This window comes from Zalophus californianus, chromosome Y (assembly GCF_009762305.2).
Source record: "Zalophus californianus isolate mZalCal1 chromosome Y, mZalCal1.pri.v2, whole genome shotgun sequence".
Classification (NCBI taxonomy): Eukaryota; Metazoa; Chordata; class Mammalia; order Carnivora; family Otariidae; genus Zalophus; species Zalophus californianus.
Window position 1 is genome coordinate 31,010 of NC_045613.1, and position 288,358 is coordinate 319,367.

At 38.0% G+C, this 288,358-nt stretch overlaps 2 protein-coding genes and 2 pseudogenes across 16 annotated transcripts; 1 reads left to right on the plus strand and 3 right to left on the minus strand.

The window, feature by feature from the left end:
* Positions 1-25,012: 25,012 nt before the first annotated feature.
* On the plus strand, positions 25,013-25,168 carry LOC118356667 (annotated as a pseudogene).
* A 36,172-nt stretch (positions 25,169-61,340) lies between these two features.
* LOC118356620 (lysine-specific demethylase 6A-like) lies at positions 61,341-229,923 on the minus strand. 14 transcript variants are annotated; one of them, XM_035725901.1, is made up of 30 exons: positions 229,421-229,923; positions 229,149-229,212; positions 215,603-215,711; positions 189,546-189,595; positions 158,505-158,563; positions 155,190-155,310; positions 144,324-144,378; positions 141,195-141,229; positions 133,066-133,159; positions 131,403-131,529; positions 125,888-125,986; positions 125,520-125,739; positions 124,874-125,008; positions 124,128-124,283; positions 123,483-123,572; positions 120,183-120,278; positions 119,038-119,127; positions 108,269-109,047; positions 103,212-103,341; positions 101,856-101,961; positions 101,138-101,343; positions 90,672-90,736; positions 90,518-90,592; positions 89,554-89,702; positions 85,262-85,376; positions 82,592-82,779; positions 81,676-81,817; positions 67,731-67,857; positions 64,852-65,039; positions 61,341-63,784 (listed from the first exon to the last, which is right to left on the minus strand). In XM_035725901.1, exons 1-30 carry the CDS (start codon positions 229,570-229,572, stop codon positions 63,745-63,747), a joined length of 4,062 nt encoding a protein of 1,353 aa, XP_035581794.1. In that variant the 5' UTR covers positions 229,573-229,923; the 3' UTR covers positions 61,341-63,744. The 14 variants fall into 14 exon arrangements, with proteins under 14 accessions (XP_035581794.1, XP_035581787.1, XP_035581790.1 ...); XM_035725894.1 differs by having other exon boundaries at positions 119,038-119,421; XM_035725895.1 differs by having other exon boundaries at positions 61,342-63,784; positions 64,869-65,039; positions 119,038-119,421.
* Positions 229,924-234,252: 4,329 nt separating this feature from the next.
* LOC118356665 lies at positions 234,253-234,989 on the minus strand (annotated as a pseudogene).
* A 25,363-nt stretch (positions 234,990-260,352) lies between these two features.
* On the minus strand, positions 260,353-278,492 carry LOC118356611 (ATP-dependent RNA helicase DDX3X-like). Of its 2 annotated transcripts, none has more exons than XM_035725876.1 (17): positions 277,662-278,492; positions 275,032-275,092; positions 272,470-272,517; positions 269,554-269,683; positions 268,717-268,875; positions 268,542-268,641; positions 267,657-267,792; positions 266,431-266,516; positions 265,789-265,887; positions 265,547-265,707; positions 264,858-265,002; positions 264,619-264,763; positions 264,257-264,438; positions 264,064-264,181; positions 263,678-263,831; positions 263,006-263,142; positions 260,353-262,810 (listed from the first exon to the last, which is right to left on the minus strand). In XM_035725876.1, exons 1-17 carry the CDS (start codon positions 277,704-277,706, stop codon positions 262,731-262,733), a joined length of 1,986 nt encoding a protein of 661 aa, XP_035581769.1. In that variant the 5' UTR covers positions 277,707-278,492; the 3' UTR covers positions 260,353-262,730. The 2 variants fall into 2 exon arrangements, with proteins under 2 accessions (XP_035581769.1, XP_035581768.1); XM_035725875.1 differs by having other exon boundaries at positions 263,006-263,145; positions 277,662-278,490.
* Positions 278,493-288,358: the final 9,866 nt, after the last annotated feature.

Below are 288,358 nucleotides of genomic sequence, written 5' to 3' on the forward strand. Positions count from 1 at the left end.
GAGAAAGGAATAGAAAAAATTTCCAGAAAAAAATGACAAAACAAGTAATAAAATGGCACTAAATTCGTATCTATCCATAAGTATTCTGAATGTAACTGGACTAAACGCTCCAATCAAAAGACACAGGGTATCAGAATGCATAAAAAAAAAAAAACAACAACCAAGACCCATCTAGATGCTGCCTACAAGAGACTTATTTCAGATATAAAGACACCTGCAGATTGACAGTGAGGAGGTGGGGGAACCATCCAACATGCTAATGGACATCAAAAGGAAGCTGGAGTAGCCATACTTATATCAGACAAACTAGACTTTAAACCAAGGAATGCAATAGGAGCTAAATAAAGATACTCTGTCATAATAAAATTCCAACAAGAAGATCTAACAATTGTAAATTTTTATGCCCTCAACTTGGGAGCACCCAAATATATAAAACAATTAAAAACAAACTTAAAGAAACTCATTGATAATAATACCATGATAGGCAACATTTGGAATGGGAGAAGATATTTGCAAATGACATCTGACAAAGAGTTAGTATCCAAAATCTATAAAGAACTTTTCAAAATCAATCCCCCCCAAAAATAATCCCACGTACAAATGGGCAAAAAACATGAAAAGACATTTTTCTAAAGAAGACATCCAGATATCTAACAGACACATGAAAAGATGCTCAACATCACTCATCATCATTGAAATACAAATTAAAACCACAATGAGATAGCAACTCACACCTGTCAGAATGGCTAAAATTAACAAGACAAGAAACAACAGATACTGGTGAGGATGCAGAGAAAGGGATCTCTTACACTGTTGGTGGGAATGCAAACTGATGCAGCCACTGTGGAGAACAGTATGGAGGTTCCTCAAATAGTGAAAAATAGAACTATCCTATGACCCAGCAATTGTACTACTAAGTATTTACCCAAGGGATACAAAAATACAGACTTAAAGAGGTACTCCCATACGAATGTTTATAGCAGCACTATCAACAATAACCGAACTATGGAAACAGCTCAGATATCCATCGACTAATGAATGGATAAAGCAGACATGGTATAGACACAATAGAATATTACTCAGCCATCAAAAAGAAAGAAATCTTATCATTTGCAGTGATGTAAATGGAACTAGAGTGTATCATGCTAAGCAAAATAAGTCAGAGAAAGACAAATACCATATGCTATCACTGATATGTGGAATTTAAGAAAGAAAACATGAACACGGGGGAAGGGGGAAAAAGAATAGAGGGAGGGCACCTGGGTGGCTCAGTTGGTTAAGCGACTGCCTTTGGCTCAGGTCATGATCCTGGAGTCCTGGGATCGAGTCCCACATCGGGCTCCCTGCTCAGCGGGGAGTCTGCTTCTCCCTCTGACCCTCTTCCCTCTTGTGCTTTCTATCTCTCATTCTCTCTCTCTCTCAAATAAATAAAATCTTTATAAAAAAATAGAGGGAAACAAGCTATGAGACTCTTAACAGTAGAGAATACATTGAGGGTTGCTGGAGGGGAGAGGAGTGGGGGAGATATGGTAGATGTGTGATGGGCATTAAGGAGGGCACTTTTTGTGATGAGCACTGAATGTTGTATGTAAGTGATGAATCACTGAGTTCTACTCCAGAAACCAATATTGCACTGTTTGTTAACTAAAATAATTTTTAAAAATGGAGTAAGGACATACAAATGTAATATATCACTCAGTACCCCCAACAATGTATAGGTAAGTGAGTTATTGATTTCTATGTTGTTCACTATTGCAAGCATCCTTTCCCAGTAAGCATCCTTTCCCAGTAAGGTTAATTTAATACATGGCTATGTATTTTTCTGATACCTTTTGTTAAAGCTATGATAGATATGTAGCTTCTCTTTATCCCACTGGTTTTTCACTTTTAGAAACTATCCTTTCCAACTCAGCTCTTTTAAACATCATCAATACCCAATTCTCTCTAATACAGTTAACACCCTAAACAAAGGTAGAACTTAATTCTTCTCATGCTAATTAATTGAATGGATTTGCTGGTTGTTTATAGAAATTGGTATAATTTTTCATTTTATTTTAAAAAGTAAATAACATGCTGGAAAGAAGCTAATAGTTCTTATTTTGTGATCTTATTTTATATATTTACAAACTTAAGGAATTTTAAAATAAACTTGCTCAAATATACAGTAACTGTTAAAATAATTCGGGTGTCAATCATAGTGTTCCTCATTCTGGTATAGCCTTCATGGAAAACTATACATGGAATAGTGTTGATTCTTCACTTCTGAAAATAGTACACAAATGATAGTAAGATCTATTTCAGAATAATGTGAATGAATATATTTAACACTACCACACCTTTAAAAATAGTTAAAATCGTAAATTTTATGTTGTGTGTTTTAATACCACCATTTTGTATTTTTTATTTTTAAAGATTGTATTTATTTCTTTGAGAGAAAGAGTGGTGGGGATAGAGGGGAGGGAGCAGAGGGTGAGGGACAAGCTGACTCCCTGCTGAGCACAGAGCCCAACACAGGGCTTGATCTCACAACCCTGAGATCATGATCTGAGCCAAAACCAAGAGTTGGACACTTAACCAACAGAGCCAATCAGGTAGCCCCACAAGTATTTTAAAAGGCAGAGACTGGGAGCACATGGGTCGCTCAGTCATTAAGCGTCTGCCTGCAGCTCAGGTCATGATCCCAGGGTCCTGGGATCGAGCCCTGCATCGGGCTCCCTGCTCTGCGGGGAGCCTACTTCTCCCTCTCTCTCTGCCATGTGTTCCCTCTCTCGTTGTCTCTTTCTCTGTCAAATAAATAAATTAAAAAAAAAAGAATATAGTATACAGTATATAACACACACAATGCATGTGTCAGTCAACTGTTTGTGTTATCTGTAAGACTTCTATTCAACAACATACTATCAGTAGTTAAGTTTTAGGGGAGTTAAAAGTTATACATGTATTTTTTACTGTGTGGAGGTGGGGTGAATTACTTTATGTGTAAGTAGAAAAGAATCTGCAATTTAAGGCAGAGACAGGAAGAATGGATTTTAAAATATGTTCCAACTATATGCACTCTTACAGACTCTTTTATTTTATATTTCATTTTATTTGGGGGGTTTGTTTATGGGATTGTTCATATCATATTTATTCGGACTCTTTTGTCTAAAAAAAACAAGGTCAAGAAGGAATAGAGCAGAATTACAAAAATATGGATTGTATGGCAAAAGGAAAACCTAGACCCAAAATTTGCACATGGTGGGGTGCTGGGTGGCTCAGTTGGTTAACCATCTGCCTTTGGCTTGGGTCATGATCCCAGTATCCTGGGTTTGAGCCCCACATTGGGCTCCCTGGGAGCCTGCTTCTCCCTCTGCCCCTCCGCTGCTTGTGCTCTCTCTCTCAAATAAATAAATAAAATCTAAAAAAGAAAAAGAGAAGAGAAGAAAAGAAAAGAGAAGAACAGAAAAGAAGAGGGGTGCCTTGGTGGTTCAATTGATTAAGTGACTGACTTTTGCCTCAGGTCATGACCTCAGGGTCAAGCCCCAGGTCAGTGTCTGAGCACTGTATTTAAATACAGTAGTTTAATTACAATAAAATAATAATAATAAAATGGATCATTTTAAATTAACATATTAAATGAGTTATTAATTAATTAATATGAATTAATTATATGTAATGTATGAATTAATTTATATTGATTATAATTTTATTATTTGGGATATTTTCATATTCAAGGATATAACATTGATGTTTCTAATTGGCAAGTTTTTTATGTCTATTATTTAAGTTTTCATTTATAATTATAATGATTATTTATTTATTTATTTATTTTAAAGATTTTATTTTTTGAGGGGTGCCTGGGTGACTCAGTTGGTTAAGTGTCTACCTTCAGCTCAGGTCATGATCTCAGGTCCTGGGATCCAGCCGGTCATCAGGCTCCCTGCTCAGTGGGGAGCTGCTTCTCCCTCTGCCTCTGCCAATCCCCCTGCTTGTGTTCTCTTGTTCACTCTCTCTCTCAAATAAATAAAATCTTCAAAAAAAAAAAAAGATTTTATTTTTTGAGAGTGTGTGCATGTGCCAGAGAGGGAAACCGTGAAAGAGAGAACATGAGAGAAACAGCATGAGCTGGATGGGGAGGGGCAGAGGGAAAAGCAGACTCCCCCTGAGCAGGGAGCTCACCATGGGGTTGGATTCCTAGGACCCTGGGATTACAACCTGAGCAGAAGACAGATGCTTAGGTGCCCCATATAATGACTTTTGAAATGTTATATAAAATTGAGGGCACCTGGGTGGCTCAGTTGGTTAAGCGACCGCCTTCGGCTCAGGTCATGATCCTGGAGTCCCGGGATCGAGTCCCACATCGGGCTCTCTGCTCAGCGGGGAGTCTGCTTCTCCCTCTGACCCTCTTCCCTCTCATGCTCTCTATCTCTCATTCTCTCTCTCTCAAATGAATAAATAAAATCTTTAAAAAAAATTTAAAAAAATTGAGTTGCAACAGATTAAGTTGATACAAACCTTAGAAAACTGTGACAAAACAAAAAGGAAACACTGATTTCTTTTAATAATTATATTGAGCCCAGTTCCTTAAAAGTGATTAACCTGCATATCACATTTCCATTTCTTTCATAGAAATAAATTAGCAACATTTTGGGGGGGGATTTAAGATTTTTTTTTAAAGATTTTATTTATTTATTTGAGAGAGAGAGAATGAGAGATAGAGAGCACGAGAGGGAAGAGGGTCAGAGGGAGAAGCAGACTCCCTGCTGAGCAGGGAGCCAGATGAGGGACTCGATCCCGGGACTCCAGGATCATGACCTGAGCCGAAGGCAGTCGCTTAACCAACTGAACCACCCAGGCGCCCGGGATTTAAAGATTTTATTTATTTTTTTCACAGAGAGAGAGAGAGAGAGAGCGAGAGCAGGAACACAAGCAGGGGAAGTGGGAGAGGGAGAAGCAGGCTTAAGGACTGAGCCACCCAGGTGCCCCAAATTAGCAACATTTTTGCTATCTCCAGTAATCTAATACCACATTTCCCCAAAGTCTTCCATTTATTTCTGTAAAACTTCCTGCCTCTACTATCTCCCTCTTTAGGTAAAATCTTTTAAAAAAAACTTTTTATTTATTTATTTGACAGACAGAGACATAGCGAGAGAGGGAACATAAGCAGGGGGAGTGGGAGAGGGAGAAGCAGGCTTCCTGCTGAGCAGGGAGCCCGATGTGGGGCTCCATCCCAGGACACTGGGATCATGACCTGAGTGGAAGGCAGCCACCCAGGTGCCCAGTACTGAAAAACATTTAGAAAGAAACATTGTAGAAAGCTTCTTGTTCCTTTGTTATGTTCATAAACTTTCAAGAACTCCATACTTTATTTTATTTTTTTTTTTTAATTTTTTATTGTTATGTTAATCACCATATATTACATCATTAGTTTTTGGTGCAGTGTTCCATGATTCATTGTTTGTTCATAACACCCAGTGCTCCATGCAGAACGTGCCCTCCTCAATACCCATCACCAGGCTAACCCATCCCCCTACCCCCCTCCCCTCTAGAACCCTCAGTTTGTTTTTCAGAGTCCATCATCTCTCATGGTTCGTCTCCCCCTCTGACATACTCCCCTTTTCTTCCTCTCCTGTTATCTTCTTCTTTTTCTTTTTTCTTAAAATATGTTGCGTTATTTGTTTCCGAAGTACAGATCTGTGATTCAACAGTCTTGCACAATTCACAGCGCTCACCATAGCACATACCCTCCCCAATATCTATCACCCAGCCACCCCATCCCTCACACCCCCAACCACTCCAGTAACACTCAGTTTCTTTCCTGAGATTAAGAATTCCTCATATCAGTGAGGTCATGTGATACATGTCTTTCTCTGATTGACTTATTTCACTCAGCATAACACCCTCCAGTTCCATCCACGTCGTTGCAAATGGCAAGATCTCATTCCTTTTGATGGCTGCATAATATTCCATTGTGTATATATACCACATCTTCTTTATCCATTCATCTGTCGATGGGCATCTTGGCTCTTTCCACAGTTTGGCTATGGTGGACATTGCTGCTATAAACATTGGGGTGCACGTACCCCTTCGGGTCCCTACATTTGTATCTTTGTGGTAAATACCCAGTAGTGCAATTGCTGGATCGAACGGTAGCTCTAATTTCAACTGTTTGAGGAATCTCCATACTGTTTTCCAGAGGGGTTGCACCAGCTTGCATTCCCACCAACAGTGTAGGAGCGTTCCCCTTTCTCCACATCCCCGCCAACATCTGTCGTTCCCTGACTTGTTAATTTTAGCCATTCTGACGGGTGTGAGGTGGTATCTCATTGAGGTTTTGATTTGGATTTCCCTGATGCCAAGCGATGTTGAGCACTTTTTCATGTGCCTGTTGGCCATTTGGATGTCTTCTTTGGAGAAATGTCTGTTCATGTCTTCTGCCCATTTCTTGATTGGATTATTTGTTCTTTGGGTGTTGAGTTGGATAAGTTCTTTATAGATTTTGGATACTAGCCCTTTATCTGATATGTCATTTGCGAATATTTTCTCCCATTCTGTCGGTTTTCTTTTGGTTTTGTGGACTGTTTCTTTTAAGAACTCCATACTTTAAAGGGGAATGGTACTTTAACAGAATGACAACGTTTTCTAAAAAGTCAATGTACAAAAGGGTTTTCTACTGTAAAATTGTATAGTTAGCTCAATATGTTCCCAGATATTTTTTCTTTAAGATTTTATTTATTTATTTGAGGTGGGGGGAGAGAAGGAGAAAGAAAGAGAACATGGAGTAGGGGCAGAGGGAGAGGAACAAGAAGACTCCGTGCTGAGTGTGGAGCCTGTCAGGGGACTCAATCCCAAGAACCTGAGATTATGACCTGAGTGGAAGTCAAGACACTTAACGGGCTGAACAACCTAGGGACCTTGTTACCAGATATTTCAAACTAATTGTATTTTAGGTAAAACTCGTATTAGAAGAAGTGCACCAATAGGGTTGGCACCAGACATCATGCTATCAATTTTATGCCTCTACACACCAATTCTGACTGCATATGTTTTTGAAAGGCATCAAGAAGGTGACTTCAACTGCTCAAGGGCAAGAACAGTTTGGGTTTTTTAAAGATTTTATTTATTTATTTGACAGAGAGAGAGAGCAAGAGAGGGAACACAAGCAGGGGGAGTGGGAGAGGGAGAAGCAGGCTCCCTGCAGGAGCCTGCTGCAGGACTTGATCCCAGTACCCTGGGATCATGACCTGAGCTGAAGGCAGAGGCTTAATGACTGAGCCACCCAGGCATCCCAAGAAGCAGTTTTTACCTGAAATACAGTTAAAGATACCAAATTTTCAGCGTAAAACCATATGGCATATTTTAAAAAACTGAATACAACCTATGTTGATATATGAAACTTGTACAAAATCAGAAATTGGCACATACAAAACTTCCTTACAATTAATATCTGATGTTTCATCCTACTTTCCATGGTTATCAAGTACATTGTCTAGGGAAAACAATGACTAGATACACTACTAAACCACAGAAACAATATTTCTACTGTATAAGACTTTATTAATCCTGTTGTATTTCCATTCAGTAGTTTTTAAAGTCATGACTTTAATAATAGAACACTGAACTATTTTCATATATGCTGCTTAGATTCTCAGCTATGAATGCCAAATTTACTGCTGCTCTTCAGAATATCAGTATGAACACAGATAAACCTTACCTGGAGTATACTTTGTTATTTATATATGTATATGTATATGCATTTCCCCTCTATATTTTTCTTACTGGGATTGACAAGCAATAAACAAGATATGAAACTATAGAAAGGCAAAGCCTTTGGCATATTTCAGAAAAGTACGACTGTTACTAATGATACAGAGTTAACAGACACCAGTGTTACAGAGCCTTGAAAGAACACTTGAAAGAACAATGCTTCTAAGGCTCTTTATTTCAACAATTATTTCATTTTGCTAAAATTTTTGTAAAGGAAGTGTTTCATCAGTTTAATTAATATAACTATGCTTACATTATGAGATGAGTGGATATATTTTATGAATTTTCCACATATCAAAATGTTTTCCACATTGTAGGTAAAAATGTAAAATTATGATTTGTGATGAAAAATTTTAGTAATTGTGTCTTTGTTTTCATTATGTTAAGTGCAGCTTAAATTTTTTAGGAATGCCAACAAAATACTGCTTAATTTAGTGATAGCTTGAAGTGTGTGTGTGTACCTTCACAGGGTGCATATAGTATATACCTAAATTATAATTTCAGGAAAAATTCTCTAGAACTGAATAACCTTACAATATTTTGGTATTTATATTCACCAAAATGACTGGATATTCAAAAATCCAATTCTGAACTAGAAGTGATATTCAACAATACTACATTAATTATGAGTTTCTGATACATCCTAGCAATTCACGTGTGATTTTATAGATCTACATCCTAACCCAGGGGTACCTGAACAAACACATCTCTGTATCTCTGAAGACGGTATGTTAAAAAGACATTCCTATTCCTCAAATACTTTTACCTTAATGACATTTCTTTTTTTTTTAAATATTTTATTTATTTGACAAAGAGAAACAGAGAGAGAGAGGGAGCACAAGCAGGAGGAGTGGGAGAGGGAGAAGCAGGCTTCCCGCGGAGCAGGGAGCCGGATGCGGGGCTCCATCCCAGGACCCTGGGACCATGACCTGAGCTGAAGGCAGATGCTTAACTGACTGAGCCACCCAGGCGCCCCACCTTAATGACATTTCTTAATTTCTCCTTTTGTTCCTTCTCAAATAAGACAGGGTCCACCTTTACATTGTCAATTTTAATATTTCTCACATGGTTTTATAAATAAATTTGCAAATAAATCTGTATTTAACAGCTATTATTATTTTCAGCTAAGATTGTGACACACAGTATTGTCTCTTTTGTAAAGATAATGAGATCTTCCCAAAAATTTAAAGTAGGGGGGCGCCTGGGTGGCTCAGTCGTTAAGCGTCTGCCTTCGGCTCAGGTCATGATCCCAGGGTCCTGGGATCGAGCCCCACATCGGGCCCCCTACTCTGCGGGAAGCCTGCTTCGCTTCTCCCTCTCCCACTCCTCCTGCTTGTGTTCCCTCTCTCACTGTGTCTCTCTCTGTCAAATAAATAAATAAAATCTTTAAAAAAAAAATTTTTAAGTAGGAAAAAATGTCCCCACGGACTGCAAGCATTTCTTAGTAACTCAAAATTTCTGAGAATTTGAAATAAGTTTGCATTATCATGTTATTAGCAAAGTTCAAGTTTACAAGAATGCCATATCATACTTTATAGGGACAACTATAAAACATGTGACAACTTAAAAAATATTTTATAACCTGAGGCATTACTAGAATATAGTTAACTATGTTTACAGCTTGATGAATCATCATACAAGCCCAAAATTCATATGTGAATTTGAAATTGCCTCTGAAAGCAGCAGTGCAAATGCCTGTATTTTTCTGCATAAAACAAAAAAAAATTAACTGCAGTATTTGGGTATTTTTTCCTACCTACCTCCTCAGCATGAAACAAATGGGAAGAAGCATGAAAACCCTGTTTTCCAGAGAGCTATGACCTAGTCAGTCTGCTCTAGCATTTGACAGTTTGTCTGCAGAAATTAAAACTTCACACCACAATTGAAAGTTCTACATTCAGCAATCAGCAGTAACCTTAACAATAAGGATTCCACAAAAGGATCGCTCAGCAGTAAGTTTAGGAATAAGGATTCCACAAAAGCACTTGATTTCCTTCCTTCCTTCCTCCCTCCCTCCCTTCTTTCCTTCCTCCCTTCCTTCTTTCCTTCCTCCCTCCCTTCTTTCCTTCCTCCCTTCCTTCTTTCCTTCCTTCCTCCCTTCCTTCCTTCCCTCTTCCTTCCTTCCTTCCTTCCTTCCCTCCATCTCTCCCTCCCTCCCTCCTTCCTTCCTTCCATCTATCATCTATCTATCTGGAAATCAAGATATCTAAATATCCAAATAATATATCTAAAATTTAGAAGTTAATGTTCCCTAGTTGTAAGTAGCTTTGCCTTTCACTCTGCAATGAACCAGGAAGGAAAAAAAAATTCCCATATTAAGTGTATACAGTGTCATTCCTCCTCCCAACTGTATAATTTGAAATGAAAAGGTTGAACTGGTGAAATGATTCTCAAGGTTTGACAGGATTTTACTGTCAAAACAGTGCAGATCCTACTGAAGTCAAGTGTACTGTGGCATCTCACACTGCTCACAGTGACTTTGTGCTGCATAGTTTAGAAAAGTGCAGCTATCACAGTTCCATGGAGCCCCTTCAAACTCTTCATCTTGGGGTCATGTCTGATGACTCTTTTTGGAGCTGCTGGGATACTCTGTAGGAAGTCTGAATTAAAAAAACTGAAAGAGAAAACAATCTTTTTTCCAATTACAATGTATATTGGAATTAAAACTATTTTAAAAAAGGAAGAGGAAAAAATCAAAAATAAATTAAACAGAGAAAAGAGAGGATTTCCTAGTAGTGTGTATATAAGCTAACTGAGTAAACATATCTCCCGGAAATGTACAAGAGAACAGATGAAATTTATGGGTACATATTTCTAATTGTTCTAAATAATTTACCCTTCTTGCTATAAGAAATGGTTAGAAGCCCAGCACAGATTATCTGTCTATGCCATTACCTTATATGTGGAATATAGGGTTTATTCTATATATGAAATTTAGCAGCCAAAGGAAAAAAAGAGATGTTAAATAATGTATCAAATTAATGCTCTCTTTCATGCCTTCTTGAACTTCAGCCCACTTTGATTATCCTCCCTATATACTCTTCATACCATTTTAAACATCTGATTAAATTTGATTAAATCATATAATATGCATATATTTATACTAATGCCTCATAAATACTGACAGATCGTAAGAAACCTCTTTACCACCATGGTAAAAAGAGAAAGACAAAGACTCTACAGTTTTTATAAAGCTAAATCCATTCAAGTAAAAAAATTTTTTCCCCTCAATATTTTATTTAAATTCAAGTTACTTCAGAGGCAGGGTGAATGAAATGGGTGAAAGTGATCAAAAGGTATAAACTTCCATTTACAAAAGTCCTGGTGATATAATGTATAGCAAAGTGACTATAGTTAATAATAGTGTATTGTATACTGAGATTTGTTGAGAAAGTAGGTTTTAAAAAGAAAGAAAATGTTGAAACTATGTGTGGTGATGGTTGCTAACGAGACTTACTGTGGTAACTGTTTCACAATATATACAAACATCAAATCATTATGTTGAAACCTGAAACCAATATAGTCTTATATGTCAATTACATCTAAATAAATGAAAGAAAAAGATCCAGAGTAAATATCTTATCTTTACACCTTGCAGAACTAGAAAAGATATTGATATGCCCAAAGTTAACTGAAGAAAGGCAATAATAACATTACAGAAAAAAGTAAGTACAAAAAGATTAGAAAAACAAGAGAAAGATCAATGAAACTAAAGGCTAGTGTTTGAAAAGATAAAACTGCCAAAAGTGTAGCTATACTAACAAAGAAAAAAAGAGAGGATTCTATCAGAAATGAAAGAGTAGAAATTATACCTTATACCACAGAAATACAAAGAATCATAAGACACTACTACAAATAAATTACACACCTAAAAATTGGAAGGACACTACAAGAAAACTATAGTACAGCATCCTGGATGAAAAATTCTCAATAAAATACCAGCATACTGAAGTCAATAACATATTAAGGAACGATTTACCAAGAATAAAGAGTATTTGTCCCTGAGATGTAAAGATGGGTCAGCATACACAAATTATTGATTTGTGTTGATTATTGATCTCAAAACTATTGATTTTGAGAGACATCATGAACAGGAGGATAATATTAGAATTATCATTTCAAGAGATGTAGAAAAAACATTTGACAAAATTCAACATGAATATCATAATTAAAAACTCTCAACAAATTGGGTAAGGAAGGAATGTACGTCAGTATAATAAAGGCTATATATGACAATCCCACACCTATATCATATGTAGTAGTGAAAAGCTGAAACCATTTATTCTAAGATCAAGAACAAGACACTCTCACCACCTTTATTCCACATTTATTTCCATATTACTGGAAATCCAAGCCAGAGCAATTAGGCAAGAAAAAATAAAAGTCATCCAAATACAAAAGGAGGAAGTAACACATGACATGATCTTATACACAGAAATTCCTAAAACCTCTACCAAAAAATGTTATAAATAGCAAATGAATAATAAATTCAGAATGAATTTATTCAAATGAATTCTCAAAATTTACAAGTAATAAATTCAAATGATACAAAACCATATAAAGTCAGTCGCAGGGTGCCTAGCTGGCTCAGTCAGTAGAGCATGCAACCCTTGATCTCAGGGTCATGAGTTCAAGTCACACATTGGGCATACACATTACTTAAAAATAGAGGAAGAGAAGGAGGAAGAAGAGGTGGAGGAGGAGGAGAAGAAAAAAAGAAAAGAAAACGCAGTTACATTTCTAAGTATCCCAAATGACAATGCACCTGGCTAGGTCTCTATAACTGATAACCAGAAATGTAGACATTATTTAATTTTGTGTGCTCCACTGAAATTCAAAAGCTTTTAATGTGGTCCATTCCTGAGTGATATGGCATCAAATTACAACCTTTACAACACATGTCTTGTTCAGAGATATTTCCATTTATTTCCGAAGGGAGCTTGGGGCTCTCTTTAGCATGTAGGACTGTCATGATCTAAGCTCACTCAGCTGTCCCACCTCATCTTCCCTTTCTCTGAAATACCCACCTGGACATAATCTCCTACACCATCACCAAGCCTACCATTTCCTTAGGATCTGGTGCCTATGTACATGCTGTGCATTTTTTCCTGGTCTCTGCTTACCTCTGCATTTCCTGTAAAAGCTTACTTCTTCAAGACTTATCTTAAAAAAAAAATCTACCCTCACATTTATAGCAGTAGTATTCACTACAGTCAGGAGGAGGAAAAGGCAACCCATATGCCCATCACAGTTTAATGCATAAATAAAATGTGGTGTATACACACACACACATAGTTAAATATTATTCTGCTTTAAAAAGGAAGGGTGCCTGGGTGGCTCAGTCATTAAGCGTCTGCCTTCGGCTCAGGTCATGATCTCAGGGTCCTGGGATGGAGCCCCGCATCGGGCTCCCTGCTCAGCGGAGAGCCTGCTTCTCCCTCTCCCTCTGCCTGCTTCTCTGCCTACTTGTGCTCTCTATCTCTCTGTCAAATAAATAAATAAAATCTTTAAAAAAATTTTTAAGGCGCCTGGGTGGCTCAGTCGTAAGGCGTCTGCCTTCGGCTCGGGTCATGATCCCAGGGTCCTGGGATCGAGTCCCACATCAGGCTCCCTGCTCAGCGGGAAGCCTGCTTCTCCCTCTCCCACTCCCCCTGCTTGTGTTCCTGCTCTCTCTGTCTCTCTCTGTCCAATAAATAAATAAAATCTTTAAAATAAATAAATAAATAAATAAAAATAAAAAAATTTTTAAATAAAAAGGAAGGAAATTCTGACACATGCTACAACATGGATGAAGCTTGAAGACAATAATGTCTTCATTATTAGTGAAATAAGCCAGAAATAAAGAGATAAATACTGTATGGGCTACTATATGTAGTCCCTAGGTAGTCAAAGTCATAGAGACAGAAGGTAGAATGGAGGTTGCCAGGGACTGAGGGGAAGAGAGAATGGGAAGTTATTGTTTAATGGGTACAACATTTCAGTTTGGGAAGAGGAAGAAGTTCTAGATTGTGCAACTGAATTGTACCTTTATTTTTTTATTTTTTATTTTTTTGAACTGTACCTTTAGAAATGGTTAAATGGGGATGCCTCAGTAGCTCAGTCTGTGAAGTGTCCGCCTTCGGTTTAGGTCATGATCTCAGGGTCCTGGGATCGAATCCTGCATCAGGCTCCTTGCTAAGTAGGGGAGCATGCTTCTCCCTCTCCCTCTGCCTGCCACTCTTCCTGCTGTGCTCTCTCTTTGTCAAATAAATAAGTAAAATCTTTTGAAAAACAAATGGTTAAAATCACAAGTTTTATGGGTATTTTACAACTGTTAAAGAGTAAACAGACAATAGTGCTTTAACTCTGAAAGAATTTCAGTCATTAATCCTGTAAAGTACCAAAGGATTCATATATTTTACAAACATTTATCTTACATTATTTTCACTACTACTACTACAAAAATGCAGCAATATCTGAATACCTGTTAATGAACATGGCTACTCAAATGCAATATGAGTTTTCTGATTCCAAACTGAGGATTTATTTTATAGATGTTGCATCTCAACAAATTAAAAATTTTTTAAAGATTTTATTTATCTGACGGAGAGAGACACAGCGAGAGAGGGAACACAAGCAGGGGGAGTGGAGAGGGAGAAGCAGGCTTCCCGCTGAGCAGGGAGCCTGATGTGGGGCTCGATCCCAGGACCCTGGGATCATGACCTGAGCTGAAGGCAGATGCATAACGACTGAGCCACCCAGGTGCCCAACATATTAAATTTTTAAAGTAATCTTGGATTCACCACAATTTGTGGATGACATAAAAACAACCATCATTAATATTTAGTGATAAACATAATTACTATGGTTTAATATTCAAAAGGTACTGAAATCCCAAAGGAAAAAAAATCATAGTGAAACTGCTAAAAAGCAAAACAACCAAATTGTAGTGTTTAATTTTTTAAACCAAATTTACTGTCTGCATAATTTCTACTGTATGCACCATTATGATAGATTTAAGCTCAGCAAAAAAAATCTGGAAAGAATAAGCCTATATATTTAACAACCTCATCATGTTAGGGTAATTAGCAGTAAAGCTAGCCTGTCCTTTTTTAATGAATTCATTCATCCTCCCTTTATTTAGCCTCCCAACAGAAAATAATGATTTGGTTATACTTTCAAAGTTACTTACAAAATCAAATTTTTAAATACCATTCACAAAAATTGCAAAGTATATTCTCTGAAATGTAAAAAAGTGATTTTGTCCAAAATTTCAAAACTAATTTATATCTAGGGTGCCTGGTTGTCTCAGTCAGTAGAGCATGTAACTCTTGCTCTCAGGATCATGAGTTCAAGCCCCACAGTGGTGTAGAGATTACTTAAAAATAAAATCTTAGTGGGGCACCTGGGTGGCTCAGTCATTAAGTGTCTGCCTTTGGCTCAGGTCATGATCCCAGGGTCCTGCTCAGCAGGAAGCCTGCTGCTCTCCCTGCTTCTGCTCTCTCTCACTGTCTGTCAAATAAATAAAATCTTTTTTTAAAAAAAGCGATTCAAAATATAGAATATTATTACTTCACAACTATTTTTTTAGCCTGTGAAATTCTAGTTAACTACTCATCACCTATTTTCCTATTTCATATTAATTTCTAAAGCAATCATTTTGATATATGGAATGATGAAATCTTCAAGAAAAAAGGCTTAAGAGTAAAACATACTTATCCTGTTTGCCTTGCATTTCCCTTACACCTTAAAAACTTTTCTTTTTACCTTAAAACCTTTAAAAGACTGGTACTTGAAATTTTATCAAAGGAAATAAATCTTTAAATGACAGCACTGCACAAGTACAAATGAAAATGTATAATCCTTTGTTTATAAAGATAATGGCTTAGCTCTTCATTATCCAGACCTGAGTTATGCTCTCAGATGTTCTGTAGTACCACTGGAACAGATGTACGATTTGGGGGTACAGTTTGAGTACAGGAAATTAACCCTCAATTTCATTGGCAGTAGTCAAGTTAAGTGCCCACATAAATAAGACTACTAATGAAGTAAAAACATACCAAAACTGGGCCCGGGGTGGGGGGTGTCAGTTGCTGGCAGTGCCTGGGGTGGCTCAGTTGGTTAAGCACTTGCCTTCTGCTCCGGTCATGATCCTGGAGTCCTGGATAGAGTCCCACATGAAGCTCTGTGCTCAGCAGGGAGTCTGCTTCTCCCTCTACCTCTGCCTGTCCCCCTGCTTGTATGCTTGTCCCCACAAAGACATCATAACTGGGAATACCAAGGATCAATTAACCAGTCTGCTTCTTAATCTGTATTGCCCTTTTCAAAAGTTGAGAAATGTGCAAAGTCAACCATAAAATCTCATATTTCTGCTGTCTTCACTCACTACATAGTCAAATATTTTTAAAGAATAAGAAGCAAATAGCTGGGGGCGCCTGGGTGGCTAAGTTGGTTAAGCGACTGCCTTCGGCTCAGGTCATGATCCTGGAGTCCTCGGATCAAGTCCCACATCGGGCTCCCTGCTCAGCAGGGAGTCTGCTTCTCCCTCTGACCCTCCCCCCTCTCATGCTCTCTCTCTATCTCATTCTCTCTCTCAAATAAATAAATAAAATCTTTAAAAAAAAAAAGAAGCAAATAGCTGCATCTTTATGGGATACATGGAAACATAATTGTAAGATACACATCTGAATCACACACATAAAGAAGGCTTATTTCACATGCAATTTATTCCTTCCAACAGCACATGGAACTTTTTTTTTTTTATTTTATTGTTATGTTAATCACCAAGCACATGGAACTTTAAGTCATATCATGTGGTAATACAGAGAACTACAAAAGGGAACATGTTTAAAATAAAACTCAAAACAATTATTGGGGTGTTTTATTAAGTAGATAATTGAAAAAATAGATGTTAAATCTCATATTTAATTTTCATTTTGGGCAGAGAATTTCACATTCAATTTGTTTTTATCTGGTGTCTCTGGTGTTCTCCATTCCCCCATCCAAGCCAAGATCCTCAAAGAGTTACATGTACTCTCTATGTCTACAGAGTGGAGGTCCCTGGCTAGCTCAGTCAGTAGAGCATGCAACTCTTCATCTGGGGTTGTGAATTGGACCCCTACACTGGGTGTAGGGATGCATAAAAATAAAATGTTTAAAAAAGAAAAATGAGGGAAGTATCTGCAGGGTGGATGGGCCTAACCACAAGTGAATACCTAAACAAAACTATTATAGACTGCCTTAATAACTTTCAACCACCAACATGGAAGATGTCTAAAGATATGAGAATGGGGTGCCTGGGTGGCTCATCCTTAAGCATCTGCTCAGTTCATGATCCCAGGATACTGGATCAAGGCCCGCACTGGGTTCCCTGCTGGGCAGGGCGTCTGCCTCTCCCTCTCCTACTCCCCCTGCTTGTGTTCCCTCTCTCACTATGTCTCTCTCTGTCAAATAAATAAATAAAATCTTTAAAAAATAAATAAATAAAGATATGAGAAAAATATTGAAATTTGGAATATAGATAACTCCTAATTTACACTTATATGGGCTATAAAGTGTTCCTTTGCTACTCTGTTCCAGGCTATTCACTATTTAACCCACTCTCATATGGCATATATCAGTATTCCACTGAAATACTCTCTTAAACATCCCTCTGTTGCTAAATCCAGAGAACTTCTCTCCTAGTCGCTATCCCTGTTGATCTCCCCATTGTCACTACTTTTTAGTATGTTACTGCAATACGTTTAATGCAAACTGGTGCAATTACTCTGGAGAATGCTATGGAGACTCCTCAAAATGTTAAAAATAGAGCTACCCTACAATCCAGCAATTGCACTAGTAAGTATTTACCCAAATGATACAAAAATACAAATTTGGAGGGACACATGCACCCCAATATTTATAGTAGCATAATCTACGATAGCCAAACTATGGAGAGAGCACAAATGTCCATTGACTGACAAATGGATAAAGAAGGTGTGTACACACACACACACACACACACACATACACACACACACAATGGAATATTACTCAGCCACCAAAAAAAATGAAATCTTGCCATTTGCAATGACATGGATGGAACTAGAATGTATTATGCTGAGTGAAATAAGCCAGGCATAGAAAGACAATGATCTCATGCATATGAGGAATTTAAGAAAGAAGGGGAGGCGGGAGAAGAGAGGAAAACAAACCATAGAGGCTTTTTTTTATTCATGAGAGACAGAGAGAGAGAGAGAGAGAGAAGCAGGCTCCCTGAGGAGCAGGGAGCCCGATGTGGGGCTCGATCCCAGGACCCTGGGACCATGACCTGAGCTGAAGGCAGACGATTAACGACTGAGCCACTCGGGCGCCCCAAACCATAGAGAATTTTAATGCTAGAGAACACCTGAGGGCTGATGAAAGGAAGAGGATAGGTGATGGGCTAGATGAGTGATAGGTACAGAAGGGCCATTAAGAACACTTGTGATGAGCACTGCATGCTATATGTAAGTGATGAATCACTTCTACTTCTACTATGATTCTACTTCTGAAATGAATATTGCACTGTTAACTAAGTAAAATTTAAATCAATCAATCAATCAATCTCCCTTCTTTTTCAGGATCTGTTACATAACATTAGCCTAGTTTCTTCTGAATTCTCATTATTACTTTTTAATGTCAGGATTTGCCTGGTTTTTGCTGTTTTTCTACATCATCTTGCCCAGTGATCATAATCTCTATTAGATTTCGATAAATTTAAAGTTTGATAATGCCCAAATTGTGACTTCAGCATCATGTCTCTTGAAGACTTTAGATACATATAGGCAAATATGTACTACAGGGCACCATCTGGATATGCTCCAAGATATTAGTCAATATATCCAAAATGGAACTCATTTTCTTCATCACAAGCCTTCTTCAAATGTTCTCTGTTGCCTCCATGAATGTTACCACTATTCATTCAGTCATCAAAACAAGAAACTAGGGTAACATACTTAACTTCTCACAGTTGTATAATCAAACAGAATGTGAAGTGGATTGTAGTTAATCGTAGTGGTGTCAATTTATAGTCCTCTAGGAAAGATAAGCCTTAGAAGTTTCATATATAAAATGCAAATAATGAAAGAAGGTTATAGTAAACCTTAAATTGAAAAATAGCAATAAGTAAGAAAATATCAGTGACTTTTATCCAGGTAACATTTGAATATTGTCCCTGCTAATATTTTCTCTGGTCTTGCCTTCCTCCACACCACAGCCAGGGCATTTATTTTCTAAGATGCAATCTCATCACATCACTTCTATTCTTTACATTTCAACCAATAGAACTATATGTGATCTTATGTATGAACTTGCCATGACTCCTCCTCTTAAGGCCATTAATTATGCCTTGAAGGCATAATTAGTCATCTACTTCAGATATTTTTAATCTCTTTTTCTTCTCCATACTTTTCCAAATCCTAATTACCCTGTCCATGTCAATTTTAGTGGCACATCTTCTAACAAGATTTCTAGTGACACAATCCCTTTACAGTCCTGCTGCCATGCCTCTCCTCCACCTACATTAGACTAGGGACCCTCTACTGTGCTGCCATAGCAGAGTAGTTTTACTCTTATTATATAGAACTTATACTAAAGCAACTGTGGACTTGAAGTTCTTATACTAAACTTTAGCTCCACCTGGAACATGGTATTAGAAAAAAGTAATCAATTGGGAACATGCAATAAGAAAATGGGCACCAACTTGAGGAAACTCCCACCAGCCAAATCTTTGACTATTTAAACACCAAAATATGGGCGCCTGGGTGGCTCAGTCGTTAAGCGTCTGCCTTCGGCTCAGGTCATGATCCCAGGGTCCTGGGATCGAGTCCCACATCGGGCTCCCTGCTCCGCGGGAAGCCTGCTTCTCCCTCTCCCACTCCCCCTGCTTGTGTTCCCTCTCTAGCTGTGTCTCTCTCTGTCAAATAAATAAATAAAATTAAAAAAATAAATAAATAAAAAAAATAAACACCAAAATAATTAAGGATAATTAAGAATTATAAGCCAGTAGGAAAAAAAGAAATCTGTGAGTCCATACCACTAATAAGGAAAGTTAAATAAATAAATAAAACAAAAACGGGAGGTAGAGGACCATACTCAAAACAAAATCAGACTGATAATACTATGGGCAATATTAGAGCTGAAAGGAAAATCATTATTTTGTAGTCATCATAGTACAATTCTTCAGGCAAGAATCATCAGTGAAGGCAAGAAAGAAAGGGGGCACCTGGGTGGCTCAGTTGTTTAAGCATCCAATCTTTGTTTTGGCGCAGGTCATGATGTCAGGGTCAGAGAGAGGAAGGAAGGGAGGAAAGGAGGGAGGGAGGGAGGGAGGGAAGGAGGGAGGGAGGGAGGAAGGAAGGAAGGGCAATGAAACCAAGTGCTGGGGGCGCCTGGGTGGCTCCATCGTTAAGCAGCTGCCTTTGGCTCAGGTCATGATCCCAGGGTCCTGGGATCAAGCCCTGCATCAGGCTCCCTGCTGGGTGGGAAGCCTGCTTCTCCCTCTCCCTCTCCCCCTGCTTCTGTTCCTGCTCTTGCTATCTCTCTCTCTGTCAAACAAATAAATAAAATCTTTATTTATTTTTTTAAAGATTTTATTTATTTGACAGAGAGAGACACAGAGAGAGAGGGAACACAAGCAGGGGGAGTGGGAGAGGGAGAAGTAAGCTTCCCGCGAGCAGGGAGCCTGATGTGGGGCTCGATCCCAGGACCCTGGGATCATGACCTGAGCCAAAAGCAGCCGCTTAATGACGGAGCCACCCAGGGCAAGGAGGGAGGGGAGGGCAGGGGAGGGGAGGGGAGGGGAGCGAGAAAGAAAGGGAAGGGGGAAGGGAAGGGAAGGGAAAGGAAGGGAAGGGATGGGAAGAAAGGAAGGAAGAAAGGAAAGAAAGAAAAGAAAGAAAGAAGCCAAGTGCTGTTTTGTTGAAAAGATAAAATTGATGAATGCTTAATCAGACTCATCAAGAAAGAGAAAGGACCCAAAAAACAAAATCAGAAAGGAGAGAGAACTAACGAGTGACAGCAAGATGTATAAAGGATTATAAGAACATACTACAAAAAAATTATATGCCAACAAACTGGACACCAGAATAAATGGATTAATTCCTAGAAACATACAATCTTCCAAAACTGAATCAGGAAGAAACAAAATCAGAACAGACCAATTACTAATAATAAAATTGAATGAAATTCAGTTGAAATTGAAATTGAATAGGTAATATTAAACTACCAAAAAATTAAAGTCCTGGACCAGATGGATTCACAGGTGAATTTACCAAACACTTGAGTTAATACCTGGGGGCACCTGGGTGGCTCAGTTGGTTAAGCGACTGCCTTCGACTCAGGTCATGATCCTGGAGTCCCGGGATCGAGTCCCACGTCGGGCTCCCTGCTCAGCAGGGAGTCTGCTTCTCCCTCTGACCCTCTTCCCTCTCATGCTCTCTATCTCTCATTCTTTCTCTCTCAAATAAATTAAAAAAAAAAAAAGAGTTAATACCTGGATGCCTGAGTGAGTGCCTTCAGCTCAGGTCAGGATCCCAGGGTCCTGGCATCGAGTCTCACATCGGGCTCCCTGCTCAGTGGGAAGCCTGCTTCTCCCTTTCCCACTGCCCCCCTGCTTGTGTTCCCTCTCTGCTACCTCTCTCTCTGTCAAATAAATAAATAAAATCTTTAACAACAACAACAAAAAAGAGTTAATACCCATCCTCCTCAAACCATTACAAAAAATAGAAGAGGAAGGAAAGCTTCTACATTCTATAAGGCCAGAATTATTCTTATACCAAAGGCAGACAAAGACAGCACACACTACACACACATATACAACCCAAACAAAAAACTATAGGCCAATATCCTTGATGACACAGATGCAAAAATCCTCAACAAAGTATTAGCAAACCACACTCAAGAATACATTAAAAGGATCACCACTATCAAGTGGGATTTATTCTGAGGATGGGAAGATAATCGAAAATTCACAAAGCAATCAATGTGGTACACCTTATCAACAAAACAGGACAAAAATCATGATCATGTTAATAGATGCAGAAAAAGCACTTGAATAAATTCAAAATGCATTCGTAATCAAGCCTCTTAGCAAAGAGAGCTCAGACAGAAAATAGCTCAACATAATTAAGGCCACACATGAAAACCCCACAGCAAACATCATACTCAGTGGTGATAAATTGAGAACTTTTCCTTTAAGATCTTGAACAAGTTAAGGATATCCACTCTCACCGCTTTTATTCTGCATAGCACTGGAAGTCCTATCCACAACAATCAGACAAGAAAAAGAAATAAGAGGCATACATACTGGTAAAAAAAAAAAAAAAGTTAAATTATCACTATTTGCAGACGACATGATACTATATATAGAAAAACTTAAAGACTACACACATACACACACACACACACATATATGCAGAACTATACCAGAAAAAATTCAGTAAAGTTGCAGGATACAAAATTGTAGTACTGGTAGCATTTCTATATACTAATAAGGAAGTATAGCAGAAAGAAAAGTTAAGAACTGGGGTGCCTGGGTGGCTCAGTTGGTTAAGCGGCTGCCTTCGGCTCGGATCATGATCCCAGGGTCCTGGGATCGAGCCCCACATCGGGCTCCCTGATCAGCGGGGGGTCTGCTTCTCCCTCTCCCTCTGCCTGTCTCTCTGCCTACTTGTGCGCTCTCTCTCTCTCTGTCAAATAAATAAATAAAATCTTTAAAAAAAAAGTTAAGAATTTAACTTTTTAAAAGTTAACTTTTAAATTTAACTAATTAAAATTTAAAAATTTAGGGCGCCTGGCTCAGTTGGTTGGGCGACTGCCTTCGGCTCAGGTCATGATCCTGGAGTTCCAGGATCGAGTCCCGCATCAGGCTCCCTGCTTGGCAGGGAGTATGCTTCCCCTCTAACCCTCCCCCTTCTCATGTACTCTCTCTCTCTCATTCTTGCTCTCTCAAATAAATAAATCTTTAAAAAAAAAGTTAACAATTTAACTTTATTTAACTAATTAAATTTAACTAATTAAAAGTTAACAATTTCATTAACAACTGCTCCATAGAGAATAAAATACCTAATGATAAACCTAATTAAAGAGGTGAAAGATAGGAACACATGGGTGGCTCAGATGGTTGAGCATCTGCCTTCGGCTCAGGTCATGGTCTCGGGGTCCTCGGATCGAGTTCCACATCGGCCTCCCTGCTCAGTGGAGAGCCTGCTTCTCCCTCTGCCTCTGCTGCTGCTCCCCCTGCTTGTGCTCTCTCTCTCTCTCTGGAAAATAAATAAATAAAATCTTTCAAAAAAACAGAGGTGAAAGATCTCTACTTTGAAAACTAAAACACTGATAAAAGAAATTGAAGAAGACATAAGCAAATGCAAAAAATATTCCATGCTCATGGATTGGAAGAACAAACATTGTAAAAATGTCTATGCTACCAAGGCAATCATACATTCAATGCAATCCATGTCAAAATACCACCAGTATTTTTTACAGAGCTAGAATAATACTAAAATTTGTATGGAACCCCAAAAGATCCTGAATAGCCAAAGCAATCTTGAGAAAAAAGAACAAAGCTAAGGCGCCCCTGGCTCAGATGGTTAAGCGTCTGCCTTCTGCTCAGGTCACAATCTCAGGGTCTTGAGATTGAGGCCCTGGTCAGGTTACCTGCTCAGAGGGAGTTTGCTTCTCCCTCTGCCTCTGCCTGTTTCCCCAGCTTGAGCACTTGCTCTCTCTCTCTCTCAAACAAATAAATAAAAATGTTAAAAACAACAAATAAAGCTGAAAGCATCATACTTCCAGATCTCAAGATATACTACAAAGCTATAATTACAAGACAGTATGTTACTGACACAAAAAGAGACAAATCAATGGAATAGAATAGAGAACCCAGAAATAAACCTAGAGATGACAGTTTTCAAAAGTTAGTAGTTTGGGACCCATATCTTTTAGAGTTGTAAGTCTGCTAGCTCTTTGCTAATTTTGGCAAACTTTATAAACCTCAGGTGCTACAAAGACACAAAGTTACTATTATTTTTATCACTATTTTAATTAGGTACAATTTACTGAACAACTATGTCCTAAAATGTTACTATAATTTTCTGCATATAAGTATATGGCAAAAATGTGCTTCAAACAAAACGGTGATCTAAAGTTTTTGTTCTAGGGGCACCTGGGTGGCTTAGTCATTAAGTGTTTGCCTTTGGCTCAGGTCATGAGCCCAGGGTCCTGGGATCAAGCCCCGCATCGGGCTCCCTGCTCAGCAGGAAGCCTGCTTCTCCCTCTTGCACTCCACCTGCTTGTGTTCCCTCTCTCGCTGTGTGTCTGTCAAATAAATAAATAAAATCTTTTAAAGAAATAAAAAATAAAAAAATAAAGTCTTTGTTCTAGGTCGCCTGGGTGGCTCAGTTAGTTAAAGGACTACCTTTGGCTCATGTCATGATCCCAGGGTCCTGGGATCAAGTCCCACATCAGGCTCCCCCTGCTCTGCTGGGAGCCTGCTTCTCCCTCTCCCTCTGCTGCTCCCCCCAGCTTGTGCTGTCTCTCTGTGTCAAATAAATAAATAAAATCTTTAAAAAAAAGTCTTTCTTCTAATTGTTAAAAGACACTCCATGAGATTTGCAATAAGTTGGTGTCTTTCACTGGCTGCAAAAAAATGATAGTAAACCTTTAAAAAAAATAGTGAACCTTTATTGGTTTATTATCCAAATAGGAGTTATAGGTGTGGGTATTGGAAGTAGAAATGAAAGAAAAGATTCTGACATACAAGAAGCAAGGCTAGAGGGAATAATGTGTTTCTGGTTTCCTTTTTACAAGTACTTGCCTTAAAACTGTGTAGAAAGCATCTTTAAATTGAAGAAAACTTGGGACGCCTGGGTGGCTCAGTCGTTAAGCATCTGCTTTGGGCTCAGGTCATGGTTCCAGGGTCCTGGGATCGAGCTCCACGCATCGGGTTCCCTGCTCAGCAGGGAGCCTGCTTCTCCGTCTCCCCTTCCGCCTGCTATGTTCCCTCTCTCGCTGTGTCTCTCTCTGTCAAATAAATAAATAAAATCTTTAAAAAAATAAAAATAAATAAATAAAATAAAACTGAATAAAACTCATGCATCCACAAGAAATTGTTAGCATCTGAAAAATGATTAAAAATAGAAGCAGTTAAATTCTGATTAAAAACATAAACAAAAAATAAAAACAGAGGGACTTTCCTCTCAAGCGGGAATTTAAACTGATAAAAGCATTTTCTTCCTTAAGGGTTTTTTATGTATATAAAATCTTTAGTGGGATCGCTTCTCGGCCTTTTGGCTAAGATCAAGTGTAGTATAAAATCTTTAGTGGTTAGCATTCTATCCTGTACCTATATTCAACCAGATAAGCATGAATTAAGGTGAAAAATCATTAACTTTTTCACAGTAAGATATAATATCCTTAATAAACTTAATAATTTCATGATGATCATAAAATGTTAAATACTGGTTTTAAAAGAGTGATTTATTTTCAGCTCACTGAGAGAACAAGCTAAATTGACATTTACATACAGAAAAATTTTCCAAGAATAAAATGAACTTTTTAAGTACTATATCTTATTTTAATCATATAGAATGGTGGTCAGAAAACTTCTCTGTAAGGGATCAGATAGTAAATATTTCAGAATTGTAGCAATGTGCTTCTGTTGTAATATTCAAGGGTGTCATGGTAGTATAAAAATAGCCTGTACCTGGACACCTGGGCTCCCTGCTCAGTGGGGTCTGCTTCTCCCTCTGTTCCTCATCCCACTTGTGCCCTCTCTCTCACTCTCTCTCTCAAATAAATAAAATCTTTTAAAAAATAAAATAAAATATTTTACTTATTTATTTGTCAGAGAAGAGAGCACAAGCAGGGGGAGCAGCAGGCTCCTCACTGAGCAGGTAGCTTGATGTGGGACTTGATCGCAGAACCCTGAGATCTTGACCTGAGCCGAAGTCAGACGCTTAACCGACTGAGCCACTCAGTTGTCCCTAAAATATTTTTTAAAAATAGCCTGTAGGGGCGCCTGGGTGGCTCAGTCGGTTAAGCATCTGTCTTCGGCTCAGGTCATGATCCCGGGATCCTGGGATTGACCCCAGGTTGGGCTCCCTGCTCAGTGGGAAGCCTGCTTCCCTCCCTCTGCCTTTCTCTCCAGCTTATATTCCCTCTCTCAAATAAATAAATATTTTCTTAAAAAAGAAAGAAAGAAAGAAAATCTTTTAAAAACAGAAAATTCTTTTTTTAAAAAAAGATTTTATTTATTTGACAGAGAGAGACACAGTGAGAGAGGGAACACAAGCAGGGGGAGAGGGAGAAGGAGAGGCAGGTCCCCGCGGAGCAGGGAGCCCGATGCACGGCTTGATCCCAGGACCCTGGGATCATGACCTGAGCCAAAGGCAGACGCTCAATGACTGAGCCACCCAGGTGCCCCGAAAAGAAAATTCTTAAAAAAAAAAAAAGGGGGCGGGCACCCGGGTGGCTCAGTTGTCGGGCATCTGCCTTCGGCTCAATTGGGATCATAACACACATCAGGTTCCTTGCTCCTCAAGTAGCCCGCTTCTCCCTCTCCCACTCCCCCTGCTTGTGTTCCCTCTCTAGCTGTCTCTCTCTGTGTCAAATAAATAAAAATTAAAAAAAAAAAACCCTGTACATTAGCACCAAAAAAAAGTACAAATTCAGCATTCCAACACTGATATTCCTAGTGTCAGTCAGGCTCAGTGGAAGGCTAAACCTCCAAACTCACACAGCAACATGGAGAAAGAATGAAGTGGTATGAAACAGGACTAGTCAGCCTGCTGCTTGCCCCCAACCCTGGTATTAGTGAGGCCCAGTAGGAAGCTGAGCCATCTACCACAAACCAGCATCAATCATATGGAATGAGAATGGTGAAAACTGAAGCTATTTGCATGTGCCTAATTATATGTACTTATAAATCCTAAGGTTGACAGAATTGCAAATATATTGAGACAGAAATTGGATTAATAGTTGCATCAGCCTGCAGGTTGGAATTGGGAATGCCTACAAATGGGGCACGTGAGATCTATGGAGACGGATAAAAATGTTCTAAAATTGTATGATCTGAGTATTTAAAATAATTACTAAACATAAGTGTTTACTTAAAATGGGTCAATTTCATAGTATGTTCACAGTAAGCCCTATGACAATAAAGGAAATTTTGGTTAAAAAATATCCCAAAGCCAAGAGCACCTTATTTCATATGAAGAAATAGGATCAATTCATACTGAACAGTTTTGTTTACAAAAGTGGTTATCATAACACAGTATTAGTACATTTAAATTGCAAAATTAGGGGCGCCTGGGTGGCTCAGTTGGTTAAGCAACTGCCTTCGGCTCAGGTCATGATCCCAGGGTCCTGGGATTGAGCCCCGCATCGGGCTCCCTGCTCCATGGGAAGCCTGCTTCTCCCTCTCCCACTCCCCCTGCTTGTGTTCCCCCTCTCTCTGTCTCTCTCTGTCAATTAAATAAATAAAATCTTTAAAAAAAATTGCAAAATTAGGGGTGCCTGGGTGGCTCAGTTGTAAAGCGTCTGCCTTCAGCTCAGGTCATGATCCCAGGGTCCTGGGATCGAGCCCCACATCGGGCTCCCTGCTCCACGGGAAGTCTGCTTCTCCCTCTCCCACTCCCCCTGCTTGTGTTCCTGCTCTCACTGTATCTCTGTCAAATAAATAAATAAATAAAATCTTAAAAAAAATTGCAATATTAGTAAGGTTTTGTTAAAAAACAGAAACCAGGGGCACCTGGATGTCTCAGTTGTTTGGTGTCAGCCTTCAGCTCGGGTCATGATCAGGGTCCTGGGATGAAGCCCCACATTCGCTCCCTGCTCAGCAGGAAGCCTGCTTCTCCCTCTCCCACTCCCCTGCTTGTGTTCCCTCTCTCACTGTGTCTCTCTCTGTCAAATAAATAAAATCTTCAAAACACACACACACACACAAAGAAACCAAAAACTATACCTTCTAATGAGAATGCCTTAGCCAAATGGTGCACATTTCCTGTGGGTTGTATCTACAACTGTCCTGTGGAATGCCTTTATATAGCATAATATTCTCAAAGTTCATCCATGTTGTAGCACGTGTAACAATTTTTACAGTAACATATTTTGATTCCTGTCTTGTTTCCTCTTGTGCATATATGATTGATATTTTCTTCCTTCTTACACTGGGTAACAGGTAACATCTTAAATATAAAACAATCTATTTTAAACTAATAGCTACTTTAACTGCATAAAAAAAAAACTACTTCTTTATAGCTCTGCATTCCCTCCAACTTCGTGTTATTGGTGTCATAAATTATGTCTTTATATATTGTGTAATTGTTACATAGATTTATAACTACATGTTTTTGTCTTTTAAATTCTATTAAAGAATGAACATGGAGTATGAATTATGACAGTAATACTGGTGTTTTCCACTTATTTCCCTTTACTGGAGAATACTATACTTTCATAGGGCTCTAGTTGCTTTCATGCAGTGTTTCATTTCAACTTGAAGGACTCTGACGTTTCCTACTGGGTAAGTCTAGAGGTAATAAAGTCTATAGGCTTTGTTTCTCTAGGAATGCCTTAATATCCCCCCTCATTATTGATGGGATAGTTTTGCTGCATATACAATTCTCTGTTGACAGGGTTTTGTTGGTTGTTGGTTTTTTGGTTTTTTTCTTCCTTTCAACAATTTAAATATATCATCCCTCTGGCCCACAAGATTCCTTCCTTTCTTCCTTCCTTCCTTCCTACCTTTTTTTCTTTCTTTCCTTTTTTTTAGAGAAAGAGAGCACAAGCAGGGTTGGGGAGGAGCAGAGGGAGAGGGAAAGAGAGAATCTTTTTTTTTTTTTTAATTATTTTTTGCTTTTTTTTTTTTAATTTTATTTATTTAATTGACAGAGAGAGAGAAAGAGAGAGAGACAGCGAGAGAGGGAACACAAGCAGGGGGAGTGGGAGAGGGAGAAGCAGGCTTCCCGCCGTGCAGGGTGCCCGATGCGGGGCTCGATCCCAGGACCCTGGGATCATGACCTGAGCCGAAGGCAGTCGCTTAACCAACTGAGCCACCCAGGCGCCCCGGGAAAGAGAGAATCTTAAGCAGCTTCCACACTCAGTGTGAGCCCGACATGTGTCTCGATCTTATCACCCTGAGATGATGACCTAAGCTGAGATCAAGAGTCAGAAGCTTAACTGAATGAGGCACCCAGGCAGTCCTACCCCACAAGATTTCGTTTTTTTTTTTAATTTTTATTATTTATTTACTATTTATTTATTTATTTATTTATTTGAGGGCAGGGAGGGATGGAGGAAATAATCTCAAGCAGACTCTGCGCTGAGCACAGAGCTCAATATAGGGCTCAATCTCACAACTCTGACATCATGACCTCAGCCATGGGTCATGGCACTTAACCCAGGTGTCCATGGCCCAGAAGATCTCTGATGAGGAGTTCACTGATAGTTTTATGTGGGATTACTTATATGTGATGAAATGCTTTTCACTTGCTGCCTTCAAGATGCTCTTTTTCTTTGCCTTCAAGCTGATGTGTCATAATGAGGGACTCTTTGGCATTTTACCCATTCAGAGTTCATCAGCACTCTTGGATTTGTACATACATGTATTTCTTCAAATTTGAGAAGTTTTTGGCTATTATTTCAGCAAACAAGCTCTCTCCCCATTTCCCTCTCTTCTCCTCCTGGGACTCTCATAATGTCTATATTGATCCTCTTAATCATATCCCATACGTCCATTAGGTTCTGTTCACTTTTTTCCTTCTTTTTTCTTCTTCTTCTCAGATTGACAATTTCAAATTACTTGCCTTCAAGTTTGCTGATTCTTTCTTCTGCATGTTTGACTCCTTTGTTGAACCCCTCTAGAAACTTTTTCATTTCAGTTACTGTATTTTTCAACCTCAGAATTTGCCTGGTTCTTTTTTTGTACATTCTAAATCTTTACTGACATTCTCATTTTGTTCATGTGTTGTGTTCTTCAAATTCTCTATTTCCTTATTATTGGTCTGGGCAATGATTTTTGGACATGTTACCAAAGCACAGGGAACAAAAGCAAAAATGAAGTGAGAGCATCAAACTAAAAATCTCTGTAAGCAAAAGAAACAACAAAATGAAAAGGCAACCCACAGAATGTAAAAAAAAGAATATATTTGAAGGGCTGCCTGGGTGGTTCAATCAGTTAAGCATCTGCCTTCAGCTCAGGTCATGGTCCTGGGGTCCTGGAATCAAGACATACATCAGGCTCCTTGCTCAGTGGGGAGTCTGCTTCTCCCTCTCCCTCTGCCCATCCCCCTGCTCATGCTGTCTCTCTCATTTGCGCCTCTTTCTCAAGTAAGTAAGCAAGTAAGTAAATAAATAACTTTGCAAATCATATATCTCATAAGTGATTAACATCCAAAATATATAAGGAACTCATAAAACTCAGCTGTAAGAAAAGCCAATCAAATATTGATCAAATTATGTGAAGACTCATTTCTTGAAAAAGACATCAAATGACCAACAGATATATGAAAATATGCCTAGCCACACTAATCAGGGAAATACAATCAAAACTGTAAGATATCACCACACACTGGTTAGTATAGCTAATATAAAAAGACAAGTGATAATAAGTGTTGGTGAGAATGTGGAGGAAAAAGAACTCTTGCACAGTGCTGGCGTGAATGTAAGTCGACATAGCCATTATGGAAAACATAATGGAATTTCTTCAAAGTATTATAGATAAAATTACCTTTTGATCCAGCAATCCCACTTCTGGATATATATCCAAAGTAACTGAAATCAAGATATGAAAAAGAGGGGCCACCTGGGTGGCTCAGTCGTTAAGCGTCTGCCTTTGGCTCAGGTCATGATCCTAGGGTCCTGGGATCGAGCCCCGCATCGGGCTCCCTGCTCAGTGGGAAGCCTGCTTCTCCCTCTCCTGCTCCCCCTGCTTGTGTTCCCTCTCTCGCTCTGTCTCTCTCTGTCAAATAAGTAAATAAAATCTTAAAAAAAAAAAGATATGAAAAAGATATCTGCAATCCTATATTTATTCAAGCCTTATTCACAATAGCCAATATATAGAAATATACTAAATATCCATCAACAGACAAAACAAACAAAATGTGGCATATATATAAACAATGGGCTTTTTTCAGCCTTATAAAAGGGTAGTCTCATTTCATTCCAAGGAAACTGACCAGGATACTTTCCTCCCTCCCTCCTTCCCCCCTCCCTCCCTCCATTCCTCCCTTTCTCCCTTTCTCCCTTCCTTCCTCCCTCCCTCCCTTCCTTTACAGGAATGAACTTGGAGACATTATGCTAAGTGAAATAAACAGGACAAATACTGCATGATCATACTTTTATGTGGTACTTAAAATAGTCAAATTCTTAGGAGGAGGATGGTGGCTGCCAGGAAAAGGGTGGGAGGAAAATAGAGAGATGTTGGTCAAGGGGTACAAAGTTTCAGCCATGGTAGATAATTAAATTCTGAAACCCACTGTACACAATGTGACTATATCCTGCACTGCCCAGCTGAAATTGCTAGGGGCTCGATTTTAACTGTCCTCATCACAAAACAAAACAAAACAAAACCCATAAGCAATTGAATGATGAGTGTGTTAGTTAGCTTGAAATGATTATTTAACAGTGTAGGTAATTTAACACTATGTAGATAAAACATAAAGTTGTACCTAATTATATACAATTTTGTGAATTGACATCAATAAAGCTGTAAAAAGTTAAAAAATAATTACTTCTTGGGAAGTACTTACTATTCATTGCTTTCTGTAAATTTTTTTAAGTTTTATTTATTTATTTGACAGAGAGAGACAGACAGGGCATAAGTAAGGGGAGCTGCAGGCAGAAGGAGAGGGAGAAGCAGGCTTCCCACTGAGCAGGGAGCCCGATGTGGGACTCGATCCCAGGACCCTGGGATCATGACCCGAGCTGAAGGCAGATGCTTAACCGTCTGAGCCACCCAGGTGTCCCACTTTCTGTAAATCTTATAACATGTTTGTTTTTCATTTTCTCTCACTGCCTTTCTGTTTGTTTGTTTTTATTCTATAGTGGTATGTTTTATTTCCTATGCTTCTCTGTATACATTCTGTTGATATTTTCTTTGTAATTGTCACTGCAATTACATAAAACATCTTAAAGTTATAACAGTCTATTTTAAGCTGATAACTTCAGTGACCTGTAAAAATTCTAGTCCTTTATATCACTGTCCTCTCCTGTTTGTTAGGGGTGACAAAATTCCTCTTAAAAGTGTATATCAATCTAGATTTATAAATACCTTTTAATGCTTTAAAAAAATTCTACGAGGGGTACCTGGGTGGCTCAGTCATTGGGCGTCTGCCTTCGGCTCAGGTCGTGATCCCAGGGTCCTGGGATCGAGCCCTGCATCGGGCTCCCTGCTCAGCGGGAAGCCTGCTTCTCCTTCTCCCACTACCCCTGCTTGTGTTCCCTCTCTCGCTGTGTCTCTCTCTGTCAAATAAATAAATAAAATCTTTAAAAAAATTCTACCAGATTTAAAAGTGATTTATACACTGACATTACAATACTATAGTTACCTATATTTGTCTACATATTTCCATTTACCAGGGAATGTTCTATTTTCTTATGGTTTCTGTTACTGTTTATTATCCTACTTAAATTTAAAGGACTCCCTTTAGCCTTTGTTGATAGGGCAGGTCTAGTGATAGTGAAAACCATGTTTTTATTTATCTGGGAAAGTCTTAAATTCTCCTTCATTTTTGAAGAATAGTATTGCCAGGTCTAATATTTTTGGTTGTCAGTTTTTTTCTTACAGCACTTTCACTTTTTAAAAAAGATTTATTTATTTTTATTTGAGAGAGAGAGTGTGTGAGAGCTCAAGACTGGAGGGTGTGACAGAGGGAGAGAGAGAATTTCAAGCAGACTCCCCGCTGAGCAGGGAGCCCAACATGGGACTCTATCCCAGGACCCTGGGATCATGACTTGAGCCGAAGGCAGATGTTTAACAACTGAGCCACCCAGGAGCCCCAGCACTTTTAAATATATCAATCTCTTTTAGCCTGTAAGGTTTTTTGTAGAAATTCACTGAAAATCTAAAAGGCTCCCCTTTGTTCATAATAAAATCACTTTTCACGGGATTTCAGAGTGTCTCGGTTACTTAAACATTTGCCTTTGGCTCAGGCCATGATTTCAGGGTCCTTGCTCCCTGCTCAGCAGGGAGTCTGCTTCTCCCTCTCCCTCTGCCATTTCCCAGGCTTGTGCTCGCTCTGTCTGGCAAATAAATAAAATCTTTTAAAAAATATCACTTTTCTCTTGTTGCTTTCAAGATTGTGACATTTTAAAAAGTTTAATTATGGTGTGTATTAGCACAGGTCTTATCAGATTTATCTTAGCTGGAGTTCACTGAACTTTGTAAATATGTAAATCCATTTCTCTCCTTGTTTGGTCATTATTTCTTCCAAAAGTTTCTCTAACTCTCTGCTCCTCTCTCTTCCTTCTCTTTCTGGCACCATATTGCATATATTAATCCACTTGATGGTATTCCATAAACTCCTGAAGCTCTCTTCACTTTCCTACAGATCAATATTCCTGATGAATAATGATACAAAATTCCTCAACAATGTACTAGCAAACCAAATTCAATGGCATTTTTAAAAAAAGACTTTATTTATTTATTTGACACAGAGAGACAGCACAAGCTGGGGGAGGCAGATGGGCAGAGAGAGGGGGAAAAGCAGGTTGCCCTGGGAGCAGGGAGCTCCCAGAACCCTGAGATCATGACCTGAGCTGAAGGCAGCTGCTTAACCGGCTGAGCCACCCAAGCACCCCTTCAATGGCACTTTTAAAAGATTATGCACCGGAGCACCCATAACTGGGTGGCTCAGTTGGTTAAGTGACTGCCTTCGGCTCAGGTCATGATCCTGGGGTCCCGGGATCGAGTCCCGCATAGGGCTCCCTGCTCAGCAGGGAGTCTGCTTCTCCCTCTGACCCTACCCCCTCTTGGGCTCACTCCCCCCCACCTCAAATAAATAAATAAAATCTTTAAAAAATAAATTAATTAAATTAAATTAAATAAAAGATTATGCACGAGGCACCTGCGTGGCTCAGTCATTAAGCAGCTGCCTTCGGCTCAATTCATGATCCCAGAGTCCTGGGATTGAGTCCCACATTGGGCTCCCTGCTCAACGGGAAGACTGCTTCTGCCTCTTCTACTCCCCCTGCTTGTGTTCCTGCTCTTGCTGTCTTTGTCTCTGTCAAATAAATAAATAAAATCTTTATAAATCAATCAATCAACAAATAATTATGCGCCATGACTAAGTGGGATTTATTCCTAAAATGGAGGTTCACTCAATATATGAAAATCAATGAAGTGATATACCACATACAGTCTGAAAGACAAACATGACATGATCATCAGAATTAACAAGAGAATTTTATGAAATCCAACATACCTTCATGATAAAAACACTCAAACTAAAAGTATGAGGAGACTATATCAGCGTAATAAAAGCTATGTATAAAAGCTCTCAGTTAACATCATATTCAGTGGTGAAGGACTAAAATCTTTTCCTAATATTAGGAACAAAACAAGGATGTTTACTCTCATGCCTTCTATTCAACATAAAACCAAAAAGTTCTAAGCAAAGCAATTAGGCAAGAAAAAGAAATTAAAGGCATCAAAATTAGAGAAAGAAGTAGTTATCCCTATTCACTGATAACATGCTATAATATGAGCAAGCCATCCCCATGTTTAAAAAAAAAAAGTAGGGGTGCCTGGGTGGCTCAGTCAGTTAAGCGACTGCCTTCGGCTCAGGTCATAATCCTGGAGTCCCAGGACTGAGTCCCGCATCGGGCTCCCTGCTCAGCAGGGAGTCTGCTTCTCCCTTTGACCCAACCCCCTCTCATGCTCTCTCTCTCTCATTCTCTCTCTCAAATGAATAAATAAAATCTTTAAAAAAAAAAAGTAAGAAATACTAAATCAGTAAAGTTATTGGATACAAAATTAGCAACACAAAAATCAACTGCACTTGGGGCTCCTGGGTGGCTCAGTTGGTTAAGCGACTGCCTTCGGCTCAGGTCCATGATCCTGGAGTCCCGGGATCGAGTCCCACAACAGGCTCTCTGCTCAGCAGGAAGTCTGCTTCTCCCTCTGACCCTCTTCCCTCTCATGCTCTCTATCTCTCATTGCCTCTCTCTCAAATAAATAAATAAAATCTTTTAAAAAAAATCAACTGCACTTCTATGCATTAACACTGAACAATCCAAAACAGATTTTAAAAATCCATTTATAATTCTAACAAAAATAAAACATTTAAGGATAAATGTAACCAAGGAGGTGAAAGATTTATACACAGAAAACTATAAAGCAGTGGTGAAAGACATTAAATAAAAGACAAGTAAATGGAAAGATATTCTATATTCATGTTCATGGATTAGAAGACTTAATATTGCTAAAATATCCACACTACTCAAAGTGATCTACAAATTCACTACAATCCCTATCAAAAACCCAATCATGTTTTTTACAGAAATAGGAAAAGAATCATAGGGTGCCTGCGTGGCTCAGTTGGCTGAATGTCCGACTCTAGGGTTCCATTCAGGTCATGATCTCAGGGATTTGGGATCCAGTCCCGCATGGGGTCCCGCACTCAGTGCAGAGTCTGCTTGGGATTGCCTGTCTCTCTTCTCCCCCCTATCTGCCTCCCCCTGCCTGGCCTCGATCTCTCTAAAATAAATAAATAAATTTTAAAATCTTAAAAAAAAAAAAAGAATCATAAGATTCACATGGAACCTCCAAATAGCAAAAACAATTATGAAAAAATAAGAAATATTGGGAGGATTCAACTTCATTATTTCAATACTTACTATAAAACTAGAGTAATCAAAACTGTACTAGTAGAAGTCTGGTACTAGCATAAAGACAGACATAAATACCAAAGGAACAGAAATAAACCCTTTGTATACAGTCAGATAATCTTCATCAAGGGTGCCAAGAACACTCAATATGAAAAAGATAGTCTCTTCAATAAAAAGTATCAGGAAAATTGGACATATACATAAAAGAATGAAGGTGAATCCCTACCTTACACCATACATAAAAATCAATGAAAAACTAATTAAAGACATAAATGTAAGACCTACAACTACAAAATTTTTCTGGAATGAAAACATAGAGGTAAATCTTCAAGACATTAGATTTAATAAGGAATTCTTGAATATGACACCAAAAGTACGGCAACAAAAGCAAAAATAGACAAACAGAACTATATTAAAGTTAAAAATCCTGGGGGTGCCTGGGTGGCTCAGTCGTTAAGCCTAAGGGCTCAGGTCATGGTCCCAGGGTCCTGGGATTGAGCCCAATGGGCATCGAGCCCGCTGCTCAGCGGGAAGCCTGCTTCTCCCTCTCCCAACCCCCCTGTTTGTGTTCCCTCTCTTGCTGTGTCTCTGTCAAATATAAAAATCTTTAAAAAAAAAAAACTTTAAAATTCTGCACATTAACTGACAGAATGAAAAAGCAATCTTTGGGATAGGAGAAAATATTTGCAAATTATATATCTGATAAATGGTTAATATGTGAAATATATCTTTTTAAAGTCCTATAACCAATAACATAAACTAAAAACTCAAAATAACTTGACTTAAAAATGAACAAAGGGCATGAACAGACTCTAAAGAACATATAATAATGATCAATAAGCATAGGGAAACATGCTCAACATCACTAATCATTAAAGAAATGAAAATCAAAATTCTCACCCAGGGGCCGCCTGGGTGGCTCAGTCATTAAGCGTCTGCCTTCAGCTCAGGTCATGATCCCAGGGTCCTGGGATGGAGCCCCACATTGGACTCCCTGTTTGGCAGGGAGCCTGCTTCTCCCTCTCCCTGCCTATCCCCCTGTTTGTGCTCTCTGACAAATAAAGAAATAAAATCTTAAAAAAAAAAAAGGAAATCTTGCCACCTTCTCCACCATGAATAACTACTGAATAATGAATAAACTACTGAATACATTATACTAAGCTAAAAATAAAATTCACAAAAAAAAGACAAATATTGTATGATTCCACCTAGATTAGGTATATGAAGAACTCAAATTCACAGAAACAAAGTAGAATGGTAGTTGTGATGAGGGAACAGAAGGCAAGCTGAGGACAAAGCAGAACCTGACACCCCACACCCCCACACCATGGGATATATGTGACATTCCTCAGGCACTCCTGGCTGCCCTAAAGGAAAAACAAATAGTTAACTCACAGAGATCACAATCCTGCAAGACATGAGTCTCCCTCAGTTTACTTACAAAAGCCTTACCAATAGCTTCCAGAAGGGAATGTAAATACAATTAAATGTCCTTATAACCTTCAGTCCGTTGACAGATACTTGAAGCGGGCAGAGTGTTATGTTCCAACAGGAAGTTCCCAACTATCTTGCTGTTAATGCCTTGCTAGAGGGGAAAACAACCTTAACTTGACAATGGCAAGGACTCCGGTACCCTGTAAATTTTCCTTAACATATGAAAATCCTTTTGAAACCTCCCTTTTTCCTTACCTCCCCCAACCCCATGCATATAATCAGCCACTCCTCACAACCCCAGGGCAGCAGCTCTTCCTGCCCACGGTCCCATCCCTGTGCTTTAATAAACCACCATTTTGCACCAAAGATATCTCAAGAATTCTTTCTTAGTCATCAACTCGACTCCACCCCATTGAACCTCACCTATATCCCAAAACCCCATCAATGATGCAATTTCTTTAGAAGTATTGTTTACAGTTTCCCAGGGTAACTATTTGTATTTTAAGTATATCCTTCTGTAAAATGCCTATTTTCTTACCTTCCGGAGTTCTCTGGCTATTTTCTCATTGTTTATAGATTGTCTTTATGTATTAAGTCTAGATATGAGTCTTCTGTCAGGTATAAGCATTTGCATTATCTTTTCTCGGTCTGTGCATTCCCCTTTTACTCTTTTAAATATCTTTAAGAACAGACATTCTGAATTTTAATGCATTTTCAACCTCTTTTAGCTATTACTTTTCTTTTTCCACATACTGGGCATGAAGCCTAACACAGGGCTTGACCTGAACTGAGATCTAGAGTCAGATGTTTAACCAACTGAGCCACCCAGGTACCCCCCAAGTTGTTACTCTCTGTATCTAAGAATCTTTGTCTTTTCCAATCCAAAACCATAAAGATGTTTCCCCAAAACTGAAAATTAACTAAAATGTCCACCAACAGAATGATAAACACAATGGAGTACAATGGGCACAATCTATATAAAACATAGATGAAGCTCAAATTAACAATATTAGGCAAAGAAGTCAGACCCAACAAAGGACATACAAGAGGGTTCCACTGACATAAAATATAACATATGTCAAAACTCATCCCTGGTATTAGAAGTCAGGAAATGAGTATTTCATAAAGCATGTCTTAGTATGTGGTCTAGCCATTTAGTTTTTTTTTTGTTTTTTTTTTAAGATTTTATTTATTTATTTGACAGAGAGAGACAGTGAGAGTGGGAACACAAGCAGGGGGAGGGGGAGAGGGAGAAGCAGGCTTCCTGCCCGGCAGGGAGTCTCACATGGGGCTCAATCCCATGACCCTGGAATCATGGCCTGAGCCAAAGGCACATGGTTAACGACTGAGCCACCTAGGCGCCCCTGTTTGTTTGTTTTTTTAAGATTTTATTTATTTATTTGAGAGAGAGAGAACACAAGCAGGGGGAGGGGCAGGCAGAGGGAGAAGCAGGGTCCCTGCTGAGCAGGGAGCCCGATGTGGGACTCTTTGGACCCCGGGACCATGACCTGAGCCGAAAGCAGACGCTTAACGACTGAGCCACCCAGGCATCCCAAGCCCTTCAGTTTCATCTAGCTGCTATGCACACTATAAAGAGCATCTGCTTTAGAGTCAGATATGCCTTAATCTGAATTTCAATTTCACAACTTACCACCTGTATGATTGCCTTATGAAAGTTACTGAAGAACACTGGATATTAGTGAAATTATGTGTGTAATGAGTTAATACTACCCATAGCATAGAGTGAGTTTGAAATTAAATGTGAATATATATATATCCTACCAAGCAAAGTGCCTGAATGTTAACATCTTTTCCTCCAAGGTAAACTGTCCCCAGTGTGGTATCTATAATCAAAAAGAAAATTGTTTACAACAAATATGTTAAATACGATTCAAATTGACAGTTAATTAGTTATCTATGGCTATTTAATACATTATTCCAAACTCTAGGTTCCTAAAACAACATACATTCTATGACTTTATTTTTTTTTAAGATTTTATTTATTTATTTGAGAGAGAGAGAATGAGAGATAGAGAGCATGAGAGGGAAGAGGGTCAGAGGGAGAAGAAGACTCCCCTCCGAGCAGGGAGCCCGATGTGGGACTCGATCCCGGGACTCCAGGATCATGACCTGAGCCGAAGGCAGTCGCTTAACCAAATGAGCCACCCAGGCTCCCAAACAACATACATTCTATACTATAATTTTGTCAGTAAGGAATATGGGAACTTTAGCTGTGTTCTCTGGCTCAAAACTGAAATCAAGATTTTAGCAAGGGCTGTGGCCATCATAGGGTTCAAATATGGAAGGACCCAATTCTAAGTTCATTCATGTAAGCTCTTTGGCAGGATTTATTTCCTTGCAGGTTGCTGAACTGAGGGTCTCAGTTTCTCACTGGTTGTTGTCCAGAGATTTTCTTCCATTCCTTGCCTCATAATCCTCTCCATAAAATGGCTCAGAACATCAAAGTCAGCAATAAAGAACCAATGGAGGACAAACAAGAAAGAAGAGTCTTTTTTCGTAACCTATTTTTTGAAAGTCTGTGACACCATTCTGGCTGTAATTTATCATTTAGAATGGTGTTACTATATCTGACCAGCATTGGGTGAATGAATACCAGCAGGCAGAGATCACTGGGAGAAATTCAGAAAATGCCAACCACACTGAGAATCGATTATTACATTCTATCAAATGTAAAGATCAAAATCAATACTTAACCTTACTGAAGTCAAAGAGTCCCTTCGTTAAGGTATGCATTTAAGATAAAACTGTAGTTTGGAATATATTCCAGAGTACATGAAAAGACACCAAACTAGCAATGGCCTTTGTGATTTAACACTTTATAAAATTCTTTCCTTTCAAAATCCAAATATGAAAATATTTTCCATCTTGTAAAGTGCTTCTTATAACATTAAATCCTTTCGAAAGGAAAAAAATTAAATCCTCCTATGTTTTCACCAGGTATTAAAAAAATTACAATGTATGTCAAATTACTTTTTCTTCATTTATTTGTTTTCTTTTAAATATGGAAATACACCCAGTTGAGGGAAAAACTATACTATGAGTGACAAATGTGACTGAAAAACACATAAAATTGATAAGCCCTATGTGGACCCAACAAAACTGACAAGTTTTCTTAAGAAACTTAAATAAGTTGGGGTGCCTGGATGGCTCAGTGGGTTAATCATCCAACTCTTGATTTCAATTCAGGTTATGATCTCAGGATTGTGAGCCCAGGAGGAGCACTGTGCTCAATGGGGAGTCTGCTTAAGATTCTCTCTCCCCTTCCCCCCTACCCTTGCAGCCATCTTAAAAAATAAATAAATAAAGTGTTAAAAAAAAAAGAAATTTAAATAAGTTACATTTAGATAAAGATAAAAATGCTCTATATTTATCACATCAACAACAACAACTTATGACTTTCTATACAGTTTATACCCATCAACTTCCAAAATGTCCTGCTTTGTTTCATTTTATGCGCTGGCAGAGACTGTACTAAACTAGAGAACACTAGTTAGGTATATTTTTAATTTGATGTTGGACCTCAGGTCACTAATTGTGTGATTCTGAATGAACTTTATTACTCAAAGTCTGCCAATAATCATTTGTAAAACTATTTCAGAACAATTATTACTATTACTACAAACTTTCCCACACCAACTGACCCCTGTAAACCCTTCCACCTTGGTATTGCTTCCTAGTTGTCAATTCCAGGCACCTGGCTGTGGCTTGAGGTTCATTCACACTTAGCAGTGTCTTAGCTTGGCAAAGAGGAACATCATTTCTCTCATTAAGGGAGAGGAAGTCGACCAACTTCATTAATTTCTCTTGGCCACTTTCTCTTATTTGGCCTTACAGGAGCCTTCCACATCTCAGTACACACACACCTAGTACATTTGTCCTCTAGTGGTGGACCCTCAGACTCGCCAGGCCAGGCAAACAACTGGAACCTACCTAGTCCACTGTGTCCTCAGTGGAGCTGAGCCCTTGGGACAACTACATGCCCACCACCATGGGACCATGACGACACTGGGCCACTTCCCATGCCTGGGCCAGTTAGTTGCCAGGCTTCTTCACACCCGTACTCACCTGTCAACTGTGGTTCCCCATCAGCTTCCGTCTTGCCTTCCCACCTACACCTTACTCCAGCTCAGAGTAGGCGTGGGTACTGCTTCCCCTGCCAATCCCCTCTGGTGAGGATTAGATGCTGGCTGATGTGGGGAACAAAGGCAGACGAAAAATTACATATTTCCTTAATACCTACAGCTCAAGTCCTTGAAACAGGCAGAGTGACATTCCTCCAGGGATTCAACCCCCAGGATCCTGTAAGTCTACTTTAACATATAAAAATTCCTCTGGAAACTTTCTTTATCTCTAAACACCCCAAGATATGTGTTGGCAATCATCCCCCAAGCATATAACCCACTGATACATACCTGAAGGGTCTCATGGTTAAGGTTTTATTAGATGGTAGTAAATGACATTTTCCCAACAATAGCTAGCTCCCTCAAGGTCCTGGGAACCTTGCTTCCAAAATTCCTTAGAGACATATGCGGTGTTAACCCGCCCAACTTGAAAGTATATAATGGGCCACTCCTCACAACCGGTGCAGCTCTTCCTGCCCACGGGTCCTGTCTCCATGCTTCAGTAAAATTACCTTTTGCACCAAAGATGTCTCAAGAATTCTCCTTGGCCGTCAGCTTCAAACCCTAATGTCTTTCCTATATCACTAGCCTCTGCTGCATTTGCCCCTCCCCTCCTCCTTCCTTAGTAAGTCCTTCCTATAGAGGTCTGCCTCCTATTTCTGGATCTGGTCTTCAGATGAGTTTGGCTACTAAACTGGCAGAAGCAGGGATCCCAACTGGTGCTTTGACTAGGCAGGAACAAAGATGGTGCAGGTGGTTAGGGAGGGTTTGGGGGTGAGAATTAAAAGCAACTATGCAGGGTAGTATTGCAAGAATCCCGGAGTGGGATAAGCACTTAACACTACCCTGATTAGTAAATAGACCTTATGGTACAGGTTACTGGGGAAGTTACTGTGTGCTTGGAAGGAATTTTCCAAATAAGTGGAAGAGGGAGTAGGCAAGGGAAAGAAAAGGAAAGCGCAGGGTGCCTGGGTGGCTCAGTCATTAAGTGTCTGCCTTCCACTCAGGTCATGATCCCAGGCTCCTGGGATTGAGCCCCGCATCGGGCTCCCTGCTCGGCGGGAAGCCTGCTTCTCTCTCTCCCACTCCCCCTGCTTGTGTTCCTGCTCTTGCTATCTCTCTCTCTCTCTGTCAAATAAACAAATAAAATCTTAAAAAAAAAAATGAAAAGAGGGTGCCTGGGTGGCTCAGTTGGTTAAGCGACTGCCTTTGGCTCAGGTCATGATCCTGGAGTCCTGGGATCAAGTCCCACATCGGGCTCCCTGCTCGGCAGGGACTCTGCTTCTCCCTCTGACCCTCTTCCCTCTCGTGCTCTCTATCTCTCATTCTCTCTGAAATAAATAAATAAAATTAAAAAAAAAAAAAGAAAAGAAAAGAAAAGGAAAGGAAAGAGCCTGGCAGGCAATAGTGTAGTTGAGGGACTTTCTTTGGACTCATCCAGTCCATTCCTACTCCCTATTCTGCATCTCTCAAAGGATTCTTTACAATGTCTCAACTGCTGCTTCTCCATGTTGTTGAGTCACTTTGTAGAAGAGCTTACCATGTACTTGGAGCGGGGAGTTACTTCTGGAGTCACAACCGCCAGTTTCTTATGTGAGTCACTTTTTTCTTATTTGGCCTTTCAGGAAGGAGCCTTCCATATCTCAAGTAATTGCTAATAATTGGAAAGAATCTTGTTTTATTTTTTCTTGCCTATTAATTTATTTCATCAGACAGATTCAGGGTTTCCTAAGTGCTAGCTACTGAAAGTATACAGATGTGCACCGACACCAGGAGGGTACTGGCCTAAAATCAAAGTTTGCTTTAAAAACATAGACTTGTGCAATAGCACAAATGTAACCAAACCAAGGTGAGTTCACTCTTTGATGAGTCAGAAACAGCACCAGGTGGAATTGTTGCACAAAGAGAACTATCTGCAGCAAATAAGGAGATCACAAGGAACGGTTCCAAAGCCGTTAACTCTCTGAGAGAAGGAAAATGGGTTCTCTGTCTCTTTATTTAAGAGGGGGAGAGATAGTAGGGAAGGAAAGCAGAGGGAGAGAGAGAGAGAATCTTAAGCAGACTCCATGCCCAGTACAAAGCCCGACCTGGGGTTTGATATCACGACCCTGAGATCATGACCAGAGCTGAAATCAACAGATGCTTAACCCACTGAGCCACCCAAGTGCACCAGATAAGTTCCTTTTTTTTAGGGTTGGGGTGAATATTTAAATAGGGAAGCCTTGCCATACTATGTAGAAGCAAGCATAATTCTGCACATGTGCCTTAAGGAAACATGCCTATGTATACATTGTATGTTTTGTAAATGAGGCTGAGGCTCCTTGCATGGAGATTTTATTTTTATAATGGGGTAAGGGTGACTGTAGGTCATTCCAGAGTTCACTCCAGGGTTCGTCTGTACAAGCTCACGTCAGGTGTTTAGCTCAAAGGGTCTGGATGGTTTGGGCTCACAGGAGGTGTTAGGGGCAGTTGCTATCACTGGAGGCGTGGTTTCAAGTTTCATTTGCCTGAGTCAAGAGGAAGGCCCAGAAGAAGAGCTTAATGAAAAATGTAACATAAAGGTTAGTTAGTACAAGCAGGTGGGCAGTGAAGGTCCGCTCTTGGAGTCTAGCTGGTAACCCAAGGTGTGACTTAGAAGGGCCCCACAATTAACCTAGCTCTTGTCAAAAACCAAATTCTACATGTTAAATAAAACAAAGCAGAAAGATAAGTTTATCACAGAACTTTTGAGCTTCAACCTTGTAAAGTCAGCTCATTAGAGCAATGAGTTTCAAGTTACAGACCAAGATTTTTATGAGTTAAATGCAAAAATCATTTGGCTTTTTCAGCTAACTGGTTGCCTCATGATCTTTCTTATTAGGATCACAGTAGCTGAGTTACCGAACAAGGAAGTTCAGAGATGGCTGAACAGATATGGTGTTTGGGATTAGCTCTGGTTTCTACTGACTTTTTTTTTTTAAAGATTTTATTTATTTATTCATGAAAGACAGAGGGAGAGAGAGAGAAGCAGAGGGAGAAGCAGACTCCCAAGGAGCAGGGAGCCCGATGTGGGACTCGATCCCAGGACCCTGAGATCATGACCTGAGCCGAAGGCAGACGCTTAACCATCTGAGCCACACAGGCACCATTCTACTGACTTTTGAGAAGGGCTACAGATTCCTGTAAAACTAAGTTTTCTGTTCTTTCTTTCTTTTTTTTTTAAGATTTTATTTATTTTGAGAGAGAGAGAACGAGCTGTGGGGAGCAGCAGAGGGAAAGGGAGAAGTAGGCTCTCCACTGAGCAGGGAGCCCAATGTGGGACTTGATCCCAGGACTCTGGGATCATGCCCTGAGCTGGAGGCAGGTGTCCAACCGACTGAGCCACCCAGGTGCCCCAGGTTAAGTTTTCTTTGTGCGCCTGTAAGACTGGGAAACTGAAGGGACCCCATAAAAACAAGCCATTTTTTTCTTTTGCTCTTTCTATCCTTCTGTTCTTGCTCAGACCTGAATCCCCAAAACCCCACTCTACCCATGCCTTATAATGAAAATAGCATATACCCTCTTTGTAAAAGACAAAGAGATAATGGTACCTTTAGAGTCTTCCAGCACAACCGATAACATCTGAGGAGTTACCAGGAAGAGTTGTCATAAAGACTCTCCAAGACCAGGGACTCCAAACACTTTGACTGCCAAGACCCCTGACTTCAGGGAATGAGTGATTTATGAAAGACACCTGGACCCTATTCTTGTTCTGACCAGCTCCTGGATGCCTAAGAGGACACATGCACCAGACTACAATTGCCAATAAAAACCCCAGACCCCAAGTAAAGATGAGACTCATGCTCTTTCCTTTCTGACTCTCCTGGATGCTCCATTCTTATCTCTCTCTTAATCTCTCTCTCTATATATATATTTTATATATATATGTATGTACATATATGTGTGTGTATATATACACACATATATAATATCTTCAATAAACTTTCACCTCCTGCTGGCTCAAGTTTGATTTACAGCCTTCATGAACCCAAGGACTGTCTTGGCTAGTCCTGCAGGACCCCTTTTGGGTCCTCGGACCTGGCCTGCCAGTATCACCTACATTGACTATCTCCACATTGTTCCTGACATAAGTGAGTCTATTTCAGTTAGGTTCACACTCTGCTGTTGTAGTTTTGAAATGCGTAATAACTTTTAACAAGTAGATTCATATATGCATTGCACTGGGCCCTGCAAACTGTTTAGCCAGTTCTGCCTGGGATAATATAAATGAGGGAAAAAAAGTACAGTTCAGTACAGTAAGTCTATGACAAATGAATACAGTGATGAGTGACAGAAATAGGAGAAGGTTGTCATGAAATATCAAAGAGAAATTCTTGAGGACAGTTATACAGGAATAGGAATTAACCCAGTGATCTAGTGAGAGTTCAGTCAGGAGACAGACCACCTCTTTATTTAACTGAAATAATTAATAGAATTGATAATTAGGTTATTGAAAAGGTAAAAAGAGGACTATCAACATATCACAGAAGTAGCAATAGGGAAGCAACACCTAGAGTACTAAGAACAACAGAAAGAAGTTAGGATTTTAGTGACTTAGACATTTATAGGTAGGGCCGTTGTTGAAAACTGACCATGCTTCGAAGCCAAAATACAATGCAAAGACAAAGTTTGGGATAATGAGGAACAATTGCTTATTGCTATCCCCAGCAAAGGAGGCTGCAGCAGCCTATGGCCTTCAAAAACCTGCAGGCCTTCCTGGAGGAAGGGGCTGGGGCCTTTTATAGGGAAATACAGGAGCCAACCCATTTAGAAAGGAATCACGTGTGCTGCCAGCCTCCTTCATCATGTTTTCAGGGTGCTCCTGGGTTCCTGAGACAAAAGACTAAGAGGGAAGAGAGAGGTTTGTGGAAGAGACGTAAAGGTTACTTTAAGATTGAGCTTCAAGTGGGGCATCTGGGTGGCTGACTTGGTTAAGTGTCTGATTCTTGATTTCGTCTCAGGTCATGATCTCAGGATAGAAAGATGGAGCCCTACCTTGGGTTCTGTGCTCAGCAGGGAGTCAGCTTGTCCATCTCCCCACCCCACCCTCTACCCCTGGCTTGTGCTCTCTCTCTCTCAAATAAATAAATAAAATCTTTTAAATTGAACTTCAAGGGGCAGCTGGCTGGTTTAGTCAAAAGAGCATGTGATTCTTTTTTTTTTTTTTAAAGATTTTATTTATTTATTTCAGAGAGAGAATGAGAGACAGAGAGCACGAGAGGGAAGAAGGTCAGAGGGAGAAGCAGACTCCCTGCTGAGCGGGAAGCCTGATGTGGGACTCGATCCCGGGACTCCAGGATCATGACCTGAGTCGAAGGCAGTCGCTTAACCAACTGAGCCACCCAGGCGCCCGAGCATGTGATTCTTGATCTCAGGGTCACGAGTTCCAGGCCCACACTGAGTGTAGGGATTACTTAAATAAATAAAAATTTTTTAAAAATATTAAAAAAAAATAAAATATTTTAAAAATATTAAAATGGAGCTTCACTAGAAGCATTAGTGCAGCCATTTTTATATTTGTTCAACTTTTTCAGGACTTTGAAAAAGTGAAATGTTAGAAAAGGACATCTGGCAGATGTCATGTCTTTGAAGGGAAACTAAGGAGGTTATGTTACCAGGAGCAGGGAAACCTGCACTGGGTCCAGCTAATAATATTGGAAAGGCCTGCTGCTATTTGTTGAAAACAAAACAAATAGAATAAAGCTAATGTCACCCTACATCTTGAAGAAAAACAGTTCTAGTGTGAGCAAGCAGACATTTTTAGAGTTGGACATGGTGGTAAAAGGGCCATTCATTCCTGTTAAACACCCACATACTGGATGAACACCATACTAAAACACTCAGAAAATCTGCTTGGTTTCAGAGTTTCAGAGTAAGAAGGACTTCACTATCCAACTTACAAATCTGCCCCTAAGAAATTAATGCTTGTTGGACATCAGTAAAAAAAAGGCAGAAAAAGAACATCAAAACTCAACCTCTTTATAAAAGCAATGAAAAAACTGGCAAAAACTGGCAGAATCACTTTTTCAGAAATCTGGAAACTAATCATAAGGCTGCAGGAGAACCAGGAGTGCTTACTCAAGAAAAATAACTGACTTTCAGTAAGATAGTGAGCTGAAGGACATTTAACTTGCTCTAGTTTCATGCACACAAACTAGCTCAGCCTTGTAAATATTAGCCTGTGTTCCATGTAGCAGTATTAGAAAAAGGAGAAGGAAGTAATTCTGGTTTGGAAACAATAGTCTGTATTGTCTCTCCTTCTATTCTGGAATAGAAAAGAATGGCTCCCTGGCTCCCTGGCTCCCTGGAAGACGGCTGGCTCCCTGGAAGACTGGTTCAAAAGATTTGTCTTTATCCCATTTAACCCAGAACTCAGGCAGTATAAAGCCAGTCTTCAAACAACTAAAGAGTGTTTCTCTAAAAGATTTACAGGCAAATATTTTAGTTCCTACTACTTGCTACATAAAATGAAGCCAAAGTTTGAAGATGGAAGAAGAAATAAATTGAGAAGAAATAAATCAAATGGAGAATTGAAAAACAACAGAAATAAGTCAACAAAACCAAGAATTGGGCTTTTTTGGGGAAAAAAAAGAAATCAACAATCTCTTACTTCCACTAGGAAAAAAAGAGAACCCAAAAATTAAAACCAGAAATGAACGAGGAGACATTAAAATGTATGCTTCCAAAATAAAAAAGATGGGACACTTGGGTGGCTCAGTCATTAAGCGTCTGCCTTCAGCTCAGGTCAAGATCTCCTGGGACTGACTCTGGCATCTGGCTCCCTGCTCAGCAGGGAGTCTGCTTCTCCTGCCTGATGCACCTCCTCCTTGTGCATGTATTCTCTCTCTGACAAATAAATAAATAAAATCCTTTAAAAAAAGAAAAGAAAAAAAAAAGAAAAGCCCAGGACCAAATACGGCTTTACAGCTGGCTTCTTCTAAATATTCAAAGAATTAATAACAATTTAAAAAATCTTCCAGAAAATAGAAGGAAAGGTAATAGTTCCAAACTGATCTTTTGAAGCCAGCATTACCCTAATAGCAACACCATATGAAAACATCACAAGAGAGGCACCCAGGTGACTCAATCAGTTAAGCAGCTGACTTCAGCTCAGGTCATGATCTCAGGATCCTGGGATCAAGACCTGCATCGGGTTCCCTGCTCAGAGGAGAGCCTGCTTCTCCCTCTCCCTCTGCCATTCCCCCTACTTGTGCTCTCTCTCTCAAATAAGTAAGTAAAATCTTAAAAAAAAAAAGAAAAAATCCCTAAAAAAAAAAAAAAAGGATATCACAAGAGAAGAAAGCTACAGGTCAGTATCTTTGATGAATATAGATGCAAAAAATAAAATCCTAGCAAACAAAATTCAATAATACATCAAAAATTATACACCATGACCTAGTGGATTTATCCTTGGGATGCAAGTTTGGTTTAACATATACAAATCAATAGTGTGATACACATTAACAGAATGAAAGATAAATACATGATGATCTCAATAGATAAAGAGAAAGCATTTGACAAATTTCAACACTGATTTATCATAAAAACTCTCGACAAAATAGGTTTGGAAGTACCTTACACCAAAATTATAAAGGCTATTTATGAAAAACTCACAGGCAACATAATAATCAGTGGGGAAAACTGAACGGTTTTCTTCTAAGATCCCTTACAAAGCAAGGATGTCCATATTTGCTGCTTCATATTCAACACCTCAATTTTTTTCAACTTCAAGTATCAGCCAGAGCAACTATGCAAGAAAAAGAAATAAAAGGCATCCAAATCAGAAAGGAGGAAGTAAAACTATATTTGTATGCAGATCCCATGATCCTATATGTAGAAAATCCTAAAGGGGCGTCTGGGTGGCTCAGTTGTTGAGCGTCTGCCTTCGGCTCAGGTCATGATCCCAGGGTCCTGGGATATAATAATATCATATAATATGTAACTATAATATATTATATATTACAATGTATAGTATAATAATATTATATAATATATAATTATAATATACTTTATACTATAATATATAATATATAATATGCAACTATGTTGTAATATGCAATATAATAATCTAACTATATTACAACATATCATATATATGTAATTGTGATATATTATATATTAAATATATTATATATTATATAAAATATATTTCATAATATAATCAAACATATGCAATTTATAACAATAATGGGATTATTCTACCAAAAGAAATGTCAGAACAAATGAAGAAAACCCAAAGCTCTTTATTTAATGTGCTAGTGACAGGCATCACTGAAAAAAATCACTCAAGAAACTTAACATATTCAAAGTTTGAAAAATTTGGTAGCATGAAGATGCATAAAGGTGTGAACACTCTTTCTCTCATTTTAATCAAAGTTACAGCAATATTTTTTACAAAGCTTGACAACCTGAGTTTAAAATTTATATGCAAGGCCGCCTGGGTAGAGCATGCAACTCTTGATCTTAGGGTCGTGAGTCCGAACCCCATGTTGGGTGTAGAGATTACTTAAAAAATAAAAAAAATCTTTAAAAAATTAAATAAATTTATATGCAAATAGGTAATACTGATAAAATAAGTTTGAGGAAGGGGTGCCTGGGTAACTCAGTCATTAAGTGTCTGCCTTTGGCTCAGGTCATGATCCCAGGGTCCTGGGATCAAGCCCCACATCGGGCTCCCTGCTTGCAGGAAGCCTGCTTCTCCCTCTGCCACTCCCCCTGCTGTGTACCCTCTCTCACCGTGTCTGTCAAATAAATGAATAAAATCTTAAAAACAAAACAAAACAGTTATCTGTAGTATATGTATGTGTATAGTATTTATATATAAGATTTTTTTATATATAAGCTCATGCCATCTGCAACAGATTAATTTTTCTTCCTTTATTATCCTGATGACTTTTCCTTTTCTTGTCCAAATGTTCTTGGTAGTACTTCCAATATTGTGTTGAACAAAAAATGAAAGTGGGCATCTTCAGCTTGTTCCTAATCTAGAGGAAAAGCTTTCATCTCACTATTGAGCATGATGTTGGCTATGGGCTTTGTCATTTATGACCTGTATTATTTTGAGGTATGGTCCATTTATACTGTTTCTTGTGAGTTTTTATCAAGACAGGATGTTTGGGCGCCTGGGTGGCTCAGATGATTAAGCATCTGCCTTCGGCTCAGGTCACGATCCCGAGGTCCTGGGATCGAGTCCCGCATTGGGCTCCCTGCTCCTTGGGAGCCTGTTTCTCCCTCTGCTTCTCTCTCTCTCTCTCTCTCTCTCTGTCTCTCATGAATAATCAAATAAAATCTTAAAAAAAAAAGGATGTTTAATTTTGTTAAATGCTTATTTTGCATTCACTGAGATACTTTTGTGAGGGCAGCATTACCCTGTTACCAAACTCAGACAAGGATGCCACCTAAAAAGAAAATTACAGGCCAATATCCCTGATGAAGATGTAAAAAACCTAAAGAAAGGGGCACCTTTAAGAAAGGGTGGCTCAGTTGATTAAGCATCTGATTTTTTTTTTTTAAGCATCTGATTTTTGATTTCAGCATGGGTTATGATCTCAGGGTCGTGGGACTGAGCCCCACATCAAGCTCCATGTCTAGTACAGAATCTGTTTGGGATTCCCCCTCTCCTTCTGCCCCTCCCACTGCTCAAGCTTTCTCCCTCTGAAATAAACAAATAGATAAAACCTTAAAAAACAACCCCCCCCAAACAAAAGCCAAAAACCAATCAAACAAAAATCTCAACAAAGTATTAGCAGACCAAATTCAATAGTACATTAAAAGAGTCACTCACTGTGATCAACTGGGATTTATTCTGGGGATTGCTTCACTATCCATAAATCAATCAATGTGATACAACACATTAACAAAATAAAGGATAAAAACCATAAGATCATTGCCATAGATGCAGAAAAGACATGTGCCAAAGTTCAACATGTATTTATTTATTTATTTATTTTAAAGATTTTATTTATTTGACAGAGAGAGACAGAGAGAGCAGGAACACAAGCAGGGGGAGTGGGAGAGGGAGAAGCAGGCTTTCCTGCTTCTCGGGAGCCCAATGCGGGGCTCGATCCCAGGACTCTGGGATCATGACCTGAGCCTAAGGCAGACGCTTAATGACTGAGCCACACAGGCACCCCTCAACATGTATTTATGATAAAACCTCAACAATGTGGGCATAAAGGAAATGTACCTCAATATAGTAAAGGGCAGATATGTCAAGCCCACAGCTAACATCATACTCAATGGTGAGCTTTTCTTTAAAGATCAGGAACAAGATAGGGTGTGTACGCTTATTTGCCACTTTCATTCACTCAACACAGAACTGGAAGTCCTAGAGAGAGAAACTAGGCAAAAAATAAAAGGCATCAAATCTGAAGGTAGATTAATCTGCACTATTTGCAGATGAAATATTACATATAGAAAACCCTAAAGGCTCCATCAGAAAACTTATAATAATAAATGAATTCAACAAGTTGCAGGATATAAAAATCAATATACAGAAATCAGCTGCATTTCTATACACTAATAATAAAATAACACAAACAGAAATTAATAATGCCATTTACAATTATATCAAAAAGAAATCCCAGGACTAAATTTAACCACGGAGGTGAGAGTGAGAGACCTGTACCCTGAAAACTGTAAGACACTGATAAAAGAAACTAGACAATAATTATAAAACTCTAGAAGAAAACAGGAAATCTTGGCAATGACTTTTTGGATTTGACACAAAAAACAAAGGCAAAAATAAAAAATAAGCAAGTGGGACCACATCAAACTAAAAAGCTTCTGCACAGCAATAGAAGCAATCAAAAAAATGAAAATTCAATCTACCAATGGGAGAAAATATTTGCACATCATATAACTGATGTGTTAGTATCTAAACTATATAAAGAACCCATACAACCCAACAGCAAAAAACCCAAACCACCTTCATGCAAAAGTGAGAACTGGTACATACAAATGGCCAACAGTAACATGAAAAGGTGATCAAAATCATTTATCAGGGAAATGTAAATCAAAACAACAATGAGATATTATCTCTCACATCTTAAGAGATAATTGATTGGAGATAATTTTGATTAAAATTTTTGAGAAAAAGACAGACTTGTGTACTGTTGTTGGGAATTAAATTGGTAGAGCCACTATGAAAATTGGTATGAAGATACGTCAAAAAATTAAAAATAGAACTATAATATGATCCAGGAATCATACTTGATTTATACCCAAATAAAAGTAAAATAGGACTTTGAAGAGATTTCACTACCCTCATCATGTTCATCATTTCACAACAGTCAAGATGCAAAGCACCCTACTGTTCATCTATGAATATGTGGACAAAGAAATGTGTGTGTGTATCACATTTCATTTCATATAAACAGAAGTGAAATAAGTCAAAAAGACAAAAACTGTATATGACTTATACTGGAATTAAAAAAAAGGTAAATTCCTGAAACACAGACTATATAAACACAGTGGAAAATGGGGAGATATTGGTCATAGAGTATAAAATTAGTTATGAGTAAGTTCTGGGAATGTAATGTTCAGTATTGTGATTACAGCTGATACTACTTACTTTATATTTGAAATATATCTGAAAGTTGCTAAGAGAAAAGATCTTAAATTTTCTCACTACAAAAGAAGGAATAGGGATGCCTGCGTGCCTCAGTTGGTTGGGCAACTGCCTTTGGCTCAAGTCATGAACCTGGAGCCCCAGGATCAAGTCCCACATCAGGCTCCCTGCTCAGCGGGGAGTCTGCTTGTTCCTCTGACCCTCTCATGCGCTTTCTCTCATTCTCTCTCTCAAATAAATAAAATCTTAAAAAAAAAATCACATGAAGTGATAGAAGTGTTAGTCTAGCCCTACAATACTAATCATGTTGTCACAAAGCAGTGTATCACTGAACTTACACAATGTTACATTTCAGTTAGAGCTCAATAAATCTGTGCAGAAAGGGTCGAATCAGACAATAAACAAATGACAAAAATCCAAAGAATGTGAACAAAAAATGGACAACTCAAATACATGTTTCTGTAAAGGACTTACAGAAATGAACAATGAGCACAGGAAAAAATACTCAACATCATTGAACACTAAGAAAATGCAAGGCAAAATAATGAAGTACCACTCCACACCCATTATGATGGTTATTACAGAACAAAACCCCCAGAAAATAACAACTGTTAGGAAGGATGCTGGAGAAGTTAGAACACTTTTGGATTACTGGGGAGAATGTAGAAGAATGGTGCAGCTACTATAAAACACAGTATAATAATTCCTTAACAGTTAAATATAGAAATACTGTATCATTCAGTGATTGTAATGCTACATATACATCTGCAAGAATTGATAGCAGGAACTTGAGCAGGTAATTAATTGTACATCAATGTTCCTAGTAGCATTATTCACATCTAAAACATGGAACCAACCTATATGTCCATCCAGGGATGAATGAATAAACAAAACACATACAACAGAATATTAATCAACACTAAAAAGGAGAAAATTGTGATATAAATTACAACATAAATGAAATTTTAAGACATTAAGTGAAATAAACCAGCCACAAAAAGACAAATCTTCCATGATTCCTCTTATTAAGGTATCTAAAACAGGCAAATTCAGAGACATAAAGTTTAATATACCAGGGACAAGAAAGATGAAGAATGAGGAATTACTGTTTAATGGGCAGTTTCTGTGAGATGATGAAAAGGTTCTTCAGATGAATAGTTGAACAACATTGTGAACATACTTAATACTTCTGAACTTCACATGTAAATGATTAAAATGGCAAATTTTGTCATGTATATTTTGCCACAAAAATAATATAGTTTGCATTTTTTTAAAAGATTTTACTTATTTATTTGACAGGAGAGACACAGTGAGAGAGAGAACACAAGCAAGGGGAGTGGAAGAGGGAGAAGCAGGTTTCCCGTAGAGCAGGGAGCCCCATGCAGGGACCCTGGGATCATGACCTGACCCCAAGGCAGACACTTAATGACTGAACCTTATTTAAAGAAAGGCCAAATCAAATTCTCTATAAACAAAAAGGAAATGAAAAGGGCTGAAGTTTCAAGGAGGAGGATCACCAAAAACAAGTAAAAATAGGGGTGAATGTAGTAATTTCTCAGGAATTTCTTGACTAGAACACCATCTGATGTGATGCTCTGTGAATATAAAGAAAATAATTAAGATATTACCTAAGGAGTAGAAAGGATAAAGAGCAGTTTCACACTTCAAGTTGAAGGCAGACATGGGTAGGTGGGTAAGTTTCAAATGTTTTAACACCTAAACCAATTTTTTTTTTAAGATTTTATTTATTTATTTGACAGAGACACAGTGAGAGAGGGAACACAAGCAGGGGGAGTGTGAGAGGGAGAAGCAGGCTTCCTGCTGAGCAGGGAGCCCAGTGTGGGGCTCGATCCTAGGGTCCTGAGATCATGACCTGAGCCGAAGGCAGGCACTTAATGCCTGAGCCACCCATGTACCCCAACACCTAAAGCAATTCTTAAGAAAACAAGTCAAAAGAACATATTCAAAACACTGTATGTAGATTACTACAGAATTCCAAAATATTTTCAAGTTAAGTAATGGAAAGAAAACATTAAGAGAATATGAGAAATGAAGGAAGAAAAACTGAAAACACAATAAAAACAGCAGTGTCAAGGGGTACCTGGGTGGCTCAGTTGGTTAAGCGGTTGCTTTCGGCTCAGGTCATGATCCCAGAATCCTGGGATTGAGCCTCACATCAGGCTCCCTGCTCGACGGGAAGCCTGCTTCTCCCTCTCCCACTCCTCCTGCTTGTGTTCCCTCTCTCGCTGTCAATTAAATAAAATCTTAAAAACAAAGCAAAACAAAATAGCAGTGTCAAGCCCTAAAATATCAATGCTATCTTTTTTTTTAATTTTTTTTATTTATTCATTTGCGAGAGAGACAGAGAGAGAACAAGCAGGGAGAGAGGCAGAGGGAGAGGGAGAGGGAGAAGCAGACTCCCCACTGAGCAAGGAGCCCGATGCGGGACTCGATCCCAGGACCCTGGGATCATGACCTGAGCCGAAGGCAGAGGCTTAACCATCTGAGCCCCCCAGGTGCCCAATATCAATGCTATCTTAAATGTGAAGCCTACATATACACTACTCAAGTTTCAAAGATTGGCAAAGTGGCTTCGACTGCTGCTTAAATAAGTTTACTACAAATTTAAGTTGAAAGTAAACAAAACATAACAATAGAAAACAAAAATTTTTAAGAGGGAGCTGCTACCATCAAAAAACCCCGAAATCTTGCCATTTGTAATGATGTGGATGGAACTAGAGGGTATTATGGTAAGTGAAATAAGTCAATCAGAGAAAGACAATTATATGATCTCACTGATACAAGGAATTTGAGAAACAAGACTGAGGATCATAGGGGAAGGGAGGAAAAAAATGTAACAAGATGAAACCAGAGAGGGAGACAAACCATAAGAGACTCTTAATCTCAGGAAACAAACAGGGTGGAGTGGTGGGGTGTGGGAGGGATGGGGTGGTTAGGTGATGGACACTGGGGAAAGTATGTGCTATGGTGAGCGCTGCGAATTAAGACTGATGAATCACAGAACTGTCTCTGAAACTAATACATTATATGTTAAGAAAAAAAAAGATAGTAGGAAGGGAAGGGGGGGAATTGGAGGGGGAGATGAACTATGGGAGACTATGGACTCTGAGAAACAAACTGAGGGTTTTAGAGGGGAGGTGGGTGGGAGGATGGGTTAGCCTGGTGATGGGTATTAAGGAGGGCAAATATTGGAGCACTGGGTGTTATACACAAACAATGAATCATGGATCATGGAACTCTACATCAAAAACTAATGATGTACTGTATGGTGACTAAGATAACATAAAAAATAAAATAAAAAAAAGAGGAAGCTGCTATATGAGTACCTGATAAAGTATACTTCAAAGAAAATTGTTTTAAAAAAAAGATGAGACATAATGATAAAGATCAAACCATGTTTAAGGGAGAAAGTAAAAGAGCCTGAAAATAAAAAGGAATACAACTGAAAAGAGAAATACACAAATCCCAAATCTGATTCACTTATTTGTATTTGTATTTATTTGTCAGAGAGAGCACACCAGGCTCCTCGCTGAGCAGGGAGCCCAATGTGGTACTCGATCCCAGGACCCTGAGATCATGACCTGAGCTGAAGGCAGATGTTTAGCTGACTGAGCCATTCAGACACCCTGAAGTTGGCTATTTTTAGAAAGTATGACAGAGCAACTGATAAAACTACTATACAGAAAGTCAGCAAGGATATAAAAAGTCTGCACCCAATTTATAATCAATCAACAAACCAAATGAACTAATTAAAATATAGAATAATCCTACTGAGGGCAGAATATACAATTTTTTCAACACCTCCCCTCTGCTTCATTCTTTTTTTTTTTTAAAGATTTTATTTGAGAGAGAGAATGAGAGACAGAGAGCACGAGAGGGAAGAGGGTCAGAGGGAGCAGCAGACTCCCCGCGGAGCAGGGAGCCCGATATGGGACTCGATCCCGGGACTCCAAGATCATGACCTGAGCCAAAGGCAGTCGCTTAACCAACTGAGCCACCCAGGTGCCCCCTTCGCTTCATTCTGCAAAGACAACTACATCTTGAGACATAATGCAAACATCAACAAATTTAAAAGAAATTAAGTGATACACAATACAATGACTAAAATGGAACCAAAACAGAAATCAAGACAGGAATAACTAGACAAATATCCAAATGCTTGGAAATAAGCGATATATATATATATATATATATATATATATATATATATATATATAATTTAACAATTTTTATTTTTATTTTTTTATTTTATAAATTTATTAATTTATAAATTTATATTTATAAATATTAAAAATTATATTTATAAATATTCTAAAAATTATAAATTTATAAAATTTATTAAAAATTTATAATTTAATAATAAATTAAAATTTTATTAATTTTTATTTTATTTTTTAAGATTTTATTTGACAGAGACAGAGAGAAAGGAAACACAAGCAGGGGGACTGGGAGAGGGAGAAGCAGGCTTCCCGCCAAGCAGGGAGCCCGATCTGGGGCTTGATCCCAGGACCCTGGGATCATGACCTGAGCTGAAGGCAGACGTTTAAGGACTGAGCCATCCAAGTGACCCTTAAATATATTTTCTTAAAATTTTTTGAGAAAGGGCCCAAGCACAGGAAGGCAGCAGAGGGAGTAGTATTAGCAGACTTCCCACTAAGTAGGGAGCCCAATGTGGGACTTAATCCCAGGACTCCAGGATCATGACCTGAGTTGAAGGCAGATGCTTAACCTACTGAGCTACCAAGGTGCCCCAACTCTAAGTATTTTTTAAGAAGAGGAAGACCACAAGGAATTTTACATAAAACTGAGTAAAACAAAATGCAACCTACCAAATGTGAAACACAGCTAAAGCAATGAAAAACAATTTATTGTACTAAATGTGTATAGTTGACTTTTCCCACTGCTCAATGAGATCCCTACCTGCTTTATCTAAATTCTAGGTCCGTGACTAATCAGTTGTATATAACACCCAGTGCACATTACATCACATGCCCTCAATACCCAGCACTCAGTTACCCCATCCCCACTCTCACCTCCCCTCCAACAATTTCCTATGATTAAGAGTCTCTTATGGATTTTTTATCTTGTTTTAGATTTCCCTTTCCCTATGATCCTGTTTTGTTTCTTAAGTTCTATGTGAGATGTGAGAATTGTCTGATTATTTCTCTTAGCATAATACCCTCTAGTTCCAACCACATTGTTGCAAATGCCGATTTTTTTTTAAAGATTTTATTTGAGAGAGAGAATGAGAGAGAGAGAGAGAGAGAGCATGAGAGGGGGGAGGGTCAGAGGAAGAAGCAGACTCCCCACTGAGCAGAGAGCCTGATGTGGGACTCAATCCCGGGACTCCTGGATCATGACCTGAGCCGAAGGCAGCTGCTCAACCAACTGAGCAACCCAGGCGCCCTGCCAAGATTTGTTTTGAAGGCAAATATTCCAGTGTGTGTGTGTGTGTGTGTGTGCGCGCGCGCCACATCTTCCATTCATCTGTTGATGGACATCTGGGCACTTTCCATAGTTTGGCTAATGTGGACATTGATAACAACATTGGGGTGAACATGCCCCTTCAGATCATGACATTTGTATCTTTGGGGTAAATACCTAGTAGTGCAATTGCTGGGCTGTAGGGTAGCTCTATTTTCAAATTTTTGAGGGCCTCCATACTGTTTTCCAGAGTAACTGCACCAGTTTGCCTTCATACCAATGGAGCAGGAGGGTCCCCATTTCTCTGCTTCCTTACCAATGGCTGTTTCCTGACTTGTTAATTTTAGCCATTCTGATTGGTGTGAGGTGGTCTCTTATTGTAGTTTTGATTCGAATTTCCCTGATGCCAAGAGACGTTGAGCATTTTTTCACGCGTCTGTTAATCATTTGTATGTCTTCTTTGCAGAAATGTCTGTTCATGTCTGCTGCCCATTTCTTGGCTGGATTATTTGATCTTTGGGTGTTGAGTTTGATAAAATCTTTATAGACTTTGGATACTAGTCCTTTATCTGGTAAGACATTTGCAAATATTTAAGAAGACTTAAGTGTAAGTTCCTACATTTACAAAGAAAAACCAGCCATTAAAATAAACCCAAAGTATGGCATAAGAATAATGTGGTAACAAAAGAAATCAACAAAATGGAAAAAGAACTGAAGAAATCAGTAAAATGAAATTCTGGTTCTCAAAACAAACTGGGGAATACTGATAAACCTCTAGCAAGACTGAGAAATAGACAAAATCACCAATTACAATTAAAAGGCAGGTATTCACTACAGAACCTGCACCAAAAATAGAATGAAAGACTAAGAAATCTTCATTACTTGAAAAAAAAATGAAACAAAAAAACAAAACAAAAAAACCTGGAGCAGGTCCTCAAAATTTAAAGGACTGTAAAATGGTACAGTCACTCTGAAAAAAAAATTTATTTTAAACTAACTGTGCAACAACGATATAACCCAGCAACTGTCCTCTTAGGCATTTATCCCATTGAAATAAAAGCTGTGTCCACCCAAACACCTGTAGATGAATATGGTACCTTATTTAGCATAGTTCAAACAGCACATATAGATTTTCCTCATTGGATGAATAGCTAAATTGTGGTACATCCATACCTTTAATGCTACTTAGTAACAAAACCAGAAAGCTGATACATGCCAACAACCTGGACACATCTATGTATAAAGAAGCCCTTATCAAAAAGTAGCAGGCTTTATGGTTCCCTTTAGAATATTCTTGAAATGACTAAATTAGAGAACAGAGAATATATAGTCAAGGACAGGAAAAGGCAGGAATTGGTATGGATTTGAATATTAAAAGGCAACATGAGGGATCCAAGTAGTGAAAGCAACATTCTGTATATTGAGTGTATCAATACCCGTATCTTGCACAGCATATTATATTTTTGCAGGACATTCCCTTTGGGGCAATGTGACTAACCTATATACAGGAACTTTGTATGACTTTTCTACCATTGTGTATGAATGACCAATTATGTGAAAATTAAAGTTTAATTAAGAAACAAAATATATATGCCTACTATACAGGCTTTCAAATTCAAAGACACCACAATGAAAAAATTCCTCAGACACAAAGGTTTTGTAAGCATTTTGCAATTCCACATTTTGTAATGTGGGAAGAAGTAAACACTCACTCTGGAGTTACACAGCCAGAATTTAAATCTTTATCTTTCCATCTCTTAATACCTTACCTGTAAAGATAAAACAGTGCCTCTACCTCAAAGGATCACTAAAGGTTAAAATAGGAACGTTTGGAAAATCCTCTGAATGATGCTTGCACAAGTGCATGATAGTATGTATGATTAAACCACACTAAAACCAAACAGACATGCTGAAAAATGTTTACTTCCAAAGCAAAACATTATCTGGGTTGTTTCAAATACTGAAACAGAACAGTACTGCATAAAGCACTCTAGGTCAATGCTATAAAAATGTTCCTTAAATTTGGTAACCTGGGGTTACCTGGCTGGCTTAGTTGGAAGAGCATGTGACTTGGTGACTTGATCTTGGCGTCATGAATTCAAGCCCCACGTTGGGTGTAGATTACTAAAAAAACAGAAACTAAATATAAAGTTGGTAATCTGTCTGGCATATACCAAAAAGCAAGATAATCTCGTATCTAGGGGTTTTCTGGACACAGCTGATCTCTCAGATTCATCATCTTAGACTCACCATGGCAATCAGTCTTTATTCCCATTTCTTCACTAGAGCTGCTCAGACTAATGTCACTTGCTGTGCTAACATGTTTTTGGTTTATTCTCTTTTCAGGATTTAGACATGGTGTTTCCAAAAGCTCTGATTTGACAAATGTTACCTCCTCTTTTCTCTTAGGTTTTTTCTTTGCTCTAGTCTCATTTCCTTGTTATGTAATTTTGTTCCAAAGAATTCTTGGTCCTTCTCTTTTGCTAGCTTTTAACTTCCAGCCTACTTTGAGGTATGACTGACAAACATAAAGGTCCTAACTGTCAATTTACTTCTTCAGACAATGCAGAAGCCAGGATATTGGTAAATAAAGCAAGCTGAATTGCACATTCATGGTAGAAAAACAAAATTTATGGTTTTCATAAATTATATGCCATGGGCGCCCGGGTGGCTCAGTTGGTTAAGCGACTGCCTTCGGCTCAGGTCATGATCCTGGAGTCCCGGGATCGAGTCCCACATCGGGCTCCCTGCTCAGCGGGGAGTCTGCTTCTCCATCTGACCCTCCCCCCTCTCATGCTCGCTCTCTCTCAAATAAATAATCTTTAAAAAAAAATAATAAATTATATGCCATGAAGAGTTCCAGGAATAAAAAAGAGTATGACTGAGTTCACTCTTTCTGGATTAATATCTGCTGTATTATGTAATTTGTGGATTAGTCTTTTTCTATTTTTTTTTTTAAAGATTTTATTTATTTATTTGAGAGAGAGAGAGAATGAGAGATAGAAAGCATGAGAGGGAAGAGGGTCAGAGGGAGAAGCAGACTCCCTGCTGAGCAGGGAGCCAGATGAGGGACTCGATCCCGGGACTCCAGGATCATGACCTGAGCCGAAGGCAGTCGCTTAACCAACTGAGCCACCCAGGCACCCTGTGGATTAGTCTTTTTCTAAATGATGTGTATGCTATGATACAAATTCAACTGAAAGGTACCTGGATAGACATCTCAATGAATCTCACACCTCTGGGAGTAAAAGAACAAAGAGAATCTTACCCTCCAAATCCAAATTACAAAGGACGTTAAATTGATGAAAACAGGTAACAGAGGACTTCTTTATCTAGATATACTTCTAAGTCATACTGATATATTTGATTTTCATTTCCTGTCCTATTTAATGACTCCAAGTTTCTGAAAAGTACAATTCTTAACATATAATCCAAATATATATTTATAGAGACACAACTAAGTCCTTTTCATGTCCAAGTCAATTCAATAAATTCAATTTACATTAATCATGGCAATCAATCATTTCAAAAAGAGATGAGACAGATGTTTTTGTAAGTAATACAAAACAGAAGTGGTTAAGAAAAACTCAGATATAGTATTAGTACTTTATAATCTTTGTTTCCAGGTGGTTGGTTTGGAACTTTTGTATGGGGGGGGGTAAGTATGTCATGATTTTTATTATCAATGACTTTTAGATAAGAGCATTTACAAAATAATCACAAAAATAACAGTAATTAAAATATCTGAGCAGTAATATAGTACTTTTTTGTTTCTTAATTAAAACAGAATTGTCATTATTTTCCTTTGACATTATTATACATGATGATTGCTGTTAAGATTTTAATTCTTGAAAAATTATTACCAAATTTAATAAAATACCTCTGAAGTTTTTTCTTTAAACTATTTCTAGGAAGCCAGAATACTTGAAAATTGTTTGAAAAGAGATACTTCATAAATATAATCCATCAAGGCAGTTCACCCGATAAGATTATAAATTCTCTTTTGACATTTGCACAACCTTGATTCTTAGAACTCCACCAAAGCTCCTTAGAAAACTTTCAGAACACTGTGATAAAATGAGAATACATGCCAAATGCAGAAAGTAGAGGTAGAAACCAGATGTTACTGTAAAATGAGATACTATGGTTAAGTTATTTGTTCATATGAAATAAAAGCCTTCAAAGAACCTGCTAACATTGACTAGTGATACAAAATTTGAATATCTCCCCTCTTCCCTTCCTCAGCTATATTCAACAAACAGAAAGCATGGAATTTCAAGTTATCTAATTTTAAAAAATAAGTCATTTAACATATTTGTTCTCTAAAGTAGAAGCCATCAGCATTCTGAATCTCTTTTCTATAGTAAACAAGTGATAAACAAGATTTATCAAACTTTATAATGTTCCCTTTAAAATCTCAAATTCACTATTTGTTTTCTAATATACATTTTGCTAGCAATTATTTATTGGTTATCATTGCAATAACTAGCTTAATAAAACAGGCTGAAAGACATTTACTTTAAAAATAAGCATACTTTTGTAAGCAATACTTTACAGTAGGCACCTCAAAAATGATAAATGTGAAAAATTTAAAATTTGTTTTATCTTTATACAATTATATATTTTTATTTCTATGTTATACACGTGTGAATATATATGTATATATAAAATACATATAATCAGATTTGAAAATGAACAAAAGCTACGTCTTTACAGAAAGTCTCTTTTAAAACTCAAACAGTGGAAAACCCTTTAAACATTAAACAATTTTAATAAAGGTTTCTGTACAATGCTAAGCAGTTTTATTTACACATAGAAAATGTAAAAGGAGTAGTGTTTAAAATTACAGAACTCCTAATATTTAATGGCAGGTAAATCTCAGGTAAAGTAACAACATTCCATTCACAAATAATTTTCAAGCAATAAATATATATTCATAAATAGTGTAAATCTGTATCAGGATTAGAAACAAAAATCACAAATCTGAAGTTTATTCCTTACTCTATGTGCAATCCATTATCTTTGTGTCTTGGCTATTAGGCTAGAAGTTTTTCTTAAAGTTTTGGAATCAGAAGTGTAATCACTGTGGCCTCAAACAATAGACAAAAAATGTAAAATGATAAAAAAAGCAAAATAAACAAAACCTTTCAAAAAAACTTTCTCATCTAATTTTTCACATTAAAAAAAAGTTGATTAAAGATCTGAATTAGTTAACCATCTTACCAAGCAAATGGCCAGCTAGAACAGTATTTTAACTCAGAAAAATTCTGAAAGGGTAAAATATAGAGGAAAACTAATTTAGCAGTCCAGAAATACAGAAACATAGAAAATGTCTTCAAGTCAGTAGTCTGTCTTGACATTGCCACATTCTGTCAGATATCATAAAACGTGATTATTATTAGTTACAGCTGGATCAACTTTGTGAGAGTCCTGGAGTAGAGGCAGTGCTCTCCTACATCCAGTTGGTTAACACTCTGTTCTTGGAAGGTTGCATAGACATAGCTTTTAGTCAGCAGTCATGAACAGCTACAAAACCAGTGGTGCAAGAGCAGAAAAGGTGTCATTTAATATTCATGGCATAATATCAAGAGGATGATGACAATGAAGGAGCCTAAAATTAAAAATAAGATATGTTAATTGTTTTGGTATATTAATCCTTAATATGGTTCTTAGTTCATGGCTATCAACATACAGCCTACTGATAAAGTGAGTTAGAAAGCAACACCAAATCCCCAGAGAGTTCAACAGCTGGCTAAATGGTGTGGTCTTATTATATCAATTAAGACCAATTTCCTCAGGGTTCTGAATCATTACCCTGTTTTTCTGTAGTTCAAAATTTAGTCAAAAAAAAAAAAAAAAAGAGGAACATTTAGACCAATTTTTTAGACTGCTAAAAGAAAGAGTACTGTGGAAAATAATTTGAAAATTCAATTAAAAATTCACTAGTGAGTGACTGGCTTATGAACAATTCTCAGGTACAGTACAAATTTCACACATTTGTCATAAACTTTTTCTTTTTCAAGCAATTCTGAGAACAATTTAATTAAAAATACCTGAATCTAAGTTTCAAAATTTGAACAAAAGGCAGTGAAAAATGCCAGCGTTGGCATTCATGCCAGTCAAGCCTACAGAAATAAATGATATCTCAAACAACTTGTCTTTGAAATCATAAAAATGGCAGATTTGTAATACAGTGAATTCAATATCATGCACCTTATATATCATACCATTAAGCCAAGAACCATCAAATATTTCCAAGAGTTTAACACTTAAGGAAAGCGACAGGTTTTAAACAAATACAGTGGGCTCTGAAAACACAAGTACATTAAAAAACATACTGATTTCTTTATGGATCATCTGTACAGAATTAAGTAACCTTTTACCAGTGAAATAAAATAGCACAAAGACTATCATATCACAATATTATAAAAGAACACAAAGATTTTAAAATGTAGTTACTGTGATTATTACTTAGGCCATTCTTACTGAAAAAAAAAATAGTAATGTGTATCAATTGGACATGGATAAAGGACTCTGAAGTATAAGGAAAACACAGAAATATTTTATTATGCAATATCTACTGAGCCAAGGGAAAATTTAAATATCTTATTAATTTGCATTTATCAGACAGCAAAAACAACACTGCTGCTTCAAAAACCCAGCTAACTATGTACTCACATGTTGAATTCACTTACTAATGTAAACTGGTCATAGACTTGTATCAGGTCCTCCATTTTGTACTGTTCTAGCACCACAAAATTGTCCAGAGTTCCACTTGTTTTTCGTGCACAGTCTTGGCAATGTACTATGTAAGTCTTTTGAGAATTGCTTTCATTAGTGACAAAGAGGAGATCAAAAACCTCCACCTATTTTATATAAGAGAAAAAGCACTGAATGGAGAACTGAATTTATTGTACCACTTTAGTGTGACTATGGAGTTCTACTTTACATGAAATTATGGACAGTGATTTTTGTAAATGGAAGTACTTAAAAAGAAAACAAAAAACCTCATAGTTGTATGTTTGACACACCAGGTTTACTTGTACCACAAGAACAAGAGCCATATTATATATTTAGAGATTGATCCAAGGGAATTAAATACTGATTAAAACTGCTAAAGTTTAATACACAGTTTGATAAAGGTCAACTTATTTATTTTACACAAAACATCAGATACAATCAGGTAAAAGTAATGATTCTTTTTACTTCTCTATGAAAGCATTCATAGTGTTCTGTTTATTTTTTTAATTAATATTTCTTATTATTATGTTCAATTAGCCAGCATATAGTACATCATTACATTTTTGATGTAGTGTTCTACAATTCATTAATTGTTCTGTTTAGATACTTCTCTCCCTTCACAGATTGGCTCCATAAAGTGACTAATGTCTTACTCATTTTTGGACCTTGAGAGCATATACCATAGCTCAATATTTAATATTTAATGAAAGCTAATAATAAAAGGAAAAACAAGATCATTGAAATATATTCAGATTATTATTATTCAGATTATTATTATTATTATTTTCCTAAAGTAGGCTCCATGTCCAGCAGGGAGCCCAATGTGGGGCTTTAACTCAGGACCCTGAGATCATGGCCTGAGTTGAGATCAATTGTTAGTTAACTGACTGAGCCAACCAGGTACCCCAATAACCAGTTATTTTTAGGAGCTGGAAACTGAGGGCGCCTGGGTGGCTCAGATGGTTAAGCATATGCCTTCGGCTCTGGACGTGATCCCAGGGTCCTGGGATGGAGCCCCACATCAGGCTCCCTGCTCAGTGGGGAGCCTGCTTCTCCCTCTCACTCTCCCCCTGCTCATGCTCTCTCTCACTGTATCTCGCTGTATCTCTCTGTCTCAAATGAATAAATAAAAAATATTAAAAAAAAAAAAACTGAAAACTGATACGTGAGTAATAAAAAGTGGTCACTTTTAAGCCTTGTGTATTAAAGGAAGTAAGTACAAACAGTGTACTCATGAGCATTATTATACCAGAAGACAGTGAGGACGTGTTTAATACAGAAACCACAATGATTTGTAAAGCTTCGGCAGAATAACGGATAATAGCTTTAACACGTTTGTTTGCAAATCCTGGAAAGATTCTATTTGTCTGAAGTGTAACACCTAACCTAAGAGAATCTTGTGGATCTTATAAAAACATATTTTGATGAGATTATATAACATTAAAATAGCCAAACGATTTACTCAGTTTATCCCAGAATCAAGAGAATTTCAAGGTTTAGTTTGGACTTTCAATTTCCCATCCGCCAAGTGGGTCCTCTGACTATTCCTTGAGTTTAATGATTAAAAACTCATCATCTAAAATCATATTGGAATAGGACTGTTAAAATGACAGTTTATAAGGTGTTTTATTACTATCAATAAATAACATTATTTTAGTGAAATTAGTTTAAAAATTTGGGATTCTTGAACTTGTCATCATTCCTCATGTGATCAACTACGCTGTTGACCTAAATACTTTTAAACTCCTCCCTTTTCTTTTTTTTAAAGATTTTATTTATTTATTTGAGAGAGAGAGAGAATGAGAGATAGAGAGCACGAGAGGGAAGAGGGTCAGAGAGAGAAGCAGACTCCCTGCTGAGCAGGGAGCCCTATGCGGGACTCAATCCTAGGACTCCAGGATCATGACCTGAGCCAAAGGCAGTCGCTTAACCAACTGAGCCACCCAGGCGCCCTCCTCCCTTTGTTTTTATATTCCTAAAATGACATACTAGTTTAAACTCTTGTTAACCCCTCTTAAGACCATTCCAATAGCCTCCAAATGGACACCTTTGCTTTTTTAGCGCATTCTCTCCAATCCTCTGAAACACACATCTTGACTTAGTGCCTTGGTCGAAACTTTTATGGCTTCAGTATCCACAGAGTAAAGATCAAATTCCTTATACTTAATTCAAGATGCTCTGCAAGCTATAACCTATCTCCTCTTATAGACTTTAGGACTCAAATTTATAATGGGCTGGAAGTTCTAAGCCAGTAAGAACAATCATTTTCCTCATTGTTTCTGTAACAGTCTATACATGCCCAACTTCATATTCATCATAGTCTCTCATGCATCCATAACTTGTTTACATTCTGTCTTCTCCAAGTAGAAGTAAGCTCCTCCAGAGGAGGTACCACATCTTTTACCTCTGTACTTTATGTAAGCCTTGGTGACAGGAGAAAACCAACAGCTATATTAATGAATGACATTATGACTGATACGCCTGGATCTATACTGGAAACAGATCCAGTATGCTGGCATTATTTATATTATAGATTTATATTATATTTATATTATAGATATATACAGATTATATATTATAGATCTGCTAGTTTAAAATCTGAGATAATTATCAACGGTTAAGAAAATACTACATGAAAACAAAAAGAAAATACTACATGAATGCCTCTGTAGGCATTACTTCTGAGTTAAGTTAAATGAAACACTATACCATCAGATGACAATTTAATGTAATAGTCAATCAAAAAATGCATTATATAAAGGTATACACCCCCAAATTAGAGATTCTACAACAAAACAGTCAGCAAGAACTGTTACCTCACAAATGCTACAATAATGTGCTGGTTCATCATTTGTCCGCCCATGCCATATAATTTCTTTTCCTGCTGTAATAAGAGCTTCTCTCAGTGTCTGACATTGCTTTAGAATTTTCAGAAGACAGTACCTATTGTGGAGAAAAATTATTTATGACAACAACTGAATACTGAATATTTGTAGCATACAACATATACCAATTATAAATAACTGAGTACCTTGGTTCCATAGTTTATTGATGTGCTAATTTTTCTTTTGTCAATTTTTCACATATAACATGCCTAACACAATGATAATACTAAAGCACTGAAAATCCCTGAATATAAAAATACAATGATCTTAATCTACAAAACACTCATCTCTTATTCAAACATATCTTAATTTTTGCTCTGAATTAGGTAACTGAGAGAACTTTTCAAAGAGGTAAATTTAGATTTCTTCATCTCTGAAATCAGTCTGAATTCCATGCTGGAACTTTTTTGAATATAGTAAGGTAGGAAGGCATATTCTTATACTTAGGGTCCCAAGAAATCAATTACAAGGTAAAGGATAAAAGCAGAGATTAGTGTCTACCTAGACACTCACAAACAGTATCATTTATGTAATTGATTTTAAAACTCTAAGACCAAAGCAGAAAACTATTTATAGATTTAGACATTAAAGAATGTAAAATTAGCTTAAACTTTAGTACCAAAGGATAAAGAATATTATCGGTTCATTTTAATATGAAGGTAGTATAACAGAATCTAAATTGATATTAATAGAATTTTTATACCCTTAAAAAATTTTATTAATTTTAAGAGAGACAGAGAGTGTGTGTGTATGTGTATTTGGGGGTGGGGGCAAAGAAAGAGAATTCCAAGCAGACTCCCCCGTGAGTGTGGAGCCCGACACAGGGCATGATCACATGACCCATGAGATCATGACCTGAGCTAAAACAGAGTCAGAGGCTTAGGTGACTAAGCCACCCAGGTCCCCCTATATTTACAACCTTTTTAAAAAAATACTTTATACTTTCCTTATGTTCATACTTCTAATGTTAGCAATACAGTGAATTGTCATAAACAGTGTTTTTCATTATTTGCCATCATTGCTCAAAACTGCTAACACTTCCATGAATTTAAATGCCTCATGTTCTTTGAAGGCAGAGTTGTGCTAGATGATATGTATGGTACATTTCAGCTGTAAAATTATTCTAAAAATCACAATTATCCATCATCGGTTTAATAAAAGCGATATTAACAACTACATCTGTGAACAGCATGACCCCCTGGGATAAGGACCAAACCAACTGGAGTTCTTTAATAGACTGAACTGCTAATGACTTAGAATTTGGATCAGTTATTATAAATACATAAGTAATTATTTGAAAGAATTGATATATTATTAGTATCTAAAACTATCCTCCTTCCATGTTTAAAATGCTTCTACTCTTTCTTTCCCATTAAAATGCAGGACTCACGAAAGCAAAGGCTTTGTCCATTTATTAAGTGCAAGACTGTGCCTGATACAGAGCAAATGTTTAATAAATACATGATTACTAAATGAGTAATTAAGTTTTACAGTATAGTAAGAAGCATCATAATTTCTCTTAATTTATATTTCTGTATCAGGTTAAAATTCTGTAACAAAACTCACACAAATATGCCTGGTGTAAAATTATTTTAAGAATATCTATGAAGTTGTTAACTTCTTTAAAAACAAAATGAGTATAATAATTTCAAGTCTAAGGATGCATGAAAAGTTCTTAAGTATCACATAAAATAATAACACTTTCAGTTTGCCTATAGCATTTTTCATGTTAAACTGATTGGAAACAAAACTGCCTTACTGTATTTGTATTTAAAATAAGGAAAGCTTTGTGGTGTGTGTGTGTGCTTGAAAAAAGTGCTAGAGGAGACAAGAAGTTAAAATCCAATTTGAAACACTATACACTAAATGTATAGCATTTACTGATGTCTTCCTCCTACCCCTCTCCAATGTAATTTCACCTCTGAAATGATGCCCGAAAGTCAGCAAATTTTTATTTGCAGATGCAACAATGCTTATAAACTCAGCAATGCTGCCATGTAGGAAAATAAAATGCCAGTAAGAGGTAGCATTCATAAAACACTTAGTATAAGAGAAAATACGGATTAGATAGTTTACATACATTAGGACATTTAAATCTTGTGCTACTTAAGTCTAGTGCCAAGAGAGGCTTTGCTATCCCTCTTTTCATGAGGCAAAATGGAGCACAGAAAGGCAAATTTTACCTATAATGTTATCTTCTCCCTCTCTATACTCTATTCTCTCCACTTTCCGCCTATTATTCTCATTCACTTTTCTCACTTTTTTCTTTTATGAAGATGAGATTCTAAGGGCTAAAAAATCACATTTTGTTTCCTCAAATCCTTACCAGCACTATTAGGAAAACAGTTTTATTCTTTTTTGTTTTTAAGTATTTTTCTACTTTTTACTTTAAAAATAAACTTTCATTTCCAACAGTACTGATTATTTTGGCAATTGGATCATAGTTTTTACTATATCTTTACAGCTAGTCTCAAAGTTCCACATAAAAAGATGCAACATACTACAAAAGATACAGCCTGGTTTGCTACGAGTAAACAAACATGAGTAGTTCTCCTGCAATCACAGGTACAGAATTACTTGCCCAGAGAGTAGAATCTTAAAAACTGATACTGCTTTTAATATCACGTACAGAATGAATAACCATATTGTGGTTACTCCATGGTATGTTTTCTCCATCACTCTGAAATTTTTTAATCCTTCCCATTTTCAGAAAGCTATGAGAACAAAAGAATAAAGGACAACAGTGTATAGGTAGAGGGACTATGGGTAAAAAAAAAACAAAAACAAAACCAAACCCCCCCCAAAAAACAAAACCAGTTAAGAATCTAACTGTAGGGATGCCTGGGTGGCTCAGCTGATTAAATGTCTGTCTTAGGCTCAGGTCATGATCCTGGGGTCCTGGGGTTGAGCCAGAGTGGGGCTCCCTGCTGAACAGGGTACTTCTCTCTCTCCCTCTGCTGCACGCTCTCTCAGAAATAAACAAACAGAAGCTTAAAAAAAAAAAAAAACTATGCTAACTTTAAAAAGGGGGCAGCACGCATAAATAGAAAATAAAGATATTTAGGAAAAGGTACTAAGAAAGATCAAAAATAATTTCAAGACTTAACAAACTGTGCTTTGGCGCTCTCTAGATATTAATCCAAAGAAAACTTTTCAATGTATGGGCTGGCTAAAAAATATCAGCTGATATTACTTTTTGCTGGGTTTTAATAAATTTACATTTTATCAATCCAATTTGAAAAACAGAAATGAATAATAAATGAAAAGGCATCCTGTGGTCCTTAAGGTGTAATACCAGAATGGAAACACCTAAAAAAAAAAAGCACACAGGAGTCAGGCAAATAAGTCACAAACTATGGTAATCCCTTTTGCAATGTTCTACTTTGAAAAGAACAGGAAGAAAGGGAGAAGATGGAAAATGGTTTTATTGACTTACTATGTTTTAGGAACATGATAAAAAATGTCAGAAACTAGAAAAGAAGTACATTTCTTGACTCCTGTGAACTGATTTTATTTCACTTTTGTTATCTGGATAAAAGACTACATAAAAAATGCAGGGTATAAAAAAGACTCCTAGACTGAAAGAAAAAAGTAAATGAGAAACTGACTTAGGATTTCATTTGGGTTTCACAAATCAGATTTTACTAAAAGCCTATTTGGAAACAGACACTTAAGATGGTGAAGAAAGTACACTGGAATGAACACAGAAAAATGAAGAGGGACATTTTAGAGCATGATTATGATGAAATATACCTGAAATATCTGAACATGAAAACTGAGGAAAAAACAAAAATGAACCATGCCCAAGAGTTTTGTTTTCCTCAGCATTCTTAGAAGGTTTCATTCTAAGGCTTATGATTTTATGTTTCATAAATATAGCCAACAGCAAATTTGGGGGTATGATGATAATAACAATCAATCTGTAATAATATACTTAAGTGAAACTTCAAAAAACAGCAGTTTTTTCTTGACATTCTGATCATGTAAATTCCCAAAGTATGTTCCCAAATGTCAGTGTGGAGATGTATTTTGGAATGGCTGAAATTTAGGTTGACTCAATGTAAGTCTTTATGACAACTATCTCAACCTCTCACCAAAATCTTAGTAGGTAGTGTGGAAATGAAAAAATAGCAACAGATGCCTTGCCTTGCCTTTTCCCACCCTATCTTCTTGACAAGAGCCATGTAAAACAGAGAAAACAAACAAACAAACAAACAAAAACCAAACATGATAATGGCAAAAACCATGGTCACACTAAGGTATCCTGTCACCTGTTATTCCTTGGTTGTATTCACTAAGGGGAACAAGGAGATTCTGCATATCTGACAATTATACTTAAGTAAACCACAAAGCCGAGAAAATTTAAAGCCTGTTTTGTAATTAGAAACAACTTACTATAGTCTGAATGTCTGTGTCCTCCCAAAATTCCTATGTTGAAATTCTAACTCCCAGTGGGGTGTATCTGGAGGTTAGGCATCTGGGAGGTGATTAGGTCATAAGAATGGAGATCTCAGGAATGGAATGAGGGCCCTAAAAAAGCAACCTCAGAGTGTTCCCTCACCTCTTCTATGTCATGAGGACACAGCAAAAAGATGTGCATTTATGAACAAGGAAATGGGCCCTTATTAGACACTAAATGTGCTGGCATTTGATCTTGAAACTCTCCCTCTTGTAACTGTGAGACATAAAATATTAATGAGCCACTCAGTCCATGGATTTTTTTACAGCAGCTTGAATAGACTAAGAGCTTATTCACTCTTCTTATACTTAGGGTCCCAAGAAATCAATTACAAGCTAAAGGATAAAAGCAGAGATTAGAGCCAGAATGCCTAGAGTTAAATCTCACCTTCATTTTCTGTATGCTTGAGCTTCTTCATTGGTAAAAAGGACATAATGTTTCGTGTATCTGTACCATTTATAATGTTATGAAAACTAACAGAGTAATACCCACCTCCCGGAAGGATAACCCACATCTTAATCCTCAGGACCTATGCTACACTATGTTACATGGAATTAAGGTTCCTAATCACCTAATTTTGAGATACAGACATTATCCTGTATTATATGGCTGTGCTCAATTAAAGAAAGGCTCCTTAAAGTAGAAAAGGGAGGCAGAAGAGTTAGTGTTAGAAAGATGCAATGTCATGGGGCGCCTGGGTGGCTCAGATGGTTAAGTGTCTGCCTTCGGCTCAGGTCATGATCCCAGGGTCCTGGGATCGAGTCCCGCATCGGGCTCTCTGCTAGGCGGGGAGCCTGCTTCTCTCTCTGCCTCTGCCTCTCTCTCTCTCTCTGACTCTCATGAATAAATAAAACATTTAAAAAAATTAAAAAAGAAAAGAAAGATGCAATGTGAGAAAGACACGACCAGCCATTGTTAGTTTTTAAGATGTTAGGGGAGGTATAAAGCCAAGAAATATGTACAGTTCTCAGGAAGAAGCTTAAAAAAAAAAAAGGCAAGGAAACATTTTCTGCTAGTGCCTCTAAAAAGTAACACAGACCACCCAATTCCTTTATTTTAGCCCTGTGAGGCTTATTTTAGACAAAATTTGTAGTACTTTGTTAAAGCAGCAATAGAAAACTAATACATAAAAGGTTTAGAAATTAGTTGCTCAATAAATAATAAAATATGTATCATCTGAATATACTAAATTCTTAAATCCAGTTTAAAAAATAATTTACTATTACTAAACTGAACTTTAGTTTCTGAGTTTGAAAATTCTTTTGGCATGAATACCAAATCAAACATAATGGATAGATGAGTCTCACGAAAATGAAATAAGTCTTATCAATATGCAGAGAATACAGGCCTAAATAATACATTTCAAGTATCTTAAAAGACGAATCACAAATTACATAGAGTGAAGATATCTTTTAACTTTAATTCTTTTTTTTAAAGATTTTTATTTTTATTTATTTGACGAGAGAGAGAGCAAGAGAAGGAACACAAGCAGGGGGAGTGGGAGAGGAAGAAGCAGGCTTCCTACAGAGCAGGGAGCCCCATGCGGGACTCGATCCCGAGACCCTGGGATCATGACCTGAGCCGAAGGCAGATGCTTAACAACTGAGCCACCCGGGTGCCCCTTAACTTTCATTCAACTCATTTAAAACTCAAACCAAAAGGAGGGTAACTATATTTTGGAAATACGTTTAAAAAGCAAGAATAAACACCTGCGAACATTATTTTAAGCTTTAAAATGCATTTAGATATAATAACATTTAATGACACACCGATGAAAAAACTTAAGAAGTAGGGTAGAGAATTACAGACGGTTACCCAAGGACAATGTATACTCAATTTAAACAATCCCAATCTCAGTGAGAAATCACAATATTATATATCTAATGATGTGATACCAATACAAAAGCACATTATTTATATTTCTTTTAAAAAATGTTTAACATAAATCTAGTAAGAAAACCATGCAAATCCAAAATGTGAAGCATTCTAGAACACAACTAGCCTGTCTTCTTCAAATATAAAGACACTGCCATTAAGAAGGGTTCTTATATCCTTACAAGAGACTTAAAACATACATCACCAAATAGTAATATTAATGTAAAACTTAAGTGACCTTGAATTAGGAATAAAAGAGTTAACTGAAAAAAAGCAACAGCTTTTAACAAGACCTTTTTTGACAGGTGATAAATATTATCTACACATAATATATTAGATGATGTTCTGATTTTAATTTTCTTAGGCATGACAATGATACTAAGGTTATAGAGAATAAAATCCTTATTTTCTAGATGATGTAGATTTTTTTTGGAATCACATATCACTGTCCCTGCAATTTAACTTCAAAGAATTCAGCCAAAAAAGTGAATGAGTGAGAGCATGTACATACAGACAATATGTAAATGTGGCAAAAGCTTAATGAAATCAGGTGAAAAGCCTATCAGCAATCAGTGTATTACTCCTCCAACTTCTGTAGGCTTAGAGAATTCTAAAATGCACACTAGGGGAAAGTTTTCAATAATATAATTAATTTGCTTATATAGGAAAAGTATAACTACTTACTGGTAAAACTTACATTAAAAAAAATAGATTTTAACATGGAAAAAGTTAAATGTTCTCTGAAGACTTTAAATTCTGAATTTTTTAAAAAGATTTTATTTATTTGTCAGAGAGAGAGAGTGGGAGAAGGAGCACAAGCAGGGCTAGCGGCAGGTAGAGGGAGAAGCAAGCTCCCTGCTTAGCAAGGGAGCCCAATGCAGGACTCCATCACAGAACCCTGAGATCATAACCTGAGCCGAAGGTAGAGAGAGGCTTAACTGACTCAGCAACCTATGCGTCCCCAAATTCTGAATGTTTTTTTTTTTTTTAAAGATTTTATTTATTTATTCATGAGAGACAGAGAGAGAGAGAAGCAGAGGGAGAAACAGGCTCCGAAGGAGCAGGAAGCCCAATGCGGGACTCGATCCCAGGACCCTGGGATCATGACCTGAGCCGAAGGCAGACACTTAACCATCTGAGCCACCCAGGCACCCAAAATTCTGAATGTTTAAAAAGCCAAGCTGGTAATCGTCACTCTTAATATCTATCTCACTCTTCAGATTATTCTTTAACCCCATTCTCAGTGACAATGAATTACAAATCCAGAAACCCAGATTCAGATTTCTGCCCAATTACCAAATATATTCCTATTTTTCTCTAAATTTGGAGTCTCTTTGGCTGAACTCAGCAATTACTTTTCAATTCATGCCTACATTCTTCCTATCTCAATTTTACTATTATGCCCAACTAATTTAACTTGCAAATTTGGTGGGGCCCCTGGGTGGCTCAGTCATGCGTCTGTTTCAGCTTAGGTCATGATCCCAGGGTCCTGGAATAGAGCCCCATGTCGGGCTCTCTGCTCAGCAGGAAGTCTGCTTCTCCCTCTGCCTACCACTATGCCTACTTGTGCTCTCACTCTCTGTGTCAAATAAATAAAATCTTAAAAAAATAAAACTTGCAAATCTGTTGTTTTTTTACTTCCAAATTAAAAATTCTTCTCATTAGCAGCTGCTGCTACTGAAATTTTTAGCCAAAATGTTTGTATGTTCTTCAACTATTATGAATGAACAAATAAAGCTTAAGTACAAAGAGCTTTTAGTTTTAGTCTGATACCACAAGAAATTAGGTTCATTTATAACATAAAAGGTATGTGAAAAAAAGTTCTATACCTAATTTAAGTTCAAAAAGAATTTTAAAGACTGCAATTAATTATTACTTTGTATTTTCAGGATTCAGGAATCTCTTAAGTTCCTGCATTCTAAAATGACAGATGAAAATTAATATAACGAATACACATTACCCATCGTTTTCCTTGTTGCCATTTGAGGGGATAATTGGAAGAACAGGAAGTAAAATACAAAGGAAAATTGAGATCTTTTGGATAAAATGCTAAACTATAGAAATCTGAAAACATCCTAAACGGAAACTCAGACAAATGACTTTACAGAATTAAAAGTCCTGAATACTAAACTTAAAAAACTACAGAGAAAAATCAAGCATGTTATAGACTAAGAAAGAAAAGAGGGGCTCCTGGGTGGCTCAGTCGGGTAAACTGGCTGCCTTTGGCTAAGGTCATGATCTCAGGCTCCTGGGACAGGATTCCCTGCTCAGAGGGGAGTCGCTTCTCCCTCTGCCCTTCCCCCTACTTGTGTTCTGTCAAGCTGTATCAAATAAATAAAATAAAATCTTTTAATAAAACAAAAAGAAAAAAGAAAAATCAGACTTAAAACAATAAGAAATTAGTAGTTGGTAAGTGGAAATATCATTTATCATTATTAAATCATCCAGTCCAAATATAAATTAAATGAATAAATAAAATACATTTCACTTATACGCTATTTATAGTTATTATCCAACTGAGTGTCTATTAACATGTTTAAGAATGCTGCCTCAGACTGTGCTAGAAGGGAAAATATAATTCTACATATATTTAAAACCAAACAAACATCTGAATTTCAAAATATACCTGGCCCCAAGAGTTTAGGATAAGGGAGTATATAACCTATGCTATTTCTTCTGTGAAGTATTTCTTGAATCCTCTCTTAAAAGAAACTTCCTCTGTGCTTCCCCACTGTTCCTTATTAATATTTCCATTAAAGCAAAGGTCACACATTTTGATGGTTTGTTTCTGAGTGTTAGCACCCTAAGAATGGATATCTTGTAAGCACCCTGCGAAAGTGCCCAATCATCAAGTTGGTTCATAATAAACATGAATTAAAGAATAAAAAAATCCCTCTGAGGACGAAGAGTGGAGTGGATATAAGTCATAAAGTAAATTTTATTTTCCTTTTGACTGATGTACTATACTTAAGTCTGTATTTAACTCTGAGCCAACTATGAAGATCTAAACAGTAACACAACCCCCCCCCTACACTCTGCATTCAGAATAGTTAGGAACAAGGGTGAAAAGTGAGAAAGAATACCATCTTTCTATATATTTTCCCACTGTACTTATTAGCTGCTTTTGTGTTCTTTAAAAATTGGCAATAGCTTATATACTTTATAAACATAATTTTCATTTAAATTACAAAAATCATGTTCCAATATAAATTGAAATGAGGTTAAAAATGGTAAATATATATAGGAGTAAAAATAATAGAAAAATTCAAGCACACATTAAATGCAGCAGTGACATAACTGGCTATCAATAACAATCATGACACCCTTGTTTAAAATAGTTATTCACTGTCTATCACAAGAGTAATTTCAGGATACATCAAAGTGAAAAACCACACTGCTGTGGATAAATAAAGAAAAATACCTAGAACTAATCAATGACAACTCAAAGCAAGGGGAAAGTAATGCAAGACTGTTTAATAGGAATCACAATACACACACACACCAAACACCACACACACGGGAACCATAATACAGGTCACAAACCAGGTTAAATTAATAACCCTTCCTATCTGACAGGGTGTATTTTTGTGGTATGTGATCTTAAGCAATGATGTATACAGTAATTATACAGCAAAACTGAACTTACAGGAAAACAACAACACTATACTGTCCTCTTTATTTCTCTAAAAATATATTCCCATTGGTCACTTGTCTGTTTACTCCCTCTTTTTTTCTGTTCTTAAATATAGTTATTCTACGTTGTTCTTTTCCTCTCCAGGCAATCGCAAACTACTGGATAGAATATTTGTTGCTCTACTTTCTTAAGTTCTGTTTCCATCAGCTTCTTCTAAAATCTGTATCCAGCTGCTCAATCTTGCTAATGCTCCAAAGTGAAGTGATGTGTCAGTTTATAAACAACTTCTTTCATATTGTGTTTAAAATGTTGACTCTGCCTCCAAATATATGGGTAACCTAGGACTGCTGTAATAGATAATTTCTGTTAAGCAACTTACAGTAGAACTTACTAAGCTTAGAACAGAGCCTACTAAACACACCTAGTACTGGACATCTAGAACCCATATGACAAGAAAAATCCAAAGGGATTTCTCTTCCTACATCAACTTCTATACTCATTTTTATATCGTATCTTTGTCCTTCACACAAGCTACCTTCCTTCCCAAAAGAAAAGCTCCCTAAAACCTGTCATGATTCTATAGTGTATAAAAGATGTATTGTTACATTTTTATTGGAAGTATCTAGATGGGTCTGTCTATATATCTGTCCATCTTCTTTTTTTTTTTTAAAGATTTTATTTATTTATTTGAGAGAGAGAATGAGAGACAGAGAGCATGAGAGGGAGGAGGGTCAGAGGGAGAAGCAGACTCCCTGCTGAACAGGGAGCCCAATGTGGGACTCGATCCCGGGACTCCAGGATCATGACCTGAGCTGAAGGCAGTCGCTTAACCAACTGAGCCACCCAGGCGCCCTATCCATCTTTTACACAAGTAAGCTCTATACCCAGCATGGGACTCCACTCATGACCCCATGATCAAGAAGCACACATCCAATGACTGAGCCAATCAGGCACCCCTTTATTATGTATTTTTTTTTGAGGGATGGCTGACAAAACTGCATGTTTTAATCTACATCTTTTAACCCATGCACTAGTGTATTTACATACAACTTTTACCCTCCTGACTCCATTATCTCTCCCCACTATACCAAGACAGGAATTTGTAGTGTTTATAAACCCCCAGAGCTTACCCCAGGTCCTCCATTCATATTCAAGTACTGATTAAATGAAAGCTACACAAGTAGGCATTTTTGGCTGATAAAACTACATTTTCAGAGGTAGCTAAAATCTTTTCATTTTCTTTCTTTTTTCTTTTTTTTTAAAGATTTTTATTTATTTATTTGACACAGAGACAGTGAGAGAGGGAACACAAGCGCGGGAATGGGAGGGGGAGAAGACGACTCCCCACTGAGTAGGGAGCCTGATGTGGTACTCGATCCCAGAACCCTGGGACCATGACCTGAGCTGAAGGCAGACTAACAACCGAGCCACCCAGGCGCCCCCCCTTTTCATTTTTAAACAGAGTGCCAATTAAACATCAGATAGTTGTATGTAGAATTCTGAAATTATAATAAATGATCAACCTTCAAAATTATTCCACATTTTGTAAGCATGTATTTTAAAACAGACCCAACCACCCAAAAATTCCAGCTGAAATGGACCACAGGTAAATAAACAGATTCACTTAGGTTTTTACTAAAAACGTGTATGGAAAATCTGGATGAAAATGGCTTTCAGTAATTTAAGTGGAAGATAACCTAAATTTGTATATTCAAATTCAACATTAAGACAGCTGCCACAACTCAGACAATGCAATTTAAACAGCCACCACAGAAAATGGGAACATATTGTATCATGGAGTCTTGCTGTTGCTCAATTTGAAATATTGAGACAAACTGGAAGGGGTCTAGAAGGATACTGAGGGTAATAAGAGATATTTTAAGTTAATGAACAACCGGTAAGAACAATACAGATGATAATCTTTTTGTGATTCTTTTTTTCTTCTTATCCCACAATCCATGTGTAAGCCCTTAAGTTCTAGTTTCACAACTGTTTGTAGTGTGATCCCCCTCTCCACTTCTACCGCTACAAATCAGTCTATAATTTAATACCGGATCATTTATGTGAACTCACTACCACACGTATTCCCTTCCTTGATTCTGACACAGTTACACTGGCTTTTCTATATTTAAGTATATCAAAGCTGTTCTCATTTAAGCCTTTCACATGTTTTGTAGGCCTGAAATATTCTACTCTACTCTTAGGTCTTCTCATGGCTAGCTCCTTTTCATTATTCAGGTCCAACTACAGAAATCACACTCTTAGAAGTCACTTTACCAAAAGCAGCATTATCTACCCTGTAAACAAAAAATAATTGGTCTGTATTATTTTACTTACACTACTTAATGTTAACTTATTCATCTGATTTAGAATTTGCTTGTCTGGCTCCAGTAAAATTTAAACCACATCAACTCAAAATTCTGTCTTACACACTATCTAACCTCACTGCCAAGAACAGTTTCTGCCATAAACTCTGCAGTTCTCAAACAGAAATGATTCATTTTGCATAAATCCTAAAACAAACAAACAACAACAAACTAAGGCACTGGGAACAAACAGATCATTTTGGACCAGCCAGTGTATATTTTCAAGAAATAGGCTTAAAGTAATGACCTTGATAAATTACTAAACGAACACTACGTGTACATTTTTAATCGGAATTACTACATGAGTTTTGACTAAATGCTCTTTGAAATGTTTCTAATTTAGATTTCAAATATATATAAAAAATGGAATGAGTCCCTATATAAAAAAGTGGACAGGCATATTACCATGGCGTCAGCTTTTACTTGGATAGATTTATTAGAACAAAATTTTCAATATACGATTGAAATTTTTCAAAATAAACCAGCATTGATTTTAAAGACACTGGCCTAACAGATTTGGAAGACATGATAAATTTTCCTATCCTGTTTATATATATATACACACACAAACACATATACATATACATGCCCTAAAAACACTTAATAACAATGGAAAAAAACCAGCAGCTTAATTATATAACCTATAACAACCCACATTTCTCTAACCACAAATTATTTTTCACTGGTGACAGTGAAGGGGAGAGAGAAAGAAAAGTATATAAACTACAATTTGGAGAAATACAGTAAGTGGCAGTGTTTGAAAATATGTTACTACAAATACACCTATAAAATAAATGGAAACAGCTTAATAAATGAGAAATCACTACAATATATGTATTCGCATTGGTGATCTATTAATTTTGTAAGCTAATTTTTATTATTTATTTATTTATTTGAGAGAGAGAGAATGAGAGAGAGCACTAGAGGGAAGAGGGTCAGAGGGAGAAGCAGACTCCCTGCTCAGCAAGGAGCCCGATGTGGGACTCGATCCTGAGACTCCAGGAGAGCCAAAGGCAGTCACCAACCAACTGAGCCACCCAGGTGCCTGTAAAGCTAATTTTTTAGCTTCTTAGGTTTAAGAAACTTTTTAAAAAGGAAATGATTTAGAAAGAACAGCCAGAAAATTCAACCATTTTAGTTAAGTCACTATTTTAAATGCTAATTTCTTTATTGGACATTTATTTTATAACAGCATTCTCACTCTCTGTTGCTACAGGCAGACTTTCAATATTAAAACTAAAGTTGTCCGGGAATATCACTTTGGTGAGAGGGCAAGAGAAAGCACAGATCATGAATTTAATGGTATGGAATCATGTATATATACCTTTATTCCTCTCTGCACCATAATAATCATTGTCTATTTGTAAAAGAAGAAAACATTTTTAACATGTGAATTCCCTTTGTCAAGACTTCTAGACCATTTTATCATTTGATGTTAACTGATATAATAATTTTGGGGAAAAATACTCATTAGTTAACATTCCCACCACACTCCCCACACCCCACAAAAAGAGGGACTATAGTGATTTTGGAAACACTTACTTAATCATTTCAAAAAGCCTGGGATCTGAGACTTTGATATTTCGTGCCATATTCCAAGAAAGATGCACCATGGGTACTACTGACTTCACACTTTGCAATTTGTTCCATTCATACCGTTCCACGGCCAATTTATACTGGCAGGCTAGGAGGAAACAAAGTTTTTTAAGTTATAAAGCTACCCAAAGTAACAAAAAATATGAAGATAATTATTACCACTTAACATCCATTCTAAAAATCAAAAAACACTAGAAGATTCTTTTATGAGAAGTACAGTTTAAAAATATTTATCATGGCTGGCTCATCAGAAGAGCATGTGATTCTTGATCTCACAGTTGGGAGTTCAAGCCCCCCACATTAAAAAATTTTTAAAATATTTATCATGCAAACAGCATTTACGAGCACTGTGAAGCTCATTTTACATCTTGTTTCATTTCATCCTTTCAAATCTTTATTGATTTAGATTCTCACTTTCTAAAAAAGGAAAATAAGCCCTGAGGTATTAAAACATTTGCCCTAAGTCAAAAAGTTAACAAAGGTAGAGCCAATCAGGTCCTTCTGGCTCCAAAGGCTAGGTTTTTTACCTTACATATATTAAACAAAGCTTAATACAAACTAACAAAATTGACTATTCCTATGATATACCAGGTCTCCCATAAAAGCCCTCCTTTATAAAAGCCACACACAACACTCTAAAATATCCAAAGTATATCCACCATGTCTACAAAAACATACATGTGTTATCTGCCCAAATACTTCTTATTGGATATTCACTTATTAACTTGAATACACTATCCATACAAACAAGACTGTTCCAAGGAGACACACTTTTCCAATATTTAGTGAATTATTTTCTAATAGAATAATAGCAGAAATAATCCTTTAAAATGTAAAATCTGTTAATGGATTATTAAAATACCTGTAAGTGGACCAACATTCCAAGCAATATTGTTGCACCAGCCAACAGCCTGAACCCAATGCACAGTGCCTGCATTTATCCAGACCAAATCTCCAGGTCTCTGAATAAATCTATATACGGGGACATTTGCTTCATAAAGATCTTCAAGGTTGGGCCACCAAGAACTCATCAGGAAATTCAAATTATTTCTGGGGGGTGGGGGGTTGGGGTGGGAAGGAGTAAATAACATAATGAATTAAGTCTTTTTAAATGTCTCATAAAAGATGAGGAGACAATTTCCAAATGTTAAAAGGTACTTTATGTATTTCATTAAAAGTTAATAGCACTGTAATAAGCATCTTTCAAAAGTGAGGGTTTGTAATATTAAAGGGTAATCCTGAAAAAAAAAATAGTAAGAGCAGGTGATTATTAGACTAATTCAAAGATCTATACTATATGCTTAAATTTTCAGAAGCCCCAAACTCAAAGATTCAAGCTACTCTTAAATAGACTAATTTTTAATTTTCTTTCAAAAAAACATTTTTGATTTGTCCCTTCTTTCTGAAAAACCTTAGTATCAAGGAATCTCTAAAAAGGAAATTGAGAATAGGGATTGTAAGAACCCACTTAACTTCTTAAGTTCTTAACCAGAAGCAGTGTGGCAGATACAACAACAGGACTTTTCCCTCAGTTCCCAGCAATAGAGACCTTTTTTTCTTCACATGAATCACGACCAGCAACAGCACCAATGCAAAGAGACCAAATTATTAAATTTTTATTTTAAATTCTGACTTTTTATTATTTTCCTCCATCACAATATGAAGTATTTTAAGGTAACTACAATACCAATTCTTTCTTATAAGTATTTCAATTATTTAATTTTCTCAAGAGAAAATGCACATCATAGAATTGTCCCTTTCTGAAGGTCTAAGAAAAGCATTTGCCCTATTTGTTTTCTCTTAACAAAAATGTCTATCTTGGAATTGTCTACATGGAATCTGTTTCTCTTCCTTTTTTCTCCTAAAATGAAAGGACTTTTCTTGAGGTAAGTCTAGCAGATACTGATAAATCAAGGGCTGAAAATTGTGTTTTCTGTAAACTCTGCACTGTCGTCAGAAAAATATAAGGAGGGGGGGTAGGGGAAGGGGTTGAGTAGGGGAGAGGGAGGGAATGAAAAATAAGAAGAAAGAAAAAAGTTACAAGCATGGTATAAAGCTTATTTAAATTACCCATATACTGTTAACATTAAAGTGGAGAAAATATCCCACAAAAAAGGTGGGGAAAAGCCAACTAAGGCAAATAGATTATGTATTTTCTTCAAGAGTTTGAAAACAATGGTTTATTTAAAGATGTTAAGTACAGTCATGAAATAAACTATAAAAGTTTTAAATATCAGAAGTAATAATGTTCTATGCAATACAAAATTTACTGAAAATCTGAGACAAGTGTGATTTCTTCAACTTAAGATGAATTAATCTAACTTGCTATTACTCTAAAACTCAAAACTTGTTAGATACCACTTGTTTTCTATCTTTGACCTAAGAATACCTGTATTATTTTAAAGCAGTTAAACACTGAAAATAGTTCCCACTCAGAATAGTTATATTTGTACTGAACATGTAACAGTTATGATATACCTCCTTATAACTTTAACAAATAGTCCTTGGGAGCTTGGGTGGCTCAGTCAGTTAAGCATCTGACTCTTGATTTCAGCTCAGGTCATGACCTCAGGATTGTGAGATCAGAGGGAGTATGCTCAAGATTCTTTCTACCACTCCCTCTGTACCTCCCCCAACTTGAATTTGTGCATATGTGTGTGCCCACATTATCTCTAAAATAAGTAAAAATCTTAAAAAAGGAGGGGGAGAAAGGCTGTTAAACACAAAGAAGATTTCCCATCAGACCCTTCTCTATCCCCTAACTTAAACTACCAGTTTGCTGGTAAATAAACATTCAGAAAAGGGAGTATTACATTATTTTTCTGATAAATTTTAAATGTTTAGAAATCTGACCTTTCTTATCATGAGAAAAATTATACATGAGAATAAAAAAGACTACTTGCCAGTAAGAAAAGTCTAAATTATTGTTTAAACTACCATAACTTTTTACTAAATCAAATATACTGAGTGAAGACCCTCCAAAATTGACATATGAAATGTGTACTGATTTTAAAATACGTTTATTATTAGAATTTCATCAATTTTTAAATATTTCATAAACATATCATTTACCAGTATCTTATCAACTCTCAATATAGCAGGGGATTCACTTGTTACTGAACACTGATAACTTTAGGTTCACTATTAGAGATACATAAGCTTGAATTACTAGGAAGGTATAAGGATGCTTAATTTTCGAATTCTTACCATTTTGAATTTCAGTTATAATTAAATCAAATTTTTATGTAAAGAACATTTGAAAAAGAATGTATTCACACTCATCCATTTTTAAAATTAACTTAAAATTATTGACTCCCTATCTTTTGAATTCATACCTGTTGATACTGCATGGACTGGTTTCATGGCATCTTTCCTTTAGTGTTATTCCACATAACATAAAGTAAAAAAGATGTCAAATAACACCATTTAAAATTAAATCTCTGGATAACTGCAAATTTAACATCATACTTGGTCCTCTATAATAAATGTCTTCTCAAAATTACTTGAAAACAAAATCTGTTCAGAAACCTACTTTTCACAAAAGTCATTCAGAACACCCCAATAATCTTCAGGGACAACAAACCATTCACAATCACCTGGACCAATATTTATGTTAACAGAACAGAAGTTGTTATTTTCTTGGTGGCCTGAAAAGAAAAAGGGAAAACAAAAGTCATTATTATAGTGTAAATTCAATGGGAGAAAATGTGCCTTTAAATAACTGGGTTGTTTCAAGAGTGAAAAATATGCTTATAAATCAGAGAGCAGCACATGATAAGCAATAAATATTACCTACTGTCATTATTACTACTACTTCCTCATCCATAAAGTACTCCGAATTCTTACAAACAGTATCAAAGAATTAGAGAAGAGGTAGGATTTTCAAATCGTAACTTGGTCACTTAACAACCTGTAGCTCCTCTATAGCTCTTATAAACACTGCAATTTGATGTTGGCACATAATTGTAAATGTTTTCTATCCACAAGTAAGTAGATATTATCCTGGCATGGAGTTTTAACATTTGAGATTTGGGGACATCATGAGAGATTTACTTAAAAAACAAAGACAAAAAACTTCATAATAAAGGATCTGAGAACAATCTGAATTTTTCAGAACACATTTCAAGATCATGTCAGAATGTAAAACTGTTATAGCAAGGTACCATTTATATGCATGTCAGGAGAGGAACAAAATCCCTACCAAATAAATAGCAAGTTAAAACAATGTTTCTTTTGAATTATACTGAGCAAACTAAAATGTACTAAACATTCCCTCTAAGAAATTTCATAGGGTTACAAAGGATGCTGTTAAGATATAATGCTATACAAAGAAACCCCAAGCACTTTTAGGCACAAATGACAAAGAGGTAATCTATTAATTTTGTTCTCCCTCATAGATCTTAAAAGAAAAAGACATTTTTATATTTCCTTTATTTCATTTTTCATACAATATTTACTTTTATGAGCTATCTAAATTGGATAATTTTCAAAATGAAATAAACCCTAAGAGATTCAGTCTAATACTATATATATATATATATATACATATATATGAAAAAGGGGTAATTTTCAAAATGAAATAAACCCTAATAGATTCAGTCTAATATGATATATATATGATATATATCATATATATATATTAAAAAGGGAAAAAACCCTATGCCATATGAAATACTTGGGTATTAGGGACGAAGAGGATAAAGATTCTAAAGTCTTCTCTCATTAATTACAACTCTCCTTGTCTCTCTCGACTTCAACACTACTAGTGATAAAGTATTTTACATAAGTGAATTTACAATAATGGCCTGGGAATATAAACATTCCAACCAATGGGTTCCATCAACATCAAAATCCCTGAGGAGCTTTAAAAATCTGGATATCTCAAAGGATAGCTTGACTCAACATTTCTTCAAAAGATTTTCATATTTCAAAAAGCAAAGTTGGGAACCCTAACTCATTTAAAAATAACAACCTATTTTAAACAAATTATATGGCTAATATACAGTGAAAATGTAAAGAAGTAAGCACTATGGTTGTCAAACTATAACATACAAGTAATAGTAATAAAAACAAAAAGGCTACAGACATCAGTACACATAGAGAGGAACTGGTTATTTGCTGCTACTATCTGCCTTTACAGATAGTTGCCAGAACTCATAGACTGTGAAATATTTGCATTATGATCTATAACATAATCTATGTCAATGCAAAGGAAACAAAGATGATTTGTGTTAGATGAAAATTTTAAGATTTTTAAGACTTTAAATCAGAGGATGACAAACTACCGACCATGGGCCAAACGTGTTCTTGTAAATAAGACTTTCATGGAACACAAAAACACTTTTGGTTTATGTTTTGTATACAGGTGCTTTCATTCAACAAATCAGAATTAAGCACCTGTAACAACAATCTTACACACTATCATTAGTTCTCACTGCTGGTTCGTAAAGTACTGTACTATGGCAGTTATAATTCAACAGCATTTCAACTGATATACATATCGCCATATTTCAGTATTTTATTTAAAAAAAGACCAGTGCATATCCATCATGTTAAAGCAATGTACTTCATGTGGTAGTGCAAATAATTTTCTCCATTTCATCAGAAAGCATTGTTTTTAAATATAGAAGGATGTTCTTGCTGTGCAAAACAATTATCGTACATTGAAACTACCAAAGTGTTCATTACAATATATATGTATCTTACAGAAAACAATGGACAGAAAAGTTAGAGAATTTAAATGCAGTATCTCATCATCAAACCTCTTTTCAAAAATTAAAAAAAAAAAAGGAGGAGGACGAAGAAGAGAAGAAGAAAAAAAAAACTGAGACTGAACTAAAGTCCATGTCTGGCCAAGCAAGATGTGGTGGACAGACAGTGAGTTAATTAAATAATATTTCACTGCAGTGAGTAAAATCAGTCTATCTAGAGAAAATCAAATGGTTCCAGACTAGTAAGTCTTCTTTTTTTTTTAAAGAACAGCTATTCAATTAAGATGCTGAAAGCAATATGAATAGTGAATTTTAATAAAAACATAAATAATTTTAGGCACTTTTTCTTGTTGCTTAACAGGTCAACAGATTTTACTAATTGGTATTTGCTAATTCATATTTTAACTAATTTATCTTGAGGAATCAAGAGCAAATGTTAAGTGAATATAGGATTAGTCTTTATAGGACAAACTACAGTGATAATATTTTCAAAGAAGCTGAAAAACATTAAATTAAATACTACTAGAATGGAATCCATTAGAATGTATTACAACTAATGGTAGAGAAAATGTGTGAAGGGAGAAAAGAATTTACATGGACATACTAAGTAAAGTTGTTAAAATGTGAAGTGATTAATGCCTATGGCTATTCACAGTATTCTTCACTGGTAGATACTTGATTATGTACCACTCGTGAAGACTTAATGAGTATTAGCTCCATGAATTTTTGTCAGAAATAGAAGCGGACCACTCTGACCTGCCCCATGATATGGCAATAGTGAAATTACAATTTTTAGAGCAACAGGGTTGAGACTCAACTTTTTCTGCAAGAGAGCAACAACCATGAGTTACTGTTATTGAAAACTGACAGATAATAAAAATTGTTATAATCTTCAAAAATGATTCTTAGAAAGTCAACCTAAAAATCCAAGCAAAACTTAAATTACAATAAAGTCTTTGCAGAACAGTATTTTTGGAATCACAAGTATTAGCAAGCTTGCTTTCTACACTTTCTGTGCTTTTAAAAAACTGAACAAGAACCCAAACATCCATTCCCTCTAATATCTGCAGCATACATTTTTCAAGCTCAAACTACAACTCTAATATCATGTTTCAAATCTCAATCAATGCAGTGTAAAAAACCTTTCCATATTGTAAAAGCCACTGCAAATGAGAAGATTCCAAATGGAAACTATGAAGGATTAATCTGCAAAGCAATGAGACATAAAAATATCAAGTTAAAAGACCTAACGGAATTCAATAAATGCTTTCCAAACAACATATTCCAGTAAAATATGCTTATTGATTGAAAGCAGTATCTGGCAGTGACTATTTGTATGAAAAGACATTTTTAAAGATGAAATACATAGATTTCATTGCAGAACAGCTTTTTATAGATGCACATCTGTAGCTGACTCCCAATAGGGAATGCTAACCCCAAGCCCCAATACAGTGAAATTTTATTCTCCCATAAGGAGGAAAAACTGTGCTCAATTATTTTGTATTTTCACCTTCATCAATAAAAAGTCATATAAACATTTTTTCTCTTATATGAACACCTACAAAATATCTTATAGAACCTAAAGTACTTACAAGCACCAAAAAGAAGTCTGATTAGCTCCTTCATTAGAAAATTTCTAAACTACATTTTTATGAAAATGATAAATAGGACAGATTAGAAAACAATGGTGTATTATATATTTAATATCTTCAAAGAAATTTTTATTTTATACAGTAAGAATATAATTTCATTATTATGATATAGCTCTTGTAACTCCAGTGAAAAAAATTTTGCAAACTACTGAGCTTGTAAAGACAAAGCTTTTAAATTGTTTATCTCTTTTATTCACTGAGTAATTTACTGCCTCCTTCCCAGTTAAATGTTTTGGATTATTTTCATGTTTACATATCAAAAAGATACAAGACACATAGAGAAAATTACTCTCAGCTAAACTATAGAAATAATTACAAATATTTTTACGTATGAGAAAGCATTAAAAACTCATTTGGCTTTTGGCTTTATTATTTACAAATGGGAAGAAACTGGTTGTATGTGTGTTTCATATTTGATTAATTCTTCAGTTATACAAGATATATTAGTTCACAAAAATAACCTGGTGTTCGACTCCCTGGAACTTTCATGTATAGCTGAACTGTATTCATGCCCAGCACAGTATGACCAAGGTGGCTTAGAAGGTTTCCTGCTGATACCACACGCACAAAAGCAGGAAGTTTAGTCAGCTCATGTAGCTGCAATTTCCACCTGAAATAAAGTAATAGATCAAAAGTGTCACCTTGTTGCAAATATTTAAGAGAATTTACCAGGTCTTTGAAAATACTATGTTCCAATCAGAAACACATTTAAATCTCTAAGTATTACATTTTTAAGGTTAGAAGTAGTACAGTATTAGCTCTTCCAAGGAAAAAAGTTCCAAAATAAATTGAGATCACTGAAAATTAAATTCTAAAAATTTATAATTTTAGGAATAAAAGAGAGGTGCCTGGGTAGCTCAGTCAGTTAAATATCCAAATCTTGATTTCAGCTCATTTCATGATCCTAGGCTCCCTGCTCAGTGGGACGTCTGCTTCTCCCTCTGTCCCTGACCCTCCCTTCCCCTCCCCCGCTTGTGCTCTCTTGCTCTCTCTGTCCTCTATCTCTAATAAACAAAATCTTAAAAAAGAAAATGATCTTTCTTTTCTAATTTGTAAATTTAATCTTTTCATATTTCTCAGTAACTAAAATCTATTGCAAAACCTAGCAAAAATCATTTCAGAATGCTAGTGTTTTTAACTAAGACTGCTATGGTAACATAAAAAAAAACAACAAAAAGGGGGCGCCTGGGTGGCTCAGTTGGTTAAGCATCTGCCTTTGGCTCAGGTCATGATCCCAGGGATGGAGCCTGCTTCTCCCTCTCCCACTCCCCCACTTGTGTTCCCTCTCTCGCGGTCTGTCAAATAAACAAACAAAATCTTAAACAACAACAACAAAGAACAACAAAAAGAATGACTAGGGTTGAAGAAAATACGAAACCAATTTCCAATCTTGTGATTCAAACTACATATAACTGGAGGACTTACTTTTTGTCATCTGAGAGGTCAATGTTGGTTCCAAATTTTATGGTTTTAAAAGGTCCTTTTCTTCTCCTTCCAGAACTTAAAAAAAAATTTTTTAAGAATATTAAATCCATGAATTTTGGACAAAAATACTGAATGAACACTAATAGCTACTTACGAATCTGAAGATACAGATTCAGTATCTGAATATTCTTTATGTTGTGTTCTTTTCTCATTTTCTTCCTATGGATTAGCAAAAACATTCTGCGTAACTATTTCAGGCTACAATTTTCATTACACAATTAATAAAATAGTTTTATCTACACAAGCATTACAGACTGATTTCAAAAGTAAGTTTCTATAGGCACATTTCACAAAAAATATCTTCAATGACTACTACATTAAGTAAAAAACCAAGTAAAATCAAGCCAAATGGCATGGTAATAACCTCCTCTATCAGTCACAAAATTAATATTATATAAGTCAGGTATTATGTAAATAAGAAAAACGTACTAATTCTTTTTTTTTAAGATTTTATTTATTTATTTGACAGAGAGAGAGAGAAAGAGAGACAGCAAGAGAGGGAACACAAGCAGGGGACGTGGGAAAGGGGGAAGCAGGTTTCCCGCCAAGCAGGGAGCCCGATGTGGGACTTGATCCCAGGACTCTGGGATCATGACCTGAGCCGAACGCAGACGTTTTAACAACTGAGCCACCCAGGCACCCCCAATTCTAATTTTATTAAGGACCATCAAACATTCAAAACCGGTGGATGAATTTCATTTTAAGTGATTTCAGAAGAATTTTAAAGAGAACTGAAAAATAAAACAATAATAATATAAAAGGGTCACCTGGGTGGCTCAGTTAAGTGTTCGACCCTTGATTTATGCTCAGATTGTGATCTCAGCATTGTCAGATCAAACCCTGCCTCAGACTCCACACTGGGCATGGAGCCTCTCTGTCCCTCTACCTCCTCTTCTGATTCTTCCCCAACTCTCAGACATATTCTCTCTCTTTCAAACAAAAATAAAAATAAAATAAAGTAAAAAAAAAAATAAAGAATGAGGGTTTTTTTAGGAAAAAAATTCTGGGAGTACACATACATAACCCTAAGAACAACACTTTATTCTGTATTTCAAAAACAAAAAGCAAAATTTGTTTTCCATATGGACACTCTTCTGGAATGAAATATGTAGGACTTTATACTTGCCACAAATTCGTAAAGATAATGAAAAAATAAAAGCAAATTAGGGGACTACGGAAGTTATTTTACAAATGTCAAGTAGCAGAACAAAAGTACACATTTTAAACTGGAAGAATGTTTGAATATGAGTACAAATACAGCCAAAGATATATACGGTAAGGAAAATGAAGATTTACCATTTTAACTTATAATTTTGTTTAGTCATCCTGACCTCGCCTGTGTGGATTATTACTAACAAAATGAAGGGCATAAAAACAATTTCTTTATTGTCTAATTTTTTGATACTACACACACACACACACACACACACACACACATATAAAATAAAGCACATAGCACTAGAGAGGAATTTAAAAGCTGAATAAAAGTTTGTTATTCTCTTGAAAAGGTGCCAATATAATTCAATATGGAAGTGATGCTAAAACAACTGGATATCCACACTCTAAAGAATGAAACTGAATTCCTTCCTTTTATCATAACTCAGAATAAATCAAAGATGTAAATGTAAGATGTACCACTATAAAATTCTTAAAATGAAATACGCAAGAGTAAAATACACAACCATAGATTAGGCAATGATTTCTTAGCTATGACATCAAATAAAAGGCAATCAAAGTAAAGTAATAATTCATCAAAAATAAAGTTTTGTGCTTCAAAGAACACCATCAAAAAAGTGGAAAGATAACTACTGAACAAGGAAAGTATCTTCAAATTAAAGACTTGTCTAAGCACTTGTTTGGACCTGTAAGAAGAGAAGAAATAGCCACACTGAACTAAGAATTTACTAAAAAGGTGAACAAATCTAAAAATCAACTATTTTCAGATGAGTAAAAGACGTGAGGACACAGGAAAATGTTGCGTCCACACCTGGACACAGGTAGTTAACAAAAATCATTAAAAGGAAAAGAGACCTCCACTGGAAACAATGCTGTGGCAGGAAAAACTTAGTGTAATTCACAATTTGCCAATGACTCAATGTGAACATGTCTAAGAGTTAAAAACTTCAGGGCAGGGGAACCTGGGTGGCTCAGTTGGTTGGGTGGCTGTCTTTGGTTCAGGTCATGATCCTGGAATCCCTGCTCAGGAGGGAGTCTACTTCTTCTGCTCCCTTTGCTCTTCTCCTCCACCACCTCTACTTGTGTTCTTTCACTCTCTCTCAAATAAATAAATAATCTTAAAAAACAAAACAAACTCCAGGGCAACACACTAATGGGGGTGGGAGGTTGGAGTTGGGGTGTGGCATACTTGCCACAGCTAAACACTGAGAAGAGGTCACACTGAAGAGGGTAGGAAGGGTGGAGACATGGTGGGGAGCCAAATAAACTCACAGGACTGTCCATGGGAGGGAGGGAAACTTTGGGATCAAAGAGGGGGAGAATCTAGACCTGCACACCAGGCACTCGAGACCCACACATGAAAGCCATTTGGATTTGAAAACCAGACTTAACACTTACTTTCCTAAATCTGTGGGTTAGGCTCTGGAAGAGCTGGGACAGTGATAGAAAACTGAGCACCTACTCTTAAAGACACAGAACAAACAGTTGAACAGAGATACAGCACAGAAGCGGCAGTGTGAAAAGTAAAAGATCAGAGGCTTACTAATCTCAGAGGTGTGCTGAAGGGGCAGAGATCTCTGGGACACTTCTCCAGAACAAAAGAGGTGGGTGGGAACCATTTCCTTCTCCTGCCCTCCAACCTAGATACTTGGAAACTTTCAGGAACCAGTGCAGTGTCAACACTCTCCACTTAGCTTGCTATAAGTATGACCTGCCCTGGTTGTCCTGTAGACATGCCCCCTACAAAAAGCCTCTGGGTCCCCTCCCACAGCATACAGATACACACCTTGCTATCACTGTGAGCCCCACCCTGCATTATGCTATGGACTTGGCCTCTGTGGTAATACATCCTGAGTGGCAATACAAGCTTGGCAGTAGGCAAGCAGCCCCAACAAGGGCCAACGCCATCCTAAAGTGAATTCTGCCCATAGGAGAGGGAAAGATAACCAACCACACACATCAATCTGACTACCCCTAAAATGGGCTAGGGCAGACATCAGGTCTGGCTACAGGCTTGCCCATCAAGTAAAACTTCTACACATAAATTGTACCCTATAGTTTGATGCTAATGCAGCTCTGGCAAATGCCTGGTCTGATTCAGCTCAAGCCAAAAGAGGCCCCAAACTCATCTACTAACAATACAGGGATCAGGAATGCCTCTGTGGCTCAGTCAGTTAAGCACCCAACTTCTTGGTTTTGGTTCAAGTTATGATCTCAGGGTCATGAGATGGAACCCCACATGAGGCTCCATGCTCAGTGGGGAGTCAGCTTGAGATTTTCTCTCTCCTGTCGTCTTCCCCCCCACCGCCCCTCCCTTTGCCTGTGTGCTCTTCTTCTTAAATAAATAAATATCTTAAAAACAAAAACAAAAACAACTCTATTTTCTTGACTTAAAAAACAAGCACAACAGGGGCGCCTGAGTGGCTCAGTTGGTTAAGCATCTGCCTTCGGCTCAGGTCATGATCCCAGGGTCCTGGGATCAAGCTCCAATGAGCAGGGAGCCTGCTTCTCCCTCTCCTTCTCCTGCTTCCCCTGCTTGTGCTCTCTCGCTCTGTCAAATAAATAAAATCTTAAAAAACAAAAAACAAAAAACAAGCAGAACAATACAGGAACCAATTCAAACCCGGAACAGACAAAGAGAACCACTACAGATGACTGGACTGATGGCAAACACAGATTAGCCACAATAGTAGAGTGCATATAACACACACACAGGAAGACACCCCTGAACAGGAAACCACAGGACCTCTTCTTCATAAGGCCACTACCACCAAGAACAGGAGATGTAGCTGACTTTCCTAACACACAGAAACAAACCCAGGGAGTTAGACAAAGTGAAGAGACACAGGAGTTGTCCCAATTGAGAGAACATGACAAAATCACAGCAAGAGACCTAAAACAAACAAATAAAGAAAAATAAGCAATATGCCCGACAGAGAATTTAAAGTAACGATTATAAACATACTCATTGGACTTGAGAAAAGAGTGGCAAATCTCAGTGAGACCCTCAACAAAGATAGGAAACATGAAAAAGAACCAATCAGAAATGAAGAACTCAATAACTGAAATTAAAAATACACTAGAGAGAATAAACAGTAGACTAGAGGAAGCAGAAGAATGGCTCTGCAACCTGGAGGACACAGTAATAAGAAGCAATCAAGCTGAAAAGGAGAAAGAAAAAATGAATACATTACGAAAATAGGTTAAGGAAACTCAGTGACACCAGCAAGCACAATAACATTTGCATTATAGGGATCCCAAAAAGGAAAGAGAAAAGGGGGCAAAAAATTTATTTGAAGAAATAAGAGTTAAAGACTTCCCTAATCTGGGAGACAAATCCAGATCAAGGAGGCAAAGAAAACCCTCAACAAAATCAACCCAAGGACATCCACTCCAAGGGACATAGTAATTAAAACAGCAAAAAGTAGTCATAAAGAGAGAATTTTAAAAGCGACAAGAGAAAAAAAAGCAGTTACATACAAGGGAAACCCAAAAGCTATTAGCTGAATTTTTACCAGAAACTTTGCAAGGGCCTGAAGGAATTGGTAGGATATATTCAAAGCACTGAAATAAAAAACCTTTAGCTAAGAATACTCTATCCAGCAAGGCTATCATTCAGAATAGGAAAGATAAAGAGTTTCCCAGAGAAACAAAAGTTAAAGGAATTCAAAAGCACTAAAGCAGACTTACAAGAAATGTTAAAGGGGATCCCTCTGAGTGGTAAAGAAATACCATAAGCAGGAGTAAGAAAAGCAGGAAGCACAAGAACAGTCAAATTAGGTATATCTGTAAGAATCAATCAAGAGATTCACAAAATAAAAGGATATAAAATAGGACACTATATTCCTAAAACAGGGAAGGGAGAAGAGAATGGGTTCAAACTTAAGTTACCATAAACAAAGAAAAAAAGAGATAAACAAAAAATCAGACTCAACTCTAGAGAGCAAACTGGTGGTTCCAGAGGGAAGGTCTGGAGTGGGAGGTGGTCAAATAGGTGAAGGGGATATGAGTACACTTATGATGAGCACTGAGTGATGTATAGAATCGCTGAGGTATATATCACCATATTGTACATCTGAAACTAATATAACATTGTATGTTTATTACACTGGAATTTTAAAAAACTACTGTCTTTATCAACTTTCAAATATGTAGTACAGTATTAATTATAGTCACTGTATTTGTATAATATATCCCTAGGACTTCCTTATCACTCAAATTTTGTATGTTTTGACCACATTCACCCATTCTGCATAACCCTCAAGCAATCCTCTGTATCTATAAGTTTTTTATCCAGACTCCACATAACTGACATTATACAGTATTTATTGTTTTTTGTCTTATTTTACTTGCATGATGCCTTAAAAGTCCACTCTAGGTTTTGCAAATGGTAGCATTTCCTTTTTTTATTTTTTATTTTTTTTAAAGATTTTATTTATTTATTTATTTGAGAGAGAGAGAACGAGAGACAGAGAGCACGAGAGGGCAGAGGGTCAGTGGGAGAAGCAGACTCCCCGCTGAGCAGGGAGCCCGATGCGGGACTCGATCCCGGGACTCCAGGATCATGACCTGAGCCGAAGGCAGTCGCTAACCAACTGAGCCACCCAGGCGCCCAGCATTTCCTTTTTTTAAATGGCTGAATAATATTCCATCTCTCTCCCTCCCTGCCCCTGCCCGCCCCCAACACATTCTTTATCTGTGATAGACATTAAGGTTGTTTCCTTGTCTTGATTATTGTAAAAATGCTGTAATAAACAAGGGGATACAGATACCTTTTCCAGAGACTGATTTCATTTTCTTCAAATATATACCCAGAAATAGAAATGCTGGGTTATATACTAGTTCTATCTTAAAATTTTTGAGGAACCTCAATAGGGTTTCCATAGTGGCTGCACCAGATGTATTGATTGCTTTAAATTTCCTACTAAACACCGCTTTTGCTGCATCTCACAGTTTTAACAAGTTGTGTTTTCATTGGAATGTATTTTAAAATAATCTTTTGAGATTCCTTCTTCAACCAGGTGTTTAGTAATGTTCTTTAATCTCTATGCATTTGGCTATCTTTGTGTTAATGATCTGTGATTTAATTCCATTATGGTCTATGTGTAGGTGTTGTATCATCCTGGTATTTTAAATGTTAATGAATATGTACCCTATGAACTTTAGAAGAAACCATGTTCTTAAAGTGCGAAAAATAAACATTAAAAATTAAAACAGAAATTAATAAGTTGAAAAAGGAAAATCAACAGAAAAAAAAACACGAAACCAAAAAATGGCTCTTTGTAAAGATCAGTAAAATCACTATAACCATGCTAATCGGGAGGTAGGGGAGGGGACACTCATAGGTGGGAAAAACAACAGAAATAAAATACTGGACATCACTACAATTACCATGGTCATTAAAGGATTATAAAAAAATACTATGAACAGGGGGCCTGAGTGGCTCAGTCATTAAGCGTCTGCCTTCGGCTCAGGTCCTGATCCCAGAGCCCCTGAATTGGGCTCCCTTCTCAGCGGGAAGCCTGTTTCTCCCTCTCCCTCTCCCCCTGCTTGTGTTCCCTCTCTCACTGTGTCTCTGTCAAGTAAATAAATAAAATCTTTAAAAAAAATATTATGAACAATTATATGCCCACAAATTTGACAATCTGGATGAGATGAACCAATTCCTTGAAAATTACATTCTACCAAAAATAACATAAGAAAGAGAACCTGAATGAGCCTATAACTATTAAAGAAACTGCATCAATAATAAATAACTTGCTATAATAGAAAAAAATCACAACGGCTAGATAAAACTTACTGGTGAGTTCCTCAGTGCACTCAATAAGCCCAACATAATGACTGCCTTAATACCAACACTAAACATTGTTAAGACATCACCAAAGACATTACAAAAAGTGAATACAAAAAAAGAATATGTCACATGTATCATATGACCTCACTGATATGAGGAATTCTTAATCTCAGGAACAAACTGAGGGTTGCTGGAGTGGTCGGGGGTGGGAGGGATGGGGTGGCTGGGTGATGGACATTGGGGAAGATACATGCTACGGTGAACGCTGTGAATTGTGTAAGACTGTTGAATCACAGATCTGTACTTCTGAAACAAATAACGCAACATATTTTAAGAAAAAAGAAAAAGAAGAAGATAGCAGGAGAGGAAGAATGAAGGGGAGTAAGTCAGAGGGGGAGACGAACCAGGAGAGATGATGGACTCTGAAAAACAAACTGAGGTTTCTGGAGGGGAGGAGGGTGGGGGGATGGGTTAGCCTGGTGATGGGTATTGAGGAGGGCACATTCTGCATGGAGCACTGGGTGTTATGAACAAACAATGAATCAAGGAACAGTACACCAAAACAAATTATGTAATATATGGTGATTAACATAACAATAAAAAATTAAAAAAAAAAGAATATGTCTTATAAACACAGATAGAAAAATCCTGAACAAAATAATTATACACCATGGCCAAGTGGGATTCATCCCAGGTACGCAGGCTGATTCAACATTAAGAAACCAATCATTGTAATCCATCACTTTAAAAGACTGAAAAAGCAAAACCTATGATTGTACAATTGATGCAGAAAAAGCAAAATCAAACAGTGCGTGGTAAAATTACTCCCTGTGAACCTGAAATACTAAGGAACTTCCTCACCTAGTAAGAATATCTACAAAAAGACCAAACTTGCATTATATGAAGAGTGAGGAACCCAAAGCACTCCCAACATCAGGAAAAAAACAAGGTTGGTTCCATCAAATTACAGTGCAATTTTTTTTCTTTCACCTTCGGTAGATTAGTAAATAGACAGACTGGTGTTTCCAGAAAAGGAAATGTTATTCAGAGATAAACAAAAATGAGCGGTCAAATGAGAAGACATAGAGGAAACCTAAATGCATATTATTACATAAAAGAATTTAATGTGAAAAGGCTACTTACAATATATTAAAACTATATGACATTCTGGAAAAGGCAAAACTAGAGACTTAAAAATATCAATGGTTTCCTGGAAGGAAATTATAATTAGGTAAAGGACATAGAATTTCTAGGGCAAAGGAACTCTCTATATGATACTATACTGCTGGGGAGTGCCTGGGTGTCTCAGCTGGTTTACTGTCTAACTCTTGATTTTGGCTCAGGTCATAATTTCAGGATTGTGAGACTGAGCCCTGCATAGGGCTCATGCTCAGCAGGGAGTCTGCTTGAGATTCTCTACCTCTCCTTCTGCTCCTTGCTCCTATCACAATCTCTCTCTCTCAAATAAATACATAAATCTTAAAAAAAAATGCATTAAATGGTGGAAAAGATGTGCAAATTAGGTATCTGATACAGGAATAACCCCAATACAGAGAAAACTCCTGCAACAATACAAAATAAAACAATCAAATTTAAAAATGGGCAATGAAACTGAGGAGGTATTTCTCTAAAGAAGGTATACCAATGGGTAATCAGCAAAAGAAAAGATTCTTAACATCACTAATCGTAAGGGAAATGGAAATCAAAACCATATCATTTCACACCCATTACGATAGCTATTATTGAAAAGCAAACAAAAAAAACCCCCACAAGTAGCAAGATAACAAGTGTTGGGAGGATGTAGAGAAGGTGGAATGGGTGTCCACTGTTAGTAGAAGTATGAAATGACATAACCATTGTGGAAAATATTTGAACATATTTGAACACAAATTTTCACATCAGCATTATTCACAATAGACAAGTGAAAATAAGACAAATGCCCATCAACAGATATATGGAAAAACAAAACATTAATACACAAAATGGAGTATTTTCAGCTTTTAAAAGGAATGAAATTGTGATACATTACTACAAAATACATGGTATGGGAAGACTTTCTCCTAAAAGAAATAAGCCAGGTACAAAAGGACGAAAGCAACCAGAACTGTCTCATTTATAAGAAAAGAAAAGTAGAATAGTGGTTACCATGAACTATGGAAAAAAGATAATGGTGATTTACTTACTTAAGTTTCAGAATGAGATGATGAAAAATGCTGGAGACAGATAGTAGTGATAGTTGAACAATACTGTGGATTTATTTAAAGCCACTGAACTACACATGTAAAAACTATACAAAAGTAAATGTGTACAAAGAACTCTATACATACACAATTCACACATAAATAATTGATTCTTCTGGTATTATTAAAAATGTAAAATGAAGTCAGAACCTTAAACATTTCTAAAAATAAATGACCTGAAAAATTAAAAATTTAAAACTTTATACTATATGTGGTTCATGTATTCTTTAAAGAGTTGACTAGCTTAAAAAAAAAAAACACTAATCATTCTTTTAAAGAAATATGGTTAATGAGAGATGATGGACTCTGAAAAACAAACTGAGGGTTCTAGAGGGGAGGGGGGTGGGGGGATGGGTTAGCCTGGTGATGGGTATTAAAGAGGGCACGTTCTGCGTGGAGCACTGGGTGTTATGCACAAACAATGAATCTTGGAACACTACATCAAAAACTAATGATGTAATGTATGGTGATTAACATAACAAAAAAATTTAAAAGGAAAAAAAGAAATATGGTTAAAAAGAAATATCTTCAATAAGAATGCTTACCCTATTTTTAATGACATTTCTGCATTATTTTGTCTGTGATACTCAGTTCAAACTCAGTTTTTATTTCTGTAATTTTTATTTTCCTTCTTTTTATTAATTTGTATTTATATTTATTTCTATAAGTTGAAACACAATGTTATACTAGCTTCAATTTACAACATAATGAGCAACAGTAACTCCGTATTTGATGCTACACTCACCAGAACTGTCTTACCATCTTCGTATACATAATTCAAATTAATAACAAACATAATTCAAGCAAGTGTTTGAGAAATGTATTTAGTGATCTCATCATTTGTGAAAGAGTCCACAAAGTTCTATTTTAGTAACTGCTAGAGGATTCAATTTGATTCACTTCCTAGTAGGCCTTTTAGGAACCCTTGTTTTATTTTTGTACTTCTTATATATTTTGAGACATTTCTGCTTCTCCTGCAGTCTTCTTTAAAGACTACAAGTGACACAGAAAGAGTACTAATTTTTCCTGTGATACCTTTCAACACCTTTTTATTGACTCAATGCACGTGAGACCTACTCAGATAGTTTTCCTTAATATTAAATAACTCTACAACTATTTAGTAGACTTACTTTGCCATTTTACTTAGAAATCTTTCAAAATCAGAAGATATCTGATGACAGTAACTGTTTCTATTAACAAAATATATTTTATCACCTCCACCTTTGCTTAAATTAATAGTTTAATCATTTCTAAGTTACAGCACTTATAATCACAGTTATACAAACCAAACAGATTGTTGTAAAAGTAATGTACATTTAGCAAAATAATCTACAGGAAATAAATACTCACTCGCAATGATTCCTGGAAAGAGGAGGCTTGGTATTGTGCATATTTAGCAATTGTAGTATGAGATCTATTACTTTCACAACGCCAGATTTTCTTAGTTCCAGTGGGATCCCAGTTTTCATCTGCTGGTTGCAACAACTGTGTCCTCACCTCTACAGTATGTTCATTGTTAGCTTCTACCAAAGTTTTGGTAGAGAAAAGTCCAAGATCTTCATAAATAAATAAATAGTGTTAATAAATAAAATTGTATTTGGTACACTGAACATTTAAAAACTATTTAGAAAAAACCTGAAGGAACTCTATCCATTTTCCTAAGACTGCTTGAAGCCATGTGGTGCCACATTTGCAAAGCAAGTCCTTGAAACACTAGATCTACCCATCATGACAGGATATAAAAAGGAGCTGGTAGCACTTACAAATAGGATATAATTTTACCTACATTTTATAGCTCAGAAAGACTTCTGTTATGTAACCTAAAACAGTAATGTTGCATAATGATATCCAATTAAAAACTAAGTAAACATCCATCATAAATATGTCAATACTGGCATCACCTACTGAAGATGTGCTGCTACTAAAGATGTGCTGCTAAAGAGTCAGAGAGAGAAAGAAAGGAAAGAACATTAAACATTGAAATTGAAAAAAAAGTTTCTGCCAGTGTTTTAAAATAATAAAGATAGTAATTTAAAAAAATGCTCAAACTTCCTTTTTTCAATCTTACCTAGTTTAAGAGCTCCAGCAAGGCCACGTATTACTGTAACAGGGTTTTTGGGATTTGTACAAAACTGATGTAATGGAGGAAAGAAAGCATCACGCTTATTTTCCAACTGTAAAATTAAAATGTTTTGTTAAGATTTCATACAAATGATTAAATATTATAATGCAAATCTATATTCGCTTTTTCATCAACCAGTCATTTTTACACCTACAATGTATCTCAACCATTAATACTGTGTTGTTACACATTACAGTATTTTATCATTAGTTTTTGCAGGAAATTATTACTAGGAGTTAATAGCTACACAAATTTCTCTTTTAAAGAAACATATCTTAATTTGATACAGCTTCAAATGATATTATCAATGTGTTATATTACACTACTACATCACATTATACCAAACTGATGATATTTAAACATTTTAGTAGTTTAAAGTATTACCTAAGTGTACTTTAACTGTACTTCTATACTTCTTGTAAAAGAGGTGGGAGAAGTGAAACTTAATGCTCAACATTGAAGTGATTTAAAAACTAAAAGCAAAATTTAAAAATGATTCAATAATACCCATAAAGATAAGTATTCATTTTGCATTTATTCCCTGAAAGTTTATTTCATCTTTATCTCACATCTTCCCTTCACAATAAGATATGCATACATTTTAAATTTGATAAAGGATAATGTAACCCTGGGAAAAGGCCAAATCTTCAAAATCCTCTACCTAAAAATCATTCTTAATGCTTATTATTTGACTTTTAGCTCAAAACTCTTTTTTGCACATGTCTAAGGGAATTTCACAAGGGTGGACAACAAAACTGGGAAAAAAATCAAATTATTTTGATTTATATCAACTTTTAGAACAATGTACATTTTCTAAAATATAAGACATACAGTGTACATTTAGAACAAGTTAACCAAAAAATGACACAAAACAATTCTTTTGCTACTCTCCAATAACCCCAGTCCATCTGTGAGAAGATATTTAAATTTAAATATTGACTTCAACAAATCTTTCTGAATAAACCACTACTCAAAACCTTTTCTACAAAAGGACAGGTGGTAAATATATTAGGCTTAGTGGACTACGTGTTGTTTTGTACTACTTAGGTCTGTCGGTCTAGTGCAAAGCAATCATAAACATATACATAAAAAGCATGGCTGTTCAGCAGTGATTTTTCATAAAAAGAGGTAGTTATTTAGATTGAGAAATGTTATTTATCATCTGGGATAAAATACGTTTTTCAAGAATTATCAACTTGTGAGATTTAATCTTTAAAAGGGCATCCGCATTGGTATAAAAATATATCTTCAAAAGACAAGTTCAGACACTTGATATATTCCTATTTTGTCAGTGAAACTCACATAAATGCTAGGTGTGGGTGGATTCAACTTGTCTTTAGGCAAGGGAGGGTATGGTGAGGTTGGTGGTCTTGGAGGCGGACATTTTTCCAACAAAATATGACTATTAGACAATCCATTTTTGCCTAAATTCCTGGAAAATAGTAAGCAGAAAAAAGGAAACTAAAATTAAGGTTTAGGCATAGAGCATTTACAAAAATAAAATGCTTATTGGTATTCATTCAGTAAAAATGATCAAAAGCTTAATCTTGGCAGATATTCACTTTGATTTCTTGTATCATTTAAGAAAAACTAAGCAAGGGGTGCCTGGGTGGCTCAGTCATTAGGTGTCTGCCTTCAGCCCAGGTCATGATCCCAGGGTCCTGGGATCCAGCCCCACATCGGGCTCCCTGCTCAGCAGGAAGCCTGCTTCTCCCTCTCCCGCTCCCCCTGCTTGTGTTCCCTTTAAATCTTTAAAAAAAAAAAAAAAAAGGAAAGAAAAACTAAGTGAAATATACTATATACCTACATAACATGAATTATTGACAAAATTTCTTTTCTAATTTTCCAATTTATTTTCTTACCTGAAAAATATAAACTCCAACAACTTTCTCAACATGTTTGACCAACAGATTTTCTTCACTGTTAACAGTACTTTGAGCCAAAAATAGGAGGTAATAATCTCATACTAAGATTTGTCTCTTTTCCTAAATACCTTAATTACAGAGTAACTTTTTGACAACTTTCAAATCTAGAAAGACCATTTGTTTATTTTCAAAACTGATTTTATTTGTAATTCCCTAATATTCAGGAAGACACCATTTTACTCTAACTTATTACAGTAACTTTCAAAATAACATGTATAGTTGCTATGCATTGGATTAATATTCTTCCATTAATGAAAGATTTATTTATAAATTACATATTCTTAAAGTATAGGAAAACTACTCTGAAATGCACACTGTTTTTAGTATAAGAACATTACAGGAATGTTTCTAAAGGTTTAAGATTAAAACAAACAACAACAGCAAAAAACCCCTCAAAACAAAAACTGTTAAGCCTTTGAAGTCATTGAACTGGGGTGCCTAATTGGCTGTTTGCTGGGCATAATCTCTCAGTTTTGAGTTTAGTTTAGGAGCAGATGCAGGGCTCCACCATCCGCAGGGAGTTGCTTGGGATTCTCTCTCTTCCTCTCTCTCTGCCCCTCCCCCTAATGTGCACATACTCTCTCTCCCTCCCTCACTAAAATAAATAAAATGTTCTAAAAAAATGAAACCAGACTGTGCTATTAGATTATGAAATTCAAAAATAATGTATTAAGATATGTAAGGAAAACAGCTGTTAAAAATACTAAAGTTTCAAAGAATCTGCAAACTATTTGGGGGAGTAAGATATACATCAGTAACTGCACTAAGAACAGATTAGGTCTTTAAAATTTCAAATTATGTAACAACACAAATTGAAAGCAAAATTACATTATTTATTTGAAATAGAGAGAGAGAGAAAGAGAGAGCACAAGCAGGGCTGATGGGCAGAGGGAGAGGGAGAAGCAGGCTCCCCACTGAGCAGGGAGATCGATGCGGGGCTCAATCCCAGGACTGTGGGATCATGACCGGAGCTGAAGGCAGACACTTACCTAACTGAACCACCCAGGTGCCCCCAAATTACCATTTCTTGATTAACTTTATTTTTGCTAAAGAAAAAAATTTTCAAAATTAGGCCTTTTGGGTAATGAAAACTAAAGCTTCAAGTGCAATACCTATCAACTTTTCAGATGACATATTAAATAGCCCTGAGGGCATATAACCTATTTTTTTTTTAACTACAACAAAGAACTTCTGATATTATAACTAAGAATTAGGTTTAAAGGCACTCCTGGTGGCTCAGTCAGTTATGCATCTGCCTTCGGCATAGGTCATGATCCCAGGGTCCTAGGATCTGAGTCCCACGTCAGGCTCCTTGCCTAGTGGGGAGCAAGTAAAAAATACCTGTCTGAAGCTGATAAAGGAAAAATTCAAGTATCTTCATTAGACCAATGCATTAAGACTCAATACAATCTCTACATAATAAAGAAATGGTTTCAATGCTGAATTATCTATCACTTTATACAAAATACGATTCAGTTTGATAACAAAAACTTGTTTCACAGAAAGAAACGTGATAGAATATAACAAATATTTTAGAATACCATAAAATATGAGTCAACTATTAACATGCTCTTCAAGCTAGATACCGTAACTGCAACCAAGATGAACCAAACAATAGTCCCTTAAATAAAGAACCATGACTTAAGGCGCCTGAGTGGCTCAGTTGGCTAACTGCCTGAATTTGGACTTCAGCTCAGGTCATGACCCTGGGGTTGTGAAATTGAGCCTGGTATCTGGCTCTGGGCTGACGCACCCTTGAGATTCTTTCTCTCCCTCTCCGTCTGCCCCTCTCCTCACCCTCTCTAAAAAAAATAAATAAAAATAAAAATAACCAAGACTTTGAAAACTTATGAGGAACACAGACATGTATGAAAACTCAGAACAAGTAATACAGTGAAATCTCATGGCAATTGCTTAATATATTTCTACCTATTAAGTTCAAGTCAGATGCTACAGGAGTTCACCTCACAGAACTAACACGTTTTTGATAAGAAAGAAACCCCAAGATTTTCTCTACTAAAAACACGAAAGAGTCAACCCCAGGGTAAAGTACAGGGTTATGGCTAATAGAAATAAATGAGTTTCTTAAAAGGCATTTATCTGTAATTGTCCATGGGAAACTTTACTGTAAAAATCCAACCTGTGAAGGGAAGAAGTAGGGGGTGGGCGGTAGATATAGGAACAATTAAGCATTTATTTCATTTTTAAAGACTTCTTAAACCTTATTTAACTCTGTTAGGGAAATCATTATTATATAAAAATTATTTTTAAAATTCCGTATTTCAATTTACTTTCAAACATATCATTGAGAACAAAAATGAAAGGTGTTCTACAGATAAACTCATATACAATTTAGTTTCTTTCCCCCAGAAGTTTCTTAATGAGGGAAAGTTGGAACTCTCACATTGATACTTCCTTTACAGGAATATGAATTCATCCTGTGCAGAACATATCAATATTAATTAACAGAACTGCAAGACAGTTAATCACCTGTCAACTGGGCTCTTTCTCAAAGGCTCAGAATAATTTTAACCTTAACTTTCAGATCCTGTTCTGTTATTCTCTTTCCTCTGTCCTTTCTTTTAACCTCTGCAGTGAATGCTGGGCTTAAACTCACAAGCCTGAGATCAAGAGTCATATACTCTTCCAATTGAGCCAGCCAGGCACCCCAATACTTGCAACTTTAAAAAATAAAATTCATATTGACGTACAGCAGAAGTCCTGTTAGTAGTTCCTAAGCCAAAAATGAATTTCAAAGAACCTATTCTACTCAAAACTGAGTATTTACAGACATTTCAAAAATGAGATGAGGTTAAAATCTGTTAGTCTACTAAAAAATATGAAACACACCAATTTTATTTAACTATAACATTACATAAAATATTAACTATTTCCATTACTCCACACCAGGTGGCTGCCAAGTACAAATTACATAAAAATTTTAAAATGTGCTATATCACTTCACTTTGTTAGTGACACATATTTAATGGGTGACTCATAATCCTAATAAAATAATCTAAGTAACTCACGTCTAAGCATGTTTTAGATATAGCAAATAGAGAATACATAACAACTACCAGTTTCAAGAGGAGGTTTACACCAAGAATAATTTTCAACTTTGAAATTCAAAACTTGTAGTAAATAAAATAGTCGAGGTAGTTCAAACATACTTAACGGCATTTTCTATTTTACTTAATTTCAACTTCAAATTAGAAAGATGTTTTTAAAATCCAATGTATTAGTGTTCAAATTTCAAATGTTATATAATAGAAGTATTACAGAGCATTTCATGTATTTACCCTAAGCACTTACTTTATGCAAGTTTTCTTTAGTGTCTTATAAAGAACACATGAATAAATTCAAGAAAGGAAAAAGATAATTTAGTATGTAGTTTAGGATTAGATTTTATTCTGTTTAAACACTACATTAAAAACTTAGTATCAGGGTGCCTGCGTGGCTCAGTTGGTTAAGCAACTGCCTTCAGCTCAGGTCAAGATCCTGGAGTCCCGGGATCAAGTCCCACCATCAGGCTCCCTGCTCAGTGGGGAGTCTGCTTCTCCCTCTGACCCTGCTTGTGCGCTCTCTCTCATATAAATAAATAAAATCTTAAAAAACAAAACAAAACTTGGTATCTGGTTCCTTTCTGAGGTTCTAAAATTCTGGTAAAATTGACTGTGGTGATAGTTGCACATATCTGGGAATATACTAAAATACCAATAAACTGTACATTTTAAATGAGTAAAATGGGGATGTATATGAATCATATCACAATAAAGCCGATTTTTAAGTAGGTGAATTAAGATATGTAAGGGGGGGAATCTATCTGGTGTCACAATATCAAAACAAAGTGTTCCTGATTCTTTGATTCTTCTTTTTTGTGGGAAGGCAAACAGTTAAGAAAAAAATTTCTGGGAGTAACAGAATATGGCTACCTTACCAGAGTGGCTGACAGTCTGTTGTATTTCTTTGTTCTTTCAGCCTTTCCACTTGCTCCTCCTATCCACTTTATAACCTCTTCTACAGTGAAAGTGTTACCAAAAAGAATACACACAGTACAGTATCCCAGGCTTTACTGTTATCTATCAAATATAATTTAATTCAATCTCAGGTTTTATTTCCCAGAATACGGTCAATCATGGAGAAGCAGGTAACTCAGATAACCAGCAGAAGACAATCCTATTAAAAGCATGCCTCCCAGGTAAAGCAGGTTGTGGAAAAATGTTTTTAACATCTGATACATTGCTAAAGTACAACCATAATATGAAGCATAAAAAAGACCCTTCTGAAATTATTTTTAGATACGTGACTATATCACAGTTTACATTTTTTCTGAAACATAATTTCTATTACTTATAAAGTCAAAATATTATTTCAGCGTAGTGATTGAATAGTAGTGAACCAATCCCATTTGGTGACAGACAGTCCCATACTAACCTGCATGCCTTCAGAACTTCCGAGGAACTTGAGTATATGGACACAGACATCGATGGTATAATATGAGAACGAGATTTTTGGCTAATTATAGGCAGGTCTGTTTTTATAGAGCTCGGTGAGTTCTCTGGACCTTCTCCATTAAGTGTATGTAACCTGCTGTGAGGACTGTTAAGGCTGGGAACACTGTGTGTAGCTGTCTGTTCAGTGGATTTTGGAGAAGGTGTTGCAGTAGAAATGATTGAAGAGGGTGAAGAGGCAACAGAATTATTAGTCTTTGTACAAATAGTGGGGTGAAAATTATTGACTTTGTCACAGGCTCCACTACCCCCACTGTCACTGGGTTTTCCAACCAACAAGGCAGAGACCTGAGGATTGTCTGAAATCTGTACATTTGGTGATGTGGAATCTCCATGGTTAGGACTACAAACAGGTTCTGCCATCAACTGCTGAACATGATTAGAAAGTCCTTTGAGACTAGCAGAGCCATTAGGTTTGTCTCCAACATGCCTGCTTGTTTCAGGCACCAAGGATCGATTTCCTGAAGGTTTGCCCTCTTTGGTAAAGGTAATGCCTTGTTGTCCACCTGAGGTAGGAATATGAGAGGAGAGGTGATTGAGAGCAGCTCCCTGTGTTACTGAATTGCTAGGCAGAGTTTGAAGTCCAGTCTGTTTCTGAATAGCAGTGCTAGCTGCCTGGAGATACTGGGCAGGCCCAGCAGATAAGGGAGGTTGTTCATCATTAGGTCCTGCCAAATGTGAACTCTGACCTTTGTGAAGCCCCTTGGGAGGGAAAAGAAAGAAAGAAAGAAAGAAAGAAAGAAATTACCAAGATTTGTTTAAGTCTATTATTATACAAACTCAGAATACATATATAGAACAGTACTGAGGATTAAAAAATGTTTAATGAACCACAAAGTAAGCAATTAAATGTGCAATATAACTTAATCCAAAACCTAAAACTTATTTTTAGAAGTTCCCATAATACACTGATTAAGATGGTTAGAATCTTTAGCAAAAATTATGTAACTGGGCTGCATAATTTGTATTAGTGTGCCAAAATATTTCTTCATAAGGGGTTTAAGAATTTTTAATGCCCACTTCTGTTATAAACATTTTCACCTTTAGAGAAATTTATCTGTAAATTTAGATGGGGGAAAATACATATGGTCATTACCAAGTGAAGCCACACACGAACTAAACAGCACAAGTCACTTATCTAAAAAGTATTAAAAATTTAATACAGAAACTGTACTTACTAAACCTTTAAAATTATCAGTGACCCAGTAATATAAACCTAGCAGGAATCTTTCATCCAAGAAGCATAAACTATTAAATCTACGAACATATTTCAAGGAATAACATACATGGATTTCTAAATGCTCACCCTCGCCCATCATAACCCACAGACATTTTATGTGCAGTTCCCCACTAATTATGCAAGAATTGATAGCACTTTTTCCTAAATTCACAAGATTAGGAGAATATATGGATAATGTTAGACCATTTTTATGGGACAGTTTACCGAAATCATTAAGTTTTGAACCAAAAGGAATTATAAATACAATGAATTAATTTTACCTGAAATTTGTCCATGGCATGGTAAATTGCTCTAAAAAGATTTTCATTTTGTTTTACTGACAGAATAACTGAGCAACACTTTTTAAAGTAATATGGAAAAGAAAACAATAATTTAATAATTCCCAAGCTACTCTAATAGTAGAACATGAAAACTACTAACTTCTCTTGAGTTAGAAATATAATTATACATTAACATATTTTTAATATAAAACTTTACATGTAGTTAAACCTTAAAACCCTAAGGAATATCTTAGAATTGGTAATTCTAAGTTGGTAATTAATTTAGCAACAAGGCAAAACCCTTCTGCTTTCATATGAAATGGAATTAAGTTATATACACAGTACAGTCAGTTTTACATATCTAATTACATTTGCCAATATACTACTGATATTAAGTTTTACCATCTAAAACACCCTAAACTAAAAGTACATTTTACTTTATTTTATTTTTTTAAAGATTTTATTTATTTATTTGACAGAGAGAGACACGAGAGGGAACACAAGCAGTGGGAGTGGGAGAGGGAGAAGCAGGCTCCTCATGGAGCAGGGAGTCCAATGCAGGGCTCAATCCCAGGACCTTGGGATCATGACCTGAGCTGAACGCAGACACTTACTGATCGAGCCACCCAGGTGCCCCTAAAAATATATTTTAAATCAAGAATATCACTTATATTTTATCTACTTGAATACTGGAGACAATAAAAAATGACATAAGTTAACAGTACAAAAGAATACGTTAGTTTGAAATAATTAAGTAAAAGAACAATCATGGAATAATTAGGATAACATCATTAAAATCACTGTATAACATCGGTTTTCATAAAATAAAAGTAGCCAATATTGTAATCTAATCAACACTCAAAATATTTGAAAGTGGGTAGGCAATTAAAAAATTCATTCACCATCATCAAACTGACATACATATTTTTAAAAGTAGTAAGTTTCTTACTTCTCTAGCTATAGATCAGAGTACTTTTGAGTCTATTAATTCTTCTAAAGGGAATCCACGGTACAGTTAAAGTGAAGAAGGACTTGAGAACTGACTGCAATTTTCAGTGTATTCCTCAACCCACACTGAATAGACAGCCAATGAAGCTTGATGGACTATGGTCACAACGTTGGTCATAATAAATTAGTTGGCCCCAACCCATTATGCACAAAGTGAAAAATCTGAGAAGCCCAGGCTAAAAGTTAAAACTAGAGATAAAAACAAGATGGTGGCTTTGAACAAACGAATTCAGAGGTTCCTGAACAAGCAACTTACTAAGATAAAAAATATAAATTCAGAAAAAGCAAACATTAAACACAACAGTTATAATACAGACTTTAAGTGAACAATATCCAATGGGAAAAATGGCTGAACTTAGAGGAACAGGCCACCAAAAACCACATTCAAAGAAAAAAAGGCAGAACACTTTCTCTATTAATTAAAAAAAAAAATCTCCTTTCAAACTCAGGAAGTTTACTTATTTAATTTTTAAAAAGATTTATTTATTTATTTGACACAGAGAAAGACAGAGAGGGAACACAAGCAGGGGGAGTGGGAGAGGGAGCAGCAGGCTCCTGGCTGAGCAGGGAGCCTGATGCAAGGCTCGATCCCAGGACCCTGGGATCACGACCTGAGCCTAAGGCAGACACTTAACAACTGAGCCACCCAGGTGCCCCATCAAACTCAGGATGTTTAGAAAACTCTAACTAAAACACAAAAAACCTGCACGATACATAATAATAAAATATTTGCCAAAATTTACAATGAGAAAATCCAAAAGCAGCAAAGAAAATTACTCACCACAATAAAACGTAAGAATGATAAGAGAAACAAGTTATAAAAGTTGTAGTTTTATATATAGAAGTATATATAAAGATAAAAAAAACACATAAAAGAAAAAGTTATATAGAATCCAGATAACATTGGGATGAAAGGTTCAAAGCACTCATAAGAAAATAAATGCCAAGAATATTCAATGGGGAAAACACCAGTCTCAGTCTTTTCAGCAAATGGTGTTAGGAAAACTGAAAAGATACCTGCAAAAAAATGAAACTGGACCACTTTTTTATACTATACACAAAAATAAACCGAAGAGATTAAAGACCTAGTGCAACACCTAAAACCACAGCATTTGTAGAACAAAAAACAGACATTAATTCACAGACGTCAGCCACAGAAATATTTTTCTAGGTACCTCTCTTGAGGCAAGGAAAACAATAGCAAAAGGAACTATTGGGACTTCAAGATAAAAAGCTTCTGCACAGCGAAGTAAACAGTCAGCAAAACAATCTACAGGATGGGAGAAGATAATCTGCAAATGATATAAGTGACAAGTGGTTAGCATCCAAAATTTATAAACAACTCAATACCAAAATCCCAAATAGTCTGATATAAAAATGGACAGAGGACCCGGATAGACATTTTTTCAAAGAAGACATACAAATGGCCAACAAACACATAGAGGGATACTCAACATCATTCATCATCAGAGAAATACAAATCAAAACCACAATGAGGTACCATCTTATACCTGTCAAATGGCTAAAATCAAAAGACACAAAATAACTAAAAGGCATAGAGAAAAAGGAACTCTGGTAGACTGTTCGTAGGAATGTGAATTGGAGCAAATGCGGTGGAAAGAGTATGGAAGTTTTCCAAAAAATGAGAAACAGAAATACCATATTATTCAACAATTCCACTACGCAATGTTTACCCACAGGAAAAAAAACACTAATTCGAAAAAATATATGCTTCCCTGTCTTTACTGCAGTATTATTTACACAATAGCCAAATTATGGAAAGAATCAGAGTCTATCAATGGAAAGATAAAAACCACGTAGTATAAAATATACAATGGAAGAGTATTAATCATAAAAAGGATGAAATTTTGTCATTTGTAACGGCATGGAGGGTATTATGTTAAATGAAATAAATCAGGGGAAGAAATATTTTATGATTTACTTACATGTGGAATATAAAAAGCAAAATAAATGAATAAACAGAAATAGACTCAAATATAGAGAATAAAGTGGTAGTTGCCAGAAGGGAGAGCTGTATGAGGATGGGCAATATAAGTGAAGAGGATTAAGCAGTATAAACTTCTAGTTATAAAATACATCATAGGATGAAAAGGACAGCATAAGAAATACAGTAAAGAATACTGTATAACTATGCATGGTGACAGAAGGGAATTACACTTACTACGGTGAGCATGTCAAAAAAAATTATGAAAGCACTATGTCTGTACACTTGAAAGTAATATAACGTTATATGTGAACTATACATAATTCTTAAAAAAGCACACCAGTAAGACTAACTTGCCAGAACAGAAAACACCACCATAGCTAGATGAATTTACTGGTGAGCTTCTCCCAATATTTAAGGAAGAAATTATGCTAATGCTCTACAGTTTGCCCCAGGAAACAGAAGCAGAGGGAACATTTTATAACTATACTTAATGAGGCCAAGAAAATGACTACCCTAAAAACACTGAACATTATTAAGACATCACCAAAGATGTTACAAAAAGACAATACAAAAAAAGAGCATGTCTTATAAACACAGGTGCAAATGTCTTAAACAGGCATCTGAATCGGTGAAGAAGAAGTCAAACTCTCACTCTTTACAGATGACATGATACTTTAGGTGGAAAACCCAAAAAGACTTCACCCCAAAACTGCTAGAACTCACAAAGGAATTCAACAAAGTGGCAGGATATAAAAATGCACAGAAATCAGTTGCATTTCTCTACACCAACGAGACAGAAGAAAGAGAAATTAAGGAGTTGATCCCATTTAGAATTGCACACAAAACCGTAAGATACCTAGGAATAAATCTAATCAAAGGAGCACCTGGGTGGCTCAGTCCTTAAGCATCTGCCTTCGGCTCAGGTCATGATCCTGGGGTCCTGGCATCAAGCCCTGCCTGCATCGGGCTCCCTGCTCCATGGGAAGCCTGCTTCTCCCTCTCCCACTCCCCCTGCTTGTGTTCCTGCTCTCACCGTGTCTCTGTCAAATAAATAAATAAAATCTTTAAAAAAAAAAAAATCTAACCAAAGAGGCAAAGGATTTGTAGTCAGAGAACTACAAAATACTCACAAATGAAACTGGAAGGAAGACACAAAGAAATAGAAAATGGAAAAAAAACCATGCTCATGGATTGGAAAAACAAATACTGTGAAAATGTCTATGTTACCTAGAGCAATCTACACATTCAATGCAATCTCTATCAAAATACCATCAACTTTTTCAAAAAATGGAACAAATAACCCTAAAATTTATATGGAATCAGAAAAGACCCCGAATAGCCAGAGGAATGCTGAAAAAGAAAAGCAAGCTGGTGGCATCACAATTCTGGACTTCAACCTCTATTACAAAGCTGTAATTATCAAGACAGAATGGTACTGGCACAAAAACAGACACATAGATCAATGGAACAGAAGAGAGAGCCCAGAAATGGACCCTCAACTCTATGGTCAACTCATCTTCGACAAAGCAGGAAAGAATGTCCAATGGGAGAAAGACCGTCTCTTCAACAAATGGTGCTGGGAAAATCAGACAGCCTCATGCACAAGAATGAAACTGCACCATTTCCTCACACCACACACAAAAATAGACTCAACATGGATGAAAGACTTAAACGTGAGACAGGAATCCATCAAAATCCTTGAGGAGAACACAGGCAGCAACCTCTTCGACCTCAGCTGCAGCAACTTCTTCCTAGACACATCACCGGAGGCAAGGGAAGCAAGGCAAAAATGAACTACCGGGACTTCATCAAGATAAAAAACTTTTGGGGGTGCCTGGGTGGCTCAGTCAGTTAAGCATGTGCCTTCCGCTGAAGGCACGATCCCAGGGTCCTGGGATCAAGCCCCACATCGGGCCCAGGGTCCTGGGATCAAGCCCCACATCGGGCCCCCTGCTCAGCGGGAAGCCTGTTTCTCCCTCTCCCTGTCTTGCTATGTCTCTGTCTGTCAAATAAATAAATAAAATCTTAAAAAAAAAAAAAAGCTTTTGCACAGCAAAGTAAACAGTCAACAAAACCAAAAGACAACCAACAGAATGGGAGGAGATATTTGCAAATGACATATCAGATAAAGGGCTAGTACCCAAAACCTATAAAGAACTTATCAAACTCAACACCCAAGAACAAATAATCCAATCAAGAAATGGGCAGAAGACATGAACAGACATTTCTGCAAAGAAGACATCCAAGTGGCCAACAGACACATGAAAAAGTGCTCAACATCACTCGGCATCAGGGAAATCCAAATCAAAACCTCAATGAGATACCACCTCATACCAGTCAAAATGGCTAAAATTACCAACTCAGGAAACAACAGATGTTGGTAAGGATGTGAAGAAAGTGGAACCCTCCTACAGTGTTGGTGGGAATGTATGTTGGTGCAACCACTCTGGAAAACAGTGTGGAGGTTCCTCAAAAAGTTGAAAATAGAGCTACCCTACAACCCAGCAATTGCACTAATGGGGTATTTACCCTAAAGATACAAACGCAGTGATCCGAAGGGGTACGTGTACCCTAGGTTTATAGCAGCAACGTCCACAATAACCGAACTATGGAAAGAGCCCAGATATCTATCGACAGATGAATGGATTCCACACAATGGATTATGCAGCCATCAAAAAAATAATAAAGTCTTGCCATCTGCAGTGACATGGATGGAACTAGAGAGTATTACTTTAGGCGAAGTAAGTCAATCAGAGAAAGACAATCATGATCTCACTGATTTGTGGAATTTGAGAAACAAGGCAGAGGATCATAGGAGAAGAGAAGAAAAAATGAAACAAGACGAAACCAGAGAGGGAGACAAACCATAACAGGCTCTTAATCTCAGGAAACAAACTGAGGGTTGCTGGAGTGGAGGAGGGTGGGAGGGATGGGGTGGCTGGGTGATAAACATTGGGAAGGGTATGTACTATGGTGAGTGCTGTGAATTGTTTAAGGCTGATGAATCACTAATGTACCCCTGAAATAAGTAATACATTGTATGTTAATAAAAAATTTAAAAAATTAAAAAAATCCTCAACAAAATGTCAGCAACTAGAATCCAACTATGTATAAAAATAATTATATACCATGGCCAAGTGGGATTTATCCCAGGAATGCAGGCTGATTCAACATTAGGAAACCAATCATTGTAATCCATCACATTAAAAGACTGAAAAGGCAAAAACATATGAGTGTACAATTGATACAGAAAAAGCAAAAGCAAACACATGCATGGTAAAATGATTCCTCGTGAACATGGAATACTGAGGAACTTCCTCCACCTGGTAAGACTATCTACAAAAAGACCAGACTTGCATTATACCAAGAATGAAAAACCCAAAGCATTCCCTAAGATCAGGAAAAAAGTATGGATGTTGCTACTCAGAACTCTTTCAACATCGTGCTAAAAGTCTAGCTAATGCAGTAAAGCAAGGATATAAAAGGGAAATCAATTAAAAATAAAGAAAGAAGGAGCACCTGGGTGCTTTAGTCAGTTAAGCATCTGCCTTCAGCTCAGGTCATGATCCCAGGGTCTTGGGATGGAGCCCCACGTAAGGCTCCCTGCTCAGTGGGGAGCCCATTTCTCCCTCTCCCCCTTCTCTCCCCCCAACCCACATGCTCGCACTGCTCTCTAATAAATAAATAAAAAATCTTAAGGAGGGAGGGCCTCTCCTTGAAGGTTACCAAACTGCCTGTACAGAAAATTTAAAACTCAACAAAACCTCATGGATTTAGTAAACAATGTATTAAGGTTTCAAGATGCATGGCGATAATACACAAGTCACTTGCTTTCCTGTGCCAGCAATGAACAAATGGAATTTCAAACTAAAAACCAATAATACCATTCACATTAATACTGCTCCCAAAATGAAGTACTTAGGGATAAAGCTAATAAAAACATGTGCAAGATCTGTATGAAGAAGAGAACATGATGAAAGAACCAAAATTGGAGAGATATTCCATATTCATAGTTTTTTCCTTTTTTTTTTTAAAGTAATCACTGCACCCAAAGTGGGGCTTGAACTCACAACCCGAGATCAAGAGCTGATGTTCTACCAATTGAGCCATTTAGGCACTCCTCATAGATATTTTAAGATGTCAATTCTTACAGACTTCATCCACCGATTCAATGCATTCAAATAAAAATCTCAGCATTATTTTTCTGAATATTAACAAAGTGATTCTTAAGTATATATGGAAAAACAAAATATCCAAAATAGCCAACACAATTTTTCAGGGAAAAAACAAAGCTGGAGAACTGGACTACTTCATTTTAAGACTTAGTATAAAGCTATATTAATCAAGTAACTATGGTATGGACAAACTGACCAAGGGAACATAACAGAGAGTCTAGAAATAGACTCACATAAATATAGTTAACTGCTCTTTGATAAACGAACAAAAACATTATTACAATGGAGCAGATACATTCTTTTCAATAAATGGTGCTGGAACAGACAGACATGTACATTAAAAAAAAAAAATGAGCCTTTACGCTGAACTTACACTCTTAAATTCCATGATTAACAGGGGAAAATCTAGATACCTCAGCCCTGGTGAAGACTTTTTCAATATAACTTGTAAGGCACAATCATGAAAGAATTGGTATGCTAGACTTCCATTAAAATTAAAAACTTCTGCTCTCTAAAAGGCACTGTCAGAGAATAAGAGAAGCAGGAACTGGGTGAAAATACTTACAATACTGACATGTGATTAAGGACTATTAGCTACAAAAGGAAAATAAAACATACTAACACCTAAAAATAAGAAACTAACCCAACTGAAAAATGGGCAAAAGATCTGAATACATTCCTCACCAAGTTAATATACATGGCATGAGAAGATGCTCCAAAATGCATTAGAGAATTATACAATTAAAACAATGAGATACCACCGTATCCCTATTAGAATTACTAAAGTCCAAAACTATGAAGGCCATAAACCCAATTGTCCCTCTAAATTTTGTATGTTTAAAGTTAATCCACAATATCATGGCATCTGGATATAGGATCTTTAGGAAATGATTAGGTAGTACCTTCAAATAAGAGATTAGTAGTGCCCTTTTTATAAAAAAGACCCCAGAGTCCTGGGATCGAGCTCCACATTGGGCTCCCTGCTCAGTCTCTAATGGAAGATATACTATGTACCTTGATACTGAATTTTCCAGCCTCCATAACTGTGAGAAAGAAATTTGTTTATAAACTACCCAATGTATGGTACCTTGTTTTTATCTGCCCACACTAAAAACTTTCATGTTTAAATATGGACCATCAAATTCTGGTAAAAGCTAGAAGGAAAAGAAGACTCAGTCATTACAAGTGGAAATGCAAAATGGTCCCAATGTTTTACAAGATAATTTTTCAGTTTTCTACAAAACTAAACATTCTGTTATGAGGAGCAATCATGCTTCAGGTTTTCACCCCAAGTTGAAAACTTATGTCCATACAAACTGCATATAATGTTTATAGTAGTTTTATTCATACTTGCAAAAACGTACAAATAACCAAGTCCTCTGGTAAGTGAATGGATAACTAAACTCTGGGAAATTCAAACTATGGAATATGACTCAGTGATGAAAAACAAAATGACTATCATGTCAAAGAAAGACAAGTAAAAACCTAAAAGGCATAACAGCAAGTGAAAGAAGCCATTTGGAAAAGGAAAACAACATACTGTACTTATTTCAGCTATATGACCTTCTGTAAAAGGCAACAATATAGAGATCATAAAAGATACCGTAAAGGTTAGTTAATACAGAGATCATAAGATACTGTAAAGGTTAATGTATGTCATTACCAATTTGTCAGGACTGATAAAATATATAATATGAAGAAAAAAAATCAATGTAATTTATGGCATTTAGTTAATAACAGTGTATTAGTAATACCTTATCTGCAATTATTGTGCCACATTACTACAAGGTATGAGGGATGGGGAACCAAAGGGTGGAGTAATTTTGGAAACTTTTAGTACACTCTGCCCATTTTTTATAAACTTAGAAGTGCTCTACAATGTAGTCTTTTAATTAATACTTTTGTAAAATTTAACACTTAAAATTCTCATACAGTTATGAATTATTTAAAATTAATTTTATAGATAAAATTATTCATTAAATTTTATTTATTTTTCTTCTCAAAATATACACAAGCCAGAGAAAAATTATTTAAGAGCAAACAAAGCAGCTAATCTTTTACCTGAGTGGAGTTAGACAGCTGTTTTCTCCATGGCTCTTCTGTGCTGCTGGTCAGGTTTGTGCAGTTATGAGGTAGAGTGAGTATGTTTTGCTGTAGGTAAGGCACATTTCCATTACTTCCACTTCCTGTTACATAATTTTTGCCTACCAAAATAGTGTCTGTACTCCCTAGTGATTCTGATGTGCCAAAAGGAGCACAGCCTCCAGCAAATGATCCACTGGACAAAGGCTTTTCAAAACAAGCAGAGCGAACTTCAGGTTGAGAGACACTAGGTTCTCTAGGCAGAGTAGAATGTGGTTGCTGGCTAGAGATAAAGTTTGTAGGCAGTGATGAGTTAGCTATTGGCCCATTAGGAATTCCAGTAGTTTGTCCTGTCTGTCCCATCTTCAAAAACAAAGAAGAAAACTTGCTTGTGTGACTTTGAAAATGTGTAACTGATACATCCCTTAATATTAGTATAATATTTAATATCTCTAAGTTAAAAAACATACATTTCAAAAATGAAACATGGGTAAAGCAAAAATCTTTTTCATTATATACTTAAAGAAAATTCTTTAGTGTTATAAGGGCAAAAGAAAGCATCTTAAAATAATCAATGAGTCAGTAAACTATAGGCCTTGTTTTATATTATCAAGTAGGAGATTTCAAATTTCCATTCTATTATATTTATGCCAAATCCTTGATAACAAACACTCCTTAAAAGCATCTCCACCTCAAGATGGGATACTTTAATTCTAAAATAATAAAATAAGTCCATAGTACATATCTGAAGTAGTACCCCCCCAAAAAAGAAAAAAGGAAAACATGAAGTGTTTTCTTCTAATTTATGGATATTAAAAAAAAATGTGCCCATTTGTAGTATTTAATGCTTAGACATATAATTCTGTGTTTTGTTTTAAAGTATGCTCCAAGCCCAGCCTGAGGCCCAACTCCAGGCTCGAACTCACCACCCTAAGATCAAGACCTGAGCCGAGATCAAGTAAGATGCTTAACTGACTGAACCACCCAGGCACACCCAGAAATAGAAATTCTATTAAATATGTGTAGGAAGTAGAAATGACGATTAATATACTCTCAAATGATACTGTACTCAGGAAAAATATTTACCATTATAATAAATATTACAATAAAAGTAATATACATACTTGTTGCATTAAGACAAACTGACTTTCCAACTGTTCAAGGATCAGTTTCTGTGCTGCATTTAAATTATCTCTATTTGCACGCAACTGTTCCAAGTGCTAGAAAAATAAAAAAGAACACAAAGATAAACTTAAGAAACAGGAGCCTGTCAGGCAACCTGTCACTGAAAAGGGACCATAAACTCAGAACCTCTGTGTAGTCAAATGTTGTGATTTCTAACCTCAAGTAATCAATTCCAAAATGCAGTCTTTCCAAAACTCTAAGAAAGGAAGATTAAAAACAAAAGTTCGGGACACCTGGGTGGCTCAGTTAGACGTCTGCCTTCAGCTCAGGTCATGATCCCAGGGTCCTGGGATTGAGTCCCTTATCAGGCTCCCTGCTCAGCAAGGAGCCTGCTTCTCCCTCTGTCTGCCACTCCCCCTCTTTGTGTGCGTGCTCGCTCACTCTCTTGCCAACAAATAAATAAAATCTTTAAAGAAAAAATTAAGGGGCGCCTGGGTGGCTCAGTTGGTTGGGCGACTGCCTTCGGCTCAGGTTGTGATCCTGGAGTCCTGGGATTGAATTCTGAGTCAGACTCCCTGCTTGGCAGGGAGTCTGCTTCTCTCTCTGACCCTCCCTCTCATGCTCTCTCTTTCATTCTCTCTAATAAATAAATAAAATCTTTTAAAAAAAATTTAAAAAATTTAAAAAAAAGTTCATCGGAAGCTATTTATATAACAAAAATGTGTTATAACAAAAGTGCTTAAAAGCATCATTGCTGGTAATAGAAACAATGGAAATGACCTAGAAAGTCCAACAATAGGAATCTGGTTAAAGAATGGGTGGCCTCCATGAAGTCGTAAAACACTTTATACCCATAAAAAAACAATGAAGCAATACATAAACATGAAAAGGTTTTGAAGATATATCTGTAAAGGAAACAAATACCAAGGTTCTGAATGTGTGTGTGTGTGTGTGTGTGTGTGTGTGTGTGTGTGTGTGTGTGTGTGTGTGTGTGTATGATTTGTTTAAAAGAATACAAAAAAGGGGTGCCTAGGGGTGGCTCTGGTCATGATCCCAGGGTCATGGGATCGAGCCCCATATCTGGCTCCCCACTTTGCCCCACCCCTCATCTCCCTTGCTCCTGTTTGTGCGCACTCTCTCTCTCAAATAAATAAATAAAATCTTAAAAAAAAAAAAAGGAAAAAAAAAAGGAATCTATGAAACAAGAATATATTTTGTACATGTAAAACGTATTTCTAGAAAAAAAGGCAAAAGCAGCAATCAACATTAGTTATTTGTAGGAAAAGGAAATTAAGTGGCTAACCTAAGGAACAAGAATAATCCTTTAACCTGTATACCCTATATTTTCTAATAACTCTTGCATTTCACACACGCAAACGTGTTACTTCTTTTAAAAAAAGGAATAAAATGAATTATGATCTGTTACTCTAAAAGATGTGGGCTCCTTATATACTTCTCTAATTAATTTAGTTTACTGCCATTCTATTTTAAGAATTAATGCCTAAAAAGGTTAAAGCTTATTACCTCTTGCTTTAAAATAGGGGGGAAAATATGTCAAAAGGAGATTTCAAACCACAGGTATATGGTCAATTAATCTTTGACAAAGGAGACAAAATATCCAATGGGGAAAAAAACTAACTTCAAAGATGCTGTTGGGAAAACTGGACAGCCACATGCAAAAGAATGAAACTAGACCACTTTCTAACACCACACACAAAAATAAACTCAAAATGGATTAAAGTCCTAAATGTGAGACCTGAAACTATAAAAATCCTAGAAGAGCACAGACAGTAACCCTTTTTCTCTTGAAGATTTTCTTCTTTAGACATAGAGAGCACATGTGTAGCAGGGAGAGGCAGTGGAAGAGGGAGAGAGTCTGAAGCAGATTCTGCACTGAGCGCAGAGTCCGGTACAGGGCTCGAACCCACAACCCTAAGATCATAACCTGAGCTGAAAAGAAGAGTTGAACACCCAACCAACTGTACCACCCAGGCACCCCAGACAATAACCCATTGATATGGGCCATAGCAGCTTAATGGGTATGTCTCATGAGGCAAGGAAAATGAAAGTAAAAATGAACTACAGGGACTTCATCAGGATAAAACGCTCCTGCACATTGAAGGAAACAATCAACAAAACTAAAAGGCAAGGGCTACCAAATGGGAGAAGGTATTTGAAAATGAGATACCCAATAAAGGGACAGTATCCAAAATGTATAAAGAACTTATGAAACTCAACCCCCAAAAAACAAAAAAATCCAATCAATAAATGGGTGGGAGACACGAACATACATTTCTCCAAGGATATCCAGATGGCCAAAAGAAACGTGAAAAGAAGTTCAACATCACTCATGATCAGAGAAATACAAATTAAAACCACGAGATAATATCACACAGCTGCTGGGATGCTAAAATCAAAAGCACAAGAAAACAAGTATTGGGGAGGATGTAGACAAAAAGGAAGAGTCCTATATCACCCAGGTGCAGCTACACTGAAAAACTTTATGGAAGTTTGTCAAATAGTTAAAAATAAAACTACCGTACAATTCAGCAGTCATACTACTGGGTATTTACCCAAAGAATACAAAAACATTAATTCAAAGGGATACAAAAATCCCTATTTTTATAGCAGCATTATTTACAATAGCAACAATATAGAAGTAGATCAACTGTCCATCAACCGATGAATGGATACAGAAGATGTGGTACACACACAATGGAATTTGGCCATAAAAAAACAAAGAAATTTTGCCATTTGCAACAACATGGATGGAGCTAGAGACTACAAGACTAAGTGAAATAAGTCAGTCAGAGAAAGACAAGTATCGTAAGATTTTACTCACAGGTGGAATTTAATAAAGAAAACAAATGAGCAAAGGGAGGAAAAAATAAGAAAAGTTAAGAAAGACTTTATTTTTTTTAAAGATTTTATTTATTCATTTGAGAGACAGAGAGAGAGCATGAGCAGGGGGAGACAGAGGGAGGGAGAAGCAGGCTCCCCACTGAGCAAGAGCCTGATGTGGGACTTGATTCCAGGACTGTGGGATCATGTCCTGAGCCGAAGGCAGACGCTTAACCATCTGAGACACCCAGGTGCCCCAAAAAAGACTTTTAATTATAAACTAACTAATAATTACCAGTAAGGGAATGAGTTAAATAGACGGAGATTAAAGTTTGCACTTATGATGAGCACAGGGTGATTTATGGAATTGCTTAGTCTCTACATTATACACCTGAAACTATGTATGTTAAAACTACATGGAATTTTTTTAAAAAAATAAAAAAAGAATTATTTCATACCTGTAATTTCTGTGGTGTCAAATACCATGAATGAACTTGCTGTTGTCCTGGAATAAGTGGAACAGTTCTATTCCAGTTCTCAGAACTATTCTGAGGAAAATTTATTTAAAAAAATTAAGGAATATTTGGTTAAATTCATACACTATTAGTGAGACATCAAATGACTAATTGGAACATTTACACAGATATAGGACTTATCTATTTAAATTATTTAAAAGATAACTTAAAATGTACAATCAATTTGGAAGCTTTCTAATTTGAAACATACACTGTTCTCTAACTCCCTCTAAAAAGCTACTTATGTAAATCATGTCTCAAAGAGCTAACAAGCTGTCCCCATCAGGGAGGATATTAAGTGTGTTAAGTTTATAAAAGCAAGAAATGAATAATATAACTTGTTCTAGTATCTATCACTACCTTCTAAATTTAAAAGATGCTTACATAATTGGTATGGAAAATGCTGTTTAGATAAACAGCAAAACCGTGAAAGTCTTTCATTCCCTGATATACACAAGTTGAAAATACATGACAGCAAAAATTTCAGAAAACAGAGAGCTTCATTTTTGATTGGGATTTTCCATTTCTCTAAAATACACACACACGCACACACACACACACACACACACAAAACACACACACACATACCTTTGTTGGACTAGATGTTCTTTTCTTCTTGGCAGGACTGGATGGGCCATCTACTTGGCTAGAAGTAATCATATGTACTGGCAAGGATTGCTGTGAAAGTGGTATTTGACTGAGGCCTAATACAGGTTCGGTATTTGAATGATGAGCTTTGTAAGCCTATGGATCACAGAAGTAAGACAAAAATATGGTTCTATATATTCATAATTCATTCCTTCAAATTATAAAAATTTACAAGCTGCATACTTTTCAAAGTTATGTGGATATCATGGATAGTGATAAAAATTAAACTGAATGAATCATTAATGGAGGAATGTGTACCTTCTTTTGAAGAACTTTTATTTTTAATATACCACTGTGTTTTAACAGTGCCTTTAAGAAAAAACCCTTTTGAATTTATGAGAAAATATACAAGTTTTGAAATTGGTACCCCAAGTTTCTTCCCATTTCAGAGGAAATTTTATTTTTACTTTATAAAATTTATTTATTTTTTTAGTCATCTCTGTACCCAATGTGGGGCTGGAACTCATGGACCCAAGATCAAAAGTCACATGCTCTTCTGACTGAGCCAGCCAAGTGCCCCAAACAAGTTTTATTTTGATCTAAAATCCCTTACAATTAAATGTGAAGACTTTTATTTAAAAAAAAAAAAAAAGCCAATCTTGTACTTAGTAATATAAGTTTGATCACTACAGATTGGAAAGAACCCTTAAAGCTGGGCACCTACAGAAGATAACCCAACTTCTCACCTGCTGTGCTGTGTTCATGGCACCCTGCCTGGAGGTAAGCTCTGCAGGTATTGGTAGGCTCCACGCCTCCTCAATACTAGGAAGTAATTTAGTTTTATTCTGTAGACTACCTTGTGGAAGGTTACACAACTGAGCCTAGGAAAAATTATGTAAAAAGCAAATTTAACACAGGCCTACTTGAGTAAGAGCAAGTCCACTAAATCTTCCTCAATGTTACAGGTATTTATTTCTTAAAGAAAATAGAATCTAAATTTGGGGGGTTTGATATATGCTGCATATAAAGAGGACAACTAGAATATACTTGTGTGAGTCAGAACAAAGCTATTTTCTCTTTTTCAGAAACCTCACAGGTCTCATGAAATTTCAATCAAGAGTGGAAAAGAATGTTTGTGTTCTTTTCTCTAAAATGCTATAACTTAAAAATGTAGATACAGCACACAAAAAATCATGCAAATTAATGTGTATCAACAAAGTAAATGTGCAAAAGAACACTGTAAATACTGCATCTTTTACTTTAAATGAAAAGTAAAATACCACAAAATATTAAAAATTATGAACAAACTTACTGACATGAAAACAAAAGCCACCCTCCTCATGACAGTTATCATACGGGAAAGTTTTTTAAAATAAAATTTCAATTTTTTACCTGTAAAAATTTTATTCTTCCGGCAAGTGTAGAGCTATTATTACAACTTTTGCTTCTAGTTGCATTTAAGTAGCATTTAATGGCATCCTGAGGTTGGTTGCAGGATTCATAGAGAGTGCCTAAGTCCATCCAGGCTGCTGCATGGCCATGATCCAATTGTACAGCACAAATATAAGCCTGTAAAGCATCCATAGGTTGATTTTGCTGCTGATAGAGCACACTAAAAAGAGAAAGAATAAGTTGTCTGAAACAGAGTACAATAGTAATACACAGTATATTACAGGTGTAATATGTAATGATAAATTACATATTTATATGAACTTGTGTATCTATGAAAATACTATTAACTCAATATAAAGAAGGCTTACCCTATTGAACACCATGTATCTGCACTTGCTTCTGATTTATCAATAGATTGCCTGTATGATATAAAGGCATCCTGAACTTTCCCAATACTTGAATAACACCTGAAAGGGAGGAAAGAATGGGTATGGGTATAAAGAAACAGGTACAAGTATACGTATATATAAAGTATTCCATTAATATTTAAGTTAACTATATTTATTTACCAAAATAATGTAAATAGAAAAAAAGAAACCTAAAAAGCTACTATATATGCATGTATGCATACATGCTTACATATACAAAAATATATAATCTACCTTGTAATTTGCTGTTAAATGAACTTTCTCTCTTGTTAAGTGTTAACACATGTTATATTAATGAATTCTACTGAAATTATTACCAAATTTGGTAGGACTTGGTAGGATTAAGCACACAGGTCTCAATTTATATGCAGTTTGTATTCAGGTTTCCTCTAGACCAGGAATAAAGGTATAAAACAAAAAAAACTAAATGATAATAACCTACATTTTTCTTTATAAACTTACGATACTCAGAACAAACATTCCTTAATTCATGAAAATTTCAAAAGTGAGATATAGTTCCTAAGAAACTGAATGTGAAAAAGAGCATAAACCATCTTAAATATCCAATTTAATAGGTATTTTATTTATTTTTTTAAATAAATTAAGCGGGGCTTGAACTCACGACCCTGAGCTGAAATCAAGAGTCAGACGCTTAAACTGATTTAGCCACCTAGGCACTCCTAAACTTACGTATTTTAAATAACTTACATTTTAATCCTATTTTTAAAAAAACCAGTTATATTAAGAAATATTAAAAGCAAAGGACAGTATATGCTGACTTTATCAATTAACCAAAACAAAACAAAAACAAAAAAACCACAAAACTTACATAAAATGAATTGAAGAAAGACTGTCCTATAGGTTAGCTATTAGAAAAGGAAACCTTTACTATAGAAATCACAGCCAAGAGGTTTTGTTTTTAAATTTGTTTCTTAAGACAAAGAAATTATTTGATTATGTATTTCCAGGGAACTTTGTATAATTTTACTTCTTATGGCATTGGAGGATAAAAAAGAACAAGAAATGTTTTAATACCTTTAATTGTACAGCCACTCTAAGTTGAGCACTACTATTACTGATCCAAATTTTACTAACTCATGTAATCCAAATGGTTGGGAACCACAGATGACAGTAGAAAAGATGATAAAAGTCATTTCATATAAACAAAAGTTACTCAGTCTACAAATGGAAAATTTAAATCCAAGTGTGATCAACTTGAGTTTGTCTTTCTAAAAAGGGAAGGGTCATGACAAAAACACTTTACAGAAACATTAATCTTGTAACAATGTGTAAACTGAAAAATTAGAGACAATGAAAATAAATTTGGGACAAAAAAAACCATAGGGCTGGTACACACAGGTGAGCCAGAATTACAGTGGAAATCATGAAAACTGTGTAAAAAGAATAACACCAAATGACTGATAAAGACTCCGTGACTTCAGTATATACTAAAGGAGATATAACTGTTTGTAAAATTTACTCAATGTAAAAAGGTAAGTTATTGTGAAAAAGAATAAAGTAGCTGGTTTGAGAAAGAACATGATAAATTTATTTACATTTAAAAAAGATTTTTTATTTATTTGAGAGAGATAGGGAGGGAGAGAGCATGAGCAGGGGGCAGAAGGAGAAGCAGGCTCTACTGAGCAAGGAGCCTGATATGGGGATCATGACCTGAGCCAAAGGCAGATGCTTAACCAACTGAGCCACCCAAGTGCCCCAATAAATGAGCTTTTAAAAGATGTTTTGGTGTTCAGGAAACACAAGTGGGTATGAAACAAGTTCAGAACCTTAAGAGTTACACATCTTAATCTGCAATTCACCCATATGAAAGAGAGGGTTAAGAACACAGGATACATGTAAGTGAGGGAAAAATAAACCTAAAGTATGACTAACTTGTGGGTTAAGAAAGAGAAGAAAAACCAGTAAAGGAAACAGAGAAAGCGATGTTAGAGAGCACAGAGAACCTGTGTTGGACAGAGAAGTAACAAGAGAGTTAGCAGTAATTGGAAACAGGGACAGACATCAGAAAAATATTTATTTTTAAAGATTTTATTTATTTATTTGACAGAGACACAGAGAGGGAACACAAGCAGGGGAAGTGGGGGAGGGAGAAGCAGGCTTCCTGCAGAGCAGGGAGCTCAATGAGGGGCTCGATCCCAGGACCCTGGGATCGTGACCCTGAGCTGAAGGCAGACGCTTAACGACTGACCACCCAGGCACCCAGAAAAAAAAATATATATTTTTAAACAAAACCAAATTTCAGATTATCTGACACATTCACCTAAATGCCAGAAGAAATTAGTAATTTCTGAAATCTGCATTTTCACATCCCCATTTTTCAAAGTCAAAAGAGAATGTCAACAATGTGCCCAAGTACTAATGTCTGAGTCCAATCACCAAGAACTGTTCCCCCTAATACAACTTAAGGCAGTTCCATTAAGGCAGGCTGACCTCTAATATAAGCAGCTCCAAGTAAACTTGAGTTCCAGCTTTCTGTGACATTTACTAGCCTTAAGGAAACCAGTTTACTTCTCTGGACTTCCCCCACGTGTAAAATGAGAGGATGAGGGGCGCCTGAGTGGCTCAGATGGTTAAGCGTCTGCCTTCGGCTCGGGTCATGATCCCAGGGTCCTGGGATCGAGTCCCGCATCGGGCTCCCTGCTCCTTGGGAGCCTGCTTCTCCCTCTGCTTCTCTCTCTCTCTCTGTCTCTCATGAATAAATAAATAAAATCTTTAAAAAAAAAAAAATGAGAGGATGAACAAAGCTGGCTGTCTGATCACTCCCAACTCTTAAAACAGTTCTGTTACTATGGGAGACTGTTAACAGAGCCTTTTACCAGCGTGAGTATAACTGTAGTACCATACAACCATCTCACTTTTTTTTTTCTTTAGGTTGTATTTTTATTTACTTGAGAGAGAGAAAGAGTGCACAGGCATGGAGAGCTGCAGAGGAAGAGGGAGAGGCAGGCTCCCTGCTGAGCAGGGAGTCTGATTCAGGGCTAGATTCCTGGATCCCAGAATCATGACCAGAGGCGGGAAAGGCAGACACTTAACCAAAAGATCCATGCAGGCCCCACCATCTCACTTTTATATACATTTGCCAAGCAACAAGCAACAATATGCAACATAGCCTTGAATACAGAGGTTAACAAATAAAAGTCTCTGAAATATTAGTGTCATCAAATCCCTATAAATTTTACTAACAATGAGATCCTCATTCACAAGCTTTAATGAATTTAAAATACAAATTTTCACAAATTTAATTTTCTGTAGCAATAAAGCCAATTAAAAGTAATACATGAGTAGACAGTAGGTGAGTGCAAAAGAAGCAAAATCATAGAAATCATAGAAAAAAATTAACAGATTAAAAATAATTACTATCTAAAATGATAATTCTGAGCCCAAAAAAGATTAATATCATCTATTTGAGAAGTCAAGAAAATGTTCTGTACATTGAGCTAATTTTATCCAAAAAGTTAAAAATAAAGCCCATGCCAATGTTTAATAATCAGGTATCTATCGGTAAAGCCCTCTGTGGAATACCATTCTCAAAGAGATGGAAAGGTATATCATTATTTAAGTGCTAGTTTTATTTATTTATTTATTTATAAAGATTTTATTCATTTATTTGACAGAGAGAGACATAGCGAGAGAGTAATCACAAGCAGGGGGAGTGGGAGAGGGAGAAGCAGGCTTCCCGTGGAGCCGGGAGCCCGATGTGGGGCTCAATCCCAGGACCCTGGGATCATGACCTGAGCCGAAGGCAGACGCTTAATGACTGAGCCACTCAGGCGCCCTTAAGTACTAGTTTTAAACATATTTCATTATAAACTGTTCATATTTGTCTGTAATTAAAGAATAATAATTCCTTATATTAAAAAGGTATGCACAGTGCATATTATGCTACAAATTCTTATCTTGTATCAAATAGTATTCATACTCCTAGAATTTAGAGGAGTAAGAGTACTAATCCATAAAACAATAGAGGTCAAATTTTATAGCTCTCCCTTTTTATAGTAGTAAGCCTCTTTTATATAACTCTCAATTACGGCCCTCATTATGCAAAACTAACTATAATAACTTAGCTCCAAATCCGAATTCTAGTTAATTCACTGATTTATTAAATAGACATTTTGTTCAACATACAATGTTAGGTAATGGAGAGAGAAAACATTCAGCTTCTTCCTGAGAACTTTAGTGGATGAGAGAGACTAAGTTTGGATTTACAAGTTCTATATTACAAACAACTCAAACTAGACTCTTCTGTAAGTCCAGGGGAGACTAGAAAAAAGTATAATAAAAGTAGTTAACTAATCAGTTAACTGTTATTATACACAATAGATAATGAAAAATTTTAAAATAACTAACCTAACAATAATCTCCCTCAAATATATACTTTACCAAATAAAAAAATTATACATTAATTTTAAAATTATTCATTATACAAAAACTAAAGTTGACACAAAAACTAAATTTGAATTAGACTTCATGACAAAGTTTCTCAAAGTATTCCTTGTAAAAAAGAATCAGATGAGGGGCGCCTCGATGGCACAGTTAGTTAAGCTTCTGCCTTCAGCTCAGGTCATGATCCTGGAAACCCAGGATCGAGCTCCACATCAGGATCCCTGCTCAGCAGCCTCCTTCCTTTCCCTCTGCCCCTCCCCATCACTTCTGTGCTCACTCATTCTCTTAAATAAACAAAGTCTTTTTATTTTTTTGTTTTACTTTTTATGTTTATTTATTTGACAGAGTTAGCACAAGCAAGAAGAACAGCAGGAAGAGGGAGAAGGAGGCAGAGAGAGAGGGAGAACATTGGGCTCGATGCCAGGGTTCTGGGATCATGACCTGAGCCAAAGACAGATGGTTAACCAACTGAGCCACCCAAGTGCCCAATAAATGAAATCTAAAAAAAAATCTAAAAAAAAAGAAAAAGAAAGAAAGAGAGAAAGAGAGAGTCAGGTGAAATTTACAATTAAATCAAAGAGAGACAATTAAGTTTATAACTTGGAAAAAACGAACCTGACAGATCTAATATTTTCATTTATGTGAAATGAAAACTGAGATTTCAAACTATTCAAATGAACTTTACCATAGGTCATCAGTGACAATAAAAATGAATTGTTAAATACATTAAAAATTATAGAAATTACAGAGGGAACAAAGTTTAAATACTGAATTGAAAAACAATATTAGTGACTAATATCTGATGTCTCTTGAAAACTGTTCAGTACTTCAAAAACCAGCAATAATGTAAGTACCATGAAGACAAGGTAAAAATAATAACTCATGAGGAAAATCAAAATTTCTCACTAAAAGCACCAAATACAGAGTAATCCAGTTTTACCTATCAAGAATCTGTTATCATGTATTTATAATAAAAAGCAGATATTGTATAAACTAGCATTTCAGACTATAAATTAACTCTATGCAGCATAATCCAAGTGATTGGCCTCACCTCCCAAGGAAATACCAAGACTGGCCAGAATTAGGATCTGCCTCCAAAGACCTTTGGAGATACTGAATCGCGTAGCTTTCCTTGGTGGCTTTGTCTCCCAGTAGATCCACATTATGATGCATCCATCCTATAATTAAAAAATTGTAGGCATTTACCCATGATTCAACCATTTTCCACCATTAAGAATATCATGAAGAACATAAATAAAATATCCTCTCCATACATTTCCTCATTTTGTTTCAAACTTCCCCCAAATTTAAAACTACCAGAGATACCTACAGGAAAGTCTACCTCACCCAAAAAGGTAAAATCAATGCTATTGAAGGCTCATAAAGAACTGAGAGAAATTTAAATTATTTTGGGCAATGCACTGACACTTATTAAATTAGCAGCCATGGATTTTCCTTTTCCAAATTTAACTGAAAAAAACTGCAACCTATAAACCAAAAATACAAAGATGATTAATTTACTTTTCTTTTGAAGGTTAAAACAACTAGCAAGCTAATGTTGATTTCTAAGGAATAAAACCTTACATAATCAAAAAGATAAATCAGATAAATAATTTTTAAAAACCTTACAGAAGGCTCTATACCTTACTGATACTGGTTATTTTCATTAACATTCTAAATATAATATTTGACCAAGAACAAAAACAATAAAAACTCTCCAAGGCTTATGGAAAACTAATGAAAAACAGTTTTAAAGAGCAGTAAGAGCAGTACAGAGTGCCTGTTTAATAAACAGGTTTAGAATTATAGGTACAGAGACAATGGAAAAACTGGAACATGATAAAATATGTTAAATTTACACTTAAGACAAATAGAAACCAGTGTTTCAGCTGTGAGTCAACTGAAGTGTATAAAATTACCTTTGTGAAAATACCACTAAGGTAAAACTATGCTTAACTGTTTTTGACATAGATAAAATGATATGATGACATTTAAAGACATACATATCATCAACAAACTTCATTAAAATTTAGAATTATTTGCTCAAAACCAAATAGAAAGTGAAGAGAAATACAAACTCCAACCAAAATATATAGATATGATGAATAACTTAACAATATGAATTACTAGGGAATATTCCCTAGTACCCTCTAAGAAAGAACAATGTTAACTTTACATTAAACATAAGATTTTCTTATGAAAAGCAAAGAATTTTAAGAAATGCTGTAGAACATACAGAGTGAAATATTCTGTAATTTTTAGGTGCAACAGATCCACTAATTCATTTTGTAAATGAGCCTGTGAAAAGAAGCTCAATCTGTGGCTGTGTGCAAGATGTCAATTTAATTAACTTCATCAAGTGCTATGCACATGGACATACTCAAACTTACTCCAGATCAAGTACAAGAGGATAATACTGAGTTTAAAAAGACTAGTTGCATTGAAGCAGTGTAGTTAGATGGATTTTTTGAGATGGACTGGTTAGATGGTGGATATAAATCAATTCTGGACAAAAGAAGAAAAGGAATAATACAGAGAACATTTAATATATATTTTAAATGAAATCTCAAAACAATACACATTATCATTAATCTTAACACATAATTTCAAATAAAAAGTGACTGTTAAGGCAGAAGAGTTCCAACTGCACCCACCAACCACCCCAGCATTTGTAATTAATACAATCTATATTAGAAAATAAATTTTTTATATACCTAACTGTTGTAAAACAATAGCTTTTACTTGTGCAGGTAGGTTTTCTGTCTGTAACAGTTGTTCATAGGCTTCTTTTGCAGAATGATATTTCCTCTAAAGTAGAAAAGAAGTCAAAGAAAAATAAAAGGATAAATCTTTAAATAAAAATATTTTAATAAGGAATTGATGACATGATTTAATTAACTTTTCAAGTAATGAAATAGTAAGAACACTAAAATGTACACTATAAAGAGTTAATAGTATATGGATTTAGATAATATAAAGTTTCTACAATGAAAAACATAATTGAATGTACAAAGTGAATTATTAATGGATTATTTCTTCAACCCTGGACAGCTATGCTGCAGAATAACTAAAGTTGGTAAAATTAACCTTCCATATAACAGGGTGTCAACAAAATATGACATATAAAAAATCTGCTATATCCCAAAAGTTACAAATAGAGTAACTACAACCTTAGACATTATAACAACATTCACAAAGCTGTACAAGTATTATACTAGCAAATGTATAACTGAGAAGACTTTCAAAGATACAATGTAGGAAGCAAATAGATTTAAGTGCTTCTGTGTTTTGCAGTCTAAAACAAGAGGAAAGTAGGTAATGTTTTCACCTTACAAAAATACATTTCTCTTGTAGAAAATACTGTTGAAAAATACTTATACAGAAATACATTACTAAAGACCTAACCACAGACATACCACAGTTATGATCCAAACAATGCTAATGATATTTAAGGTATAGGCAAATTTCTAAGCGAGTCCACTGCCCACGGTTCTCCCCAAAAAGTACTAATAAGACTACAACCTATTACTATTGCTGTGTTAATGTTTAATACAGCTCCTTCATAACAGGAAAAACAGAAAACTTCAAAGCATTACCTTTTAAAAAAATTTAAATTCAGTTAATTAACATATAATGTATATTAGTTTCAGACGTAGAGTTCAGAGATTCATCAAAGCATTATCTTTTTAATGAACTTGGAAAAGCAATTAGTCATTTTGTAAGCATAATAACAAAAGGGTAAAAATGTCATTTCAATGATATTTCTTTAAATGAGCAGAGTAACATGATTGATTCAAATAAAAGTATACGTTGGAGCTAATAATTTTGAGCTTTTTCGCTAACCAAATGTGACAAAAACAATAATCTCAGGAAAGAAAAAAAACTTTTCATTTCTATCATATGTGTATGTACAGAAATATAAACACATGATAATTTAAAGAGACACCAACTCCACGTCCACAAAGATGCCCATACATTAAGGATAAACACTTCCGTACATATAACCAAGGTCAAATTTATCAAGTTACAGGATACAGAATTAATCAAGTATCAGCTGTATATTATGCACCAGGTAAAGAATAATCCAAAATTGAAATTCAGAAAACAATTCTACAAAAAACAGCAGAAAAAAAATATTTTGAATAAATTTACCGAGACTATAAAAGACTTGTGTAAAATATTTTCTTTTTCCATTTATCTGTCAAAGAGTATTATCCATTCAGCTGTCAATAGCTGTTTCCCATCTTGACTATTATGAATAGTGCTTTTTTTTTTTAAAGATTTTATTTATCCATTCATGAGAGACAGAGGGAGGGAGGGAGAGAGAGAGAGAAGCAGAGGGAAAAGCAGGCTCCCAAGGAGCAGGGAGCCCAATGCGGGACTTGATCCCAGGACCCTGGGATCATGACCTGAGCCGAAGGCAGATGCTTAACCATCTGAGCCACCCAGGCGCCCAATAGTGCTGCAATGAACGCAGGATTGCTAACATCTCTTTGAAATCTTGATCTTTAGGATAAATACTCAGAAGTGAGATTATGGATCCTAAGGTACTTCTAAGTTTTAATTTTTTGAAGAAATCTTACATACTGGTTTTTATAGTATCTGCACCATTTTTCCCTTCCACCAACAGCATACCAGGGTTCTAACTGCTCTACATCTTTGCAAACATTTGCTAACTTTTGTTTTTTTATTATAGCTGTCTAGATACATTTAACTGATACCTCACTGTGGTTTTGATTTAAATTTCCGTGATGATTAATGACGTTAAGCACTGTTTCATATACAGGTTGGCCATCTTTAAGTCTTCTTCAGAGAAATTTCTATGCAAACACTTAACCCATTTTGAAATCCAGTTATTATATTTTTCTGCTGTTGAGTTACAATTACTCTTTATACATTTGCAAGATTAATCCCTTATTGGGGCGCCTGGGTGGCTCCGTTGGTTAAGCAACTGCCTTCGGCTCAGGTCATGATCCCGGGGTCCTGGGGTCGAGCCCCGCATCGGGCTCCCTGCTCAGCAGGAAGCCTGCTTCTCCCTTTCCCACTCCCCGTTTGTGTTCCCTCTCTGTTTCTGTGTCAAATAAATAAATAAAATCTTAAAAAAAAAGATTAATCCCTTATTTTATTAAGTGGTTTGCAAATATTTTCTCCCATTCTGTTACCTGTTTTATCACTCTGTGGATTGTTTCTTTGGCTGTGTAGAAGCATTTTTTAAAAAAGATTTATTTAGGGGAGCCTGTGTGGCTCAGATGGTAAGCGTCTGCCTTCAGCTCAGGTCATGATCCTGGGATCCTGGGATCGAGTCCCACATCTGGCTCCTTGCGCAGCAGGAAGTCTGCTTCTCCCTCTCCCACTCCCCCTGCTTGTGTTCCCTCTCTTGCTGTCTCTCTGTCAAATAAATAAATAAAATCTTTTAAAAAATAAAAAATAAAAATAAATAAATAGATTTATTTATTTATTTGAGAAAGAATGCACACATGCACACGCAAGTAGGGGAGGGGCAGAGGAAAAGAATCTCAAGCAGACCACCCTACCCACTACTACAACCGCCTCCCAGAGTGCAGAGCCCAAAGCCAGCTCAATCTCACAATCCTGAGATCATGACCTAAGTCAAACTCAACAGTCAGGTGCTGAAGACTGAGCCACCCAGCAGCCCATGAAGAAGCCTTTTAATTTGATGTGATCCTAACTATTGATTTTTGTTTTGCTACCTATGCTTTTGGTGTCATATGCACAAAATCATTGGCAAGACCAGTATCATGAAGCTCTTAGAAGTATTCTTCTGAGAGTTCTACAGATTTAGTTCTACCTTCTTTTTAAATCTTTAAAGCACTTTGGGTTGATGTCTGCGCAAAAGATAGGGATGTAATTTCAGTCTTCTACATATGGATATTCAGTTGTCCTAACACCAATTGTTGAAGATCCAATTCTCTCTTCATTGTGTATTCTTGGCACTTTTTATTTTTTTAAAAAGATTTTATTTATTTGACAGAGAGAGACACAGTGAGAGAGGGAACACAAGCAGGGGGAGTGGGAGAGGGAGAAGCAGTCTTCCCGTGGAGCAGGGAGCCTGATGTGGGGCTTGATCCCAGGACCCTGGGATCATGACCTGAGCCAAAGGCAGATGCTTAACGACTGAGCCACCCAGGCGCCCCTATTCTTGGCACTTCTGTCAAACATCCACTGACCTCTGGATTTACCCAGGGCTATTTACCTCTCAGCTCTCTATTCTACTCCAGTGGTTTATCTACATCTGTCTTCATACTAGTACATACTGTTTTCAGTGCTCTGTATTTGAAATCAAGATTTATGATATTTTCAGCTTTGTTCTTTCTCAGACTCAACTATTTGTGATCTTTTTAAGTTCTACTGGAATTAGAAAATCATTCTTCCCGTATCTATAAATTGCAGATAACCTGTAAATCAATTTTGAATTCATTAACAAAAACCCACAGAGTAGAGTGAAAACCATGTGTACAATTTAATAATATTAAGTTTCCCAACAATAAACATGGGATATTTTTCTGCTAGTCTTCTTACATCAATGTTTTGTACTTTTCAGTATACAAATCTCTCATCTCCTTAAGTTTACTAAGTATTTTACTACTTAGGGTTCCATTTACATAAGACATTATGCTAAGTGAGATAAACCAGTCATAGACAAATACTGCATAACTACACTTATATTAGGTATACAAAACAGTCAAATTCATAGACTCAAAACGTGGAATAATGATTTGACAGGGGCTGAAAGAAAGTGGTAATGGGGAATAACTTATCAATGGGAAAGACGATGTAGTTTAGAAAATTAAATATGCTCTAGGTCTTAGATCTAATGTATAACAGTGCACATCAACAATACTGCACTGTACACTTCAAATATTAAGAGGGTAGATCTCATGTTAAGTGTTTTTATATGGTTTCTTTTTTTTTTTTTAAAGATTTTATTTATTTATTTGAGAGAGAGAGAGAGAGAGCATGAGAGGGGGGAGGGTCAGAGGGAGCAGCAGACTCCCTGCTGAGCAGGGAGCCCGATGTGGGACTCGATCCCGGGACTCCAGGATCATGACCTGAGCCGAAGGCAGTCGCTTAACCAACTGAGCCACCCAGGCGCCCTCATGTTAAGTGTTTTTAACACAATAAACTGCAAATAAAACTGCCAAACTGTTAAAGTAACTAGACACAAATGGAAAGAAATACTGTATTCACAGTTTGAAATTATTAATATTAAAATGACAACACTACATAAAGCAATTTACAGATTCACTGCAATCCCTAACAAAAGCTCATGGCACTTACTAAAGAATTTATTTTTTTTTAAATACATCCTAAAACCATATAGAATTTCAAAGGACCTCAAAGTCAAACTACCTTGGAAAAACAAACAAAAATTGGAAGACTTACATATCAGTTAAAAACTTGTTTCTTTCATAAATTCCGGTATCTTTATCTTTTTCCTTCATTATGACAAAACTGTAATAATTAAAATAGTATGATAATAAATAAAATAGTATGATGTGCATAATAACGCACACACATGGACAGACAAATGGAACAGACTTGACACTTTAGAAATAAACTCACAATCAGGTCAACTGATTCTCTACAAGGATGCCAAGACCATTCAATGGAGAAAGGACAGTTTTTTCAACAAACTGTGCTGGGAGAATGCAATATCCACATGGAAATGAGTAAGTTGGATCCTTCTCTTACACCTTAGAAAAATAAACTAAAAATGGGGCACCTGGGTGGCTCAGGCTGGTTAAGTGTCTGACTCTTGATTTTAGCTCAGGTCAGATCTCAGGCCCAAGCTGATCTCAGGCCCAAGTTGGGCTCTGCGCTGAGTATGGAGTCTGCTGAAGATTCTTTCTCCCTCTCCCTCCCTCCAACACCTCCCCTGGTTATGCTTGCTCTCGCTCTCTCTGAAAAAAGGAGGGAAGAGAAAAACTAAAAATGAATGCAAGTCCTATATGTAAGAGGTAGAATTATAAACTCTTAGAAGAAAACAAAATGGAAAATCTTCAATATATATGTGTGTGTGTATACACACACACACACACACAGAAACCATAGGCAACAACATTGATAAACTGGACTTCATAAAAAAAATTAAAACTTTTATACATGAAAAGGTACTATGAAGATACTGCAAATCCCAGAAGTGATCAAAAATACACAGAATGGGAGAAAATATTTGCAAATAACATATCTCATAATGGATCAATGTTCAGGGGAGATAAAGAACTCCTAACAAGTCAACAACAACAAAAAAAATCAAACAACCCAATCACAAATGGGATCAGAGGACTCAAATAAACATTTCTCCAAAAAAGATATGCACATGCCCCATAAGCACAGGAAATAACCATCAAAACCACTAGTTAACAAGAAAATTGCAAATCAGTGTTACAATAAAATATAATTTCAAAACACTTATGCAGGTAAAAATACAGAAAATAACCAAGCAAGATGTGGAAAAACATGAACCCTGTGTAATGCTATATGCTGTTTGTGTAAAATGGTGTAGTCACTGTCGCTTCTCAAAAAAATTAAACATAAAATTACCATATGATCCAGCAATTCTAGCAGGTATATACCCAGAAGCACTGAAAACAGTGTCTCAGCTATTTGTACTCCAATGTTTATAGCAGCATTACTTACAACTGCTTCAATGTGGAACCCCAGTGTTCACCCACAAAGGAATGGAAACAAATTATTGTCATAAATATCAATGAAGTTCTGATACAAGCTAGACATGGATAACCTTGAAGGTAATATAAGTCAAACAAGCAAGACATAAAAGGACAAATTCAGCATGATTCTATTTGTAGGCGGTATCTAGAAATATACAAATTCAAAGATATAAAGGTAGAATGGCGGTTACCACAGACTAGGTAAAGGAAAGAACTATAAGGGAATATATGGTTAGCTCCACTGATGCAGAAAAAAAAAATTTTTTTTTAAAGATTTTACTTATTTGACAGAGAGAGAGCGAGAGAGGGAACACAAGCAGGGGGAGTGAGAGAGGGAGAAGTAGGCTCTCCACCAAGCAGGGAGCCTGATGTGGGGCTCGATCCCAGGACCCTGGGATCATGACCTGAGCCGAAGGCAGATGCCCAATGACTGAGCCACCCAGGAGCCCAATGCAGAAAAAAAATTTAAAAATTCAACACCTTCTGACAAAATTTAAAACCACTTCACAAAATCAGTATCTTTCCATGATAAAACCACTAAAAAAATTAGGAATAGAGGGGAACTACCTCAGACTGATAAGGGGCATTTATGAAAAGCCAAAGTGCTTTTGACAGCTTCATTCATAATTGCCACAATTTGATATCCTTCATGGGGTGAATGTATTAATAAACTGTGGTCCATCCAAACAATAAAATATTATTCAGAGCTATCAAGCCATGAAGAAATAAAGGAAACTTAAATGCACATTAAATGAAAGAAGCCACTCTTGAAAAGGCTACACACAGTATGCTTCCAAATCTGCCATTCCGGAAAAGGCAAAAACTAGGCAGTACTCTATTTATATCATTTAAAGGATTACAAAGAAAGGCATGCCAACCATAAGTGGCCTAATAATAATGTTTAAAAGGTATTTCACTATTACAGAAAAACACAGGAAACTCTCCTAAGACAATGTCTTATTATAAACATCCAGAAACAACATTAACAACTCAGAAAAAAACAGATGTTGGCAAGGATGCAGAGAAAGGGGGAACCATCCTGCACTGTTGGTGTGAATGCAAACTTATACAGCTACTCTGGAAAACAGCATGGAGGTTCCTCAGATCATTGAAAATAGAGCTACCCCACTGACGCAGCAATTGCACTACTGGGTATTTACTCCAAAGATACAATGTGGTGATCCAAAGAGGCATGTGCACCCCCAACATTTATAGCAGCAATGTCAACAACAGCCAAACTATGGAAAGAGCCTAGACGTCCATCAACAGATGAATGGATAAAGATGTGGCATACATATACAATCGAATACTACCCAGCCATCAAAAAAAAAAAAAAAAAAAAAAAACCACAAAATTTTGTCATTTGAAACATCTTGTATGGAACTAGAAGGTATTATGCTAAGCGAAATAAGTCAATCAGAGAAAGACAATTATCATTATGATTTCACTCATATGTGGAATTTAAGAAACAAAACTCAGAGAAGCATAGGGGAATGGAGGGAAAAATAAAACAAGACGAAATCAGGGAGACAAACCATAAGAAACTCTTAATCACAGGAAACAAACGAGTGTTGCTGGAGGGAGGCTGGGGTAAATAGGTGATGGGCACTGAAGAGGGCACATGATGTAATGAGCACTGGGTGTTATATACAACTGATGAATCACTGAACTCTACCTCTGAAACTAATAATACTCTATATATAAATTAATTGAATTTAAATAAAAAATAGAAAAATAAACATTCACAAACATTTTGAAAAGTAAATTAGACATTATTATCAGGATGGTAAGACTTCTTAAGTATAGTCATTTCACAGCATGCAAATGATTTAAGCTTAGAGGCCAATCAAATTAAAGGACAGTTCCTAGTATTCAGCAAGCAGAGTGTTTGGGGAATTTATTAAATTACAGTGAACTGAAGGTAGTTACAAACACTATACACATACTGAATACAAACCTCACTGAGCAAAACTGCAAATACATGTAATGAGTATAAATATATATGACTATATTAAATATATGGAGGAGTATATACTGAGAAATCAAACTATTTCAATTAAAGCACGAAATTGCCTTATAAAATTCATTTCACTTAAACCATGGAGAGGATTTTGCTGTAGATTTTGTTCTTGTTTAGTTAAAACACATACCTGGGTTTCATACAAGTGGGCAATATGAAATTGAACTGCAAAGGATCATGGAAAATAATTAATTACAATACAGTTGATTAAACAATAAAAATAAAGAAAATGTAAAATATAAGGAAATGCTAAAACTAAAGGTTACAAATCTGATTTAGGAGTGTGTCTTTTGTGTTTACTTAAATAACATGCAAATAAATCTCCTAAAGACCAAAAGTATATTAAGAAAAATTTGCTGGGAAGTCATTATTAAATTAAAATGTAATTTTAATTACTTATTTTTTAATTCCAGAAAAACTTTAACATATATTTGAAACATTAAAAATCAATGCTAATTATATGAAGCTCAAATCATTAATAATAAGTATACCTTTTAAATGTATGTATCATTAACACAACATTCACAAACTTTCAACTTACAAATAAAGTTATTATTTTTTTTTTTAAGATTTTATTTATTTATTTGACAGAGAGAGACACAGCAAGAGCAGGAACACAAGCAGGGGGAGTAGAAGAGGGAGAAGCCGGATTCCTGCTAAGCAGAGAGCCCAATGAGGAGTAAAGTTATTATTTAATTAAGACATGTTTTCTAAATATATAAAAGGTGTCCCTTTAAAGTAAGTCCCCCCAAAAAGTATCCCATTGTAAGCAACAGATAGTGTAATACAAGTAACACATAGGAGAAATGAGTTCTTTCCAGGTTTTCAGTATTAGGTGGTGGCTTTAAAGAAGAAAAAAAGTCAAATCACTTAAAAAGCAGGAGTATAAAGTAAATACATTTGAAAAATCAAATTAAAGTAGAACATTTTTCCTTCCCTTTTTTTGGAACTCTTCCTGTTGCCCTATTCCAAATCACTGGAGCATTAATGATTCAGTAAATACCATAATGGTCAATAAAATAAAATCACAAAATTACAACTAAAGTTTAGCTCTTTGAATTTTATGGTTTTCATTTGTTTTTTGTGTGTTTTTTAAATTTATTTATTTGACAGAGAGTGACACAGCAAGAGAGGGAACACAAGCAGGGGGAGTGGGAGAGGGAGAAGCAGACCCCCCCATGGAGCAGGGAGTCGATGTGGGGCTTGATCCCAGGACCTCAGAATCATGACCTGAGCCAAAGGCAGACACTTAACGACTGAGCCACCCAGGGACCCCTATGGTTTTCATTTCTTAATGAAAAAGTGTATTTGCTTTTTGCTTAGTTAGATTCTAAGTAGAACCTTTCAAAATTATATGCAGAATATTTATGTATGTGAATTTTTTTTTTTATTAAAGTCTCACAGCAGTGATGAAATCTGCTGGAGGAAAAGTACCAACATGTATCTCTATCTCCTTTTCTTCTCCGTCCCCACACTTTCTCATTGAAACCACAAATATAAAATTCATTCTAGGAAGCATGAAAAAATTACAAATTCTTAAAGCTAGCTTTTACAGATTCTGATTCGGGGTGCCTGAGTGCTTCAGTTGGTTAAGCGTCCTACTCTTGATACTGGCCCATCCTGGGATCACGCCCCTGAGTGAAGCTCCATGCACAGCGGGGAGTCTACTTGAGGACTCTTTCCATCTGTTCCTCCTCCCCTTGCTCACTGTCTCTCCTTCTAAAATAAATGAATAAATCTTAAAAAAAAAAAATCCTGATTCAGTTAGCCTATTGTGAAGGCCTGGAAAACACTCAGTTCCCCACCTTTCCATTAACTTCTCTATATCCAGATTGGACAACCCTGCATTAGGTATCCATAAATTCCTTTCCACGAAAGAGAAAATTACCTCAAATTTTGTAGTTAACTCTAAAACCAAACAACTTTTTGGTACAAAAATGGGTTACACATCACAAGTTAATTACCTTCCCCAAAGAAATTAAAAATATCTTCCCTAGAGAGGACAAAAATACTATCACAAGATAACAAAACAAAGAGAAATCAACAGCAAGAACAAAGTCTATTTTATAGGTTATTTTATTCTATCAGTAAAGAGATATTTTATTTTACACGTTTCTTTTACAGGCTGAGAAGTTTTATAGGTGAAGATACTTTATCTAAATGCTGACATATTTATTTTACACGTTCCAATTTTCTTTCTTTCTTGATGCCCTTTCCCAAGATAGCTCTCCTTACCATGTCAAGTCCACTTACTACTCATCTTATCTCACTTCAGGTAAAAAGACATGGAAAATCACTATCTCAATTCCCCAAACTTCATACCCATCTAATAAATGGCAAAGGAAGCAAAGATCAACTAACTTGCACCCTAATACCATCTGAACTTCCTCCAGATTTTAGTCTCAGATCCCATGTCTTTGGCTCACAACTGCATAACGTTAATACAGTGTTATCTTTTATAAGGTATTTCATTCCTAAGTGTTTTTTCAAAGAGTAGCATAAAAATACAACTACAAAATTGCTAATCTAGCAGTTTTCAATTATTCACACTGAAATTTGGACAATGGTGCCAAAATGGTCTTGAAATTCAAACTTTAATTTTTGGAATTACTAGAATAACCGTAATTCCAAAAGAATCATATATGAGATTTTTCTATCACCTAATTATTTTCAAAAATAATTAACTGTACACATACATTTACTATTTCTAAAAAAAATATATACACTTATTTAAAGAAACTATACATTTCTGATTTACTAACAAAATGAAATAAATTTTCTGTTCACTTCTTTTTAACTTTACTTTGAACATGTATGATCTTCCCAATTTTACAAGCACAGGTAAGAATTTCAAAACATAGTCATGTTCTGCGAATATTCAAATCCTCAACAATATTAACAGAAGGAAGAGAAATCATATTTCCATTTAAGTAGAATGTGCAACAACCACTACTGGTGATACCTAGCACAAAACAAGCAATCACTAGTAGTGATAGTGCTCTATGAGAAACTAGACATTTCAATTGTTAAAGAAGTAATCATGTTGATTATCTTCAACAACAACCACCTATCCAAATCAACTATCTTAAGAGTCTTTGACTCAGGCTTATGCTCCTCCGTTTCTTATTCTCAATAATTCAAAGACAGAAACAAAAATACTGTTGATTTGAAGAGACATTTATAGTCATGATTTGAAATGTACTGTGGATAATGTATTACCCAAAGAGACAAAAGAACTATCATACTTAGAAATACTTACTTTCAACACTGGACAAAGTACAGGGATTACAGTCAATCAAAGCTAACTGAAAATGCTGTGAGAGAAAAGTGAAAATATTAATACGTTAAATTCAGATTTACATAAAATCAACTTTTATATCTTAGGCTCTGTAAGGTCTAACATATAATAATGGAAAGATATGCACCTAAAACATAACAGTGAATCAAATAAAATTAAGGTTATTTAAAATCTATTATAGAAAGAAAAGTGTTATCAAGTTATTTATTCCATCAGACAGCTAAAAATGAAGAATTTGGGGGGGTAAAAACTTTATCCTGTGTCTACTTTTATTAGATGGAAAAAAACACAAACTTATTTCAGTATTCACATAAAAAATTAAGTTACAGAAATATTTAATGAATTATGCTTTCCAAAGCACTACATAAAAATGGAAAAGTCCAATGGTATCTTTAAGAACATAAATGATTTTTTAAAAAATTATTTGAAAATGAAAGTTAAAATTAGAAATCAAAAAATTCTATGAGAATTATCTTTAAGAATAAAATATATATGCTTTCACTGATTCTTCCTTATCACTGTATTTCAAGACAGTTAATTTTTTCTTCTAAAGATTTTTTATTTATTTATTTGACAGACACAGAGAGAGCAGGAACACAAGCAGGGGGAGTGGGACAGGGAGAAGCAGGCTTCCCGCCAAGCAGGGAGCCCAATGCCAGGGATCATGACCTGAGCCGAAGGCAGACCAGGTTAACGACTGAGCCACCCAGGCGCCCCTTCAAGACAGTTTAAAGATGAAACCCTACATATGTAATAAACAATCCAGGTTCGGGGCATCTGGGTGGCTCAGTCCATTAAGAATCTGCCTTCGGCTCAGGTCATGATCCTAAGGTCCTGGGATTGAGTCCCAGGTCAGGCTCCCTCAGCGGGGAGTGTGCTTCTCTCTTTCCCTCTAACTCTGCCTCCTGCTCATGTGTTCTCTCTCTCTCTCTCAAATAAATAAATAAATAAAATCTTAAAACAAACCCATGTTCATCTGTGGATTATACAATCCTTTTAAAAACTATACAAATTGCGTGTAAAATATGGAGAATCATTCATTAAATATTAAAATACTAACACTATAGCTCTACTTCTCATTATATCAAATAAGTGTAACACAATGTAAATAGACTTGTAACTGTCTACAGACACATTTATATCTAATATATACTGAATAAACTAGTAATTAGGTCAACAAAAACCAGTATTAGTAATAATTTGCTAATTAGTTAATACATAATATATAACTTATATTACATGATAATACGTAACATTTGCTAATATTAATTAACAATATATAACATAATAATATATAACCTACAGTATATCTAAAAATATTTAATATACTAATTATATACAAGTCATTCACTTATCTATCTGTAGATATTAAAAACACAGGTAACATTAAAACATGAAAAAACTGGGGTGCCTGGGTGGCTCAGACTTTAAGCGTCTGCCTTCGGCTCAGGTCATGATCCCAGAGTTATGGGATCGAGCCCTACATCGGGGTTCCCTGCTCAGTGGGAAGCCTGCTTCTCCCTCTCCCACTCTCTGTGCTTGTGTTCCCTCTCTTGCTGTCTCTCTCTGTCAAATAAATAAAATCTTAAAGAAAAAAAAAGAATTTGAAGTTGTCTTGAAAAAAAAATGAAAAAACTAATCATTACTAAAAACACTAAGTTCTGACATCTATTACTTTCATGATAAACATCACTTACATAAACTGCTCAAAAACAGAAGACAACAAGCACTTGAATTTTTAAAGTTAAATGAAAAAATAAAGCCCGTTTTGACCATTCTAGAAAGTATTCCCACAAAAATACATACCATTTCAAAGCACCCATTAATTTTAATGTTAAAATAATCAATTATAACATCAAGTAACCAAAGGACAAGTTATTAAAATATCAACTACAAAATGCCATTCACACCTACAATGTGTATATTTAAAATTATGAGACATACTGACATTTCAAGCTGAAATACCTAATTGTACATGTAGTTCACAGAGTTATCTTCTGCAAGTTTTAAAAACTAACTCTTATATGCAGAATTAATGCGAAATTCTCTGGAATACGTAACTATGCTTTTTAAACAGCCTCAGATAATGGCAAAAAAAGGTTTCTACCTGATATAACCAAAGAATAGTTGCACATAGCATCCAAGGTAGAAACACAAGGGTGGTAACACAGCTTGTTAGGCTTCTACATGATATGTAGGCCAACCTTTATACGAACAGTGCTTGGAAAACTGGCCATCTACATGGAAAAGAATTAAGCTGAACTTATCTTACACTATACACAAAAATTAACACAAAATGGATTAGAGATGTTAATATAACAACAAACTATAAAACTGCTAGAAGAAGATATGAAGGAAAATCTTTATATCCACTAATTGGCAATAATTTCTCAGCTGTGACATACATAACAATAAAAAACAAATTGGGCTTCTTGAATATTAAAATCTTCTGTGCATGTGGAGCACTAGAGTGAGAAGAAAACCCACAGACTGGGAGAAACTATTTGCAAATCATGGATCTTATAAGGCATTAATATTCAGAGTATATAAAAAACTATAATTCAACAGGAAAACAAAGAAACCAGTTTAAATGAGCAAACGATTTGAATAAACATTTCTCCAAAGACAAGCATATGGTCATTAAGCACCAGAAGCTTCTTAAAATTAGTCATTACAGAAATGCTAAATAAAATCCCAATGTATTACCAAATCATTTAAAAAAAAGGAAGATTGATTTTTTTAAATGAAAGAAAAAAAGGAAGTGCTGACAAAGATGTGAAGATTCTGAAACCTTTGTAATGCTGGTGAGAATTTACAATGTGAAGGCATTGTAAAAAATATTTATTCATTCATTCATTCATTCATGTATTCATTCACTCACTCATTCACTCATTCATTTTTACATTTATTGAGAGAGAGAGAGAGAGACTGAGAGAGTAAGTGGGAGGAGGGGCAGAGGGAGAAGCAAACTCCCAGGGAAGCAGGGAGCCTGATGTGGGACTTGATTCCAGGGCTCCGGGATCATTACCTGAGCCAAAGACAGACGCTTAACCAACTAAGCCACCCAGGTGTCCTGTAAAAAACTTTAGCAACATTATTAATAAGACAATTATACCACAGGTTTAACAGTTACTCTCCTAAGTATATTTCCAAAAGAATTAAAAGGGACTCAAACACATACTTGTAAACCATTATTCACAGCAGCATTGTTCACAACCACCAAAGTGAAAAAACCAAAATGTCCATCAATATGTGAGTGAATAAAAATACTGTTATATACATGCAATGTATATTACTCAGCCATAAAACGAAATGGAACTTAGGTATAAGAATATGGATAAACCCTGAAAATATTATTTTTAGTAAATTAATCCAGACACAGAAGGACAAATACTGTGATTCCACTTATGTTCAAAGAGACAGAACATAGTACAGGGATACCAGGTCTGGGAGACAAAGGAATGAGAAGCCATACTTTAATGGGTGCATAATTTTTTAGTATGCTGGAAAACATGGAAATGGACAGTGGTGACAGTTATAGAACATTATGACTATACTTAATGTCACTGAATTGTAGACTTAAATGATGCACACTTAAATGTCTAAAATAATCAGTATTATGTATGATCTGGTACAATAAAAATAATACTTTAATCATTCAAAATAATACCTGAAAAAATTAGGCTACCCTATATATAATGCATTTCATATACTTAAAGGCTTAAAATGTATCCCAGGGGTCCCTGGGTGGCAGAGTCGATAAAGCATCTGACTCTTGGTTTCAGATCAGGTTATGAACTCAGGGTTGTGAGATCAAGCTCCATGTCAGGCTACAAGCTCAGCAAGGATCCTGCTAAAGTTTCTCTCTCCCTCTTCCTCTGCCCTTCCCTGTGCATGCTGTCTCTCTCTCTCTCTCTAAATTGATAAATCTTGGGATGCCTGGGTGGCTCATTCGGTTAAGTGTCTGCCTTCAGCTCAGGTCATGATCCCAGGGTCCTGGGATCGAGTCCCACATCAGGTTCCCTGCTCAGTGGGGAGTCAGCTTCTCTCTCTCCCTCTGCCTGTGCTCCCCCTGTTTGTGCTCTCTGTCAAATAAATAAATAAAACTTTAAAATAAAATAAAATAAAATAAATAAACCTTTTTAAAAATTACACATACATTTCCTGAAATGGGCCAAACTATTAACATGAATATGGCCCTTAAACAGTAAATACTTTAGACATTAATACACCAATATTAAGGATTATTAAGAACAAATAATGCACAAAACCATGCAGACACTGAGGATATGAAGTTCCAAAAAATAAACTGCTGTTTTTATCAATATTCAATGCTGATCACAATATATTGCATACTATAAGACACTGAACAAACTCTTTGATGAGATCTATGAACAATCTGTACTATTTCTTATATGTAAATTTGCTATAATCTGAAATTATAAAGTTAAGAAAACCAAAACTGAAAAGTGAATTCACTCAAGAAATATCCAACATTTGAACACTATGAATACTGCTTTTATTTTCTCATTCTGCAAAACCAAATGTGTCTCCTTACTGTGATAACAGAGCAAGACAAAACTATTTTAAAATATGTGTACTATTTAAAGTAAAACATAATAAATGCTTTCTTTAGCACAGGAAGGATGGCATAACAGTCACACTTTATGCTTACATCTTATTTATCTTGAAATCACTTATTACAACGTAATGTGAGAAAAAGATTTTTCCTAAATGAGTCATCAAACTGACCCTAAAAGAATTTAAGATGACAGTATTTCAGCATTATTATTACAGTAAGACCCCCCAAATCAAAGAGTTGTGTATAATTAAATGGCCCTACATTTAATCTGAGTATTCCAGATCCAACAATGAGACCTGTCTTGCAGAAGCAGAAATTTTGAAAGCAGCAGAAAAACTACTGCTTTAGTGTTCTAAACCCAAGACAACATAAAATATTAAACATTTCCATAACAGTGAAAACCTTTATACAAAAAACAAAGGCAAAAACAAAACAAAACAAACAAATGGGACTGTATCAAACCACAGCACAGGAACCTTCAGCAAAATTAAAGGGCAATACACCAAATGAGAAAAAAATATCTACAAATCACTTATCTGATAAGAGGTTAACATCCAAAATATATAAGGAACTCATTAAACAGAATTGCAAAAGAAGAAACAATCTGATTAAAAACAGAGTATCTGAAGTGACATCTTTCCAACGAAGACTAAACATGACCTACCAGTGCATGAAAAGATACTCAACATTACTCATCAGCAGGGAAATGGAAATCCAAACTATAATGAGATATTACCTCACGCCTATCAGAATGGATACTATCAAGAAGACAAAAAATAACAAGTGTTGGCAAAGATGTAGAGAAAATGCACTGTTGGTGGTATGTAAACTGGCGCCTTTGTGGAAAACAGTACAGAAATTCCTCAAAAAATTAAAAATTCAACTACAATATGATTCAGCAACTAAAACACTAACTCAGAAAGATATATACACCTCCATGGTCTTAGCAGCATTACCTATGATAGCCAAGACAGGGAAACACTGTTCAGTGTCCATCAGGATAGATAAATGAATAAAGAAAATAATCGTATTTATCTATACATACATATATACAATGGAACATTACTCCATCATAAAGAATGAAATCTCGCCATTTAACAATATGGATGAACTTAGAGGATACTATGTTTTGTCAGGTAAGACAAATATATGATCTGAGGTATATGGAGAATATAAAAATTTCAGAAAACTTAATTTAAAAAATAAAAAGCAATTGGAAAAAGACATTTTCTTTAATAAATGGTGTTGGGAAAACTGGAGAGCAACATGGAAAAGAATGAAGCTGGACGACTTACTTAGAGAATATACAAAAATAAATTCAAAATGGATGAAAAATCTAAATGTGAGATATGAAACCATAAAAATCCTGGAAGGGATGCCTGGGTGGCTCAGTTGGTTAAGCCTCTGCCTTCGGCTCAGGTCATGATCCCAGGGTCCTGGGATTGAGTCCTGAATGGGGCTCCTTGCTCAGTGGGGAACCTGCTTCTCCCTCTGCCTGCCACTCTCCTTGCTTGTGCTCTCTCACACTCTCTCTCCTTCTGATTGATTGATTGATAGATTAAATAAATAAATAAATAAATAAATAAAATCTTTAAAAAAAATCCTAGAAGACAGCACATGCAGTAACCTCCTAGACAGTGCCATAGCAACATTTTTCTAGATATGTCTCCTGAGGCAAGGGAAATAAAAGCAAAATAAACTACTGGGACTTTATAAAAAATCAAATACTTCTGGGAGGCACTTGAGTCGGTTAAGTGTCTCACTCTACATTTTGGCTCCAGTCATGATCTCAGGGTTATGACACAGAGCCTTGCATCAGGTTCCGGGCTGGGTTGGGGCATGGAAACTGCTTAAGATTTTCTGTCTCCCTCTCCCTTTGCCCCTAACCCAGTCTATCTCAAATAAAAAATAAAAAATAAAAATAAAAATAATAAAAAGCTTTCTGAACAGGAAAGGAAAAAAATCAGGAAAACTTAAAGGCAACACAATATACTACAGGCACTGGCGAGAACATGGTCAAAAAGGAACCCTCGTGCACTGTTGGTGTTGGTGGGAATGCAAACTGGTGCAGTTACTCTGGAAAACAGTACAGAGGGTCCTCAAAAATTTATTTATTTGACAGACAGAGAAAGAGCAAAAGTAGACAGAGCGGCAGGCAGCAGCAGGCTCTCCGCTGAGTGGAGAGCCCAATGTGGGACTCAATCCCAGGACCCTGGGATCATGACCTGAGCCGAAGCATAATTCATGTCTATAAAACATCTTCAACAAATTTCATCATTTTTATGGAGAACCTGCTTCTCCCTCTCCTCCCCACTCATGCTCTCTTGCTATCTCTGTCTCTCTCTCTCTCAAATAAATAAAATGTTAAAAAAAATTTCGGGGGTGCCTGGGTGGCTCGGTTGATTAAGCATCTGCCTTCAGCTCAGGTCATGATCCTGGAGTCCCGGGACTGAGCCTTCACATGTCAGGTTTCCCGCTCAGCGAGGAGTCACTTCTCCCTCTACTCCTTGCCCTGGCTTGTGGTCTCTCTCTCACATTCTCTCTCTCAAATAAGTAAGTAAAATCTTTTTAAAAAAATTCATCAATTTAAATTATCTATTTCCAGGGCACCTGGATGGCTCCGTTGGTTAAGCAAATGCGTTTGGCTCAGGTCATGATCCCAGGGTCCTGGACTCAGCTGGAAGCCTGCTTCTCCCTCTCCCTGTGCCTGCAGTTCTACGTACTTGTGCCCTCTCTCTCTCTGTCAAAAAATACAAACCTTAAAAAAAATTAAATTATATTTCCATTAAAAAAATACTCATGCATAGAAAATTTATAGACCATGAATTCATTTCTTCACTGAAAGGTAATTTAATTATAGCTTCATAGGATAAGGTGTTGGAAAATGCTACTAAAATGGTATCTGAAAAGACCCAGAACCTTCCTTATATATAAGTTGAGTGCTTTAAATATCTTCATTTCCATTCCACCATTGTTACACTAGTTTTCTTCCTACATATGAACATATGAGAAAGAATCTACTTCTTTCATGTCTGGTAATCATCCTACATCAAAGATGGAGAAGCCAAAAAAAAAACATGAATCCTTGATGTCATAACTGAACTGAATCAATTAATCCTTAAGTCTGGAATTCCTATGACACAAACTACTAGTTTTTACGATTATTTCAACAAACTTGAGCTGGGATTTAAGTTTCTACACTAATACATTACACCAGGAAACACCATGGTGTATTAGAGAGGTTTCATACTTGGCTAGACTAAGTTAAATTACTATAGTACAACTTAGGAAAATTAAAGACCTCCTAAAGAGAGACTTTCATTCTGATTCATAACATCATTCATTTAAAAATGCTAAGTAGTTATATCATAATATATAAAAACCTTCTCATCCCAAATTAAACTTACTGATTGCTAAAACAGTCCCCCAACAGACAAGGCATATTTCTATTAACAGAGAAAACCTAAAATGCAAATACCAGCATGAAATAAAAAAACAACACATACAAACTAAGAGAAAGATTAATGGTCAAAAACATGCCAATATTCTACTTTTCATACAGATGAGATTAGCATCAGAAAGCTGTCAGAAGTTTGAATAAAGGAAAGAGGTGCACAAAAAAAGCTGCATGTATCGAAGACATTTTTATTAAAATCAACATCATTTGAAGGTTTGTTAACTCCTTACCTAAGCTTAGGAAATAGAAGCAAATACAGGACGTTTTTCTCAAACATCAGTAAGTAAAATTACTTTCACCAGCTCCTGAACATTATCTAACACTGCTCTGTGTAAATAAGGGATATTGTAAATATTACCAAATCATTAAATCATAGCTTCAATTTAAAACAGATTTTAATAGTACTAACCACTGTTTTATTATTCAGTTAATCTTTTCTTCACTAATTTTATATACATATTCCATATTTAAGAGAAAAAAAATGTTTTTTCTGGTTTTTTTTTTTTTGGTCTTCCAACGTATTTCCAGAACACCTGTAAAACAACCAAAAAAAACCAAAAAAAACAAAAACAACAACAACAAACAAACCCAACTGTGGTAAGATAACATGTTGCAAAAAAAATTATACCATATTTAGTTTATTCCCACTATTATATTTGCATCTTTGATATATTAATATATACACTGTGAGTGTCAAGAAGGGGTTAAAATCTTCAAGTTGTCATTGCCATACTTACATTTTAATTCCACTAAATTCCCATTATATACAGTTTGATAAATGCTTCTCTAAACATAAAAGTAATATATGTGACTCCATTCTCTGTATCTGCTGCATTTAACCTGGGACTTACTCCTTAGCAACACTTCTTTCTGGCCACTGTGTAATCTTTTTTAGTTTACTTGCAATGTTCTTGACTATTTGTGTGCCCAGTACCATTCTTTTTTAAATTCCTAAAATGCAGAGATAATTAAATCCATTACTTTAAATATCTGAAGAATTAAGGTAGTGCATGAATACAGAGTACAGTAAGGGATTAACCCAGCAGGTGTCCACTGTGCAAACACTGCACTTTAAAAGAAATGTCTGGCCCCTGATCAACTCCTGAGAGATAATCTCTAAATCCTTGGAACAGGGGCAATTGGGTAGCTCAGTCAGTTAAGTGTCCTGATTTCAGGGTTCTGGGATCAAGCCTCTCATTGGGCTCTCCACTCAGTGGGAAGTCTGCTTGTCCCTCTCCCTCTGCCCTTCCCCATCTCAAGCTCTCTCTAATAAATAAACAAGATCTTTTGAAAAAATTAAATTAAAAATAAAAATAAAATAAATCCTTGGAATATCTTGCTTTACAAGTCTGCCTTTCTATACCCAGATCCTTGAGCCATCCATATGATTTATGCCAACATTACTTTTGCTGGGGGCCTGAGGCCACATGGTGTCACTCTGACCTTAGAAGGGGTGGCTGATGACTGATTAACTAAGGTCAGCCAGGTATGCTCTCCATATCCACATTACCAACTCTCGATATTACACACATACCGTGGAAAACAAACAAAAAAACCTGGAAAGGCCTGGGTAAACAACCCTGGCTGGAAATACTCTGTGTGTGTTATCACACATCATTACCAGAAAACTGAGTACTATTCACATGATTCTACAATGAGAGAGGATAAAAAGGACTCTTGTCTCTCCTGGACTCCATCTTTTTGTGCTTTCTCCTTTGACAATTTTAATCTGTATTCTTTCACTGTAATAAACTGTAACCATAAATACAACTGTTGTCCGAGTCCACTGACCTCTAGCAAATCGCTGACATTAAGGGTGGTTTAGGGGATTCCCAATCACATCTATTTTAACATCTGCTGTTAGTGAGCTCAGAGTAAGTCCCACCATAAAGTCACACACACATGAACCACCTTTGCAACCAAGATATTCCATAATAGAGCTATATCAGGAAAAGAGCAAACATTCAAAATGGCCATAAGTTCACAAAACCTACTGTTTTCCCCCAGAAACACGAATTCTCTTAAAAAGCAATGCTTTTTTAATGCAAAGAAACTAAATCCCATTAATACCTTCAGAAAACATAAAATGATAGCACAAACCCAGAAACTCTGAAAAATCAAGTTTTGACAACATATTTCCGTTAGAATTAAGGTGTTTAACAACAACGCATTATGTCTTTTGCAGTGACGTTTATACTCAGCAACTAGCAGTCTTAAGAGGTAAGAATCTCTTACAGAACTTTGCTATGACATGTATCCTGCTATAGAAGTCGATAGATTTCTAATCAGTCTCAAATGAAAGGCTACCAAAGATTAGATTACTGACACAGCATCAATAACCAACTCTTCATCTTTATGACAGCCAGCGTTTTACATGCTCAAATGAATAAAAACGCTGTTTCCTAATAACAAAGCTTACGATTAAACATTTTTAAAGATAAAATAAAACAAACTATAAAAAAATCTAAAACACTAAAAACTTATCTTGCAAATCTTACCAACAAATCTACTATTCAACCCTTTTATAAGAATTTAATTTCTATCCTAAATGCATTCATTTTAAATGCATTCATTTTTTAGTGGTAATATAAATCCCAACATTGTTTTCAATACTGTTAACACTTAACAACACACACACACACACACACACACACACACACACACACACACACACACACACACACACACACACACACACACACACACACACACACACACACACACACACACACACACACACACACACACACGGAATAGGGTCTATCCAAGAAAAACCCAAGACACCTACCTTTAAACTAGATTCATAGTCTGTGTTCACTTTGAACATAAGCCCAAGTCGTAAATGAATTTCCTTGGCTCGACAAAAACTGGGATCAACATAAAGCACCTCCTGAAATGCTTTAATTGCCCTGAAAAATAAAGACAAAAAAGAATCTAAAGTTTTAATATTTACATGTACTTTTCTTGGTACTCCAGGAAACATTCTGGTTACACAATTTTAACAGAAATGACAACTTTATAAAAACATTATTAATGAACATTTTAAGATTAGGAAAAGGTATGGAATCTCAGTTGAACTTTTTTTTCAACAGTCACAAATCAGTCAACAATTTTTAATGGTTTAGCAACATTTTCAGTGAAAACAACCAGTTTAAGGTTTTGTGAAGCATCTCAGACAGTGGAACAGTAGCAAAGTTTTTAAAAGGGCAACAGAGTAAGAATGTTAATCTTCATCCTTTATAGCTCCATATAAATCTACTTTTAGGAACTTCACTTTTGCCCATCACATTTTGTTATACATTCCCCTTGGAACCAATTATTGGTAGAATGTGATACAGATAGGGGTTAGTATTTACTTCTTCCATATGGAATTCCTACAATACAATGTCTTTTCCATAAATTATCTTACCCCAATAGAAATGCAGTACACCTTTGTCATAATTCAAGGACTCTATTTGTGGGACTGCTTCTGACTTTCCTCATCTACGTCAACTTCATTTGTCTATCACTCCATCTTGTTGAATTCTATACTGTCTTAATTAGTCTTTTTAGCAACTTTTGATTATAGAGAAAAATTGAGACTAGATATATTTTGAATATTTTTTAGTATTTGATCTATGTAAATTATTACTTCCTCAAAAAAAACAAGCATGACATGAGCCAAAAAGAAAAACTGAATCTCAATTACAACTGACCCCTAAACAATGCAGGCATTAGGGGCACCTAGCCCTAGCAGAAGAAAATACACTTACCACTTTTTACTACTCCAAGACTTAATTATTAATAGCCTATTGTTGACTGGAATCTTTATCAGTAACACAGCATTTCAATTAACACACATTTTACATATGTATTATAAAATATATTCTTATAATGAAGTAAGCTACAGAAAACACATGTCTTTAGTAAATCATTTGGTTAGGTTCCTACTTCAAAACTAGTGTGTTTATATATACAAAGAATATAAAATATAAAAAGGTAGGGGTTTTTTGGGAAAAACATAGACATAATTTAAAAATAAACTGTCAAAATTTACATTCATCTTTCACAACCAACTTAACATTATCATATGCATAAAGCAGTTATTTTCAAACTACAATAACTTAGCTCCCTTCTGATTTTATGTTCTTCAATTTAAGGCTCATGATTACAGTAGCTATGTGAAAATTATCCAATATAAGGTACATATAAACTTCTCTACTCCTAAACTCTACAGTTTTTTGTTCTTAACCTTACACTGGATTTCACCTAAATTTCTTCCAGCTGTCTAAAAAGACTGCATCTAATTGGCACAAATAACTAAGTAATGATTTAAAAATAGCCATCTTTCCATCTTAACAAAGGGCAAAGTACAACAAATTATTCCTTTAGTGTAACTTATAGCCTTATTTCTAAACAGATCTCTCCCAAAATTGTCTAAGTCCCACTTCTCACTTTTATGACCTTCTAATCTCTTCCCATTTGTAAGTGATAAGACAGCTGTGAACCTAATGTCATTGTGTACAAACAATGCCAATTTTTTCTTTTAGTAGAATATGCATTAAATTATTAAGAGTAGGGTCCTGAACATAAAGCTGGCTTTTGCCACTAAATATAATTATGTAAGAATGAATAAAAATATACACATCTTACTTACAGTATAAACAATTAGTTTTAAAATTAAGTGATCTTTTTTTTATTTTTTAATTTTATTTTTTAAAGATTTCGTTTATCTATTTGACAGAGAGAGACACAGTGAGAGAGGGAACACAAGCAGGGGGAGTGGGAGAGGGAGAAGCAGGCCTTCCACCGAGCAGGGAGCCCGATGCGGGGCTCGATCCCAGGACCCTGGGACCACGACCAGGGCCGAAGGCAGATGCTCAATGACTGAGCCACCCAGGCGCCCCAAAATTAAGCGATCTTTAAAGGACTTTTCTAGTTCTGGGGCGCCTGGGTGGCTCAGTTGTTAAGCATCTGCCTTCGGCTCAGGTCATGATCCCAGGGTTCTGGGATCGAATCCCACATCGGGCTCCCCTGCTCTGCGGGAAGCCTGCTTCTCCCTCTCCCACTCCCCCTGCTTGTGTTCCTGCTCTCACTATCTCTCTCTCTGTCAAATAAATAAATAAAATCTTTAAAAAAAATTAAAAAAAAATAAAGGACTTTTCTCGTTCTGAAAGTTCAGAATTATAAATTCTGTGACTAAGATCTGGAAGAAATTTATTTATAGACACATTAAAATGGTCATAATCTACTGAGTCATATTATTCACTAGAAAGGACAGTAGGTAGCTTAAGTTTAAGATTACTCAAAGCAAGGTGCAATTTAGGAGAAAAAAACTGTTAATAGCATTCTAATTCACAAGTTTACTGAACAAACAATGCAGCCCTTCTAAATGTGATATAATTAACTGGCCTAAAAGCCAAAGAGCAAGAATAACAACAGGAGGGAAAGTCATCCAACTAAAAGCTAAACATTCAAGTTTAAGAAATCACTTCAAAAACTGGTCAAAGAATGTTTAAGATCTCTGTATTAAATATTCAAATAAAGGGTGCCTGGGTGGCTCAGTCATTAAGCGTCTGCCTTTGGCTCGGGTCATAATCCCAGGGTCCTGGGATGGAGCCCCACATCAGACTCCCTGCTCAGCAGGAAGCCTGCGTCTCCCTCTCCCATTCCCCCTGCTTGTGTTCTCTCTCTCACTGTGTTCTCTCTCTGTCAAATAAATAAATAAAATCTTTTAAAATAAATAAATATACAAACAAACATTCACATGATCCATGTAAGGTGATTATAAACACTGGCAGTTCACTCTTAGATTCTCACACAACTTAAATGAAAACAGTAAGACCCAAAATATTTCCTGTATTTTACAGTTTACAAAATCTTACATATGACTATCAGTTATTCCTCAACAATGGAGAAATGGTGTCATTATTTCTAACTGTAGGATATTGGGAGTTTATAATCAAGTTTTTGGTGATCACAAGGTGTTAGCAGATATGCTGAGTGGAGGGAATGAGGGATGAACCTGACATTAAAATATTATATGTGTTTATCACACACACACAGATACGCACACATACTCGCACATACACAAAGTGGAAACACCTGGCTTAAGTCAACTTACCAGTGAAATGCATTGTAGTAGAAGTAAACCAAACCAAGGCCATATAAAAAGGCAGCATTCTGTTAAAAAAAAAAAAGAAAGAAAAATTAATTCCATAGTAAAAGTTTTTACACTATTTTCTAGATGAATGAGAAATCTAGTACATTAAAAAAAAAGAAATCTAGTACATATGGCATGCTTTTATGTTCTGAAAATTCTACGACATATTGTAATACACATAAAAGAAACAATGAAGTCATGAGGAAACATGTATGCGGAAGCCAAACTGCTTGAAGAAATATTTCAGTTTCTTTTTTATGAAGTCCACAGTGAAAACAATCAAAATTACAATCTTAAAATATGTGTGAAACCACAAAAGACCCCAAACAACCAAAGTAATCCAAAGAAAGAACAAAGCAGGAAGTGTAACAGTTCCTTTCAAACTGTATTACAAATCTACAGTAATAAAAGTAGTAGAGTACTGGCATAAAAATGGACCTACAGAACAAGGGCTCAGACTGGAGAGGCCAGAATTAAACCCCCACATTTAAAGTCAACTATTATTCAACCAGGGAGTCAAGAATACCTGATGGCAAAAGGACTGTATCTTGAAATAGGACTTAAAAAATGGATAAATATATGCAGAACAGTGAAACTGGACTCCTTTCTTACACTAATCTAAAAAATTATTTTGAAACCGAATACCTGATGTCATAAAACTCCTAGAATAAAATGTAGAAAAGAAGCTCCCTGATAGTGGTTTTAGCAAGGATTTTTTGGATATAACAAGGAACAAAAGTAAAAATCATCAAGTAGGACTACACAAAATGTAAAAACTTCTGCACAACAACAAAAACCCAATTAAAAACATGAAAAGGTAATCTGCAAAATGGGAGAAAATTTCTGCAAACCATGTATCAGGTAAGGGGTTACTATCCATAATAAATATATAAAGAACTCACATAAACTTAGTAACAAAAAGTCTAATTTAGAATGCCCAGAGGAGGGCGCCTGGGTGGCTCAGTTGGTTAAGCATCTTCCTTCGGCTCAGGTCATGATCCTGGAGTCCCGGGACTGAGTCTCACACATCGGGCTCCCTGCTCAGCGGGGAGTCTGCTTCTCCCTCTGACCCTCCCCCCTCTTAGGCTCTTTCGCTCTCATTCATAAATAAATAAATAAATAAATAAATAAATAATAAATAAATAAATAAATAAAATCTTTAAAAAAAATAAAATAAAATGTGCAGAGGAGGGGTGCCTGGGTGGCTCAGTCATTAAGCGTCTGCCTTCGGCTCAGGTCGTGATCCCAGGGTCCTGGGATCGAGCCCCACATCGGGCTCCCTGCTCAGTGGGAAGCCTGCTTCTCCCTCTCCCGCTCCCCCTGCTTATGTTTTCTCGCTGTCTCTGTCTCTGTCAAATAAATAAATAAAAATCTGTAAAAAATACAATGTGCAGAGGACCTAAACATTTTCCAAAGAAGACAGTCAGATGACCAACAGGTAAACAAAAGAACAACAAAACAAAAAACAAAAAACCAGATACTCAACATCTCACCATAAGGGCCATACAATTGAACACCATAATGAAGTATCACCTTTTACTTCTCCTAATAGCTAACATGAAAACGTGAAGATAGAAGAAGTGTAAGCAAGGATACAGAAAAAAAGGGAAACCTTGTACACTGCTGAAATATAAATTGGTTCAACCATTATGGAAAACAATGTGGAGGTTCTTTAAAAAATTAGATCTACCATATGATAGAGTGATCCCACTTTTGGGTGTTTATCCAAACAAAATGAAAACAAGGTACTGAAAGCATGTGTACCCCCATATTTACTGCTACACTAATCACAATAGCCAAGATGTGGAAACAACCCAATGTACCATCAACAGATGAGTGGATAAATAAGATGTATAAACCCACTCAAGTATTATGCAGCTGAAAAAATACAGCCTCCCATTGTGACAATATGGGAAGATCCTGAGTAATTATGGTGAATAAAATATGTCAGAGAAAAACAAGTACTGTATGGTATCAACCACATGTGGTATCTAAAAAAGCCAAACCTGTTAAAACAGAGAGTAAGTGCCGGTTATCAGGGAAGTGAAGGGATAGGACAGGTTTTGTTTCCTGAGTTTGAAAGGAGATTTTTTTTTTTTTAATTAATAGACAAAGTGAGAGAAAATGAAAAACAAACATGTTATAAGATTTACAGAAAGTGGGACACCTGGGTGGCTCAGATCTAGTGCACAAGACAGTGAACATGGAAAACCACACTGTATTATAAACAACAAACTTGGGCAACCCTCTTGGGTCCCCTGCCTCTTCACTTTACTATCACTCAATAAACTGCTTTGCTCCCCAACAACAAAAAAAATCAAAAACTTGCTATTCCAACCACCAAGAAGAAATGATAATTATACAATGTGAGATGGTAATTATTGCTACAGATGGTAATTATTGCTACAGGCAAACATATTACAATATATATAACTAGCATGCATACATCTTAACTTTACAATGTTATACATCAAATATATTTCAATTAAAAATAAAGTTTAAATGGCTAATAAGTATATGAAAAAATGCTCATTACCCTTCACAGCAACGAAAACCAAAATCTCAGTAAGATATCTCCTCCTACCTACTAAGATGGCAAAACTAAAAAAGACAAACAAGTAATGACAAGGTTATGGAGAAAAACAACAGCAACACATCAAAATAATGTCAGTGTACCCTCTTCAAAGGAAAATCTCAACAGTATTCTCAGACACACATGGTGATCTATGCAAAAGGACAACAAAAAAACCTTACATGGAAATGATCCTAAATCTTTGTTGCCACTTTTATACCTATTTTGAAGATTAGGAATCATTTTCTACAAAATACATAATTTATTAAATTCTTCCTTTGCATCAATCAGAATCAACTGAGGTTTAGAGGATTTATAATTTGTCCAAGTGTCCATCACAAACCCCAGTTAAATAATTACAGTTTCATATGATTATCATTGTAATAACCCTATATGATGTGTTTGTGTTAAAGAAAAAAAAATGTGGCTGAATGTTACCAAGATGATGACATATCCTAACTTTCCTTCTCCTCAGGGTTGTATCAAATATACACCTACTTTCAGATCAGTTACCTAAGTGAAATCCAGAAACTAGCTGAGTGACTTCTACATATCAAGCAGCTGAGAAAATACCAACATCAAAACAGGCATAAAAGACCAAGACACTCCCACCATATTCTCCTCTTATCACCATGTAACCTCCAAATCCAGCCTTCACCTTAAGGAGCAAAGTGTTTGCACTACACATTTAGGAGCCCAACTTTAAGACTGCCACTGAAATGATGGTCACCCAAATCTCTTGAGTTTGACATTCATGAGACCCTCGGGACGATTGAAAAAAAGTAGTTGTTAAGCAGGCTTGAACACTTCCACAGACCTGCCCTTAAAATGATACATTTCTTAAGGGGAAAATTGTTGTCTTTGTCTTTCCTCTTAAATTTTAAGGGCAGGTCTGTGGGTAACTTCTCAAAGAAAATGAACAGAAACAAAGTATTTGGGAGTAGATATACAAGAGCACAGATCAGGATATAATGGCTCAGCAACCAAATTGGGCTCACAATCTTTCTATGCAGAAAAATAGGTTTTACATTTTTACAAGTTCACCTTAAAAAAAAAAGACTACATGACAGAAAACAAATGCAGCCCCCAAAGCCTAAAATGTATAGTCAAATCTATTAAAAAGTTTGCCAAATTCCAAAATTAACAATTTTTGAACGTAAGTTCTTTAAAATATGTACAATGATGAAAAGTTAATTGCTAAAATGTAGCTGTGATACACATGAAAACAAAAGCATTTTTTTTTTTTTTTACGATTTATTTATTTGACAGAGAGAGACACAGCGAGAGAGGGAACACAAGCAGGGGGAGTGGGAGAGGGAGAAGCAGGCTTCCCGCAGAGCAGGGAACCTGATGGCAGGGCTCGATCCCAGGACCCTGAGATCATGACCTGGGCGGAAGGCAGATGCTTAACGACTGAGCCACACAGGCGCCCCAAAAACAAAAGCATTTTTAAAAAGAAAGATTTATCTTGGAATAATGTTTGTAAAATTCCATTTAAAAGGGTTCAATAATGTCATATTATGGATCCCCAGGGAAATAGAACCAACCGGGAGGCAGAGAAGATGTGTATGTACATCTGTGTGTGTGGTTTATTAGAAGGAACTGACTTGAGATTATGCAGGCTGACAAATACAATAATGATCTGAATAGTTAAGTCAGAAACAGAAAAACAGATATTTTAATTCCAGTACAAGGGCAGGAAACTACAGTATCGTAGTTCAAAGACTATTATTAACAGGATGGGCAAATTTTTTGTACTAATTAGGCCTTGAGCTGGTAAGATGACCACCTACACTGAGGAAGATAATCAGCATTAGCTAGTCTACAGATATGTTAATCTCATCCGGAAACCTCAAAGCCAAACCCAGAGTAATGTTAAGCAGACATTTAGGCCCAGTCAAACTGGGCTATCGCAAAGAATTAACCGTAAGTCTCACACCCCCGTCCCCGCCCTGGCGCCTGGGTGGCTAAGTCTTTAAGCGCCTGCCTTCAGCTCAGGTCATGGTCCCAGAGTCCTGGGATCCAGTCCCACATCGCGCTCCTTGCTCCGCAGGAAGCCTGCTTCTCCCCTCTCCCACTCCCCCCCGCTTGTGTTCCCTCTCTCACTGTGCCTCTCTGTCAAATAAATAAAATCTTAAAAAAAAAAAATAAGTCTACCTCCTTCACACCCTGGCAAAAAAAAAAAAAGACGACAAGGGTATAATTCTGAAGTTGATACAACTATCATGCATACAATCCAAAACAGGTAGCTCCCTCTCCAGGAGAGATTAACACCTTCAGTGATGCATCAGCTCTCCTTAAAATCCTGTAACTTAAATACTATGCTATAAAATCAACACATAATACATTATTACATCATTGGAGAGTAAGAAAGAAAGAAAAAAATACTTGCTTCATGCACACTTGACAACTTAAAGTCCTCGGTGCTAGAGTCACTTGATCGTGTCTGGTATTTATAACTACCTTCTTTCATTTATCATTCTCTATTCCCTTTGCTATCACCAAATCACTTCAACTGGTCATCATTCTCTACCTGCCAGGGTTATACCAACCATTCCTAAAAGGTCCGGGCCATTAGTATTCCATGCTGGGTTGAGTTTTTGTAGTTTTCCAATGACCTTAATTCAAAAGGCACGGTCATTTTAAGAGATGTACTAAGGGATCTACTACATCGAACACATAATCTTCCTTACATCTACTGTAGAACAGGAGCACAATTTCCCCTTGCATATCAAGATGACTCAGTAGAGCCAGAAAATGAAACTCTCTGCCTGAATTAATTAATGAATGAGGAGTCCAAATGGCCAAGGAACAATCTTACCTTTCAGTTTGATAGAATCATTGTTGTATCTCCTGGAGGAAACATTCCTCCCTTTGAACTAACACCTCTTTGCCATCAGATCATAAGGTCATGCGGAAAGGAACCCATACTTTTGCTGTAGGTCAATAAGGGTAATAGTAGGGGCTCCTGGGTGGCTCAGTCAGTTAAGCATCTGTGTTCAGCTCAGGTCATGATCCCCGGGTTATGGGATAGAGCCCCACACTGGAGTCTCTGCTCAGCGGGAAGTCTGCTTCTCCCTCTCCCTCTCCCGCTGCTGCTCCCCCTGCTTGTGCGCTCTCTCCCCCCTCTGTCAAATAAACAAACAAACAAATAAATACAATTAAAAAAAAATAAGGGTTAATAGTTATTTGGTGCCAAGATAGTATCATCAGGATACAACAAAGGTCATTCCAGACATCCCCCTCACTAGAAGACCAACTTAAAAGTATCCTCAGACAGGACAATACTGAGAAAATCTCAGAACACAGGTAGAAACTACATTCCTGAACCACAGAGACTAAGAAGCACACATTAGAAACCTAAGACAAACAGCTACACTCTGACTACACTGCCCCACCACAAAGCTAGAAACACACCAAGAGGGCTCCCCCAGGCCTGAAGTTTTTCCAGTGGGCAAAAGAGAGTCCAACATGGACATCGAGCTCCCCTATCATTCTGGGCTCATTTCAGAGCAGCCCACTACACTACAGGCCTCATCTCACAGAGATGCTGGAGAGAACATGTGGGACTTGTCTGCTAAGGACCAGAATGTGATTCAGGAAGGCAGGGGCAGAAGGGGACTTACAGGAACCAGCACACAGATCTTGTTAGACAAATTCCTCCTTGCAGTGGCACCACAGTAGAAATGCTAGCCAGCAACTTTGACTATCTGCAGAACCAAGTCACTAGCACTGTCGGACGAGTGAATTCAGTACAAAGTTCTGCCTGATTCAGGACCCCCAACAATTAGCCTTGCCAGCTCTGAAGGCTATTTTACCACCCTACCCAGTAAGGAAAATTAATTTATAGGTGTACCTAGGCAAAGTGCATCCTCCACTCCAACAACCCAGGAAAGATGCATAGTCCACCTTTTAACACTACTTAAATCAGCACAGGAGCAGAGAGGGCATGACTGGTAAGTCCAGCTGGTCAAGGAGCTCAGTATGCAGTTCTGCCAAATTCAAGTTCCCAGCCAGCAAGGCATACCAGCCTTTGAGCCTATTCTACCATTCCACTGAGCAGAAAAGCAGTTCCGTGGCTCTAACCCACTGTTGACTATAGCCCTCAATCTCACCCCATCAGGAAAAAAAAAAAAAATTCTTAGAAAAAAACAAGTAGGCAAAGTATCAGAATAGATATTATTTCTAAAGACGATAGTCAATGGCCAACAGCTACATGAAAAGGTGCTAATACTAATCATCAGCAAATCAAAACTATGAGATACCACTGCACACCTATTACAATGGCTACGATGAAAAGAGAGAGGAGGTAAGTCCTGGTAAGAATGTAGACAAAAGGGAGCTCCTGGCACACTGCTAGTGGGAATGTAAATCAGTACATGATAAACAGTGTAAAGGATACTCAAAAAAAAAAAAAAAGGAAATTCAGCTACATCTGATCTAGCAATTTCACCTCTACACATATACCCAAAGAAAACAAAATCACTAATGAGGAAATTATCTGCCATCTGGATGTTTATTACAGCATTATTTATATTAGCCAACACATGAAAAACAACCTAAGTCCATGGAAAAATGAGCAAATAAGAATGTGAGACAGACAGATACAAACACACACATAATAGATACTAGGGAAGGAGGGAAGGAAGGAAGGAAGGAAAAAAGTTTTTTACATTTGTTACAACACAGACAGACCTTGAGGATTATTACACTAACTGAAATAAATCACACAAGACGTATACTGCATGATCTTACTTATGTGTCGAATTTTTTTCAAATTTTCATTCAAATTCATTAGTTCACATACTGTGTTAGTTTCAGGTGTACAATACAGTGGTTCAGCACTTCTACACATCACCAATACTCATCACGATGGGTGCACTTCTTAATCCCCATCACCTACTTCACCCAGCCCCCCACCTAGCCCCCCTCTAGTAACCAACAATCTGTTCTCTAGAGTTAAGAGTCTGTTTCTGGGGCACCTGGGTGGCTCAGTCATTAAGCATCTGCCTTCGGCTCAGTTCAAGATCCCAGACTCCTGGGATGGAGCCCTGCATCAGGCTCCCTGCTCTGTGGGAAGCCTGCTTCTCCCTCTCCCATGCCCCAGCTTGTGTTCCTGCTCTATCTCTCTGTCAAATGAATAAATAAAATCCTTAAAAAAAAAAAAAAAAGTCTGTTTCTTACGGGCGTGTGGGTGGCTCAGATAGTTAAGCATCTGCTTTCAGCTCAGGTCATGATCCCAGCGTCCTGGGATCAAGCCCCACATTGGGCTTGCTGCTCAGCAGGAAGCCTGCTTCTCCCTCTCCCTCTGCCTGCTGCTCCCTCTGCTTGTACTCTAATAAAAAATAAAAAAATATTTTAAAAAAGAAAAGAGTCTGTTTCTTGGGCACCTGGGTGGCTCAGATGGTTAAGCGTCTGCCTTCAGCTCAGGTCATGATCCCAGGGTCCTCGGATCGAGTTCCGCATCAGGCTCCCTGTTCCGCAGGGGGCCTACTTCTCCCTCTCCCTCTGATGTTTCCCCTGCTTGTTCTCTTTCACTCTCTCTCTCTCAAATAAATAAATAAAATCTTTACCTATCTTTAAAAAATAAAAAGAATCTGTTTCTTCTTGGCATTTTCTCCCCACTTAAACCCTTCGCTTGTTTCTTTTGTTTCTTACTTGGCCAACGACAGACACATGGAAAGATGCTCAACATCAATCATCAGGGAAATGCAAATCAAAATCACAACGAGATATCACTTCATACCTGTCAGAATGGCTAAAACCAACAACATGAAATACAACATGTGTCGGCCAGAATGAAGAGAAAAGGGAATTTCTTACCCTTCTGATGGGAATGCAAACTGGTGTAGCTACTCTGGGAAATAGTATAGAGGTTCCTCAAAAAGTTAAAAATAGAACTACCCTACAATCCAGCAATTGCACTACAAGGTATTTACCCAAAGAATATAAAAATACTAATTCAAAAGGGATATGTGCGGGGCACCTGGGTGGTGCAAAGTTAAGTGTCCAACTCTTGGTTTTGGCTTCGGTTGTGATCTCAGGGTGGTGAGATCAAGCCCCACATCAGGCTCAGTCCTCAGTGGGGAGTCTGCTTGAGTTTCTCTCTCTCTGCCCCTATCCCCCATGCTTTCTCTCTCTCTGGAATAAATAAATCTCTCCCTCAATTAATGAAACCATATATGATACAGCAGCTGCAGTTACAGTTAAAACTAAGTTAGGCTTAAGATAATCCACATCCACTGTTAGTCTTTAAGGTCTACCTGTCTTCTGCACAGACCAAATAAAAGATATGAGTATGGATTTCTGAATTACTATCTTCCTTAGCAGAGGCAGTTTTAATGGTTTCCATATAGCCCTTCCCAACCCAACAGCCCTTACTTCATATTTCAAGGGACAAATGAGAAGCTTCGGTATCCTCTGCTGCTAAGTGACTCTACTCCAATTATACATTCTATACCTAGAACTCCAATTATACATTCTATACCTAGACCGTTACCAGTGCTGGATTCAGTTTTTATAGCTTCCTACTGACATTAACTCCAGGGCACTGCAATATTAAGAGACATCCTAAGGAATGTTCTGTCTTCTAGATAAAATTTTCCTTTCCACCATTTCCCCAATAGTTGACCAATTTCCCTTTTGTACTGAAAGATCATTTGCTTGCGAAAACCATGTTGCACCTGTCTTACAGGGTTTTCCACCTTACATTTCAAAAAGAAGGTCACTTCCAGGCAGGCCCAGGAATCTCAGTATACTTTTGTGATCCCAAGAACAAAGTAATTCACCCAAATCTACTTGTACCACAGGAAAAAATCTGGAGGCAAGGTCTTCACTTGTGTTCCTATGCTCAAGAGGCTTAGAAAAGTACAATCTGAGATTTCTTGTGAAAAGTTCCAAAGTCAACTCAAGCACCTATGTGGCCAATCAATATTCTTGCTACATTTACATACATAATCATATCAAATTTGGGGGCTGGCGTATTTTTTATAAAGATAGATAAAATTTTTTAGAAATAAAAAAACAGGGGGCACCTGGGTGGCACAGTCGGTTAAGCATCGCCTTCAACTCAGGTCATGATCCCAGGGTGTTGGGATCGAGCCCCAAGTCAGGCTCTCTGCTCAATGGGGCATCTGCTTCTCCCTCTCCCTCTGCTCTCCTGCTTCTGCTTTCTTGCTTGCTCTATCTCAAATAAATAAATAAAACCTTAAAAAAAAATCAGGACGAAGTTAAATGATATGAGATTTGCTGTATAAACTAGTTAGTATCACTCCGAATATCCCGACTGAATGGAGAAAAATTATGTTTCAATGCAAACTGTATCTTTTTTTTGTTTTTTTAGTTTCATCTTCCACACTGTGCTAGCTTAAAAAGAGACATATTTATTTTAGAGAGAGAGAGCGCACACACGAGTGTGTGGGGAGGGGCAGAGAGAGGAGAGGAAGAGAATCTCAAGCTGACTTCCTCCTGTGTGGGACTTGAGATCATGATCTGAGCTGAAATCACGAAACCGACGCTAAACCAACTGAGCCACCCAAGCAGCCCTTGCCAATCTATTTCAAATCCTGAATTATTCTACTTTCCCCCAATATCTTGCTACAACTCCTCAAATTAACATTTCTGATTTTCTGCCATCCTGTTTGGAATAATTTAGAACTATTGCCCTTTTCCTGAAGCCCTCCAAGATAAAACTGGATAACTTGATATAAACCTCAAGGAAATCACTGCAACAGATCATGAATGTACAACCTTTGTGCCTGGTGCTATGTGGGCCACTTAGTTCAACAGTACAGCAAATGTCATCATCACAGACATTCAAACTGGAAACGAGGAAATCCATTAGACTGGCACTGCTGTCCTCACCCCTCCATCTAAACAGGCTTTCAATCCAATCAAAGAATCTTAACTGGACACTCTCTGGAATCCGAAACTGGACATTAATGATCTTTTTTTTTTAAGATTTTATTTATTTATTTGACAGAGACACAGCAAGAGAAGGAACACAAGCAGGGGGAGTGGGAGAGGGAGAAGCAGGCTTCCCGCCGAGCAGGGAGCTCAATGTGGGGCTTGATCGCAGGACCCCGCGGATCATGACCTGAGCCGAAGGCAGACACTTAACGATTGAGCCTCCCAGGTGCCCCAATCATCTGTTATTTTTATAGAAACTTCTCCTCTTAAATGCCTGATGGTTAGCACCATAAAGCATACCCTCTGCTACTTAAATATCAATGCAGAATTTAGCAGTTCCTTAATGAATGAAAGGATATTGAACAAGAAATGCACTTATGTTGTTCTAAAGAAAGGAATATTTTTTTAAAAGATTTATTTTTTAAAGGAGAGCAAAAAAGCGTAGGGGGGAGGAGCAGAGGGAGAGAGATACCCAAGCAACTTGGCGCCAAACACGGGGCTCAATCTCACCACCCTTATTATCACAACCAGAGCGGAAACCAAGAGCTGGATGCGCAACCAACTACACCAGCCAGGCACCTCGGAATTTTTTATTCCTTCGAATAATAGGGTGAACTGATAAAGATTACATGCTCAATCAAACTTTACTTAGATTCCTGAGCCTTCTCCTAGGCCCACTTGTGTACTTCCTTATAAAATCCTTAGCAAGAACCATCATGCTAAGTCAACAGAGCAATAATCCCTCATCCCACATATCTGATTGCCTTCGATACCAATTGTGGTTTTCCTCCTCCACCATCCATTAACATGGTATCTGGTAAGCCTGGCCTGTATTAAAAAAATAATCCTGTTAGTTCGGTATAGCCAAAATCCCCTTACTCTTCATGTTCTCTCTTACTAGTATGCCATCCACTGACCCCTCAGAAAACCTGGCTACAAATTCCTACTTGCCTATGCTGTCTTCAAAACTGACATCAGTTCAATACTGATAAACTGAATAAATTTGTTTTTATACCTCAAGTATTACCCAGCCATGAATTTTCTGACAATAGATACAATCACCTTAACTTGTACCCAAAGTCACTTCACTGATTCATAGGCATGAGGAGCCTGGCATATCAAGTGGCATTCTTAAACTCCCATTTAGAGGAATCACAGCACTGCCTGCCGCTGGAGATAATCCTTCCTCTGGAAATAAAATCTCTACGTCAGCAGAACTTAAAGTCAAAGAAACTAAAAAGAAAAATTGTGCCACTCCTATCTCTACCCCTTAATTCCTGTACCCATGAATCCTGGATGTAAGAAAAACTGGATGAAAAAAAGAGAGAGAAAAGAAAAATTGGCTGGTGATTCAAAATATGTACAGCCTACTACAGAACCTTGCTATAGCTCTGCAATACTCTACCACATTGCTGGCACCATAACTGAGTCTTCTAAAGGCCTTTGTTCCATTCTATCAAACCTGTTGCTTCAAACATGGAACATGGTATGATCAGTGAACTCCATGTGCACAGACCCAATGGCCACACTTCTTTTACCTTCTATGAAATAATCTCTTGATCTGAAACAAAGCTTTGTGATATCATATGACAATGGATAAGATGTTCTTTCAGTACACAGATGACAATTTTGCCAGTAGCACTGCGTACAAGGAAAACAAATCTGTACCAAGATTAACTGTTTATACTAATAAGAAAAAACACTATTTTCACGATACATATGGACCCAAAGTGATCAGGAAAATGGCTGATAACCATGCAGAATGGTGCCATACATTATGAGGGAACCATTGTTACTGTCTGCAGCTGGCAAATTGGACACCTAATTTTGGTAAAGAAAAATCAATGTTGTTAAGCTCATGAATAAGCATATCCCTACATGATGGCTACTTTGTTCATGAGTCCATCGTGCAATAACGAGGTGGCTGGGGAAAGAGACATAAAGTCTAAGGTCTCATTGTGTCCACTTGATTACTAAAATCACTTTTTCAGATGAGATCACTCTTTTACATAAGACACAAATATCTTCATGAACTTTTTCTAAGTTAGAGAGGTCTAGCCACAAACCTCTTCCTCACGGGGCACCTGGGTGGCTCAGTTGTTAGGCGTCTGCCTTCGGCTCAAGTCATGATTCCAGGGTCCTGGAATCGAGGCCCCCTCGGGCTCCTTGCTCTGCAGGGAGCCTGCTTTTCCCTCTCCGCCCTGCTTTTACTTCTTTCACTGTCTCTCCTTCTCTCTCAAATAAATAAATAAAACATTAACAAACAAAAAAACAAACCTCTTCCTCAAATTATATTGTCACTAATTTTAATTTTTTATTTTTTTACAGAGCAAGAAAGCAGGGCATGGGCAGAGGGAGAGACAGACTCTCAAGCAGGCTCCACTCCCAGCACAGATCCATGACATGGGGCCCAAAACCACGACACTGAGACCACGACCCCAAGACCACAACCCGAGCTGAATTGAAAAGGCAGACACTCAATGGACCGAGCCATTCAGGTGCCCCTTGTCACCAATTACCTAATTACTTTTCTTTCAGTCCCTACTGTCATGCCAAATCACTGGCCAGAGCTCATTAACTCATATATAATTACACTTCTGGCCATTTCTCCTTTTCCAGGCAAAGTGAACAACCAGATGCATGGCCTGATATTCTGCCCACTGGAACAATTTCCCTTCACCACTGTCCTTCAGGGATTTGGGGCTATGGTACTACAGCTATCTAATTTCAGATGGCTGTACTATCCAGCAACATAAAACCAGGCCTGTGACTTTCATTCTGTCAACTGTTGTAGAAAACTACCCATGAGATCATTGATGCAGGCTGGAAGAAAAGGAAGTGGGGACCTTGGGCATTTGGGCTACTTCTTGTATCTTGTTCCTTCAGGGCATACTTGGCCCAGTCTTGTATATATAACTTCCAGGATTATGGACTGCTACTGTGTACACTGTATTTATGCCTTAGTGGATCAAATAATACCCAGTTCATGATGCACAGCTTAGATAGCATGGTAACTTGGTAATAACTGCTTTAGTATATAGTGTCTAAGGCCAGAAACAGATCAAAAGCTGTTTCTCAAAGGGAAAGTAGTCATCCACAAACAAGCACACAGCTCTCTTCCAAAATCCTAAGCCTACACTGTGAATCACTTGCAGGGTCCCACCAAAGGCTTCAAACAGCACCGTTTTCCACAGAAACCTCAAACCCCATTAGATTTGTTGGATAATAAGGCCCAAGTGGCTGAGCAGCTCTTGATAACACTATGTGTTATCTTGTGGGCAGCAAAGACAATTAAGATTCCTTCAAACTAAATTGTAAAACAAAGCTGAAGAACTGATAAACTCCTAAAGACAGACAGTGAAGGTATATTGCTGGTACTGCCATTTAAAAACAAGCTTTTGGCTTTCAGCAGGGAGGAGGCGAAGGTACAAATGTCTTCAGTTGTCCCAAATCCAGGTGCATCTGACACAAACCATGTCCACCATACCACTTCAGTTAGATTCCAACGAGATTGTTGTTTTATACCTGAGGCACACAGGTGGGGAAGTCAGTGCTGTGTCTGCACCACCTAGAAGATTGGCCCCCCGGGTCTGTGTCCAAAAAAAGGTTGGTGATGACATCACCAAGGCCAACAATGATTGGGAGGGTCTGAGGATTACAGTGAAACTGACCATTCAGAACAGACAGGCCCAGAATGAAGTGGTACCTTCTGCTTCTGCCTTGGTTATCAAAGCCCTCAAGGAACTGCCAGGAGACAGAAAGAAACAGAAAACATTAAGCACAGAAGAAATGTCACTTTTGATGAGATTGTCAGCACTGCCCAACAGACAAAGCACTGATCTTTAGCCAGAGAATTCTATGGAACCCTTACAGACTTCCTGGGGACTGCCCAATCTGTGGGCTTCAATATTGATGGCCACATTCCTCATGACATCACAGATGACATCAATAGTGATGCACTGGAATTCCCAGCCAGTTAAGAACTGGCTGGGAAAGGACAATATTTCAATAAAGTATCATTTGACAACAACAATAAAAAAACAAAATCCATAAAACTATTTCTGGTGGTGCATATTGATACATGTGGGAAAAAAGGGCATATTCTACATCAACAGCTGCAAAATAGATACAGGATAAAATGTTAATTTCCTAAAGGAAATAAATACCATCTGATATAGCAGCTGCAATAAGAATAATGTGGTTAGGCTTATGAAAATGTACTATAATTTTCCATCTACTAGAAGGATCCATGAGGTGAGGTGAATGTGAACGTGTTAGGAATCATGACTCCTGCGCCTTCAAGTCTTTGATGATGATACAAAATCTCTTCAAATGGAGATCCAGAAATTAAGTACCACTTTTGGTTTACTATTTTCTTAAAGACAATTTTAATGGCTTCTACTTGTACTTTCCCAATATAATAACCCTAACTCTACAAGTTAGGGAGCCTATTTGGGGATTCTGACAGCTACTGAGTATGTATCTATTCCAAATATGCATGCTGAAATTGGAGAAATAACCACTGAAAGAATTCAGCGACCCACGGGACCCACTATGAAAAGATCTAAATTACAATGTCATTGATCATGTGACCTCCCACAAGCACCTACTCTTACTGGTAGATGACAAAGATGTTTTGGGTCTTCCAGGAATTACCATCAGTTCAAAATCAAGTAGATCTCAAAGGATTATTTTTTATTCCCCAATGCACACTTACCCTAGTAAAAAGACAATGTGCCATTTGGAGAATCCTAGTAAAAAGGATCATGCCGCACAGCGTAAGCTGTTTTTTGTTTTTATTATTATTATTATTATTATTAATTTATTTATTTATTACAGAGAAACAGCGAGAGAGGGAACACAAGCAGGGGGAGTGGGAGTGGGAAAAGCAGGCTTCCTGCTGAGCAGGGAGACTGATACGGGACTCGATCCCCGGACCCTGGGATCATGACCTGAGCTGAAGGCAGACGCTTAACGACTGAGCCACCCAGGCGCCCCCGCACAGTGTAAGTTTTCAGGGTACTTGGGTCCTTTGACCTCCAGTCCTTGAACTCCATTCAAGGAGTTCAGGGACTAAAGAGTAGCTCAAGTCTAGGAAATAACTGAAAGACTCCAATACTCTGTTTTTATGATTCTGGTTAGATTTTTGGTGACTTGATCTACAACTGTTCTACTTATAAAACATTAAGCATGTATTTAGTAGGACTCCTATCCATTTCACTTCTAGGAATACTATGATAACCAAACACCTATTATGTTAACCATGCCCACCTAGCCTCTGGCAAGTGCCACCACTTAACTGTTACCACCCCAGGATCCAATCACTCCCACTGCTCCTGATTCAATGATCATAGTTCCCACTCGATAGTCTGGCCTAAAAAGATCAATCATAAAATCAAAAAAAGGATGCAGGAGTTACTCTTATGAATTTATTTCTCACAATCATGGTGAAAGGTGCATCTTCTGTACCCTCCCAGTAGGTCATTTAAGGATAGGTGGTTTTAAGTGACAATACACACTAACAATCCAATCAATTCCTCCACAATAAGCCAAAGTACGTCCAGATTTTCTAGGTCGCTCACTAAGGAGGTCCACCTTTGGTCCATTTTTCAACAAGCCAAACAAACTGACAGAGCTCTACTGTATAGGCTACAATATTAAATGCAGATTCTCTGCCTAGCCCAAATAAAAAAATGCAGCCTGATCCAACTTTTATGTTCCTTCCATCATTGCTCAATACACTTAGTATTATTCATTCCCACACAGGTTCCCTGAACTTCTGTGTATATGGAAAACTGAAGAAGTTCTTTTGGAGTTTAGTGCACTTTCTCATGGATTAAAACTGAACCTGAACCACAGAGACACATTGGGACTTGTGTCTACTTAGGTCTAAAGAAAAAAGAAGGTGGAGTACAGATTCTGAGGAAAATCAGCATTGCCTTGCACGGCAACTTTAACATGAGTAAATTTTAGTTTCCATACATAGGGCAAGGTTAATCTAATCCCTTAGACTGAAGTGAATAAGTAGTTTCTATTGTTCTAGTGAGGAGACCTAAACAGCAAAAGACTCATTAAGAATTTAGGTGTTCAATAAAATGGGGGTAAAGGGACATGCCTGGGTGGCTCAGTTGGTTAAGCCTCTGCCTTCAGTCCACCTCTACCCACCAGGCTCCCTACCTCCCTGCTCAGCAGGGAGCCTGCTTCTTCCTCTCCCTCTGCTCCTCACACTGCTGTGCTCTCTCTCACATACGCGCTCTCTCTCTCTCATGAGCTCTCTCTCTCTCATGAATAAATAAAATGTATAAATAAATAAATGTCACAAGACTAGGTGCTACTGAGGATATGAAGCAAAAGAAGCCTTATACACGGTACTAGTGGTAACACAAAATACAAACCATTTGAAGAAAAAAAGTCTGGGTAGATTCTAATAAAGTGTAACTTTATACCTCAGAACTCCCATTCCTAGATACTAACTCAAGGCAACTTAAAACATGTAAAACACAAAAACATGTCGAGAAGTGATCCCAGCATCTTTTTCCTCAACTGATTAAAAGTAAGAGATACGTAGTATATACATTACATATCCTGTTCTAAACTTATTACACAGATGGGGAACTAGCATATTATTTTCTTAAAAGTTCAGTATAATAACTTAAAATGAATACTGAAATACATGGAGCAAGGAGTCTCAATCATGAGAAATTTGTCTCTCAGTAACATTACATAACATAAATTTTTACTATCACAGCTAATAAAGGGAGGGTGCTACTAGAATTTAAATGGCAGGGGCACATATTCTGCTATACATCTGTATGGCAAAGACATCCACAAACACAGAATTAACTGCCCAAATGTTAACAATAACCTGGCTAAAATATCCTAATTTGAATAGTATTATTAAAGAAAACAAATGAGCAAATACAGCTGAGTTAATGAAGAAAAAAAGCAACAGTAAAAACTTTGAGATTTACACAAAAAAAGGAAGAATAAACTAAAAAATGTAAGAAGGAAAAAAGTAAAATAACTTGGGTGGAAGTTGCAAAAACAACTTAATAATTTATATTAGGGGCAGCTGGGTGGCTCAGTTGGTTAGGCGACTGCCTTTGGCTCAGGTCATGATCTCAGGATCCTGGGATCGAGCCCCGCATCCGGCTCCTGGCTCAGCAGGAAGCCTGCTTCTCCCTCTCCCACTCCCCTGATTGTGTTCCCTCTCTCGCTGTCTCTCTCTCTGTCAAATAAATAAATAAAATCTTTAAAAAAATTTTTATATTAAATGAAAATGGATTAAAATTTTCTAACAAAATAGGACTTCAACTACCTCCATTCTGACCTCAGTGTGTACTCACTTAAGTTCTTTCCAGCTTATCTCTTAACTCAGGCAAAAGACGCTGAGGACAAAGCATTCCCTGATGGGAACCAAAACTACCCCTCAAGCCATAAGACTGCCCTGAGCTAGCAAGAACCCAGGACTGACCCCAAGACAAATGATGGATCGACCTGACCTTTACTGGCCACCTACATATACCTACCCACTTTTATCCCACAATCTCCTTCTATAAACTTAGAACTCTTCTCAGCACTTTGGAGGCAGTTTTTGAGACCTTAGTCCACTGTCTTCCTGGTGTTGGCCTCAGTGAAATAAACTCCTTTCTTGTTTCACCACCAGTCATTCCTCTGCCTTTGGATTTTGTCAGTGTCGAGTGGCTAAAACTGGGCTGGTTGTTTGGGACCCCTGAAGACATGGCCCCTGTGGCCCAGTTACACAGTTGAAACCCAGAGATCAGAGCACCTGGATGGCTCAGTTAGTTAAGCGTCTGCCTTCACCTCAGGTCATGATCTCAGGGTCTTGGGATTGAGCCCCACATCAGGCTCTCTGCTCAGCAGGGAGTCTGCTTCTCACTCTTACTCTGTGTGCTCTCTCTCAAATAAATAAAATCTTTAAAAAAATAAGAAAAAGCTCTGACCAATTTGAAAAAACAAACAAAACCTAGAGATCATCAGATTTAAAAAAACAAACAGGGAGATACCATTTATATGCTGAGAAAAAAAATTTCAAATATAAAAACACATTCAAGATTAAAGGGTAGAAAAGACTACATTATGTAAACATTACAGTAAGTTCTTTTCAAGTGCACTACTGAACATTCCCAAAGATAGATATTATGGTTAAGTCAAAAACCATATACAAATAAATATAATATTATAAGTGGTAATTCAATGTCCTGTATGACAATGTAATGTGGACTTGCTTCATAAAAAGAATGGTGAACATTATAAAGAGTACAACCAGGCCACCTGGGTGGCTCATTCGTCAAGTGTCTGCCTTTGGCTCAGGGTCATGATCCCAGGGTCCTGGGATCAAACCCCACATCGGGCTTCACGCTCAATGGGGAGCCTGCTTCTCCTTCTCCCTCTGCTCCTCCCCCTGCTTATATTCTGTCTTAAAAAAAAAAAAAAGTATAACTAGTTAAAATATCTTCAAATGTCTTAAGACTATATAGCAAATGCAGAAACCTGTTTAGTGGAAGAAAAACTACTAAACCACAGAAATGTTAGTCTTTGGAGTTTGAACCATGAAATTTTCCCTCTACCTTCTTAGATTATTGTGACAGAAACTTCATCTCAGAAGGGTGTAATCAAGAATACAGGTTCCTTCTGCCCTAGCTCCCAATCAAAGGGATCTTGTATCTTCCAGAGAGGAGTAATAGCTAGCTATATCTTGACGTCACTAAGCTCCACGTGACAGCAGGTGGGTGTGGGGTTAGGAGCACGGATGGCTGACTCTCTTCTTCATACCAAATCACCATGCATGGGACAAAGATTCTAACGTTGGGAACAGGGCATTTAGAAGAGTAGAGCCCCACCATCTGTTACACACCAGCTGGATTCGTAAGATGGTGGCCACACCAGAAGAGGCAAGTTGAGAAGACCTGAGAATGCTGCCAAACACTCCATCAAGCACTATAACTCCTAAAACAAGGGTGCAATGAAAACATTACTTACCATTGTCCGAAGACCCAAATACAAAACTGTGGTTCAGAGATTTTGCCAGAGGAAGAGGGCTTCACTAAGCTACACAAAGCTTTACCAACACAACTGACTTCCTTCACCAATGAATAATGGAGAAATTCAAGAATAGGGGTACTCTCAGGAGTCAATATTGTGATATAAAAAACTTAGATATATAAGATAAACCTTGTGATAATGTTTTATAATAAGAAATATATATTTGGCCTTCATCCCTGTTTCAGGCACATTCCTAAGTGACAAAAGGCATAAGGGTGTCTGTATTATTGAGGTGACTTCTGGATGCCCCTAGGTTACCTAAGAATAGGGCTGATCGTAGGAAAAACCAACCATGTGATAGGAGAGTTGGAACTTTCAGCTCCATCCTTCCAACTTCCAGAGACAGAGAGGGGCTAGAGACTGAGTTCAGTTACCAATGACCAATGATTTAGCCAATCATATCTATTTTATAAAGTCTCCTTAAAATCTAAAGGTAGGGTTCAGTGAGCTTCCTGTTGGTGAATATGTGGAAATACGCAAAAGAGAGGTACATTTAGAGAAAATGGAGTCCCCACACCCATTTTCCACATTTTGCCCAATGCATCTCTTTCAAATGCCTGCTCTTGCCTTACATCCTTATATAATAAATATAAGCACAAGGAGTTATTGGTCCCCAGAAAAAGACAAATAGACACGGCTTTCTTGTCAAAAGTCCTTTTAGGCTGCCAGCCGTATTATGAAAGAAAGAACACCGCCAAACCAGGAGACATCCTACACATATAAGGGACAATAAATCAGTGATATAACTCCCAGTACTGACTCAAAAGTGAAGAGTGACCTGATGCATGTTCTTGAGTTATCTCTGCAGGAGTTAAACACATTTGAGGACTCAGATATCAGACTAACTAGAGTGAGAGAACTGGCAATGCTGACCCTGGCCAGACCTTGTGACTTAGACCTGGAATCTGTTACCCCTAAGATGACTCCTACCCCATGATGTATTCCCCAAAGTGCAAGCCACTTCATAAATATGTATACACCCTTACCGTAAAACTGCCCCCATTCTGTTCGGGGATACTGCTTTGGAAAAAATCCCCAGGGCTCTCCATCACCTGTTGCAAGTAAAACTCTTCCTTTTCGAATTCTTTGGCTTGGTTCAATCTTTTGGCTTGAGTCTTTTGGGTCAATGCCCACCAAAAGGTGAACCCAGTTTCAGGTAACACGGAAGGAACCTCCAGTCTGACTAGAAGTATCAACCTGGGCTTGCATTTGGAATCTGAAGGTGGCAGGAGGATGATGTTTAGTGGGACTGAGCCTGACGCTATCTTTTAGTTGACTTGCAGGACATCATGCTGGTGTCTGAGAATTATTTGGTTGTGTTGAGAAGAGAATCCATACATTGAAATGAGGAGCAAAATAGGAACCTATAGGTTAGAAAGCTTACCAGATAGACCTACAGAAAGAGTCAACCAGCAAATGCACTCCTGAAATCAGGACAAATCCCAAACAATCACTTCAAAAACTATTACTGCAGGGGCCCCTGGGTGGCTCAGTTGGTAAAGCATCTGCCTTCGGCTCAGGTCATGATCTCAAGGTCCTGGGATCAAGTCCCGCTCCAGGCTCCTTGCTCAGTGGGAGCTTCTCTCTCTCCCTGCTTCTCTCTCTCCCTGCCACTCCCCCTGCTTGTGCTCCCTCTCTCTGTGTCAAATACATAAATAAGATCTTTAAAAAAACAAACAAACAAAAAACGATTACTGGAAAAGAGCCAAACTTTAATTAGAATATTTGTGGAACACTTTATGTCCTGAAGTACTGTAGAAAACTAAAAACCAGGATGCCTGGGTGGCTTAGTCGGCTAAGCATCTGCCCTCAGCTCAGGTCATGATCCCAGGGTCCTGAGATCGAGCCCAACATCTGGCTTCCTGCTCAGTGAGAAGCCTGCTTTTCCCTCTCCCACTCCCCCTGCTTGTGTTCCCTCTCCGTGTCTCTCTCTCTCAAAAAATTAAAATCTTTAAAAAAAAAGATTTTATTTGAAAAAGAGAGAGAGAGAGAAAGCACATGAAAGTGCATGAGTTGGGAGGTCAGAGGGAGAGAAAGAAGCAGACTCCCCACTGAGCACCAAACCCCACACAAAGCTTGATCTGAGAACCTTGATATCATGACCTGAGCCAAAATCAAGAGTTGGACACTTAACCAAATGAGACATCCAGGTGTCCCAACCATGTGACTGGTTTAACAAATTTAAAATAGCCATTATACACATATTCAATAACTAAAATATATTTCAAAATGTAAATTATGGTGACAATGTCTTACCAAATAAAGAATATCAACACAAAAAATAAAATCATAAAAAAATAATCGAACAGGAGCACCTGTCTGGCTCAGTCAGGGAAGGATGTGACTTTTGACTGGTGGGGATGGTGGTAGTGATGGTACGTCATGAGTTTGAGCCCAAAGTTGGGCGTAGAGTTTACATAATAAAGAGAAGAATCAAATGGAAATTCTGGAGCTAAAAAAATTAACTAAATCAAAAGTTAATTAGAGGGGCCAAAAGTATACTTGAAGTAGGCAAATGAATGTGTGAACTTAAAGATATATGGCAGGGGCACCTGGGTGGCTCAGGCATTAAGCAGCTGCCTTCGGCTCAGGTCATGATCCCAGGAGCCCCGCATCGGACTCTCTGATCCACAGGAAGCCTGCTTCTCCCTCTCCCACTCCCCCTGCTTGTGTTCCCTCTCTCTGTGTCTCTCTCTGTCAAATAAATAAATAAAATCTTTTAAAATAAATAAATAAATAAAGATATATGGCAGAGATTAATCCAAGGAAGAGAGAGAAAAGTCCATGAAGAGAAACGTGATAGGACATTAAACGCAATAACACGTGTAACAAAAATGCTAGAAGAAAAAAGGGAAAAGAAAAAATATCCAATAATAAATGGCTGAAAACCGTCCCAAGTTTCAGAGAAAACTTTAATTTGCACATCAACGAACTCAACTAATACAAAGCAGGAGAGGAGGGAGGATTCACAGACACATTAAGGCATGAAATGCTGGGATGCCTGGGTGGCTCAGTCAGTTAAGCATCTGCCTTCCGCTCATGTCATGATTCCAGGGTCCTGGGATTGAGTCCCACATTGAGCTCCCTGCTCAGCGGGGAGTCTGCTTCTCCCTCTGGTGCCCTTCCCCCGCTTGTGCTCCCTCTCCCACTCTCTCTGGCAAATAAATAAAATCTTTAAAAAAAATAAATTTTTAAAAATAATAAAGTAAAAAATGCTGAAAAACGGGGGCCAGGGTGGCTCAGCTGGGTTAAGTACCCAACTCTTGGATTTCAGCTCAGGTCATGGTCTCAGGATCTCGGGATCAGCCCTGAGTCAGGCTCAGCACTCAGCAAGGAGTGTGCCTCCCCCCCATCTCTCTGTCTAAAATAAATAAACAAATCCTTTTTTAAAAGTGCTGAAAAATGGGATGTCGGAGTGGCTCAGTCAGTTAAGCATCTGCCTTCAGCTCGGGTCATGATCCCAGGGTCCTGCGATTGAACCCCCCCATTAGGCTCCCTGCTCAGCTGTGAGCCTGCTTGCTGCCCATGCTTGTGCTTTCTCTCTCTGTCAAATAAATAAAATCTTAAAAAAAATAAGAAAATAGGGGCGCCTGGGTCATGATCTCGGGGTCCTGGGATTGCGACCCGCAGCAGGCTCTGCTCAGTGGAGAGTCAGCTTCTCCCTCTCCCACTCCCCCTGCTGTGTTCCCTCCTCTCTCACTGTGTCTCTGTCAAATACATAAAATCTTAAAAAAAAAAAGAAAATAAAGAAAAATAAAACGTTGAAAAATAAAGACAAGTAGAAGATCTTGAAAGCAAAAGAAAAACAAATAATCATTTACCCTAAAAAGCCAATTAGATTGACAGATGATTTCTCCTCAGATACAGTGATAATGTTCAAACTGCCCAAAGAAAACAGTCAACCAAGAATTCTCTATCCTAGCAAAGCTCTTTCAACAACGGAGGATAAATAAACATTTCCACATTTTTTAAAAGATTTTATTTATTTATTTGATGGAGAGAGAGAGACAGTGAGAGAGGAAACAAAAGTGGGGGAGTGGGAGGAGGAGAAGCAGGCTTCCCGCGGAGCAGAGAGCCTGATGTGGGGCTCAATCCCAGGACCCTGGGATCATGACCTGAGCTGAAGGCAGACGCTTAACGACTGAGCCACCCAGGCGCCCCAACATTTGCAGATTAAAAAAAAATTTTTTTTCACTGCAAACACACCCACCTTTCAATAATTCTAATAAAGCTCTTCAGCCTTACAGCAAGAGCCTTAGTAATTTAAAGTTCCCAACCCCCCACAAAACCCCACAAGAACAACAATAACAAAGACCAAAAAGTGTTGGTGAAGATAATAAATGCAATTATGGAACACAGCATACATCGTATTTCCTTTCTTTTCTTCTATCCGACTGGAAAACAATTGTTTAAGCAATCTATATATAACTACTGTTAGGCCTAATATATATTGTAATGTAGCTTGTTATTAATTACAAAACAAATGGGGTTAGTGGGAACAAAGATGTACTGGGCTAAAGAAAGACTCCAGGTGGTAAATCAAACATACAAAACAATTATGAGAATCAGAAATAAGAATTTAAAAGGCTAACAGGGGGCGCCTGGGTGGCTCAGTCGTTAAGCATCTGCCTTGGGCTCAGGTCGTGATCCCAGGGTCTTGGGATCAAGCCCCACATCGGGCTCCCTGCTCAGTGGGAAGCCTGCTTCTCCCTCTCCCACTCCCCCTGCTTCTCCCTCTCCACTCCCCCTGCTTGTGTTTCCTCTCTCACTGTGTCTCTCTCTGTCAAATAAATAAATAAAATCTTAAAAAATAAAAAATAAAAAAATAAAAGGCTAACAAAACTATCTTTTTTAAAGTTGACAAATTATATAAACTAATCTTCTAACACTATACTATTACATAATGCGTACAACAATGTAAATGTTGGAGTTGCAACACTTACTGGCATAAAGTTTTTAAGAATAAAAAAAGGGAAACACATACACAGAGGTATATAAGAATAATTTTGTTTCTACATTTCAAGGAATTACTATAACTAAGTAAATTCGTAACTTAACATGTACATGGGTAAGCCCTAAAGCACTACTAATGAAATAATTCAAAAAGATAAAACGAAAAACATCTGAAGAAATTAAAATATATTTGCTTTCTGCAAAAGAAAGCAGTAATGTAAGAATTGAGGTAAAAAAACAGACATATAAAAGTATAAAGACAGATGTATATCCATTAAATGAATGACCAAAAAAACCCTAGGATTAAACAATGAAAATGTGCAAATTATCACACTGGAAGAAATTAAAGATCTAAGTATATACTGCCTTCAGAAGAAATTCTTTACATTCAAAGGCACATATTATAAATAAAAAGATGGACAGCAATATATCATGAAAACAATTATGAAAATTCTGGATTATCTGTACTAATATGAAACTTAATACTTCAAAACAAAAAGAAGTTGCCTGAAATTATCAGGACACTGACAGTATCAATCTCTGTATGATGTATTTGAAAGTTAAGCTGGCAAATTTTTTAAGTTCTCAAGACAAAAAAAAAAATGGTAGTTTTAGGACATGATAAAGGTAATAGCTAACGCAAGCATGTCAAACATTTTGCAACATAAATTTATCAGATCAACACATTATATACCTTAAACACGTATGTATTCTTTAAACTTACACAGTTTTGTCAGTTATATCTTCAAAAAGTTGGAACAAAAGCAAAAAACAATTTATTCAGTAAAAACATACATTATAAACATATATGCTCCTAACAAGAGAGTACCAGAATATACATGAAGCAAAAACTGATCCCCAAAAGTAGGCAATTCATCAATAGTTCAATCTCATATTCAACACAGATAAAACAAAAGATCAATAGGAAAACAGAAAACTTGGGAACATAACTTTCAATCCAGTAAACTTAATAGAGAACACTTAACCCAACAAAACAGAATATATATTCGTCTTGTGTACACGAAACATTCTCCAAGATAAAACTAACCTAATGCCATAAAATAAATCTGAATAAATAAAAAGGAACTGAAAGAGTATAAAGAACTGCTGGCCTTCAAAAATGAGTTTGAATTATGTGGGTCCACTTACCTTGATTTTTTTTGCATAAATACAGTATTGTACTGCTAATGTATTTTCTAAACTCTTATGTCTTTATTAACGTTTTATTTCTGTAGCTTATTTGAAGAATTCAGTATGTAATACAAATAACATACAAAATAAGTGTTAATCAATGGTGTTATTGGTAAGCCTTCAAGTCACCAGTTAGCAGTTAACTTTTTTGGGAAGTCAAAAGTTATACACAGATTTTTTGAATGCATAGTGTTGATGCCTCTAACCCCTTGTTGTTCAAGATTCAACTGTATGTTCTTTGAATAAAATGTAATGAAATTTTAAGATAACCCCAAAAAGGTTGAAATTATACTTCTTAAATAACCAATGAATCAAACAAGGAATCATGATCTAAACAGACTCAAAAGAGGACCAAACTGAACACCTTTTCATGATGAAAAAACACAATTAAATAAAATAAGATCTTCTTACACCCTAATAAAAAGATAACTAATAACCCCCATTTAACATCAAACTAGGTGAAAAACAACGTTTTCCTCTTCAAAACAGAAGCAAGACAAAAATGCCTGCTCTCAGCATTTGTACTTAACATTTTATTACAGATTGTAATTGGGACAGTTATGGTAGGGAGGAAAGGGACAGAGGTAAGAACAAAGGGAGGAAACTAGCAAAAGGCATCCAAATTGGAAATTTGGTAAATGTAGTGGTAAAACAATCTACATCTGCAGATGACATGATCTTATACACAGGAAATCCAAAATAAATCACAGTAAGTATTAGAATTGATAAACAAGTTCAGGAAGGTTGAAAATACAAAATCTATATACAATTCTCACACTTAAAATGAATGTTTGAAAATAAAATAAAACTACAGAAACAATTCCATTTATAATAAAATAGTCTATCTGCTGCCTATGAGACAAAATTTAGATTCAACAATATAAGCAGGTTTAAAAAATAAAATGCAAAATGTGGTATTGAAGGTATAAAATATCAATGAAATAAAACTGAGAGTCTAAAACCTACACATGCAAGGTTAAGAGACTATTAACAGAGTCAAAACAGGGAAAATTTTTCTTTTGAACAAACAGTACTGTGAGAAAGAGATACCCAAATGCAAAAGAATAAAGTTGGAACTTGACCTCACACCACATACAAAAATTAACTCAAAATGATGAGGGATGTAAAAGAGTAACAATTTTAAAACTCTTAAAAGAAAAAAAACGGGTGGCTGGGTGATAGACATTGGGTAGGGTGTGCTATGGTGAGCGCTGTGAATTGTGCAAGACTGTTGAATCACAGATCTGTACTTCTGAAACAAATAATGCAACATATGTTAAGAAAAAAGAAAAAGAAGAAGATAGCAGGAGGGGAAGAATGAAGGGGAGTAAGTCGGAGGGGGAGACGGACCATGAGAGACGATGGACTCTGAAAAACAAACTGAGGGTTCTAGAGGGGAGGAGGTGGGGGGATGGGTTAGCCTGGTGATGGGTATTAAAGAGGGCACGTACTGAATGGAGCGCTGGGTGTTATGCACAAACAATGAATTATGGAACACTACATCAAAAACTAATGATGTAATGTATGGTGATTAACATAATAAAAAAAAACAATTTTTATGGCTACAGATGCTTAACAGGTATAAGGGACCAAACAGCATGAAGCAACAAAAGGAAAAAAAAATAGGTATACGGTAGGCAAACTTTTGTGCTTTAAGGAGTTCTAACACATATGAAAAGACAACCTAATAGGAGAAAACCTCCATAAATCTATGAGATAAATAACTCTAGCAAATTAATATTAAAGACAAAGAATTATAATTAGACAAAGAATCTGAATACACATTTCTAAAAAAAAAAAACATATGCAAACGGCCAATTAACAGGAAAATGTTCAAACATCATTAGTCTTGAGGGCAATTAAAATAAAAACTTCAGTGGGAGGAGAGCCTGGGTGACTCACTTGGTTGAGCGTCGGACTCTTAGTTTCTGTTCAGGTCATGATCTTGGTGGTGTGGAATCAAGCCCCATGTTCAATGTCCAGCTCTGTGCTCAGAGCGGGGTCGGGCTTGTTCCTCTCCCTCCCTGTGTGCTCGCACGTGCTCGCTCGATCGCTCTTTCTCTCCCTCAGATAAATAAATAAAATCTTAAGAAAAAAACCTCAGTGGGAAACTACTTCACACCCATTAGGATGATAAAAATTTTGAAAAGACACGAGAACCTGGGTGGCTTAGTCCCGATAAGGACTCAGCTTGTGATTTCAGCTCAGGTCATGATGAGCTCTGTGTCAGATGCTGTGCTCAGCAGGCAGTCGGCCTGAGATCAGCTCCCTATCCCTTTCCCCCTGCCCCTCTACCTACTTGTTCGGGATCTCTAAAACAAATAAATATGTCTTTAAATTAAAAAAAAATTTTTAAAGACATAATCACAAGATTATGGAGGAAGTGGGATCTTCCATACAGAATGTGAGAATGTAACATAGTGCACACAGTATGTAAAACGGCCTTACAGATCATTTAAGAATTTTAATTACTACCTAACCCACTAGACTCTACTCCATTCCAAGAGAAATAAAAACATGCATTCAACAAAAACAAGTTCCAAAGTGAACTTTGGATTCATACAGTAGTATGAATCATTATATGCAAAAGATGGGAGACAAACAGTAAATGTCCATCAACAGTTAACAGAATAAAATGAATATCCAAATACAGGAATTTTGCTATTTGTTGTTGTTTTTTTTTTTAAAGATTTTATTTATTCATTTGAGACACAGAGATACAGAGAGAGAGACAGAGAGCATGACCAGGGAGAGAGGCAGAGGGAGAGGGAGAAGCAGGCTCCCCACTGAGCAGGGAGCCCGATGCGAGACTCCATCCCAGGACTCCAGGATCATGACCTGAGCTGAAGGCAGATGCTTAACCATCTGAGCCACCCAGGCACCCCTGGAAATTTTGCTATTTAAAAAAAAAATGAAGCTGCTTGCTTTCCAGGAAAGATGGAGGAGGAGGATCCTAATGCACCTGTCCCACGGATACACCTAGGTAACACCCATATTAGTGTAAATAACCCAGAAAACAACCCAAAGAGATCAAGAACAAACCCCACAACTAAATGTAGAGCAGAGGCCACAAAGAAGAAGGTAGGAAGGGTGAAGACACAGAAGGGAGCTAAACAGACATGGGAACAAGTGCAAGACGGGGAGAGACACAAACACTCACACCAGTGAGCTTAAGCAGGGAAGAACAATCCCCTAACATTTGCCTTTGAAAACAAGAGGGTCTAAATGCATGAGTTCAAGCCAGACTTAAAAACTGAATTTGTAAAGGTCAGCTCACTTGACGAAATTGAGTCCCCTCTGCTAATAAGACAGCAAAACAAAAAGCTCAGGAACATAAAGCATAGAAGCAGCAGTTTGAAAAACACCTGTATGTAAGGGAGGGAGAGTTATTTACTAATCTCAGACCATGTCTGTAGGGACAGAGATTCCTGGGAGACTCCTTTAGAAACAAGGGAGCTGGCAAGCACCATTTCCCTCCTTCTAACCCCCCCTCCCCCGGCATAAACATACGGCCCCCAACAAGAAGAAATTCACTACCTAACTTATAACACTACACTTTGCAGATGCGCCCCCTCCAATATTCTCTTGACAGAGTCCGTCCATCGCACAGGCCACAGGAAGTGTGCAACAAGCCCCACTAGGGGCCAACACCACTCCAGAAAGACTCTTGCCCTGGGGAGAGGGAAAAATAACCACACACCAGACTACTGCAGCCCCAACAGTGGGCTGGGGAAGTCTGACTGCAGCCCCACCCACAAACAAAAGCTTCTAAAGAGAGCACCTCGGTGGCTCAGGTCATGATCCCAGTGGGGAGGAGCCTGCTTCTCCCTCTCCCTCTCTCTGCCTGCCACTCCCCCTACTTGTGCTCACTCCTTCTCAGTCAAATAAAAAATTTAAGTACTGGCTATACAAGCTACAGTAGGGACGAACTCTGAAAACTTGTTAAGTGAAAAAGCCAGTTCAAACTAGGCAAATATGTAACAGCAAATTAATTGTTTCCTTAGGGAAAAGGTTATGGAGGAATTAGGGAAGAGAATACAGGGTTTTGTTTTCATATGATGAACATATTCTAAATTTGACTGTGGTGATGTTTACACAACTATGTTAATTAAAAACCACATGGGACACCTGGCTGATTCAATCAGTAGAATACACAACTCCTAATCTGGGGGTTGTATATTCAAGCCCCACATTGGGTGTAGAAATGACTTAACAATAAAATCTTTTTAAAGAAAAACAAAACACTGACTTTTAACATTCAAAAGGATGTATTCTAGGGTAGACTGAATTATATTTCTCTAACACTGTAACCAAAACAGAAATTAGAAACAAATTTAAATAAACATATTAGAATATTTATGGATTAAGAAGACTTCAGTTTTCATTCCTTCTGCTCCATTTTTACTTAAATTAGGGACCAACATTTATTTTGCATACCCTAAAATTTCCCATTCATGACATTGAATTAGTTAGTTAGTTATAGACAACACTGCCAAAACTAATCCTCATGGCAGTTATACCTAAAACAGATTATGGCTTATATCCTATGACAAGATAAATCTATTCTGTGGTATAGAATAATGACGGTTATTGTTGAAAAGCAATCTATTTAGCTTCCTATGCCATACTTGGAAGTATATATGCTATGAAAGATTAACCTCTTAGTTTATCTGGTTCAACTTATATAATACAATGGATAATTTATCCTTACACATAATTCTTTATTTAAATAGACCTTCTAAAATAGTTTTCATTCTCTGCAGAATTCCAATCACAGAGAAAATATAAAAATGAGGAATCCTTCCCTTAGCATGCAGCCTAGCTCACGCATCTTAAAAAAAAAAACGATCCACCATCCTTCATTTATTTCCAGCTCTGGACTTAAAAAGGAACAGGATTTTTTTTAATTTTGTTTGTTATCAAAGCACCACACCTAGTATCTCTTACTAAGAAGATACCACAGGGGGAGCCTGCGTGGCTCAGTCGTTAAGCATCTGCCTTCAGCTTGGGTCATGATCCCAGGGTCCTGGGATCGAGCCCCGCATCGGGCTCCTTGCTCTGCAGGAAGCCTGCTTCTCCCTCTCCCACTCCCCCTGCTTGTATTCCTCTCTCGCTGTGTCTCTCTCTGTCAAATAAATAAATAAAATCTTAAAAAAAAAAAAAGATGCCACAAAAATAGCAATGAGGAAACACGATACTTCAACACAAAATAGCTACAGAAAATAATCTTTCTCTCTCCATGTACTCAGAATTATGATTTTGTATAATTTCTCCCAAAATAAGAAAAAACTGCCATTCCAATGTGTACTAACCTTCCAGTAGTCAGTCTGTAAACTGTAGTATCTCTGATATGCAGATAATGCTGAAAAAGGGAAAATAATTATTAGTGAATTAATGTCCCATTTGAAAATCCACACAATAAAGATTTTTAATAAGCTGCCCCTCTAGCCTGCATCTCAGCACACTGTGATATAAATAGCAAACAATTTAATGTTTATGGGTACCAATAAAATTATCCATGAACACAAGAGAAATAAATAATTTACAGATCACCTACATAAAACCATTATCAAATTTTATCCTTGCACTTAAATGAATGTCGAGTCTTGGCAATTACTTCAACAATTTTGGTTTCCCTCATGGACCAAATCTCATGGTAATTTTCTAAGTCTATTACATATTATAATAAATTTTCTAATTTTTTCCTCAAAAATGCAACTCACTTCCAGAAAAATTAAGCTACATACATACATGTTTCTGTTCAAACTGATGAAATTTATAAGTCTGGAGTTCATGAACAAATGGCTAAGAATTCTTGGGATGTTTTTGGTGCAAAAAAGTGATTTTATAATAGCATAGGGACACAACCCATGGGCACAAAGAGCTGTACTGGGACTGTGAGGAGTGACTGATTATATACTTTTTAATTAGTGGGAGTTAGGGATAGCGTAAGTATATAAGGAATTTGGAAGGAAAACTTTCAGGATCTCAAGGGACTAGCTGCTCTTAAGGTTACTTTTTTCTTTAATAAAATAAAGCACTAAGGCAGCCACAAGTTCCTTGAAGAAGGTCACACTCTGCAGTTTCAGATATCAGTGGGCTGCAAGTTGTAAGGAGATTTAATTTAAGCTTTATGTCTCTTGTCTTTGTTTCCCTCATCAATACAATCAACATTACCTTGAACTACTACTAGCTTCACTTTAATTTCAAAATGGTTATTCCCACGCTCCTTAAATCATCTAAAGGTAGAAAGGGTTTGGGATCACTTGAAGTAGTTCCTGCCAAGCCTAAAAAAAGGCAGGGAAGGTAAAAGGTAAAAGAGATGTCATGTAAACCTATTAGAATTTGTGACAACATTGAAGAAAATTAAAAAGGGGTACCCGGGTGGCTCAGCTGGTTAAACGACTGCCTTTGGCTGGGCTCATGATCCCAGGGTCCTGGGATGGAGCCCCGCCTCCAGCTTTCTGCTCAACAGGGAGTCTGCTTCTCCCTCTGCCTCTGCCTCTCTCACCAGCTTGTATGCTCTCTCAAATAAATAAATAACATCTTCAAAAAAATAAAAATAAAAAAATAAAACAGGAAATTCTGACATTTTCAGTCATATCAGAAAGTCTTTGAATTTATTTCTTAAATTAACTCAGGGAGAACATTTACAGTAAAATAGTTAGGAATAAACATTGCCCCGCAAAGTCAAAGTACAATGAAAATATCAGCAGTATACCAGAAGAGCAGCCTGTACACAGTATAACATGCTAAGGATTTTCATATCTCTAACACTCATTTTTATGAATTTCAGACTTTTTCACACTTGGACTGTAAACATTATCTGAATTCCTTCCATGGGGGGCCTGGGTGGCTCAGTCAGTTGGGCAATGGACTCTTGATTTTGGCTCTTGATTTCAGCTTGGGTCCATGGTCTGAAGGTCATGACATGGAGCTGAAGGCAGAGCCCGCTTCGAGTTCTCCACCCCCACACACACCCTGAACGTCCCTCAAGTGCATGTGCGCTGAGCTCTCTCAAAAACAAATCAAACTGGGCATCTAGGTGGCTCAGTCGTTAAGCGACTGCCTTCGGCTCAGGTCATGATCTCAGGGTCCTGGGATTGAGCCCGTGTTGGTCTGCCTGCTTGGCAGGAAGCCTGCTTCTCCCTCTACCACTGCCCTTGCTTGTGTTCCCTCTCTCGCTGTGTCTCTCTCTGTCAAATAAATAAAATCATTAAAAACAAAACAAAACAAGGGGCGCCTGGGTGGCTCAGTTGTTAAGCCGCTGCCTTAGGCTCAGGTCATGATCCCAGGGTCCTGGGATCAAGCCCCACATCACGCTCCCTGCTCAGTGGGAAGCCTGCTTCTCCCTCTCCCACTCCCCTTGCTTGTGTTCCCTCTCTCACTGTGTCTCTCTCTGTCAAATAAATAAATAAAATCTTTAAAAAAAAACAAAACCCAAAAAACAAAAACAAAACAAATCAAATCCAATCTTCCACAGACTTCATTATACAAAGTGAGAAGAGACAAAACTTGAGGAAAACTTACTTTTTCTTTCTCCCCCCCCTTTTCTTTTAAATTATTTGAGAGAGATAGTGAGAAATAGAGACCACAAGGAGGGGATGGGGTGAGGGGCAGAGGAGAAGCAGAATACCCGCTAAGCAGGGAGCTCCACGTGAGACTGGATTCCAGGACCCTGAGATCATGACCTGAGACGAAAGCAGACATTTAACCAACGGAGTCAACCACTCATCCAAACTTGCTTTTTTAAATATTATCATAAAATTTTAAAAAATCAATTTTTAAATACAAAAAAAAATTTTTTTAAAGATTTTATTTATTTATTTATTTGAGAGAGAGAGAATGAGAGAGAGAGAGCACATGAGAGGGGGTAGGGTCAGAGGGAGAAGCAGACTCCCTGCCAAGCAGGGAGCCTGATGCGGGACTCGATCCAGGGACTCCAGGATCATGACCTGAGCCGAAGGCAGTCGCTTAACCAACTGAGCCACCCAGGCGCCCTTTAAATACAAAAATTTAATGCTCTGGAAATACTGGTTTATATAAGAGTCCTTGTCTCATTAATATATTACATTTCATGGGGCACCTGGGTGGCTCAGTCATTAAGCGTCTGCCTTCGGCTCAGGTCATGATCCCAGGCTCCTGGGATCGAGTCCCATGTCGGGCTCCCTGCTCTGCAGGAAGCCTGCTTCTCCCTCTCCCACTCCCCCTGCTTGTGTTCCTGCTCTATCTCTCTCCCTGTCAAATAAATAAATAAAATCTTTAAAATATATATTTATATATTATATTTCATGTCTAAGAAACAACCAGGTGACTAAAGGATTTTTTTTTAAGGATTTATTTTTGAAACAACTCTGAAGGACCAAAGTCATAATACAATGAGTCACATATTACCAGATAAGACACCGTCCAGAGTGAACTGCCCCAGTAGGAAAGGTCAGGGTAGGAAAACCTTAAGGGAAATACCCAACTGCAGCCCTCTCCAGTCCTCCTACTGTTAAGTGGGGAGAAAGAAAACAGAAAAATTCACTTCACTTTCCAAAGGCACAGGCTCAGTAAAAAGAGGGGAAGCTATTCATAGTCTTGATAACACACTTTGCCTTGCCCCACACTATACCACCACATTACCATTTACAGCAGTTTTTAATTGATACACCAGTCCAGGTATTAGGAAAAAATTATAAGACATACCAATGGAAAAACACACAATCTGAAAAGACAGAACAAGCATCAAAAGGAGTATGGCAGGTATATGGGATTTATCAAACTGTGAACTTACCACTACAATATGATAAAGACAACTAGTACATAAACAGAACAGCATGCAAGAACAGATGGGCAATGGAAGCAGAGAAAACAGAAATGGTAACAAAGGATCAAGAAGAAATGCTAACTTCAAAAACACTGTAACAAGAATAAAGAATACCTCTGATGGGATTATTAGTAGACTGGATACAGCTGGGGAAAGAGATAAAGAATTTATCAACAGAATCCTCAAAAACCAAAAACTGGGGAATAATCGCTGGGAGGGAGGAGGAGATAGTAATGGGATGATAGAATATCCAAGGACTGAGGGGCTACAAAAAGATTTAACAGTGTGTAATTGGACTATCAAAAGGTAAAACAGGGAGAAAGAGAAGAGAAATTATTTGGAGTAATTATGACAGAGAATTTCTCCCAAAATTAATGTCAGACAATAAATCACAAATCCAGGAAGATCAGAGAACACGAGGGAGGAAAAATGTCCAAAGGGAAAAATAAATTTAGGCATATCATTTTTAAACAAGAGAAACTAAAAGAATTTTTAAAAACAATCTGGAAAGAAACTAGAGGGAGAAAAAATACCTTTCCCACAGAAAAACAATGAGAAGAATCATTCAAACTCTCAGAAGTTGGGAATAGAATATTTAAATTGTGGAGGTTGGGGAGGAAGCCAACCTAAAACAAAATTATCACTCAAAAGCAAAGGAGGGGCACGTGGGTGGCTCAGTATCTCAGGGTTATGGGATTTATCTGGGTGGGCTTGGGGCCTGCTTAAGATTCTTTTTTCTTTACCCCCTCTAAATTCCCCCTTGCTTGCACACACATCCATGCTCTCTCTAAAAAAAAAAATAAAAAAAGTGAAAAAGAAATACTTTCTCAAAGAAGCAAACATGAGGGAAATTGTTGAGAGAAGAGCTGCCTTACAAAAAAAAAAATGTTAAAAAATTCTCTACAAAGAAGAAAATAATAAAAGTCAGAAACACCAAACTACAAGAAGAAACCACAAATGAAAATAAATACACATAAAATTAAAACTTTCACTTTTCTTACTGGCTGATCTAAAAGATAACCGTTCAAAATAATATCAACCTGTATTTTTTATTACGTTTTCTATCTTACATACACTCATGTAAACATACAGATCTTCAACTTAGTTATGTTTAATAAGCCCACTATAAGTTTAAATTATCACAAATTGAAAATCCATTTAATATACCCAACCTGCCATACATAATAGCTTAGCCTATCCTACCTTAAATGTGCTCAGAACACTCACATTAGCCTTTATAAAGTTGAGCAAATCTAGCACAGTGCGTATTTTATAATGAAGTGCTGAGGGGCGATGGGTGGCTCAGTCAGATAAGTGTTCATCCCTAGATCCCAGCTCAGGTCTTGATCTCAGAGTCATGAGCCACTTAAAAAAAAAAAAAAGATATATAACAAAGTGCTGAATACCTCAAATAATTTACTGAATACCATGATGAAAAACAGATGGTTGTAAAGGTTATATGGGAACAGAAAAGTTGTTAGTATACTGGCTGTTTACCCGCATGGTCTCATGGCTGATTAGAATATTTGGCTTGCTGTGATCACAAGAGACTCACTTTTTAAAAAGCTCCATCCAAACAAGCCACAATAATCCAGGTTTTCCAGCCCTGCTTACATGATACTTGCCACCAGAAACTAGTGCCAGTAACAAAACAGTACCATTAATGTAACAGAACCAACTGCATCTAATTAAGGGGAGAAAAGAGGTCACACTTTTGATTCTGATCCCAAGCTGCTTCTCCCAAAAAACCCTAGGTCAGCTTGCTTACCAGTCCCTAAATCACCATAACCCAAAAACCCCAACCATGAGATCAAGAAGGTACCTTTAGAACGTGAACTCCTTAAAAAAAAAAAAAAAAAAAGTGAACTCCTCTTCTCCATTCCCTGACCGCTGAATAAATTACGGGCTTGCCATCAAATGCTGTTTGAATATTTGGCAAATGGTACTGAGTAGGGAAAGAAGTTACTATCTGTTAAGAACTGCAGCTAATGAGTAGGACATGAAAGGATCTTACTCAGGAGGAGAACAAAGGCAAAAGAAATGTAGATAAAAAATTTCCTTACAACTTGCAGCCCACTGACAAATACTTCAGAGAAAGTATGACCCCCCCCCCAAGGAGCTCACAACAGCCTTAATGCTTTACTAGAGGCAAAAAGGTAACCTTAGCTTGATAATAGCCACATTCCCAGGATCCTGTAAGTCTTCTTTAACACATGACAATCCTTTTAGAAACAACCTTTATCTCTAACCCTCCTAAATTAAAAGTATGTAATCAATCACTCACAATCCCTGTGCAGCTCTTTCTGCCCAAGGCTCCTGTACCCATGATTTAATAAAAACATCTTTTGGGGGGCGCTTGGGTGGCTCAGTCATTAAGCGTCTGCCTTCGGCTCAGGTCATGGTCCCAGGGTCCTGGGATCGAGCCCCGCATCGGGCTCCCTGCTCCGCAGGAAGCCTGCTTCTCCCTCTCCCGCTCCCCCTGCTTGTGTTCCCTCTCTCTCTCTTACTGTCAAATAAATAAATAAAAACCTTTAAAAAAAAACTTTTTTGGACCAAAAACATCTCAAAAAATTTTTGACCATGGCTCAGAGGCCCACATCAATCATTAGCATATATCACTAGCCTGGGAAAAAAATCCAAGTTCAGAATTCAAATACAACTTCTCCTGAATGAATATTATTTTTCACACCATTACAAAGACAAAAAATCTAAAATCAAACCAGAGTAAATTGGGGCCTGCCTAGGTCATCAATGACACAAGGGACAGGAGGAGGAACTGGGATTACTTCACCATCATATGCTCACAATGAAGCATTATATGAAAGTTGACATGAAAATTACTTGTAAATCTACAGGGATTACTCTAGGGTAGACATTTCAAAACATTTTTTTTAAAAGTGGTAAGAAAGGGACGTCCAGGTGGCTCAGTCGGTTAAGCATCTACCTTCAGCTCAGGTCATGATCTCGGGGTCCTGGGATAGAGTCCCACACTGGGCTCCCTGCTCAGCGGGGAGCCTGCTTCTCCCTCTGCCTCTGCCTGCCACTCCCCCTGCTTGTGCTCTCTCTCTCTCTCACAAATAAAATCCTTAAAAAAAGTGGTAAGAAAGCAGAAAAAAATGCAATCACTTAAACTCACAAAAGGCAGAAAGAACGAAAGACAAAAATAGGAACAATGAATAAAGGCAATAAAGACAAAACAAGAGCAAACATTGCAGCTATTTAATCTAACTATATCAATAACTATTATGGATGTGAGAATCCAAGATGGCGGAAAAGTAGCAGATCTAAATTTCGTCTGGTCCCAGGAATTCAGCTAGATAGTCATCAAACCATTCCCAACACCTACGAACTCAACTGAAGAACAAAGAAAAAAAATAGCAGCAACTCTATGAACAAAAAAGCGACCATTTTCTGCAAGGTAGGACGTGTGGATTAAGTGAATCTGCGGCAATATATGGGAAGACCATGGGGGGAGGGGGCCTCCATCAGCCGGCTACAGGGAAGTGACAGAGAAGGGAGCACAAAATCAGAACTTTTAAACTCGGCTCCAGGGAGGGATATTGCTGAGGTGGCTAAGTAGGAGATAGAACTGTCGCTGGGACAGTGTGGTCTCAGGACTCACGGGGTCACAGAAAGACCGGGGGTGCCTGAGTGTGGCAGAACTCCCAGATATCAGAAAGGGGAAGACGGCTGCAAAGAGTGAGCTGAGGAGTGGGCTCTCAGCTCGGGGTTGCCATAAACCGTGATCCAAGACACAGGACACTGTTCTTCCAGCAAGGACCCAACAAGCGGCAGATCCGGGGAGAGTCCCCATCCTCCCCCAGGAGGAGCAGCGCAGTAGCACACTGCAGGAATCTGCTGGGTTTGGAGACAGCACACGGGGTCGTGTGCCAGAGAGAGAAAAGCTCGGTCACAGGCCGGGTGAGCACACAGTGTGGCCACAGACCAGGGAGACAGGAGTGACTGTTTTTCTCTGAAGGCTCACTGAGGAGTGGGGCTATGAGCTCTAGGCTTCTCTGGGACCAGAGATTGGGAGGCCGCATTTTCATTCTCATCCTCTTAAAGCTGAGCGGAAAGCCTTCAGAGAACAAAAGATACCTAGAGCAAACCCAAGCAGATTACTGAGCCTGGCCCCTGGCAAAGGCCAGGCAATTCGGCCTCTGACAAAGACATTTGAGAATCAATGCCACAAGCCCCTCCTCCAGAAGACACCAAGAACATCCAGCCAAGACCAAGTTTACTGATCAACTGAGAACTGCAAAATATACAGGATATATAGATTTGTCCTAGATTATAGATTATGTATTATGTCCTTATATGTATTTTAGGGTAATATTTTCATATATAAAGTATAAAGGGATATACAGCACATACAATTCAAGGCTTTTTTCCCATGATTCTTTAGTCTTTCAACTTTAATTTTATTTTTTATTTTCCCTTTTTGAATTATTCTTTCTTCCTTTTTCAACCAACTAATCAATTCGTTTTTTGAATTTTTTAAAATTTTCATTTCTACAGTCATATTCCATCCCTTCATTGTATTTAACCTTGTGTGTGTGTGTGTGTGTGTGTGTGTGTATGAGTTTTTCTTTCTTTAAAAATCTGGGAGGCAGTTTCTTTTTTTTTTTTGAAGACAGTCTTTTTATTTTTTATTTATTTTTTATTTTATTTATTTATTTGAGAGAGAGAGAATGAGATACAGAGAGCATGAGAAGGGGGGAGGGTCCGAGGGAGAAGCAGACTCCCCGCTGAGCAGAGAGCCCGATGTGGGACTCGATCCCGGGACTCCAGGATCATGACCTGAGTCGAAAGCAGTCACTTAACCAACTGAGCCACCCAGGCGCCCAGGCAGTTTCTTTTAACAGACCAAAATACACCCAAAATCTAGTGTATGGCTCTATTCTACTCACCACCCTGATCATCCTCTTTTTTCTTTTCCCCCCAGTTTTGGGTCTCTTCTGATTTGTTTAGTGTATATTTCTCTGGGGTCACTGTTACTCTTTTAGCATTTTGTTCTCTCATTCATCTATTCTCTTGATAAAATGACAAGACAAAAAAACTCACCTCAAATAAAAGAACAAGAGGCAGTACCAGCTGCCAGGGACCTAATCAATACAGACATTAGCAAGATGTTGGAACTAGGGTTCAGAATGACGATTATAAAGATACTAGCTGGGCTTGAAAAGAGCATAGAAGATACTAGACGATCCCTTTCTGGAGAAATAAAAGAACTCAACTCTAACCAAGTTGAAATCAAAAAGGCTATTAATGAAGTGCAATAAAAAATAGAGGCTCTAACTGACAGGATAAATGAGGCAGAAGAGAGAATTAGTGATATAGAAGACCAAATGATAAAGAATAAAGAGCTGAGAAAAAGAGAGATAAACAACAACTGGATCACAAGGGGAGAATCCAAGAGGTAAGGGATTCTATAAGAAGAAAAAGTATTAGAATAATTGGAATCACAGAAGAAGAGGAAATGGAGACAAGGGCAGAAGGTATATTGGAGCAAATTATAGTGCAGAACTTCCCTAATTTGGGGAAGGAAACAGGCATCAAAACCCCAGGGCCACAGAGAAACCCGCTGAAAATCAATAAAAATAGGTCAACACCTCGACATCTAATAGTAAAACAAATCTCAGAGACAAAGAGAAAATCCTGAAAGCAGCTCGGGACACGAAGTCTGTAAATGACAAGGGTAGAAACATTAGATTGGCAGCAGACCTATCCACAGAGACCTGGCAGGCCACAAAGGACTGGCATGATATATTCAGGATGCTAAATTAGAAAAACATGCAGCCAAGAATACTTTATCCAGCAAGGATGTCATTCAAAATAGGAGTGATAAAAAGCTTCCAGGATAAAGAGACACTGAGAGAATTTGTGATCACTTGATTAGCCCTACAAGAAATACTGAAAGGGAGAGAGGCCAAAAGTAACATAGACCAGAAAGGAACAGAGACAATATACACTAACAGTCACCTTACAGGCAATACAATGGCACTAAATTTGTATCTTTCAATAATTACCCTGAATATAAATAAATGGGCTAAATGCCCCAATCAAAAGACACAGGGTGTTAGATTGAGTAAAAAAGCAAGATCCATCAATATGCTGCCTGCAAGAGACTCATTTTAGATCCAAAGACATCTGCAGATTTAAAGTGAGGGGGTGGAAAACCATTTATCATGAGAATGCACATAACAAGAAAACTGGGGTGGCAATATAAGGATTGATATAAGGATATCAGACCAATTAGATTTTAAACCAAAGACTGTAATCAGAGATGAGAAAGGACACTATATCATACTTAAAGGGTCTATCCAACAAGAAGATGTAACAACTGTAAATATATATGACCCTAACATGAGAGCCGCCAATTATATAAGCCAATTAATAACAAAATCAAACAAACACATCGACAATAATATAGTAATAATAGGGGACTTTTAACATCTCCCTCACTGAAACGGACAGATCATCTTAAGCTAAAGAGCAGCAAGGAATAAGGGCTTTAAATGACACGCTGCACCAGATGGACTTCACAGATATATTCAGAGCATTCCATCCCTAAGCAACAGAATACACATTCTTCTCTAGTGCCCATGGAACGTTCTCCAGAATAGATCACATCCTGGGTCACAAATCGGGTCTCAACTGGCACCAAAAGACTGTGATCATTCCCTGCATATTTTCAGACCACAATGCTTTGAAACTAGAACTCAATCACAAGAGGAAAGTTGGAAAGAACTCAAATACATGGAGGCTAAAGAGCACCCTACTAAAGAATGAATGGGTCAACCAGGAAATTAAAGAAGAATTTAAAAAATTCATGGAAACAAATGAAAATAAAAACACAACTGTTCAAAATATTTGGGATGCAGCAAAGGAGGTCCTAAGAGGAAAGTATATAGCACTATAAGCCTTTCTCAAGAAACAAGAAAGGTCTCAAATACACAACCTAATCCTAAAACTAGGAGGTGGAGAAAGGACAGCAAATAAAGCCTAACCTCAGCAGAAGAGTATAAAGATCAGAGCAGAAATCAATGAAATAGAAGCCAAAAGAACAGCAGAACAGGTCAACAAAACTAGGAGCTGGTTCTTTGAAAGAATTCGTAAGACTGATGAACCCCTGGCCAGACTTAATCCAAAAGAAAAGAGAAAGGACCCAAGTAAATAAAATCATGAATGAAAGAGGAGAGATCATAACCAACAAGAAAGAAATACAATTATAAGAACATATTATGAGCAACTATATGCCAACAAATTAGGCAATCTGGAAGAAATGGATGCATTCCTAGAGACGTATGAACTACCAAAACTGAAACAGGAAGAAATGGAAAACTGTTCTGAACAGACCCTAACAGGCAAGGAAATTGAAGCCGTAATCAAAAATCTCCCAACAAACAAGAGCCCAGGGCTGGATGGCTTCTGCCAAACATTTAAAGAAGAATTAATATCTTTTCTTCTGAAGCTGTTTCAAAAGATAGAAATGGAAGGAAAACTTCCAAACTCAATTTTATGAGGCCAGCATTACCTTGATGCCAAAACCAAAGACCACACCAACAGGAGAATTATAAACCAGTATCTCTGATGAACATGGATACAAAAATTCTCACCAAAATACTAGCCAATAGGACCCAACAGTACATTAAAAGGATTATTCACCACCCACCAAGTGGGATTTATTCCTAGGCTGCAACGTTGGTTCAATACCCGCAAATCAATCAATGTGATACAATACATTAACAAAAGAAAGAACAAGAATCATATGATCCTCTCAGATGCAGAAAAGGCATTTGACAAAGTACAGCAACGTTTCTTTTATTAAAACTCTTCACAGTGTAGGGAAAGAGGGTACACACCTCAATATCACAAAAGCCATCTATGAAAAACCCATAGGTCAACGGGGAAAAACTGAGAGCTTTTCCCCCGAAGGTAAGGAACTTGTCAGGGATGTCCACTATCACCACTGCTATTCAACATAGTACTAGAAGTCCTAGCCCCAGCAATCAGACAACAAAGCAAAATCAAAGACATCTGAATTGGCAACGAAGAAATCAAACTCTCACTTTTTGCAGAGGATATGATACTCTATGTGGAAAACCCAAAAGACTCCATCCCAAAACTGCCAGAACTCACACAGGAATTCAACAAAGTGGTAGGATATAAAAATGCACAGAAATCAGTTGCATTTCTATACACCAAAAATGAGACAGAAGAAAGAGAAATTAAGGAGTTGATCCCATTTAGAACTGCATACAAAACCATAAGATACCTAGAAATAAACCTAACCAAAGAGGGAAAGGATCTGTACTCAGAAAATTATAGAATACTCACAAATGAAACTGGAAGACACAAAGAAATGGAAAAAGGTTCCATGCTCATGGACTAGAACAAATATTGTGAAAATGTCTATGCTACCTAGAGTAATCTATACATTCAATGCAATCCCTATCAAAATACCATCAACTTTTTTCACAGAGCTGGAACTAATAATCCTAAAATTTGTATGGAACCAAAAAACACCCTGAATAGCCCAGAGGAATGTTGAAAAAGAAAAGCAAAACTGGTGGAATCACAATTCCAGACTTCCAGCTCTAATACAAAGCTGTCATCATCAAGGCAGTATGGTACTGGCACAAAAACAGACACACAGATCAGTGGAACAGAATAGAGCCCAGAAATGGACCTGCAACTCTATGGTCAACTCATCTTTGATAAAGCAGGAAAGAATGTCCAATAGGAAAAAGTCTCTTCAACAAACGATGTTGGGAAAACTGGACAGCCACATGCACAAGAATGAAACTGGACCATTTCCTCACACCACACACAAAAATAGACTCAAAATGGATGAAAGATCTAAATGTGAGACAAGAATCCATCAAAATCCTTGAGGAGAACACAGGCAGCAACCTCTTCGACCCCAGCGGCAACAACTTCTTCCTAGAAACATCGCCGAAGGCAAGGGAAGCAAGGGCAAAAATGAACTACTGGGACTTCATCAAGATAAAAGCTTTTGCAGAGGCGTGCCTGGGTGACTCAGTCATTAAGCATCTGCCTTCCGGCTCGGGTTATGATCTCAGGGTCCTAGGATCGAGCCCCGCATCAGGCTCCCTGCTCCATGGGAAGCCTGCTTCTCCCTCTTCCACTCCCCCTGCTTGTGTTCCCTCTCCTGCTGTGCCTCTCTCTGTCAAATAAATAAATAAAATAAGAAAAAAAAGCTTTTGCACAGCAAAAGAAACAGTCAACAAAACCAAAACACAACTGACAGAATGGGAGAAGATATTTGCAAACAGACATATCAGATAAAGGGCTAGTATCCAAAATCTGTAAGAACTTTATCAAACTCAACGCCCAGAAAACAAGTAATCCAATCAAGAAATGGGCAGAAGACATGAACAGACATTTCTGCAAAGACGACATCCAAATGGCCAACAGACACATGAAAAAGTGCTCAACATCACTCAGCATCAAGGAAATACAAATCAAAACCACAATGAGACACCACCTCACACCAGTCAGAATGGATAATATTAACAAGTCAGGAAATGACAGACGTTGGTGAGGATGCCAAGAAACAGGAACCGTCCTACAGTGTTGGTGGGAATGTAAGCTGGTGCAGCCACTCTGGAAAACAGTGTGAAGGTTCCTCAAAAAATTGAAAATGGAGCTACCCTAGGACCCAGCAATCACAGACCTGTAACCCTGAAACAAATAATACATTATATGTTAATAATAATAATAAAAAACCTTGTCTCAAGAATTCTTTCTTGCCAAACCCCAACCCCAACATCTTTCCTATACCATTAAGACAGATTTTGAGAGGGGCGCCTGGGTGGCTCAGTTGGTTAAGTGGCTGTCTTTGGCTCTAGTCATGACCACAGGGTCCTGGGATGGAGCCCCACATTGGGCTTCCTGCTCAGCGGGAAACCTGCTTTCTCACTCTCCCACTATGCCCTTACTTGTGTTCCCTCTCTCGCTGTCTCTCTGTCAAATAAATAAGTAAAATCTTAAAAAAAAAAAAAAAGACATTGTGAGAATGGATCAAAACCCAAGAACCAACTACATTAAGGATGTTTAAATATAGACTTTAAATAAACTACTTTAAATATAGACATCTAATATAAAAAGTAAATAGAGGAAGAAAAACATATCACGTGGTGACCAAATAAAAGAAAGCAGGAGTAGCTATATTACCTTGAGAGAGACCAGATTTCAAACTAGCAAAGTTTTATAAAATAAAGGCATTATAATGGTAAAAGGGTCAATTCTCTAAGAATACATAATGATCCTTAACAAGCATGTACCTAACAACACTGCATCAAACCACAGGAGGCAAAAACTAGTAAGACTTGCAAAGAGAAATATATGAGTCCACAATCACAGCTGGAGACATCAAAACCCTTCCACCCAATTGGACTGATCCAGCAGGAAAAAAAATCAGCAAGAATATAGTCAAATTCAGCAACACCATCAATCAATGGATATCACAGATTATCTATAGACTACTCTAGTTAATAGTAAAATACACATTCTTCTCAAGCTCACATGGAAATTTCACCAAGACAGACCACATTCTGGACCAGAAAATACAACAAGCACAAAAGAAATTACAGGACCATAAAGAAATTTAAAAAATCAACAACACAAAGATAGTTGCAAAATGGCAAAATACATGGGGATTAAACAGCACACTTCTAAGTAATACATGGTTCAAAGAAGAAACTTCTCGAGATTTCTCAAGAGAAATAAATTATTTTGAAGTAAGTGAAATCAAAAATACAACTGCTGAAAATGTGTGAATGCAGCAAAAGCAGTGTTTAGCAGTGGAGCAATCAACGCATATATTAACAATAATCTAAAATCAATCTGTTATAGAACATAAAAGTGGACGTACTCCCTAACTCATTCCATGAGGCCAGATTTCCCCAAATTCAAAGATAAGCTATAGGCCAGTATCTCTAAAGAACACAGATGAAGTAATCCTCAAAATTCTAGCAAATCAAAAAAACTATTTTTTTTAAAGATTTTATTTATTTATTTGAGAGAGGGAGAATGAGAGATAGAGAGCACAAGAGGGAAGAGGGTCAGAGGGAGAAGCAGACTCCCCGCCGAGCAGGGAGCCCGATGCGGGACTCGATCCCGGGACTCCGGGATCATGACCTGAGCCAAAGGCAGTCGCTTAACCAACTGAGCCACCCAGGTGCCCCTCAAAAAAACAATTTAGAAAAAGAATCACAGATGACAACCCACAGGAATTGATGCCTTACCTTAAATGAAAGGCAAGTTCAACAGTCAAAATCATTTACTGTACTGTACTGCTGAAAAATAAAAGCCATATAACGATATATACAGGTACAGAAAAGCATCTGACAAAATCAAACACCCATGCATGATTTAACACACACAGTTATGTGGAAATAGAGGAGACTTCTTCAACTGGATAGAGAGTATCTATAAAAAACTGCAATTAACATCATACTTAATGGTGAGAGACTCAAAGCTTTCCTACTAAGATCAGGAACAAAAAAAGGAAGTCTCACCTTACCACTACTTTTTAATACAGTAATGGAAGTCCTCCAATGCAGTAAGGAAGAAAATGAAAGATATACAGATTGAAAGGGAAGATATAAAATTATTGTTCAGACAGTATGTTTATGTAGAAAATCAAAAAGAATTGATTAAAAAAAACCTCCTCAAACTAAAGAATTATAGCAAGGTTGCAGGTACAAAACTCACACAGGATAGAAAAATTTGCAAGACACACATGTGATAAAGGACTGTTATCAAAACTATACCAAGAGCTCTTAAACTCAACTAGAAGAAAACACAATAAAAAATGGGTAAAAGAGGGCCGCCCGGGTGGCTCAGTCCTTTGAGTGGTCTGACTTCAGCTCGGGTCACGATTCCAGGGTCCTGGGATCCAGCCGAGCCCCACATTGGGCTCCCTGCTCAGCAGGAGTCTGCATCTCTCCTTCTGCAGCAACCTCTGCTTGTGCCTCTCGCTCTGTCAAATAAATCTTTTTTTAAAAAAAACAGTCAAAGGGGCAGAGCCTGGGTGGCTCAGTCGGTTAAGTGGCTGTCTTTTGATTTCGGGTTAGGTCATGATCTCACGCTGGTGAGATGGAATCCCGAATCAGGATCCTCGATAAGCGTGGAGTCAGCATAGGATTCTCTCTCTCCTTCTCTTCTGCCCCTGCCCCTCCCTCTCCTTGCTTGACAGCACACACGTGCTCTCTCTCTCTAAAATAAATAAATCTTAAAAAAAAAAAAAAGGGGAAAGGCTCTTTCACCACTACTATCTAGCATCATTATAAATTCTAGCCAGAGCATAAAGACAAGAAAAGGAAGGAATCCAAACTGGTAATAGAGTAAAACTTTCTATTCACATGAGCCTATATATATAAAGATCTGAAAATATACATAAGAGATGCTAGAGCTAATAAAATATATAAAGATGTAGGTTACATTATCAACACAAAATCAGTTGTTTATATACACCTGCAATAAACACAGAAAGATTAACAATTAAAACCACAAATCCACATGGAATAGAATCAGCGGGGAGTCGGTTTATTCCTCTGCCCCTTCCCCCACTTGTGTGTGTGTGTGTGTGTGTGTAAGCGCACGCGCAGGCACGCATTCTCTCACTCTCTTTTTCAAATAAATAAATAAAATCTTTAAACAAACAAAAAGTTCTGGGGGAGTCAAAAGTTACATGCAGATTTTCGAAACTGGGGAGGGGTCAACTATATTATGACTGCTACAAAGAAGAAAAAGGGGGAAAACAAGTGTTGCTGTGGATATAAAGAAACTGGAACCCTCAGATACTGCTGGTGGGAGAGTAAAATGGCGCAGGTGCTACGGGAAACATTTTGGGGGTCTCTCAAAAAACTAAAACTGTAATTATTGTATGAAAGACAACAATTATACTCCTACATATACATCCAAAAGAACTGAAAACAGTGACTCAATACAGGTAATCGTACACCAATGTTCACAGTACAATTGAGCCAAAATGTAGAAACAACCAAGTACCCAACCACAAGACAAATGGTTAAATGAAATGTATATATACATAGAGTGGAGTATTATTCAGCCATAAAAAGTATTGATACAAAGTGCAATATGGATGATCCCTGAAAACATGCTGTCTAGGGAAAGGAGCCAGACACAAGTCATTTATTAATTCCATTTATATGAAATACCCAGAATAAGCAAATCTATAGAGAAACTAAATCAGTGGTTGCCAGAATATAAGAGGGGGACAGAGAGTGACTACTAATGGGTAACACTTCAATCAAAACAAAGACTGATCACAGACAGGATTTTTTTTTTTAAGTAACAGGGTGCAGACCAATGTTTACAATAGCCTCATTACTCATGATAGCCAAAAAGGTGGAAACAACCATAGTGTTCATAAGCAGAAACAGATAAATAAGATGTGCTATATACACACAACAGAATAAGCCAAAAAAAGAAATGAGATTTTGAAATTTGCTAAAATATGGATGAATCCTGAATACATTAAACCAAGAAATATTGGGCGCCTAGGTGGCTGTCATTAAGTGTCTGCCTTCGGCTCAGGTCATGATCCCAGGTTTCTGGGATCGAGTCCCACATCGGGCTGCCTGCTCCGCGGGAAGCCTGCTTCTCCCTCTCCCACTACCCCTGCTTGTGTTCCTGCTCTCGCTATCTCTCTCTGTCAAATAAATAAAATCTTTAAAAAAATAAAATAAAAAAAAACAAGAAATATTGAAGAAATAAACCAGACACAAAAGGACAAAAACTGTGATTCCACTTATATGAGATACCTAGAATAAGTAAATTCATAGAAATGAACTAGATTAGAGGTTACTAAAAACTAAGTAGTGTGGTGAACAGGGAGTTACAGAACTTTTGTTTAGGATCGGGGCGCCTGGGTGGCTCAGTCATTTAAGCGTCTGCCTTCAGCTTGGGTCGTGATCTCGGGGTCCTGGGATTGAGTCCCACATCGGGCTCCCTGCTCAGTGAGGAGTCTGCTTCTCCCTCTCACTCTCCCTCTGTGTTCTCTCTCTCTCTCAAATAAATAAATAAATAAAATCTTAAAAGAAAAATCCCTAAATTCAAAACTACAAAAGTAAATGCATCAGGAGAATCTGTCTGGATAAAATGGCAAAGATTCTATTTTCCCTGTTCCTCCCTAATAAATAAAACTATAAACCTTAAGAAAAAAAAGGCAATCAACTGAAAATTAAGTATAAAAGAGGAATACAGAATATTTAGGGACTCCAGGTCTGAAAGAAAAACAGAGCTTCAAAGACCCTTATTAGGCCCCACTAACAAGACTGTCAGCCAAGTACAATGTTTCCTATTCCCCAATCTAGAAGCAGAAGACAGCCAAGTAGACTGCCCCATTAGATCTAAGGGGATAGCTTCAGACAAATCGAGTGAACCTGGCACCACTGGCAAAGGCAACTTGAGAGCCCTGCACACAACAGAACGGCTAAAAGAAACTCTCTTTCTCCCAGACTTAAAATACCATTTTCTTTCTTTTTTTAGTTGGTGAGGATAGGTTTGAGCATGTGGTAAATTAGCTATTGGGTAATGTTGGCTTCTACGCTTTGATTCCTGTATATTCACTGATGGGGAGACTAAGTTCTATGCCAAAAGTGACTATGTTAAATGATGCTGGCAGGACAGGTCCAAGGACCCAGAGGGGGTTCCCCAGAACCTGCCAAGACAGTCCCTGGCCCGTGCGCAAGATGGAAATCAAACTGAAGATAGTAGGAGGTGAAAGCAGAATTTATTGAAGATAAAGAGAATACAGGTAGAGATAGAAGTATCACCTTTGAGATATACAGTTAATTCTCATTACTCACCAATTCTATATTTACAAAATTCACCTATTCACTACAATTTACTTGTAACCCCATAATTAATACCTACGACACTTTCATATTCCTTCATGGACCTCTGACCTATATAGAATTAGCAAAATTTGAATGCCTGACACCCACCTCACCGAAGGCTAAACAAGTTAACACTATCTTGTTTTAATTCTCAGACTGTAAATAACTGTGCTTTTCATATTGTACTATCTTTTTTTTTTTTCACTTTTTGTGGTTTTTGTTAATGACTCTGCTATTTAAAATGTCCATCAAGGGGCGCCTGGGTGGCTCAGTCGTTAAGCATCTGCCTTCAGCTCAGGTGGATTGAGCCCTGCATCGGGCTCCCTGCTCCACGGTAAGCCTGCTTCTCCGTCTCCCACTCCCACTGCTGTGTTCCCTCTCTCACTGTCTCTCTCTCTCTTTCTCTGCCAAATAAATAAATAAAATCTAAAAATAAATAAATAAAATAAAATGCCCATCAAGCATAAGAAGGGCTGTCTAGTGCTCCAAGGTATAAGGATACTATGAGTCTTTCAGAGAGCATAGTTTTATTAGTAAGCTTCATTCAAGGACCAAATTATTACACTGTTAATTATGAGATCAATGTTTTTTTTTATGAGATCAGTGTTAACAAATCAACATTATGTATACATATTACATAACACACTTAAACAAAAAGAGACACATAAAACAAGGTTATACATTTAGTTAATGAAAATGTGACCAATGGCTAACAAGGACTCGTAAAAAGAAAAGCACACCCCACACCCCGAAGAAAAGGAATAGAAAAAAAACCACAAGCCCAAAATAGTATCACTTAGGTTAAGGTTCCCAAGAAAGTAAACCAAGACTTAATACCCAATCTAACTGGAGTTTCAACCCCTCTCTGCTCCTGCAAATGTAGTCTTAATCTGTCAGGAATGTTCTGGTCAACAGCAATAAAGTAATCCCTCACATGGGCCCTGGCCCTCTCCATCCCCCAAAGAAAAAGGAGGTAATCCATCTAATAATATCCTGTGCCCTTCCCCCTAAGAAAGAAAAACCTTGTCTAAAATAATCCTTTTTCTGTTTATGACTTTCTTGACCTACCTTTAAAAACCTTTCCCTTTCTGTAGCCCTTGAGTTCCCCTCTACTTGCAAAATGGCATGCTGCCCAATTAACGAATCGTTTATTGTTTAATAAAGCCAATTAGGGGCACCAGCTAGCTCAGTTGGGGAGAGTGTGATACTGTTGATTTTGAAGGTGTGAGTTCAAGACCCACACTGGTTGTAGAGATTACTTGAAAGTAAAATCTTTTTCGGGTGCCTGGGTGGCTCAGTCGGTTGAGTGCCTCCCTTTGCCTCAGGTCGTGTGGGATCAAAGCTCCACATACGGCTCCATGCTCAGCGGGGAGTCTGCTTCTCCCTCTCTCCCCTGGCTTCTGCTCTCTCTCTCTCTCTCAAATAAATAAAATCTTTAAAAAGAAATAAAATAGGGGTGCCTGGGTGGCTCAGTAGTTGGGCGTCAGCCTTCAGCTCAGGTCATGATCTTGGGGTCCTGGGACTGAGCCCCACATCAGGCTCCCTGCTGACTCTTGGTTTTGGCTCAGGCCATGATCTCAGGATTGAGCACAGTGTGGAGTCTGCTTGAGATTCTCTCTCTCCCTCTCCATCTGGCACACACATACACTCTCTCTCTCAAATAGATAAATCTTTTTTTTTAAGATTTTTTATTTTATTTATTTATGTGAGAGAGAGAGAATGACAGAGATCATGAGAGGGAAGAGGGTCAGAGGGAGAAGCAGACTCCCTGCTGAGCAGGGAGGCTGATGTGGGACTCGATCCTGGGACTCCAGGATCATGACCTGAGCCGAAGGCAGTCGCTTAACCAACTGAGCCACCTAGACGCCCATAAATAAATCTTTCTTAAAACTTAAAAATTAATTACCATAAAAACCAAGAATTTATTGTAAATAATATATGCAATTACATATATACTGCATTACACATACAATGCATATTTATAATATACATATATGATGTATGCATAAACTTATCACATGGCATGTAAAAACATCCTATGTGTATACATACGTATGCATATACATATATAAACAAATGTAGTAAATACTTATGTATATATGTAACACATATTATATATTAACATATATAAGGATGAAAAGACACCTATTTATTTTTGGAAAAACCAAACCCAAAGACCTATCACGAGAAAGCATTCATTTTATGTTTATGTTCTTGTACTATATATCCCAGGGCACAGTACTATTCTACTTAAGACAAAAAACCAAAGGGAAAGAAAGAACACTCATCAAGCTTTTTGAGATAAGGGAATAAGCTTTTTCTTTCTTTCCTGCTTCTTTCTTGCTAGGACCTGCACCCCCACTTAACATATCCTTCATAATGCAAATAGTGTATGTCTTCCTTGTAAGAGGCAAAGAGTTAATCATTTCTTTAGAACAGATAATAACATCTAAGTAAGAACTAGGTTAGAATGACCAGATGAAGATAACATGTGTATTCCAGATCACTGAGCTGGACCTCTAAATGCCGTGACCCTTCTGGCAATAAGGAATAACACCTGGGCCCTCATCTTTGTTCTAACAAGTGCCAGACCACCATCTCAATGAAAAGCCCCAGATCCCAAACCAAGACAAGACTCTCTCCTTTCCTATCTGACTCTCCCAGACACTCTGTCTCTGTATCTTCAATAAATTCTGCTTTCACCTCCTGCTATCTTCAGTCTGATTTCCATCTTGCGCACAGGCCAGGGACCGTCTTGGCAGGTTCTGGGGACCTGGCCTGCCAGCAGCATTTTAACATATATAGTCAGTCACTTTTGGCATAGAACTTAAGTCTCCCCATCAGTGAAAATACAGGAATCAAAGCATAGAAGCCAACGCTACCCAAGAGTTAATTTACCACATGCTCAAACCTATCCTCACCAAGGAGAAAATAAAACTCCCAACACAAATTGTCCTGGATTCTTTATTCACATCCCAGCCAAATAGTATCTACACAAGATTTCCTCCTCCAAATAAATTATCAGCCTTAAAGCTTTAAGAAATTAAAAATACTTATGATTAAATACCCCCAAGTAACAAAGACAATCTATGCAATTTCAATTAAGGCTTTTTGTTATTTGCTGTCAAATTTACATTTAAAAATCTTAATTTTTAAGATTAAGGAAATTAATGAAATAGGACTTCAACTACCTCCATTTTGACCTGAGTCTATACTTTCTGATTAAGTTCTTCTTTTCAGATCACCCCTTCTAACAGGCAAACAACTCTGAGGGCAAAGCATCCTGTGATGGGAACCAAAACTACCCCCTCAAGCAACAAATGACTGCCCTGAGTCAACAAAAACCCCATCAATGACCCAAAGATAATGATCTACATGACCTTTACTGCCCACCACGTACCAACATTTTCCTTATATAAACCTAGAAGTATTTTCAGCACTTTGGAAACATTCTCTGTCTGCAGTCTTCCCAATGTTGGCCTTTAGACAGGGAAACTGAAGGAACCCCATTCTTCCCCAGATTCTGTTCTTGCTCAGACCTGAATCCCCAAAACCCCACTCTACCCATGCCTTATAATGAAAATAGCATATATCCTTCTTGTAAGGGACAATAATGGTACCTTTAGAGTCTTCCAGCACAACCGATAACATCTAAGGAGTTACCAGGAAGAGTTGTCATAAAGACTCTCCAAGACCAGGGACTCTAAACACTTTGACTGCCAAGACCCCTGACTTCAGGGAATGAGTGATTTATGAAAGACACCTGGACCCTATTCTTGTTCTGACCAGCTCCTGGATGCCTAAGAGGACACATGCACCAGACTACAATTGCCAATAAAAACCCCAGACCCCAAGTAAAGATGAGACTCATGCTCTTTCCTTTCTGACTCTCCAGGATGCTCCATCCTTATCTCTCAATCTCTTTCTCTCTGCATATATACATATGCAATAAATTGTGCTTTCATCTCCTGCTGGCTTGTGTCTGATTTCCATTTCTTGTGAAGCCAAGGGCCCTCCTGGCTAGTCCTCCAGGACCCAAAGGGTCCGGGGACCCAGCCTGCTTACATTAGCCTTGCTGAAATAAATTCTTTTGTTTCATCTCCACTAATCTCTGCCTTTGGATTTTGTCAGTGGTGCAGGGTGGAGCTTGGTCTGTCTGGGACGCCCAGAGCCAGGTGCTCTTGCACCCTTGTGCCCCAGTTACCTTATGATTAAGATTATGGACTGGGGCTCCTGGGTGGCTCAGTCAGGAAAGCCTCTGCCTTCAGCTCAGGTCATGATCCCAGGGTCCTGGGACTGAGCCCCCCAATGGGCTCCCTGGTCAGCAGAGAGTCTGCTTCTCCCTTTCTCTCTCCCTCTGCCTCTCCCTGTTTGTGCTGGCTCTCTCTCAAATAAATAAAATCTTAAAAAAAAAAAATTATGAAAAAAAGTGTATTGTTAGTAAGAATTATGTACTGGAGTAAAACTGATTTCCACCAGTAAAATTTTTGTTTAGCATTCGTAAAGATGCTATATTACTACTGTCCAATTTACAGATTAGGCAAAAGTCAAGGGAAATACATAAATGTATTAAAACATTTCTAAATAACGAATTGCATGAGGATTATAAATACACACGCTATGTGTCTCAGTATATGTCTCATATACTGTCTCAAACGAAAACAGCATTGCATCGGTAAAAGTTATTGGCTTAAATTTTTAAAATTTTTCTAATTGACATATAATGTATTATTGGTTTCAGAGGTAGAGGTCAGTGTTCATCAGTCTTAACATAACCCCCATAACATGCCCTCCTTAATGTCCCATCACCCCGTTACCCCACCCATCTCCCCTCCTCCCCAGTTATTGGCTTAATTTATGACTGAGAGCAAAATATGCCACCTTAAAATATGACTCGAGCATAATGATTTTGTTCACTGATTATTTTTAGAAAGAGCTAATACAAAAAAAGCTGCAAAAACATACTAGAATTTATAAGTCACTCTTTTGTTAAGGAAAACTGACATTTAAATCTCCATTTGTGTCAATCTCTCAGTAAAAGGAAGAGAAAAATTTAAATCTTTTTTTTAACAGTTTTTTTTTTTTTTTAAGATTTTATTTATTTATTTGAAAGAGAGAGACACAGCGAGAGAGGGAACACAAGTAGGGGGAGCGGGAGAGGGAGAAGCAGGCTTCCCGCGGAGCAGGGAGTCCAATGCGGGGCTTGATCCCAGGACCCTGGGATCGTGACCTGAGCTGAAGGCAGATGCTTAACGACTGAGCCACCCAGGTGCCTGAGAAAAATTTAAATCTTAAGAAGAAATTTTTCTCAAGGTAGAAGGCACTTAAGTAAATGTGCATAATAAAACTTTCTCTTTTTTAAAGTGTTTTTCCTGGTCTCTTCCACAAGGGGCCTTCTTCTTACCCATTATTTTATTTTTGCCTGAGCTTAAGCTGGCGGCTTAGGGCATTTCAAATAGTAACTCAGTTTTCCTGGGTATCTTCCCTACTTGAAATATACATATATAATATATATACATATTATAAACATTAATATACATTATCAATAAACTTGTTTTTCTCTTGTTAAATCTTTTATTATGGGAGAGAAAGGATGTCATCTTAGTTAAGGAATCAGGACTGAAGGGAAACCATTTTTCCTCCCCTACACTTAATATAAAGTGCACACAATAAACTCTTGCCAAAGCACCAAACCACCAACTCTTTGTTCTAGTCGTAAAACAATTATCCAACTGTTTCTGCTAAACTTTTTTGAAAATCTTAACATATCCTCCCAATTCAATGAAGATATTTACTATCAAAAATTTGACAGACTCTTATTTATAGGATGGTTTTCTTTGATGTGGAGATGATCTGGCAAAGAGGAAAAGCATTTTCAAGGTAATTTTTAACTAAATGAATAATGGTCTTGGCCAGGATTTAGAAAGAGGAAAAGCACATACCTTAAAAAGTTAACTCATTATTTTTCTCCACTTATTTTTTTTTAAGATTTTATGTATTTATTTGACAGAGAGGAACAGCGAGAGGGAACACAAGCACAGGGAGCTGGAGAGGGAGAAGCAGGCTTCCTGCTGAACAGGAAGCTGGGATCATGACCTAAGCCAAAGGCAAATGCTTAACGACTGAGCCACCCAGGCGTCGCATCTCCAGTTATTTCTGAGAAAAAAATATTCTAAATGAATGAAAAATGCTATTTAAGGTTCGAACTTATATCTGATTATCTGTATTATTATATAAGAACATGATGAAGGTGGATTTTTAAATATTTTTAAAGTAAAATGGAAAGCTTTAAACAAAATTAAGAATAAAAGAGAAATACCATCTGTGTTTGCAGAATAATAGAAAAAATTTGGGTCTCTGTCCCTGTTCTTGGCAGAGAGCTCGTAAAATACTCTGAATTTCCTGAGTCTAGGTAGGAATGACTTTTGTTTTTCTTAAGAGGCTCTTTTGAGATCAACAGAATTTTTGCCAGAGGTAACTTATGAACAGTCTCAAAATGAAGCTGGGATGGTGGGGGAAAAGGATGCAAATTAAAATCTATAATAAACTGTTGAACACTGGAATTAGAGGAGTTTGAAATTCTGATTTGGTAAATATACCCCTGGTTCCTCAGGGAGAGAAATTCCTAAGCTCAGGATACTTCCATACCTTGCATTATATTCCTCTTCATTTGGCTGTTCATCTGTACCCTTTATAACATCCTTTACAGTAAGTTAATAAATGTTTCATTGAGCTTTGTGAATCATTGTAACAAGTTATCAAACCCAAGCAGGGGATTGTGGAACCTATGATGTTAACAATCCTGATTTGCAACTGGCATCTAAAATGGGGCTGTCATGTATGAAAGTCCTTTACCTGTGGAACTGTACCATCTCCAAGTATATAGTGTCAAAACTGAGTTAAATTTGTAAGACACTTCTGAAAATTAAGAACTACTTTGGTGATGTTGGAAAACTGTCCAGACTTAATTCTTTCTAGTATGTACACATTTGTACTTATAGACAAAGATATCAAACTAGGTATTATCTGTTACCAATTTAGATCTTAAACAATACAGAGTTTCACAAGAACAAGCAAACTACCCATGTACATTGTAAGATATTAAGAGTTCTACGGAACGGGGCGCCTGCGTGGCTCAGTCGTTAAGTGTCTGTCTTCTGCTCAGGTCATGATCCCAGAGTCCTGGGATTGAGTCTTGTAGTGGGCTCCCTACCCAGGAGGGAGTCTACTTCTCCCTCTGCCTGCTGTTCCCCCTACTTGGGCTTACGCTCTCTAACAAATAAATAAAAATTATTTGTCAGAGAGAGAATGAGAGATAGAGGGCATGAGAGGGAAGAGGGTCAGAGGGAGAAGCAGACTCCCTGCTGAGCAGGGAGCCCGATGCGGGACTCGATCCCGGGACTCCAGGATCATGACCTGAGCCGAAGGCAGTCACCTAACCAACTGAGCCACCCAGGCACCCCAAATAAATAAAATCTTAAAAAAAGTTTTATGAAATGATCAATCTTAGCATTTACATGAAATTACATAAAAATTTCACATTTCTACCTACTCTACTTTCTTTTTCATTGTTTATGTATTTAGGATTAAGTGTCCGTGACAAAAAATAAAAACAATTTGCATACATAAATCAAGCAAAACTTTTAAAAAAGAAAAACATTACCTTTTGGATAATCTTCCAATAAAAGGTTGAAGTGACCTAACTGACAAAAGAAATCAGACTCCACTTTTCCTTCAGCTTTTAAGATTAAAGATTCATAGCAGCGAACAGCCTAGAAATGAAAAATATAAACATTAAGAGAAAGGAAATATCATTAACTGCATCCTTTTTGAGAGACTGTATATTTACAAGAAATTCTTCAAGAAATCAAAGGAATCAATGTCACTTTTTTTTAAATTTTATTTATTTTTTTGACAGAGAGAGCGAGCACAAGCAGGGGGAGCGGCAGGCAGAGGGAGAGGGAGAAGCAGGCTCCCTGCTAAGCAGGGAGCCCAATGTGGGCCTCACTCTCAGCACACCTGGGATCACGACCTGGGCTGAAGGGAGACGCTTAAAAATTGAGCTAACCAGGCATCCCTCAATATGTCACTTCTACCACAAACTGATGACTCAATTCCTGAAAAGTAGCTTTTTAGTATTTATTAATGGAGCCATCACTTATGATCTAGGTGGTTTCCCTTATAAAAAAGGGGGAATAAAACTTACTGCCAAATAAGATAATATAGGAGTTCATTAATGACCTTTTATGAGTTGGAGATTCTAAAGAATTACTTTGCTCTTTGTTCATTCAAAACACTACCTTCAAATAGGGATGGGCAAAAAGGACTACTGCATTTCAGAAGCCAGTAAAAACCTGTGATTTTCAAATTTTTGGAATGTGGCAACTCCAAATTGAGATGTACGGTATTTTTAAATTATAAAACAGATTTCAAAGACTGTATGTATAAAAAAGGTACAAAAGGGGCGCCTGGGTGGCTCAGTTGGTTAAGCAACTGCCTTCGGCTCAGGTCATGATCCTGGAGTCCCGGGATCGAGTCCTGCATCGGGCTCCCTGCTCGGCAGGGAGTCTGCTTCTCCCTCTGACCCTCCCCCCTCTCATGTGCTCTCTCTCTCTCTCTCACTCTCTCAAATAAATAAATAAAATCTTTAAAAAAATAAAAATAAAAATAAAAATAAAAATAAAAAAGGTACAAAATATTCACCCTTAAGGGAAGCCTAGGTGGCTCAGTTGGTTAAGCATCTACCTTTGGCTCAGGTCATGATCCCAGAGTCCTGGGATCTGGTCCCACATCACCTCCCTGTTTGGTAAAGGAGCCTATTTCTCCTTCTCCCTCCCCCTTTCCCCACCTTGTGGGGGCTCTTACTCCCTCCTCCCTCTCAAATAAATAAATAAAATCTTAAAAAAAAATTCACTAGTAACATGTTAACCATAGTACAGTAACATTTTGGATATACGAGGTTAAATAAAGATATTATATCGCTAATTTCATCCATTTCATTTTATTATTTTTATTTTTACTTTTTCTTTTTTTTTTCCCTTAAGATTCTGTTTATTTGACAGAGAGAGAGCCAGAGAGCAAAAGTGGAGGGAATGGCAGAGGGAGAAAAAGAAGCAGGCTATCCACTAGGCAGGGAAGCCCATGTGGAAAATACCAGGACCCTGGGATCAGGACCAGGGCTGAAGGCAGACGCTTAACCATCTGTGCCACCTAGGCACCCCTTACTAACTTTTCTGTTACATAAATTTAAAATTACACATAACATGAAAAACTGATGCATCACAATACATTCCTACTGAATAGGGCATCCAGTACCTTATTTGTACTAATTTGTACTAATCAACCGTTGTTTCTGCAAAGAAACTACAATAACTTTTAAACTACCATATATAGGCTACGTTTCAACTGTTTTCTCCCTAATCTTCGTATTTCAAACATACTAATTCTAGCTCAGCCCAAAACACATAGATACACATATCCTCTTGTACCTTTTTAGAGAGAAAAATAATAAAGAATCCAATCTTTTTGAGCTTCATAAGTTTGCAGAAGGAAGAAATGATTCTACACTAAAACATCTGAAAGAACAATGCTCTAGGGGCGCCTGGGTAGCTCAGTCGTTAGGCGTCTGCCTTCAGCTCAGGTCATGATCTCAGGGTCCTGGAATCAAGCTCAGCATCGGGCTCCCTGCTAGGTGGGGAGCCCGCTTCTCCCTCTTCCACTCCCCCTGCTTGTGTTCCTGCTCTCGTCTGTCTATCAAATAAATAAATAAAATCTTTAATAAAAAAAAAAGAACAATGCTTTAGAGTTTCTCCACAGAGTTGTCAGCAACCACAGGAGATCTTAGAAACTTAACTTCTTCCCATCTCAATCTTAAGAACAATCAAAAACCTGATATAAAAATTTTAATTTGAAAATAACTATTGTAGGGGTGCCTGGATGGCTCAGTCAGTTAAGCGTCTGCCTTCGGCTCAGATCATGATCCCAGGGTCCTGGGATCAAGCCCCGCATCAGGCTCCCTGCTCCACGGGAAGCCTGCTTCTCCTCCCAGTCCCCCTGCTTGTGTTCCCTCTCTCGCTGTGTCTCTCTCTGTCAAATAAATAAACAAAATCTTAAAAAAAAAGGAAAAGAAAAGAAGTATTGTGGGCTTAGCACACAATAGGGACTTAGCGTTTCTTTACTTTGCCCTTCAAAATAACCAAGTTCTCCTTCAAAATTTTTCAATCTTCCCAATAAAAAAAATTTGCAGGGGTGCGTGGGTGGCTCAGTCATTAAGCGTCTGCGTTCAGCTTGGGTCATGGTCCCAGGGTCCTGGGATCGAGCCCCGCATTGGGCTCCCTGATTAGCGGGAAGCCTGCTTCTCCCTTTCCCACTCCCCCTGCTGTGTTCCCTCTCTCGCTGTGTCTCTGTCAAATAAATAAATAAAATCTTTTTAAAAAAAATTCGTAATTAAGTCCCTCATAATACATGATATATTTAGAGTAACCACAACAAAAGAAATACATACAACTGGTGTATAGTCTGGGTCCACTCCCAGGAATACTCCTGGGTATGGTGCTCTGAAAAAGCAACTAAGGTCAAATATTCCTCCCGACACCCGTAAAAAAAAAAAAAAAAAAAAGTAGAGTAGCTTCTCAGTAAAATCAAAAACCTCCTAAGAAATTCTGCTGGGATGAGAAAAAATATGTTGTGGGCTAGAGCCCCCACATAAAATACCTTATTTTTTCTTCCTCTGTAAAATAATCTTCTTTGATAAAAAACACATTCCAAAAGTAGAATGGAAAAAATACATTTCTTTTTTTTTTTAAAGATTTTATTTATTTGAGAGAGAGAGCATGAGAGGGGGGAGGGTCAGAGGGAGAAGCAGACTCCCCACTGAGCAGGGAGCCCGATGCGGGACTCAATCCCAGGACTCCAGGATCATGACCTGGGCTGAAGGCAGTTGCTTAACCAACTGAGCCACCCAGGCGCCCGAAAAAATATTTCATAAACACAGCATATATACTTTTGAAAAGTTTAAAGATACATCATTAATAAAGCTATTCTGAGATGACTCAATTATCCTTACAATAAAATTTAAAACAAGGGACACATAGGTGGCTCAGTCCATGGAGCATCCTCTTGGTATCACCTCAGGGTCAAGCCCGGAGGCAGCCTCCAAGGTCTGTGGGCAGTCTGCTTGGGATTCTCTATCCCTCTCCCAGCTGTCATGTGCTCTTAAAATAAATAAAACCTTAAAATACATATATATATACACACACATAAACATATATATTTAAAAGGGAGGGGCACCTGGGTGGGTCCGTCAGTTAAGCATCTGCCTTCGGCTCAGGTCATGGTCCCAGGGTCCTGGGATCAAGCCCCGCACTGGGCTCCCTGCTCCGTGGGCAGCCTGCTTCTCCCTCTCCCACTCCCCCTGCTTGTGTTCCCTCTCTCACTGTCTCTCTCTGTCAGATAAATAAATAAAATCTTTTAAAAAATAATAATAAAAGGGAATTGCTTTCAGTTTATCATTCTCTTAGTTATCCACATATACATAAATACCAAATTATAATCCTAAAAATAATTGAAAATCTGAATCTATGCTTAGATCCCATAAACTACTATCATTTGGAGATACAAAATTTCAAGATCCTTTTTCACTCAAGTACCTCTATAATTTCTATCTGGCAAAAGGTTAGAATACAAAATACCAGAGCACCTACATGGTTCAGCTGGTTAACCATCTGCCTTCAACCCAGTTCATGATCCCAGAGTCCAGTGATTGAACTCAACACTGGGCTCCCTTCTCCCTCTGCTCTACACCCTGCTCATGCGTGCACGCGTGCTCTCACTCTCTATCTCAAATAAATAAATAAATAAATCTTTAAAAAAAAAAAAAAGAATACGGGCGCCTGGGTGGCTCAGTTGGTTAAGCGACTGCCTTCAGCTCTGGTCATGATCCTGGAGTCCCGGGATCGAGTCCCACATCGGGCTCCCTGCTCAGCGGGGAGTCTCCTTCTCCCTCTGACCCTCCCCCCCTCTCATGCTCTCTCTCTCTCTCATTCTCTCTCTCAAATAAATAAAATCTTTCAAAAAAAAGAATACAAGATACAAAACTTATTGCTTTATAATTTTAGAGAATATCTGAAAACTATTAGGTACCAAAACAGACTCATATTACAGAGAACAAACTCAGGTTGCCAAAGGGAAGAAAGCAAAATGGAGAAAATGGGTGATGGGGAGGTAGGAGGTACAGGTTTCCAGTTACAGAATAAGTAAGGAATGAAAGGTACAGCACTGAAAATATAATGTACGGAGAACATAACTGTAATATTGTATTGTATTGTAATGTATTGTAATAGTGTTGTATGAGGACTATACTTTTTTTTTCTTTCTTTAAAGGAGGTTCAGGATAAAGGCTATATGTTGGTTCTTTTACTGTTTGTACAGGTTTTCTGCATGTTTGGAATTACACTAGTCCCAACTTACCCACAGTTCACTGTCTACAGTTTCCACTACCTATGGTCAACTGCACTCTGTAAATTGGAAGATCAAGAGTAGTCTACATCATTCACCTTTCTTGATCTTATCACACAGGCACTTATCATCTCATCATCACAAGAAGGGTGAGTACAGTAAAACATATTTTGAAATACCACATTCAAATAATTTTTTAGTACACTGATATAATTGTTCTCTTTTATTACTAGTTATTGCTATTAATCTCTTAGTGTGCTGGATCTATACATTAAACTTCGCCCTACTTATGAATGTATGGTAATATACAGGGTTTGGTACCATCCATGATATCAAGGCATCCACTGGGAATTTTGGACTAAATCTCCCATGGATCAAAAAAAAAAAAAAAAAAGTAAACAAAGTGCATGAAATATAAAAACTGGTAATATTGAATGACTTGAATTTTGGTCAAAAGCGATGGTCTTTCTGCTGCAACGAAAGACAAAGGGAAGGATATGAGAAGTACTAAAAGTTATGGTTAAAGAAAAAACTTGTTAGACTACAGTAAAATAATTTCAAACTTCACATTAATAAAATAATGAATTTCACATTTTAAAGGTAATAAGGCATTTTAAATAAATCCCTAATTTTTTTAAGGTATTATTTATTTGAGAGAGAGCACAAACAGGGGGAGGAAATGAGGGGGAAGACTCCCAGCTGAGGAGGGAACCCCATGTGGGACTCGATCCCAGTACACTGGGATCATGACCTGAGCCAAAGGCAGAAGAGTAACTACCCAGACGCCCCCTGATCACCTGTCCTAACTAGGTGTTCCCAACCCCAACATCTTCTGCCAATGGTTGTAGGCCATATTTAAGATAATGTGGCTTTGGGCCATTTTGGTGAATTATTAAATTTTCCTGATTATCTCTGACATATATGTATTATTACAATCCTCCTTTTCCAGGGTACCTGGGTGGCTCAGATGGTTAAGCGTCTGCCTTCAGCTCAGGTCATTATCCCAGGGTCCTGGGATCGAGCCCTGCATTGGGCTCCCTGCTCCTTGGGAGCCTGCTTCTCCCTCTCCCACTCCCCCTGCTTGTGTTCGCTCTCTCGCTGTGTCTCTCTTTGTCAAATAAATAAAGTCTTAAAAAAAATTCGTCTTTTTCTCTTGTTAATTTGTCTTTATAGATAGCAAGAGGGTCTCAGCCAAAACTACAGGGAGCATTTTTCTTTTCCCCTATTACTAGACTATCTATCTTATCAGTGCTGCCTGCATAAAAGCCATACACATAATCAGAGTAAAGTTTTTGTTACTTCTTTAGGGTCAATTTAAAAGCCAATCATTTGAAGCCAGTTAATAAGATAGGCCAGTCTTTAAGTAACTCCAATTAACAACCGTCTACAAGGATGCCTGGGTGGCTCAGTCGGTTAAGCATCTGCCTTCAACTCAGGTCATGATCCAGGGGGTCCATGCTCAGCAGAGAGTAGGTTTCTCCCTCTGCCCCTTCCCCTCTGCCTTCTCCCCTCCCACCCATGCTTGCTCTCTCTCAAAAAAATAAAATCTTTTTAACAATGTATTACTATCTTCCATTTAGTACCAGGTGAAAAGAGCTCAAAGCATCATAAATTGCAATTCAAAAATACTTCAAAATGAAAGATCATAAAATCTATATCAGAAAACCTATCTACTTTAACTTCTATCGTTGGCCAAGAACTAACATTTAATTCTGGCTTAAAAAAATTTCATTATGGCTTACAGAGTGAGGCTTATATAAATTTTATCACTTACATCACAAAAATTCTTATCAGGCAAAATAGTTTTACTCAGTACCTTAAATGCCTGTCAGATGTTCTCTAGTTATTTTATTTGACTATAAAAAGAGCTTTATAATTAAAAAAAAAAAAACAACAATCAAAACTAAGAAAGTGCTTGTTTAAAATCTGACAGTTCTGGGGCGCCTGGGTGGCTCAGATGGTTAAGCGTCTGCCTTCGGCTCAGGTCGTGATCCCAGGGTCCTGGGATCGAGTCCCGCATCGGGCTCCCAGCTCCTTGGGAGCCTGCTTCTCCCTCTGCTTCTCTCTCTCCCTCTCTCATGAATAAATAAATAAAATCTTTAAATAAATAAATAAGTAAATAAAATCTGACAGTTCTGAATTGTGCCAGGTAAGAAAATATTTTCCAATCTTTATTGAGTATTATATCAAAATTTTATAGTTAATATTCATGTGTAGTGCTTACGCAAGATTTTGTCCAGTAACGTATAAATAAAACCATAATTATTTTGGAAAACAACTTCTAACAATAAAGTACTTCTTTAAATTATTTTTTTCTTGGGATGCCTGGGTGACTCAGTCAGGTGAGCATCTGCCTTAGACTCAGGTTATGATCCCAGGATTCTGGGATAGAGTCCAGGTCACCAGGCTCCTTGCTCAGCGGGGAGCCTGCTTCTCCCTCTGCCTGCCATCCCCCTGCTTGTGCACACTCACGTGCTCTCTGACAAATATTTAAATAAACAGAATCTTTAAATAATAATAAAAATAATTTTTTCTCTTTGAAGTAGGCTTCATGTCCAGCATGGAACCCAACACAGGGCTTGAGTTCACCACCCTGAGATCAAGACACGGGCTGAGATCAATTCAGAGGCTTAAGCACTGAGCCACCCATGAGCTCCTACAAGACTTCTTTAATGCATCAAAATTAAAGACCTACTTTCTACTTTTTTTTTTTTTGAGATTTTATTTATTTGACAGAGAGACAGACAGAGAGGGAACACAAGCAGGAGGAGTGGGGGAGGGAGAAGCAGGCTTCCGGCTAAGCCGGGAACCCGATGTGGGGCTTGCTCCTAGGATCATGACCTGAGCCGAAGGCAGATGCTTAACAACTGAGCCACCCAGGTGCCCCTAATTTTTACTTTTTTTTTTTAAGTTTCATTAATTTAAGTAATCTCTACTCCCAACATGGGGGTCTAATTCACGATCCTGAGATCAAGAGTCCCAAGCTCTTTCATCTGAGCCAGCCAGGTGTCCCAAAAGACCTAATTTCTAAACAACACAGGCGCCCCTCTATGGCCACTATTTAAAGTCAAACAATAGGGGTGCCTGGGTGGCTCAGTCATTAAGCGTCTGCCTTCGGCTCAGGTCAAGCCCCATGTCGGGCTCCCTGCTCTGCAGGAAACCTACTTCTCCCTCTCCAGCTCCCCCTGCTTGTGTTCCCTCTCTCGCTGTGTCTCTGTCAAATAAATAAATAAAATCTTTTTTAAAAAAATAAAATGAAAAAACAAAGTCAAACAATAACCTTTATAAACTAGAAATAAACGTATGTGTAAATGTCACCAAAGATCAGATGCATGTAATGTAAAATTATCTTGAATATCACCCCATTCAAATATTACACTACTAAAACCATTTTTAAAACCACTTTAGGGGATGCCTGGGTGGCTCAGTCAGTTAAGCGTCTGCCTTCAGCTCGGGTCATGATCACAGGGTCCTGGGATACAGGAGGGAAGCTTCCTTCTCCCTCTGCCCCTGCCAATGCTTGTGTTCTCTCTCTCTCTCTCTCTCTGACAAATAAATAAACCTAAAAAAAGAAAATTAATTAAAAAATAAAACCACTTTAGTAAATTTTTCTCCATGGAAGCAAATCAAATTCAGAAAAATACGTATTTCAATAAATTTTAAGCTACTTCCATTTCCCCAAAACTTTTTAACATCAACTACTCTAAAAATGTCCCCCAGGGCAAAAAGCACAGACAACGTTTAACAGTTAAACTCTGACTTCTCCATTAATCTATTAACAGAATTACCAAGTACACCAAAATGTTTCAGTAACAGATACCAGGATCAAACTAAAAATTGATAAAAGATACTTCCAAGTAAACAAGAGCAATGGATACTTTAGCAGTCCTTCTCTGAGACAGATTACATTAAAGAAATGCTACAACAGAATACTCTTATATACTTCAACTCTACTCCTTACCCTAACAAAAACAAAACCTGAAACATTTTCCAAAGTGCACTAAGTCATCATTGATAATTTCTATAAAAAGATTTGATTAGGGGCGCCTGGGTGGCTCAGTCATTAAGCGTCTGCCTTCAGCTCAGGTCATGATCCCAGAGTCTTGGGATCCAGCCCCGCATCCGGCTCCCTGCTCAGCGGGAGGCCTGCTTCTTCCTCTCCCACTCCCCCTGCTTGTGTTCCCTCTCTCACTGTGTCTCTCTCTGTCAAATAAACAAATAATTTAAAAGTATATATATAGGGCGCCTGGGTGGCTCAGTTGGTTGGGTGACTGCCTTCGGCTCAGGTCATGATCCTGGAGTCCCAGGATCGAGTCCCATGTTGGGCTCCCTGCTCAGCAGGGAGTCTGCTTCTCCCTCTGACCCCCTTCCCTCTCGTGCTCTCTATCGCTCATTCTCTCTCTCTCTCTCTCAAATAAATAAATAAAATCTTTTTAAAAATAAATAAATAAATGTATATATATATATATGTATGTATATATATATATATATATGTATATATATATATATATATACACACACACACACACATACATATAAAAGGTTTAGGGGCACCTGGGTGGCTCAATCGTTAGGCGTCTGCCTTTGGCTCGGGTCGTGATCCCAGGGTCCTGGAATCGAGCCCCGCATTGGGCTTCCTGCTCAGAGGGAAGCCTGCTTCTCCCTCTCCCACTCCCCCTGCTAGTGTTCCTGCTCTTGCTGTGTCTCTGTCAAATAAATAAATAAAAATCTTTAAAAAATAAAATAAAAATAAAGGTTTAATTAATGACAAACTATATTATAAACATAAGTTAAAACACATTAAGCGGCGCCGGGGTGGCTCAGGTGGTTAAGCGTCTTTTGGCTCAGGTCATGATCCCAGGTCCTGGGATCGATCCCGTGTCTCTCCCTCTCCCTCTGCCTGCTACTCCCCCTGCTTGTACTCTCTCTCTCTCTCAAATTAAAAAAAAAATAAAATCTTAGGAAAAAAAAATTACTATTAAATGTCAGAGTTGTTTAAACTGCAACTCATTTAAGCTCAAACAATAGCTCCAAAACTAAGCTGTTTTCAGCTTATTTTAGTTACTAAAAGCAATATATGCTACATTACTAATTTATTTTTAAACTGAAACTCCCACTGCGCCTGGGTGGCTCAGTTGTTAAGTGTCCGCCTTCGGCTCAGGTCATGATCCCTGGGGTCCTGGGATCGAGCCCCACTACCAGGCTCCCTGCTCAGCGGGAAGCCTGCTTCTCCCTCTCCCACTCCCCCTGCTTGTGTTTCCCCTCTCTGTCGAATAAATAAATAAAATCTTTAAAAAATAAAAATAAAAAAAGATTTTATTTATTTATTCGAGAGAAAGAGAGAAAGAGGGTGAGAGACAGCACAAGAGAGGATGAGAGAGAGATACAGAGGAAGAGGGAGAAGCTGACTCCCCTGCTGAGCAGGAAGCCTGACCCGAGGCTGAATCCCAGGACCCTGAGATCATGACCTGAGCAGAAGGCAGACGCTCAACTGACTGTACCACCCAGGTGCCCCAAGTCAGACGCTTAACTGACTGTGCCACCCAGGTGTCCCTATTTTACTTTATTTTAAATCAGAGAAACTTGGGGCATCAGTTAAGCGTCTGTCTTCGGCTCAGGTCATGATCCCAGGGTCCTGGGATCAAGCCCCGCATCAGGCTCCCTGCTCGGCAGGAAGCCTGCTTCTCCCTCTCCCACTCCCCCTGCTTGCATTCCCTCTTGCTGTTGCTGTCAAATAAATAAAACTTAAAAAAAAAAATCAGACAAACTAGCCTTTGGAATAAAGTACCCTCAAAGACCATGAAAGTCAAAGAGAGAACATTAATTTATTTTATTTTATTTTTTTTAAAGATTTTATTTATTTATTTGAGAGAGAGAGAGCATGAGAGCGGAAAGGGTCAGAGGGAGAAGCAGACTCCCTGCCGAGCAGGGAGCCTGATGCGGGACTCGATCCCGGGACTCCAGGATCATGACCTGAGCCGAAGGCAGTCGCTTAACCAACTGAGCCACCCAGGCCCCCCGAGAGAACATTAATTTAAACACAGGGTTGGTAGAGCATGTGACTCTTGATGTTGGGGTCATGAGCTCCAACCCCACACTGGGGCAGAGTTTACTTAAAAAAAATAAAAATAAACAGTTTGAAGATAATATGGTGTCAAACTTCCCAAGTAAATATTTCACTGGTATATTGCGACCAAGAAGGAATCAATTAAGATGAAGAATTCCATGAGACAGAAACATACTACTCAATATTTAAAAGGGAAAAATTATAGGGCGCCTGGGTGGCTCAGTTGGTTAAGCGACTGCCTTCGGCTCAGGTCATGATCCTGGAGTCCCGGGATCGAGTCCCGCATCGGGCTCCCCGCTCAGTGGGGAGTCTGCTTCTCCCTCTGACCCTCTTCCCTCTCGTGCTCTCTATCTCTCATTCTCTCTCTCTCTCTCTCTCTCAAATAAATAAATAAAATCTTAAAAAAATAAAAAATAAAAAAAAAAATAAAAGGGAAAAATTATAGATACACGCTACTATTAACACACACCGCTGTGTGGATTAAGCGTAAAAGCCATCCCGAGTGGGGTGCCTCGGTGGCTCAGTGGTTAAGCATCTGCTTTCGGCTCTGGTCATGATCTCAGGGTCCTGGGACTGAATCCCAAACTAGGCTCCCTGCTCAGCGGGGAGTCTGTTTCTCCCTCTGCACCCCCCCCACCCCACACTAGTGCGCGTACTTGCATGTGCTCTCCCTCAAATATAAATAAAATCTTTTTTTTTTTTTTAAAGATTTGTTTATTTGACAGAGACTGGGATCCTGAACTGAGCTGAAGGCAGACACTTAACGACTGAGCCAACCAGGTGCCCCAAATAAAATCTTAAAAAAAAAAACACCCAAAAAACAAAGAGGGAAGAAACTTGGAAGTGGTAACTATGTTTATTATCTTGTGGTGATGAACTCATATGCATAAACCTATATCAAATTTACCAAGTTGTGCATGTTAAATATGTGTGCAATTTTTGTCAATTATAACTCAACACCTAGGACAAAAGGAAAGCAGGGAACCATACCTCAGAATATTTCATATTTTACGTCATTAAGTTATTTTAATGTTAAGGTTAAGGAGCCCTCACCTAAGCACATAGAAATTCACAAGTCTCAAAACCAAATGAAGTTAATTTTTTATTTCCTTTTCACTCAAACATTCATGGTTGTTCAAGCAAACAGAAAATCACCCAGTATTGGGGCACTTGGGTGGCTTAGTTAGTTAAGCATCTGCCTCTGGCTCAGGTCATGATCTTAGGTTCCTGGGATCCAGCCCATATCAGGGAGCCCGCTTCTCCCTCTCCCACTCCCCCCACTTGTATTCCCTCTCTCGCTGTCTCTGTGTCAAATAAATAAATAAATAAATAAATAAATAAATAAATCTTAAGAAAAAAAAGATTAAGACAGTAAAAGCAATGCTTTCAGTCTATCATATGGAGTACAGGTTTGGGAGTGATATTTTTAAAGAAGCAATTATTTCATACCTGATGAAAGTACCTAAATTACTGAAAAAAATTATTACACTTCAGTTTCGGGTCATTCGTTACCATCAAAACAACTTAAAACAAAAATGAGATTGCAGGTTACAGAATCATGATTATGGGAATTCAAACTACCAATAAAAATACATGGAACAAAAATATCTTAAAAGTAAAAAGTATTTAATACTTGCTTCGCAACTCCAGCATAAACTAAACAAATTCATAGCTACCTACTTTAGGTATAAAATAAAATATGTAACAGAGGCATTTAGACCAACTTCCACAATGCCAAGTGACAGCCGACATTTTAGACAGATTTTGCTCAGGAGATGAAAAATAACAAGACTCCATGGCCTTTGTGCAAGAGCTTATATCAGAGGAACGGACATGTGCTACAGGTTGATAGGTACATTATCTAGGCTTATAAATGTAATCTGAAATTTGAGAACGATACTTTTAAATAACAGTGGCTAACTTTTACTAAGCACCATTAAAATACACCAGCTGACAGGCCTACTGATTGCTTTTATTTCCCTTTTAATGCGCCTTCCCTTTCCCAAAGCTCCCCCCCCTTCATTTCTCCTCCATTTCCCGCCATCTTGGCCGACATGAGCAGCCATTACCTAAATGGCAGTGCCAACAACTTTTCACACAAATAAAAAAGAAATCCTCCGTGGTCTCTATCAGACACAAAAAACAAGACTCCAAGAAATTTCCAGAATCATAAAATCGCATTCACAGCAGTGTTTCTGTAGCATCCAAACCAGTAAACAATTTCAGTTCACATACAAATGAACATTTATATTAAATACGAAATACAACCTGTACACCGCTGTAAAGTACCTTCAACTTACCCCTCCTGAAACCAGGGATATAAGAAGCCTACCTAAACGTGCAGTAAAAATTAGACATCACAAGTCAACCGCCAGGAGAAAAGGAATATGTAAGTAGGAATTTTTAGAAGTGCTTACATTCACTATACTGTGATGCTAAGATTCAGAAATCTCTAACCAAAACGTCCTGAAGTAACTGTTGAACGGTGCCCCAAAGCGTCGCCGTCTAGACTACTCAAGCTACAAAGTAACATTTCCCAAGATATCCCGAATGAGAGAAAAGCACACACACACACACAAAATGCTTTTAGTTTGCATCCACAGTGGCGTTGATCCGTCTAGGTGGCCGCGAGTGCCGGAAACCACCAAGGTTTGGAAAGCAAGACAGTCGGCCTGCGATTGCCTACCTTGCCCAAAAGGGTCTTCGTCCTGGCGCCATCTTCATGAAGCCTCACGAACCCGAAGAGACGGCTGTAGGAAGAAATACACGCAGCTCGTTTACACTCCGGGAAAGCCATGGCCCCGTCCCTTCCCGAGCCCGAGGCCTCGGTAGCGGAGGCCGCCTGCAGAGCGCCGAGATAAGCACCCTACCGCTACCGGAGCCAACCTGTATTTGAGCCTCCCAGGAGAGCGGCGCCAGCCGGTCCGGAATCAGCTGGGAGAATGACGGCGGTCGTACCTGTCCAATCCGCCGAGCGCCTCCCTCTCTTCTGCTGTCAGGCTAGAGGACCCCTCCTTGCTCTCGCCGCTCTCTTTTCCCGCCGCCATTTTCTTTTCCTCATCACCGAAAGCAGCGGCGGCCGTAGCGAGAGATATTCCGCAGGATTTCATGAGTACACAACAAATGTGAAGTCCAACGCCGAAACCCACCACCACCCAGTGAAGGGCTCGAAAATATGCCTTCGTCGCGTAAAACCGGCACACCAACTTTATCGCCTCTGCCTCCTCTACCCCGGATGACGGCGGCGACGAAAAATCCCAAGATGATGGCAAGAGCAGCGGATGCCAGGGCTGCGGGGCTTGGCTACCGGATCACATAGCGTAGTAGGCGGAGACAACAGGAGAGGCGGAAGCTCGCAGAAATGGGAGTATTTCCTAGAATCTCAAACTTCGCCAGCACCAGCACAAAGTTGTTATAATTGTGTCACAGGGCGAACCCCAAATCTCCGTGACGCCCTCCTCTCCCGCCCCAAACCGGGCGCCGCCAATTGACGTGACCGGTTCGTGTCACATGACCTTTGTTGATGCACGTCAGTTGTGGTTCCACTGAACTTGCTAGCTGTCTGAGCCCCGCCCACAAGGCGTTCCCCTACCAGAGAGTAGGAGGGCTGTCACTTCCGACAAGGTATTGGTTGATGGACATGTCTGTCCGAGAAGTAAACTCTGAGAGTAGGAGAGGGCCTTGGGCAGGATATAGTCAGTCTGGAGCAAAGATGGCCAAAGTTGGGAGGGGCGGGGATGGGTGAAATCGCGCAGATTTTATGCGAATGCGAATGCTGGTGAAAGTTGCATGGATATCTTTTATGTGCTTTGCAACTCAGGACCTGTGTGGTTGCTGGACTCTTTCAGGGTCTGGTAAGGCAAGCGTTATTCGCAAGTAGTGCCTGGCACTGAATCTCTAACCTTGGAAGAGTAAAGCACTTTTAGCACTTCTGAAAATAATGGCCCACGACTCCCTCTCTACCATTTTTCTTCTGAAACACCTGGAAAGAGAAGAGGTAAATCCCCTCAAGCCTCGGAATAAAGACTCATTTAAGGGGTTTCCTTTCCTAAATACAGTTCTCCAGGGCGCCTGGGTGGCTCAGTCGTTAAGCGTCTGCCTTCCGCTCAGGTCATGATCCCAGGGTCCTGGGATCGAGCGCCGCATCGGGCTCCCTGCTCCGCGGGAAGCCTGCTTCTCCCTCTCCCACTCCCCCTGCTTGTGTTCCCTCTCTCGCTGTGTTTCTCTGTCTCAAATAAATAAATAAAATCTTTAAATAAATAAATACATACATACATACAGTTCTCCAACTCAGCTGTTCTTTTGATGACAGTTTTGCACATTTTGTGTTTATCAATTCACTTGGTATCTAAGGAAAAAATCAAATTGTTAAGCTAAAACCGCGAGATGTTGGTAGTGTTAATCTTAAAAATGAAAGTCAATAGCAGAGCATTGCATTTGAGAACATGCAACTTAGGGCAAAACCATAGACAAGTCCAACAAACAAAGGAGAAAAACATTATTTTATGAAAAAGAAAATTGAGAGGAACTATTTTGCGTGAAAGTCCATTAGAATGAAGAGACTTCAGGGTGATGACAGTTTCTCACTGGCTGAGTTGTAGGTAAGGAATAGGCAAGACTAGAAAGGGAGAGACGGGTAGTGGCTGCACACTAGGCTCACAGAAATACCATATGTGGACAATGTTATAGATGAGATATTAAGCAAAGAAGAGAGAACAAAACAAATCCAACTTGTTTGTTCTAAATATAGACAGGATAGTCTCATGGTATTTATATAACCACCATATTTGTCTTACATGTTTTAGAACATTTACAAAGTTCCCTGGTCAGTTTTCTATAAAAGACCAACCATAAAAGCCCTCTCGCAACCCACTGGGGACTTTGGAAGGCTCCTTTTCTTTCCTTTCTGTTTTCACCCTCACTTAATAACCTTTCACTTCACTTCACCATTTTTTTCTGTGAGATTCATTCTGTGACAGGAGCTGGATCCTGTTATCTACCCTACATCAGACTCCCTGCTCAGCAGGAAGCTTGCTTCTCCCTCTTCCACTCTCCCTGCTTGTCCTCCCTCTCTCTCTTTCTCTGTCAAATAAATAAATTTAAAAAAACTTTTTTTTTCACTTTTAAAAACAATTTGCTTTTTTCTAGTCTAGAATCTTTTGAGATGTGGGTATATGGATAATAATTTGCTTCATCCTTTTATTTTGCCTTTTTGTAGAGAAGTAGTCACTATGGGTTGTCATGTGTTACTAGAGTTACAGCATGGACCCATCTCTTTCAACATTATTCCAATACTTTGAAATATTAGCTAACTCAAGGGCGCCTGGGTGGCTCAGTTGGTCAAGCGACTGCCTTCGGCTCAGGTCATGATCCTGGAGTCCCGGGATCGAGTCCCACATCGGGATCCCTGCTCAGCGGGGAGTCTGCTTCTCCCTCTGACCCTCCCTCCTCTCATGCTCTCTCTCTATCTCATTCTCTCTCTCAAATAAATAAATAAATAAAATCTTTAAAAAAAATGAAATATTAGCTAACTCAAAAAAAAAAGGAAGGAAACAAAAAGCCTTTAAAATGTAGTTCTATAAGTGATACTAAATAACTTTTTCTCAGGTTTTGCTTTTCCTTTTTCTTTTGCCTGACAAGCACACTTTCCTCTGATTATGTCTTCTAGCCTTCTCTTCTGAAGTCTTTTGCTCTTAATGTTTATTTAGCTACTTTTTTTTTTAAGATTTTATTTATTTGAGAGCTACTTTGTTTATGGGAAAGAGACTCCTTCCAATCCCAGCTCTTAAAAAAGGCCCTGCACAAAGTAATTGACAAAATTCTGGTGCTAGCAATCTGATCTCCAAAAATGGTTCTCACCATCCAGAAAATGGCTTCCTAGGCTCAGCTTTAAGGTACTGAAATGACATTTTGTAGCAACTGATATGCAAATGCATTCTTTACTATTCCCTGCCAGATTTGAATGTTTCCACCCACTGAGGAGCTACACTTCATACTGTAACTAAATAAATCAGACCATAAGAGTGAGGCTATATTAGGCCTTGCAGAACCATAAAAGCAAGAGTAGAAAAATAACAGTAGAAAATCACTTACAAATGGAGACATTATAGCCATCATTTTATTGAAGACAGAACCATGGAATTAGGTTAGTTGTTAGCAGTAAAATAGAAAGGGTATCAATGGGTGCACCTAGGTGGCTCAGTCCTTAAGCATCTGCCTTCAGCTCAGATCATGATCCCAGAGTCCTGGGATCAAGCCCCACATGGGCTCCCTGCTCTGCGGGGAAGCCTGCTTCTCCCTCTCCTACTCCCCCTGCTTGTGTTGTCTCTCTCTGTTAAATAAATAAATAAAACCTTTAAGAAAAAGGGTATCAATGATAAAAATGTTTTCCAAATATTTACTGTTTCATTCCATAATTTACCAAATATTTATTAAAGACCTTGTATAGGGACGCCTGGGTGGCTCAGTCGTTAAGCATCTGCCTTCGGCTCAGGTCATGATCCCAGGGTCCTGGGATGGAACCCCACATCCGGCTCCCTGCTCAGCAGGAAGCCTGCTTCTCCCTCGCCCACTCTCCCTGCTTCTGTTCCCTCTCTCACTGTGTGTCTCTGTCAAATAAATAAATAAAATCTTAAAAATAATAATAATAAACAAGATTTTATTTATTTGACAGAGACACAGAGAGAGAGCACAGATAGGCAGAACAACAGGCAGAGGGAGAGGGAGAAGCAGGCTCGCCATGAACTGGGGAGCCTGATGCGGGGATGGATCCCAGGACCCTGAGACCAGAACCTGACGCTTAACGACTGAGCCACCCGGGCGCCCCGCGCACAACCCCTCCCCCCCCACCGCCAAAGGGACTTCTTTTTTTTTTTTTTAATATTTTATTTATTTATTTGAGAGAGAGAGAGTGAGAATGAGCATGAAAGGGGAGAGGGCCAGAGGGAGAAGCAGACTCCCCGCCAAGCGGGGAGCCCATTACGGGACTCGATTCCAGGATTCTGGGATCATGACTTGAGCTGAAGGCAGTTGCTTAACCACTAAACCACCCAAGCGCCTTGCCAAGAGGACTTCTTAAAGTGAAAAAGGAAAGGCCATAATTGGCGGTATGAAAATTATGAAATGAAAAAAATTGATAAGTATAAGCAAACATACAGTAAAAGTAGTAGGGCATTCACTTATAAAGCTAGTATGAAGATTAGAAGCCAGGGCACCTGGGTGGCTCAGTTGTTAAGTGTCTGCCTTTGGCTCAGGTCATGGTCCCAGAGTGCTGGGATCCAGCTCCGCATAGGGCTGCCTGCTGAGCGGGAAGCCTGCTTCTCTCTCTCCTGCTCCCCCTGCTTGTGTTCCCTCTCTCACTGTGTCTGTCAAATAAATAAAATCTTTAAAAAAAGAAAAAGATTAGAAGACAAAAGTATTTTTTTAAGATTTTATTTATTTATTTGAAAAAAAAGTATTTATTTATTTGAAAGAGAGAGCACAGAGGGAGAGTGGGAGGGAGAAGCAGACTCCCTGCTAGGCAGAGAGCCCAACAATGCAGCTCGATCCCAGGACCCCAAGATCATGCCCTGAGCTGAAGGCAGATGCTTAACGACTGAGCCACCCAGGTACCCCTAGAAGACAAAAGTATTAAAATCAATTATGTATAAAGATTATTTTAAGAGGACTGAAAAAAAAAGATGTAAAATATAATAACATATACAACAAATGTGAAGGGGCCAGTAAAAATGGAATTCTTTTATTTATTTAATTTTTAACGAATGCTTAAAATTTTTAATACTTCTGTCATTTCACAAAACATCTTTTGTTGACATTCTACAAATGATACCATCCAATAATGTTCCAATACTTTCTTCTCGTAAAGATAGTTTATATATCTTTTTGACTTCTGTAATATTTGTTATGTCAGGAAGGTTTTTTGGAGAAACTTGAAGACCTTCAACCTAAGATATTAGGTCTTCTTGATTTATTTTTCTCCCTCTTCAAAGTAAACAATAAGAATTGAAGTGTCATTTGCTTAGATACCAAATTTTTTCAAAGCCTCTGAAATACTGTTATTTGGGGCGCCTGGGTGGCTCAGTTGGTTAAGCGACTGCCTTCGGCTCAGGTCATGATCCTGGAGTCCCGGGATCGAGTCCCGCATCGGGCTCCCTGCTCAGCAGGGAGTCTGCTTCTCCCTCTGACCCTCTTCCCTCTCGTGCTCTCTATCTCTCATTCTCTCTCTCTCAAATAAATAAAATCTTTAAAAAAAAAAAAAAAAGATATTTGAAATACTGTTATTTGGGGAAAAGTTGAAAATAATTTTAGGTGATAGAGTTCTTGTCTTCATTTTTCCCGGTTTGTAGAGATGAACTGCTTTGTTTGCTGCCACAAGTATCTGAAATGAATCAACAATCACCTCAGGGTTTATTAATAGACCACCTTCCATGGCCTTTTTTCTCAAGTCTCCAGCATTTTTTACATCTTTAAATAACAGAAGGGTCACGCTACATTCAGGAAATAGGTCCAGCTGATGTGTTAACTACATCTCATAGACAAGCAGGATTCAGAGTGCCCAGGGCCCCAGGTCCAGGTCCCTCTAAGGCGCGCTCCTCAGCCCTTTCACGATGTCAGGGAGCGGGCGCCTGGCCCTGCTGTTCTGTGTTCCCGGGGCTGGCCAAAATGGACTTCTTTTAGAATGTGTTCAACGTCATTGACTATTACCTTAACATAGAGTATTATGTCCTCAAAATGTTATATATGAACCTCATGGTAACCACAAACCACAAACTGAAAACCTATAAGATAAAAAAGAAAGAGAGGGGCGCCTGGGTGGCTCATTCGTTAAGCATCTGCCTTCAGCTCAGGTCATGATCCAAGGGTCCTGGGATCGAGCCCCGCATCGGGGTCCCTGCTCTGAGGGAAGCCTGCTTCTCCCTCTCCCACTCCCCCTGCTTGTGTTCCCTCTCTCGCTGTCTCTCTCTCTGTCAAATAAATAAAATCTTTAAAAAAAAGAGAGAGAAAAAAACTCAAGCATAATGCTAAGAAAGTAATCAAAAGGAAAGAGAACAAAAGAAAGAAACAGGGAAGAACTGCAAAAACAACCGGAACACAATTAACAAAATAGCAAAAGTACATACTTATCAATAATTACTTTGTGTAAATGCTCTAAATGCTCAAATCAAAATACACAGGGGTGACAGAATAGACTTCTTATATTTATTTATTTATTTATTTATTTGTTTGTTTGTTTGTTTGTTTGTTTATTTATTTTAAGATCTTATTTATTTGACAGAGACACAGCAAGAGAGGGAACAGAAGCAGGGAAGTGGAGAGGGAGAAGCAGGCTTCCCGCCAAGCAGGAAACCCGATGTGGGGCCCAATCCCAGGACCCTGAGAGCATGACCTGAGCCGAAGTCTGCCGCCCAACGATTAAGCCACCCAGGCGCCCCTAGATTTATTTTCTTAAGGATTGTATTTATTTATTTGACAGAAGAGACACAGCAAGAGAGGGAACACAAGCAGGGGGAGTGGGAGAGGGAGAAGCAGGCTTCCCGCAGAGCAGAAAACCTGACGTGGGAATCGATCCCAGGACCTGGGATCATGACCTGAGCCAAAGGCAGTCTCTTAACCAACTTAGCTACCCAGGCATCCCTGGAATGGACTTTTTATAAAGACCCATCTATATATATGCTGCAACAAGAGACTCACTTCAACCTAAAGACACATACAGACTGAAAGTGAAGTGATGGAAAGAGATTCTATGAAACAATGCAAGAAAAAAAATCCAGGGTGTCAGTACTTATATCAGAAAAAAATAAACTTTAAAACAGATTGTTGGGGGTTGCCTGGGTGGGTCAGTCGTTAAGCATCTGTCTTCAGCTCAGGTCATGGTCCCAGGGTCCTGGGATCAAGCCCTGCATTGGGCTCCCTGCTCTGCCGGAAGCCTGCTTCTCCCTCTCCCACTCCCCCTGCTTGTGCTCTCTCTCTCTCTATGTCTCTCTCTGTCAAATAAATAAATAAAATCTTTAAAAAAAAGATTAAAACAAAAACAAAAACACAGATTGTTGGGGCACAGCAGGGAGCCTGCATCTCCCTCTCCATCTGCCTGTTTGTGCTTTTTCTCTTTCAAATAAATAAAAAAAATCATTTTAAAAAAGATAAAGAAAGAAGAGGTAATACCTATTCCCTCAAACTATTCCAAAAAATAGAAGAGGAAGAAAAGCTTCCAAATATATTCTACAAGTCCAGCTTTACCTTAATACCACAACGAAAAATATCACACAAGAAAGAAAACCACAGGTCAACATCCCTGATGAGTTCAGATGCAAAATCCTCAATAAAATTTTAGCAACTCATGCATTGGGTATGTTAGCAGGGAAATAAATCAGTCAGAATTGTTTTATAGAGGTTCTTTTGAAGTTCTATCAGTAGATTTATGGGTTGGGGTGAAAAAAAAGAGGTAATTCCCGAGGGAGTGAGAACTATTGCAATAATCTCTGTAAGCAATAGTTCATCTAATGTTCTCTGAGCCGGAAGCTGGAATGTTTCATCTCCTCAGGAGATATGGGTCAGGTTATGTTTGAGAATGGAATATCAAATATTCTTTTTTTTTTTTAAGATTTTATTTATTTATTTGACAGAGAGAGACACAACGAGAGAAGGAACACAAGCAGGGGGAGCGGGAGAGGGAGAAGCAGGCTTCCCGCGGAGCAGGGAGCCCAATGTGGGGCTCGATCCCAGGACCCTGGGATCATGACCTGAGCCGAAGGCAGACGCTTAACGACTAAGCCACCCAGGCGCACCTCAAATATTCTTGTCAATTAAGAGTCTGGCACTTTGCTATCCTCAAAGGAAAGATGTTAAATAAAAGGCCTGAGAATATAGGCAGTGTGTTTAAAATTGGTGTTTTAGGGTACCAAGGAAGCCCAAAATGTATGAGATAAGGGTATAGGAAAGTTATATGGCTAATATGATTTGCCTATTATATTATCTGATGACTAGATTGGACATGATTTTCAGTAAAGAATCCCCTGAGACAGAAATGGGGACTGCCCTCTTACATAAATAACACAGTATATTCTTTTGTGTTAACTCCATGGACCTGTACATATTTGGGTTAATTGTATAATAACAGAGAGCGAGAAGCCTGCTCCTTTCTGCTTATGCTTGTGTTGGTTTATAATGATATATATAGAATGAGTTTTACTTTCAGTTCATCTTCAAAGTTTCTTGGAGCATATTACTAACTCTTGGCCAAAGTCACAGAATGTTCTACCTAGAGATAAATGATGTACTGCACAATAAATCCACAAGTTATCTCAGGGCAGAATGTACCAGAATGTCAGCAATCTTTCATAATAATAATTAGATTTATCACTTCTAGGCCTTAAGGGTTTTAACAGTTGAGGTTAGTTAAATAGTGAAAACAAAACTAAGAAATCAGAACTCTATAAAAGATGTAATCATCACAGATTTTTTGAGCTTCCTGGTACCACAATGTTTTCCATACACACTGATATTAGTTCAAGTCCTGTGAGACCCAGCAGTGATAAGAAAAAGAAATCTGTGCCTGAGAGGTCTGGGCTACTCTAATTCATGCACTTTTGTTTTGTATTTACTTAGCAAACCATACCCCACAGGGAGTTGCCTATTTTTCTAAATAAAGTTTTATTAGAATGCAGCCACACTCATTTATATACATATTGTCAATGGTTGCTTTCATTCTAAAATAGCAGAACTGAGTAATCGTTATAATAGAGACTATATGCCCTGCTCTGAAGAGTCTAAAATGTGTACTATGTGGTCCCTTAACAAACATAGTTTGCTGATCCCTCGATTTACTGGATTGTTTTGTTTTGTTTTGTTTTTGGTTTGGGTGTTTTTGTGTTTTTTTTTTAAGATTTTATTTATTTATTTGACAGAGAGAGACACAGCGAGAGGGAATACAAGCAGGGGGTTTGGGAGAGGGAGACACAGGCTTCCCACTGAGCAGGGATCCCGATACGGGGCTCAATCCCAGGACCCTGGGATCACAACCTGAGCCGAAGGCAGACGCTTAATGACTGAGCCACCCAGGCACCCCTGGTTAGTTTTTTTTTAAAATATTTTTAAAATTTATTTATTTGACAGAGAGAGAGAACACAAGTAGGCAGAGCGAGAGGGAGAAGAAGACTCCCTGCTGAGCAGGGAGCCTGATGTGGGACTAGATCCTAGGACCCTGAGACCATGACCTGAGCCAAAGGCAGACACTTAACCACCCGAGCCACCCAGGTGTCCTGAAGGCTGATTTAAATGACAACGTTTTTTGGAGTTTCCACCTTATTATACTATATAGATGGTTTACCTCTTTGCTCATCCTCCCAAGCCTCTTCATAAGAAAACAGTGTTCACTTGTTAAAACTCTTAGCCACTAGAACACAATATCTTAAAGGAAAAATTGCAATTTGTCCTAATTAAAATCTGGTATTTAGGGCGCTTAACTTCAGAAAAAGGATTGCACCTAGATCCTGATAAACTTTAAGGCATTTTAAATTATCCAAACCCTAAATCCAAATAATAGTTATAGGTTCTTGTATTTGCTGGTTACTGAGCAATAGAACTCAAATTTCTTCTCCTTTTTTTTTTTTAAAGATTTACTTATTTTAGAGAGAGAAAAAGCATGGGTGGTGAGGCAGAGGAAGATAGAGTCTCAAGCTGATTCCATGCTCAGCATGGAGCCTGATGTAGGCCTCATCCCACAACCCTGAGACCATAACCTGAGCCAAAACCAAGGGTCAGATACCAAGCAACAGCACCACCCAGGCACCCCATAGAATTCAGATTTCTTCTTCTTTTTTTTGTTTTTAAGATTTTATTCATCTAATTGAGAGAGAGAGAGAGACAGCGAGAGAGGGAACACAAGCAGGGGGAGTGGGAGAGGGAGAAGCAGGCTTCCCGCTGAGCAGGGAGCCCAATGTGGGACTCCATCCCAGGACCCTGGGATCATGACCCGAGCTGAAGGCAGTTGCTTAACCAACTGAGCCACCCAGGCACCCCAGAATTCAGATTTCTTCTTAATGGGTTAGCCCCTATATGCTCTCCTAAAGAATACCAAACGAGACCCCATTATCTGGGATGCCCAAAGTAATTTTGCCTTTGAAGGAAACTTAATAAATATGCCTGCTTTGAAACATCCAAACTGTCACCTATCCCTTTTCCTTTTTGTTTATGAAATGGTACTTGCCCGGGCGCCTGGGTGGCTCAGTTGGTCAAGCGACTGCCTTCGGCTCAGGTCATGATCCTGGAGTCCCAGGATCAAGTCCCGCATCGGGCTCCCTGCTCAGTGGGGAGTCTGCTTCTCCCTCTGACCCTCTTCCCTCTCATGTTTCTATCTCTCATTCTCTCTCTCTCAAATAAATAAATAAAATCTTAAAAAAAAAAAAAAAAAAAGAAATGGTAGTCACCCAAAACATGGGAGCTACTGCTGGTCTCTAGGTTATTATAGCCAAGAGTTAGATCTTATGGCCTGAGGATATCCCCCATGCCTTAGAACTTACCTGCAACTGCCTTCCTAATGAAGGCTACTGAGGAAATACTTATGGGATCCTCCTTGACCATTCTTCCTGAGGTAGGAAATGGTTGTAGTTCAGAGCTGATGGCCAAGAAAGAATTCTTGAGAAGTCTTTGGGAACAGGACCCATGGTCAGAAAGAACTGTACCAGGGTCAGGAGGAGAGGCCCATTATATACTTTCAAGTTGGGAGGGGGTTAGAGATAGCACAAGTCTCTAAGGAATTTTGGAAGCAAGGTTTCCAGGATCTTGAGGGGGCTAGCTATTGTTGGGAAAAGGTCATTTATTACCGTCTAATAAAACCTTAGTCATGATGATGTGGGAAACAAAGGCAGAAGAAAATGTAAATAAATGTAAATGTCCTTATAACTGGCAGCCCATTGGGTGCCTAGGTGGCTCAGTTGGTTAAGCGACTGCCTTCGGCTCAGGTCATGATCCTGGCGTCCCGGGACTGAGTCCCGCATCGGGCTCCCTGCTCAGCAGGGAGTCTGCTTCTCCCTCTGACCCTCTTCCTTCTCATGCTCTCTATCTCTCATTCTCTCTCTCTCAAATGAATAAATAAAATCTTAAAAAAAAAAAACCTGGCAGCCCATTGACAAATAATTGAGGCAGTGTAACAGTCCTCCAAGAAACTCCCAAATGTCTCAATGTTAATGCTTCCTAGAGGGAAAAAGAACCTTAGCTTGATAATAGCAAGACCTCCAATATCCTGTGAATCTTCTTGCATATGAAAGTCCTTTTGAAAAGAAGAAGACAGCAGGAGGGGAAGAAGAAGGGGGGATGTGGGAGGGGGAGACGGACCATGAGAGACGATGGACTCTGAAAAACAAACTGAGGGTTCTAGAGGGGAGGAGGTGGGGGGATGGGTTAGCCTGGTGATGGGTATTAAAGAGGGCACGTTCTGCATGGAGCACAGGGTGTTATGAACAAACAATGAATCATGGAACACTACATCAAAAAGTAATGATGTAATGTAATGATGTAATGATGTAATGGTGATTAACATAACATAATAAAAAAAATTTTTTTTTAAAGATTTTATTTATTTGACAGAGAGAGAGAGACAGAGAGAGCAGGAACACAAGCAGGGGTAGCGGGAGAGGGAGAAGCAGGCTTCCCGCCGAGCAGGGAGCCCGATGCGGGGCTCGATCCCAGGACCCTGGGATCCTGACCTGAGCCAAAGGCAAACCCTTAACGACTGAGCCACCCAGGCGCCCCTAAAAAAATTTTTTTTAAAAAGTCTTTTTGAAATTTCCCTTGTCTTTACTTCCCCCAACCCCATAGTATATAATCAGTTGCTCCTCACAGTCCCAAGGCACCAGCAGCTCTTTTTGCTGTCCCTGTGCTTTATTTATTTTTTTTAAAGATTTTTTATTTATTTATTTGAGAAAGAGAGAATGAGAGATAGGGAGCATGAGAGAGAAGAGGGTCAGAGGGAGAAGCAGACTCCCTGCCGAGCAGGGAGCCGGATGCGGGACTCGATCCTGGGACTCCAGGATCATGACCTGAGCTGAAGGCAGTCACCCAACCAACTGAGCCCCCCAGGCACCCTGTCCCTGTGCTTTAATAAAACCACCTGTTTGGGGGCACCTGGGTGGCTCAGTCATTAAGCGTCTGCCTTCGGCTTAGGTCATGGTCCCACGATCCTGGGACTGAGCCCCACATTGGGCTCTATGCTCGGCAGGAAGCCTGCTTCTCCCTCTCCCACTCCTCCTGGTTGTGTTCCCTCTCTCTCTGTGTCTCTGTCAAATAAATAAATAAAATCTTAAAAAAAAAAAAACACCTTTTTGCACCACGTATCTCTCAAGAATTCTTTCTTGGCCATTGGCTTCAAACTCTAAAGTCTTTCCTACATAATTACAGGATCTTGGGGTTCAAGTCAAGGTTGTCTTTTGCCCTTAGCAAAGTGTCAACATGCAGGCAGGTGATTTCCCAGAGGAATGTTAAATTTAATTTGTTTCCCACATAACTTCCTATGATATCATCTTGCTAATAGCCGTGATATGAGCCAAAGGCAGATGCTTAACTGAGTGAGCCACCCAGGCGCCCACCATTAACAACTCTTTGAAACAGGTACAGCGACATTAGTCTGGGAGCTCAGCTGCCGCAATGTTGACACTTTGCTAAGGGCAAAAGGCAACCTTAGACTGACCCCCAGGATCCTATAAGTCTACTATAATGTATAAAAATTCCTCTGGAAACGTCCTTTATCTCTAAACTGCCCAAGATACGTGTTGGCAATCATCTCCCAAGCATATGATCCACCAATACACATCTGAAAGGTCTCATGATTAAGGTTTTATTAGTAATAAATGACTTTTTCCCAACAATAGCTAGACCCCACACGGTCTAGAAACCTTGCTTCAAAAATTCCTTAGAGACTTACGCTATCTGTATCCCCCTCCCAGTTTGAAAGTATATAATGGGCCACTCCTCATGACCCCGGTGCATCTCCTTCTGGCCACAGGTCCTGTCTCCGTGCTTCAATAAAATCACCTTCTGCACCAAAGTTGTCTCAAGAATTCTTTCTTGGCTCTTTGTTCTGAACGCCAACATTTCCATATCAGTAGGATGATATTTCTTTCTACAGTACGCTACTTGGAGATAAGGACATCAAACATCGTACCTTACAGCCTAGGAACCTCATCTATTAAAAAAGGCGTTTCCAAAGAGACTACTTCCAACCTCATGGAATAATAGGTGTTACTGACTAATGCCTGTACCAAATCTCCAAGGAATAGATTCCTCGATCCATGTGACCAACCAGGCTGTTATTTGTATTCACCCAATTGTCCCTAACCCTTATGTCCTCCTAGGACAGATCCCCTTGGACTGTATGCTGGATCTAAAAGATTCTTTCTTCTGCATTCCAGTGCACTGGATTTCCAGTTCCTATTTGACTTTGAGTGGCAGGACCCCTCCACCTGGCTTACTCAACAGTTAACTTGGACAGTCTTTAAAGCCTTGAGTGCTCAGAGACAATCCTTTACAGACAGTCCACATTTATTTGGACAGGAGTAGCTAAGGTTATGTCCACCCTTCAGCTCCCCAAAGGGAGTAAGGAGAACCTTACTTCAATATGTTGATGATTTACTTATTTGCAGCCCCAATGAGAACTCTTCTCATACAAATACTAGCCCAGTGCTTCAGAACTTGGCTTTCTTGGACCCCTTCAAAGGTCCAAATTTCCTCTCAGAAAGTTCAGTTGCTAGGATTAATATTAACTCCTGGAACGAAGAGTCTGTCTGACCACTGTATGGGTGTAATTTTATTTTTATTTACTTATTTATTTTAGAGAGGGAATAAGAGAGAGAGAAAGAGAGAGAAGTGGGGAGGGGCAGAGGGAGAGAGAGAAGAGAGAATCTGAAGCAGGCTCCACACCCAGCACAGAGCCTCATAATCATGAGATCATGACCTGAGAAGAAGCCAATAGTCGGATGCTTAACCAACTCATTTTAATTAATTAATTAATTAAGATTTTATTTATTTATTTGACAGAGAGAGAGCACAAGTAGAGAAAGCAGCAGCAGAGGCAGAGGGAGAAGTAGGCTTCCTGCAGAGCAGGGAGCCTGACGCGGGGCTGGATTCCAGGACCCTGAGATCATGACCTGAGCCGAAGGCAGACACTTAACGACTGAGCCACCCAGGCGCCCCTGGGTCTCATTTTAAATATGAAAATTCCTTTTATAAAATAGCAGCGTTCCTTTTGGGGTATGTTTGGGTTTTGTTGAATATACTCCAATTTGGATTAATAATGAAGCCTCTTTATGAGGCCCTGAGGGGACCTGAGGAGGAATCTTTGAAGTCTTTGGAGTCTTGGTCCAAATGCTGGGAACTTACTAAAGGCTGCTTGCATGCATATCTAAGAATCTAGATCCTGCAGCTCAGGGATGGGCTCCCTGCTTCCAAGTAGTGGTGTCGATGGTGCTACTGGTAAAGGAAGCCTTTAAATTAACTTTGGAACAAAATATAACTGTTTACATACCATATCAGCTATTGGACACCCTAAATTCTAGGGCATTTTATCAGATCTCCAATAGTAGAATTAGAAAATAGCAATCTCTTTTATTAGAAAACTTGAACTAAATATTTGGCCATCTCAGAACATAAATCCTACCACCCTACTGCCAGATCATACAACAAATGACCCCTTGGAACATTCTTGTCTAGAAACCATAGATTTTATTTGCAGGGCCCAGCCAGATCTTCAAGATATGCCTCTCGATAAACCCAGGGGTTATATGGTTCACAGGCAGCAGCAGCTTCATAGTAGGAGTACAGGTGTCTGGGTATGCTATTGTTAGCTTAACTGAAGTCATTTAGTCCATACCTCTGCCAGGTGCCACTACTCCAGCACAAAAGGCAGAACTAATTGATCTTATCCAAGCCTTCCCACTGGACACAAAAATGAATCTAAACATACATACTGATTCACCTTATGTCTTCCACTTGGTCCATGTCTGCACTGCTATTTACAGAGACAGGGACCTCCTCATAGACCAAATTGCCCCAGTTACACATGCTTCTGAAATTCTGGCCTTGCCAGAGGCAGTTATGCTCCCTGCCCAAATAATTATTATTCACTGCAAGGCCCATCAAACTGATAGTGACTCTGTCTCTGTTGGAAATAACATAGCTGACAAATAAGAAAATGCAGTTATCAGGATATTGAAAAAGGGCTTCTTCCATACTCCACAGGGTTATCTGCAAGTCCCTAATAATAAACTGCCACTCCCAGGAACATTACAATGGAAATTTCTTAATAACTTACATCAAGCACCCACCTCTGGGCTAAGGCCCTTCAAGACCTAGTGGGACATTCTCCAAACCTTGTGAACTCTCTCCCAACCACATTCTACCTGTAGTCACATCAACCCAGAGAGGACCCTGCTACTTCTATAAACCTTAATCACTTCTTCAACCTTTCCAAACATAAGGGAGTCTACCAGGGGAGCATTGACAGATTTTAAACACATGCCTACCTGCAAGGGGCTCAGGTATGTAGTGGTCTTTGTAGATACTTTTATGGATGGGTTGAAGCCTTTTCCACTAAAACAGGTCAGGGCTCATCTCAGGGTTGTCAGTTCAAGCCCTGTGTTAGGCTCCACTTAAAAAAATTATATATATATATATATATATATATATATATATATATAATAAGTTAATATATATAATATATCTATCAGAGAGGACTTCAGACGTCACCACTGCACTCCTTGATCACATCCTTCCCCATTTTGGGCTTCTCCGCTTCATGCAGTTGGACAATGGCCTCACTTTTTTCTCTCAAATAACACAGGGAGTTAAGGAAGTCCTCCAGATAGAATACCATCAACATACAGCATGGCAACCAGTCTGCAGGGAAGGTAGAGAGGGCTAACCAAACTATAAAAAGGCTTCTCACAAAATTTATGCATGAAACTCAAAAAAATCTTGGCTGATTCTCCCTTCGCCTTGTATTATTAAGGTCATGAATCACTCCAAAATGTACAACACATCTTAGTTCTTTCAAAGTTCTTTATGGAAGACCCTTTCTCCAGGCAGATCTTTTGTTAGATGTAGAAAGCCATTGTCTCACACAGCATGTTATAACCTTAGGGCAAACTGTCTCTACTGTTAATGACCACCAAAACCAGTACCGTACAAAATCTGAGGCAATACACATCCAAAACTTTCATCCTTAACACTCTTTCAAAGGACAAAAAGCCACTCCAACCTGTCTGGACCAGATCCTATCACTTCTCCTGACCACTCTAACTGCAGTAAAACTTCACAGCTTCTCCCTATGGATCCATGTTTCCAGAATCAAGACTGCTTCAGCCCCAGATGAGGAGCCCTCTGCCAAGTAAAGCTGTAAGCTGGTTGGAGATTTATTTATGTTATTCAAACAAGACTTGGGTAATGCACATCTAAAGGCCTAGTGGCAGGACGCCTGGATGGCTCGGTCATTAAGCGTCTACCTTCGGCTCAGGTTGTGATCCCAGGCTCCTGGGATCGTGCCCCACATCGGGCTCCCTGCTCTGCGGGAAGCCTGCTTCTCCCTCTGCCACTCCCCTGCTTGTGTTCCCTCTCTCGTTGTGTCTCTTTCTGTCAAATAAATAAATAAATAAAATCTTTAAAAAATAAAAAAATAAAGGCCTAGTGGCCCATGAACCTGGCCCCTTGCCAATCCCTACCCTCTTGCATTCAATAATTCTATGATATCTTAGAAAAGCTCCTGGAATATTTTTCTCCCAAAACTCTCATGATTTCTCCTTCCCAGTTTGAAGACTTTATTCTTGACCTTTTCCTTCGGGGTGAGTGCTCTGAATTTACTCTACCAAAACCATAACTTTGGGGCGCCTGGGTGGCTCAGTTGGTTAAGCGACTGCCTTCGGCTCGGGTCATGATCCCGGAGTCCCGGGATCGAGTCCCACATCGGGCTCCCTGCTCAGTAAGGGAGCCTGCTTCTCCCTCTGACCCTCCCCCCTCTCATGTACTCTCTCTCTCTCTCATTCTCTCTCTCTCAAATAAATAAATAAATCTTTAAAAAAAAAACACAAAAAAAAAAAAAACCATAACTTTGCTGGAGCTGTCCCCCCACCTTTGATGTTCTGCTCTCATAATACAATCATCACGTCTTTGGGATAATTTATGTCTTTCTCGTCCTAATTTTCTTTTGGTTTCCTCCTTCTTGGACCATGGAACACAAGAAGGGGTTTTCTGGAATGAAACATGTCCATGGCTATACTGGCTTCTTCCCTTTTTAGAACCCTTGGCCTCAATATTCATACTTGTAATTATTTGCCCCCCTGTCTTTAATCTATCTGTTAAATTGGTCTCTTCTAGAATCCAGCAATTCCATATAGGAATGATGGTTCAACAGGGATTCCAACCGATAGCATCAGAGGGTCCTTTCCCCCTAATTCCATGGACTAGGCCATCAAGGAATTTTACTCAAATCAGCTCTCAGTATATTAATATAATATAATATGCTCTGGTACATAATTGCACTGAAGCCCTGATGGACTGACCAGTTTAGGTGGGGTCATCTCTACACCCCTCATTCAACATGAAGCAAATACATAAAATATGACCTTCTACCTTCAGCAATCTTAAAGAGTTACAGGTCAAAATTTTTTGGTGGGGTATGTAGAGGCCACTTTTAGGCAACAGCAATGGAAACTTGATCAGTGATCAGTGGAAAATGGCCCACAGTAATCCCCTGGCTGAATACTGACAGGACTATCAGGAGACCCACGTCAAAATAGCCATAGGGCCTAACTAATCAATGGGCTACTTACAACCAGGCACAGTTACCAAAAAGGGAAAAATTCCATATGTTCCCATACATCCTTACTCTGCCCTATAACTGTGTTCCCTCACCACTGCCTTGTCACAGATAGTCTCCCCCTTATTGTCCTGAGAGACACCACATTTGGTGGCCCATACAGAGAACCTTTGTAGTCCCCGCATTTTTGGATACCTGAAAACTTAAAGTTATACTGAGATAAGTTAAAAAAAATGGATATTCATTGAATATTTAGATCATTTCCAAAGATAGAATACTGAAAATATCAACTCCTAAACACAGCTTTGTCTATTTTGGCTTCCTAATACAGAGGAATTAAAGACTCTTGTGTTACCAGACATGTCCAACATTTCTAGGAGTGTATGCTTCTACGAGTTATGAAATGTATTAATAAATCTGCCAGACGGTTCACAATTGCTTACTTCTTAATTTGCAATACAAATTAAGGTTTTTGAGGCTTAAAAATTCTAGTATATGCAATTAAAACTAATAGAAATAATGTGGGAAACATCTCTGTATGCAAGGGAAATAGATTATCTGTTTTTGCTAAGGAAAGGTCTGAGAAACGATGTATTTGCAATAATTAGGAGTATAAATGAAATGAAAGTAATTTCCTAAATAAGGATGATTATTTCAGAACATGGAAGAATAGAACAAAGAACTGAATGGATATAAAAAAGAAAGTTGTAAGGGCACCTAGGTGGTTTAGTCAGTTGGGTGTCTGCCTTCTGCTCGGGTCTTTGTCCCAGGGTCCTGGCATTGAGCCCCGAATTGGGCTCCCTGCTCTGTGGAAATCCTGCTTCTCCCTCTCCCTCTGCCTTTCCCTCACTTGTGCTCTCTCTCTCTCTCAAATAAATAGATAAAATCTTAGGAAAAAAAAAAGGAATAGAAAAGAAAGAAAGAGAAAGGAGTGAAGGAAGGAAGGTAGGAAGGAAGGAAGGAAGGAAGGAAGGAAGGAAGGAAGGAAGGAAGAAAGAAAGAAAGGAAAGAAAGAAAGAAAGAAAGAAAGAAAGAAAGAAAGAAAGAAAGAAAGAAAGAAAGAAAGAAAGAAAGAAAGAAAGAAAGAAAGAAAGAAAAAGAAAGAAAGAAGGAAGGAAGGAAGGAAAGAAAAAGAAAGAAAGAAGGAAGGAAGGAAGGAAAGAAAAAGAAAGAAAGAGAAAGAAAGAAGAAAGAAGGAAGGAAGGAAGGAAGGAAGGAAGAAAGAAAGAAAGAAAGAGAAAGAAAGAAAGAAAAAGAAAGAAAGAAAGAAAGAAAGAAAGAAAGAAAGAAAGAAAGAAAGAAAGAAAGAAAGAAAGAAAGAAAGAAAGAAAGAAAAAGAAAGAAAGAAGGAAGGAAGGAAGGAAGAAAGAAAGGAAGAAAGAAGGAAAAAGAAAGAAAGAAAAGAAAGAGGGGAGGGGAGGGGAGGAGAGAAAGAAAGAAAGTTGTAGAAGGCACTTGGGTGACTCATTCGGCTGAGTGCCCAGCTCTTGGTTTTGGCTCAGGTCATGATATCAGGGTTGTGGGATTGAGCCCCATGTGAGGCTCCGTGCTCAGTGCAGAGTCAGCTAGAGATTCTCCTTTTCCCTGTGCCCCTCCCCCCACTTCTCCCTTCTCTGCTCTTAAAAAAACAAAAACAAAAACTGAATGAATTTTAATAACAAAGCACACTGGTATATAAAGTTAAAATTTGTTTTTCCCTCTTTTAAAAGGACACAAGTTGCAGGTACCTGGGTGGCTCAGTCAGTTAGGTGTCTGCCTTTAGCTCAGGTTATGATCTCAGAATCCTGGGATCGAGTCCTCCATCAGGCTCCCTACCCCTCAAGTAGTCTGCTTCTCTCTCTGCCCCTCCCCCATCTCCTTCTCTCTCTCTCTCAAAAAAATAAATAAAATCTTAAAATAATGAAATAAAAGGACACAATTTTCTTGGACTTTTTGGTCTGCTGTTGTTAATTTTGTGAAAGGTTTTTGTTTTGTTTTGTTTTTGTTTTTAATCTGGAAAGCAAAGTAATTTGCCTGGACACTAAAGATTTTGCATTTTACCAAAATAATTTACTGTACTTTATGTTGTCCTTATCAGGAGCTTGATCTTAAGAAAACCCAGTCTTTTTTTTTTTAAGATTTTATTTATTTAAGAAAGAGAAAGATAGCAAAAGAGAGCACGAGTGAGACAAGTGAGCATGAACGGGGAGGACAGCAAGAAGCAGCTCTCTACTGAGCAGGGAGCCTGATGTGGGACTCGATCCTAGGACCCTGAGATCATGACCTGAGCTGAAGGCAGATGCATAACAGACTGAGGCACCCAGGTGTCTCCCTCCTAAGTACTGTAAAGATGTTACACTGCTGTCATTTCATGCACATTATATATAAACAATCTGGGAGTGCCTGGCTGGTTCAGTCAGTTGAGCAAGCAGCTCTTGATTTTGAGTTGTGAGTTCAAGGCTTATGTTGGGTGTAGAGATGACTTTAAAAAAAAAAAAAAAATCTGCCTTTGTTCCTCAGTATAAAGGATGTGTATTTTCATTTTATCTGGCTATTTAATAGTTTTGAACAATTTAATTTTGATGTGCATTGGTGTAGTTTTGTTCATATTTCTGATGCTGAGGAATTTCTGAGTTTCTTGGATTTTCTGTGTTTTTTACTCTCAAGAATCTCAAAATTTCAGGGTGCCTGAATGACTCAGTCATTAAGCATCTGCCTTTGGCTCAGGTCATGTTCCCAGGGTCCTGGGATGGAGTCCTGCAACAGGCTCCCTGCTCAGAGGGAAGCCTGCTTCTCCCTCTCCCACTCCCCTGCTTGTGTTCTCTCTCTCGCTGTATCTCTGTCACATAAAGAAATAAATAAAATCTTAAAAAAAAAAAAAAGGATCTCAAAATTTCTAGGGTGCCTGGATGGCTCAGTCAGTTAAGCATCTGATTTTTTATCTTAGCTCAATTTTTTTAAGGATTTTATTTATTCATTTTGACAGAGAGAGACAGCGAGAAAGGGAACACAAGCAGGGGGAGTGTGAGAGGGAGAAGCAGGCTTCCTGCTAAGCAGAGAGCCCTATACTTGATCCCAGGACCCTGGGATCATGACCTGAGCCGAAGGTAGACGCTTAATGACTGAGCACCCAGGTGCCCCCTCAGCTCAGTTCTTGATTTCAGAGTCATGAGTTTTAGCCCAAGCCCCATGTTGGCCTCTGCCTTGGCCTTCACGTTGGGCATGGAGCCTACTTAAAAAAGAAAAGAAAAAGAATGAAAGTAGTTTTAAAAATCTCAAAATTTCTTTAAAGTTAATGTCACATCAAAAATTTGTGACTATGTGAGATGATGAATTAACTAAATTCATTGTAGTAATTATTTTGTAACACATAAATTATATCAAATCATCATATTGTATACCTAAAACTAACACACTGTTATATGTCAATCATTTCTCAATAGAATGGGAAAAATAAAAATAAAAAGCAAGAGTGGGGAGTGGGGTGGGGGGATGGGTTAGCCTGGTGATGGGTATTAAAGAGGGCACATTCTGCATGGAGCACTGGGTGTTATACGCAAACAGTGAATCATGGAACACTATATCAAAAACTAATCATGTAATGTTGGTGATTAACATAACATAATAAAATAAAGATAAATAAAAAGCAATAGAAATAAAAGTACAGGAAAAAAGAAATCTCGAAGTTTCTTTGGTCTACCATTCTTGTAATTCTTTTCTTTTTTAAAAATTTTCTTTTTTTTAAGAGTACACTTATCTTTTTTTAAAAAAGATTTTATTTATTTAATTGACAGAGAGAGAGAGCACAAGCAGGGGGAGAGGCAGAAGGAAAGGGAGAAGCCGGCTTCCTACTGAGCAGGGAGCCGGATGTGGGACTCAACCCGGGACCCTGGGATCATGACCTGAGCCAAAGGTAGATGCTTAATAGACTGAGCGACCCAGAGGCCCCTAAAATTTTCTTTTAAGATTTATCTACTTATTTGAGAGGAGAGAGAGGGCACAAGAGGGAGGCGTGTGGGAGAGGGAGAAAGAATCTCAAGCAGACTCCATGCTCAGTGCAGAGCCAGAGAGAATCTTGAGGGAGAGAATCTCAAGCCAAGTCTGCACTGATTGCTGAGCCTGACCCGGGGCTCAATTCCATAACCCTGAGATCATCACCTGAGCTTAAACCAAGTCAGATGCTTAAGAATGAGCCACCGAGGCATCCCTTCTAATTTTTTCTACTCTTCTTCTGAAACGATGAGTTCATATATTTTAGAGCACTTGACACTGTGTACATTTTATATTTTCTATTTCAATTTTGACCATTCCTATTATTACAGCTTCATTTTGCACTACTATTTTGTCCTCTAATTAACACCTCAGTGTCTAACATTTAAACATATTGAACACAGTTAAAATAATGTTTTACTGTTCTTTTTGGGCATTTTCTAACACTATCAGTTTTGAGTTCATTTACATTGACTTAAATTTCTGGTTATTACATCAGTTTCATTCTGGCATGCAATTAAGTACTGGGAAACAGGGTGATGCCTTTGGATATTTTTAAAACATTTGTTGAGCAGTAATAGGCAAGGACTAATCATTTCTCACTACTGAAGCAAGACTTTTCTGAGTACTCCAACTCATATATCACAAATGGTGTAGTTTTCTGCTGTGGTTTTTTTTTTTTTTTAAAGATTTTATTTATTTATTTGAGAGATAGAGAGCACGAGAGGGAAGAAGGTCAGAGGAAGAAGCAAGCTCCCTGCCGAGCAGGGAGCCCGATGCGGGACTCAATCCTGGGACTCCAGAATCATGACCTGAGCCAAAGGTAGTCGCTTAACCAACTGAGCCACCCAGGCACCCCTCTGCTGTGGCTTTATTGAACAACCATTATTCCCAGATATATCTGAGAATGCTGGCTACTGTGAAACAATGAAAGGCCTGGAGTTTCAATGTACATACAAGTTTACTAGTTAGTTTGCTACAGTTTCATGAATGTTGGCAAATGAAAGACTACATGTGAATCAGAAACAAAGGCTTTATCACTCACAAAACAATAGGAGATTCATGTTCATGTTAGTTCTCCTTGTCCTCAAGTCTTAACATGGGCAACATGGACCATTGCTAATAGATACTGTACAAGCATTTAGCATGCATTACAATTGGGGAATGCCAAGTTTAGGGAACCTCAGTATTTTATAACATGCTGCAAGCAAATTGGTCCTTTGATTTGAATGTAGATGATTGTAGACAGAATATTTATTGTATATTTGGTCAGTAATAAACCTGCCCTGTGATCTAAGAGAGTCACTATATTCAACTTCTTTACAAACAAACTTGGAAATCTGTAAGTGCTGCTGATCACAAGACAATATAGAAACATTTGAGATCCATGGACAGTTGTTTCCAAATACTCTCCTTCTATTATTTTCATGTTCTTTTTTTTTTTAAGATTTTATTTATTTATTTGACAGAGAGACAGTGAGAGAGGGAACACAAGCAGGGGGAGTGGGAGAGGGAGAAGGAGGCCTCCTGTTGAGCAGGGAGCACGATGTGGGACTCCATCCCAGGACCCTGGGGTCATGACCTGAGCCGAAGGCAGACGCTTAATGACTAAGCCACCCAGGTGCCCCTATTTTCATGTTCTTATATAGCTATTATTCACACATATGTGCTAATTAGTACTTCGTTGCTTAGTAGAAAGAACTCTCTGCAGATCTTTGGAGTTCAATCTCCTTTTAGCTCTCTATATACTTTTTTTTTCTTCCTTTAAAAGTCTAACAACTCTGGTTTCTCCCAACTCTTAGTTTTATCTCAACTCAATTCTCTGCCTATGTTTATTTTATGTGAGCTATACCAGAAAATTATTTCCAGGCATTAAGCTGAGGCCAATGACAAGGATCACATTTGATACCTGCCCTTTGTATACCACCTATTCACCCTGTCCTCTCTCCAACCCCTGGCAACACTTATCTTTTTAATGTCTCCATAGTTTTATCTTTTCCAGAATATCACATATTTGGCATCATATAGCACAGAGCTTTACAGGTTGCCTTTTTTTTTTTTTTTGAATATATAATATGCATTTAAAACTCTATCAAGGTGACTGGCTGGCTCAGTCAGTAGAGCATGTGACACTTGATCTCAGGGTTTTAAGTTAAAGCCTCATGTTAGGAATAGATATTACTTAAAAAAAAAAAATCTGGGCACCTGGGTGGCTCAGTTAGTTAAGCGGTTGTTTTCAGCTCCAGTCATGATCCCAGAGTCCCAGGACTGAGTCCTGAACTGGACTCCCTGCTCAGAGGGGAGCCTGATTCTTCCTCTGACCTCCCTCATCTCGTGCTCTCTCTCTCAAATAAATAACCTTTAGAAAAAATAATAAAAGAAAAAAATACTCCTTTGGGGTGCTGGGTGGCTCAATCGTTAAGCATCTGCCTTCAGCTCAGGTCATGATCCCAGGGTCCTGGGATTGAGCCCCGCATTGGGTTTCCTACTCCACGGGAAGCCTGCTTCTCCCTCTCCCACTCTCCCTACTTGCGTTCCCTCTCTCGCTGTGTCTCTGTCAAATAAATAAATAAAATCTCTAAAAAAAAAAAATTCCTTCATTGCCTCATAGCTCATTCTTTTTTTAGTGCTTCATAATATTCCATTGTCTGAATATATCCATTTATTTATCTGTACACCCACTGAGAGACATCTTGGTTTCTCCTAATTTTTAGCAATTATTAGTAAAACTACTATAAACATTTGTGTGCAGTCTTTTGTGCAGACATAAATATTGAACTCCTTTGGGTAAATATCAAGGAGCACAATTGCTGGATCATATGGTAAGTGTATGTTTAGTTTGTGTGAAACCACAGAACTGTTTTCCAAAGCTGATGTAATATTTTCTTTTCCTACCAGCAATGGATGAGAATTTGTTTTCTACATCCTTGCCAGCATTTGTGCCAGATCTTGGCCATTCTAATAGGTGTTTCATGGTATCTCACTCACTGTTGTTTTAATTTGCATATCCATGATGACACATGATGTGGCACATCTTTGCATATGCTTATGTGCCATCTGTGTATCTTCTTTAGAGGGGTGTCAAGGTCTTTGCCTCATTTTTAAATTGGGTTGGTTGTTTTCTTATGGTTGAGTTTTATATTCATCCACCATGGCCACTTGCTCTGCAGGTATCTGGCCACGTCTATCACCAGAATAATCTCAAAATATTTCAAAGTTCAGGAGTCTAGGCACATACTAACTGGCTCTCTGTTCAGGTCTCACAAGGGTGTAATAACATGGTCTTTTAGAGTTGCCCAAGCAAACTTTTCCCTGTGCTAGAGCTAGGTTGCTTTGTCTATAACTAGCTGTAAAAGAGATTATAAATGCAGTTATTTGGCTTTTTCAACCTCTAGTGGGAGGAGGGTTACAGAGAAGAATTGGGAAGGGCAACTGATTTTCCTTGCTCTTTCTCAAATTCATTCCTTTCATGGTCTTATATACCAAGAACTATTTCCTTCCACAAAGAGTAGTTCACACCAACTATTCTCCCCAAAACCCACTCCACTCCTCAATCCCATGTGTCTGACATAACCACTACTCAAAGTTCAGCAGACATAAAAGACATTAAAAAAATAGATAATATAAATCAATCAGATGCCAAAAAGAGATCAGGACAGAAAATATATCTTCACCTCTAGATAGACAATTTGGCTTTCTGAATTTGAGAAATAAATACTGGCTGGCATTTAAGGAAGACCCAGATAATAAGGTGGTCATTTGTACTGTCATTTAGTGAAAATATATTTTGCAGACACCTATTTGATGTCAAATACTGGGCTGCCAGCTACTAAAGATACAAAAATGAACATGATATTCCTCCCATCACATCACCATAGGGCAGCAGGCCTTCTTAAAATTCTTGTTCCCATGGCAATTGGGACATATTATTTTACCCTTACCTTTACTCACTTGTATAAATATAACTATGGAATTATTGAATTCCTTGATGTAGAATACTTCAAAGTTCGTGCATTTTTCAGCTGAGATATTGCCAAATTGCTAGTGCTAAATATCTCAAACAACTGTCAATTAAGCACACTAAGAATGATAAAGAGCTACCAAAATCCTTGGAATTTCCTGAATGATAGAAGTTTTTTTTTTTTTTTTTAAGATTTTATCTATTTATTCATGAGAGAGAGAGAGGCAGAGGGAGAAGCAGTCTCCCAAGGAGCAGGGATCCCGATGCGGCGCTCAATCCCAGGACCCTGGGATCATGACTTGAGCTGAAGGCAGACGTTTAACCATCTGAGCCACCCAGGCACACAGAAGTTTCTTTTATTAGCAAACACTGTATGAGGGTAGGCACATTCTAAAGATGTTACTTTTAAGTAATCTCTACACCAAACATGAGGCTCAAATCCATAACCTAGAGATCAAGAGTTTCATGCTACATCAACTAAGCCAGCCAGGCCCCCACTATGAGGGTAGGTACTTCCAACAAAACCCATGCCTCCTACCTCTGAAAAATGCAGAGAGGCAGGAAACTGAGTTATAAAAACTCTTGAACAAGATATTCAGGGAGCTTCCTGCTGGGTGAATATATCAAGGTGCCTGGAGGAAACCAAGAGGGCATGTAAGATGTTTGCTATCCTTCCTTCTCTATACTTGCTCTGTGCATCTCTTCCATTTGATGTTCCTGAGTTATAAACTTTGTTATAACTGGTAATAGGAAATGCTTCCCTGAGTTAGTTCTTTTTTTTTTTTTAAAGATTTATTTATTTATTTGAGAGAGCAAGAATGAGAGAGAGCGAGTACATGAGAGGGGGGAGGGTCAGAGGGAGAAGCAGGCTCCTTGCTGAGCAGGGAGCCTGACGTGGGACTCGATTCCGGGACTCCAGGATCATGACCTGAGCCAAAGGCAGTCGCTTAACCAACTGAGCCACCCAGGCGCCCCCCTGAGTTAGTTCTAGCAAACTATCAAACATGTGGTGGGGGTGGAGGTTGTGAGAACACCCAAATTTGTAATTAGGCAGAAATGTGGGTAGCGAGGACTCCTCATTTTCAACTGGCATATAAAGTGGGAGTCTTGGGTGCTGGGTGGCTCAGTCGTTAGGCGTCTGCCTTTGGCTCACGTCATGGTCCCAGGGTCCTGGGATCAAGCCCCACATCGGGCTTCCTGCTCGGCAGGAAGCCTGCTTCTCCCTCTGAACCTCTCACCTCTCATGCTTTCTCTCTCTCTCTTAAATAAATAAAATCTTTAAAGTGGGAGTCTTGGCAGTCTTGTGGAACTGAGCTCTTAGGCTGTAGGATCAGTGCTAACTCTAGAAGTTAGTGTCAAAACTGAATTGAGGACGCCTGGGTGGCTCAGTTGGTTAAGCGGCTGCCTTTGGCTCAGGTCATAATCCCAGGGTCCTGGGATCGAGCCCCGCATCCGGCTCCCTGCTCAGCGGGGAGCCTGCTTCTCCCTCTCCCTCTGCCTGCCTCTCTGCCTACTTGTGCTATCTCTCTGTCAGATAAATAAATAAAATCTTAAAAAAAAAAAAACAACAAAAACTGAATTGAATTGTCAGAGAATTGCAGAACTGGTTACAGAGTAGAAACTTCCCACCAGCCTCACAGTCCAATTTGCTGTCATAATTAAGAAACACTGTAGGCAGCAAAAGCTACTTCTGCTTACTTTTTAAGGTTTCCTCCTAGCATACAGCCACCACAATCAGAGGTGGGTTGAGTTAGGAAAGTAGAGGACACAAGGCAGTATAAAAAGCAAAAATTGGTGGAGTAGCTACTTGTATGCTTTCAGGACCGTTACTTTTGCAAATCCGTAAAATAAAAACAGGTATCTACATTTATTGAGAAGTTCATTTTCCCATCCTAAGAAAAGTAAGATTTTTCTAGTTAAAAGTACAATATTGAGATTTTGAAACTAGGTAAAAACAAAAGGCTTTTTTTTTTTGAGATTTTATTTATTGACAGAGAGAGAGACACAGCGGGAGAGGGAACACAAGCAGGGGGAGTGGGAGAGGGAGAAGCAGGCTTCCTGCTGAGCAGGGAGCCCGACAAGGGGCTCGATCCCAGGACCCTGGGATCTTAACCTGAGCCAAAGGCAGACGCTTAACAACTGAGCCACCCAGGTGCCCCAGCCTTCTTTATTAATTTTAAATATATCAAGTTCTTAGGTACAGGTTACTAATATGTGTAATGTTATCTTTTTAAGGTATCTAATGTCAATATACTTAAAAATCTTAAACACAGAATATGTTAAAAATTTTTTTGCAAATGTGCACCAGAATACATGCTCTCAAATAATAGTTACTTATGGAGGAACTTTATTTTCTGCTATTTTCCCAAGAATTACTATGATTCTTAAAGATTTCAATTTATGGTATATTACAAATACTGTTATTAACCATATTTTGATATTGTGGGGAGGCCTAATTTTAAGGAGTCTAACCCTTTGTCAGAGACAATTAAGTCACAAATTTCAGTATTGTCTTAAATATTTTTTTAAGATCCTAGGATCAAATCACAAAATAGAGAATACATTGAACTTTGTTGAGGAATTGTATGAAGTCTATTTCTAGTCAGAATGCTATGGGTAACAGGCCACGGATGGGGTGCCTGGGTGGCTCAGTCGGTTAAAGAGCTGCCTTTGGCTCAGGTCGTGGTCCCAGGGTCCTGGGATTAAGTCCCGTGTCAGGCTCCTTCCTCAGCAGGGACTCTGCTTCTCCCCTCACTCTGCCTGCCTCTCTGCCTACTTGTGTTTTCTATCTCTGTCAAATAATAAAATATTAAAAACAAAAGCAAACAAAAGAACAGGCCAGGGAGAATAAAGGAACATGGCAAATTATTTCTTAAATACTTTTTCTCTGAGTAATGTGTTTCTTCTCAAAGGTAGCAAGAGCAGCCTCACTTGAGGTCCAACCTGAACAAGCCTGAGTAGAATCGTTGGCATCCTGAAGATGAAACTCACAGATTTCTATGAAAGCAGGACCCTGATGATTGGTCATTTTAGGATCATGTCTAGGAAATTGTCAGTGCTTAACAGGTTAGAACCTGGATAAAACAGGCAAGATTGAAGGGTAGGAGATGTGCATGAAAGGAATGGGTTTGTGCATGGAAATGGTGGCTTTATTAAGTGATCTTTTAGGCAGTACCTTTTATTAAGATGGAAAGGTTTCCTCAATGTTTACCCATCTTTCCATAGCATGTTATTAGATAAAACTATAGTGTCTGCAATAACATAGCACCTCCTTTGCAATGTTTCTATCTATTTCCAATGTTTAGGCTACTGTGGGAAATAAGGATATAGGGTAGACTCTAAGTAAGCCAAAACAGGCAGTAGTAAAAATTGGTCATCAGTGGGGGCATGCCATTGGATTTAAGCTTAGGATCTTGGATAGGGTTAAGAAGTAGACTTCTTAGTTTTTCAAGAGGGGTCAAAAATTGTATGGCAAGGAGATTCTTACTCTGTTTTCTTAGATAACCTTGGAGCCAATGTCTGTATTTGCAAACACTGGTATCTCCTACACTGTAGCATATCTATTAGCTCTCTCTTAAGCCTGTAATGACTGTGGTGTTCAACTGGACCAAGGGCAGTTATCACTAGATGAAAAAAACTTTTTTTTTAAAAAGATTTTGAGAGAGAGACAGTGAGAGAGGGAACACAAGCAGGGGGATGTGGGGGAACTCAACACAGGGCTCGATCCCAGGACCCTGGGATCATGACTCGAGCCGAAGGCAGATGCTTAACCAACAGCCATCCAGGTGTCCCTAGGCATGTCTGTCATCTTTTCCAGATCTCAGTTAATAAAAACCCATCTTAACTTCTGACCCTTGCTTTCTAAAAAGACACAACTTCAGTTTACTTCCAGCTAGTGACTGACTAGAAAGCTTCAGTACAGATGGGGGTCTTGTTGATGACAGAATTCCTTAAGTAGCCTAGAAACCTCACAGGAGTTTAAAACAATGAATAGGTCAGCCTACGGCTGACTGAGGTATACATATTAGGCAAGAAAAAAAATCGAAACCTAAGACATTCCATGAATTTGCCCTACTGAACTAAACACCATGAAAGGTCAGGAGTTGTCTCAGGTGTGTGCCCACAAAAAACTCACTGCAGCATTAGCCTCATTTCTTTGCAGTCTCAGAAGGGCCCACGTCAGAAGAAACAAACATGAACCATCCAGTTTAACTGCGTAGTGGCCTGGCAAGCAAACTTGGGAGCAGTTTCTAGCCTGCATTGACATCCCAGCACCTGATACTGAAAAGCTTTGGACTCCAAGACACATTGAAAGGTGTTCATAATGGGAGAGTTGGCTCTACAGGACTTGTTTCCCTGGGGCACCTGGGTGGCTCAGATGGTTAAGTGTCTGCCTTTGGCTCAGGACATGGTCCCAGGGTCCTGGGATCGAGCCCCACATCGGGCTCCCTGCTCAGCAGGAAGCCTGCTTCTCCCTCTCCCACTCCCCCTGCTTGTGTTCCTATTCTCGCTTTCTCATTTTCAAATAAATAAAATCTTAAAAAAAAAAAAAAAAAAGACTTGTTTCCCTTATCCCATTTGTTTCCTGCCTGGTCACATGGAAAGGGAACATTATGTTCCAGGAAAACACAATGACTAAGTGCAAGAACAAGGTACTGATGCAGTTTTCTTGGTCATCTTTCCATCTCTCTGCCACAAGTAAAAAACTAACCAAGTACCATAATTAATGACAAGTCGGCTTCTCCCTCTCCCTGTACTGCTGTACCCCTTCTTGTGCTCTCTCACTCTAGCTCAAGTAGATAAAATCTTAAAATAATGTAAGCTATGATTTCATTTACTGAAATTATAGGACAAAAGCCAATCTACACTGTTAGAAATCAGGGTAGTGCTTACCCTTCAGTGATGGGAGATTAGTTTCAAAGGGAACAAAAATTTGAGATTGATTCCCTTAAAAAAGCCAATTTCTTAATATCTATTGTAATACTAACATGTTAAGCTGGTTTGGTTCTTACATCAGTTAACTGGTAGTGGCTGCCTGCCTCAGTGTGTGACCGAAGTTGGAGACTGGGAAGCTATGCTGTTTCTATTATCATTCTCCAGGCTGACAGTACAATTTCATTTCTACATCTCATGATTAAGGCACAAATGACAGCAAAAAGATTGTGTTCAACTTTTTATTTTCGTAAAATCAGAATAAACAGCACATGCACTGCTAGCATCTAAAACTAATACAATATGCAATTACTAACTTACAGTGACTTGAGGGTCAATGTCTACGTTCAGCAACTTTAAATCCATTCTTACTGGTAATATTGTGAACTGATAAAACTGAATATAAAAGTCACGAATTATGGCAATACACAAAGATAACCACATGTTTGAGGATTGTAAATATGCCAGACAGTCACTGAAAACCAAGCCAAACAAAAACATAACTAAAACAAAACTCACAGAACCTTTGAGAATGTGGACACTTCATTATCAGTGTTCAGAAGTGTTTCATTAATACTTTTAAGACAAGTGTATCAAAACCTTGGCATGTTTTAATTTCAAGTTGCCAATTTTGTCTTAAATTTTGTCAGAAAGTTACAGCTAGCTACATCACCAGTGCCAGGTCTGCTTAATTTGACTCAATTGTTTAATAGAACTTAACATTAAAAGCTCACACTACCCCGAAATATATTATTTCACATATGGTGACATTCAACATTCAGGTGCCAGTGTTTCTGTACTGTCTTTTGGTCAAGTTTCTTTAAACTTTCAAAGAATTCACTTTTAGGCTTACAAAAATAAATATTTGTCAAAAATGTTTAATAAATACTACACAAACTAGCAGCAAAAAGTATCTAAAAATCTGTCGTGTGCAAATAGTTTTCTTCTCACCTATCATTCCATGGTCCCAAATAAAATTTTAGAATCTATTTCTTAACAAGCTGCGTTCAACAATCTCCAAGAGACAAAATAAGATTGGAAGTTTAAGGACACGCACACAAGACATATATATAAAATTCTCTGAATGTGCAATAAAATAAGTACTTTGTAAAAAGTTATGGGCAAAATGTACAAGAATCTAAACCTATACTAATTGAAATAGCACCGTAACAAATGACCTCAATACTGTCAAGTGCACCTACTTAATGGTTTTTAGAACAAGGCACAATATTCCTGAAAATCTATTGCACTTTAAGAAAATTTTTGCCTGCTTATTCCATCACAGAGATTAGTTTTTAAAGATTATACATTCTGGCCACAAAAATCACAGAATTCAAGTAGAAGAGGCATTTTTAGTGGTGGATAATTATCTTTGGCCAAATTTATCATAAAGAGACTATAAATATAATGGAAACCTATGCAACTAAAATAGACTAAAACTGCAGTATATAGAAATAACATCTTATGCAGTTTAGTACACATTTCCAACCTGTGTGTTCTCAAGGATTTCAGTTCATTGTTGTTGTCTGATCTACAAAGTCTACAAGTGTAAGCCATTTTAACATTTCAACGCAGCTTAAAGAGAGTAATGTGAATCTACATTAAAGTAAAGCCTGCTGCATAATCCCTCCTGCTCATATCCTCTTGACCAAAAAACATCAACACTAGCATGCATGGAAGACCAAAATCCAAGCAGGCCTATAAAGACTGGTCACTGCTATGGTCAGCTAACCTACCATTTCAAGTTTATTTACGGCAGGCATTAAAAAATCTAGTAAATCTCCCTCAAACATTTTTGTTGTCAAACCTTTAAAACTTTTCCTGTAACAGTATGCCCACATTTACTTAGGTTAAAATTAATAACCTAAACATTAAAAGAGGAACTGCTGTTATTTATTTGCATTAACTTTGAAGAATGCTTTGAAAAATGTGAATGTATTCATACATGCCACCTCATCTTGACTGGAATGGCTTATTTAAAAACTACAAGATTCTAAGTGCCTATCCAGGATAGAGTGAGCAAGTCGGAACTTTAGCTTAGTACAGTCTGCCACCTTTGAAACTAATTCTGCCTTAGGATGTTCTCCCCAGTCTGTAAGTACCAGTAAGGTCTAATGCAAACTAATGCCTAAGATTTCTTCCCATCTTAATAACTACAGATGTATTGATGATTCCTGTTAAGTTGTATCACACCTGTGTGCCAAGGTTTGATTTTAGCCCAAGTTCAGGAAATTTATTTTTTCAAAACAAATTGGTATCTTGAGCATTATTGAGCCAACAGGACATCAAAATAATAAGCTGTCTAATGTTAAAGTCACAGTACATTAACAAACAAATGATCCTCAGTCACAAAATTATAAATGCAGTTTGGGGTGAGAAATCAGGAGGGGAGTTAATCCAAACTACAGCAATTACGTCTTCAACTTCTGAATAAGGCTGTTGATCGTTCCTTTCTTCTTGTGACTTTGAAGCTCCCTTAAATTTTCAGGAGAATCACAGCTGGTAATGTACTGCAAGGTCTTAAAGCTATAAAATATAGTCTGGCTAAGTTACATGTGGTTTCCATATTAGCTTGTTTGTAAGGATGACTTTGTTGCAAAGCAGATTCAATTGCCCCACCAGTCAACCCCCTGGGAGTTGTAATTTCCTCCATATCCATCACTATTGTAGAAGCCTCCATAGCCACCTATCAAGAAATATTTGAAAACAGAAATTAGTTCAGCCACTTAAGTTTCTTTCCTTCTTTCTTTGATGGAAATCTAATTCAAAAAATTCACAGTATTGGATTTTGTATTCTTTGGAAATTTCTCAAATTATGCTTTAAGAAAAAATAAGAAGCATTCACCAAAGACAAAAAGCGGGAAAAGTTAACATTAATTACCTCCTCCACCAAATCCTCTGCTGCTGCTGTGACCACCTCCACCACTACGGCTGCTGCTTGCACGACCGCTACTAAAGCTAGAACTGCTGGAACCACTACTTTGTCGATAGTCTCTGGCACCAAATCCTCCACTGAATCTACTATTAAAAGGAAAAACATTATGGGTACTTTGTATTTGCAATTCAGTTTAACTGACAATTCCCATGTACTAACTTCCCAATCCTCAATTTCTGATTTTTCAACTCAACTGCTATTATGGTCAGTTCTTGCAATAGTGTTTCTCAAGTCCTGAGCAGTTAAGGGCTGACACTTAACTCCTTAAATTTTAATTTTTTCCTTGTCACCATTTCTTTTTTTATTTAAGATTTTTTATTTCTTTATTTGACAGAGAGCACAAGTAGAGGGGCAGGCAGAGGGAGAGGGAGAAGCAGGTTCCCTGCTAAGCAGGGAGCCTGATGCGGGGCTCGATCCCAGGACCCTGGGATCATGACCTGAGCCCAAAGCAGATACTTAACCTATTGAGCCACCCAGGCACCCCTCCTTGATGCCGTTTTTACTTACTATCCCTTGTCAAAAGTATGTTATGTAGTGGCAGTGTTTTACTTAATCCTGGACACAACTTCCTGCCCAATGCAAATAATAACAATAAATAAGACTCAAAACTAGCTGTACCTCTTAGAACGTCCACGACTGCTACCCTTGTAGTGGTGTTCATAAGCCATATTTTCTAACCAAGATGGCACTTCTTGTTTAGCTTCAACGAGCAGATCCAACAAATCCTTCGTGATATTTATGTTTCTTTCATTGAAAAACGAGGTGGCAAGGCCTACAAGAATCCAAAAAAGTACATAAAACTGAGGTTTTCATAAAACAGTATGGTCTTCCTTCTTATGCACAACAGTAAGTAGAACAAAAAAAAAAGTTGTAATTTGTGATGTAACCAAATTAGATTTAAACAATAATTTTTAATTATCTGATGTAAGATGTCAGCTTTCCCTTGAAAATAATTTCTAAAATTTAAGATCCTGTGACAAACTATCATCAACTAAACACTTTACCAAGGTTTCCTACACGTCCTGTACGGCCAATCCGATGTACATATTCCTCAATATCGCTTGGCAAATCAAAATTGATAACATGTTTCACATTTGAAATGTCTAGTCCTCTTGCTGCCACCTGAAAAATAACTTCTGTTAAAAAAAAAAAAGCAATATTCAAACATGCTTAACTCAAAAATAAAAATATACACACAGCTGTAGCCACTAAAATAGGGCTTTTTCCCGAGCGGAACTGGTGAAGAGCCTCCTCTCTATCTCTCTGTGATCGGTCACCATGGATACTGGTACAAGCATATCCTTCATGGTATAAGAAATCCTCCAGAGAATCAGCACCCTTTTTGGTCTCCACAAACACTAAAGTCAGTGAATCCTTCCCTGAAAAATTACACATAAGGTTTTGTTTACTAACAAGTCAGCATCTTAGTTCTTTTTGCACTCAGTAAGCAAACACACAGAAATAATTAAAATAAACTTTAATCATTTAGGCATGGGCAAAAGAAGGGTAGGAGCTAAAGAGAATCAGGTAGATTCTCACTACACTATTATTAAAGTTACCTGTTGCATTTAAGAGGTCAAGAAGAAATGACCGTTTGTCTGCTTCTTCCACCCAAACTACTTTTTGTGTGATATTCTCAGAGGTGGAGCCAACTCTGCCTACAGCCAGAAAGATATATTCATCCAAGAAATCACGAGCAAGCATCTAAAAAAGGGAAAAAAACTCTACTTAGTCTCTGATTTCTTAAATTATCTGAAAATGCTTATTTACAAATGCTCTAAAAAATATTAAACCATACCTGGATTTCCTTAGGAAAAGTAGCACTGAACATCATAGTGTGGCGAATACCCTTTGGTGGCATGGTATCTTGTTCAACTATACGTCGTATCTGAGGTTCAAACCCCATATCCAGCATCCTATCTGCTTCATCCAACACTAAGTATCTATTATGAAAAATACTCACTTTAGAATTTGATAAGAAACTGACCACTGAATATGGTCTAATTCATTCTAACATGCTAGCCTCGTAATATAACATGTGAAACACATAAATCACATTAATTATTTGACACCGGGTTAACTATGATTTTCCAAAAATTACGAAAGTAAATTATTAAAATTCCTTTCTATTTTAAGGTTTTATTTTTTTATTTGACAGACATCAAGATAGTGAGAGCAGGAACACAAGCAGCGGCAGAGGGAGAGGGAAGACAGGCTTCCCGCTGAGCAGGGGGCTTGATCCCAGGACCCTGGGATCATGACCTGAGCCAAAGGCAGATGCTTAATGACTGAGCCACCCAGGTGCCCAAATTATTAAAATTCCTTTTTAATCTGAAGACAATCTTACTAAATTACTACAAAATGACCATTAATATAAAAAAAGTTCTACTCCTGAAACCAACACTGCAGTGTATGCTAACTAGAATTTAAATAAAAAAGTGAAAATAAACACTTTTACCTTATATATATATAAAAATTAACACTTACTTGCAGAAATCTAATCCAATCTTTCCTCTTTCCATCATATCCACTAGACGTCCTGGAGTGGCAACTAACAAGTGACATCCACGTTCTAAGTCTCGAATCTGCTGACCAATATCAGCACCACCATAAACCACACAAGGACGAACTCTAGACCGGTATGAAAACTACAAAGAGTTTATTAGATGTTCATAAAAACATCATTAGAATCAGTGAAGGTGGCAATAATCAGTAAAATGCATACTTACTTTTCTGGCTTCCTCATATATCTGTACAGCCAATTCTCTTGTTGGGGCTAAAACTAAGGAGATAGGGTATTGTTTACGGCGCCCATATCTTCCATTTTCCTAAGAAATGAGAACAAATTTTTTTAAAGATTTTATTTATTTGACAGAGAGAGAGAGAGCAGGAGAGGGAGAAGCAGGCTTCCCGCTGAGCAGGGAGCCCAACATGGGACTCAATCCCAGGACCCTGGGATTGTGACCTGAGCTGAAGGCAGACGCTTAACCACTGAGCCACCCAGACGCCCAGAAATAAGAACAATCTAGAAATTAAACTCAAAGACCCCACACTTTTTTTAAAACAACTAATCACAGCAAAATTCCCTTTATAATTAAGGATTATATCCAGGATGCCTGGGTGGCTCAGTCGGCTCAGGCTCAGCATGGTGTCTGCTTCTCCCTCTGCCTCTCCTCCTCCTGTCTGCTCATGCTCTCTTTCAAATAACAGTATCTTTAAAAAAACAATTAAAAGTAAATAAATAATAAAAAAAGAAAAAGGAATTGAAATAAAACACATTTAGCATTGTTTAGAAAGAAAGATCCCAACTAACAATATTTATAAAGCTTTTTCTATGCTAACAACTTATTTTATAAGGAAATCAATTTTACCTTCACAGCCTTCAAAGCCTCGCCTGGACCATCTGTATAAATCTGACTTAAGATGGGCAACAGAAATGCTGCAGTTTTTCCAGATCCTGTTAAAAAAATAAATGTGTGGAATCTCCCTTTTACTGAAAGAGAATTTTACCTTATGCCCAATTTTTTGGAAAATATGGTATATTCATACAGCAAAAGCAAGAATGCCAAGTGACTCCTGTAATCCATTTTAAACAATGCAACCTTCTACTCTTTACATTTTAATTCACATGAAAACTCAACCATTTTGTCTCTTCCATGGCATCAACTTTATATCCTATAATACTGTAGGAATGTATTAACACAGTTTCTAAAGTTTAACAGTAAAGGGCTTTGTCCAGTGGTATGTTTTCCTTTGCAGAATAAAAGCCTTGGTTTTAACTGTTTCAATAAAACTTTAAAAAACAGATCCCAGATTTAGCCTGAAGATGAAATCCTGATTAAACCTAAAAGATGAAAAATCCTTAAAGAAAAAATGTATTATAAATGACTTGAAGTTTCCTTTCTCTATAAATAGGAAAATTTTATATGGAGATGAAAAGTTCTATTGTCTTTTTACCAGTGCTAAATTCTCATACAGAACTGAACCAACCCTGGGGCGCCTAGGTGGCTCAGTCATTAAGCCTCTGCCTTCAGCTCAGGTCATGATCCCAGGGTCCTAGCATCGAGCCCCACATCGGGCTCCCTGCTCCATGGGAAGCCTGCTTCTTCTCCCTCTCCCACTCCCCCTGCTTGTGTTCCCTCTCTCGCTGTGTCTCTGTCAGATAAATCTTAAAACAAAAAAACTGAACCAACTCTGCCCAATTCCCAAAATACCAGAGGGAGGAGGCACAATTCCCTTTTCCCCACCCACATTTTTATGAATCAGAGGTTCTTCCCTGAGTGATTATATCCTATTCCAATTATGTAGCTAATGCTCCCCGGGCATTGCATTCACAATTTTCCCTGTTGCAATAGTATCAGGCTGACAATTTGCTACAGACTTCCCCAAGATGTCCTGATAGAAACACTAGTTTCATCCAAAGGATACCACGGTACAAGGGGGGAAAAAAAAAGAACTAAACTTTACCTATCTAACTGAACTTTACCTAACTCAAAATCAGGCTAAATACAGGACTCAAGCATCCCTGTAAAAAGTACTATTTCTAGAGGTAGACCAGTTGAGATACTAACTTTAATTCTTCATCCAATCAGCTTACCCGTTTGGGCACAAGCCATCAAGTCTCTTTTCTCTTTGATAATAGGAATGGCATGTTTCTGCACCGGAGTTGGACGAGTGTAACGAGTAAGCTCAATGTTCCCCATGATAATTTCTCCCATTTCAACATCACTGAACTGTCAAGGAAATAAAAGCAAGTCAAAACACATACAACTAGAAATGCCTTAGCTGTTAAAATTTCTGTGTGTACTACTATGACAATAACAGCAACCCCAAATATCCCCTTTTGGTTGTGATTACATTTGCTATAATTTTAGGTTAAAAGTACCTTAAAAAATTTTAGGTATTTTTAAGAAAATAAACTCCAGGGCGCCTGGGCGGCTCAGCTGCTTGGGCGATTGACTTCAGCTCAGGTCATGATCCTAGAATCCCAGGATTGAGTCCCGCATTGGGCTCCCTGCTCAACAAGGAGTCTGCCTCTCCCTATGACCCTCCCTCCCCTCATGCTCTCTCTCTCTCAAATAAATAAATAAAACCTTAAAAAAGAAAACAAAAAACAAAATAGACTCCAATGTCTCACATACAATAGAGTACTTTTGGATTTTTTTTAAGATTTATTTATTATTTGACAATGACACAGCGAGAGAGGAAATATAAGCAAGCGGAGTGGGAGACGGAGAAGCAAGCTTCCCACGGAACAGGGACTCAATTCCAGGACCCTGGGTCCATGACCTCAGCTGAAGGCAGATGCTTAATGAATGAGCCACCCAGGTGCCCTGTACTTTTGGATTCTTTGTATGTCTGACATTTTCTATTTCAGATTTATCCATAATGGTGACATAAAATCTTAGTCTTTTTTATAACCCAATGAAGTTTTTAAATGGTTAACAAAGAACTGCTAAAAAGTCAAACAAAAACAACTTACACTTTCAATATGTGGAGGACAGTTATTTCCAGTTGCCTCTACTGGTATATCATCATATTTCTCAAAGTTTATTCCAGTGTTTCCTCCAGAAAAGAGTTCCCTAAAATCAAATGATTACATACATTATACTAAGTAATAAGTTTCATATCGATCACCATGTATTTCAAAAACTTACTGCTCCAAACGTTCACTTGGTGGCAGTGGTTTTGACCAATCATCTTCATCTGATTTGTCACACCAACGACTGTGTCCACTGCGTTCAAATTTGCCAAAGCTAGTCCTGTCACCACGACTGCCAATACCATCATAGTCACTCCGTCCACGATCATCAAACCTAAACAGCATGAACAATTGATATATATCACTAGATATGTACTTGTGTACTAGTTGAATTGTTTCGTCATTAAGTACCTTTCAAAGACTTCAACAATTCAACATTGGCTATCTCATTTATGAGGCCCTATACATCTCCAATTTTTAAAAAAAATCCACATCCGGGCGCCTGGGTGGCTCAGATGGTTAAGCGTCTGCCTTCGGCTCAGGTCATGATCCCAGGATCCTGGGATCGAGTCCCGCATCAGGCTCCCTGCTCCTTGGGAGCCTGCTTCTCCCTCTGCCCACCCCCCCCCGGTCTCTCATGAATAAATAAATAAAAAAAAATCTTTAAAAAAAAATCCACATCCATTTTTATCTTATATAAAATTATACAGCTTCATCAGGTCTCGTAATGCTAAGAATCAAGTTTTGTAACATTTCTATCCAGTATGTACTTCGTATTTTCATTTTAAAGCTGATAACCCAGGGACATCTGCGTGGCTGACTATTTTGGGTCAGGTCATGATCTCAGGGAGCCTGCTTCTCCCTCTCCCTCTGCCACTCCCCCTGCTTGTGTGCACTCTCTCAAATAAACAAAATCTTTAAAAAAAAAAATCAAGAAGTACAAAGAGATAACATCAAACTAAGTTGATTCCTAAATTGCTACTGTAAACACATTTCCAAGCTAATAATTTACCTTCCTCTTGGTCCACTTCCACGATCGCTGAAGTAACTGGGCTTTCCTCTTGAATCTCGGGATCCAAAACTGCTGTAGACATCCTTATCTTTACTACAACTCCACCCTGAACTGTCTTTATCATAGAAGCCTTTCAAAAAGAGTTAAAAAAAAAAAATTTGACAATACTTTTACAGGATTCCTGTATTTCCAAATAAGCTCTGATATAGCTTCCCTTTTATCCTTCCGGAACCAAGGGTCAATGGAATTTCTTTTATCAAATATTGGAGAAGAGAACCAAGATTTAGAGAATTGGTTTCACAAGCACTTCTTTCCCATGTCAATGTTCACTACATATTAAAAGGAGTAAAACAGGAATCTATTCCAATAAAATTATTTTAATAAGATTGTGGCAAATTGCCCTTTTAAAGGTATAACTGCTCTCAGAGGGATCCCAAGTGCCTCTTCCAAAGTTTTAACCTCAAAGGCAGTAGTAAGGGAAGCTCTAAGTTTAGCCTTTTAGTTATGCCCCATTCTAAAAATAAATCTCAGGAATGACAGTTGTTGCTGAAGTAGATAAATTTAAGGTATGCACCATACAGCATATAAAACACAAATTTTTAAATTCAAAAGGTTACCTCAGGGTAGAATCAGTTACCTAGAGAAGAGGTTAATTACCAAGAAGAAGAAATATGTCAAATGCCTGAGGACAGAGAACTTGAAAATTCATGAAGATGAAGCTCCAAATTGCAGTCACTGATTTATGCTTATATGGGCTCTGTGTAGTAAGTGGTATGATTAACAAGAGACTTATTTAAAAGAACTTGGGAGAAAGCAACTTGGTAGCAACTTAACAGCTATAAATATAACAAACCAGCTGAATTATCTTTAATACATAAACAATCTGACTTAGTCTAACAACATTTAAAAGAAATTCAGTAAATAGAAATAGTCAATACAGAGCTTCTTTGTTCTCCTATGGTTTTAAGATACTCTCAAAAGTACCCAGGTACAAAAGAACCTGTATTAAAAAACAATCAAGGATCTTTAAAATGATTCCTTAACATTTAGGTATGCAAGCAGTAGACACATTATGCAATTAGGTTCTCCCATAAGAACTCTAAATTTAGAAAATTAACAACCCACTACTAAGTCATTTTAACCAACTTTATATGTAAAAAAATTTCTCTAACCACTCTATCGAATGTCTCCAAAGTTATATATTTGTTGTTATTAAGTTAGTTATTTCACACTGAGGTACTGCCAAAGCTCCTTTCTGTTTCAGTGCTAACAATGCAAACAGTTGGTGTAGCCATTGTTGTCCTTTATACTTACGTATACTATTGTCACATCCTAAGAGTTCAACAATATGTTGTCAAGCTCAAGGAGAATCAAATATACCAGGGAAAAAAGAAACTGCCATTGTTGCCTAAATTCCACATGAACATACCTTTATGGGCACAGCTACAGACAGATAAAAGGACGGTGACCAGAGTAAACCCACTAGAGAGAACTCAACCAGTTAGAGACACTTTAATTTTTTTGCATTTCACAAACTAATGACTACTTTCCCTCAACCATGGCCTTTACTCTTCCATTCCTTAATTTCCATACAGTCACTCCCTTTGAAGCACTTATACTTCCCTTGCAATTCTAGTCACATACATTCTGAGGAATACCCATTATAAAAGAAAATCTGGGGGTGTGTGGGTGGCTCAGTCGGTAGAGCATGCAGCTCTTGATCTCCAGGTTATATTGGGTGCAGAGTTTACTTAAAAAGAAAAAAAATTTTTTTTAAAGATTTTATTTATTTGACAGAGAGACACAGCGAGAGAGGGAACACAAGTAGGGAGAGTGGCAGAGGGAAAAGCAGGCTTCTCGTGGAGCAGGGAGCCCGAAGCGGGACTCGATCCCAGGACCCTGGGACCATGACCTGAGCTGAAGGCAGACGCTTAACAACTGAGCCACCCAGGTGCCCCAAAAAGAAAATCTTTTAAAAATAAATTCGCAGGGCACCTGGGTGGCTCAGTTGGTTGAGGAACTGCCTTCGGCTCAGGTCATGATCCTGGAGTCCTGGGATTGAGTCCCACCTCGGGCTCCCGCTTCTCCCTCTGACCCAACCCCCTCTCATGCTCTCTCTCTAATAAATAAAATCTTTAAAAAAAATAAAAATAAATAAAAATAAATTCGCAGTTTGAAAAAAGAATTCTATCATTAGCTAAATGTGATCTTTTGGTATTATACAAACATATAAACTACAGACTATGCATGAAGGTACACATTCAGTACACAAGCTACAGTTTATTCCCCCTGCCCCAAAATACCCACCTCATTTATTCACCATCTTCTTTCTTCTTGGCTTTTCCTGACCTTTTCTTTCTCTTGAAAATTTCAGATCACTGCGATGGTGAGTATCTGACACTCATACCATCATCCAACACTACCTTAATCATCTACTACTCTACATTAAAAACTTAATACTAAAAGTCATAAAGTATTTTAGTAACATTTCATACAAAGCATTCAACATGAAAAGTTCTACAAAAAACAAATCAGACAATCTCTCCAACCCTCTGAGCATGCCTATGCTTGCAATCCTTCAATTGTTAAATATTCAGCAATAACTACTGTCCACTGTTGTAGAATTTGAGGATTTTACTGCCCTCCAGTCAGTTTTACATAACAGCTCCCTCCCCCAGGTGGCTTTCAAACTGAAATCATGTTGTATTTATAAAAAAAACACAGCACTACAGTAATGAAACTCTAGGCTCAAAATTGGTCAAAAGAAATAAATATCCATCATACAAACCAGATGAACTTTTCGAAAGTTACAGAGTTAAAACAGAAGAAATGTGAACAATACACTTCGTAAAGTTACCTCATTTTCCCTAGCTTCTTAAAACAGAAAAGTTGGACATAAAGTTGCCAGTCACCTACCTTTAGAGGCTTCTCTGTTCCTTAAGTGAGGAGGTATATAGCGCCCTTCTAGAAGAGAAACATAAATTTAAAAAAAACCTATCCTATCCTCCAAGACACAGCAGTTTAGAAGAATATCTATTAAAACATTGATCTAGGGGTGCCTGCGTTGCTCGGTCGGCTTGGCGGGGGAGTCTGCTTCTCTCTCTCAAATAAATAAAATCTTAAAAAACAAAACAAAACAAGAACACTGATCCTAGAAAACAAACTTTAAAACCTTCTATTCTCTAAATTATTTTACAATTGGAGAGGCACCTGGGTGGCTCAGCTGTTAAGCGTCTGCCTTCGGCTCAGGTTATGATCCCAGGGGGCTGGGATCGACCCCACATCGGGCTCCCTGCCCTGGGGGAAGCCTGTGTCTCTCTCTTCCACTCCCCCTGCTTGTGCTCCCTCTCTCTAGCTGTCAAATAAAATCTTTTTTAAAAAAATTATTTTACAAGTGTTAAAAGAAAATCTAAAAATGGGTAAGTGCTTAAATAATACAAATTTTATGCTACATCAAAAAAAGAGAAAGAAAAGGAGGGGTGGACAGTGTGAGTTTGGCAAATCTGGAAACAGACTGTAATAAAAACTCTCAATTCAAACACATTTCAGTGGTGCCTAGCGGCTTAGTCAGTGGAGCACATGACTCTTCCTCTGAGAGACTTGATTTCAAGCCTCACATGGGCACAAAGTTCATTAAAAAAAGACTGTGCTATTTCAAAATGTTATATTAATTGCAACTCTCAACAAATACGACCATTGCTACAACAAAACTGCCAACTAAGAAAAAAATAGGCACTAAATCAACTAACCAGTATCAGTTACCTTTGTTTCTACTGTGGCAAAATAAAGCCATAGAATGTGGTTTTCATACAGATGAAAGCTGAAGGATTCCAGGAAAGAATTGATAGTATTAAGATTTCCTAAATTAGGGGTGCCTGGGTGACTCAGTCATTAAGCGTCTGCCTTCAGCTCAGTTCATGATCTCAGGGTCATGGGATCGAGCCCCGCATCGGGCTCCTGGCTCCACGGGAAGCCTGCTTCTCCCTCTCCCACTCCCCCTGCTTGTGTTCCATCTCTTGCTGTGTCTCTTCTGTCAAACAAATAAATAAAATCTTAAAAAAAAAAAAAAGATTTCCTAAATTAAGGGGCGCCTGGGTGGCTCAGTTGGTTAAGTGTCTGCCTTTAGCTCACGTCATGATCTCAGGGTCCTGGGATCGAGTCCCCATGTCGGGCTCCCCGCTCAGTGAGGAGTCTGCTTCTCCCTCTCCTGCTTCCCCTGCTTGTGAGTGTTCTCTCTCTAATAAATAAATAATCTTAAAAAAAAATATAGATCTCCTAAATTAAGTGAACAGCCAGCCTGTGACTATGAAATAAAAGCATTTAACCAGGGCGCCTGGGTGCCTCAGTCGTTAGGCGTCTGCCTTCGGCTCAGGTCATGATCCCAGGGTCCTGGGATTGAGCCCTACATTGGGCTCCCTGATCAGAGGGAAGCCTGCTTCTCCCTCCCCCACTGTGTCTCTGTTAAATTAAAAAAAAAAAAAAAAAAAAAGATAAAAAAGCATTTAACCTACATAGTAGAAGGAAGTGTTAATATCATAATTTTAACTAAATGTCTAACTTTTGGATTGAAGTAAGTATCCCAAACCATTAGTATAATTAAATTCTTTTTAATAAAATAATTAACTCCTTATAATATGCACATAGTAGCAAACAAGAATTAGAATGTATTAACCATACTTAAAAGCTCTTCAGAGTGTACCCACTGCTTTCTTGGAAACATGGGTTCAAGCAGAGATCTGCTGCCAAATAGAGGGTCAACCCTTCCGTTCAAATATTAACCTCTAACAAGTATCAAAAAACACTATTCTTTCAAAAACTAAGCTTCTATTCAATTTTATATGGCAGAATTTTAAATTCTAACTATAACCCAAGAAACAGTAGAGCCTAATTCTACTCTGAAGTCTCAGGTTCATCATGAGACAGTTGTAGTAGCTACAACACGTAAATGTACAGGGGCCCTTATCAGGTTAACACAGTTCTGGTCAGTTCACAAGAGGGATGAATAACCCCACCTCCTTCATGCTTAACCAGAATCGATACTGGACATATCTAAAAATGTGACTATGGGTGCCTGGGTGGTTCAGATGATTAAGGGTCCTGCCTTTAGCTCAGGTCATGATCTCAGGGTCCTGAGACTGAGCCTTGAGAGGGGTCCTGAGACTGAGTCCTGAGAGGGCTCCCTCTCACTGGGAGGTCTGCTTCTCCCTCTGCCCCTCCCACCTGACCTGTGCTCAAAGCGCTCTCTCACAAAATCTGGAAAAGCAAAAAAAATAAAAATGTGACTGACATTGCCTTTCCTTCAAATGATCACAGTTTTTCCACTCAAAAAGAACCAATCGGTCTCTTATTATACAAATGTTAAAATACTAAAATATTTATATATATATTTGGTAAAAAAAATTTTTACTTTAAAACTGTTAAGTACAATGACTATTAAGCTCTATTAATTCTTGTAAAAGAATTTTTTTTTTTACTTACTGCTCGCTGTACTTCCTCCTCCACTCTGATTATCAGAGGAGTTCAGGTCTAGACCAGCAAACTAGAAGAAAGATATTGACACCTCACATGATGACAAACAATAAAGGGGGGGGAATCAAGCACAGATAGCACTGCAAAAGACAAATCAGTTCTAAACTCCTGTCCTACCCTGTAGCATTTACTAGCTAGCTGCCCTGTCTGCCTCACATGGTTTTAAAGTCTACAAGGCAATACACAGACTCCAATAGTATAAGCAATTAAAGAAGTTTCAAACACATTCATCCCAAACAGGTTTTCCCTGTAACAATCTTCCATAGCAAAATGCTCTTTGATCACCAAACTAATTTGTTAGTAACCATTTTTCCCCCAAAACCACTGGTTTCCCACTTCATACTACTGATATCACTTCAAACCTAAACATTCTACCTGGAAAATGTTAGGACAATTTGAAAATGCATTAGTTTCTTTATCCCTAAAGACTGTGCCAAGTGTTTTTAATTTGGATAAATTCCTAAGCAACACCACCACCACCAACTACCAGGTGGTGAGTACTGTGCCACTTTTTACCACTCCATTTAATGCTGGCTACACTGAAAGCTCTATTTACTTCTCCATTTTAGAAAGAAGACAAACTCAAAGTTCTTGGTTATAAAGGTACTAAGTAACATACAAACATCTAAAGCTTTTTAAAGACTTTCCTTAATCTCAATTACTACTTGTGCCCTCACTGACAGATTTCAACACGGAGAAAAGATTTTACTTTATCACGTTTTGTTAATAATTAACCCAGAACTACTTTCAAACCGAAATAAAATTTCTATTCTATTTCTATTTTATTTCTATTCTATTTCAAACCGAAATAAAATTTTAAAAGAACAAACCACCACAGCAAAGTGGGCTGCTGTGTATGCAAAAAAAAAGTTATACAGTAACATGTGCAAACACTAGAAGTCCAAGATATTACCAATTACATGCACCATCAATAAAGATATTAAATTACCACTTTTCCAGGCCTAATATGGTTACTATTAAATTTTAATGACTCAGAAACCACAGTTCATCAAAAATTTAAATAAATTCTCTTACACAGCAAATGTTACGAATGAGATTGCTTATGCTTGTTTTCAAATTTTCAATTTGTGCTCCTTTACATTATCAAGGCTCAGGAGACTGCAAGAGTTAATATAACCGTATTGTTAGATGAAGATACCTTAAAGAGATAAACCACCAAATCTCTGAAATATATTACACGAAACATTGAAATTTAGAATCAATTGTTAGTAAGGTTTGTTTCAGAATTCAGGAGATCCTCAGCTATTTTTTGTGTGAAAAGTTTATGTCCTAATTTATTTCCCTCTGTTAAACGTGGAAGACAGAAGACAGGCAAACTGTTCACTTCAGAGTACGAACGATTCTTTTAAGTTTCTCTGGGAGGTATACCGCAGTAATAAAACGAACATTTCCCCTGCCATGGAAAACGGACCTGTTACCTCTCAAAGATCACTCGCACTGGTAACACCTCCAAGTAAAAGGTAGTCTCCTTATTAAAGAGGACAAGCCTTTTTGACCTAGATTGAAATAGGCGCAACAAAGTAAGTTTATCCGCCCTACCAAACCACCTTCTGAGTATTTTTCTCCGGATGCAATCCAAAGTCAAAATTACTAATCTATGAATATGTAAAACACATAATACCACAAAGAAAAAATCCACAATGCTGGACTAAAATGGCTATTTATTCAGTGACTCTCTAAATTAAAGGACAGTTCCAGATCTATCAACCTCCCAAGTGTTTACGCGCAGACGTCCAACTTCCATTACTTCCAAACACCGGTCAAGGGAAGCCCACGGCGGCCATTCCTCCCTCCCTTCCCCAGTATCCCTCTCCGGCTCTTCTGCGTCACAAAACTTTCCACTCCAGAAACACGACCTCACCATCCGCAGCACTGGGCTGCGACACTCTGGCGACAGGACTCCCCCAAATAAACAATTGTTTCGTCGACCTTTGTAAAGGTTGCCGGACCAAGGCTCGTAGGCCTGGGCTTTCTCTTAGGGTGCAACACTCCGCAGCACTGCCCTGCAGCCCGAACAAAAGAGACCGCCGCCATTACCCTGAAAGAAAGCCTCTCCTTCCGTCCTGCTCCCTCCATCTCTCCCTGCGCTCCCCCCCCCCCCCCGCCAATTCCGTGGCTACAACCAGCTCTCCCGTTACATACCAACCGGACCTTTGAGCCAGAATCAGTATCACCCAGTGAAAATCAAACCACTCAGATAAAAACATGGCCCCCTTACGCGGACCTCCCTCTGATCGCTAGTCAGCCGGTGCTCGCACATGCGCGTATTTGCGAAAGCGCCAGCACACACAAAAGCCGCCATTGTGCGTGGCCGGGATACAATATCTCGGCTCGAGTAACGGCTACCACCGATCGTACTGTTACCGCCTCATCTTGTTCGCTACCACACCTCTAGGGGGTTTGTTAGTTTCTTTCCCGTACGTCTACAATCCCACCCGTAACAAATCAGATATCAAAATAAAGGAAATAAAGATGGCTAGTTAGTACTACGCCACAAGACACGTTAAACCAGGAAACAGGTTCACGCAAACCGCCTAGGGATGCATATTTCCACTTACCTGCTGATCCAGCCCGGGCGTATTTTCCACCGCCACATGACTCATGCCTGAAGGGAACCGAGAACTCGGGAGTTTCCCAGGGCAAATGTACCGTTTTAGAACACCCACACCTCAGAGGAGAAGTACACAGCTTGGCCACGGCCGTAATATATCAACTACGACTTTACGTCAGTACGTAAGTCGCGCGCCTTCCTTCTCTGCCCCCACCAATAACAACCCTCTTATCCCTACCGTTACTTCTGCCTGGCTAAATCCCGTTCGTTTAGTTATAACATCGCGGGATCTTCTAGTCGGCCTCTTCCTTAAAGGCTCTCAGAGTTCGCGAGAGCTTTTTCTGTGCCTTCCCCCAATGTTTTGTAGTTCTTAGAAGCAAGCGAGAGCTCTCCTGCTTTCCACGAGTTGGGAGATCTTAAACATAGCGCCCATGTATCTCTTACCTCACCTTCCCACTTTCCCTCCTTCTACCGCTTTCCTTTTTTTTCTTTCAGTTACTGGGATCGGAAGTTTCGTAAAATGTCTCAGCTCTAACTAGTGCCCACCCGTCTTTGGGAAGCTTCCCAAAGCCGGAATTAGTTAAAAAAAAAAACCCGAAGCAGAGAAGGTTGAGGGTCACGTGACCCCAGCTGTGAGAAGTTTGGCCCATTCTGTAGACCGGTCGACGATGGCTTGCGTAGAATCCTCTGCTGTAGGAGCGAAAGAGGAGGTGGGCAAAGGGAGTCTGCAGGAGGTGGATGGGTCGGGGTAAGCGGAGGGGAATCCGCAGCACGTGCGGGCGCCCGGAGTCCGCCCGGCTTGAGCTTAGGCTGCGGGGGTCTTAGCCAGGAACCCGAGGCCCCTCCAGTTTCCTCGCTGCGACTGTGCGTTTCAGGCTGTACAGCCTCTGCGTCACGTAGTGAGGAAACAATGAAACAATTACACCGTCAATGATGAAAAAGCACCTTTCTGGGGACCTCCCATCCCCACTCGTCCCTACCCCACCCTGCCATCACTCACCCCTATTGGGCTTTTTGTTTTCCCCAGTGTTCTAGGTCTTGTGCCCAATGGTGCTGCACTGTTTACCCAAAACCACGGTGTCTTGGAGATTGTGAACGACCTTCTTGGGGTCCAAAAGACTCAGGACTGGTTCTGGCTGGGCGGAATCCGCCTGCTGAAGGAGCTGCGAGGTCTCTTGTCGATCTAGGCTTAAAGTGACCCTCAGACTGCCCTAGGGTGGGGTTGGAGTGGGAAGTGGAAGGACTTGAACTACAGCCTTCTCGAGGAATCGCTTCCTTTGGCCCTCCTCTAAGTCCTTCAATCCAGATTCAGTACCATAGGCCCTTGAAATGGAAAAACAAAGCAAAGAACCGTGTTCATTGTCTAGTTCTTCACGGTAGCAGCAGCTTATCCGTGGTTCCTAAAAATCGCTCTTCCATGCCTCGTAGCGAAAGTATCATACACACCGAGTTTTGTAGGGTCACCTACTGTTAGGATTCAAATGGCTCCATTCTCATTTACGACATACGAGACCTTTCTGCTTTTTCCTTTTCAAAATTTAAACGTTCAAAGGTGATTGGAATGAGTTGCTTTACTGCTTTTCACCTAAGCTAAATTAAATAACTTTTTATAGCAAATATTTGGTAATGACACTTAAACCAGTCTTAAACTCATCCATAGTGTAAGTCAAACCCATTGATGCACTGTTTTGCTCCAAAATGACCTAACTGTAATACAAAAAAATAAAAAAAGTTATACTTGATAAAATAGTATGTGAAATGCCCTGTACTACCACACTAGTAATAGTCAAGCGCTTCCACATTTAGCCACTGATAACAATGTGTTCACAACTCAGGAAGATAAACAGTAGTTCTGGTAATATTTTCCAATACAAACAATAAAATACAAAAATACAAATCCAACAATACAAATTTACCTTGAATTATACAGTTTCATTTCAGAAAAAATTCTGTGTGGAGCCTAGTAAAAAATATGTTGTATTTGTATGTAAAGCAGAGTCTGACAAACAGTATTTTCATCTTTGGGTATGATCTTTTGTGAAGAACTATCCACTGCATTGTAGAACATGTAAATACTAAAATGCCTGACCCTTGCCAGTCACTGTGATAATCAAGTTACTAACATTAATTTGCAAAATGCTCTCTTTAGAAACAGTAATCTTGGTGATCTTTAGGGTCTTTCCAACTCTGAGATTTGTGAATTCAAGTTACAGAGCATTAGTGAAGTGTATTCTTGTTCTCATTGTTGCAGGGTTCTTGTCTCTGGGAGTCAAAGAATGAATCTCATAGACAAAAGGAAGTGAAGTGAAAGTTTATTAAGTGAAGGTGAGAACAGAAAGGAAAGAAAAGGATCCCTCTAGAGTGAGAGGAGTCCAGAATGGGTTGCTACTGAGGGGTTTTATGGTCAGTCTTTTTTTTAAGTTTTTATTTATTTATTTGACAGAGAGAGACACAGCGAGAGAGAGAAAACACAAGCAGCGAGAGAGGGAACACAAACAGCAAGAGAGGGAACACAAGCAGGGGGACAGGGAACACAATCAGGGGGAGAGGGAGAGAGAGAAGCAGTCTTCCCGCGGAGCAGGGAGCCTGACGCGGGGCTCGATCCCAGGACCCTGGGATCATGACCTGAGTGGAAGGCAGACGCCTAATGACTGAGCCACCCACATGGCCTTATGGTCAGTCTTTTATAGAAGAGTGACAGGGGTCCCAAGACCCTTGGTTAAGATCTCATTTAAGACAAACAAGGTGGTGAGGCACCTGGGTAGCTCAGTTGGTTAAGCAACTGCCTTTGGCTCGGGTCATGATTCTGGAGTCCCAGGATCGAGTCCCCTATCAGGCTCCCTGCTTGGCGAGGAGTTTGCTTCTCCTTCTGACCCTTCCCCTCTCATGTGCTCTCTCTCTATCTCAAATAAAATCTTTTTTAAAAAAAGACAAACAAGGTGGATTTATAAATATCATGAGACTATCCTGTCTATATTTAGAATGAACAAGGTGGTTGGGATGTCTGGGTAGCCTAATCAGTTAAGCATCTGCGTTTGGCTCAGATTATGATCCCAGAGTCCTGGGATCAAGTCCTGCATGGGGTTCCCTGCTCAGTGGGGAGCCTGCTTCTCCCTCTCCCTCTGCCTTTTGCTCCCCTTGCTTGTGCTCTCTCTCTCTGGCAAATAAATAAAACCTTAAAAAAAAAAAAAAAGAACAAACAAGGTGGATTTGTTTTGTTCCCTTTTCTCTGGTTAATATCGCACCTATAATATTTCTCCACATCTGGTATTTCTGTGAACCTGGTAAGGCACCCCCCACTGCGTTAGCCTAGAGTGCAGCCCCATACATGTCTCTTCCTACCTAGCCTCATCTGTCCCTCCCTCATCATTTCTTTTTCAAGTAGGCCAAAGCAAACATAAGTCTAAGATTCAGAGGCTATCATTCTGACAGCTCTTCTATTTCTATGTGCTTAAGCAATAATAGAATATAATGACTACTCAGGCTGTAGGACTTATTTTACTTTTGAGTAGTGTTAGAGTGCAAGTACTGGCAATGGAGTACGTAAAAGAGGTTAAAAAAAATAAGACTGAGTAAATTTGTAGATCTAATTGGCTTCACTAATGATTCGTGACTCGGGAAGCACACTATCTACCAAATATAAAAAAACTACTAGGAGCTGTACAAACTAAAAGGCTTTTAGATGCAGAAGTGAGCAGAAAAATTGAGTGGATTATTTTAGGAAAAATAACCTTCCTTTGGGCAAGGGCAGGGGTTTATCATGCAGTTTTCATCAGTTGTACTGATCAGGTCATTCAGGATTGACTGGTTTAAGGTCTACTTCCTGGGAGAGGCTGAAACTTGTAATTAGGGTAGATATTAAGTCTTGTTTTACTGAAGTGGGGCTTAGCACAAATGACTCCTATTGAGTCTGTTGCTTTTTCTTCTAAAACAATTTCCCCCTTTTGATCAGAATCTCAGCTTAACTAGATGTGATCAACATTTAAGGTATTAGCACCAGTCTCAGCTGGTTTTCAATTTTTATTGATCCTTTGTGTGGTATTCACTGTTCATCATGTTTTTAATGCCTATGATATTTATAGGTCAAGAGTTCATATTTCATAATTTTTAAGTACTTTTCTGATGTTCAAGTCTTAGGGAGATCATTTGTTTGGTGGTTAGTACCTGCAAACATACATTTAAAGGTTTTGAGAGAATAAAACACACCAGGGAGATTACTATAATTATCATTATATCAGTTTTACTAGTACTACTACTAGTATTACAATACCATTTTGTTGTTACTACTACTACTACTAGTACTACTATCACCACCAGTATGGTTGTTATGCAATGTCTAGAGTGTGCTTCACAGCCATGTTCCCCAAGACCCACACCAATCAAAAGCAAATAAGTAAATTTAAGAAAGACCCTGGTGAGGGAGTCATTTTTTTTTTTAAGATTTTATTTATTTATTTGGGATAAGGCATGAGTGGTGGGGGAAGGGTTGAGTAGAGTCAGAGAGAGAGGGAGAAGCAGACTCCCTGCTGAGCAGGGAGCCTGATGCAGGGCTCCATCCAAGGACCCTGGGATCATGACCAGAGCTGAGGGCAGACGCTTAACCAAATGAACCACCCAGGTGCCCCTATTACCCACATTTTTAAAAAAATTTTATTACTGGGACAACTGGAATGGGCTTTGTCAGTTAGGTAACTAACTCTTGGTTTGGGTTCAGGTCATGATCTGAGGGCTGGCTAGTGCTCAGTGCTAGTGTGCTCGAGATTCTTTCTCCTTCCTCTCCCTCCTGTTTGCTCCTCCTCCTGCTCATGCCTATGTGCTCTCTTTCTCTCTCTCTAAAATAAACAAATATATAAGTAAATAAATAAGTAAATTAATACATAAATAAATAATCTTTTTAAAAAATATTTTTAAGTAATCTCTATACCCAACATGGGGCTTGAACCCTGAGATCAAGAGTTGCATGAATTTTCGTATCATCCTTGCACAAGGGCCATGCTAATCTCTTTTTAGTATATGTCCTGCTGAAGTGAGCACAGGATAACAGAATCTTTTTTTTTTTTTTAAGATTTTATTTATTTATTCATGAGAGACAGGCAGAGGCAGAGGCAGAGGGAGAAAGAAGCAAGTTCCCTGTGGAGCAGGGGGCCCACCTCAGGACTCCATCCTAGGACCCTGGGATCATGACCTGACCCAAAGGCAGACGCATAACCAACTGAGCCACCCAGGCGCCCAGGATAACAGATTCTTACTGAATTTATGGAAATAATTATATTGTCATGAGAGGATTCCTTAAGAATTTCTGAATTCTTGGGGGATCAAGAAGGGGAAAAAAAGTAAATGTTTCATCTTTATTTACAAAGGTATTATTTTCAAAATTGCAGAAAGCCATAATAAAAAAAAAGAGAGAGAGAGAGAGGAAAAATAAAGTTTCCTTGAAAAACACATAATCTTTTGAGCCACCCAGGCATCCCTCTCTTCTTGCTTTCATGATTGATATATTTTTATTCTGATGTCTCTCTCAATAATTAGTATTTTTCCCTACGGCATCTTTCAGGACATTCAAACTCTTTGGTTTCCTGCACTTTGAATATGGAAATGCTGAGATGTAGTTTTTTGGTATTTACCTTGCTTTTGGTAACTTGGTGTGTTCATTGATATTTGGTGGTTTAGTGTCATTGACTGTAGGACTTCTTGCTTCAGGGTCCCTGTCTGATGCAGTTGATAGAGCATGCAAGTCCTGATCTTGGGATCTTGAGTTCAAGCCTCACACTGGGTATAGAGATTGCTTAAAAATAAAGTTCCCCCATCTTTTTTTAAAAAAATATTTATTTATTTGACAGAGAGAGGGAGAGCACAAGCAGGGGGTGCAGAGGCAGAGAGAGAAGCAGGCTCCCTGCAGAGCAGGGAGCCTGATGTGGGACTCGATCCCAGGACCCTGGGACCATGACTGAGCCGAAGGCAGACGCTTAACAACTGAGTCACCCAGGTGCCCCTTGAAATAAAATCTTAAAAAAAAAAAAAAAAAAGAGTTCTTGCAATTAGCACTTCAAGAATTTCTGGGGTTCCTGGGTGGCTCAATTAAGTTAAGCCTCTGACTCTTTTTGGCTCAAGTCGTGATCTCGTGATTGTGGGATGGAGCCTTGCACTCATCATGTTAGATTTTGTCTCCCCCTCCCTCCCACTCACTCTATCTCAAACAAAATCTTTAAAAAATTTATTTCAGAAATTCCTTCTGCTCCATTCTCTTATCTTTTGCTTTATAATTTTATAATCTTTTGAAATTATTCCTCAGTTGTTGGATATTCTGTTATAATTTTGCATTTCTTTTTTCTCTTTGTATTTCAGTTTGGGAATTTTTATTCAGCTTATGTATTATTACATATCATCAAGATCAGTAATTATTTCTAGCCTTTCCTTTTGAGTCTCTCAGAGTTTCTACTCTCTACCTTTATTACCATCTATTTTTGCATGTTGTATACTTTTCTACTAGAACTCTTAACATACTAATTCTAGTTTAAATTCTCTGCCTGATAATTCCAAAATTTGTATTACATCAGAGTCTTGTTCTGGTGCTTATTTTGTCTTTTCAGATGCTTTTCTTTTCTTGTCTTTTAGTTTGCCTTATAATTTTTGTTTAAAGACAGGCATGATATCTGTGGTAAGAAGAACTGAAGTAAATAAATGTTTAAGTGTGAGTTTTTGTGAAAAACTGGGTAAGAGTGGGCTATGTTTAATGTTTGCTGGAGCTCTTGATGCCAGAGGCCTAAAATTCCCCTAGTGTTGGGTGCCTGGGTGGCTCAGTCTGTTAAGTGTCCGCCTTTGGCTCAGGTCATGATCTCAGGGTCCTGGGACTGAGTCCCACATGCCCACATCGGGCTCCCTGCTCAGTGGGCAGCCTGCTTCTCCCTCTGCCTGCCATTTCCGCAGCCTGTGCTCTTTCTCTGTCAAATAAATAAATAAAATCTTAAAAAAAAGAATTCCCCTACTGTCTTGACTTTAAATTCCCCCCTCCCGCTGTTTTGCCTTTGGGTTTCCGTTAGAATTCCTTAAATAAAATGTGTTTTGTAGCTCTTTCAGCTGTAATTCAGTTTTATTAACTGGACCCGTGTTTGTTGGAGTGGTAAGGAATTGGGAGCTAAAGCAGTTTAAAGTGTTGTGATTAAATTGATCTTTGTGTGCCTGTGCTCACTGTTATTTTTCTTTCTGTTTTTTTTTTTTTTTCTTCTCCCTCTTAGGGGTGACAGGACAGCAAGAGAAGGTTAAATTTGGGTAATTATATTCCCTATGTGAGATAAGGCTCTGATAGTCTTTTCTTTGGCGAGTAGGTGTTTGTGATGAAGTATAAGTGATGTATTTTATAATGGTTATTTTTCCAGAACTCTGCCAAAAATAGGAGGTGTTTTTTCCTCACTCCTAACTTGGAAAACTTGGTGTGGAGCTAAAAACCATGAAAGTGTAGCCCCCACTTGCCCTAATATTGTGGCTCCAAGTGATTTCTGACTTTTAAGATAGTCCACATTCAGCCTCCAGCAATTCAACAGAATTAGCATTTAAGTGATCTCACAAATTCATGGCTCCAGCACCTTCTGCATCGGATAAACTAATCTTAGTTATTTTCCTCTGTATTTGCTATTTACTGTAAATTCTAGGGTGGCAATTTGTCTTCTTCTTCCCCCTTTGTATTGCACAGGCTAATATCTAGCTTGTTTTTTATTGCATGTAATAGTATACAACTCTATTTTTGCTGAATTTCATGTTGACTGAAAGCTAAGACTATTTTTACCTTTTGATATCTATGATAATACTCTACTTTTAAGCTACGTTAGTAACTGCATAAGTATTTGTATTTTTTCTGTATTATTAATGCTTTGCATGCATATTAATTTTTTGAATATTCAAAATTTAAAAATCAGGTATCTTTTTAAAAAATTTTATTTATTTGAGAGAGTGAGAGACGGGTGAAGAGCAGAGGGAGAAGCAGACTCCCCATGAAGCAGGGAGCCCAGTGCGGGGCTCCATCCCGGGACTCCAGGATCATGACCTGAGCCGAAGGCAGACACTTAACCTACCAAGCCACCCAGTTGCCCCTAAAAATCAGAAATCTTTTAATCCATGTGTCAGTTTAATTTTCTCAGTAAGCCTTCAGTTTGCATCCTCTTCTGTATTATAGGTTGCAGTTTTTTTGTCTTTTGAAGTTTTTGTTGTTGTTGTTGCAATACTTGCCGATAAAATGGTTTGTGACTATAATCCTTAATTTGAATAATAAGTTATTTAAGTGTAATTTTTAGCTTCAAACAGAAAAAGTCATCATAGCTATTTTGTTCATAATATTTGGGCTAGAAAAGGGAAAATGGAGTTCATAGACTGCCGCCCCATTCTTGAAGTGTTCTTTTTTTTTTAAGATTATTTATTTATTTATTTATTTGACAGACAGAGACACAGCGAGAGAGGGAACACAAGCAGGGGGAGTGGGAGAGGGAGAAGCAGGCTCCCTGCTGAGCAAGGAGCCAATGGGAACTCGATCCCAGGACCCTGGGATCATGACTTAAGCCTAAGGCACACGCTTAATGACTGAGCTACCCAGGCGCCCCTTGAGTGTTCTTTTTTTTTTTTTTTTTAAAGATTTTATTTATTTGACAGAGAGAGACACAGCGAGAGAGGGAACACAAGCAGGGGGAGTGGGAGAGGGAGAAGCAGGCTCCCTGCTGAGCAAGGAGCCAATGGGAACTCGATCCCAGGACCCTGGGATCATGACTTAAGCCTAAGGCACACGCTTAATGACTGAGCTACCCAGGCGCCCCTTGAGTGTTCTTTTTTTTTTTTTTTTTAAAGAATTTATGTATTTGACAGAGAGAGACACAGCGAGAGAGGGAACACAAGCAGGGGGAGTGGGAGAGGGAGAAGAAAGCTCCCCACAGAGCAGGGAGCCCTATGCAGGGTTCAATTCCAGGACCCTGGGACCATGACCTGAGCTGAAGGCAGACACCTAATGACTGAGCCACTCAGGCATCCCTGAAGTGTTCTTAATAAATCTTATATTCTTTTCATACAACTTTAATGAAATTGCAAAGAGAAATATATTTATCCTGCTTAAGTCAAATCCTGATTTGAAATACATATATTTTCAAGTGATTGTGTTGACCAAAATCAAAAGTGAATCTAAATATAATATGGCAAAGTTTGAAACAATCGTCTATTTAAATGCTGACAAAATGGAGCCATGGGTGTTTTCAGTTCCAAAATGATTTTACCTACATTTTGGATAAAGTAGAAGATAAAATACATTGGGATAAAGGTTAGCAAAGTGTAGTAGTCTGGAACAAGTAATTCCACATTTATCCCTCAGCTTGCTCCTTTATAAAATAAGGATAATGAGTACTATTTTGTAAGGTGATGAAAACTATTGTATATTAGTCAAGAAAAAAAAATCAACTCAGAATTTTATTTTATAATCAACCAAAACCAATTATTTTTTTAAAGTAGGCTCCACACTCATCCTGGAGCCCAATGCAGGGTTGAACTTCCAATCCTGAGATCAAGACCTGAGCTCAGCTCAAGAGTTGGATGCCTAACTAACTGAGCCACCCAGAGGTCCCAAATAAAAATTTTTATTGAACACCATGGTATGGAGAAGATCAATATGTTTAAACATTGCCTCTGCCATCACAAATTTGGAAAACAAGATATATAGACTTCATATTTAAAACAGTATGACTGGGGCGCCTCGGTGGCTCTGGTTAAGCGACTGCCTTCGGCTCAGGTCATGATCCTGGAGTCCTGGGATCGAGTCCCGCATCAGGCTCCCTGCTCAGCAGGGAGTCTGCTTCTTCCTCTGACCCTCCCCACTCCCATGCTCTCTCTCTCTATCTCATTCTCTCTCTCAAATAAATAAATAAATAAATAAATAAATAAATCTTTAAAAAATAAAATAAAATAAAATAAAATAATATGACTGAATAAATGGTAAATTCCACTGTGGTCAGTTCTACAGTGGAGGCTAAATCCTATTCATCTTTGGGAATGTTGGAACCCTTAAAAAGAGAAAGATACATCAATTGGCTGGGAAGTTAGGAAAGCCTTCACAGTTGTTGGAATTTGGGTCAAATCTGGAAACATTAAGATGATTCAGTTTATTAGATAAGACGGTTTTTGCAGTTATGGAAATGGGAATGAGGGAGAAGACACTGAATTGTGGAGAAATTTGACAAAAATGGCCAAGACATTTATTTTTTATTTTATTTTTTAAAAAAGATTTTATTTATTCATTTGACAGAGAAAGCAAGCACAAGCAGGGGGAGCAGCAGACAGAGGGATAAGGAAAAACAGACTCCCTGCTGAGCAGGACCCTGGGATCATGACCTGAACTGAAGATAGATGCTTAACTGACTGAGCCACCCAGGTGCCCCAGAAAAAGGTTGCTTTAAAACTGAGTTTCACTGAAGCATTAGTGCAGCCAACTTTATGGTTTTACATGGCTTGATCCCACAACTCGGAGATCATGACCCGAACTGAAATCAAGAGTCGTATGCTCAACTAACTGAGCCACCCAGGGTCAACTGTTGAACATATCATTTTAGTTTTATTTCCTGAACCAAATGCATATTTTACCCCCTACCTTGGGGTGCTAGGTATGATGTATCATACATAATTTCTTTTTAAAAAAATATTTTATTTATTTATTTGAGAGAGAGAGACAGCGATGGA

What these genes read in the sequence shown, in the direction of transcription:
- LOC118356611 (XM_035725875.1), bottom strand. Translation starts at nt 277,706, where the DNA reads ATGAGTCATGTGGCGGTGGAAAATACGCCCGGGCTGGATCAGCAG. An exon ending in GAACAGAGAAGCCTCTAAAG is followed by an intron (nt 269,684 to 272,469) that starts GTAGGTGACTGG and finishes TCTTTTTGAAAG; the next exon opens with GCTTCTATGATAAAGACAGT. An exon ending in GGAAGTGGACCAAGAGGAAG is followed by an intron (nt 268,876 to 269,553) that starts GTAAATTATTAG and finishes CATGCTGTTTAG; the next exon opens with GTTTGATGATCGTGGACGGA.
- LOC118356620 (XM_035725894.1), bottom strand. Translation starts at nt 229,572, where the DNA reads ATGAAATCCTGCGGAATATCTCTCGCTACGGCCGCCGCTGCTTTCGGT. An exon ending in AGTTTGTCTTAATGCAACAA is followed by an intron (nt 119,422 to 120,182) that starts GTATGTATATTA and finishes TTGTTTTTGAAG; the next exon opens with ATGGGACAGACAGGACAAAC. An exon ending in AGCTGTCTAACTCCACTCAG is followed by an intron (nt 109,048 to 119,037) that starts GTAAAAGATTAG and finishes TTCCCTCCCAAG; the next exon opens with GGGCTTCACAAAGGTCAGAG.